General features: G+C 41.3%; 3 protein-coding genes across 3 annotated transcripts; all 3 read left to right on the top strand.

Annotated features, from left to right (window-relative positions):
- Positions 1-43,220: 43,220 nt before the first annotated feature.
- LOC134397811 (cation channel sperm-associated auxiliary subunit epsilon-like) lies at positions 43,221-93,494 on the top strand. Its single transcript, XM_063124778.1, has 9 exons — positions 43,221-43,611; positions 48,003-48,442; positions 49,696-49,754; positions 55,494-55,569; positions 56,903-56,955; positions 79,846-79,945; positions 86,698-86,855; positions 91,450-91,503; positions 93,311-93,494. The coding sequence occupies exons 1-9, from the start codon at positions 43,221-43,223 to the stop codon at positions 93,492-93,494; spliced, it is 1,515 nt and encodes a 504-aa protein (XP_062980848.1).
- A 6,445-nt stretch (positions 93,495-99,939) lies between these two features.
- On the top strand, positions 99,940-216,191 carry LOC134397806 (cation channel sperm-associated auxiliary subunit epsilon-like). Its single transcript, XM_063124769.1, has 22 exons — positions 99,940-99,999; positions 111,629-111,702; positions 114,234-114,303; positions 117,287-117,499; positions 118,951-119,030; positions 122,523-122,547; positions 124,927-125,004; positions 134,200-134,303; positions 137,066-137,555; positions 155,618-156,089; positions 158,176-158,615; positions 161,455-161,513; positions 174,363-174,438; positions 179,361-179,413; positions 180,168-180,209; positions 183,918-183,954; positions 184,041-184,120; positions 184,630-184,729; positions 202,096-202,200; positions 206,124-206,281; positions 213,490-213,543; positions 216,008-216,191. Exons 1-22 carry the CDS (start codon positions 99,940-99,942, stop codon positions 216,189-216,191), a joined length of 3,054 nt encoding a protein of 1,017 aa, XP_062980839.1.
- Positions 216,192-222,980: 6,789 nt separating this feature from the next.
- Positions 222,981-244,101, top strand: DESI2 (desumoylating isopeptidase 2). Its single transcript, XM_063124315.1, has 5 exons — positions 222,981-223,074; positions 235,597-235,669; positions 236,107-236,200; positions 236,713-236,854; positions 240,428-244,101. Exons 1-5 carry the CDS (start codon positions 223,036-223,038, stop codon positions 240,602-240,604), a joined length of 525 nt encoding a protein of 174 aa, XP_062980385.1. The 5' UTR covers positions 222,981-223,035; the 3' UTR covers positions 240,605-244,101.
- The last annotated feature ends 1,062 nt before the right edge of the window (positions 244,102-245,163 follow it).

Below are 245,163 nucleotides of genomic sequence, written 5' to 3'. Positions count from 1 at the left end.
CATTTTCTAAGTTTGCAGAGCTCAGGCATTTTTTCCCTGAGACTGTATATAGTTATTTCTCTCTTACTTAAGGGATCCAAATTTTTTTTTTTTTTTAAATGCTTGTATGGCCATGAGGGCCACATTTCGCAAATGCACCCAATGTGGTAGCAAGCTACCCCCTTCAGACGGGCATACCCTCTGTGTATTGTGTCTCGGAGAGGGACATAAAATCGATTCCTGTCAATATTGCCAATCGTTCTCCAGACAAACAAGAAAAAACCAAGCCGATAGATTAAAAGCAGAGCTCTGGAGAAAGGCCCTGCAAGCAACAACAATGCAAGCAACAACTACCCCTGCAAGTCAGGAATCAAGGGCAGAAACTGGCGTCCATACTCCATCACATTCATCTTCGGCAGTGAGAGATACTCCCATTACACCAGGGAAGGGATTGGCCGCCTTGCTAGCAAAGAGACTAGCAAAAAAGGCGTGCACGGCAAAGGCACCCAAAGCCCTGAAAAAGAAAACTAGAATGAGCCATCACCATCATTCTCCCAAACAGGGAGTTTCCAAACGTTTGTCACCGCCCTTGGCATCAAAAGGCTCTTCCAGATCTCTTCCTTGCGGGCAGCTTCCCTCGACATTGAGGGTCGACACCGTGCCTCTTTCCATGGCTAGAAGAGAGTCCTCGCTAGTGAGGCTCGATGCCGTACTTCTTACTCTAACCAGGAAAGAATCTTCGTTACCGACGCTCGGTACCGAAAGCATGCGTCTCCTGGAGGGAATTCCTCAATACAGAGATGAGATGTGCCTCCAACTCTATCCAGAAGAGGCTCCTCAATACCGAGGGTCAAAGCCGTCCCTCCCTCCCCTCCCTCGACTTCGGAGGGCGAAATACAAGACTCCTCCCCCGATCAAGGGAGTGTAAATCCTATAGTCACTACTGTAATAGGATCACCTGGACAAATAGCGCCATCAAGAGAAAGAGCACGGTATCGAAGGGGCTCACCAGATTCTATTTATTCCAGAACGGACTCAAGAGATTGTCAGTCCAAGCTGAGAGAGTGGGCATCCAAATGGCAGATGCAGTTCAATGTAAGCAAGGGAAAAACAACAACTTCTTCAAGTATAACCTAATGGGATCTGAGCTGGCGCTGACCAAACAAGAAAGAGATCTTAGGATTGTGGTGGACAGCTCGATGAAAATGTCCACCCAGTGTGCGGCCACTGTAAGGAAGGCAAACTCCATGTTAGGCATTATAAGAAAAGGAATTGAGAATAAAATGGCCAATATCATACTGTCCTTATACAAATCTATGGTGCGACCACACTTAGAATACTGTGTACAGTTCTGGTCACTACACCTGAAAAAGAATATTATAGAGCTCGAAAAAGTTCAGAAAAGGGCAACTAAAATGATTAAAGGGCTGGAGCATCTCCCCTATGAGGGAAGGTTCCAACAACTGGGATTGTTTAGCTTGGAAAAAAGGAGGCTAAGGGGAGACATCATAGAGGTGTACAAAATTATGCATGGTATGGAGAATGTGGATAGGGAGACATTTTTCTCCCTCTCTCAAAATACTAGAACTTAGGGTCATCCCGTGAAGGTGATTGGTGGGAGATCCAGGACAAATAAAAGGAAGTACTTTTTCACACAGCAAATAGTTAAATTATGGAACTCACTACCACAGGATGTAGTGATGGCTTTAAAAGTCAATTTAGATGGCTTTAAAAGAGGGTTGGATAAATTACTGGAGGCAAAGGCTATCAATGGTTACTAACCCTGATGGGTGTGTGCTATCTCCAGTATTTGAGGCAGTAAGCCTAGGTGCACCAGTTGCTGGGGAACATGGGTGGGAGGGTGCTGTTGCACCGTTTCCTGCTTGTTCATTCCCGGCCAATGGCTGGTTGGCCACTATGTGAACAGAATGCTGGACTAGATGGACCCTTGGTCTAATCCAGCATGGCACTTCTTATATTTTTAAGTTTTTAAACAAACCTGCCCTGGACTGTAACTTAAGTTACAGTGATTTCTAAGTTTTAAGTTGGACTGTTATATTATGGCTTTAGTTGTAAACTGCCCAGAGAGCCTAGGCTGTTGGGCAGTATAAATATGTAATTAATAAATAAAATATTGCAAATTTGTATAATAGGTACTAACATACAGCACAGTGCTAATCAGTTTCATACTAGACATTTTATTTTTCATTACTCTAGGTCTCCTATTACAACAATAAATTGTCCAGTTGCTGGAACCCATAGAGTTATGCCAGTGGTTCGGACTTCGGTAAGTTCTTAATAATTCCATTCGGTTTCAAAATACTTCCTCAGTTGGTAATATTAGGGCTGTGCACTGCTTCGGATCCGAATCCTGAATCTGAAGCGAATTGGGGTGATTCAGACCTCCCTAAAACATCCGAAGCGAATCGGGTGAGGTCCGAATCATTCCAAAGCGAATCGGATTGGTCTGAATTGATTCAGACCCTTTTCCAAGTACATAGAGAAATGAAAATTGGCACGATGATAGGGCATCTACAGGACTTCATCTCTGCCAAGTTTGAAGCACATTGGTTCATTCCCTAATTTTTAGGAATTTTTAAAAGATTTTCCCCTCAATATTACTCTCCCCATATTGCTCCCAGCCTGTTAGTGTGTATTGCCGTCAATACACAATTGGTTCTTATCTTAATGGGAAACACATGAGTTAACTTCAAAAGACTCAAGTCAGGGAGATTAGCACTTTAAAGCACACAAGGAACAGTGTATGCTGAACATTGATTAGATAAGACACATTCTGAAATTGCTTTTTGTGAGTGGCTGCTGTTTCCTTGAAAAATTACATTTAAAAAAAATTATTATGACCAAACTGCTGGACAGATCTTTCTGAAAATTTACACACATCACAATCATGACTCCATCTGTAAGCGTAACAAGTTTCATGTTTATATCTTGAAAAATAAAAAAAGTTATAGCCATTTATCATTTATCCTAATGCAAGCCTATGGCAAAAAAATCACATTTTTAAGAAGTTTATTATGACCAAACTGCTGGATGGATCTTTCTGAAAATTTACACACATCACAACCATGACTCCAACTGTAAGCTCAACAAGTTTCATGTTTATATCTTGAAAAATAAAAAGTTATAGCCGCTTATTTCTCTCAATGCATGGCTGTAGGGAAAATGTGATAGGGAATCACGATTCAGACCTCCAAATCTCGCTGCGGATCCGGGTCCAAGGCAGGTTGGGGGCGGATCGGTCTGTGGCAGAATGGGCCCGATTCAGAAGGTCCGAATCGGGCTCCAAAGTGGATCAGTGGGTCCGTGCACAGTCCTAGTAAATATAAAAAGTATTTTTCTTTTCATATATACTATTTTATCAGGAGCAGGGGTGGATGAGAAATTAATTTTAATTGCATTTAAATGGAAACTTCCCAAAATTGTCATTTGAGCTTCAATCCTAGCAATGACTTGATGTGCCACTGTAAGGAGCAGATCAAGCAAATCTTTATATAAGGTTTAGGGGTGTCAGGGTGAAGAAACAAGTGTACTGCATGAGGATTATATGTAAACTGGGAGAGCACCTCAGACCCCTTTTGCCAGAATTTCTGTTGCATACCACATTTGGGGAAGTGTTCTCTACACATCACATCCTCTACATCAATTAGGGGATTATAACAAATTGATGTGACTCAGTTTAATGGAATATAGTATGAATAAATAATAATTTTAACATGGATTCCTGCATTCTCACTGAACTAGTTTAGAGAGTCTGTCTGTTCCACAGAGATTTCCATACTGTTTCATTGATTCTTAGCCCCAGATCCACTTCCTGTATTTCAAGCTCTTGCAAACCACCATATCTGCTGATCACCAGGGTTTTGTAAATCTCAGAAATCAGCCCCCTGGTTTCCTGCTCTGTGTGCACATATTTGGTCTTCCACTTCATTATCTCCATACTGCATGGATCCAGGCATAGAAAAGTCCAATCAGTCCAAGCTAGCCGGTATTCTGTGCTATTGACAGTGAAGATACATAATCCAGAGCAAATAAAAATTAAAAGTGTATGCAAAGTATAGCAATACCTTAATGATTCACAGATAAGACAATTCAGGTTTCAAGGAAAGACATTGCAGATGAAACTAAGTTCATGTGAGAAGTATATCTCACAGCTCTGAAGGAGGGAAGTCTTAAACATGAAGGGCTGCATGAAGTATATGACCGAATATAAAAGATGGATATTAAAGTCAGTGTTTTCAGCAAAGGCTCCCAGTCTGGGGACCAGCTTAAAAGCAAGAGTGTGGCTATAATACACACCTCCTAACTATCTAATTGACAGGAGATTTTACCCCATAAACGAAACCTTCGCCAAGCAGGATGTTTGGATTCTGCTTTCCTGAGTTGATGTATCAACCTGCCCCTTCTGCTAGTTTTTCATGGAGAGGCTGTTAGCTATGATATTCAAGGTCAACCACAAGCATCTGGACAGGAGAGAGTCACTCTCCTCTGCATTTCTCTTAGAAAACTGACAGAGATAAGCTCACATTTAGTCTGACATTCCACAGGCTGATTAGGCCCAAACCAGCCCCCACCCACATTTCTTGCCATTAGAGGAATAACTAGGCATAGTCAAATCTTAGGCCCCATGTTTCTCACTATAGAACTGGGCTCCAAATCCTTCCTGACCACTTCTGATCAGATTCTGAGTGTAAACTGTAGAACTCACTGGGGCTGGGCTTCGACAACTTGATTGGAGGATTCCACAAGGCTTTTTTTTTAATGTACATTTGTCATCTACCGAAAATTATGCATGATTCTTGTTGCCCACAAATAAGTCAGAGATTCTTTTTTAGTTTGGTGTACAGCACAATCCTCTGCATCTCTACTCAGAAGTAAGTTCTATTGAGTTCAGTGGGGCTTACTCCCAAAGTAAGATACAGGAAAACAGCCTTAGAGAGTACATTGTTTTGTTTCTTTTTATGCTAGTCTGTTTTTCCTTCATCCCTTCTGTCTCCATGCCTTATATGTGCATTCCTAATTAATGAAGCTTATTAATGATGAACTGTGTACTTTGACAATAAGGCTTTCTCCTGTGTGCCAGGGCACTTTTACATTTTATACTTTAACCATGGAGAGGTATGGGGAAAGCAGGTTGAATTTGCTCAACAGTGATTAGAGAACTAGCTGGTAGTTGCCCCCTTCCAGATTGAAAACAAACCAACAACTTTGGAATTCCTCTTGTTCAGGAGTGAATTGACTCCTCTCGCTGTATCTTTTGATGTTGCAAAGAGGAAAAGAAAAGTCATGTAGATAACAAAATAGGATACAAGACAAAATTAGGGTTGAGTAAAGGCAGGCGAGAGTTCTGAAGCACAGTTAGTATCAAGAGAGCTATGATAATGAGCTGTTAATATAGGCTTGTTTCTCTCCTCTCAATTGCGTTTAGTCCCCCAATTGTAACAAATACTAGTATATTTAAAATATGGCAGTACTGATAACATCTTTGAAAGTGCTTGCACTTGTCTGGATTTTTAATTTAATTTTTTTGAAACTCTTTTTAGACTTTTGAGGATAAGGAACGCTACTTAACTGTAAATGCTGAGTTGCATTGTTTTTTGTGGTATGTGTTTTCTTCCACCTTAAACAGGTAAGGAGATTTAACATACATCTTGAAAAGTATGGTTATATATGGTTATGTTTTTGCTTTAGGCTGAGCTCCTGTGATTGCTTATTTTAGAGTAGTCATGTTCGTGTTGGTTATATACCATCTAGTGTGTGAAGATATAACTATGGGTTTCAAATTAATGGACACGTTTAAATTAATTAAAATTATTTAATGCATTTTAGAAACTAAAGAACCTTGTGTTTTACACCTCTAGATCCCTTTTGTGTGCATGCTAAATTTCAGGCATCCAGGTTTCACAGACTTGGTCCTATTTTCATTCCTGCCTAGCTTTGAGGCAAATGGTGGGTATTAGATTGCAGAAGCTTTACCTGCCCTTTTTGAACCTGGCTAAATTTGTAATCTATGGATCAGAAATATTATTACTTTAATGTGATAAGTTATTAAAGACAATGCCTCAGAGTGAGTTTAGTTTCTCTAAACAATTTATTTATTTATTTATTTATTACATTTTTATACCGCTCAATAGCCGAAGCTCTCTGGGCGGTTCACAAAAATAAATAAATAAATAAATAAATATCTGGAGGGCACCAGGTTGGGAAAGGCTGTTTAGAGATTCACCCCCTCCCCAAATATTACAGTTTTGCCCAACTTCTGAAATTCACCCCCAAAAAATCAGCGACTATTTTCACCACACCCCCATCACCCCAAAAGCAATGAAAATAATTAGGACAAATATTTCAGCCCAGCACTGTAGTGCTTTGACTGTCTTGACTTGCCAGATCAGGAAGTGCCTGAGTCAGCTCTCTAGCCCAGAGCTTTATGTTTCTGTTCTACTTTGTCAACAGAAGTCTTCTGCATAGCCTATTCTCAGTAAGATTTTTACCATTAACGTTGGTGATAGTTATATGCACCTTCTTTGTGACCTTCTCTTCATGATACTTTTCAAGCTCTAAATGGAAGTCAGATAAAGTATTACTACTGCTATTATTACAAAATAACAATAACCATTTTTGACAAATACATAGGATACAGTGCTCCTTAAGTATATTTCTTACATCTTATTTCTTATATTTGTAAGCCACTCTGGGAGCATTTTTGGCTGAATGGCGGGATAAAAATGTTATAAATGAATTGAATTTGCACTTTGTATTAGTGATAGAGATCCAAATTATGAAAAATGTGCCTTTGCCCAAGGATTGTCCGAAATGTGATTTATATGTGTATCTGACCACAGACCAACAATTAACTTGATCATACTTTATTTTCCCTGAGCAAAATGTCATCAAGGATATGTGAGTCCTATCCCAAGATATAGACATGTAGATTTTCAAGAAGTCTGAGATCAGGCTTTATCTTTTTCTTCTTTTACTGATTCCAGGAAGAACCCAGTTACAGGATAACCCATACATGAATAGATTTAAAACAATATACCATACATGCAAAAACAACTCAAGGGTTTAGGAAAAGTGAAAATAATAGTAATTAAGGCATCATCAATCTTTAAGCGGCAAAAAAAAAAAATTCTCCATAAGAAAACTTCTATTCATAACAATTGGACTGTCTTTTATACCTTTTAGATACCTTTAAACATATCCAATTGCACATGTACATCTATATTTATATTTATTCCTAATAAATAGAAATAAATATTCCTGTCGAATATTCATGGACACGTTTAAATTAATTAAAATTATTTAATGCATTTTAAAAACTAAAGAACCTTGAGGTTCACACCTCTAGATACCTTTTGTGTGCATGCACTTCCCCTGCCAAAGGAAGTGAGGCAGGTGGCTACTAGAAGGAGGGCTTTCTGTTCTGTGGCACGTCGGTTGTGGAATGAGCTCCTCATAGAGGTTCGCTTGGCACCTACATGGTTTTCTTTCTGTCGCCAGCTGAAGAACTTTTTATTTTCTCAGTATTTTAACACCTAATTTAACTTAAATTTAAACTTTGCTGTTTTAATCTCCTATTTTAACCTATATTAATTTTTGCTGTGTGGTTTTATTCTGGTTGTGCTTTTTATATTGTATTTTGTATTTGTGTTTTAAATTTGTTGTTGGTTGTTTTTATGCTCTTCATGGTTTTAATTTTTGTGAACCGCCCAGAGAGCTTCGGCTATTGGGCGGTATAAAAATGTAATAAATAAATAAATAATAGCTAATCAAAGCAATATGCCGTATTGAACAAAAATACTACTTAAATCAAAAACATGTCTAAACAAGATTCGTAGTCCAAAAACACGATCTATAGCTACAAAAACATGCTTATAGATAACATGCTTATAGAAAACATTCTGGGATATTAAGACATACAAGAAATATGTCAGTGAATAATGTTCATTGTCTCAAAATGGTCCTGTTTGTGTTTGGCCCTAGTAAACCAGATGTCCTCTCCTTAATGCTCAGGAATTATTTCTTGGGTATCTTATCTGATAATATTTCTAGCCTTATGACTTAATTGTTTATGAGTTAATAGCGTTGTGACCCTCTTGATTTACAGTGTCTTGTTTGGTATTCCAGTAATTATGGCAACTATTTACTTCCTGGCACAGATGTTTCCTAGAATGTGTCACAAAAAGATTCATAAGGCCTGTGTTCAAAGAAGTGTCTACACTTTGTTTAAGAGGCCCAGCTGTGTGAACCTGGATGCTGCTATAAAATTATTAAACATAGATGCAGAATTCTCTGATATACCAGATAATGGAGTCTCCTAATTAATTAGTTATTTCAGGCTGGGCAATATTTTCTCCAATATTTGAATTGAATGAATTGACAACATACCAATGCTATCAACATACCTGACACCATACTGTTTATCTTTGATTTGAACATTTGTTTACAGTGTTTTATTGCTAAAATTAATATTCAAATTTTGCTTTATAGCGCATTCGACTTACAAAAAGATCAGGTAAACATTTTATGTATGGAATGTATGTGTCTTCTTATTGTTTTATGCTGTGATTCTAAATAAACTTTCAAATCCCAAATACATTTAGACAATTCCAAATACAGTTGGGCAGAGGCCATGCTTAACAGAGGACTCCGAGATCAGACCCCTCCAACCATCCAATGCCCTGCTGGCAAGAGCCAGCCAAAGAGGTAGAATGACAGAGGCTTTATAGCCTGCTGTTCCACTTAACATATAATTTAAAATACCTGTCAGTGGGTAAAGGTGGCAATAAATACTATCATGGATCAAGAGGATCCACATCTCTCCTTCCATCTTGTGGGGACAACCTTGGAAGAGGGAACCTCTGTGGAGTTTCCTGCAGCTCAGAAGGTGAGGGTATGAAGAAAATTCCCCACTCAAATTCCCCCTCACCCCTGAGGTTGTACCTGTGTCTATGGCCTCGACGTGGGTGGGTGGGAACCCACACTACCCATAGAAGATTGATACTGCTACTGTACGCTGAGGCCCATTCCCCTAGAATGTCAGCCTTGCTTTCACAGCTACCAGGTCAGCATATTTTTCTTTCACCATTGGCCCTGGTGCCTGCCACAGTTCCAACTCCAGCTTGTTTGCCATTGGTAGTGTCTGCACCAGTATCCACCAAACCACAACTAGTCTGCCCAGCACCTTTGGTGGTCTCTTCTTCACCTTGGAATCAAGGCAGAGAAGCACTGTCTCGACCAGAAGCAACCTTGGGTTTTGCTACGGACAGTTGGTTGCACCTTCAATCTCGTTGCCAGATGGCACAGTAGAATCATAGAATAGTAGAGTTGGATTGAGTCCAACCCCCAGCTCAATGCAGGAAGAATTTTAGGATCTTATCTTTCTTTAAGAGGATCCTTGGGCATTTCGCAAAACAGGCACAAATAATAGCCCAATCTCTGGAGATTGAAATATATTAACTTGTACAAAAAATCAATGACCCACTCTTCAATGCAGTACATTTATTTATTTATTTATTTATTTATTTATTACATTTTTATACTGCCCAATAGCTGAAGCTCTCTGGGCAGTTCACATGTTGAGATGGCAACCGAAGTGGCTATTCTGTTCTTTCCAAACCTGTTGCTGATGGTACAACAGTCTTGAAACCCCCCGGCTTCAATGACTCCTACCTTGAAAAGGCTTGAGGATATGTACAAATAGGAATACTGGGGAAATTAGAGATGGACTAAAGTGAGTTCAGATTTCTAAGAATCTGACCTGCAGAATCTGCTGCAGACTGGCCTTCATAGGCTGTGGGGAGTCCACAGACTTTCGGATTTTTGTTTACGTTCCCAAAATTTATGCAAATTTATTTGCAGGAAAATATGCAAGTTTTTCCTGAGACATAAGCCATGCTGGAAAATGTATGCAGCAAAAGGTTGAATGGAATGGGGGACAATACACTAAAAGTTATGTGCTAACATAAATTATCTAAATTGTTGAAACCTTTCTTACAGAATTATTTCATATTTGTCTGCATACTGGGAATAAATCAAATCTGTGAATGAACACTGGAACAAACGACACCACACAATCCATGAAACACACAGGATTTCACAAAATCCAGACATCGCTAGGTACAAAGTCTTGGGAAAAGATGCAGGGTAGCTTTTTACACACCATCACCAAATTCTATTATAGCTGAGTTTGCATAGAGCTGCTCACAAAAAATACAGTCAGATCCAGTCAATAAGGAGTGATGCCGATTGGACCTTATGGGACATTGGATTTATTCATCTGCAGCTCTTGAACTAAAGGTGTTGAATTATCAGGTCATTATGGCTAGATACCAATTATTCCTCTGGGAAAAGGTGGGATCATTGTGCGACGAACTTCCACACAACCAAAGAAAATTAGAGTGCCTTGCCAGGCAACAATTTAGCACTGATACACCAAGTAGACTGGAACAAAGGCTATGGTAGAAGCCATGTCTCTGAGATGGCACGCATGGCTGCAATCAGCACACCTTTCTCAAGAGCCAAGAATGTGTATGGATTCTTCAACTCCAAAAGGGAGGGGATGCCTTTCTATTGGACTGGAGGGAGAATTATTTTTCCTCTTCCCTCCATTTGCCTTGCTGACAAGGGTGTTAGTGAGAATTATTTCAGACAATACAGACTGCATCCAAGTGACTCCTTGGTGGCCCAGGCATGGGCGGTTTGCCCCACTCCTATGCAGAGCTCAAGGGCAGTATGTTTTTCTGGCTCTGAGGCCGGATTTGTTTACCATGAGCAGGGTCAAATTCAACACCCAGACTTTAACATTCTGCAGCTGTCAGCCTGCAGACTGAAGGTGTAATGAGTAACCTGACCCTATCATCATCGGTATAGTTAGTCCTAGATGCAGCAAGGAAGCCGGCCACAAGAAATTCTTACTCATGTAAATGGGAAAAGTTTGTTGCATTTGCTAGATCCAATAGCTTTGACCCTTTTAAATCTCTAATTCCTTTTCTACAGTTTCTTTTATTGTTACCTGACAAATGGGTCAGCTATCTTCAATTAAGTTGTACATAGCAGCAGTCTCTGCATATGATGCCTTGATAGATGTTTTTCCACTTTCTCAAATCTGTTGGTCCAACAATTTCTACATGGAATGGGAAATCTCAGACCTCTTGTCCAGCAGCCCATACCATACTGGAACTTCTCAATAGTGCTTCAGGCATTGTCAACTAAGCCTTTTGTGAGCCTCTAGCAACTATCAATCTGTCTTTTGTCATGAAAGGTGGTATTCCTTGTAGCCATCTAATTGGCAAGGCATGTCAGTGAGCTTTCTGCTCTCCATGTATACAAACCTTATCTTGCCTTTCATCAAGATAAGGCATTACCTAGACTAGACATTCAGGGCTCATCCACACCAAGCAGGATATTGCACTATGAAAGTGGTATATAAAAGGCAGGAGCTGCACTACTGCTTTATAGCAGTATTGAAGTGCACTGACAACTGTTGGGGGCCATTGACACATACCATATAGAACTTTCATAGTGTTATATCCTGCTTAGTGTAGATGTGTCATGGGCCCCAACAGTTGTCAGTGCACTTCAATACTGCTATAAAGCAGTAGTGCAGCTCCTGCCTTTTATATACCGCTTTCATAGTGCAATATCCTGCTTGGTGTGGATGAGCCCTCAGTTTCCACCAAAGATAGTATCTTAATTCCATTTGAATCATAACATCATTTTGAAAGATTTTTTTCCCATCTCACACTTCAGATTTGGATTTTTCACGCCCTCTTGACTGCTAAAAGACATACTACAATATTGGAAAGATTAAAGGTCGCTGCCTCTAATGCAATAAATTGAAGGCCTAACAATATTAACAACATTGGAAAGAGTAGTCTACAGGCGCTATTTATGAATGGACTTACATTTGGATATTTGGTCTGCCTTCACAGAAGTTTGTGTGTAATTTACTCCTTTTTTCTTTTTTCTTTAGAATGTTGTGGTAGTTGAAACAGGCTTTTGAATTAGGTAGCTGCACTTGTATTTTGTTTTATTGTTTTATTTTGTCAAAACTTAATAAAATAAAACTTAATAAAATAAATAGATGTTTTAAAAATAACAAAACCTTTGAAGCCTTAAATGGTTTGGAACAAAATACTTGACAGAGCACCTACTCCCATACCAGCAGGTCTGTGCCTCCTTTTTTCAGGGATATGTTATTTGACTACAAGGGAGAACACTTTCTCAGCAGTGGTACACTTGTTATGGAATGTCTTCCCAAGGGGGCTGCCTGGAACCAGTGTTGGAGTCCTTTTGCAATAAGCAAACCCCCCTTTTTTAATCTATGCAAATCTTAGTCTGCTTTTCAGGATTTTACCTGCTGTTTCATCATTGTTATGTTGTTTTATTGTATTAATTTTGTGTTTTACATCAACCTGAAATCCAAATAGGATGAAGGGGTGAAAATAAATGTTGTAATTAATTAATTAATTAATTAATTAACATTTGTAGCTGGACAAAAAAGATTGTCTTTATTCAAGACCAAATTAATAGAATCATAATTATTAGTTCCATTTCTCATTAAAATCTGCCTTTCAAATTCCTCTGTTAGAGAGTGACAACTTTTAGATTAGCAACAGACTATCTAGGGAGTATCTTTTGCTTTCTGAATATTACAGTCCTGGTATCAGATATGTGAATTTATTCTTCTAAGTAGTGACTGACTCATTTGTCCTATGTAGAAAACAAAGAACATTGCTGACAGGTGATTGTAAAGGAAGAGCGCCCAGCAACCTGCTGGCTTCTTGACTGGATTTAGCACAGATCCCCAGGCACAGACACTCACAGCTCACAAAAATGAGGTTTAAGACCATTTATTAGGAAAAGGGTAGGAATACATGGGATTAGCAGAATAAAACTATAAAATCATGCATAAATGTATAAGAACCCAGAGCAAGCAAGCTAAAAACTACAACTATAATTCATACGTCACCCCAGACCGATCTCAGCCGACACCACCTGGTTCCCTTCACCGGGAGGTCTTTATACTATTCTTTTTCCTCCTTCCCCCTCCCTGCAGTCTTCACACCTCTACTTCCCTTACTCGGCTTCGTCCTTTTTCTTCTGCTGCCCCTTATTCCTGGAACGCTCTTCCAGAACACTTGAGAACTACAAACTCAATCACAGCTTTTAAAACTCAGCTAAAAACTTTTCTGTTCCCTATAGCTTTTAAATATTGAGTTTGTTCTGACTCTATACTGTTTAGCTTCACCCTACCCAGTGCCTGTTTACACTTCCCTGTGCCTGTTTGCATTCTCTTTCCCTCCTTATTGTTTACTACAACTTTATTAGATTGTAAGCCTATGCGGCAGGGTCTTGCTATTTACTGTGTAATCTGTACAGCACCATGTACATTGATGGTGCTATATAAATAAATAATAATAATAATAATAATACACCTTCGAGCGGCGTTGGGTGGCGGGGTCCTTTAACAGATAATTAACCTCATTTGAGTTTTTTTTTTCCACCACCATGGGACCTTCCCATTTGACCGCGAGCTTTTCCGGCTTCAGCGGTTTCAACACCAGTACCTTGTCTCCCTCCTGGAACACCTGCTGTCGCGCTTTCCTATCGTACCACCCCTTCTGGACTTCTTGGGCTTGGGCTAAGTTCTCTTGAGCAGCCTCCCCTACCTCCCTCAGCAAGTTCTGCAAATTTTGCATGTACGCTACCACTGAAACAGGAGTGGGATTGGTCCGCCCTTCCCACCCCTCCCTCAGCAACTTCAGTGGGCCTCTCAATTCCCGCCCAAACACTAGCTCGTTTGCCGAAAACCCCAAGCTATCACTCTTAGCATCTCGGGCAGCAAAAAGGAGATAGGGTAGGGCTTGGTCCCAATCCACTGTGTGCTTGGCGGTGTACGCCTTCAACATTCTCCCTAGGGTTTGGTTAAACCGCTCTACTAGCCCGTTGCCCTCGTGGTGGTACGCCGTGGAAGTACACTGCTGCACTCCTGCCAACTTCCATAGTTCCTTCAGCAGTTTGGACATAAACCCCCCTCCCAAGTCATGTACCAGTACTTTGGGGACCCCCAAGCGGGTGAAAATAGTCATCATAGCCTTTGCCAACTGCGGGGTGGAAATCGTAGCAAGGGGCACCGCCTCCACAAACTGGGTGGCGTAATCCACCAGAGTTAGAATGTATTTCTTCCCCGACCGAGTGGCCAGGCTGAACGGTCCCAATATATCCACCCCCATCTTTTCAAATGGCACCTCCGTGATGGGGGAAGGGCAGAGTGGAGCCTTGGGGTGATCCCGGGGAAACCCTACTCGTTGGCAGGTATCACACGTGGAGCAAAAGTCCCGTACTTCCTGGGCTACCCCCGGCCAGTAAAAATCCCGGCTCACTCGCTCCAGAGTTCGGCGGATACCCAGGTGCCCTCCCCACAGCAACTCATGGGCTGCCTCTTGCACCCTTCCCTGCACCAACTGGGGTACTACCAGTTGTTTCCTCTCCACCCCACCCCCACCTTTGAGTGAGAACAGCCGGTACAGCAGCCCTTTTTCCCAGGCAAACACCGCCGTGCCCGTCTTCCCCCGTCCCTCTGACGGGGCCCCTGCCGCCTCCCAACACCTTTGTAGGGTGGGATCTTGCTGAAGTTCTTGGCGGAACTCTGAGGTGTCCAGGCCCTCTGGGGCGGGACCTCCTCCCTCCCCTTCAGCTTCGGGTGACTCGTTTAGAGGGGCATCCTCCTTTTTGCTCCCCGGGTCCTCCCCCCGCTTAGCGGCTTTCCCCCGAGTAACCACGGCAAGTTGTGTGACTTTAAAACATAAGTCATTTCCCAGTAGGAAAGCTGGCCCCTCGGTATGCGTGAGTATAACCAGTCCTCCCTTCCACCCCCGGTACTCAATCTTTACTCGAGCCAGCAGCGCTTCAAAAGGAGGTGCTCCATATGTGGTTACTGTCACAGTTCGGCCCAAAAGTTTCTGTCCCGGCTTGAGCAGGCCCACATGTACGCTGCTCAAATCCGTGCCGGTGTCTCTTTGAGCCCGCACCTGTCTCCCATCGACCACCACACAGAGAATATCTTCCGACTCCACTGGAGCTGCGCCGGGGTCACCAACTGCATAGCGATGGCTGAAGAGGAACCTGGCTTCTCCGGACCTGCCGCCGCCTTCGCCACTCCAGCTGGCTCGGTGCTCATGTACTCCCACTCCAGGTCAGCAACTTCTCCCTCACTGTTGTTGCTCCAATTCGACAACGGGGAGGCTGGTGGGGCCGCCGCTCGCACTACTGGCCGTGGAGCTGGGCTGCCGCCCACCCCCGCCTGCTTTGCCACCAGCTTGGGGCATTCCCTCTTCAAGTGCCCGGGCTCCTTGCAGTAGAAGCACCCCCCGCTCACTTGGGGCCCTGCCATCGTCGCTGCTGAAGAGGCACGCCCTTTTTCTCTGCGATCCTTCCCGGGCCAAGCTGCCTTCTTCTCCGCCGACGTTCCGCTGGGGCGCCACTCTGGGCCCCTCTCCGTCACCCGAGGAGTCCCCCCAGCGCCCTTCTGCTCGAACACCTGCAGGCGGTCCGCCATCTTGGCTGCTTCCATCGGCGTCTTGGGGTTCTTTTCCCCCATCCAGGCATCATACTTCTCGGGGAACTGCCGATAGAGCTGCTCCTTGGCCATCAGATCTTTGGCCGCCTTGAGGTCGCAGACTCCCTCTGCCTCCAGCCAGGCCTCCATTGCCGTCAGCATCCGTGTAGTAAACGCCGCGAAGGTCTCCTTCGGGTTCCTGGTAAGCTGCCGAAACTTTTGGCGACAGTGCTCTGCCGTGAGGGCATGCTGCTCCTTTGCCACTGACTTGAAATGCCCATAGTCGTGCCGTAGCTCCTGAGGAATGGTGGCTATCATCTCTCTCAATGTCCCGGAAACTTGCGGGCGCAGCAGGCTCATCATCTGAGTGGCCGGGACCCCCAACTCATCGCAGGTATCCTCGAAGAGCGCCAAAAAAGCTCCCACATCATCACCTTCCTGGTACACCGGGAATGCCCGCCGGTCAAATCAGTTTCTCGACGATCCTGCTGGAGATTGCCCTCGGGTCCCCTCTCTCTCCATTTCGACCACCTTCAAGTGGCGGGTCATCAGCTCCAAGCATTCAGTATACATTCGCTGCATCTTCCCCTCATTGTTCTCCTCCTCTGCCTTCACGCTTGGGCCCTTTCCATCTGCCATCACCTGAGGGTGAGGGATCCCTTGAGGGTGTGGGATCTGCACGCTTGGGCCATTTCCGTCCATCATCCCCTGAGGGAATGAGATCTTAGGCCGAACGTCGTACCACGCACTCTCCTGCCCTTCGCTTGGCGTCCAGAGCTGCACGGAATGTCGTCTCCGGGCCCTCTCCACGGAGCTAGGCGTCCCCTCCACCACCCATTCAATAGCGGCTGGGATGGGATCCCCTTCTGCCCCTTCCTGAGAAGTCGCCCCCAACAACTCCACACCTGAAGCTACTGCTCCCCGGTCCTGCGACATTGTTGGCTGTCTACTCGACCTTGCTCGCACTGGGTTCAAACCTATGCCTCGTCTCTATCCCATTTTTCCTACCAGCGTCTTGCCCCTCCGGATCCGTGTTGAATCCCAGCGCTGCCCACCATGTAAAGGAAGAGCGCCCAGCAACCTGCTGGCTTCTTGACTGGATTTAGCACGGATCCCCAGGCACAGACACTCACAGCTCACAAAAATGAGGTTTAAGACCATTTATTAGAAAAAGGGTAGGAATACATGGGATTAGCAGAATCATGCATAAATGTATAAGAACCCAGAGCAAGCAAGCTAAAAACTACAACTATAATTCATACGTCACCCCATAGAATCATAGAATCATAGAATAGCAGAGTTGGAAGGGGCCTACAAGGCCATCGAGTCCAACCCCCTGCTCAATGCAGGAATCCACCCTAAAGCATCCCTGACAGATGGTTGTCCAGCTGCCTCTTGAAGGCCTCTAGTGTGGGAGAGCCCCAGACCGATCTCAGCCGACACCACCCGGTTCCCTTCACCGGGAGGTCTTTATACTATTCTTTTTACTCCTTCCCCCCTCCCTGCAGCTTTGATGCGTGGAGTGTCTTCACACCTCCGCCCGGGATGGTTAATCACTCAAGGACAAGAAGACAGTTACAATCGGCTTGGCTCCAGTCTTCTCCCCCATATAGCTGCCTGGTTCTTATCTCCCTTCCTATGGAACCATAAAATTCACAAATTAAAAGACATGCCAGTCCCAAGGCCCAGTTAACCCTCACCCTACCCTTACACTGATAACATATCATGTTGGAAGATGAGCAGTTGAATGAGTCTATTATGTTGTTTTATTAGTTTCTGTAGATTGTGCTGCCAGGGTGCGTATGGGAGCATATCTACAGGTATTAATTTACTAATTACATGCTAATGTAATTATGCTGTCATCTACTGCTTTGATTTCCTTGGTGGACAAGCTACGCTGGGAACTACACAGGGGGAGTGTGTCCATGCTGGCAGCTAATGACACCCAACTCTGTCTCTTTCCATGTAAATCTAAGAAAGCTGTTCTAATTCTAAAGCAGTGTATGACGTTGGTAATAGAATGGATGAGGTCAAATAAAGTGAAACTTATTCCCAACTGCTCCTGGTCAGTTGAATGGGAGATCAGAGAATAGGGATTCAAACTATATTGGGTGGGGTTACATTCCCCTTCAAGACTCAGGTTTGCAGTTTGGCTGTATTCCTGGATTGTAGGGCTGTGCACCGCTTTGGATCCCTGAATCAGGAGCAGAGCGTCCTCATCTGCCTCCGCTAAGGGAGGATCCGAATCAGGTCGGGGAGCTGCAGATCGAGGCGAAGCGGATCGCTCTGCTGCAGAGTGACCCACCTCGATCCGGAGCTCCAGTCGCTGGTAAATGGGGGGAACGGGGCTTACCTGGCATCGCCACGCAGTCGGTGCAGTGATGATGGCAAAGCCAGATAAGGGGGGAGGGTGGTTTACCTGCCTCCGTCGTGGTCTGGGCGATGGCTTCAACTGAGGACCAGGCCTCAAGCCGGAAGCAGGTCGCAGCCTGCTTGAGGCCTGGTCCTCAGTTGAAGCTACCACCTGGACCGCGATGAACACAGATAAGGGGGGGCTTACCTGGCTCCGCCACCACAGTCCGTACAGCAGTGGAGGCAGAGAAGGAGGGGAGGGGGGCTTACCTGCATCCGTTGTGGTCCAGTGGTGGTGTTAGGCCCTCTGAGGAGTTGCTGGGGATGGACTCAGAGGAGGAGGAAACAGAACCTGTACAGGCAGAGGCTAGTGTCACGGCTGCTGAACTGGTGCCAGCTGGGAGTGGGGCCAACTCAGAGAATGAAGGGGAAGCAGAGCCAAGTACCAGTGTGCCGGTGATTAAACCAGCAGGGAGCTTGGCCAATTCAGAAGACACAGAGGGAGAAACAACAAACTTACCTGCACAGTTGTTTAGACATCATAGGGCGGAAAAGGAGGCCCGGCGCAGATCTCTGCGTATTTATACTAGACGCCAACTCAATAGGGAACACCTGTAGCTGCCAGGGAGGGGTATTTAGAGAGCTGGGAAGCAACAAGAACTTGCCAGAGATTAACTGAGCATCCTGGCGAAAGCTCTTGCTTCCTGTTTCGGCTTGTGTTGACCTTGTATCCTGATTGAACTTTGGACCGGCTTGGAATTCGTGACCTGCTCCTATCCCTGGACCTCTGGATTGCTTTTTGGACTCTCTCTACCTCTCGTAAGCCCTTGACTTTTGGAACTGAACTGGACTTTGCTTATGTTTAAAACGTCTTATACTCTGACATTAAAGAGGGAACTGTGTTATTTCATAGCACAGATAAAGACAAATTCCAGCGTGTGTTGCTCAGTTTGTGGCTGAATTCTTGGAGTTTGTCTGGGCACGCTGCCCACGTCTGTATCTCCGTTCAATTAGCTGGTCTATTGGCAGCTTTCCCGGACAGGTGGCTTCAACTGAGGCCTGGGCCTCAGTTGAAGCCACCGCCGGACTGCAACGGATGCAGGTAAGTGGGGGGCTTACCTGGTGACGCCGCCGCAGTCCGTGCGGCGGCGGACGGCAGAGCTAGGTAAGGGGAGGAGGGGGACTTATTTGCCCCCCATTTTGTCCCCCCTTCCCCACTTACCTGCCTCCGCTGTCCACCCCAGAGGCAAGTAACAGGAAGGGGAGCAAAATGGGGGGTGAATCTCAATCCACCCCTGCGGATCTGGATCCAGTTGCGGAGCGGGTTGGGGGAGGGCCGGATTGACCCAAAGTGTGTCGGTCCCAATCCGGAAGTTCCGTATCGGGCCCCGAAGCGGGTTGGGGTGCTGGTGCACAGCCCAACTGGATTCATCCCTGAACATGGATCTCCCCATGTTGTAGCGGCCATAACTGTTTTTGTACTGCTAAGTCTATTGCAGATCTGGCCACGTAAGCATTAGAACATTTGTCCTCCGCAGTGTTACTTTTTCTCTCGCTGTTTCTCTCATTTGTATTTCTCCAGATTAATTTTCACTTGTCTTTATCTCTTTACCAGTTTATTTTAAAGTTTTTGCTGTGGCAAAAACTTCTGGATATGCAGTTCTAGAATTATTATTATTATTATTATTATTATTATTATTATTATTATTATTATTATTCACCTGTCTCAGCTCCACCATCCCTGGCACGTACTATAATTTCAATACTGCATCATGATACATAGCGTTGAAGGATTTGGGACAGGCCATACTGTTTATACCTGAGAAACAGGAGCTTAACATGTGTGAGGCTCAATTGGCTGGACTAATATAAAGAATCCTGAGTTGCCAACAGCAGGTCTCAGGAGGAATGTCCAGAACAGGATGTTTATACAGGGCTCTAAGCCAATTGGAAGAATGGTTGCCAATCATGCTTGAGAAATTTCTGAAGATAAACTATTAAGTTGTTACTCGCTGAAGGCCCTGCCTTTGACCTAAAAGACACCATACTAATCATTCATGAAAAAGAAACTCCAGCTAATTCACAGTCAGCTGCTGCCATCTTATAAGCATTACTTGTAACTTTTTTATATTTTTCTTTTTTATTTGCCAGGAAATAATTGTATGGATTTATGATCCAGAAAAAGCTGATGCTTCAGAAGTGAAACAAACTGCAACTACACCACCACCAGTGCGTTCCCCCTCTCTTTATAAATTATTTTTAAATAGCAGGTGATGTAACATGTACATGGCAGTGGAGACAAAACTCTGCCACGTTTTTAATGTAATATAATGATTCTGTAAAATAAGTGATCTTAAATCATAGAATAATGGTGCTGAGTGGGTTAAAGATAATGTCGTTGTCATGCACAGAACCTGCCACTAAGGATGTTGGAGTATTCTGCGACAGATTCAAATAATTTTGGATTTCTATGAATCTGACCTGCAGATCCCACACTAGACTGGCTTTTTTTTCAAGTCAGGCAGATACTGTGGAGGCAGGTTTTTAATTTTTGGTGGGGATTTGCGCTAATGCATATTAGTGCAAGTGCACATTTGCACAAGTGCAAACAGGAACAAAATTCTCATACGTCCTTAAAATGTATCCACTTCCGTCAATGATCAGATGATGAAGCAAAAGATGAAGCACAGAGGGAACAGATTTAACAAAATTCATACATCCCTACTTATTATTATTATTATTATTATTATTATTATTATTATTATTATTATTATTATTTATATAGCACCATCAATGTACATGATGCTGTACAGATAACACAGTAAATAGCAAGACCCTGCCGCGTAGGCTTACAATCTAATAAGTTGTAGTAAACAATAAAGAGGGAAGGAGAATGCAAACAGGCACAGGGAAGTGTAAACAGGCACCGGGTAGGGTGAAGCTAACAGTATAGAGTCAGAACAAACTCAATATTTGAAGGCTATAAGGAAAAGAAAAGTTTTTAGCTGAGTTTTAAAAGCAGTGATTGAGTTTGTAGTTCTCAAGTGTTCAGGAAGAGCGTTCCAGGCGTAAGGGGCAGCAGAAGAAAAAGGACGAAGCCGAGTAAGGGAAGTGGAGGTCCTTGGGCAGGCGAGAAGCATGGCATCAGAGGAGCGGAGAGCACGGGGCGATAGTGTGAGATGAGAGAGGAGAGAGAGGCAGGAGCTAGACCGTGAAGAGCTTTGAAGGTCAGCAGGAGAAGTTTATATTGGATTCTGGAGTGAATTGGAAGCCAATGAAGAGATTTCAGAAGTGGAGTACATGGTCAGAGTGGCGGGCCAAGAAGATGATCTTAGCGGCAGAGTGGTGGACAGAGACCAGCGGACTGATGTGAGACGAAGGAAGGCCAGAGAGAAGAAGGTTGCAGTAGTCCAACCGAGGGATAACCAGTGCGTGAACGAGAGTCTTGGCAGAAGAGACAGACAAAAATGGTCGAATCCCGGCAATATTATACAGGAAGAAACGACAGGATTTAGCTACTGCCTCGATGTGAGGAGTAAAGGAGAGCGAGGAGTCAAATATAAAGCCAAGACTACGAGCTTCCTTGACCGGAGTAAGCGTGACATCGTTGACAGTAAGAGAGAATGAGAGGTGAGGGGAAGGTTTAGGAGGAAAAACAAGCAATTCAATCTTTGCCATGTTAAGTTTCAAACGACGATGAAGCAGCCAGGCCGAGATATCTGAAAGACATGCCGAGATACGATCGTGAACATCTGGAGAAAGTTCCGGAGATGAGAGATATAGTTGTGTATCATCGGCATACAGGTGATATTGGAGGCCGTGAGATTGAATAAGCTTACCCAAGGGCAGCATGTATAGAGAGAACAACAACGGGCCAAGCACCGAGCCTTGCGGAACCCCATCTGAAAGGGGAAACTTGCCACACGTTGTTGAAGGACTTTAATAAAGAAAGATCAGTGTTATTCACCATATGTCAGGGATAGGCAATCTGAAATCCTCCACATGTGTTCGACTACATCTTGCATCAACTCCAGCAAACATCACCAATGGGAAGGGATTTTGGAAGTTGCAGTCCAAAATATCTAGAGTCCATCAGGTTGTGTATCCCTGACATATATCATAGCTAACTCATGAATTTGAAGTTGTAGCATAGCATGGGGATGTACCATGACTCACAGTACAATATTACCTTTACTGTTGCCACAGTGAAGCAGCAGTTATAGAGAAAATTGAAGGAACGCTGTATAAGAGGAGAAAATGATGTGAGTGTCACTTGCAGCATGTACACACAGGGCATTGAGAAATATCTGGAAAAGTTGCCATTTGTCTAAGGGTTGGTAGTGTCAATGCCAGATACATGAGTGACAACTTCAGGTCAGAATTATCTGTAACTTGTATCACCCATTTTCTCAATGTATGACAATCAGAGGTACATAGTTTAAAGTGTTATATAATAATTACCTTATTCTAATTAAATTAAATTAACTCTATGTAACTGATAATTCAGATGTTCAGTGAAAAATCTTTTAGGACAATCTTTCAGCACATTTTATAGACTATTAAGTTACCAAACAACAAACAGAAGTCTCAAATGGAGCCTTCAGCATAAAGCTGCTGATTTGGAATTCATTTGCAAATTGGATACTGTGGAACTTGAGCTCAGCAGAGACTTGAAGTGACTTCCTCACTGTAAAAACTAATTGTCCCACTTGAAGTCCTTATATTAGCAATCTCCAGAGTCCACCCTTAACACCAACCTGCAACATGGGGTCCATTTTTTTATATTTTACTATATAAATTCCCTTCCCTTTCTTAGTCCTCCCTCACTACATCTTTATTTTTTATTTTTTAAAAAATAAACAAAAAGGGGGAACACACACATACACAGATGGTGAGGGTGCTGCTATTAGTGGAACCTAACTTAGGTCGGGCATGTGATTCACTTATTGATTTGACCCACCAGATGAAGGTGAATGGATTATATTATCTTGCTATTCAAATTTATTACCAGCAGCCTTTAACTCTGAATAGTGATGTAACAGATCTACAACTATTTCTTGGACTCCAGGTAAGCCTCCAGAGGCCACATACTGTGCCAGCTGTTTGATGGGGCTCCATCCCAAAGTGTGTAGCCACCACAGTTCTACAATGCAGTCCCCTAACATGATTGCCTGTACTCCCACCACCCACACACTTGTGTACACACATACACACACACTATACACATTTCCCCCTCCTGAAAATGTTTTCCTGAACTACCATCGGGTAATAATAATAATAATAATATATTTTTGTTACCCGCCTCTCCCTCTGGATCGAGGCGGGGTATAACACAAATAAAAACATTATAAAATACATACAACTAATTCAAACATTTAAAACCAGTGCATCATTAAAAGCAGCACACCATTAAAAAGGCATCTTAAAATTCAATGGGTAGGCCTGCCGGAAGAGATCAGTCTTTATGGCTTTCTTAAATTCTAGAAGACTGTTAAGTTGACGAATCTCTCCCAGCAAGCCATTCCACAAATTGGGAGTGGGAGAAGAAAAGGTCCTCTTAGTAATAATTGTCAGCCTTGTTTTTGTTGGCTGGAGTAAATTCTTCCCAGAGGACCTGAGTGCGGGGCGGGTTGCACAGGAGAAGGCAATCCTGCAGGTAGCCTGGACCCAAACCATATAGGGCTTTAAAGTTGATAACCAACACTTTATTCTTCACCTGGAAACTAATTGGCAGCCAGTGAAGAGATTTTAAGACTGGTGTGATAGGGTCACCCATAGGTGTACCGGTGACCAACCTGGCTGCCTTGTTTTGAACTAGTTGAAGTTTCTGGACTAGGCACAAAGGTAGGCCTGTGTAGAGTGCATTGCAGAAATCGAGCCTCGAAGTTACCAGCACGTGCACTACCGTCTTTAGGTCTTCCAATTCTAGGAAGGGGCGCAGCTGGCGTATCAGCTGAAGCTGACAGTAGGCGCTCCTGTCCGTCGCATCTATCTGGGCTGTCATTTGAAGCGACGGATCCAGAAGCACCCCCAAGCTGCAAACATAGTGTTTCAGGGGGAGTGTAACCCCATCCAGAACTTGTTGACACACCTCCAAACCCAGGTTATGACCTTTGACAGCAAGCACCTCCTTCTTGTCTGGATTCAGCTTCAGTTTGTTTTTCCTCATCCAGCCCATTACCGCCTCTAAGCATTCGTTCAGAGGAGACACACTAGCTGATGCTGTTGTCGAAGGCGTAGAGAAATATATTTGGGTGTCATCGGCATACTGATAGTACCCCGCCCCATGCCTTTGGATGATCTCTCTCAGCGGTTTCATGTAAATATTAAATAGCATTGGGGAAAGGATGGCACCCTGTGGTACACCACATGGCAGCTCCTTCTTTGAGGAGCAGCTATCCCCAAGCATCACCATCTTGAACCTTCCCGAGAGATAGGAACAGAACCACTGAAGCACAGTGCCCCCGAATCCCAATCCCCTCAGGCGATCCAGAAGGATACCATGGTTGATGGTATTGAAAGCCGCTGAGAGGTCCAAAAGTACCAGCAGGGACACACTCCCCCTGTCAATACTAAGGTGTAGATCATCTGCTAAGGTGACCATAGCAGTCTCAACTTCGTATCCTGTTCTAGAAAATCTGCGTCATCCAAGACTGCTTGGAGTTGGAAGGTGACTGCCTTCTCGGTCACTTTGCCCAAAAATGGAAGATTTGATACTGGTCTGTAATTATTAAGGTCCAGGGGGTCCAGGGAGGGCTTTTTTAAAAGTGGCTGTACTACAGCTTCTTGTAAGTATGATGGGAAACTCCCCTCTCTGAGAGATGCATTAATAATATTTTGTAATTGTTGTCTTAACTGCATCTCTGCCCTGGACCAAAGGAGGCTTTTTAAAAGCCTAAATGTAGCAGGAGGAAAGGGAAAGCAGTGAAAATCTCTAATCAGAAGAGATCAGAAGTGATCTCTAATCAGTTCTCCCCCCTACTCAGCAACCACCCCCATGCCCTTCCATGTGCAATTATGGTTTTTTAAGCCCTCATTAGCACCATTTGGACTTTTTAAAAAACCTAAATGCAGCATCAGGATTGGGGAAGCAGTGAAAACCTCTCATATCCAATCTCCCAGTATCCTGATCTACTGGAGAAGATGGGTGCAGGTGGGGATATCTTACAATGGTTCTGGTCCTTTGTGGGTCAGTTTCAGAAGGTGATGTTAGGGGACTCCTGTTTGCTTCTTTGCCGTTAGTACATAGCGTCCAGGATTCATTCTGTCTCACATGTTAATGTACTGTTGTGATGAAGACGGAATTTCACCAGGTTCTCCATATATACAAATGACACCTGCTGAAATTCCCTTTTCTATGCAACTGTTAAAGATACAGGAACCTTGTCCTCCTTTTCATATGGTCACCCTACCCACCATGCCTATTGGCACAAGAGCTAATAGTTAAATCCAAAAAAAAAAAAAAATCAGTGAATTTGTTGGAAAACCTTAGGAAAATTTAAAGCAGTTCTGTGATTTCTATCACTGCTTCAGTGTGCTGTACTATCCTTGTCATTTTATGAAAGGAGTATGAATTTATTTATTTATTTATAGTTTCTTCCATTTTATTTCTATGGGGAAAATAAATGTAATGAAGTCCAGAACTCAGATGCAAGGAATGGAAGGGGGAAATCAAGTTAGGGATTTGGATTTTTAAATTGTTGAGGGGGGAATTTACAGACCTGATAGTCCCCAAACTTTTTGGCACCAGGGACAGGTTTTGTGGAAGACAATTTTTCCACGGATGGGGGAGGGGGTTGAGGGGATGGTTTTGGGATGATTCCTGCACATTACATGTATTGTGCACTTTATTTCTATTATTATTACATTGTAATATATAATGAAATAATTATACAACTCACCATAATGCAGAATCAGTGGGAGCCCTGAGCTTGTTTTCCTGCAACTAGGTGGGTTAGGCTGAGAGACTATGACTGGCCCAAAGTCACCCAGTGGGTTTCAATGGCCAAGTGGGGACTAGAACCTGGATCTGGCAAGTCCCAGTCCAGCACTCAAACCACTATGCCACACTGGATTAGACAATGGCAGGGCCTGTCCCCATAGAAAATGAATGGAGAACCTCCAGCCCACAGGCTGGATGCAGCCCCTGGGGGGTTTCCATCCCTGTGCAAGCAAGCTTCTTTTGCTGTTAACTCTGATCACTGATTGGGGATAAGAGGGTATTTAAAAGCATTTAACCTTTAAATATCCTGCAAAGAATGGGATAGTTGCAAAGATTTTGAGCAGTGCCTTTTGCAGGCAAGAGAGCTGCTGCACAGAATTAAGATGTGCATTTTGCAGACCAGAAAACTGCTTACTTGTGAGTAGACATGCAGAGACTTTGAATTTGGGATGCTCTTTAAAAGTGCTGTGGAGTAATTCATTCAGAAGTCTTATCCTGCTTGCTTCTGAGTAGGGCTAGACACACAGAGAGACGTGCAGGCAGGCAGCGCTGCTTGCACCTGCCCGGCGGCCAGGTAGAGCGTGCTCGCCCAGAGCCCCCTTCCTCCTCCCTCAGCAGCAGGAAAGGAGGCACTGCACCACCCGCTACACTTGCGTACACAAGGAGGAGCGAGGAGGAGGAGGAGAAAGAAGGCAGGGGCAGCCATGGCTCAGTTTCCCTGCAATCGAGCTCTGCGCAGCCGCCTTTGGCCCGCGTTTTCCCCACACACACACTGCAATGAGCTTGAGATTCGGCGGTTACCTCGTTCCTCTTCAGTTGATGGCCCTGGAAGAGAGGCTTGCCGAAACACGTTTGAAGAGTGGGCAGGGCTTAGCAGCAGATTAGGGGGTTCAGTTGAACCTGTTGTCTGCATGCCAATGTTCTTCACACAGCAAATAGTTAAACTATGGACTTCACTACCATAGTGCCAATGAAATCAGTTGTAGCAAAAATAAGGGAATTAGCCTGAAAGTAGTACATAGATGGTATATGACACACCTCAAACTAAACTATATTTCTCATTCCACTGCTCAAACTTGTTAGAGGGGAGGGGAGGAGAAACAAACTTTTTTCCATATGAGGAGGCAGTGCCTGGTGGTGAATCAATTTTGGTTGCAGGTTTTCAAAGAGGTCTAAAGAAATGGGTAACTGATTTCTCACGGATATTGTGTCTTTTGGCAGTCTGAGAGAAAACACAAAAAGCTACTACACAAAAAATGACTATTATTTATGTGAATAGCAGCTAGATTGGAAATTGCAGCAGCATGGAAGCAACAGCAACCAATAGTTCTCACCCTTTGGACTAATAGACCATAGAACCTTGCATAGATGCACAAATTAACCAAGCAAATAAACAGCAGAAGACAAAGTGTAGGAGAGCTATTGCCTTCATGCCCTACTTCTCAAAAACATCTGCCTGGCCACTGTGGGAAACAGGTTACTAGACTAAATGGACCCATGGTTTGATCCAGAAGGGCTCTTATGCCCTTTTCCCCCCTGCTCCATCTCTGTGTGAAGTCTTTTAGTCAATCATAGCCCAGTTCCTGATGGTCTTTCCTATACCGATGTCTTCTCATTTTAGCCATTGATGATCCATTGATTTATTTTAAATGTATTAATGGTTTTTCAAAATACATTGTTTTCTTTATTTATATTTTCTTTTTGTAAAGTGCCTTTGAATCTTTGCTGAAGGGTGATATAGAAATCTTTTAAATAAATATTCATACCCCTCTTCTGTGCAAGACAAGTTTAATCTTAACTAGTTTGCTTATTTTAAGCAAGTTCACTAATTGTTTTTACCAACATGCCATTGATTCACTTTGCTATGTTTAAAATTCTTCCTGACTAAAAGTGGCTGTCTTCAGGCGCCTTTCACTCTGTCATCTGCCCATCAACGGAATTGGATATTTTGTTTCTGAATTCATGCAAATTCACTTTCACGCAAATGTGAATTTGCACAAATTCACACATGCAAAGATGCGCAAATTCCCCTAAAATGTTCACTTTTATGCTTTAGCCTTTGTGGCAAAATGCACATTTTTGGTGAGGTTGTAGTTGTTGGGTGGTGTGGGTTTTTCGTTTCTTTGTTTTGCATATTTTTCTATGGCAAAATTTCTGAAGGTTGAAAGAACATTCCACAAGTCCATAAAACAGGAGAAGCCATGCTGCTGCAGAATCTGCAGGTCAACTTCATGAACACATGAATTCATTTTGTTCTTTGGTGGATTTCTCCAATATCCCTACTTCCAACCCACTTGATTGATTCTTGACAGGAGAAAAGATTATCTAAAGGGAATGTTAATACTTTATAACTGAAGTCTGAGCTTTCTCATAGGAATATATATATATATATATATATATATATATATATATGAATGATAGTATTTTGGAAAAGAAAATACACGTTTATGAGATGAAACTTTAAACTTGTATAATCAGATTTTGAAAATATGCAACTATATTGAGTTTGTTTGTCTTGTTTTTAACCAGTATTCTAAGGCACTTAGCAAGCAGTTCATGAATTTGGGACAGTCACCTTCTATTAGGACAAATTTCAGACAAAACGAATACAGTAGTACTGCATTTATAGAAGAGGGGTATTGTTCATTTACATTTTTCTGAATATCATTTCGTTTTTATAGAACTTATATCACTTGATAGTAGACATAATTTTACTGTATATTAAAGAATGCAGGTTTCTTATGGTATAGATATATTGTGTATGTGGCCCTATCCAGAAAGGGAGATCCACATAGATCTATCTCAGGGTATGTGCAAGATATTATGCTATCTGAGGCAAACTGAAAATTGTGCCCCCATCTGTGTTTTGTGTACCCCCACCTCCCAATGCAAACACTATCATACACTACAAGACAAAGTCTAAATTCCAGCTTCCCCATGAAGCACATGCAATCACCTTGGCCTAATCACAACCTTTCAGCCTAACCTATCTCACAAGATTGTTGAGGACAAAAATGGGGTGGGGCATCTTGCACACCACCTTTAGCTCCTGGAGAAAGGGTAAGAGATAAATGTGATCAAATAAAGCTAACATTAGATAGAGTTGAAAAAAACATGATTCTTATAATATGCCGAAAATAGTTCAAAAAAAGCTGCTCTAGCATGCAAAATGATCATTTGTGTGATACATGTTTTCTTATAATGTGCATGCATGAACAAAGATAAGATGCATCAGAACACTGTTAATGGCACTGATGATATTTGTCATCAGTGGTATATAAATCTAAGTATCTAATTGTTTAATTAAAATATTTGTCATTGAGATTGAATTTACAGAGACTTTAGGAAGGCTGCTTGGGCTGTGCACGGACCCCCGTTTCAGAGCCCATTTTGGACGTTCCAAAATGGGCCCGGTTTGGGTCGTTTCGGACCCCCTCCATTTAGGATCCAAATCTGAAGAGAAATTAGGACCTTCAAAATGCTATTCAGACACCATTTTTTCCATTGACATGCATTGTTTGAAAGAAACGCTTGTAACTAATTTATTTTTACTGATAGAAAAATGAAATTTGGTGAGCTTACAGATAGGGCTGTGGAAGGACCCCCCGATCCGTTCTGGATCCTGATCTGGATCAGGTCCAAGCCGTTTCGGATCAATCCGGACCCGAACTGATCCGGATTTCCCCCCATAGACTTACATTGCAAACGTAAAATGCCTGTAAGTTTTTTATTTTTCAAGATAGAAACATGAAAATGGCACCATGATAGCTTCTAAATATATCCTTAGTCATGGCCACTTTGAAGGAAATGGGATCATCCCCTGATTTTGGGGGGATTTTTTTAAAAAATTCCCCATTTGCAGAAATGCTTTTATCTCCATCATTTTTCAAGATACACATAGGACCTTAGGCATGGCCACTTTGAAGGAAATGGGATCATCCCCTAATTTTGGGGAAATTTAAAACAATATTCCCCCCCCCCCATTTTTCTGAATTCAGCTGGTTCCCCAACTACAGCCTCTCCTGGACAGGGATACTTGGCCATGGTGGTACAGGCATTGGTAACCTCATGATTGGATTACTGCAATGCACTCTATGTGGGGCTGCCCTTAAAGCTGCTCTGGAAGCTGGAGCTAGTGCAGAATGCTGCAGCTCAGCTGTTGTCTGGAGCTGCCCCTTTCTAGCATGTAACTCTTCTGCTAAGGGAACTGCACTGGCTGCCTATTAGAAATATTAGAAATATTTTGCACATTCAAAGTTTTAAGTCTGTTGTGTAAATCAAACAGTAAATGTGCCAATTAACTCCATTTTAATTCCAGGTTGTAACACAACAAAATGTGTACAAGTCAAAGGGGAATGAATACTTATGCAAGGCACTGTATTGGCATAATCAGGGAAACCCTAAGGTTTGCATAAGTACACAAAATTTTGAGGGGAAAACCCCCCAAAGAGACATCCACGCACACACTGCCCAATGAGGATTGCTCAGTGGCCACAGCATGCTGAGTGTCTGTTTGAGGGGTGAAATACAGACCACCGTGGTGGTGGTTGCAATTGACTGTCCTAAAAGAGGGCATGGTAGGCTGGCTGGAATACTGAACAGGAGTATTCCACATTGCAACTTTTTATTGCAGATCCACTTGTTAAACTCTATTATGGTGCTTCTACTTTTCATTATAGCTGGGAAGATTTACAGCATTTATTTAAATTAGGAAGTTTAAAAAGTGTTTTATCCAGCTTTTAACATGTGTTTATTGAAGGAGTATTCAAACCTTGTGCTATTCACCTTCATTTTGACAGTAATTAAGATGCTTAAGGCACAATCCTATGAATCTTTAGACATTAAGAAAAAGTCACACAGATCCCAGTATTCTGGAAATTCTGGGAAGTTTTGGACTTCTTTCTGTCTAAACACTCCTATTATTGTGCCTTCATCTGAAATTTATTTAAGTCTGACCATTTAGTTTACAAACTGAATAGAACCTGTTCATTACAAAGTAAAGAATAAGAAACCTTATTTTAATTTCTCCATCCCTACCCCATATAACATTCATTAAATATATTTGTCATCTCTTAAACTAATGGTGGGGAATGTGTGGAAGTTATGCTGCAGCTTCCATCAGTCCTAGTTAGCAGAGGTAATGGTAAGGGGTAATCAGAGTTTCAGTCCAACATCTGAAGGGCCACAGTGTCCCCACCCGTGTTCTAAAACTTCTATGGGGAGTATAAAACTACTGTAGTATTTTAAGAGTAGCGCCATCCTGTAGGAATATTGCACCTTACACTTACCAGCATGTAAAGTTATGCATAATATATTTTAATATGCTCCATATTGTCACCTAACCTGCTATAAGATACATCAGTTATATCATTACAAAGCACAATAATTTTAATCAATTGTTTCTTCTGGTTCTGTATCTGACAGAGGCTGTTGATATTTCTTATTCTTACACTGACCCAGTTCGCACAAACATGGTGGGAGAAATAAGCCTCGGTGGCTTATTTCTTCCACCACGCGTGTCAGTGGGTGGTGGTAGGTTGCATAATTACCCTTGCTGGAATGGCTGTTTGTTGCCGTAATTAACAAGTCACTCTGAACTCATGGACTTTTTAGTGTTCTGGAGTGACTTGTTAACCATGGCAGCAAGCCATCCTTACTGGATTCACACGACATGACAATAAGTCACCCTTTCTGAGTACACACTACATGGCAAACCACATTGGCGAGGGTAAAACTGGCACACAAGATGGGGGAAATAACTGTGATAGTGCAAGTCAAGACTGTCCCCCTCCCCCCGCATGCCCCCCATACATTGGGTGCCACCTACTGTTTCTCTCTCCATCAATATCATTTCTATATGTTAGATTTGATACCTCCTGAATATCCATTTTTGAAGTTCAGACCTTAGCTTCCATCCTTCAAAACTCTGGCAAAGAGCAATTGGTCTTTCTAGGATACTAGCAATTTAAATGAGAAACTTCATTTTTAATGTATTCCTGCTTTCTGTAGGGCTGATGTGATAGGTTTCAAATCCCTTTGAGTGTTTCCAATACCGTATTTCTTCAATTCTAAGATGCCATTGATTGTAAGACGCACACTAATTTCAGTACCACCAACAGAAAAAAAGCTTTGATTCTAAGAAATAATAAACGCACCCGTGATTCTAAGATGCACCCCGTTTTTAGAGGTGTTTATGTGGGGGGGAAGTGTGTCTTAGAATCAAAGAAATACGGTAGATCTTGATAAATTGTGATACACTGATTATCAAAGGTGATTGTAGATATAGTTCTGCTTTCCTTTGGTATCAGTGCTTTATCTTTATAGTTTATCAATTTTAGTATAATGTCCTGAAGGAGTCTCTCTATATTATAGAGCCTATAGTCATATTTTGTTTTGAGCCTCCCGTAATGTTGCAACATCTAGAATGGCTTCTAAAACCCTCAGGCTTATCTTTCATGTATTCATGTGCTGTTCAAGGCTTTTCATTCATTTATTACTTCTTTCATTTAAAACATCTTTCTGTGGCTATTTAAAATTTTCAATTATGCTCTGTTAAGCAAATTCAGTAACTTGGTAATTATTGTCTGAATAAACTATACTTTAAATTGAATACTAGCTGTACCTGTTATGAAAATTTTTGCAACAATGTAATGATTTAGTAACTTCATTAATCAGCTGTTTTATCTGATATTGAGATTTTACAACTTTGTATTAAAATTGTATTAAAATTGTTAGAGCTAAACTGGTACAGTAATTGAGAAAGTTATTTAGTTTTGAACGTGTTTTTTTTTAAATAAAATCACTATGACCTACAGTTTTGGAGTTATAGAAGCTGCTTTTATGTAATATATTCTTACTTGGGATGATAAAGTGTAGCTATTCAATTCTTTTTTCTATTTTCAGATTCTGGAAAATTGAAGTACCTTTCACATTAGATGACATTTTTGTACACATCTATGGGGAAACAGTTACTTTTCAGGAGTGTTTTGTTGCCAGTAGGCCTTTTATAACTTCCCATTCAGAAATTCCTCTTTTTGATATCTATAAAATCAGCATCTCATCTCCAGTTGGTAGTAATCTCATATTGATGTGGTCTGCATGTATTCCAACTATAGCTGTTTTGGTGACAGATTATGGAACTTTCCTGACGGATGATGGATTGAAAACGTCAAAGGAAATCAAGTTTCCATCCAATGTGTTACATAGTTCCCTAGCTCACAGTGTAAATGATGTTGCCATAGCATTTAATAGAATTTATTTTTTAATCGACGATAGTGTTTATGTAGTAGACGATATGTATTTTGTCAAAGCCTCCAGCAACAATGGATTTCCTGAAAGTCAAATTACTGGAATAAGCGCAAGAGCCTGGTGTGAAATGGAATATCCAGAAGAAGTAAGTTATTAAAAATATTTGTTGTATATTCTGAAGTGTTCACAAAGACCTAATTTTCCACTTAAACTGTAACTAGTTAAAACGTCCTGGATTCTATAGCACTCCAGTGGATCCTGGATGGGGCAGAGTCTTACCCCCTTTTTGCATGCTATTTTGCTACAAGGAAAATGCAGTACACTTTGGTGGCCATCATCTCCCCGTGTAATCTTCCTATCACGTTATGTCCTGCTTGAGTGGGCGGGTGTTGGGTGGTGCAGTGTTCACATCAGTACTGTCAAGTATCAGTTGGGAGTGTATCCTCCCACCCCTCTGCTCCTGCTTGGCTCCATATTTCAGGAATGCCTAAGCAGATGGGCAATGGGGAGGAGGATGTAGAATCATTGAATAGTAGAGTTGGAAGGGACCTATAAGGCCATCAAGTCTAACCCCCCGGTCAATGCAGGAATCCACCTTAAAGCATACCTGACAGATGGCTATCCAGCTGCCTCTTGAATGCCTCTAGTGTGGGAGGCATTCACACATTCCTGTTATGCATTCTTGTGGCCATCTGAACTATGGCTAGCCTTATGACAACTGCATTAGAATGAAGATATACTGCAGACCCCAGGATTTATTTGAGTCACTGCTTACCCCACATATTATGGGATAACATCTCATAGAATCATAGAATAGCAGAGTTGGAAGGGGCCTACAAGGCCATCAAGTCCAACCCCCTGCTCAATGCAGGAATCCACCCTAAAGCATCCCTGACAGCTGGTTGTCCAGCTGCCTCTTGAAGGCCTCTAGTGTGGGAGAGCCCACAACCTCACCAGGAAACTGATTCCATTGTCGTACTGCTCTAACAGGAAGTTTTTTCTGATGTCCAGCTGGAATCTGGCTTCCTTTAACTTGAGCCCGTTATTCCGTATCCTGCACTCTGGGAGGATCGAGAAAAGATCCTGGCCCTCCTCTGTGTGACAACCTTTTAAGTATTTGAAGAGTGCTATCATGTCTCCCATCAATCTTCTCTTCTCCAGACTAAACATGCCCAGTTCTTTCAGTCTCTCTTCATAGGGCTTTGTTTCCAGACCCAGGATCATCCTGGTTGCCCTCCTCTGAACACGCTCCAGCTTGTCTGCGTCCTTCTTGAATTGTGGAGCCCAGAACTGGACTCAATACTCTAGATAAGGCCTAACCAGGGCCCAATAGAGAGGAAACAGGACCTCACGTGATTTGGAAGCTCTATTTCTATTAATGCAGCCCAAAATAGCATTTGCCTTTCTTGCAGCCGTATCGCACTGTTGGCTCATATTCAGCTTGCAATCTACAACAATTCCAAGATCCTTCTCGTTTGTAGTATTGCTGAGCCAAGTATCCCCATCTTGTAACTGTGCCTTTGGATTCTATTTCCTAAATGTAGAACTTGGCATTTATCCCTATTAAATTTCATTCTGTTGTTTTCAGCCCAGCACTCCAGCCTATCAAGATCACTTTGAAGTTTGTTTCTGTCTTCCAGGGTATTAGCTATCCCACCCAATTTTGTATTATCTGCAAATTTGATAAGCGTTCCCTGCACCTCCTCGTCCAAATCATTAATAAAAATATTGAAGAGCACTGGGCCCAGGACTGAGCCCTGCGGTACCCCACTCATTTCCTCTCCCCAGTTTGAGAAGGTTCCTTTGAGTCCGATTCTGTAGCCAACTGTGAATCCACCTAATAGTTGTTCCATCTAGCCCACTTTTAGCTAGTTTGTTAATCAGAATGTCATGTAGTACTTTGTCAAAAGCTTTGCTGAAGTCAAGATATATGATGTCCACAGCATTCCTACAGTCCACAAGGGAGGTTACCCGATCAAAAAATGAGATCAAATTAGTCTGACAGGACTTGTTCCTGACAAATCCATGTTGGCTTCTAGTGATCACTGCATTGATTTCAAGGTGTTTACAGATTGACTTCTTTATAATCTCCAGAATTTTCCCAGGGATGGATATCAGACTGACTGGTCTGTAGTTTCCAGGTTCCTCCTTTTTGCCCTTTTTGAAGACAGGGACGTTACCCTGCCTCCAGTCGTCCGGCACCTCACCCATCTTCCATGATTTTGCAAAGAAAATAGATGTCATTGTCAAGCGCCATCCCCTTCACAAGGGAACACTGTGATTTCAATATGGTAAACATTCTGACCAGGATGGCTCACTTGATTCAGGGCTAGGGGCTGCGATCTGCCCCTCAGACAGTTTATCTGGTCCATTTGGACCCTCCTAAAGCCATGAAGCTCCATCTGGTCTTCCAGGTGTCCTACTTAATGCCCTACCATGTCAAGTATGACTTAGGTTGCATCCCCCCATCCTTATGGTTCAGAGCCATTAGAATACCACTTACAGCACAACCTAGTCTCAAAAACATCCATGGCAAGCTGCATTATACCATTGATTAGAAGGGCCATGGGCGAAGAGATCACTTCTGGGAACTGGTAGAACATTCCCATTGCCAGGTAAGGTCTTTTTCCTCTTTTTTTCTTTTTTACCATTCATACACTGACAAACCTGGTTCTTCTTCGTGGTCTCTATGCATCACACATATGGGCTTTGCGCCTGCGCAGAGACCAGACCGGAACCTACTATAGCTGAGTGGAACGTTTTTGGCGGGAACCCCTCCCCCAACGCTACCGCGCATGTCCATGGGGTTCCCGCCCTTACCTCAGTTCTTCGTCGTCCGCCATTGTGCATAGACCTGTTTAACCGAACCTCTAGCGTTTCTCTTGTTAACTTACTTCTTCTTCTCTTTAAAATCTTTTCATTCTTCAATCTTTTCATAAGATTCTTCTTACTTCTTTCTTTATCTATATATATAAAAAATAGTTTTATTGTAGATAGTTCTCCTCAGCGACTTCGGTCGCCTGAGGCCCGTATGGCAGCAAAAGCCCCATTTAGGAAGTGTGTCAAGTGTGGGGCTAAGCTTCCACCGACTGACGGACACTCTCTTTGTGTCGTTTGCTTGGGTGAAGGACACGTTGTGGAGGCCTGCCACCACTGTATGTCATTCACAAAACAGACTAGAAAGCACAGAGCGGACCGACTTCGTTCTGTATTGTGGGAAAAAGCTCTCAGGGCCACGGAGGCTCCTACTATGGAAAGAACGGCAGTTGGTAAGCCCGTTACTGATAAAACGGCAGCCCGTAAGTCCGTTAACGACAAACCAGCAGACCGCAGCACTGAAGTGCAAGCCAGAGCACATAGGGCACAGATACCCCTCACGCCTGGCCGGTCTTTGACGAGTTCTATGGCAAAGAAGATTTCAAAGAAAGCCAGAACTCCTAAACCTTCTTCTGAGCTGGAAAAGAAGAAGAAGAAGAAGAAAAAGAGGGACGCTGAGAAACTCTCCCTAGCGTCACCTCGAGCGGCGGAGTCAGTTAGGAGTCATTCCACGCCTCCCATTATACCGACCGCCTCGATGCCGAGACCATCCTCGGCATCGAGATCTCAGTCAGTACCGATGGCTACGGTACCGACATGCCCGCCCAGTCTTTCGGAGGGCGAACTAAGGGATTCCGCGTCAGCGGCTTCTTTTCAACAGCCTCCAAGGCCTCAAGCATTGCAAGGATTAATCCCATTACAGCCATCTCCAAGACCGACACCTCGCCGTGAATGGGACGGAGCTTCTAGATACTCCGATCCTCAGCCAAGATTCGAGGATTATGAATGGGACCGATACCGTCCTCAGCGCTACTTTCCGGATCGTCAGGGTCTCCAGGAAGACTATTATGCGCACCCTCCACCGACGACAAGAGTGTGCCGGTTACCATTACCCTCATCTCCTGACCATCAAACATCGAGGGTGTCGACCCCTCAACAACGCATACAACCATCGGCGTCGACCGGGGCAGTTCCCACGGTACCGACGGAGCAACTTCAACTACAAGTAGTTACACTATCTTCTCCTGAACAAGACTATCCTTCAGATTCGGAATCGAGGGTGTCTGCGGCTCCATCGATGCCTTCGCCGGAGGATGAGGTCCATGATAACGACCCTTCCTCTCCCTCGGACGATATGGTCAGGTTTTCTGACCATATGCTTAGAATGACACAGGCATTAGGATTAGATATCCAACAAACAGACGAATCGGTAGTCGATCCGATATATGATGTATTCCAATCTACCACTAACCAAAGACTTGCTATTCCTATCCCGCATGCATTGAAGCAAACAGCTCAACTGTCTTGGAAGACACCTGCTGTGACTCAGGCTACATCTAAGAGATTAGAGACTCTATCGAATCCAGGAGGAAGACGTCAAATTTTTAGTACAACATCCAAAGCCTAATTCCATCGTGGTTGAGTCGGCCCAAGGCCAATCACAGAAGGCACATTCGGCACCCGTGGATAGGGAGGGGAGGAAATTAGATCAGACTGGCAGGAGGATTTATTCATCATCATCTTTGGGTATTAGAGCGTCAGCATACGAAGCGACGATGGCGAGGTACCAGCTTTTCCTTTGGGAGAAGATGGGTTCATTATGTGAACACCTCCCGGAGGACAAGAAGGAGCTGGCGAGAGTGTTTCAAAATGAGGCTTCAGCCATCGCCAGGCAGCAGTTATCCACGGCCCGACACCAAGTGGACTGCCATTCAAAGTCGATGATGGGCGCAATATCTCTGAGGAGGCATGCTTGGCTCAGATCGGCTAATTTGACGCATGAAACCAAGTGGAGGATAGAGAGTATGCCATTCGATGGCGAAGGGCTCTTTAATACTAAAACCGACGAGACGCTGGACTCTATCTACAAGGCGAGAACAACAGCTAAAAAGATGGGGTTCACTGCTCCTCCAGTGCAGTATAGACCAAAAAGATGGATGAGGCCGCCAACGCAACAACAGCAGCAATACCGGCCTCAATACCAACCTCAACCTCGGCAGCAACAACAACAGCTGCAGAGGAAGAGGCCTTACCAGGGCAGATACCAGCAAGACAAGAGGCAACCTGACTTCAGCAAGAAGCAGCGTGTTTGACTCTTCGGCCCCAGATCCACTCCCTTTTGCGAACCGCCTAGCACCCCATTACCATCAATGGGAGTCAATAACATCGGACTCCTGGGTGCTCACTATCATCAACTCGGGCTATGCCATCGAGCTCGATGCCCTTCCTCCTTTTTCCGGCGTGAAAGTAACGACTCCATCCCTTCCTCTGCTGCTCGAGGTACAGACCTTACTATCGAAAGGAGCCATCTCTCCCGTACCTGCAGAGGAACTCAACCAGGGTTTTTTCTCCCGTTACTTCACGGTCCCGAAGAAAGATGGAGGTCTTCGACCGATCATGGACTTAAGACAACTGAACAAGTTCATCACCCCGAGGAAGTTCCGTATGACAACGGTTACTTCGATTTTGCAACTTCTATGGAAAGGAGTTTGGTTCGCAGTGGTGGATCTGAAGGATGCGTACTTCCATATCTCCATCAGGAAGTCGCATCAAGCTTACCTTCGGTTTTCGATCGGTGCATCCCAGTACCAGTTCACCGTTCTTCCGTTCGGGTTGGCCACGGCACCGAGGGTCTTCACGAAGGTCATGGCGGTGGTATGCGCCCACCTAAGGCAGAAAGGCATTTACGTTTATCCATACCTGGACGATTGGCTCCTCGTAGCGGACAGCAGCGAGGCGCTCCAGTCAGACATACTAACCACCCTCAACCTATTGGACTCGTTGGGGTTGTGGGTCAACCAAGAAAAGTCCATTTTGACTCCACAGCAGAGATTGGACTTCATAGGGGTAACCCTATCCTCTCGAGACGGGAGGGCATACTTACCGTCGGCCAGAGCGAACACCTTACAGCAGTTAGCCATCGATACCGAAAGTTGTCGAAAAATTTCAGCATGGACGGTACAGAGACTACTAGGTCTGATGGCAGCTACTACGGCGGTCATCAGATTTGCAAGACTCAGAACGAGGATATTGCAAGCTTGGTTCTTGAGGACTTTCGATCTCAGGCACAATGCTCGACGAACTTACCTTTCGATACCGAAGCAAGTGAGGGCATCGCTGAAATGGTGGTTCTCGATGTCGACTCTTCTCGAGGGCGTTCCATTCCAACAACAGGCGCCCTCGGTAACGATCACAACGGATGCATCTCTAGAAGGATGGGGAGCTCATTGCAACTCCCTTACTGCACAAGGTCGTTGGCCATTATCCCAGAGAGAACATCATATCAATCACCTCGAACTCCTGGCAGTGGAAAATGCAATAAAAGCATTTGCACAGATGATCGAGGGCAAGAATGTCTTGATCGCGACGGACAATACTACCGTAGTGGCGTACATCAACAGGCAGGGTGGGACGAGGTCACACCCTCTGAACCGTTCTGCACTCAGGATATGAAACTGGTGCATAAAGAGAAGGACTTACCTGACTGCGATCCATGTAGCCGGCAAGGAGAACGTCGTTGCGGACTCTCTCAGCAGGTCCTTCCATGTCGACCACGAGTGGGAGCTCGATGTCGAAGTGCGAGAAAGCCTTTTTCGGTACTGGGGCCGCCCTGCTGTTGATGTCTTCGCTACCGAAGACAACACAGTCTGTACCAGGTTTTGCAGCAGGGCAGGAAGAGGAAAGCACTCGTTAGGAGACGCTTTCACCAGGACTTGGAGAGGAAATCTCCTATACATTTTTCCACCTTTTCCGCTATTGACGAAGGTGTTAGCCAAGATCCAGATAGACAACTCCAATTGCATCCTGATCACACCGTGGTGGCCTCGACAGACGTGGTTCCCTCATGCCCTTCGGTTATCGAGAGGGGATTACAACAGGCTTCCGTCGATGCCGAAGCTACTGTCTCGACACCAGGGCAGGGTTCGACACGCAGACCTGTCCACCCTCAAGATGACTGCATGGAGGATAGCAACCACTCCTCTGCTGGAACCAGAGTTTTGACTGTGGACCACATTATATTGGCAGCTCTAAAGCCTTCCACAAGGAAAGCTTATGCAGCAAAGTGGCAAAGATTTCAGAATTTTGCATCGGAAAAGGACAAAACACCAGAATCTTGCCACTTATCCTTCATCCTCAATTATTTATTGACACTTTTCCAGCAGGGACTTAAGCTTGCATCCATCAGGGTTCACCTTGCTGCGATTACATCTTTTCATCGGGGTGTGGATGGTTTTACACCTTTTACCCATCCAACAACCAAGAAATTTCTGAAAGGTCTGAAGAACACGATACCGACTGTGAAGACTATCGTGCCGCCATGGAGCCTGTCAGTTGTGCTGCAAGCATTGACACGCAAGCCCTTCGAGCCCATGGTTTCGACAGACCTTAGGCTTCTTACTTTAAAGGCTGTCTTTTTAGTAGCCATCACATCGGCAAGACGTGCAAGTGAGCTTAAAGCTCTTAGGATAGATGTCCCGTACACTATTTTTCATAAGGACAAGGTTGTGCTACGCACAGACCCAGCCTTCCTACCTAAGGTAGTGTCTACTTTTCATCTGTCCCAGCACATTACTTTGCCTGCTTTCTTTCCTAACCCAACTACACCTCTTGAGTCTTCCTTGCATACTCTCGATGTAAGAAGGGCTCTTGCTTTTTACAAAGACAGGACAGACAATTTTAGAAAAACAAAGCAATTGTTTATTTGTTATGGTGAGCCTTCTAAGGGACTCCCTGTGTCTTGCCAGCGGTTGTCACGCTGGATAGTGGAGACTATTGAATTGGCCTACTCTATTTCTAAATTAGAGTTAGTGAAACCTGTGACAGCTCATTCCACCAGAGCTGTCTCAACATCAGTGGCCTTCGCCAGAGGTGTTCCCTTGGCAGAAGTCTGTAGAGCCGCAACGTGGTCCACTCCATCCACGTTTGTCAAGCACTACAGTTTGGACACCCGTGCGAGGCAGGACTGCTCGTTTGGGAGGACAGTGCTTTTGGAGATCTTCAGATGATGCACCAACCCACCTCCAAAGGTATGTCAGCTTGCTACTCGCCCATATGTGTGATGCATAGAGACCACGAAGAAGAAATGCAGGTTGCTTACCTGTAACTGTAGTTCTTCGAGTGGTCATCTATGCATTCACACAACCCACCCACCATCCCCACTTGGTGGTGTGAGACTTATAAATGACACTGTTTTTATTGTGGAATGTACTTTATTTTATTTACACTCATGTTTATGGGGGCACAATGTCGGACTCCTGTAAACTGAGGTAAGGGCGGGAACCCCATGGACATGCGCGGTAGCGTTGGGGGAGGGGTTCCCGCCAAAAACGTTCCACTCAGCTATAGTAGGTTCCGGTCTGGTCTCTGCGCAGGCGCAAAGCCCATATGTGTGAATGCATAGATGACCACTCGAAGAACTACAGTTACAGGTAAGCAACCTGCATTTTTAAAGATGTGGAGAATATAACTATGGTACACCATACTGTCAAGAGCTGCAAAAGCTCCAATCTGGAAATTTTGGTCTATGTGAGATGCAAGATTGCAAAGATTACTGCAGACGCTGACTGCAGCCAGGAAATCAGAAGACGTTTACTTCTTGGGAGGAGAGCAATGACAAATCTTGATAAAATAGTTAAGAGCAGAGACACCACACTGACAACAAAGGTCCGCATAGTTAAAGTAATGGTATTCCCCGTAGTAACCTATGGCTGCGAGAGCTGGACCATAAGGAAAGCTGAACGAAGGAAGATGCTTTTGAACTGTGGTGTTGGAGGAAAATTCTGAGAGCGCCTTAGACTGCAAGAAGATCAAACCAGTCCATACTCCAGGAAATGAACCCAGACTGCTCACTTGAGGGAATGGTATTAAAGGCAAAACTGAAGTACTTTGGCCACATAATGAGAAGACAGGATACCCTGGAGAAGAGGCTGATGCTAGGGAAAGTGGAAGGCAAAAGGAAGTGGGGCCGACCAAGGGCAAGATGGATGGATGATATTCTGGAGGTGACAGACTTGACCTTGGGGGAGCTAGGGGTGGCGACAGCCGACAGAAAGCTCTGGTGTGGGCTGGTCCATGAAGTCACGAAGAGTCAGAAGCGACTGAACGAATAAACAACAAACGAGATTGCCCCATGTGGTGAGCTACTGAAATGCATGTTGTAGCATCTGTGTAGGAAGCTTAGTACCTCAGGCTCTTGACTGACCCCATCTGCAGATGCTGGTCATTAGATCCTCCTGAAGAGGAAGCACTGTAAGAGTGAGCCTTTCTCAAGCAACAAGGTCTTCTTGCGTTCTGGAGTGTTCTTACATCCTTCGGTTTTCCTTAGGACCTAATTTCTGGCTTTGACCCATGGCTCCTGGTTCACGGCCTACAGTGCATCATACCTGACTATAACATTTGGATGTTTCAGAAACAAATAATAATGGTATTAAAAATTGAAGTTATAGTACAAAGCATTCTGCAACTTCCATATGATAGCAGATAATATCCTCAGCAGTTAATTTTCAATTCTTTGTTTCTCTGCTTGTCCTTAGGTTTGCACACTTATAGTATGATAGGATATATTCTTGTAAATATCAGTAGAGGCTTTATCCCAGTCTTGTAAATAAACCCACGCAAATTACTAGCATGCAAAACTTTGTGCTGGTCTGCAGAGCGTTCACAGAGGAGGGACAAAAAACTCTGCCTCCCCACCCAAACACCCCCGCCGCATCCTCTGCTGGGCAGTGGACACAGAGAGGAGATGGAGCATTCTGTCTCCCCTCTGCCAGCCTGCTTACTCACCTGCATGCAATTCTTAGCTACCTGGTGACAGCTTAAATACAGGTTATTACATCTGAAAAAAAATTACCTTGAAATTAATGTGTTTATGCAGTATTGTATGATAAATTTGGGACTTAACTTCACACAATTTTTATAGTGTCTGTGTTTTATTATTAATTCTCTCTTGCTGCTTCTCTCCCCTTCCCTCCTACCCACCCTGCAATACAGAACACACTTTTAAGTGAATTACTCCTCTGGACAACAAGTGAAATATACTACGTAATACCAACAGAAAACATATTAGGTCTTACGTATCTGTTAATGGAAGTAGAAGCACTAAAGAGAATTCTAGGATTTGAAGACACTGCTGATTTAACTATAATAAATGCTTGCTATGATTCAGTCCCTTCTGAAATTGCAATCTTGATAGCTTGCACTGGCTGCAGCTCCTCCAGGATATTTTATCTGGTAGGATATGACGAAGACAGGGGTTCATGGTTCTTGAGAGATTTTTTCTTGCCTGCACCTCTAGGTGTAATTTTGAATATGGCCGTTTTATATTCGGCATCATCATCTATGCTGCTGTGGGACAAAGACAAGGTGTATCATTCTTATAAAGGAAACAGAGTAAATGGATATATTAAAGTGGCTGATACAGACAAAATATTATCAGCAGTAGCGGAAGGAACAACGATTCATCAAATTATTATTGGTTAAGTATAGTGCATTTTAGTAGGTATTTCAAATGCAAGTATTAGGTAATGATAAGTACTATGTACTGTGTATAGGGCTTTTGTAGTGAAAAGTTTGTTGGACATACTATGCTCAATCATGAAACACAACATTCTGATTGTCACTTTCTGAGCCCATTCTAAAATTCTAAATTGAGCCAGAAATGAGTTGGAAATGCTTCATTAAGCATGGTGGTTTTATTATCACACATCAGTGGGCTGTTAGGAATGGGGCTCTTCCTCTGATTTTGAAGACAAAATTATTTGTTTTCTCTGGAGATATATTATATATGATATATTCTAAAGAGCAAAGAACATTTTCCCCAGTAAGCTCTGGATGAGCTATGTTTTATTTTAATAATAATAATAATAATAATAATAATAATAATAATAATAATAGCAATAATAATAATAATAATAATAATAATAATAATAATAATAAAAATCTGGTGATCCTGAGTACTATTCTTTCCAGGCATCAGTGATATAATATATCTAGCTCACTGCTGCTGTTTGTTCAAGACAGACTATATATATTTAATCTAGGAGACTTTGTTTTGGAGGGCATTGATCTACAAACCAATTAATAGTGCATTCCAGTATCAATGAGGCTTACTTCCAAGTAAGTCACAGTATTTGCCCTTAAGCGCTGACAGTACTAAGGCTACAATCCTATATACAATGACTAAGTTCAGACAATCAGTGGGGGAAACAATGCAGTATAGGTTGGTTCCTCCACCTCTGCACGTACTAGCCACATGACCAACATTTCTCTAATTACCCATGCCGTGGGTTGCTGGGTCATCTGAATACAATACATAGTGAGGCAGGGGTGGCTTTTACCCACCCTTCAACCCATGGCTTTCAGTAGGGGTTGTGGGATGGGTGAGAAGCCAAACCATGTGCCAGGTTTAGGCGACACAGCAGCCTACGGCACGGGTAATTAGAGAAACGCCAATCTCAGGGAAAACAACCCATACTGAGTTTCCCCACCCCGCTGATCATCTGACTGCAGCCAGCTACTTGGAAGCAAGCCTCATTAGAAAGATTGGTACTTGTGCCTGAGTAAACATGTATAGAATTGCACTATAACTTACCTTTAATATAATTATTCCTACTAAACTGTGAATGTGTTTGCTTGTTCTCAAAAACAAAATAATAATTTATAATCTGAAAAGAGGATTTAATTTTATAAAAGCATTAAATGGAATAAAATCATTAATTTTGGGATATTTATGTTCCTGGTTATTAAAAAAAATCACCATAGAAATGTAGTGTCTTTGACCTTTGCCTCTATTGAGAATCCTAGCTTTAAAAATCAACAGCACAATTAATCCCCTTCCCTGCTGTTTGAAAGGGGACCCATCGGACACTGTTAACTCCCTTCACTCCCCCACTTCCCCATCAGCTTTTGGCAGCATGCATGTAACACTGAGTAGGGTTATGCACAGCACACACACCCCAACTCACCTTGGAGACTGTTTCAAAGGCACCAAAACAGCCCTGATTTGACTCATGCTGCCTCATTGTTTACCCGTCTCACTTCGGCACCAAAGCAAGATTTGGGGGGGGGGGCAAGGCAATTTGGCCATTACAAGGTTCCTCAGTGCCAGCCATGTGGTAGGCAATCCAGGAAAGCTGGGAACAAGACCATTGGACTCCCAAGTCTCTACCTCACACCCTACTTCCCTCCCCTCCCCTCCCCTCCCCTCCCACCCCCAAACCCAGAACCTCTGCCAGGACTTACTTGCGCTCTCTTTCCTGGGAGCTAAGCCATGGTTTAAAGGCTCTCTTTTTTTAATAGCTCTATGGCAGAAAAATGGCCCATTATAGAGCTATTTAAAAAGGGCGCCCCTGCAATCATACCTTAAATTGTGACTCAGCTCTCAGGGAAGGAGATACACATGAAGGTAAGTGTCAGTGGGAGGTGTTCATGGAGGCTGGGGATGGAGAGAGAAATGAGTCCAGTGAGTCCAATAGACTCACCTGGACTCACAGCTGGCCCTGCACCAACTTTCCCAAGTGGCCAGGTAGGTCAGGGGAGCTGCCCAACACTTCCCTGAACTGAACCAAGGTGCCCCAAGGCTTTGGTACTGATCTGCTTTAGCCTCAGGGTGCCTTGGGCTGGGCCGGTACCACTTCAGATTCGGGCTGAGGTGAGCTGAATCAGCCTGCCTTGGCTTGGATTCAGGGATTCAGGCTGAGACGGTGCACTTCCCTAGTGGATTGCAATGTGTCTGGCCACAACCTTCATTGGGAGGCATGTTTATACATTCAATCGAGGAGTAGCTCAGTATTGCAGTGCAGCAAGTACTGGGATGTCCAGGGAAAGACGTGATTTACTGTGGGGATTGCATATATAGGGGGAGGGGGAAGTCATACCCCACATTTCTAGACTTCATGGTTTATTACAGTACCAGCAAAAATCTGAGGAACAAGAAAAGAAGTGACCCTCAAGCAGGTGCTAAATATAGGTTTATTCTTGGAAGGCCATTTATTCTGTAATTTTTAATATATCAATTATAACATGTTTCATACTGTTATTCTTAATGATATACAATGTAACTGTCAATAATGTACCATTTTTTTAAGTAAACCATGAGACACACTATCATGTCATACCTTGCCATTTATTGCTAATCAGTTATAATTTCAATAAACTTTAAATAGCAACTACCCTGCAAAACTATATTTAAAATAAAGATTACAAATTTTAAAATCACAGTTTACATGCAGAGGTGAGTCTTGGCTTTATATTTGATTCCTCGCTCTCCTTTATTCCTCATATTGAGACAGTAGCTAAACCCTGTCGTTTTTTCCTGTATAATATTGCCAGGATTCGATCATTTTTGTCTGTCTCTTCTGCCAAGACTCTTGTTCATGCATTGGTTATTTCTCGGTGGACTACTGCAACCTTCTTCTCACTGGCCTTCCTTCTTCTCACATCAATCCGTTGGTTTCTGTTCACCACTCTGCTGCTAAGATCATCTTCTTGGCTCGCCACTCTGACCATGTTACTCCGCTTCTGAAATCTCTTCATTGGCTTCCAATTCACTTCAGAATCCAATATAAACTTCTCCTGTTGACCTACAAAGCTTTTCACTGTCTAGCTCCTTCCTATCTCTCCTCTCTCATCTCACACTATTGCCCCGCTCGTGCTCTTCGCTCCTCTGATGCCATGTTTCTCACCTGCCCAAGGGTCTCTACTTCCCTTGCTCGGCTTCGTCCATTTTCTTCTGCTGCCCCTTACGCCTGGAACGCTCTTCCAGAACATTTGAGAACTACAAGTTCAATCACAGCTTTTAAAGCTCAGCTAAAAACCTTTCTTTTTCCTAAAGCTTTTAAAACTTGATTTTGCTCTGACTTTATACTGTTAGTTTTACCCTACCCTGTGCCTGTTTGGTGCATTCTCTTCCCCTCCTTATTGTTTTATTATGATTTTATTAGAATGTAAGCCTATGCGGCAGGGTCTTGCTATTTACTGTTTTACTCTGTACAGCACCATGTACATTGATGGTGCTATATAAATAAATAAATAAATAAATAAATAATAACCCCACCCCACCCCAAAATGTTACTGTTCTGTCAATAGGAGCACTGCATAAGCTTCATTCACACAATCTTGGTTCTAGATAATACACTGGAACTCAAGTTACATTGAAGGACATTTATTCTGGACTCAGGATGGGATGAAGACCTGCAAAGCTGAAATAAATGCAAGATGGGCTGGAGTGAACCTTGCAAAATTAAGCTGCCATCTTGGATGCATCCAAGGTGCTTTCCATCACAGCAGGGTGGCCCCATGTACAACTGATTCCCCCAGTTCTCTCTACTAATTTATAGTGACATTATCCTGAGGGAGTAACAATCCTCCAGCCTTCCTTGACACAGCCCACAATATATCTCATAGGTATGAGGATTACTATTGTCCAAAAATTGACATTGATACCTGGCTGACTGGGCACTTGGGAGGGTGGAAAACAAGAAGTATAATTAACTGGCCATCCCTTATGAACTGGCTTCATAAGATGGCTGCCCATTGTTCTTAGAGCTGACAGAAGAACAACGGGCAGGCTTTTTTAAAAAAAAAAATTGAAAAGATGCTCCACTTTTAATTTTAAAAATGTACCCCAGATATCAACTTCCCAGGTTGGGAACAGTTGGCACATATATTCCTTACAGATCATTTCTGCCAAATACAACAGAAAATTGTTATAAGGACATATATTAGTGAAACAGAACAGTTAAAACAAGTAATCAACAGCTGCTGCTACTAGAAATGTAAGAAGGATTAACAGTTTTATAAATAATCATGATATAATCACCTACATAAACCAGATAAGTGATATTTGCCTTTCTTTTCTATTTACAGACTTTAATGGAAACACTGTGATCAAAATGAAAAATAATGTCATGTTTTACTTAAAATTTAATATGAAAGATGTTATAAGGCTCAATGCTTGGGAAGCAGAAAGCAAAAACTATGTTTTTTATTCGATTCCACATCATGAATTGTTTTTGCTAAAAGTCAATGGTTCTGACATACATCTCGAAATTTATCCACTGAAAACTGAAATACTTAGTGCCACGCATCCTTTGAAGGAAGTCTGCCCATATATATCATTCCAACACAGTATGAGACACAGTTCTTACCATATGGACATGGGAGAACGTTTGACCTTTTGGACTCAGATAGTCTTTCTAGAAAATCTGGGATTATATACAGATATTAAAATCTACAGACCAGAGTTGCTAAAGCAAGAAACTTATCTTCAGTATGAAATAGCTCGTGGAATCTGTACTAAGAATATGGTAAGTTATTCTTGCATATAATATTACTTTCTATTGCTGTTCTGTTGTTGTTTTTTACTTGATAATACTGTACTTGTCAGGTTCAGACATACCATTATCCACAAGAGCATGCAACACCACTAGCAAGTTCTCAACCCAGCAGGAATTGCATAAGGTGTACTTCCTTTTTCACACATGGCTTCTCCATTTTGGCTTTATTTCTGTTAAATAAATCATGACATGGTGTGATATGTCATGTGTTGTTGTTCATCTGAGGTTGTATTTACCTAATTTTCAGACGTGCTAAGGAACAGATGATTGTTATTATGTCCTGATATGTAAAATCATACAATTCCAAGAGGGTGGACTTTCTTTTTCACACGACTGTATATCCTGACTGTATTTCTTCCATTTGATGCTTCGTTTAGTTTTCTACCCTTCAGTGCTACCTCTGGTTAGCTATAATAAAATTGTTTAATTCATAAAAAGAGTTTTTATTTTATTTTTATCTTGGGCTTCAACCTGGATGGTATATTGCGTAGGACTATAGATGGCGGAGTAGTGTGTAAACTATCATAATTAAAATGTAGTATTTTTATTGTGTACTGGTTATTTTAATATGTGGCATTAAACACTCTAGGATCCATTGATGAAAGATGTTTTCCAGAAATAGAAATATATACATAAATGTAAACAAATAAGCCTAGCCCCCTTTCCTAGGTTCAGCCCCATGCCTCTCCCTGTGGGAAATTGATAAGTCTATGCTCCTGCTTTGGTTTTACTATTATGAGAGAGGGAGAAAAGTGTCTCCCTATCCATGATATTGCCAGTTTTATTCTCAATTCCTTTTCTAAGTATGTCTAACATGGAATTTACCCTTTTCATAGCAGTTGACGTTTTCATCAAGCTATCCAACATGACTACAAAAGCTCTTTCTTGGTCAGTCACCAATAGCTCAGATCCCATCAGCATATATGTGAAGTTGTATTTTTTTGCCCCAATGTTCATCACTTTATACTTGCTTACATTGAACTGCATTTGCCATTTTGTTGCCCATTCTACCAGTTTGATAGATCCTCTCAGAGCTCCTTACAATCTCTTGTTTTAACCATCCTAAATAGTTTGGTGTCATCAACAAACTTTGGGCACCATTTAACTCAATGGGACTTACTTCTGAAAATGTATGTATAGGATTGCATTGTAAATAGACAAAATTAAAGCAATATCCATTTCGATCTATAGCTATTAATTATTATTGTGTTTTCCCCTTATAGACAGTAACCTTTTATCATCACCATGATTATTCAAAAGCCGTGAGCTATGAAGATACACTGTAAGTACTTTTATATTTAAAATGCTAATGTTGATAGATTGGTTACACCCACAATCCAGAAGAGTCAATAGCACAAGCTCACTGAAGGCTTTCTTAAATGTATTGCTATAGCTCCTCTCAGCACAAAATAGCAAGCCACTTAAAATCCTGTGTTCCTTCACTCAAAGCTGCTTTGCCCAAATCTAGGGATGCTTCTGGTGATCAGCTTCTACAATTATTGTAGCAGAAGCTACAATGTAAAATGGTATGTTTTTCAAATAAAGGGTACGTATTACAGGGATTGAAACTACCATGGTTTTGTATGACGGTTGCTATGCCACAAATATTGATCCTGCTAATTTAGGATTGGCATGCAAATTGGCACCATCCATGCATGGATATTGAGTGCTAGATATGTTAATTCAATGTGCCTGTCACTTGAAAAAGCACTTTTATCAGGAAAACTTTATGTGAGCCCACTAATGCAATTTCCCCAAAACTAGCTTGATATCAAACTGAAATGGATCCTGAAAAGCTATCATCTAGACATGCTTGAGCCTCATTCACAATTGCACACTTAGTCGTGGACCTGCCATGGACCCCAGTGAACAAAATAGATATGCAGAGAATCTTGAACTTTGTATATGTTATAGGCCATTGTAAGAACACATTTAACTTGAGTAGACATACTGATTCTGGTGCATGGCTTCTGTAGCTGCCATTTTGCAAGATGGTTGACATGCAAATAGGGAGATGCAATAATTCATGAACAAATGCCTTTAGAAAGTCATTTTGGTGGCAAAATGATAGGGTGGTATATGTTTTTAGCCAATATGGGCAGAGGAAGTATTACTAGTCACCATTACTACCTGTATGGTCTAGCAAACAGAATGCTAGACTAGAAGCAGCAAGGCCCTGGATTCAAATTCCTGCTTAGTTATGAACCTTGCCTAGACCTTTTGGACAGTTATTTCTCTTAGTTTAACCTGCATCAACAAGATTGTTGTGTGGATAAGTAGAGGGGAATCATGTACACCACCCTGATTAGTCCAGTCACTGACCATAAGACCCATAGGAATTTTGAGGTGGACAAGTTTTCTCTTCAAATGCTGTTAGGGCATGTCTGAAGGAAGGGTAAAATCTTGGGTAGACATCTGGCAACCCGGGTATAAATTTTGTAGGATGCCATTTTGTTTTGGGCATATATGCACAGTAGCTAATTCTGAATTTTGTAATATTCTGTTCTTGTCAGTATACCTATACTAAATACGACATTTTTTTTTTTTTTTGGATTCCTTATACAATTTCCTTTTAGATAAGACTAGGTCCTTTCTCTGTTAATATTCAAGGAGAAAACAGAAAACACACACACAATGGTAATAGAATACAATGTGATGAAGCATCACAATGAAATTATAATACATAAAAAAGAATTATTATTATTATTTATTTATTTATTTATATAGCACCATCAATGTACATCAATGTACATGGTGCTGTACAGAGTAAAACAGTAAATAGCAAGACCCTGCCGCATAGGCTTATATTCTAATAAAATCATTTTAGAAAATATTTGAGATTATCATTTTAATAAAATCAATATTAGAATTATTACATTCTAATAAAATCATAATAAAACAATAAGGAGGGGAAGAGAATGCAAACAGGCACAGGGTAGGGTAAAACTAAGAATGGTCATTTTATGTACTTTAAACATGTTCCTGAATGTCACAAGACATTTTGCATTTGCAAAAGGACATACAAGAAACATTGTTTTTGCAGCACCGGCATCGTTTGGTAAGACAGCTTTTGCAACTACAGGTAGCAAGAAGATAATCCCATCTTCAGATAGTTCAATAATGCAAGGGTCTGGCATGAGTGTTGAGTCATCAGCACATATTGTCCATCCGAAATCCTAGAGGAGTAAAAATAGTGTTATCTAATAGGAAATTGTATAAGGAATCCAAAAAACATGTCATATTTAGTATAGGTATACTGACAAGAACAGAATATCACGAAATTCAGTATTAGCTACTGTGCGTATATGCCCAAAACAAAATGGCATCCTACAAAATTTATGCCCGGGTTGCCAGATGTCTACCCAAGATTTTACCCTTCCTTCAGTCATGCCCTAACAGCATTTGAAGAGAAAACTTGTCCACCTCAAAATTCCTTTTGGTCAGTGACCGTATTAGATTTCTCTAGAGGAAAAGTGAAATAAATATGAAGTAAATAAATATTTAATAACATTGAACCAGAAACTACAGTCAAAAAATATATATTTTGACTAATAAATACAAGTACATGTTTGAATTTGGGTTTGCTATTCAAGATGCACTGTGACATAGCTTTTCACATGTGCATAAAGCAATCATTGCAAACCTCTATCATTTGCACATTCTTGTGTGGCACATTTTGCTTTTGTATATTAATTTTTTATTTTAAATTTCAACAAAACAAATCATGGAAAAAGGAAAAAACATAGTACGTGCATTAAAACTTAATTTTAATTGGCTACAATTGGATTATATATAAACTTCAAAAAAAGCAGAACAACTATCCATGTACGGATCTACTCGCAAGTAGCACCTATACACCACCCCCTCAAATGTTGACATCGATAGATCCTCAATCCATTGAATTATAGGAGAGCAGCATTTATCCTCTCAATATTGTAATATCAGTCTTTTGACTGTCAAAGGAGTGCAGAGAATCATTTTGCTGATCATGCATTAACTTCCAGGAAACAGATCAATAATTTAAGAGAACATGTATATCAGCAAATATCAAAGAGTGTTCCAATACAAAGTTTATCCATATAGTAACTTCCAAAACAGGCAACTGTTAGGCATTTCCAAAACATAAGGTTAAAAGATTCATTAGCTGTGTTACACTTCCAACAACAACCCTTTTTAAAGAGACTAACCCTTTTTAAAGACACATTGCGGCGTCCAATAGACCCCAAAACAAGAGGGTTTTTTTCTGAATAAAATGTAACCTAAGATCCATAGACACTTCAGATACAGACACTAAAGTGGAGATCGATTAACAACATAAGAAGAGCCATGCTGGATTATACCAAAGGTCTATCTGTTCACATAGTGGCCAACCAGCTGTTTACCAGGGAACCAAAAGCAGGGCATAGTGCAACAGCACTTTCCCACCTATGTTCCCCAGTAACTGGTATATATAGGTTTACTGCCTTTGATACTGGAGGTAGCACATACCCATCAGGACTGGTTGCCATTGACAGCCTTCTCCTCCAGGGATTTATTCAACTCCCTCTTAAAGCCATCCAAATTGGTGGCCATCACCAATAGCAAAGGGGACTCTGAAGCTGTAGAAGCAGTAAGACCAAATCTAGATTCTAACAGGTGTTGCAATTGCAAGTATTTCCATTCAGCCATAGCTGGTAGATCATATTTGTTTCGCAAAGACAAAAATGACAAAAATTCATAGTCAGCATCCAATCATTGTTCCAAGGCACAAATGTGTGGCATATATTGCACCTGCAAATGGTCATAAATTTTTCTGGTAATGGCCAAAGGTACTTATATGGTTGAGTTCCAACCTCCATTTGTAAAAAGAAAGTATTTGGCTTTTGTGGTGTGGAAATAGGTTTGAAAACATACCATCGGCATCTGAAAATGCCTACAGTGCTCAGGATATAGAGCAGGGTATTGCACCTCAGGCTTGCCAGCCAAATCTGTCCATCTGGGGTTCCCCAGATGGCCATGTTCTTCCTGTGCTTACATCCCAATCAATAATAAAATACAATGCAATTCTATTTTAAAAAATATATTAAACACAATAAAACACAGCTGAAGCAGATAAAACAAAGACATCAGTTAAAGCTTATCCATCTGATAAGACAAACATCTGCCTAAACAAAGTGATTACCAAATGGTGAAACACCATAAGTAAAGGTGTCAAATGAGCCTCCTAGGGCAAATAATTCCACAATTTAAATATAGCCCCAGAAGGCTCCTTTCTCTTGTTTCTATACCCATCCTATTTGGAACATAGAGAATGGCCTCTCCATCAGAATTTAGACTGTGGGCAAGCTCTTATGGGAAGAGGTAGTCCTTAAGGTTTTCTGAACTTCATTTAGGGCTTTAAAGGTCATCACCAACACTCTAAATTGTACCTGGAAACAAATAAGTAATTGCAGGATAGCTGAAATATGATCCTGTAAGCAATCACCAATCAGCATTCTTGGTGGCTGCATTCCAGACCAATTGCAGTTTCCAAAGACTCTTCAAAGGAAACTCCACGTAGAATGCATTGCAATAATCCAATCTAGATGTAACTAAGTCATGTGTCAACATGGCCAAGTCCAACCTTGTCAGGAATAGACACAGTTGGCCCACAAGCCTAAGTTGGGTAAAGCTACTCCTAAGTGCAGCTGCCAACTGAGTATCCAGAGACAAAGTATTCAGATGCCCCCCTAAATTGCATATGTAATTCTTCAGAAGTACTACCTCATCCCAAATAGGTTGAATTACTATTTCAGTGATCATCAGTCTCCAAATTAGGAGCCCCTCTGCTTGTCCAAATTAACTCTGAATTTATTAGCCCTCATCCAGCCCATTACTGCCTCCTGATGCAGAACATCAGTAGTTTCCCTGATGGTGAATGAAAAGGAGAAAAAGAGAAGCATATCATACATATATCGTGACATGCGCACCAAATCCCTGGATGATCTCTTCCAACGTTCCATGTAGCAGTTATGTAGCATGGAAAACAAATTTCGGCTTAAGGGTACAATAACTTCTTGGCCTTTTGGCTAAGATCAGGTGTCACGTAAGTTAAGTAGAAACTGGTTCATATTTCTAGCAATAGATGAAGTCATCCCTGGTTGAGTTTGATTCAAAATTCGACTCAGCAAATCATAATAATTTCTATATTTTGGCTAATTCTAAGCCTAATTTGGACCCTTTCACACTACCAATGACTTTCATTGGAAGTGGAAGAGGGAGTGAAGGGGGGAAAGGGAGTGGTGCCTCCTGAGTGCTCTTCCTGTGTGCGGTGTATATACCTGTTGTGATGAGCTCTGCTAGAAGGTGGTTGCAGATATTTTAATGTGTTTTCTTTCCCATTGAAGTCATGTTCACAAGGTCCAACGTTCAATGGGTTATCAATGGGGGCATGGCTGTAGATTGAAGGGATATAGGATTTGGCATGTGCTCCTTCCCAGTGCTGCCCTGGTCCTGTCTATGTAGCCATTCTGTTCTGGTCATTCCATTGGTATATCTTCACTGCAGAACAGCTTCACTAGTGGAGTGTTCTGATGGCGTGTTGAGGGATTTCTGCCATCATACTTATCATTTTGGCAGTGAAACTTAAGTTTCACCTGCATTAGAGGGCTTCTGCCAGATTCAAGATTTAGACAGCAGATCTCAAGTATAGGACTGCATCCTTTATGAGCAACATTTGGGGTGGTGGTCTGAGGTTAAAGATTCTCTCACCTTCATCAGCAAATGACATCGATCTTGAGAGTTAAGATCATTCTCCTTGAGCTTCTGACAGCAATACTGGCACAGCAGTCTTTTCCATGCCTGCAGAGGAAAGTTGGTGGGAATCCTGTGGGTTTGGCGGAGTGCACAGAGAATGGCTGAGAGCTGCCTACAAGCCACAGTTTATCCACCTGTGCTTTAAAATTTCAATTTCTGGATTAAAATTTTGCAACAGGAAAGAAAGAAATATTAACCATGAAAGAAATGTATACATTAACTGTGAATGAGAAATATTTTCCTCCAGGGTGTATACATCAGGTGTTATGGCAATTGAAATGAAGCCTTCGACTACTGGAAGAACATGTTTTTCTAACAACAAGGTAAGTTTTTACCATGGGATGTTACTCTTTACAAATGTGGTGATAGTAGTGTATAATGTAAAAACAGTTGAGTCCCAAGACACTTTGGGCTTATCTGTATAAGGCATTTATTGTGCACTCACCATTCCCTACACAAAGATGTTTATGGGTTCTTTAGAAGACAACGTGACCCTCCAGTTTTGTTTCTAAAGAGCACTTTTGGCAAGTATTTTTTAGAGCAGACAAATTACAGTATTTAATCGTAAAAGCAAAAGAAAATGCTTTTTTCACTTGTATATTTGTGCTATTTCACCATACCAAAGTGCCACCTAGAGGTTATGTAATGGAAAAGCAGGAAAGGAAATGCTTTTGTGTAGTACTCCGATCTCAATACTTTGACAAGACTGAGAGTAGATACAGAGGATTAGTACCTGATTAACAGCCTCATTGTTGCAAACTTTCGTGGGTTAGAGCCCATGTCATTAGATACAACCAGATGCAGCCGAATCTCTAAAGGATAAGTTTGGTAATTGAATTCCTATCAAATGAAGAGATCAGCAGGATTGCAGAAGTAGAAAAAATCTGGTGAAGAAAAAAAAAACTCTGGATGGAGGGACCTCAAGTTCAGTTGAATGAGCATGCTCAGTGGCCACAAAGGGCTGACTGCTGTGTATGGCAGGGGGACAACAATAAATGGGTGTGAAGGGGAATGGAATGGAATGACTGGAATCTTGAACAGTAGCCCTCCACATTACAACATGTTGCAGGTCCCGCTCTATGATGTTTGCCACTTTCATACAAATTGTCCCAAAAAAGGGAGGGGGGAAGGGAAGGGGAAGCAAAGAATCCTCACCAAAACTGGAGAATTCTCCTTCTACATGAATCACTGTACCTATCCTTCTGAAACTTTGCAGGTTAATTACTTAGGGACATCTTTAGGATGTTTATAATTATCAGAACAATGGCCCACATGGAACACAGGAGGATAAGCATATCCTCTTTTAGAGATCCTCAAAAGGTCTGACCTGCTGTTGCACAACACCCCCTGCCCCCCACCCCACCCCCATGGCTATCATTCTCATTTGGATAGAGGTCAACATGTGCTTAATTGAGATTTTGGTGGGACCAAAATTACACTCCTTTATTAGTCACACTTACTTATATTGCATGCATGTTATATTCAAAAACGTGCTTTCAAATGCAGAATTTTAAACTTAGATCTGTGCCATACTGCCATAATGTTTTAGGACAATTTTGTGCAATTGCAGTGTCGTCAGTATGTACAAAAAAAATCTCTAAATTTTGACAAATTTTGTGGGAAATACTCAGCTCAGCAGAATTTTTTGCTTTTCAGATGTCTTTCATAAATGTTGGCTGTTCTTCATCAAGGTATTTGGAAATTGAAAAGTAAGTTATAGTATTATTTTTCTTTAGCTTGTTTGCGCTATTTTACAATAGAAATTCATACTGTAGTCGGATGCAGTGCTGTTGGGTTTACTTTGATGCTGCTCATATTTGTTTGTTTAACTGTTTTGTTGGTGGTTTTATTATGATTGTTAGCTGTGCAGGAGCTCCTGTTTTTCAGACAGAGGGGAGTGATATAAATGTATTAATAAATAAAATTGTATGTGAACAAGAAAGCACCCTGCTGCATCAGACCAAAAGCTTTCCTAGTCCAAAATCCTGTTTCTCACTGTGTCCAACAAAATGTTTCCAGAATTCCACACTTGGGGTATGAAAGCAGTAGCTCTTCGTGTTTTTTCCCTCCAGAAAGTGGTATTCCAGTGGCACATTGCTTCTGAACATGAAAGCAGTGAATTCCATTCATTAATTATGGAGTAGCACTGTCGTTCAGCAGATTTAGTTAATTTAAAATTCCTTTTAATCCCAGCTTTTGAGTTGTATATTGTATAAGATCATAGAAGAAATACGGCTACACAATCCATGGTCATAGGGTTTGCAGCCTACATCAGAAGATAGGGATGACTCTAAGATCAACAGTTAGTAGTAGGAATGAAGTAGGACATAATTAGGTGAACGAAGATTCCACCACCACGATCTTTTCCCCTGCAACCAGAGCACTGAGGATATGATAATTGAATTCTCCAGCAGCAAATGTTCCAATCCAGACAGTATCATTTGGATTCTACGTAATCACCTTGATGTATTCCCCTTCCTTGAAATAGTCCTGAAAAAAAACGGATACCTTTAAGATCAAATAGGGGTAGACCTAGCTTTAGGCAGAGGGAGGCAAATGCCTCAGGAAACAGGCCTTGGAATGTCGTGGAAGGGCAGCAAATAGGGAGTTATTGAATTTATTGTTTTGTATTTTTGCTTTCAAGGAGTGGGGGAGGCACTTCTTGGGATGTCTGCCCCAGTAGCCAAAATAACTTGACTGCACCTTAACGGTTGTGGGGGGTGGTTACCTTTTGCTGCTCTGTCTCTTCAGCCAGCCCTAGGCCCAAACAAAACATGATGAAGGAGAACTGTGAGTAGAATCTTCCATGATTTTTTTTAAAGGTTAAAAGCAGCTACAAGTGTGAGAATGGGATCTGGGCTGCCTCAATTCAGCATTTTCCAAGTTAAAACTGCCCCTTCAAAGCTATTTGCTCCCCAGAGGAAACTACTGATGTGGTAGGGGAGGTTAACTTCCCTTCTCCAATGCCACTGCACTGTTCCTATTTGGGTCACTGCAGTGGCTTCTATTAGCTTCTTTAAAAACAAGTGGAGATCCTGATCTGTTTCACATCTAATTATGCTTTTAGTCTGAAGAGCAAGAGTAAACAGGGGACATAATAACAATTTTCACATAAAAGTATGTTTAAAGAGATATTATTGTTTATAATACCCACTAAATATGGGTGAGGGAACCACTCCTCAAAATTCCAAGTGCAGACAATGGCAAAAAATAGACTGGGACAGCTCAGTAGTCTGACTAGATGGACTTAAATGCTACAATTGCAGTTTATCCAGCATGGTGGGCTGAGTCAGAGTTAAAAAGGCAGAGCAGTAGCATGGTATATGCATGGGGCGGGGGGAGTGGAATGGAAGGAAAAGCTAACCCAAGCATGATTGAAGACTTTTGGGGAGGAAGCTGGATAGAAAAGCTGATGGCTACCCAGTACAGGGAATAAAGAACATAAAGGCAAGTGGAGAGGAGGAACCTCTGGGAGAAGCCTCAGTTGGAATCAAATAGTAGAGTTGGAAGGTGCCTATAAGGCCATCGTGTCCAGCCCCTTGCTTAATGCAGGAATCCACCTTAAAGCATCCCTGATAGGTGGCTGTCCAGCTGCCTCTTGAATGTCTCTAGTGTGGGGGAGCCCACCACCTCCCTAGGTAATTGGTTGCATTGTCGTACTGCTCTAACAGTCAGGAAGTTTTTCCTGATGTGCAGCCAGAATCTGGCTTCCTGTAACATGAAGCCATTACTCCGTGTCCTGCTCCCTGGAATGATTGAGAAGAGACCCTGGCCCTCCTCTGTGTAACAACCTTTCAAATATTTGAAAAGTGCTATCATGTCTCCCCCAGTCTTCTCTTCTCAAGGCTAAACATGCCCAGTTCTTTCAGTCTCTCCTCATAGTGTTTTGTTTCCAGACCCCTGATCATCCTCATTGCCCTCCTCTGAACACGCTCCAGCTTGTCTGTATCTTTCTTGAAGTGTGGTGCCCAGAACTGGACACAATACTCAAGATGGGGCCTAAGTGGTGCTGAATAGAGGGGAACCAGTACCTCACGCGATTTGGAAGCCATGCAGCCCAAAATAGCATTTGCTTTTTTGCAGCCACATCACACTGTTAGCTCATATTCAGCTGTTTTCTACAACAATTCCAAGATCCTTCTCACTTGTTGCAGAGTGACATTGCAGAGTAGTATTGCAGAGCCAAGTGTCCAGGGATGGATGTCAGACTGACTGGTTTGTAGTTCCCAGGTTCCTCCTTTTTGCCCTTTTTGAAGATTGGGACAAAGCTAGCCCTCCTCCAGTCATCCAGCACTTCACCCATCTTCCATGATTTCGCAAAGATAATAGACAGTGGTTCTGAGAGTCCTTCTGCTAGCCCCTTCATTACTCTAGGATGCAGTTCATCAGGCCCTGGAGATTTGAACTCATTCAAAGAATTTAGGTGTTCCTTGACCATTTGTTTACCAATCTCAAACTGTAATCCTGCCCCCTCAACTTCTGCTTCACTTTTTCCAGGGAGGTCATAGACCTGCTTTTGGGAGAAAACTGAGCCAAAGTAGGAATTGAGCACTTCAGTCTTTTCTTTGTCATCTGTTGTCAATTTGCCATCGTCATTAAGCAGTTGAACCACCATTTCTTTCCTCTGTCTTATACTGTTCACGTATCTGAAGAAAGATTTTTTATTGCTTTTAGCATCCCTCGCTAGTCTTAGCTCGTTCTTAGTTTTAGCCTTCCTGATTACATTTCAGCATTTCTATGCTACCTGTCTGTACTCTTCTTTTGTAGCCTGGCCTTCCTTCCACTTCCTATATGTATCCTTTTTTTGTTTTCAGGTCATCTCTAAGTTTTTTGTGAAGCCACATAGGTTTCTTCTGTTTTCTTCTATATTTTTTCCTTGTTGGAATTGTTTGTCATTCTGCCTTTAAAATTTCTTTTTAAAAAAACTCCCACCCTTCTTGGACTCCTTTTGTCATTAGGGTCACTTGCCATGGCACCTTAGTTATCATAGGTCTGAGTTTATTAAAATCAGCTTTCCTAAAATCCAGAGTGCATGTATGGCTACACTTAGCTTTTGCTTCCTTTAAAATCAAGAACTCAAGTTTGACATGGTCACTTTCCTCCAGAGTTCCTGTAATTGCCACTTCATCCACTAAGTCATCCTTATTTGTCAATATCAAGTCAAGGATAGCCGATCCTCTAGTTCCTTCCTCCTCTTTCTGTAGGAGAAAGTTATCACCCATACATACATGCCAGGAATTTCTTGGAATGGCCACTTTTGGCAGGATTGGTCTCCCAACAGATATCGGGGTAATTGAAGTCCTCCATCACTACTACATCGCACTTCCTTTAAACACTAGCAATTTGCTTTTCAAAAGTTTCATTCTTGTCTTCTCCTTGATTGGTGGTCAGTAATAGACTCTGACTATCATGTTCCTTTTATTCCTTGCCCCATTTATTTTAATCCAGATTCTCTTGATGGGGCTCCCAGGCTCATCCTCCTGTATTTCTGTGCAGTGTTAAGTATTTTTAACATATAGTGCAACTCCGCCTACCTTTCTATTTTTTCTGTTCTTTTTGAATAAGAACAGAAAAAAATTATTATTTATTTATTTATTTAAGGATTTTTATGCCGCCATTCAGCCAAAAAAGGCTCTCACGGCGGCTTGCAAAAGTATTTCTTGACAGTCCCTGCCCACAGGCTTACAATCTAAAAGACATGACACAAAAAGAAAGGGGATTGGGAGGGAGGAGGAGGAGGGGGGGAAGGAAAGCAAATTCAGGCACTACAATCTTAGTTGCAAAGTTCTGCAGTTACAGTTGGCAGCAGGAAGGAGGGGGCTCTCAGCTGGAGCTGGACCCAGGCACGGTGGAGAGGTGCCTGGCTGCTGCTTCCTCCCTCACTGGTGGCCTCTGCAGTGACAGTTGGTAGCAGGAGGGAGGGGGCTCTCAGCTGGAGCTGGACCCAGGCACGGTGGAGAGGTGAAAAAAATGTTGATAGAATATAGCAATCCTTCAATTGCTATATTCCAGTCATGGGAGTCATCCCACCAAGTTTCAGTTACACCTATCAAGTCATATTTGCCTTCATGTATTAAGAGTTCAAGTTCGTTCTGTTTGTTTCCCATATTCTGGGCATTAGTATATAGACATCGAAGACCATATGCTTTGTAGTCTGGCTTCATTCCTACATTGTTGTGAATGCTATTTTTAGGCACTGTTGGAGCTGTTCTCTGTGTTATGGTGCATGAGCCTTCATCTATTGTTGCCTTGAAGTTTATGGCTCCTGCCCCCTTAGGATTCAGTTCAAATCCCTCCTGATGAAGTTCTTCATGCTGTGGCCAAACACATTCTTTCCAGCCCTTGTGAGGTGCAACCTATCCATCTTCCAAGTAACGCAGCCTGTGGTCCCAGAATCCAAATTTCTCATTTCCACACCAACTTTGTAGCCAGTCGTTCACTCTGGGCCCCAAAGTTCTTGAGTTTCCTTCGCAGAGCTTCAAAATCTGGTGTGATTTCTTCATAGCTCCGCTTGGCAATATCATTTGTTCCCACATGGATGAGAAGAAAAGGGTATGTTTCAGTGGGCTTTATGAGCTTTTGTAACCTTCAGTCACATCTCTAATCTTTAGAAGGTAGGAGTAACCATTATGGACAGGCAGACAAAAGCAGTTCTGGCCAGTCACTGTGGAAATGGAGGGAGACAGGCTTGTTCTGTTTACCTCTTAATAGTTACTACTTCCCTTGACCCTAGAGATCGTATGATGAACTTCACTTACCTACACCCGTAGGACCTTGAAGGAGAGCAGGCAATGGCAAGCTTTGATCTTTGGATTGGCTATGGGAGGAACATGAGGTGGAAAAAACAGAAAAGGAGATGCTCCCAACTCCTTATTCCACAGACGAAGGCCTTAATGCATAATAATATGATCCCGTAGCCAGGAGTGAGGACATAATTCCTTCCCTTGAAAGGAAAGTGCTTTTGGGGTGGGGCCATGGAATGTGTGTGTGTGTGTGATGTAATTAGCAATACTGAATTAACTAAACATATTGCATCTAACACTTACTTGAGTGTAGTGTCTTTAATAGAGATAACGTTAGATAGGTGTTTCAATGTCCCCTTGCCCAGAGAGGCTCGAACAATGGGACACACACACACACACACACACACAATTTCTACTGGCAAGGTAGATTTAGATTAAACATTAGGGACAATCACCTATCTCCACCCATATCAGCTTAGCATTAGAATAAACTTTCTAGAAACTTTTTTCTTATGTTTTCATTAGGACTATTCAGAAATCTGTCAGGAAAACTTTGTTATAGGAGTGGGCAATTCACAGCTTGTGAGCCACATGCATCCCCCCCTGGCCTTGTTTCTGGCTTCCACTGCCCCATCATATTTGCCACTAAATTTGCCCTGGCAGGAAGAAAAAAAATTACCACCTTTACGCAGCTGCTACACTGCTGAATTTCAGCAGAGATGGTTACAAGGGGGGAATTGGCTCCCAGAAATTGCCAGCCTCTCATAAAGGGTAATTTAATGTAATTCTACCCATAGGGTAGATCCAACCTAAATGTAAGATTCTGTTTTTATCTGGCCATAGAGTAGTTGCTATAGAAATCAAGTTACTTTTCAACATCCAATTCTATTCTCTGCTTCCTATGTTTTTCTCTGCTCTCAATTATAACCTGATATGCTATGCTCAAAAGGCTATGTACAGACTCCTACATGCTCACCAACATTTGGAAGAACTTCCAGTAGTAGCCCTTGTACCCCATGACAAAATGCTGTTCCTGCAGATCTAAGAACCCTCTGGAATTGAATCCAACAATATGCAAAAAAAAGTGAAAAATTGCAAGTTTCTTGTGTCCACACAGATGCATTTTTAGGCATTCAACTCATGCTCTTTGAAATTATTTCCCCTGCCTCCTGTTTGTCCCAATCAGCAATCTTCTCTTTCTTTATGGCACATCCTCTGGTTCTGAGGCTCTGCACCAGCCTGAGGAGCACAAATTCAGATGGGTCACAGGTAGTCCATCTCCTGTCCCTCAACCATGCAGAAGCATGAGACTGCAGAAATTGATACTAGCCCTTTAAGAATTGCAGTCAGTATCAGCAGGGGTGGAACCGCTTAAAGACCAAGCTCTGACAGCCTTCTTAATGCCTCAACTGACTGAAGTCCTTTGCTGGAACAACAGCTCCATATGGGAGAATTCTCCAGTTAGTACTGGAGAAACATTCTGCCTTGCTTAGCATGACCCAGAACAGACAGACTGCTTCCACTAGTAGTCCCAAAGGCAGACCAGGATTTATTTACCCCAGCAAGTGCAAAAGCTTAATGAATATTTTTTTTGTTTATATATGACATAAGTGTCTCAGAAAAGTGAGTCTTACAAAATTCCAGTGGTGGTGGGGCTGTGTGATGACGTCATCAATATGACTGTCACACTATTATGTAATTGCCACACTTAAATATGCATAACTTCTCACCTGTTTCTGCTACAGAGATGATTTTTTTCTGAAATGTTTCAAATTTAATGACAAATACTTTTTGTAATTACACATTTTTGTTAACTCTATTAGTTTTTGAGATAATTTCATTTGAAAGTATAAAATCAGTGTTCACATTGGTAATGTGTGACGTTTAACCATGATTTACTCAAAAACTACGACTTTTGAAAGAATACTCAAGAACAAAAAAGTTGAATTTTTTTAATGAGGATTAAGAAATGGTATAATAACATGGGATTTAGTCCAGCACTTAGGGAATTATGAGTGATATCTCATTATACGTCCACTTTCTCAGGATTGTATGATTTTATAGTTTATCATATAGGGCTTTCATTTCAAAAGTATCCACCCTAAATATCTCTCAATCTGATGCACAGATCATTTTGAACATGTTCAACTGTGATTTTTACAGTTGAACATGTTTAAACATTCTTTACGAAATTTCAAACAGGACGAGTATGATGAAATATTTTAAAAGACAATTTATTAGGTTGAATTGTTTTTAACAAATGTTTTTAAAATCTTCAGCAAAAAATTACAATTTAAAAAAATAAAAGCTATGTTCTGTGAGAAGGGTTAACAAATAAATTTAATCGAATGTCCTCTTCACCTTCATTGAAACTACTATCATCACTGTCAAAATCACTTTCCTCGTCTTGTTTTTCACTGTTCTCTTCTGTGGCCATTTCAAATTTTGCGGGGGTGTTGGACCATCGTACCATTTTATGTGGTACCTGCCATTTTCCAAGTACCAGCCATGTTCAGTAGGATCAAGGCCGTCATCAGGTTTTCTGCTCCTTTCCACAGCCATGACACTGAATTGCTTCTTTTAATCTTTTGGATCAAAGCAGGTTTAGATGGAGGCAGCATTGTTGGGTCAATCCCTTTAACTTTGGAGAATGCCTTAGACTGTATCTTAGGTGTTGTTTTCTTCATAAACAGACTGTCTCTTACTTCACTCACAGAGGAGTATCTAGGGTGGCCGTACATGGCACAGACAAATTTCTCCAACCCAGCAATCTTTTCTTTGGTTAAAGTTAATGACTGATCTAGCTGGCTGAGAATTTCTTCGAATTTCTTATTCTTTTTCATGATTTCAAAGGGTTTAACTTTACCCTGTCTTGCAAATGCAGCTGTGAAATCAGACCCTGTAAAAGCGTGGTAGCCAAACAAGGCCTCTACCAGATCATGTCCGAGTTCCTCTGTGATACAAGTTCAAAGCAAAAACAAGATCAGGATTTCACGGAAAAACAGCTCAGTTCTATCAACAGTACATTGATCTTGTTAACATCTACAAATTCTTTAGCAGAGCTATAGGACAAATAACCTTGAAATGTATACAGATGCCCTGGAAAATGATTCCAGCTTTTTTCTCAGGCAAGAGGCTGAACTATGCTTGATAGATAACGGTGTACCTCTTGAAACTTCTCAATTTAGGAACCAAATCCCCTGAAGTCATATATGCACTTTCTCAAGGCGGTCTAGGCATAAAGCACTTTAGTACCTCATTCGCTAGGGTACCAGTTGACATGGCACTAGAACAGACTGTAAATGCTGACGCTGCTTCAAGGTTCACAGGCATCACGGCATTTGCAAACTAAGAATCTGCAAGAGCCCAATGGATGCCGGATAACGTTGTCCCTATCTTCAAAAAGGGCAAAAAGGAAGAACCTGGGAACTACAGACCAGTCAGTCTGACATCCATCCCTGGGAAAATTCTGGAGCAGATTATAAAGAAGTCAATCTGTAAACACCTTGAAATCAATGCGGTGATCACTAGAAGCCAACATGGATTTGTCAAGAACAAGTCCTGTCAGACAAATTTGATCTCATTTTTTGATTGGGTAACCTCCCTTGCGGACTGTGGGAATGCTGTGGATGTCATATATCTTGACTTCAGCAAAGCTTTTGACAAAGTGCCCCATGATATTCTGATTAACAAACTAGTTAAAAGTGGACTGGATGGAACAATTATTAGGTGGATTCACAGTTGGCTACAGGATCAGACTCAAAGAGTGCTTATCAATGGTATCTTCACAAACTGGGGAGAGGTAATGAGTGGGGTACCGCAGGGCTCAGTACTGGGCCCAGTGCTCTTCAACATTTTTGTTAATGATTTGGATGAGGAGGTGCAGGGAACGCTTATCAAATCTGCAGATGACACAAAATTTAGTGGGATAGCTAATACCCTGGAAGACAGAAACAAACTTCAAAGTTATCTCTATAGGCTAGAGTGCTGGGCTGAAAACAACAGAATGAAATTTAATAGGGATAAAGGCCAAGTTCTACATCTAGGAAAAATAAACCTTTAAACAGTTAAAAGATGGGAGATACTTGGCTCAGCCAAGTATCAGCCAATTGTTGTAGACCACAAGCTGAATATGAGCCAACAGTGTGATGTGGCTGCAAAAAAAGCAAATGCTATTTTGGGCTGCATTAATAGAAGTATAGCTTCCAAATCGCGTGAGGTACTGGTTCCCCTCTATTCAGCACAGGTTAGGCCGCATCTAGAGTATTGCGTCCAGTTCTGGGCTCCACAATTCAAGAAGGATGCAGACAAGCTGGAGCGTGTTCAGAGATGGGCAACCAGGATGATCAGGGGTCTGGAAACAAAGCCCTATGAAGAGAGACTGAAACAACTGGGCATGTTTAGCCGGGATAAGAGAAGATTGAGGAGAGACATGATAGCACTCTTCAAATACTTAAAAGGTTGTCACACAGAGGATGGCCAGGATCTCTTCTCGATCATCCCAGAGTGCAGGACACGGAATAATGGGCTCAAGTTAAAGGAAGCCAGATTCCAGCTGGACATCAGGAAAAACTTCCTGACTGTTAGAGCAATACGACAATGGAACCAGTTACCTAGGAAGTTGTGGGCTCTCCCACACTAGAGGCATTCAAAAGGCAGCTGGACAACCATCTGTCAGGGATGCTTTAAGGTGGATTCCTGCATTGAGCAGGGGGTTGGACTCAATGGCCTTATAAGCCCCTTCCAACTCTACTATTCTATTATTCTATGATGATCACAAGGTTGTTGAATAGTGAGAAGCTTACTTGAAAGGAGTGGAAGTACAAAAGCTCCAGATTCGAAGCAGTCTGTTGGAAGTTAACTCTACTCAAGTATGAGCAAAGTTGTATTAGAAGCTTCTCTCAGTAGAAACGCAGCAAAGACCCAAATAAGGCTCAAATAGAGCTTCTTTACTGGCATAGAAGTTGGTTGAATAAATTAGTTACAGCACGCACACATACAATGATCACATCTGATAACAGCAGTAGCAGTAATGATAATGGATGGATGAATACACAATATAGAGCCATATATATAATGCAAAAACTGTACAGTCATCCCAGCCACTAAATGACTAAAATCCCATGCCATCAATAATTCAATAATTACATAGTCCAGCTGGCGGCCTTGACATTTAAAAATATTTCTTCATGTCTTCTTCATGTCTTCTGCCACTGGGCATACTAAAAGCTCAGGAATAAAGTAAAACTGATCCAATCCAGGATCCAACACCCCTTCTTTTACTTTATGAAATAGCTTTTATGCAAAACATTGTACAGATATTTACATTTGCTCCTGCCAGAAACCTAACGTTTCACATAGCTCTCTGTGTCTAGTAATCCCTAACGGCTTTGTGAACAAATCAGCAATGTTTTCCTTTGACTCACAATAAACAAGCCTTAGAGTTTTATTATTTATGCATTCCTTCACATTTTGGTATTTAATTGCAATGTGCTTGGACCTAGCTTTAAACATGTCTGCATTTGCTAAAGCTATACAGGACTGTGAATCACAAAAAACAGGGATTGGTGTTTCAAAAAGAATTTTGAAATCTTTCAGTAACTGTACAAACCATGTGATTTCGCCACATAACTCAGATAACGCTCCGTACTCCGCTTCACAGGATGAAATGGACACATATGCTTGCTTTTTCGACTTCCAGGAAATTAAAGCTTTGCCAAACATTAACACAAGTCCTGATGTCTATTTTCGATCTTCCAGGCACCCTGCCCAGTCTGAGTCGACGTAGCCCAAAAACTGTTTGTCCTGTTCTGCTGACAGCTTTAGACAAAAATCTAAAGTCCCCTTTAAATACCTTAGAACACGTTTGTTGCTTGCCAAGCTGGGATTGTTGGCGAAGCAACGAACCTGCAGAGAATAGCAACTGAGGAAGCAAGATCTGGCCTAGACCATGACATCAGATAAAGTAATGTCCCCACCACTGAATGATAAAGATTTGGGTCACAAAAACTTTCCCCCTGTAGATTCTTGTGTACATCAACTTCTAAAGGACTTGACCCTTTTGCAGTCTTGCATTCCACAGGCTTCTAGCAAGTTCAAAATCTTCTGCTTCTGACTAAGCATAAAGCTTCCGTTCTCTGCTATTTTGACTTTTACACCCAAGTAATATTTTACTGGACCTAGTGCCTTTAAACTATACCTTTTTTCAAGTTGTTTTGCAACTTCCTGGACTTCTCCAGCGGTTCTACATGCAATCAATAAATCATCAACGTAAACAACCACCGCTTTATAATTCTTTCCACTTCCTTGTGTATACAGACAAGGATCTGCCAGGCTCCTGTCAAATCCCATTTCATTTACCAAAGTAGAATTTAAAATGGAATTCCAGCATCTGGCACTCTGCTTAAGCCCATATTATTATTATTATTATTATTATTATTATTATTATTATTATTAATTTATTTATTTATATAGCACCATCAATGTACATGGTGCTGTACAGAGTAAAACAGTAAATAGCAAGACCCTGCCGCATAGGCTTACATTCTAATAAAATCATAATAAAACAATAAGGAGGGGAAGAGAATGCAAACAGGCACAGGGTAGGGTAAACAGGCACTGGGTAGGGTAAAACTAACAATATAAAGTCAGAACAAAATCAAGTTTTAAAAGCTTTAGGAAAAAGAAAAGTTTTTAGCTGAACTTTAAAAGCTGCGGTTGAACTTGTAGTTCTCAAATGTTCTGGAAGAGCGTTCCAGGCATAAGGGGCAGCAGAAGAAAATGGACGAAGCCGAGCAAGGGAAGTAGAGACCCTTGGGCAGGCGAGAAACATGGCATCAGAGGAGCGAAGAGCACGAGCGGGGCAATAGTGTGAGATGAGAGAGGAGAGATAGGAAGGAGCTAGCCCGTGAAAAGCTTTGTAGGTCAACAGGAGAAGTTTATATTGGATTCTGAAGTGAATTGGAAGCCAATGAAGAGATTTCAGAAGTGGAGTTACATGGTCAGAGCGGCGAGCCAAGAAGATGATCTTAGCAGCAGAGTGGTGAACAGAAACCAACGGTATATTTGTATATATGAAGGACCTGGGGAAATTTCCTCTTCATCACAACAGTTAAAGCTGCAGGTGCCCTGTCCTCTTTTAAATCTGGTCACTCTAGTATAGCTCCTGCAGCTTTAACTGTGGTGATGAAGAGGGAATTTCACCAGGTTCTCCATATATACAAATGACACCTGCTGAAATTCCCTTTTCTATGCAACTATTAAAGATACAGGAGCCCTGTCCTCCTTTTCATATGGTCACCCTACCGAAATCAAGCTGCATGCGCACCACAGCTGGAAAAGTTGGGGGCTGCACTGGACTGGAGCCACGGGACTGATGGGAGCAAGCCCGCCTCCTCTCCCTCCTCTTCACTTACTTTCTTCGCTCGCCCTGCTGGTGGAGCTCTTGCTGCTGCTGTAGCCTCACCGTAGCCCCACTGGTGCTGATGCTGCCACCGTGCCCTGACCCCAGCCCTGCTGCTGCTGATAGCCATGTCTTTCCCTTTGCCGCATGTATGTGCAGCCTTGACTTTCCCAGAAGACTCAAATCTTGCGAGAATTCCGGGATGAGATGGAAGTCTTGCGAGACTTGGCTTGGGACTTCCAGGACCAACACATTTTCCTTGTACTGCAACCTGCGCTGTCTTCTGAGCTGGCCCAGGGATGCAGTCGATGCCACTTCTCCAGAGGTTTACTCAATAGAGTAAATCTCTGCCCAGAGCCCCAGTTCTGAAGCCCAGAACTGGAGCAATCCGTTACATCCCATTTGGACTACTCTAACACTGTCTGCATAGGGATGGCTTTGGAATCTGTTTGGAAGCTTCAGTATGCTGCAACCAAATTGCTGACTGGGGCCAGCTATAGGAAGCATCTGACTCCCTTGTTACAACAGCTTCAGCAGTTACTGATCTGTTTCCAGGCGGAATTCAAAATGCTGGTTAATGCCTATAAAGGTTTATATGACTTGGGACCAGGCTGGCTGAAAGACTGCCTTCTCATATTCAACCTGCACAGGTTGTAAGAAATTCTGGAATGGCCCTTCTTGCAGTACCTCTGCCATCAAAGACATGTTTGGAGGAGACACAACAGAGGGCCTTGTTGGTAGCCACTCTGGTTCGTGCTGCTTATTTCTGTTGCTGTTGTGTTTTTCATTTGTTTTTCATTTATTTGTTATGCTATTCTTTGATTAAGCTCTTATTTTTAATCTGGATGTTATTGTTAGCCACCTTGAATGCCATTTTTTTGGCATGCTGTAAATGGAATTAATGAGTTAATAGGGAACTCAAAAAGAACCATTGTTACCAGGATGAATATGTAAGAAGTTGGCATGTCTCCTTCCCCATGCTAACATATCAACTCCACGTTTGTTAACAATAATTTCATCACTGTGGCCACTACTCACCAGTGATTGCAACTGTGAGACTCACATGGACTGAAAACACATGCAACGTGGACCGTGCATGTACATATATATTGGAAACATCAACAATTCAGTGTATTACTTTCAAATAATCATAAATATATTTATATAACTGTTCTTCTGTATTTTGTATCCACAGACCTTCAACCTGTAATTATGACAGTTTTCCAGTCAAAATACCTGCGTAAGAAATTTTATATAAAGCTTGCATAGAAATAGACTCCTTTTGATTGAATTTCCAGATTTACTTCTGTTTAAATAAATGGCCCTTAAGTGGTAGAGCACATAAAAATCACCTTTTGGTGCTTTTCATACTACCAGACTGTCAGCTCTGATAGTGCTGATCATATTTGAATCCAGATATATTTATATTATTTATTATTAAATTTATATCCTGCCTTTTTTCCCTCTTTTAGTGAGCCTAAGGTGACTTACATAGTCATCCTCCTTTCCATTTTATCCTCACAACAACGGTGTGAGGTATATTAGGCTGACAATCAGTGATTGGACACAAGGCACCTAGTGAGCTTCATGGCTGAGTGGGAACTAGAACCCAAATCTCCCAAGTCTCAGATGCACTATACCATACTGGCTTATCTGTCTTGGGAGGATTTTTTAATACAGATAGCAACCATAGATAAGGCCCTACTTTTAGTTGAAGATAGTCTTACCATAGATGGTGCTGGCATCCAAGACAGTTACAGTCCATTTGATCTGTGGGTATATATGAAATATTCCATTGGGTATCCCAGACTCCAGTTTTTTAAGGTCAAATCCAATAACTTGAACTAATAATAAACTGACCAGAGAGCTCTGGCTATGGTCAGTGTAATTAATAAATAAATAAATAAATAAATTTCTTACCCGGCTCTCCCTTTGGATCGAGGTGGGGAACAACATTAGAACAGAATCAATACATCTTAAAAATTCTTGATTTTACATTGATCTGGATAGGCCTGCTGGAAAAGGCTAGTCTTTAAAGTTGCCTTAAAATCACACAGAGAGTTAATTTTTACGAATCTCCTCCGGCAGGCCATTCCACAATCTGGGGGCGACAGAGGAAAAGGTCCTCTGGGAAACTGATGTCAGCCTAGTTTTAGCTGACTGAAGTAAGTTCACCCCAGAGGACCTGAGTGTGCAGGGCGGACTGTATGGGAGAAGGTGATCCTGCAGGTAACCTGGACCCAAACCATTTAGGGCTTTAAAGGTAATGACCAACACTTTGTACTTTGCCCAGAAACTAACTGGTAGCCAGTGAAGATGAGTAAGAAATGGCTTTGTACAAGTTCTGTAGCTCTCTCCAGACAAGGGCAACTACCACTTTAGTCAAGAGCGATTGCAACAGCAGTGCTATTGTTATGCATGTACACAGAAGTTGGATTGTTTAAATAGTTGACTGTGTAGATTCTTGGCAACCTGTATCTTGCTTATTAAATCATAGTTCTTACTATATTTACATATGCTGTACCTATGCAACTACTATTTTTAATTTAATTTTGATTTTATTTTGTTATTATTTATGGCCAAACAATTAAAAATTATGTTACTTGGTTTATCTATTTCATATACAGCATTCTTCTATATAGGAGGGTTTGCTGACCATACCGGGGCCTATTGAAGCTCATTTGGCCATGGTGCAAAGGAGGGCCTTCTAAGTCATGACTCCCTCCAGTGTAATGATGCCTCCAGTGAGACCAGGCTGGCTCTTTGCACTGAGTGTTTCTACTGACAACTGAAGACACACAAGCATTTCCCTGACCACTATTTTGTTTAAAAATATATTTTATTAAATACATTGAACACAAAAAACAAGAATAAACATAAAACATAAAACTATACATATCAATACTTATTCTATATCCCTCCCCGTTCCCTCCCCACACTTGGTTGATTACAGAGTTTCCTACTTGCATCTTTCATTTCATTTTTCCCCAGGTGGTTTTTTAAGTTTCCATTTCATTTATTGATTATCTGGTTTTAATGAGTCCCACAGATTTCTATAGGCTTCTGCCCAAAGTTGTTCTGCTTGATTCCTTTTTCATGTAGTCTATATATTTTTGCCAGTCCACCCTGAAAGTATCTCTTTTCTTTATCCTTCTATGTGTTCTTAACTTCTGTGTCAACTTTTCGTTTATTGCTATGTGCCAGATTTTCTTTCTCCACAGTGATACTGTCAGCATCCGAGCTGTCTTCCAGTTACCTGTTATTAATTGCCTTGCAGCTGTTAACATAAATTCAATTAATATTTTTTCTTTTATCTCTCTATTTTCTTTAACATGCATATTCAATAAAGCTAGCTCTGGTGTTTTACAAACCTCTTGTTCACTAATTTTTCTTATTTCCTGAAAAACCTTGTCCCAAAACTTCTTGAACTTCCTACATTCCCACCACATATTAATTTGTGTCCTATTGATTTGATATCCCCTCCAGCACAAAGGTGATATATTATTATTATTATTAATAATAATAATAATAATTTTTGCCAATTTTACTGGTGACAGATACCACTTCTATACTAATTTTAGTGTTTCTCTTATTCTGTTAACTCTCTTGTACTTTGCCTTATTGTCTTCCTAGTCCTTATAAATTTACTGATTTGCATCCATGCTAGCCATGACATTCTCATATTTTGTGTGCGATCATGCCATTTTTCTTGTGTTACTGTTATGCTGTTCGTAAAAATTTCTCATTTGTATCAATCCTATTTTTTTCAATTTGCCTACTGCTTTCCTTTTAATATTGAAGTCTGGGTGTGCCCAAATTGGTGTCAAGGGTGAAATCCCTGGCATTAATTTCTCTTTCCTAAAATACCATACTTCCAACAATCCTTTTATTGTGCTTTTTTGTTTCTCAATAGTTGTTTAATTTTTTTGTGTATATAACACATCCTATATTTCTTCTTCCTTCTATTCTTTCAATTCTTTTTCTATTTCTAGCCACTGTGGACTCACCCCTTCCTTTATTATTGTTAACAAATACCTTAATTGATAAGTATCATAATAGGTTTTTAAATGTGGTATGCCCCACCCTCCTCCTTGTACCGATCTGTATCTGAAGGCCTTTGCTGTTCTTGGTCTTTTGCTCTTAAAGATATTTTTTTATCTCATTTTGCCATATTTTGAATCTTTTAAGTGGTATTTCTTGTGGTAATACTTGAAAGAGATAAGTGAATTTTGGTAACAGCATCATTTTTATAGTCATTATCCAGTCTAAGAGTGATAGGTTTATCCTTTCCCATATGACTATATCCTTCTGTAATTCTTTCCAAAGTTTTCCATAATTTAGTTTCAGTACATTCTTCTGACTTTCAGGGATCTGAACTCCTAAATATTTGAATGATTTTGTTACTAGAGGAATATCCATCATTTCTGAAATTTCTATTTATTCTTGGGGTCCTATATTCATACACATCAAATCAGATTTCTTTGTATTTACCATAAGACCTGCTAACTGTTGGAATTCCGTTAGTTCTCTTATCAATTCTTATATCCCCATTTTTGAATCTCCTAATGTAAACAAATTATCATCTGCAAATAGGTTTAGTTTAAATTCTCTCCCACCCACATGTATTCCTTTAATATCTACATTTCTCCTAATTCTGTCTGCAAGAAACTCGATTACCATTGTAAATAAAAGTGATGAGAGAGGGCACCTCTGTCTTGTACTGGAATTTAGTCTTATTCCCTCAGTTTCTAATCCATTATATCTTATTTTTGCTGTTGATTGTACATATATAGCCTCTGTTATGTGTTTAAACTTACTTCCCAAATTATATATAGCTGGCAAATTTAATATAAATTTGGGATTCACAGTATCAAAAGCTTTATGCAGATCCAATGTCATTATTACTGTAGGGGTCTTTTTTAACTTACATAAATTGATCACACTAAATACTTTCCTAATTGGTTCAGCAATAAATCTGTTTTTTAAAAAACCATATTGATCTGGCCCTATACTTTCATTAATGACTTCCTTTAACCATTTGGCCCATATTTTAGTAAAAATCTTATCTACGTTTAGTAATGATATTGGTCTATATGAATCTGGGTTGCATTTATCTTTATTGGGATTTGGAATAAGTGTTATTATAGTTTGTGTCCATGTTTTTGGAAGGGGGCCCCTTCTTGTATTTCATGATACAATTTCTTCAGTTGTGGTACCAACACATCTACAAATACTTTATAATATTCACACGTAAATCCATCCTGACCTGGTGATTTTTTTTTTTTTTTTACTGTCTTATGGCATCTTTTATCTCTTCTTCTAACTGAGCTTCTAAATATTGTTTCTGTTCTTCTTTTAGTGGTGGTATTTTTGCTTTACTCTGATATTCCTGTATCTGCTTATGTTCTGTATTTTCCCTTCATATAAGTCCTTGTAATATTTTTGTAATATCTCTCCAATTTCCTTTTGATCATATTTTTATCCCTTCCTTTGTATTCAATGCTAAAATTCTGTTCCTAAACTTCTTTTTTTGAACTCTATATGCTACCAGCTTTGAGCTTTTACCTGAGCTCATAAAATCTTTGCTTAACATATAGCATATCTATAATTGTTTTATTTATTTCTAGTGCCTCTCTTTCTTTCTTCAATTTTTCCATTTCTTTCCTAATCCTAACTTGTCCAGTTTGTTTATATTGCTCTATTAATCTTTCAATTTCTTGGTCTAGTTTCTCCTGCTTCTCTTTCTCCTTTTTCTTTATTATACTTAATTGCTTTATACATATTCCCCTTATTGTTGCTTTATTTGCTTCCCATCTTATAGTTTCTGTTGTGTTCCCTGTTTTGTTTTCTTCAAAATAAATCTTTCTTATTCTTTCCTTAATGTCTTCCTTTGTTAATGATATCGGGTTCAATCTCCATATATAGTCTTTTTTATTCTTTTATCTATTTCTACCCATGCCTTCATTGGGGCATGGTCTGTTGCTTTTATTTGTCCAATTTCCTTTTTCTTTTCTTTTTTTCTTTTTTCTTTTTTTGTTCTTCATAGCAGGGTTTCTGTCATTAAAATTCTTTCTAACCTACTAAAACTTTTGTGTATTTCTGAATAGTAAGTGTGACTATAATTGTTAGGATTTATTTCAATCCATGCATCGTAAATATCATGTTTTCTTAGAATCTATCTATCTATCTATATATATATATATATATATCGATATACTTTTCTATCTTGCTTTGAATTTCTTTTTTGTATCAAATCTCTTGTTGGTCTTGCCGCCTGCAAATTCCAATTTAAGTCTCCTGCAACAATTTTCCCAGATTGAGAGAATTTATTTATTTTGGTCAAGACCTTTTGTAGGAAATTTAGTTGGTTTGTATTAGGGCTATATATGGATGCCAATGTTATTAATTCTTTGAGATTATTTTTGTGAACCACCCAGAGAGCTTCAGCTATTGGGTGGTATAGAAATGAAATGAAATGAAATAAATAAATAAATAAATATATCCCTTCTACAAATATATATCTTCCTTTTTTGTCTTTCAATGTTCTTTTTGGTTGGAAGTTTATGTCCTTGTTCATTAATATTCCTACTCCTGTTGCTCTTCTGGATCCTGCAGCCAAGATTTTATGGCCAATTGCCTACTGCCTAGTATTCAGCTGTTTATCGTTGGTTTAGGCAAGTCTTGTAGAAATAATATCTCTGGTTTCATCTCTGTTACTAGTTTAAACATTCCAGCTCTTTTTATGCCCCTCTAATGTTTAAAGAGATAAATTGCGTTATTTTAATTTTTTTCTATTTTTAGTTTTTAACTATTATAATTATGTCGACCGCTAGATGTCACTCTCTGCTTATAATTGTCCCAAGCATATTTCTTCCCTGCCTCAACCCTATTCCGTAGAAGGTTCTGTGCCTGTTTGTTGGGTCAGTTTTAACCTCCAGTTTATAATCTAATTTCTAGTTCCCTCCCCTTCAAAGTCCCCCCCCCTCTCTCTAATCACAGATACAGGAAATTAAATAAGAAAAAACAAACAAAAAGAATTTAAATACTATATGAGAGGAATCCCTTCTTTCCCTCTCTAAAGGGGTCAGCCAACTTATTTCTCCATAAGTTGGCTGCATGTCTCTCTTATCCCTTCACCTTTACATTTTTTCTCTTTTTTGTCCAATACTTGTTTGATATTCTCTGGATTTTTTATTTTTAGTCCATGAGATTTTTAAGTCTTATCTTTATTTCTCCATGGTTGTGCCCGTAGCTCTCTTGTTGACGTATTTCCTATATTTTTCACCTTTTTATTCTATTTAAACTTTGTAGTTGCATGTTACAATAACAATAGTACGGGTATTTCTTACCCGCACTATTAAAAACATAGTACACATTATGAAAACATCCTAAAAACATCCTAAAATTCCACTGGGTAGGCCTGCCAGAAGAGATCAGTCTTACTAGTTTTCTTAAATGCTTTTAAGTTGATGAGACTCCTCCAGCAGGCCATTCCACAGTCTGGGAGCAGCAGAAGTGAAGGTCCTCTGGGTAATACTTGTCAGCCTAATTTTGGCTGACTGAAGTAGATTCTTCCCAGAGGACCTGAGTGTGCAGGGCGGATTATACGGGAGAAGGCGATCCCGCAGGTAGCCTGGACCCAAACCATGTAGGGCTTTAAAGGTAATAACCAACACTTTATACTTTGCCCGGAAACTAATTGGCAGTATATGAATGTATGTTCTTCCTCATTTAAATCTGATTCTTCTCAGGATAAATCTGCTTTCAGTTTTGCACTCATTTCTGTTACTTCTTCTGGAGGCTTTACTCTGTAAAGAGTTCTTTCATCCCAGATTTTGTCGTAATTATGTATGTTTTTCCCTTATGTATTATTGTCAATTTGAAGGAAAAGCCCCAGAAATATTTCATTCCTTCATTTCTCAATTTTCTTGTGTAGGTGCTTAATTTTTTTTTCTTTTTTGTAGTGTCCCTGGATCTAAGTCTTGTAGAAACATCACAGGCTTGTCCATCAATCTTGTTTCCTTCATTATCCTCTCCTTTATGGAGTAATTTGAAAATTGGACTATTATGTCCCGTGGAAACTTAGTATCTTGCCTTCTGGGTCCTAATGCCCAATGTGCTCTTTCCGTCATCGATCTCCATTTTACAAGAATGGATTAGTTCTGTGAGCCATTTTACTAAAAATTCTTTAACAGAATCTTCTTCTGTTTTCTTGATCACCCCACGAATATGAATATTTTTCTACGATTTCTGTTAGATATGTCCTCACACTATAATCTATTCTCTTCAATTAATTTTTTTAAAGATCTAATTTGTACCTCATGTATAGCAAGTTAGTCAGTGTGTTCAGCAACTTCAGCTTCTGTTCGCTCAATTCTCTCATCTGTCCAAGCTTCTTGTCAAGTATTTCCTACCAGGCAGTCATTAGGTCTTGTTTAAATACACTTAAATCTTGTTTAAGTGTTCCTAATTGTTCAGCCAGTTCTTCTTTTGTTACCACTGTAATTTCGCCTTTTTGTTGTTTTGTGCTTGTAATCTTATCTTCGCTTGGCGTTTCCTGCACTTCCAGTCCAACTTCTGGACTGCTGCTCTTTTATCTTCTTTGTTTATAGTTTTGGAGAAGAATTTTATCCCATTCTTAGTTCTCCCAGACAGATTCATTTGTAGCTAACCAGAATATTTATTTTCAGGAGTTGTTTTCCTTTGGTTTATCTTTTTTGCTTAAATCATTTCCTTTTAGGCAGGGAGCTCTGAGATCACACCGCCATCTTCTTTGGCGTCCAAGCTCCGCCCCCTTCCCTGACCATTAGTATTGTCAGCTACCCCTCATTAGTTTAATTAAGTTTTTTTTTAGTGTTTTGGTGATTTTTTATGGTATTTTATCATGATTTTATATTGTAAGCCGCGTTGTGATGTATTTTAAATGAAAAGAGGCATAGGGTGTTACTACATTAAGGAGAAAACCCTGCACCCTTACCAGGGTTTCTTCTGCAGTCTTTCTGCATTTGCAACTGGCTTCTTTAAATGGTGGCCATGTGATTTTGAATTTTTAACTTCACCTCTCTGCAATGCTATTCTGTTAAATGAAACAGCACCATCTAGTGCTGAAATTATAGAACAATGTCAGCTTTACACACTGCTGGTTTTGTGCCATTAAGATTTATTCCAGTTTATCTCCAATATTGTTCAAAGTGGTATAAAGGGGAGAAGCCTAGGACATGTCTGCAGGTTAACAGCATTATGTAAAGGACCAACAAACTTCCATGAGTGGCCAACAAGAGTGTGCAATAAATAGATCATGTAGGAAAGCTCATGGATTTTTTAAAAAATACTGAAAAATATGTAGCACCATGACATGATGCAGTATAAATTTAACAGGTGATAGTATTTAGTGAGAAATTATCTTAAGAACACTGAAATAGTATATAATATTCATATATTATGGGAATATTTTCTTTAAAGGAATTTTCTTATCTGTACACATGAGAGAAATAACATATTCATAAATGACTGGCTTATACCCACTGGCCCAGATCAAGATATATTCTCACATCTGAGACCTACCACCTACTAAACAATTTTCTAGTACTCCCTACTTGGATGGACTTTTGGATGGAGGAATGGCATGCTGCTTTGCGGGTCTTTACGGTAGACAAATGTTTTATAAGTTTATCATTAAACAAATAATAGGGAAACCAGCTTCTAAATGGGAACATATCCTGATGCTTTGTACCACATTTTTTGGTTCCACATCATCATTTGAACACTGAGTAGCTTCATTCAGGAGTGGCCAATGAATAAGCAGCTATTTAAAGTTGAGAGATGGAGAGGCAGTTGGTGGGAAATTGTGACTTTACAATATGTTAAGGAGTGTGTGGGGCCCTGTATCAGTTTGTGTGACTATGAACAAGTACTCTTTGAGAATTTCCATTACAGTGGAGTAACCATGTTTTCCATCACATTAGGAAATACCGGTGGATCAAAACAGATAGAAAAGACTTGGTAAGAACTACACATTTTATTTTTAGTGAACTATTGAGGCAAACACAAAGTGAAAAAGAAGATCCATATTAAACTACCTTTCTCCTAGGAGATAGAATATGATAAGAGAAGATTTGGTTGCCCAATAGAGGTCTATTATGCAGATCCGTTTCGTCCTACTATTACCTTGTAAGTAGTGCTGAAACACTGTAGAGATTAATGGAAAAGATGTATTAAGTCTTTCCTTAGCCCCCCAAAATAGGAATAGTAAAAACAGCCACAATGCAGCAAATTCCTTGATTACCCACACACCCTGCCAACCCTGTATGTGCAATTTGCCTTAATGGCAAGGATTTTGGCCCACATAGATCATCTCTTGTGGAAGTAGCACTTTGATGAATCAAAATCAAAACCCTTAGTATATTTTTACTGTTGTGTACAGAAACATTACATTGTGTTTTTATTCTTTTCAGATATGAGAATGCTGATGCTATTAATATTGTTCAGTCAAACTATGTACTGTGGGAAGTTAATGGTAGGAATGACTTTCATTATAATTCAACTATGGAACAGGTAGGCACTAAATATATTTGTTTATTAAATACAATGTGGATTTGACTATGTTACAATGGTTTATTTTTAAAAGTGAGTCAGTTTCACACAAACACTTTACACTGGTATTTTGGTGTTGGTTTAATAGAAAATGTTTCAAGGCTTTAATATGTAATGAGTAAGGCAAAAGTCTGAAAATATTTTTTAATATATGGCAGTAAACTGTACCCCACAGACACTTCAGTACATATTCTTCCTTTAATAACAGAGCAGTTGTATGCGAGCTGATAGATATAAACCAGATGTTTTCTGCCAAGGAATCAGCTGGTTCATTTCAATACAAACTAATACATTCATGAAGAAAATTCTGAATATATATTACTAAAATATAGTTAAAAGATTGATGGCTGTGTGAGATTGATGGCATTTGTGTCAGATTGATGGCTGATTAAGATTTATCTGCTGCTGATATTGCATTAACTATACTTACTGACTGCTGTGTATATTAAGAACATAAGAACATAAAAAGAGCCCTGCTGGATCAGACCAAAGAACTATCTAGTCCAGCAGTGGCCTACAGTGTTCCTACAGTGGCCATCCAGATGCCAATGGGTAGTCCACAAGCAGAACTTGAGTGTAGTAGTACCCTAAATGATATTATATTATTTTATTATTTTTATGGGTGGTTTGTTTTAAAATCTCCCATTAGCCACTTTGTAAGAGGAAAAACAGAATGATTTTAAAAGTAAATTAAATGTATTTACTTATTACATTTATATCCTGGCTTTTTTCCTCCAAGGAACTAATTTAATTTAATTTAAACTATAAAATAAAAGTAGCAAGGGGAACACCCAGGGCCTTGCTAGACGAGGCGTTAGTGCGGTGCGAGGCCCAGCCTCGTCCCTGTGCATCCAGATGACACACAAGGGATCCCGGGCTCAGGCAGGGCTCAAACCACGCTGGCCCCGGGCTAACCGGCACCTCTTTAGGCCCGGTTTTTCTGCAGTCCCGGCCTGAGCCCAGGGCTGCGGAAGGTCTAGCCTGTTCCACCGCTTTTCCCGGCTACTGCATTTCATAGAATCATAGAATCATAGAATAGCAGAGTTGGAAGGGGTCTACAAGGCCATCGAGTCCACTCCCCTGCTCAATGCAGGAATCCACCCTAAAGCATCCCTGACAGATGGTTGTCCAGCTGCCTCTTGAATGCCTCTAGTGTAGGAGAGCCCACAACCTCCCTAGGTAACTGATTCCATTGTAGTACTGCTCTAACAGTCAGGAAGTTTTTCCTGATGTCCAGCTGGAATCTGGCTTCCTTTAACTTGAGCCCGTTATTCCGTGTCCTGCACTCTGGGAGGATCAAGAAGAGATCTTGGCCCTCCTCTGTGTGACAACCTTTTAAGTATTTGAAGAGTGCTATCATGTCTCCCCTCAATCTTCTCTTCTCCAGACTAAACATGCCCAGTTCTTTCAGTCTCTCTTCATAGGGCTTTGTTTCCAGACCCCTGATCATCCTGGTTGCCCTCCTCTGAACATGCTCCAGCTTGTCTGCATCCTTCTTGAATCGTGGAGCCCAGAACTGGACGCAATACTCTAGATGAGGCCTAACCAGGGCCGAATAGAGAGGAACCAGTACCTCACGTGATTTGGAAGCTATACTTCTATTAATGCAGCCCAAAATAGCATTTGCCTTTCTTGCAGCCATATCGCACTGTTGGCTCATATTCAGCTTGCAGTCTACAACAATTCCAAGATCCTTCTTGTTTGTAGTATTGCTGAGCCAAGTATCCCCCATCTTGTAACTCTGCATTTGGTTTCTATTTCCTAAATGTAGAACTTGGCATTTATCCCTATTAAATTTCATCCTGTTGTTTTCAGCCCAGCACTCCAGCCTATCAAGATCACTTTGAAGTTTGTTTCTGTCTTCCAGGGTATTAGCTATCCCACCCAATTTTGTGTCATCTGCAAATTTGATAAGCGTTCCCTGCACCTCCTCATCCAAATCATTAATAAAAATGTTGAAGAGCACTGGGCCCAGGACTGAGCCCTGCGGTACCCCACTCGTTACCTCTCCCCAGTTTGAGAAGGTTCCATTAATAAGTACTCTTTGAGTATGATTCTGTAGCCAACTGTGAATCCACTTAATAGTTGTTCCACCTAGCCCACTTTTAGCTAGTTTGTTAATCAGAATATCATGGGGTGACTGGTCTGTAGTTCCCAGGTTCCTCTTTTTTGCCCTTTTTGAAGATAGGGACAACGTTAGCCCTCCTCCAGTGGTCCGGCACCTCACCCGTCTTCCATGATTTTGCAAAGATAATAGACAAAGGTTCTGAGAGTTCTTCTGCTAGCTCCTTCATTACTCTAGGATGCAGTTCATCGGGCCCTGGAGATTTGAACTCATTCAAGGAAATTAGGTGTTCTTTGACCATTTGTTTATCAATCTCAAACTGCAATCCTGCCCCCTCAACTTCTGCTTCACTTTCTCCAGGGGAGTCATAGACCCGCTTTTGGGAGAAGACTGAGGCAAAGTAGGAATTGAGCACTTCAGCCTTTTCTTTGTCATCTGTTATCAATTTGCCATTGTCATTAAGCAGTTGAACCACCATTTCTTTCCTCTGTCTTTTACTGTTCACGTATCTGAAGAAAGCCTTTTTATTGCTTTTAGCATCCCTCGCTAATCTCAGCGCATTCTGAGCTTTAACCTTCCTGACGCCATTTCGGCACTTCTGCGCCACTTGTCTGTACTCTTCTTTTGTAGCCTGGCCTTCCTTCCACTTCCTATATGTATCCCTTTTTGTTTTCAGGTCATCTCTAAGCTTTTTGTGGAGCCACATTGGTTTCCTCTGTTGTCTTCTATCTTTTCGCCTTGTTGGAATTGTTTGTAACTGTGCCTTTAAAATTTTCTTTTTTAAATACTCCCACCCATCCTGCACTCCTTTTCTCATTAGGCTCACTTGCCACGGAACCTTACTTATCATAGTTCTGAGTTTATTAAAATCAGCTTTCCTAAAATCCAGAGTACGTGTATGGCTACACTCCGCTTTTGTCTCCTTTATAATCAAGAATTCAAGTATGACATGGTCACTTTTCCCCAGAGTTCCCGTAATTGCCACTTTATCCACTAAGTCATCCCAATTGGTCAATATCAAGTCAAGGATTGCCAATCCTCTAGTTCCTTCCTCCACTTTCTGTAGGAGAAAGTTATCACCCACACATGTCAGGAATTTCTTGGAAGGGCCGCTTTTGGTAGTATTGGTCTCCCAACAGATATCAAGGTAATTGAAGTCCCCCATCACTACTACATCACACTTCCTTGAAACACTGGGAATTTGTTTCTCAAAAGTTTCGTCCTCGTCTTCTCCTTGATTGGGTGGTCAGTAGTAGACTCCGATTATCATGTTCTTTTTATTCCTTGCCCCATTTATTTTAATCCAGACACTCTCGACGGGGCTCCCAGTCTGATCTGCCTGTATTTCTGTGCAGGGATAGGTATTTTTAACATATAGTGCAACTCACCCTCCCTTTCTATTTCTTCTGTTCTTTTTGAACAAGTTATATCCTTCAATTGCTATATTCCAGTCATGGGAGTCATCCCACCAAGTTTCAGTTATACCTACCAAGTCGTATTTGCCTTCATGTAATAAGAGTTCAAGTTCGTTCTGTTTGTTTCCCATGCTCTGGGCATTAGTATATAGACATCGAAGACCATGTGTTTTATAGTCTGGCTTTGTTCCTACATTGTTGCGGACACAATTTTGGGGCACTATTGGAGCTGTTCTCTGTACTGTGGTGCCTTGGCCTTCATCCCTTGTTGCCTCGAGGTTTACGTCTCCCGCCCCCGTAAGATTCAGTTTAAAGCCCTCCTGGTCAAGTTCTTCATGCTGTGGCCGAACACATTCTTTCCAGCCCTTGTGAGGTGCAACCCATCCCTTGCCAGTAGTCCATGTTCCAAGTAGCGTAGCCCGTGGTCCCAGAATCCAAAACTCTCACGTCGGCACCACCTTCGTAGCCAGTCGCTCATCCGGAGTATTTTTCTTTCCCTTTCTAATCCTCTTCCAAGAACCGGGAGGATGGATGAGAAAACTACCTGGGCCCCAAAGTTCTTCAGTTTCCTTCCCAGAGCTTCAAAGTCTGAAATGATTTCTTTGTAGCTTTGCTTGGTGACATCATTTGTTCCCACATGGATGAGAAGAAAGGGGTATGTGTCCGTGGACTTTATGAGCTTCGGTAACCCTTCAGTCACATCTCTAATCTGTGCTCCAGGGAGACAGCACACCTGGCGAGTCCATGGGTCTTCACGACATACTTGGGTTTCAATCCCACGCAGCAGGGAGTCTAGCCATGTCTGATTTACTCACGGGAAGGGGGGGAATCGCAGGGGGGAGGGAGATCGGGGCCAGAGGGGGAATCACGGGGAGGGAGAGATGGGGCCGGGGGGGGGAAGAGCTGACCCGGCGGGAGAGATGAGGGGAGAGCAGAGCCAGGGGACATTGGGGGGGAATCACAGCCCAGGGGCAATGGGGGGGATCGGAGATTGCGGGCGGGAGAGGCTAGCATCAGACATGGCTAGCAGGCAGGTGGGCATTGGACATGGTGGGTGGGCAGGCGAGGAGGGCATTGGACATGTCGGGTGGGTGAGCATCAAACAGGGCGGGCGAGGAGGGCATTGGACATGGTGGGCAGATGGGTGAGGGGGGTATTGGACAGAGTGGGCAGGCGGACATCAGACATGGCGGGTGGACGAGGTGGGCATTCGATATGGTGGGCAGACGGGTGAGGGGGTATTGGGCGGGCGGGTGAGGAGAGCATTGGACATGGCAGGCAGGGGGGCATCGGACATTGCAGGGGGGAAATCGGGGGCAGGGAGGAGCGGGGAACCCTTTTTTAAAAAAACAAAAAACCCTACCTTATCGTTGGTGCGCTCCTGTGCACATGGCCCCTTTAAGCTGAAAAAAATGGCCGACACGACGGGGCCTTCCTTTACCCTGACGCATGTTACGTCTAGCTAGGAGTGACAACCCGTGCTACTTCTAGCACGGGCTGGCCCCTCTACAGGCCTGGATTCCTAGGTAGGTCTAGCAAAGCCCCCAGTCACTTGAAGGCAACTGTTATGTGCCCCAAATTTTCTCACTGCAATGAGAAGATAAGCATTGGAGTTTGTACAAAGCTTATAGGAAAAGTTCCTGGCCTCCTTGAGGTTCAGAAACGTAGGAAATCATCTCTTTACCCTGAAAGCTATTCAGCACTTCTTGAACACAGAGGCCATCAACCTTGTTCAAGGGAATCAGAGGTAGTCCACGTACTATTATACTTTCTTTCTTAGTATCGAAGTGGGAGTATGAAGACAATTGTACATCTGAACTGGCTCAGCAAATTCCTATTCAAGATGGAAATCCTGAGAACAATTGAAACACCAAGATTTTCTATTTTCCATAGATCTCACAGATTTATCTGTATAGATCATTCACAAAAAGCGTGTTTTCATATGATTATAAATGCTTGCTTTACAACACTATGTCATTTGGCTTTACTGCAGCTCCAGTTTTGATAGTGCTAGTGGTCTATCATTGTCTATAAGGGATATTTCTTCACCCCTTCTTCAATGATGGCATTAGTCCCAGCTGTGACCTGGTCTATGCTTGGCTGCAGCCCAAATTTACTTTTTCACATAAGACAATAGTCCTTCATAGGAAAAAGGTTCCCCAGTCTCTAAGTCAGCTTCAGGTAAGAACAAAGAATCAGGGTGATGCTTTGACTGGCAAACTGCAGCAGCCATTATGGGTCAACAGGTAGACATTTTAATTTTTCATCATGACTAGGTTTACACCAAGAAATTTGAACACAGTGGATAAATATGCATAGGATCATGCTTTAATATTCTAACAGTAATATAATACCTTTAAAAATTCCCCTTAAGGTTTGATACAATTTTAAATAAGCTATACAATTGGCAGTATGCTTTTGGAGAGAGAGAGAGAGAGAGAATGTGTATGTTTTACTTTGTGCATTTATATTCTTTGAACAGGTACACTGTTTGCGGGAAGCACAAAATTTTTCTTCAATGATTCCTGATAAAATCAACAGCACTTACAACTTTGATCTATTTCAATTTTGGGGGGCACACGTAAGAAAATGCATATTTTAAACTCAGTAGTAATGTGAATAGCAGTCTGGAGTCAGAGTTTTTATTACTGCGGCATAAACATCTCCAGTTTTGCTCAGAACACTCCTGCTGGCAGAGGAGGGGTGGCAATCTTTGGTAATTCCCCCTCCCTCAGCAGCCCCCAGATTCATTTCTCCCACTGTTTTTTGGAGGGGGGGCAACCCTCTGTAGCAGATTTTCAGGATTCATAAGGGACTGCAGGGGGTGAGGAGAAATTGGTAAAGATTGCCTCTCACTGACAGAAGGAGCTGTTCCGTCCATAGAAGGCTTTTGCTGTACCCAACCCAATGAATTTCTTTCATATGTTTTCTACTATGAATTCTGATCAGGAGGGGAAATTCCTAATCAGATGGCAATCTAATAATTATGAATAATGCTTTGAATATAATAATTGCCAATACACAAAATAATACTGTGTTGTTATATGGCCTCATAGACAAGTATTTATCCAATCCAACAATTACATAATGAACTACTGATTTATAATGCAAGCTTTTGGGGGCATGAGGGTAATGTTCATTGTCCTCCATACAACAGACGTATGGCATATATGGTCTGAATTTATTAATCACTCATGTGTCTTATGGTAAGTTAATTGCACTTTCCCCCATAGAATTATAAATCCTGTTTTATGGCTGAAGAAGACTTTCCAGGAGACTTAAATAAGCCATATGAAATCATGAACCACTCTGGCATCAACTCTGTCATTTGGCCTCAGTACTACACTGGTATTTTCATGTTCAGAGTGATAATAGTGGACCCAAACTTCAGGTTAGCTTTACAATATTAGAATGTGAACTATTGTGTATAATTCATTAAACAAAAAAACCCTATGGTTTACAAAACAACGTTAAGGCTCTACAGCTTCAACCAAGCACCAAAAAGTAGGGAAACTGTGAGTTAAGGCTCACAAGCCGTAATGCCACATCCTCCCTAAGGTGGCAGAAAGTGCAAGTAATATTCTCATTCTCCCAAAGCAGATAAACCATGAGGACAGGATGGAGAATAGGATATGCAGAGGTGACTGTGGGGTTGTGGAAAACTGATGACGAACAACTTAAGGCCACCTACTTTTCTTTTTTTAGAGCATCTCCTCATGTTGAGAGTTGCAACTTAATACATCTGACGGCCACCAGGTTGGGGAACACTGTTCTAGAACAAATAAATAAATAATAAATAATAAACAAGGACAGGCAGAATGAAGATCTCCAGATGTTTTGGAGTTCAACTCGTAAAAGCCCCTACCAGCATGGGCAGTAATCAGGAATGCTGGGAGTTGATGTCCAAAACATCAGGATAGATCTATTTTCTGACCACATCTGTTCTAAAATATGATGTTTTCCAGCATTAAGATATGCAATCCATCAAGTAACTCCAAAAGAGGTGTATCATTTTAATAGACTGTCTTAAACCAAATGAAGCAACAATGACATAGGCCACAGCTAGACCTAAGGTTTATCCTGGGATCATTCAGGGTTTGCCCCTGCCTGAGTGCTGGATCCCCTGTGTGTCACCTAGATGAACAGGTTTGACCCCTGGACGATCCAGGGATAAACCATAGGTCTAGCTATGGCCTGAATCTTGAATACCTAATCCAGACAGTTCTTCAGATGTTAAAATTAGTTTTCAACACATGGCATGTTTTCTGTTTATTGAATATCAGATATATGGTGTTGGACTAACACGGAAGACTTTTCATACTTGTTCAGCAGTGTGAGATCAAAGACAGAGCTAGCACCTAATACTTTAATGCGTAAAGATTATTTTAAAATTAATGATGAAAATGATTTTTTTCTTCCCCATAATACGGGAGTTGCAGTGCAATACATCTACAGAGCACCAGGCTGGGAAGGTTGGTTTACACTTGAATCCTATACATGTCTTCTCAGACATCAGTGCAACTGAGTTCACTAGGGTTTACTCCTAAGTGGTGTAGGATGGCAAAATAATCTCATCTGAAAGGAGTTCAAGATTGCCAAACTAAACCTTTTCTGCTCCTCTGTCACTTTGATGAGATAATGTATTGTGGAGGGATTGTGGAGAGTGAAAAGTATATTTTGTATAAACACATTTTAAGAATGTCCAAAAACTGAAAGTGCCTGGTACATGCTCTAATTCTACATCTGTAATAAATAGTGTCCCCTTTATCATCAATCATGCTGCTATATGGGAGATATATGTAACAAAAAATTATTGGGCAGACCCAGTATTTGGTAAGAATATAGAACAGTGTTCCCCAACCTGCTGCCCTCCAGATGTTTGAGATGACAAGTCAACATTCCTGACTTGCAATGATAGGAGATGTAGTCCAATACCTTTGGAGGGCATCAGGTTGGAGAAAGGCTGCTCTAAAAAAATATTGACTAAATACAAAAGAGGGCAGGACTCCTGCAGCTTCAACTGTTGTGATGAAGAGGGAATTTCACCAGGTGCTGCATGCATACAAATAACACCTGCTGAAATTCCCTTTTCTATACAACTGTTAAAAGATACAGGAGCCCTGTCCAACTTTCCATATGGTCACCCTAGTTATTTTTATCATCCGAATCAGTTCCCTGTCAGTAACCACGCATGTCGACAAAAGAAACACTCCAGTGGTCGTTTGAAACAAACTTTACTTTAGGAATAGGTAACTTTCCATCCTAGGGTAGGATGCCTCAGTTCAGCCATATGGTCAGCAACCCATGAGGCGGGGAACAAGAAGAAGGAAGTAGAAGGGAGGAGACAGGAAAGGGAAAAACAAACATCCAGCAATCCCCTCCCACCTTGTTCAGGTACACATTAACTCTTTAGCTCCAGGTTCAGTGAACTGTAGCCCGAGTTCTGCTAACAGTTATGTGGTTGGGATCAGTCTAAATTATCTCTTACTCAGTGCCTCTGATCGCAAAGAGATTGAGGATTTTCCCCAACTCTGTAACTCTTGAAGTTACTAGGCCTGTTGAAAATAGATTTTAAAAATAAGGAGGAAAACAGTGAATACCCCTTTTAACTTGTTAAACCAATAAAAACATGCCACACAAGAAGTCTTAAGATATGAATGGTTTATAAAGAAAAGTAAATGCAAAAGAACATCACATACATAAGTGAAATGTGAAACATGCAATGATTAAAAAGAAAATACATATATACAGTATGCAAAATACACTATAGTTCAACTGTTGCTAAAGCATCTTAGAAAAACAGTGTGACTTGGCCGAAAACAATGTTGTAGGTCCAGAAGCATTTTAAAAGGTTTCAAAGTGGTTAAATGAAGTATTTGAAGCTTTCAACTTCATAGCAGTATGGTCCAAATTCTTAGAAAAAAGAAAGGAAGCAGTGTGTGTATGTGGGGAGGGGGATTAAAAGGAACATATAGCTACCTATTCCAAGGAAAGATCTGAAGATCAGGTTGTCATGAATCCAGAGGAAGGTTGAAAGAGATTGCTCCAGGGTTTTTTTTAGTGTGCAGTTGGACACAAAATGTGCAGTTGGAAATCTGATAATGTGCAATTGAAAAAAGTGATGAAAAATAAGACACATGTTATGTGTTTATTAAGAACTTAACAATAGACAAAGTCAGGGATGGCTTGTAATACTAATTATATAAGGATGCAGGTTAAAGAGCACTTGTTGGTGTGACTGATGTTGTTGGGTCCTGTGACAATGTTGCCTGAATAGATGTGGGGGCAGAGTTTGCACTTTCATTTTGCATGGTCTGATCCCTCTGTCTGTGGCCTTAGCTAGACCTAAGGATTATCCCAAGCAAGTGGAGGGGTCGTCCCTGCCTGCTCCCAGTACCCCGTGTCATTTGGATGTACAGGGATGATCCCGAGACGATCCTGAGATACAGGCCTGGTCTAGCCATGGCCTTTGTCTCTGTTCTATGTACTATTGCTGGTTAGCATCTGTTTCTGGTTGGGAGGTTGTCTGTAGGCCAGGACTGGTCTGCCTCCCAAGGCATGTATTAGAGAAGTGTCTGTGCTGATGATGGGTTGGAGTTCACTGATGATCCATTGCAGTGGTTTCAATTGGGGGCTGTAGGGGACAACCAGTGGTGTACTTCTCTTGGTCTGTTATCGTTCCTGGGTATCTGTATCGCCCTGTCAATCTGTCTTTAAGTTTAAGGTGTTACTAGTGTTGGTGATAATCTGTTCAGTCATGAAAGAGAAATAATGTTTTTGGCTTGGGTGGGGGTGGCAGGCAGGTGTCTGACAGGGCATTTGTGCAGTTGGAAAATTTGCTTTTAAAAAATCCTGGATCGCTCCTAGAATCCAGGGTGTAAAACTCAAAGTCCAAGTAGGAAAAATTAATCCAGGTAGAGTGTAGAAAATATTTTAAAGTGAAAAGTGCTGTGAAGCCCAACCTTCACCAGTGAGCAAAATCAAATAGGGGCAAAACCTACACTAAACTGCTGAGGTGCTAGGTACCTGGGTCAGAGAAATTGGGCTTGGGAAAATAGTCTCAAAGTCAAGGAAAAATATGTTCCAAAAGAGAAAAGAGGGCTCTTCTTCTCTCAAAAGGGAGGCAAGAACCAGGCTGAGTCTGTTTCTTGGGCACTCTCTGCCCTCAAGGAAAGACAGGCCATCTTATGAACTAAAGCTTCACTCCCATTTAATTCCATAGCTTCCTTGCGGTAGGGTCTGGTCACGCTGAGGAATTGCTTGTCCACGTACACACACAGAGAGAAAGAGAGGTCCCAGAAATTCACAGCTGCTTCTGCTTTTACTCCAGATAGCACGGATTCCCTCCTCCCCCTCCCATTCCTCTCAACTTTCTGAGTGCCATGTTATGAGTTTCCATAGGGTTTTATAGCAATAAATATTTTTTAAAAATAAGTAAATTGAATTTTTAAAAAAGGAATTCCATTTCATCAAGTAGAGTTGAAAGGGAATACAGAAACGACAATGGTTAACACGTGGTGGCCATCCTCGCCTCATCAGAGCTGGGCACAAACGATTGCCAATAATTTTTCAGAAACAGTTTTTTATAGTTGAGGTTCCCCCCTTTTTTCTGTTAACTGCCTTTTCTCCCTCAATCTTTAACCAATCTTCCTGAAATTTTCAGGTTATGTAAAAATAGCCATTTTTTTCTAGCATATGTAAATTTCAGACTGATTGATGAAACCTTTTCAGTTTTATTAAGATTAGAATGACCAACCCCTCAATTCCTCTTTTCAATGGTGGAACCTGTTTTTCCTTTTGAACTTTAACTAAGAATGCACGGCTATGCATTCTTAAATTATAGTGAGATGGTGATTCTTAAATGTATAGTGATGGTAGGTCAATAGGAAAGAAAAAGAACAGGGTTTTTATTATATCCACTTTCACAGTTTTTCTAGACAAGGTGTTGAAAAATAATCAGTAGTCTCTCTTTTTTTTTATTCCAGTTTTTGTATGTACGAAACAAATTTTGCAGTCCGTACATATGGCATCATTAAAAGGTAATTCTTATTAACTGTGACTTGCTGATGATTAGTATTAGTAGGCTTCCTGCTTTAAAATTCAAAAATGATTTTTTTAATCCTCTGTAGTGTATCTCCAATAATCTTGGGAAAATAGGTAAAAAGGAATTATTTCCCTCTTTCCCCCCATATTCTGGGCAATCAAGACTTTTTTCTAGCTACATATACACAGTCCTGCTTTAAAGTTAATAAAATGTAATTTTACTAGGTTAGTTATACTATTTTAATGTTGACATTAGCAGAAAATACTTTGGTTTTGATTTTTGAGCTATTTATGACTCAGTTGAAGCCAAAGTGAGGCGCGACGACCTCAGGAAGAGAGGTGTCGTGCCGGCCATTTTTTTTTTATTTTAAAGGAGACAGAGCGCACGAACACTCAAGCACTGAAGTTTTTAAAAATTTAATTCAGTTTCTGCGCTCCCCCCACCCTAACCCCAATGGGCGCAGCACTCCTGAAGTCTCAGCCCGAAACCGTGGAAAAAGTGGACCCAAAGGGGAGGGCTCTATCCCGGGGCAAGGGAGGTGATCCCTCCCTGATCCGAGGATCCCCTGTGCGTCGTGTGGCCATGTTCGCCCCGTGATAAAGCCCGGTCTAGTTAAGGCCATAGTATTCTCACTGATTTTAGCTTCCAGTACTACTGTATTTCCCCATTTCCCCATTCTCCAACTAGCGTTCCTGATTTAATTTAATAGAATCCAAAAGAAATGTATTTTGGTCAATTTGTATTTTCCAACCTTATCACAGCACCATTAAGATCCCTGGAAAACTTTAGCATTAATAATACAAGAATAACCCTTTTCTCTCTAAAACCTATGATCAAGAGATTGGGGTACACTTAAGGTTGATTCCAGTATTTACACTAGCATTCGCAATTGAGCACAGAGTTTTTCCTTTTAAAAGAAGAATGCAGCAACGGATTTTCCTGGTATAATCATGTTTATATTTATGTGCCTTATACAGTTTGCAAGGCAGCATATACATCAAATAATAAAAACAGAGATAAGCATTGAGCCTGGTTGTTCAAACCACTGCAGTCTTGCCACTGACTTCCATGCAGGTGGTACTACTGATTTCTACACAACTGAACTAAGATAATTTATTGTATTTTTTGTTAGTTGTGATTCAGGACAAACATCCCCTTTGTAAGAATCACTACTAGAAGTGTTCTGGGTGGGATATATCAACAACAGAACTTAATGCTTATAGACACTTAAGAGAGAAGTTGAAGCTAGAATACATCTTGGTATAGTATATTTGCCCCTATAGGCTTACTGCTTTATCTTCCATAGAGTGGCTGCGATCGCCACAGCTATTGCTGGGACAGAGGCACAGGATACTCTTAGACAACTCTCTGCCATCTGTGTACTTTTTCTTCTCGGGGAGAGGGGGAGGCTTGAAACATGAAATACTCTCCACCCAATTCCTAGCTAACTCCACCCGCATATTGTGGGTGACATGTGAAATGGGCCAGCCACACTGCAGAGCTGATTTGGTTCATTCAGGCAATGTCCTGTGTTCCCCTCTCAGAAGGGTGGTGTGCTCCATGCCAGGTGATTATCATGGCAGAGCTGTTGGGATGCAGAGGCCATAGCTTGCAGCAGCATACTACAACTCTGTGTAGGTATTGCAGAAATTTATACCAATATAATAAGTTAAAATGCTAGACCAAATGTTTATATTCCATGCAATAGAGTTTGTAATAATAAAGCACTTTGGGGATCAGCTGCTTGTTGGAATGGAATGAGAAAAACACTTAGATTATGTTTCATTTTGTTTGCATTGTAGACCAAACATGTTTAAGATTGCCGGTTGGTCTATCTTGATAGTTACTCTCTTTTTGGGAGTACTCATCTTCAGCTACTTTAGGTATGTAAAAATATTCCGGTCGCTCAGTTTCGTGGACCCACTGCTGTCGCTTGATCTACATCTTCATGCAACAGTTTCTTCAGAGGAAAAGAAAGAAGAGTAGCTTATTTACCAGTCTCTACTTATTACACTGAATGTAAACTGTACAAATACTATGTTTAAAAGTAAGATTAAGACAAGTATGCTTTTAATAAGCAGATTTCTTCCTCTAGTTGGCTTTTAATGTTTCTCTAAGTCCCAGTTTCAAGCTTTTGGATACTCAGGAAGTGAATCCTTGATTCCATTCATGGTAAATAAATAGTAGTCTTGGATGTTATGACACATTCACTGTGTGTGTACGGCAAACAAGAATACTCTGGGCAATATATTGTTTAGCATAATATTTTTTTTGCAATAAAAGCAATTCTTATATCAAAAATGCTCAAGAAGATATGGTCTATCACAAAACCAAATTCATCACCACCCTGGAAGCTCCCACGCACTGTTTTTGTGGCACCACTTTTGTTTTTCCACACACTTTTCTATCAGATGTAATATCTCTTGAAATAATTAAGATAGCAGAATGAATCAAACCCTCTGAAAACCCCACATTACAAGCTCCAATTGACACATGGACGTTATATACAATTCAAGCTGTATTGTGGCTAAAATAAGTTATGCTATATATTTAAAACTCATGTTCAGATATCCTAATAAGCCATCTTGCTGAGAAATGAGCAAATATGCTGGTATGCTGCTTAATCACTTCTCTTTGGCTCCTCCTGCCAGAGGGAGCAGTTCAACAAGCCGGGGACTCTCCATCCACATTTTGTTTAGCATTAAGTCCAAACTGGGATCTTTGATTTATTCCTTTCCTAACAAGCCAGAGTCATAAGCCAGTATTTGTTCTTAGCTTTTGACAGTCTCTCATTAAGAAAGTAACAAGAGATCATGGTTCGGAAGTCATACAAAACCAAACCACTGAAGGAGAGTCCCTAGCTTGTTTAACTGGTCACACTCGCAGGAGGAGCTAAGTGGAAAGAGTCACGAAGTGTACACCAGATGAATGGGATTGGGAGTTTATAGGGAAAGCATATGAACCATGGCATGGTGCCAATAGAGGCTTTTCCTTTGGGGCAAGTTATGAACTTTCACTAGAGTTGTGATGTAGAGGGAAAGAATTAAGGGCCTTGGGAAGCTGCCTTATACAGAGGCTAACAATTGCCCTACATTGTTTACACTGACACACAGCAATTCTCCATGGTTACAGACAGGAATCTTTGATCCTGTTCAGATGTCATGCTAAGCCACCATGGTTAAGCATTTGGAACGAAACATTATGGGTTAGCATGTTGTGTGACTCATGTCAAGCAGGCCCTTTCTCAGCACTACTGGGAGATGCCAGGAATTAAATCCTCAGGGCCTCGTGGCTGCTATTTAAACTGGAAATGCTTGACAAGTTAATTTTGTCCACACAAGTAGCATTATGTCTAGTGTCCTCTTCTTGGTAGTTTTACTGGGAATGAGGAGGTGCAGTCTCCAAGCTCTGGGGTATTTCTAGATGGATGCTCCTAGCACTACCAATCAAAAGACATTGCACAGCTCTTCCACATTTTCCTCAACATTTTTTTTTTTTTTTTTTTTTTTGCAGAAAGAAAGAGCTGAAAGAAACAGAGAAAACATAAGACATCATCTGGACACACACATGTATAATTTTGTGAAAGAGGCAGGGTGATTGCACACAGAAAGCCTCATCTGGAATCACCCTTTGTCCTTTTTCTGTAGGCATTAGGCAACTCATACTTGCACCTTGGAGTGAGGGAGAAAGGGAATACAAGTAGTTTAAGGTGTGGTGGATTATAAAACATTTTCAAAATGGGAGTGAATTGTATAATGTAGTTCTCAGTATAATGTAGAGAAAGTTGTGAGAAATGAATTTCATCTACTAGCTTTACCACAGCTGTTACTATCATCGCGCTGATTTCATCACACCCATAATATGTTATTCGTCTCCACAAAGTATTTATTTATTTATTTATTTATTACAGTTTTATACTGCCCAATAGCCAAAGCTCTCTGGGCAGTTCACAAAAAATTTAAACCATGAAAAGCATAAAAACAACCAATAATTTAAAAACATGAATACAAAATACAATATAATACAAAATACAATAAAGTATCCACACAGGAGCAGCTATTTGGATAAGCACTATTATTCCAATTTTTTAAAGCCTTTCAAATAAACATCTGGCACTTTCCTGGCAATATTCATTCAAACATCGTTTTGCAACCGCAAGTCTACAGAAAAGGGAACAAAAACCCTTCACAGGGATTAAGACTGCTAAGAATTATATCGCTAAATTACATGGCTGAACGTTTCCCGTAGCAGAAAATATGATTTCAAAGTTACCCACTAGATATTCTTCCTTTATCTTCATCACCCTATTGCACCTAGCTCCAAGGTCATCTTGTCGCTGTGGCGGTTAACGACAAAAGAGCATGGCTTTCACAAACGAAGATTACCCCTGTTGCTATCAGATAACATAAAAGATGAAAAAAGGACTCCTTTGCCACCTGCTCGTCAAACTGATACACGTCTATCTGTGATTCTCCCCCATTCCATCAGCGTCAGTAGACCTACCGCTTTATCTGCATAACAATGAGACTATTTCGCACTATATATGGAAGGAACTACGTTTCCCAGGCTGCATTGCGGCTGACCGCGAAGTAGTGGAGGGGGGCTGCCCGTTCTCCGGCTGCAGAGCTTTAGGCGCTGCCATAGTGCGAGTGGGAGCGGGCGCGAGACGGCGTCGGTTGCTAATAGCGGTTTGGGAGCGTCCCTTGGGCCATACTGATGGCGCGCTTTTTGTCCACGGGCGTGAGGGCTGGGCTGCTGTTGCTTTGCCTGTGGCTGAGCGGATGCTGGGCTGTGTGGAGGTGTGGGAGCGAAGGACGGCATCTGGGTCTAAGAAGGTTGGGGAGGGGGTGGGAGAGTGTCATATCTGCGGGTAGTGGGCGGCCCTCACGGAGAGCTGCAGCTTGAACGCACATGAAGAAAGTAATAGATGTGAGCTAGAGCACTCCTCACAAAGAGCGTTACATTGGTCTAATATGAAAATAGAAGTCTTTGGATATGGCTTTTGAGATTTAAACTCAGGTCTGCTTTTGCGTTCTTACCAACATGAGCAGTAAGTCCCACAATCTAGAGCTTCATCACACAGAAGAAAATCGGGTTTGCTTACTGTTGTTTCTCCGTCTCTGTGTTTGTCCCTCATTACTTCCTCTTTCGAAAGAGGAAGCAAACAACTTGCACATGCCCCATTTTGATCCCGCTGTTTTATCTTGCTCACAGCAGCAACTTCGTCTTTTATATATATATATATTATTTTTTACAATACTTAAACATACAGCATTACAATTAAAGAAAACAACATACGACATAAATGTTGAATAAATGTTGAATACATAATATATCTACATAACTTAATCAAACTTAACATATAAGTGCACCCCCCACCTCGGGATCTCATTGTAACTTCGTCTTTAAAAGTAAGTCAGACTTACTGCGGTGCTTTTTTGTGGCGTGAAGGCTAGAAGGGATGGAAGGCAGACAACGTTGTAGGAGGGACCTACGAAAATCCCTGAGTGCCCAGTAATGAGCATGCAGTAAAGTGCTCCTCTGATGGAGCTCTAAGCTGACGTTCATGGGGGAAGGCTGTATGTATAGTGCAAGGCAGTATCAGAATAATCCCTTTCCATGATTTAGTGTTACCGATTTCAGAACAGGGCTGCAAGATCTCTTCGATTCAGTGAGACTTGCTTCTGAGTAAGCACTGGAATGAGCTCTATGAGAAATGTTTCCTAAGAGAAAAATAGGGGTGGAATTATTTTCAGTACTGAGTCATACAGAGCCCATATCAAAATGCTTAAGTCAGTGAGGTACAAAAGGTTTGGCTGTATATATGTCTTCCAAACGTGGCATCTCCAAAACTGCTATCCTTATGGGCAATTACTGGGATTTTTATGGGGTGTCAGCTCCCCACCCACCCATTTTTGGGTTTAATTATGTCATTCAGTACATGGGTGAATCAAGCAACATCTGTGGGTAAATAGTGCATATAATTTTAGACTGTCCTATCTGACTGACTTTGTTGGGATATACCCCCTTTCTGACCCCTCCAAAAAGGGGGCTAATTAAATTTACCAGGCTGAAACTGATAGTCTTTGGGAGAGATTGCCTTCCAGTGTCTTAAAATATCCAATCTGACTGCTTTACTTGGAGCCAATCATTGGGGCTTTCCACCAGTGTCATGACAAAAATGCCATTCTTTTGCTGTTTATCCCCAAATGCTAAGCCGTGTAGCTCACTGGTAGAGCATATGCTTTGCATGCAAAAGGTCTTAGGTTCAATTCCCAGAATTTTCTGCTTAAAAACATAAGATGAGTTCTGCTAGATCAGACCAAATGCTTATCTAATCCAGTTTCCCACAGTGGCCAACAACACACCAATAGGAAGCCCCACAAGCAGGATGCAAGGGTAGTAGCCTTCTGCTATTAGTAACTGGTTTTCAGAAGCATGCTGCCTTTGATCCTGGATGTTGTATATAGGCATCATGGCCAGTAGTTATTGATAGCCCATCTTAAATAAATTTGTCTGATCCCATTTTAATGCCATCTAAGTTGCTGATCACACTCAACACAAGGAAATTCTATAGTGTAATGATGTGCTGTTTAAAGAAGTACCTCATTTTATCTTTCCTGAATCTCCCACCATTCTGTTTAATTGGATGACCTGGTATTTTCGAAGAGGGGGGAAATGTCTATCAATTTTTCTACATCATTTTATACAACTTTATCATGTTCCTCTCAGCCTTTTTCTAAACTAAATAGCCCCAAACATTGTCACCTTTACTCAGTGGAATTGCTGCCATCCCATGATCATTTTGGTTGCTCTTTTCAGTATCTTTTCCAGATCTACAACATCCTTTTATAGATAAGGCAACCAGAATTCTTTAAAAGGTGTAGCAACCACAGTATTCAAAGTAGGATCACCCCCATAGATTTGTAAAAAAAAAAGTGTTAAAATACAGTTTTATTTTTGATTCATTTCCTTGTTATTGCTAACAGAATTCAATTTTTTTCATAGCTGCTGCACACTGGGTTTACATTTTAATTGAGCTATTCATCACTTCCCCAAGATTCCTCATAAATCACTGTCAATTCAAGAGCCCATCAGTGTATATGTGAAGTTCCCCCAACATGTATCATTTTACATTTACGTTACATGCTTGCCGTTTTAATGCCCATTCATCCAGTTTAGAGAGATCATAGAATCATATAATAGCAGAGTTGGAAGGGGCCTACAAGGCCATCTAGTCCAACCCCCTGCTCAATGCAGGAATCCACCCTAAAGCATCCCTGACAGATGGTTGTCCAGCATCCTTTGGAGCTCTTCACAATCCCTTTTTGTTTTTATCACCCTGAATAATTTGATATCATCCACAAACGTGGCCATGTGACTTTTTATCCCTAACTTCAGATTATTAATGAGTGGGTTAAAAATCAGGGTTTCAGTGCAGGTCCTTGAATGACACCCTGCATCCTTTACTCAATTGTGAGAACTGTCAGTTTATTCCTACTCCTTGCGTTCTATTTAACTAGTTACTGATCCACAAGAGGACTTGTCCGCTTATCCCATGACTACTAAGTTTGATCATGAGCCTCTTTGAAAGTCCAGGTACACATTGTTTGTCAGAACACATTTATCCATGTGCTTGTTGACACTTGCAAAGAATTCTAAAAGGTTAGTGGGTCAAATTTACCTTTGCATAAGCTAGTCTTGTTTTTCTGTATACTAGATCAAGAATATATAACCATTTGGGGCCTGTAGGCATATTTGGTTATTTAAGATAGCATCTTGGGCACCCTCTCAAAAAGGCTGCCCTGGGAGGTGTGGCTAGTCACAAGACAGGTAGCCCTCCCAAAAGACTGAGTACAAGGTAGAAGTGGGGTTACACACTAAACAGCTACTTTGAATTCAGATATTCTTGTTAGAAAATCAGCATTTTCACACTTGAGTTATTTATTTTATTTTAAGTAGTTTTTAGACTGCCTTTCAGTAGAATCTAAGGACAGCGTGCAAAATTTAAAAAGGTAAAAAATGCAAAACAAATACAATAACATTTTAATAAATAAATATTCACCAATAAAGCCTGTAGTCCACAAACTATGGAAAGGCTAGAGGAAACAGATGGGGCTTCAGAGCCTTCCTAAAGACCTGTAAAGAAGGTACTTGATGAGCTCCCGATGGAAGCTGATTCCAGAGGTGTGGGCCACCAATGAAATGCTCCCTCCCTTGAACTCACCAACCCCACTGCCCTTTGTGGTGGGCAGATGAGAAGAGCCTATACTGTTGACCTCAGAGTGTGGGCAGGCTGCCACAGGAGAAGGCAGTACTTCAGGTAAATTGGGCTCAAACAGTTTAAGGCTTTAAAGGTTTAAAACAGCACCGTATATTGGGCTTGGAAATACATGGCAGCCAGTGCAGCTGACACAGTATTGGTGTCAACATGAACACTTCTATTCTGCACTGGCTGAAGTCTCCGAAGCACTTGCAGCCTTATGTAGAGGTATATTACAGTAGTCCAGCCTGGATGTCATAAGAGCTGTGCTGGATCAGAACAAGGGCCATCTATTTCAGCATTCTGTTCATGAAATGGCCAACCAGCTGCCCACAGCAAACCCACAAAGTGGTATTCATTTATTTGTTATTTATTAAAACATTTGTATCCTGCCCTATATCATATATCACAGGGCGGCGTACAGATAAAAACAATTCAAGCAGTGTAAAACAAATAATTTGCACAGATAAAACGTATTAAACCATTTACAATCTAATGCCAGTAAAAACAATTAAACTATGTGCAGCTTTAGACAAATTTAGCCCTCAAAGGATTTTATAAAAAGCCATGTTTTAACGTGGTGCCGAAATGAAGCCTGCGTCTGCATCAGTTGGGCCTCCAAGGGAAAGGCATTCCACAACCGGGGTGCCACAACAGAGAACGCTTCCACCCATGTTCCCCCCGTAATGTATGTCTTGTACTGGTGGAACACAGAGGAGGGCTCCTCCAATAGATCTCAAATCTCAGACATAAAGGGAGAGGCGCTCCTCAAGTATCAAAGTCCCAGGCCATTCAGGGCTGTAATGTCATTGGCAACACTTTGAATTTTGACCGGAAGTGTATAGGCAGCCAATGCAATTTCTTTAATACTGGTGTTATATGGTCTTTACGTGATGTTCCAGTAAGCAATTTAGCTGCAACTTCCGAGTTGTCTTCAATTGCAGCCCAACATAGAGTCCATTGCAGTAGTCTAATTGGGAAGTTACCAGCACATGCACTACTGCGGCTATGGTATACATAGGCATACTGTCATAGACATACTGTCTGGAGGTAGCATATAGCCATCAGGGCTAGCAGCCATTAACAACTTTATCCTCCATGAATTTGTCCAGACCCTTTTAAACCATCCAAATTGTTGGCCATCACTACATCTTATGGAAGTGAATTCCATAGCTCAACTATGAGTTGTGGGAAGAAGTACTTTTATTAGTCCTGCACCAGGCCCCAGGTTTTAGTATTATATGAGAGAGAGAGAGATGTCTCCCTATCCACAGTCTCCACACCTTGCATAATTTTGTACACCTCTATCATGTCTCTGCTTACTCTCCTTTTTTCCAAGCTAAACAATCCCATATATATATATATATATATATATATATATATATGAGTTGCTCCAGCCCCTTGATTATTGTAGTTGCCCTTTTCTGAATGTTTCCAACCGTACAATACCCTTTTTTAAGGTGTGGGGACCAGAACTGTACACACTACTCCAAATTTGGTTGCACCATAGATTTGTATTCGGTTAATATGATATTGGCTCTTTTATTTTCAATTTCTTTTCTAATTATGTTCCAGGTAAATTGGTTGAAAGCATTATTAAGGATAAAATTAGGCATAGAAGAACAAGCCCTGCTGTAAAAGAATGAGTATAGCAATTATATCGAGGGAAGGGAAAATCCAGGGTGCATCAAAAAGGGGGCGGCACAATTAAACCTTTGGAAAATAAGAAAAATAAAGAAAAATATCCTTAATAATGCTTTCAACCAATTTACCTGGAATAGATAAATTACAACTAACTGGCTTGTAATTTCCTGGATTCCAGTTCAGGCACACATATATGCCCTACATCTTCTGCAGTGAAGACTGATGGAAAGAATTCATTCAGCTTCTCTACAATTTCTTTATCCTCTTCTAGTACACTAAAGTTGTCATCCAACTGTCTCCCTAGCTGGTTTCCTGCATCTGAATTATTTAAAGAATTCTTTACTGTTGGCCTTGATCTTGTTTGTGGTGTGGCCCTTAATGATTTTTTGCTTCTCTTATCGTTAGCTTGCATTTACTTCATGCAAATTTGTGTTCCATTTTCTTTTCCTCATTTGGGCAAGACTTCTATTATCTGAAGGCAGCATTCTTTTTCTCTAACAGCACTGCTCTAAATGTTTGGAATAATGCTGAAATGGCCTTTGCCATTCTTTTCTCCTCTTTCATTTTATTAATCAATTTGAGTAAGACAGGCTATTCTAGTCAATCAAAAGCTTTGTTTGCATCAAGTGAGGATTGGTAATCTCTGCTTCTTCTTGTATTTACTCCAGTGAACTGCATTCAGGATAGGGTCTCCTGGCTGCCTGTGTGGCATAAAGCTTGCCTAGTCTGGATTTATGTATGACATTACAATCTAATTAAGTTGTACTGAAAGGATAGCAGTAAATAATTTTAGATCTTGGTTTAATAGGGCAATGGGCCTACAAGATTGTATTAACTTTGGATCTTTACTTGGTTTCAAAATTAATGTAATTCTGGCTTCCCCCCCATGTGTCTGGAATTTCTTCTAGACAACCAAGGAGGTTAAGGTGATAGATTTCAACAAAATTTTATAGTAAAATAAAAAAGTGTACAATCAAGAGTATAGAGCACTTTCAATATATAGTACATGCACATTAAAATACAGTAAAAAAAGTGTTTCACAAGCTTGATTGGCTTGGCCAGATGCATTTCGACTCAGAAGTCTTCTTCAATGGCCAGTCACTACAAAATATATATAAACGCAAAACATTTATGAGTGCCACAGATAAGGAGAAAGGAATTCTTATAGTCAATTAGTACACTAATGAATCTATTTATAGTGCAAAGTTGACATACCACGGCTGATCCACAGTCAGAAAAATAACTGCAAAATAGGGGCTGACTGAAGAATTTCCAGGAGTAAAGAATTAAATATATGTCACTCCCCTGCAGTTGCAAGTCAAGAGTAATCTAAAATAAATATATCATTGCGCTAGGGCAGCTTTTTGTATTTTTTTAGTTCGGCAAACGCCATATCAAAGTACAAAACCGCGAATATTACTTACAGCTTTTCAGCAACCGCGGACGACAAAGTTATCATCTATGCCAAGCAATTCAAAGGGAAGGTTTTTACTCTATTTGGTTGGATGTGTATAGCACACACCTGTGCTCCAAGATAGGCTGTAATCATTATGTAATGACATAAGAATTCCCTACATCATCAATTTAGGCACTCAACTTAATAATAATAACAACCACGACTAATCAGTGCAGAGCTAATGATTTACAATTAAGGCATGAAGCTTAGAACTATAGAGTAGGTAGCCAGTTGCATTCCTCATTTAACCCTTTATTTGGTACCATTGTTTGGAGTGTAAACATCCAAAACAATTCTCTCCTTTTTAGTTTATTTTCTAATACTTTCCCACAACCAGTATGTCTTTCAAGGACTCAAAACTTTAAATCATTTTCAGTATGCTTTAGTTCCATGAAATGTTTTACTAATGGAGCATTCAGTCTCTGGTTCTTAATACATCTTTTATGTTCACAAATCCATAATTTAACCTTTCTGGTAGTCATGCGCACATATAAATATTTACATGAATGCTATGTAATTCTTATGTTCCAGAATCTGTGAAAGCAACAAGAGCAGCCAAGAATTGTAGCCCTTTTTGTATAATATTATATTGTCAAGCTACATATTACATGGAAGATCAATGATTGAATCTTCCAACTTCTTTTTAAAAACTCCCCCCTTTTTTATATAGTGAATTTGACAAAACAGAACAAAAATAAGTCATGAAAAATAAAAACAAAGAAGTATTACATAGGAATATTATCATCTTTTCGTCAGATGTACCATTCATTAAAAAGGGGGGAAGGGAGAGAGTTCTGCATAAATTTCAAGGAAAGCAGACAAAATATCCATGTATTTATCCACTTGCAAGTGGTGTCTATACAACACCCGTTCAAATATTGATAGCATAGTTAAGTCCTCAGTCCATTGCATTATGAGAGGTGAGCAATTACCCTTCCAACATGATAGTATAAGTCTTTTAGCTGTGATAAGGGCTCTGAAAATTCATATGTGCTAACCATGTATTAACTTACAAGAAGCTGGTAGGTAGTTTAGGAGGACATGTACATTTTTCCATATTAAAGATTGTTTCAGTACAAAGTTTATCCTTATAACCTCCTCCCAAAAGAGGGCAACTACTGGGCATTGCCAAAACATATGAATTAAAGAAGCATTAGGTGCATTGCATCTCCAACAATTATGTAAGTTAGACAAACCCTTATTTAAAAAGCGTAGAGTCCAATAAATCTGAAACATTTATTTTATTTTTTGCTGAATAAGGCACAGCTTATGATCCATAGAAACTGCAGATACAGACACTAAGAGCTTCATCATACATACCTGTTTCCCTCAAATTATCCCCTACAGCGCTAAGCTGTCGTCATTGTTGTTGCTACCGGGCGGCTAGATCCTTTGCATATCAGGAAATGGGTTTAAGGGGGGAAATGTAAAAAAAATCATTAAAAATCAACGGATGACCCAACCCAATTCAAATTTGGTATGCTTAAAGCTCTCCTTAATATCTATTACTGTGCCAATTTTGATGTCTTTATCTTTAAAGTTTTCACAGATGTAAGCATTTGTTTAATTTTTCTTCAAATCCTGTTCCTGCGCCCCAGTGGCCACTAGGAAAACAACAAATTATATGCTCGAAAACTAGTAGCAAAATAGAGCAAGGCGTTTGCCTTTGAAGCACAATTAAAGCAGGATGCATGGGAGTACTTCACAATAAAAGAAGATTATAAGCTGAAAACTTTGGAGTCCTTTGCATGCAATTCGCAGTGATTTCACAGTATAACGCTGGTGTGATAAAGCTCTAAAGCAACAATCCATTGATTAGGCAAAAAAAAATAGGACACTCCAATTCTCTATTCCAATCCTGTCTTAAACCATGGGTATCATATTTATTTACTAATACTAAATGCTTATATATGTGGATTGTAAGTCAATATGTCTGTTCAGCTGCTATAAGTGTTTCTAACAATAATGGAGGCGCTGAAGCTGTAAAAGCAACCAGCCCAAACCTAGATACCAGCAAATATTGCAATCACAAGTATTGCCATTCAGCCATGGTAAATTATATTTAACTTGTAGATCAGAAAATGACAAAACTCGTAGTCTGGGCCTATTAATTGATCCAAAGTAAAACTCATCTTATCCAGCCATGTCCTCCACAAGAATACTTCCTTTCCAATTCTTAAATCTGGATTTCCCCATTAAGTCAATTTTCCGTGGATCAAACTGTAATTGACATGATACTATACACCACACCTCTTTAGTGGCCAAGATTGTAGGGTGGGTGGGTTATTTTCTCTAATATGTCCAGAACTGAGTGCCGTCCAATTGGGAAGAGGTTCTAACCATAAGGATTCCAGAACTGACCAGGGTGGCAAATCTATGCAAACTGGAAACGACCAAAACTTAGTACAAGCCAATAGATAGGCCCGATGGTACAAAGCAAAGTATGGAGAAGCAAGCCCACCTTCTTTAATTGGAAGCTGCATCCATTTCAAAGATATTTGAGGTAGAGAAGAACCCCAGAAGAATTTACAAAACAAATCATTAAGTTGTTGAAAGTATTTGGCAGGTATAAGTAATGAAATCCTACGCATAACATAGACAATTCGAGGTGTACTATTCATCTTAATTGCATTGACTTTACTCCACACTGGCCTGGTTCAGACAACACGCAAAACCATGCTGCTTAACCACAAAATGGTTAATGGAATACATGCATTCAGTTAACCATTTTGTGGTTAAGTAGCATAGTTTAGTGTGTTGTCTGAACGGGGCCAGACTCAACTTTAATGGTGCCCATCTATCTATATCCTGTGCAATTTCACTAATCAGCTTATTCAAATTTATTTTAATCAATTGAGATATATCTCTGGGTAATGCAATCAGGGTACCATCATTAACAAACACACATTTTAAACTTAAAATCAACCACTAGGGGAGGTACAAATTAGTTTGAAGTAGTGGTGCTTTAGGAGGTGTAACTCTTTCCCAATTTGAAATATCCCCTTTATTAATGGGGCGGGGCGGGGCATGGAGAACAGGCACAATACAAGGACCTGTTTATCCCCAATGGAAAATAGCAGATGGAATAACTTTGACCAGGATACTTGTCCAACAGGAAAAGGTTAAACATCCTTTCCAGCAGTGTCAGTAACTTGCAGCTTTCCCTCTGGTTTTGAAGTTTAAAAAAAGTAAGGAAATCCAGTCATGGATATAATGTGCCTTGTATGTGTGACTGATTGAATGCTGGCTGCAATTATTATCACTTATTGGGGGGGAAACTAATGCTTTTTAATTTTTTACTTTCAGGTATAGAACGAACACTGGAAGATATTTTATATTTTCTACAAGAACCAATGTAAGTGCTTATGACCAGAGTCGACATATGAAAAACTTGCCACTTAACCATTAGCACTGGAGCTAGTCGCATTGAAATTGATCATTTCTGAGTTTTTTCTTTAAAGTATCATACTGTAATTTGATGTGGAGTATTGATGAAATACTTTGAATTGTTTTAAAGATACTGGCATAATTACAATTAAGCATGTCTAAGTTCCATGGAAACTAGAATATCGGCACAAGCCCTATTCAGGTGTACAGAAACTGGATAGACTAAACATGTGAGGAGTGGGAGAGCATTAGCTCCACGCACATTTTCATCACCTGCTATCTGTGCCGGGCGACTTTCTACTCAGACTTAAAATAACAGGTTGGGATGGGGCTAGCGCCCTCTCCATCCTCACACATTTATTTTATCCAGCTTCATAACACCTGAAAAGAGCTAAAAAATCCCATGCATTTCCAGAAGGGTAGCCATGTTAAGTCTGTTGTAGCAAAACACTAAAGAATCTTGTTGCACCTTAGAAACTAACACATTTATTTCAGCATATGCTTCCATGGACTATGAGAGGCATGTGGAGAAGGAAGAATCCTCACACCCACATTTAACCCAGTGACAATTATTTAAAGCTTAAAGGTGACCATTCACAAAGCAGTGTTGGTGATAGCAGAAACAGCTGGTTGTTGGTAAACTAATTAATACATATCAGTCTTTAAGATGCCACAAGGCTGTTATTCAATATGTTTGATAGAATTTACTCTGTCATAAGCAGATTTAGGATTGCAGTTGTAAACTCTTAAATACACTGGCTTTTTCATAAGCAATGTTTGTTCTGAAGATTAGTTGTGAAACATTTTCAGCAGAATTTCTTTTCCAGTGCTTTATTTTTCTATGAAGTATTTTCCATTTCATATGTTCATTAGTAACAATGAATAGATGCTGATTGCAAATACAGTATTAAGCAAGCTTGGGAGTTTCAAAGTTGTAATTAATATTTTTCAGGTAATTATCCCTAGCATGTATGTGAGGGAGTACATATATGTCATTGAAATACATATATCTCAGTGTAAAATAGAACTAATAAATAATGACAGCGAAACAAAAGGTGCCCCAATAAACATATTGGGAATCTGTTGAAATAGACGAGTCGTTGCCAGTAGATTATGCAGTTTTTTGGGTTGCTAAAATTTGTTAGTGTATTAGTGTGAAATAGTTGTGGTGTATTAGAAAGAGAGAAAAAACATGTGAACCACCCAGAGAGCTTCGGCTATTGGGTGGTATAAAAATGTAATACATAAATAAATAAATAAATAAATAAATTACTTTTGTAGCTTTATTTATTTTATTTGGTAAACATGTTGAATTAAATCACTCTCTAGTGATTTTCCAATGCAAACTGAAAATTCTCTGATGCAAAGACTCTGCAAATTAACATAATTTGCAGAGGATAATTTTCCATTGCATTTTTTTCTGGAAAATCCACATCACTGATTTGTAATGAAAAAAGAGTTTTACATTCACACTAATTTTGCTGACCCCAGCAAAACAGTTTATGCATAAATTGCTCCAGTCTAAATTGTAGAAGCTCAAATGATTATTCATGTGCAGTTTGCAGTACTTCTGAGACTAGTTTATTTTAAATAATTATAAGCACCTTTCTCAACCATGTCTGCCTAGCTGTCTGATTTAATAGAGGGTTTTTTGTTAATGAAAGTTAAAGGCTGGAACAATTCTTTGTTTTGGGGAATTAGTTTAGGGCAGTAGGCTGTGGGCAGTATGATTTGTGAGTGCTGTTTTAAAATTTTTAACTATTATAATATGGGCTCTAGCGTCAGGCTAAGTTTGTTCCCTTCCAAACCCTAACCTAGTCCATCCTATTTCAGTGTGATTTTGTTTTAGGAAAAATTCTAAAACAATTGAACAGCTTAACTGAACATTAAAATTTTAATAACAATTTTTTAAAAATACCCAAAAAAATGTACTTACAACTCTGACCTGCTTGCATTGGCTGTCTGTAAGTTTCCGAGCCCAATTCATAGTGCTGGTTTTAACCTATAAAGCACACGGCTCAGGACCACAATGCCCGATGGAATGCCTCTCCCGACATGAACCTACCTGTACACTACGCTCAACATCTAAGGTCCTCCTCCAGGTGCCTACTCCGAGGGAGGCTTGGAGGATGGCAACAAAGGAGAGGACCTTTTCAGTGGTGGCCTCCCAATTATGGAATGATTTCCCCGATGAGGCTTGCCTGGCACCAACATTGTTATCTTTTCGGCGCCACGTCAAGACTTTCCTCTTCTACCAGGCATTTAACAGCATATGCTGAGTTTTTTAACTGACTCCAGAATAGTTGTTGTAAACGGATATTGTCTGGTTTTTGTGTGTGTGTTTTATGCTTTTTATGGTTTAAAATTTTGTATATTTGTTTTTAATGTTCACTGTTTTTAACCTTTGTAAACCGCCCAGAGAGCTTCAGCTATGGAGTGGTATATAAATAATAATAATAATAATAATAATAATAATAATAATAATAATAATAATAATATCAATATCCAATATGGTGGGGTTCAAGGAGGGCTTTTTCAATGTGGATCTTACCACTGTCTACTTCAAGCAGGCTGGCACCTTGGCGAAGGAAGGCATTGACCACTCCACTTACCCACTCAGCCAGTCTCCTTCTGGCTGCTCTTATAAGCCAGGAAGGGCAAGGATCTAATACACATGTGGTGGCTTTCACCTCTACAAGGATCCTGTCCACATCATCGGGCTGTACAAATTGAAAAGTATTAAATAATACTGGACAAGCAGGTGCCAGTGTTACGTCCACTGGGTCAGTATCAACTATAGCATCCAAGTCAGAGCAGATGTGAGCGATTTTGTCTTTGAAAAGTAGTTGGAAGCTGCTGATGATGAGTATGAGACAGCCTGCTTCCTTTCAGGCCAATAGCATTGCATTGCTCCCGTTGTTTGTTCATATATATTTTTACTAGGCTTGTTCCTAATTCCTTTTGCTTAACTTTAAAGCCCTATCCCATGACATATGATTTTTATCAATAAAATACTTTAAAATAATTTAATATAGTGTTATTATTATTATTATTATTATTATTATTATTATTATTATTTATATAGCACCATCAATGTACATGGTGCTGTACAGAGTAAAACAGTAAATAGCAAGACCCTGCCGCATAGGCTTACAATCTAATAAAATCATAGTAAAACAATAAGGAGGGGAAGAGAATGCAAACAGGTACAGGGTAGGGTAAGCAGGCACAGGGTAGGGAAAAACTAACAGTAGAAAGTAACAGTAGAAGTCTGCACAACATCAAGTTTTAAAAGCTTTAGGAAAAAGAAAAGTTTTTAGTTGAGCTTTAAAAGCTGTGGTTGAACTTGTAGTTCTCAAATGTTCTGGAAGAGCGTTCCAGGCGTAAGGGGCAGCAGACGAAAATGGACAAAGCCGAGCAAGGGAAGTAGAGGCCCTTGGGCAGGCGAGAAACATGGCATCAGAGGAGCGAAGAGCACGAGCGGGGCAATAGTGTGAGATGAGAGAGGAGAGATAGGAAGGAGCTAGACCATGAAAAGCTTTGAAGGTTAACAGGAGAAGTTTATATTGGATTCTGAAGTGAATTGGAAGCCAATGAAGAGATTTCAGAAGCGGAGTAACATGGTCGGAGCGGCGAGCTAAGAAGATGATCTTTGCGGCAGAGTGGTGAACAGAAACCAACGGACTGATGTGAGAAGAAGGAAGGCCAGAGAGAAGAAGGTTGCAGTAGTCCAACCGTGAAATAACCAGTGCATGAACAAGCGTCTTGGCAGAAGAGACAGACAAAAATGATCGAATCCTGGCAATATTATACAGGAAAAATCGACAAGATTTAGCTACTGCCTCAATATGAGGAATAACGGAGAGCGAGGAGTCGAAGATAAAGCCAAGGCTACGAGCTTCCTTGACCGGAGTAAGCGTAACATCATTGACAGTAAGAGAGAATGAGAGATGAGGAGAAGGTTTAGGAGGAAAAACAAGCAATTCAGTCTTTGCCATGTTAAGCTTCAAGCGACGATGAAGCAGCCAAGCTGAGATATCTGAAAGACATGCCGAGATACGATCGTGAACATCAGGAGAAAGTTCCGGAGATGACAGATATAGTTGTGTATCATCGGCGTACAGATGATATTGGAGGCCATGAGATTGAATAAGCTTGCCCAAGGGCAACATGTATAAGGAAAACAACAACGGGCCAAGCACCGAGCCTTGCGGAACCCCTACTGAAAGGGGAAAGGAGGAAGACGAGCTGCCATTAGTCAACACGCTGAAAGAGTGACCCGCTAGATAGGAGGCAAACCAGTTATAGACAGAGCCACAAAATCCAAGGTCATGAAGGGAATCTAAGAGAAGATCATGATCAACTGTGTCAAAGGCTGCAGTTAGATCAAGGAGAATAAGAACGGAATAATGGCCTTTAGACTTGGCAGTAAGGAGATCATTGGTGATCTTAGTAAGGGCTGTTTCGGTGGAATGCAGAGGACGGAATCCAGATTGAAATGGATCCAAAGCAGAGTTACTAGAAAGAAAGTCAAGACAGCGAGAGTAGACCGCACGCTCCAGGATCTTTGAAACAAACGGCAACAAAGAGACAGGTCGGTAGTTAGACAGAGATAGCCTATCAAGAGTAGGTTTCTTGAGAATGGGAGAGACTGTAGCATGTTTAAAAGCAGAAGGAAATGAACCAGAGGACAGAGAAAGATTAATAATATGTAGCAAGGAAGGGAGGATAGCAGGAATAAGATTAATAAAGACACAAGAAGGAATCGGATCACGAGAACAAGTGGAAGGCTTCGAAGAGCGCAGTATTGTAGACAGTATTGTATCCGCAGAGACCGAAGGAAACGCAGAGAAATTTGCAGGAGGAGCTGACAGATGAGGAACAGGAACTGGAAGAGGAGCAGAGCTGGCCAGATCAGAGCGGATAGTTTGGATTTTAGCATTGAAAAAAGAGGCAAAGTTATTAGCAGACAGAGAGGCGGGGAGAGATGGCGGATTAGGCTTCAGAAGAGAATTGAAGGACGCAAAGAGCCGCTGAGGATGCCTAGCATTTGACTGGATCAGCGTTGAGTAGTACTGCTGTTTGGCCAGCGAGATGGCAGAAGAGAAAGAGGAGAGTACAAATTTGTAATGGACAAAGTCTGCCCGGTCCCTGGTCTTACGCCAAAGGCTTTACTGTTGCTTCCGCTAGTTATAAAGTTATGATATAGGTCTAATGTAAATTGAGGCTGCAATCCTATGTATTTACCTGGCACTAAGTCCCATTGAATTCAGTGGGTTACTTCTGAGAAGGTATGTATAGGTTTATACTGTTTGTTATCATTTGTATAGCAATTGTGTATTTTATTTCTGTATTCTTCCCTTTCTTTAGATATATTTAGAATATGAAGGTACTTCATTTGAGGAATGGGATGTTCCTTTGTTATGTACTATTGATGATAAAAGGTAAGAATTGCAAATAATGTACAAGTATATGCCTAAGCACCAAGGTGATCATGTGCCTGGCATTTTATTCTGGGTTTGTTAGTCATGCCAATGGAACCTTGCCCATTTACACAATAATCCAGCCACTTTTCTCCATTCTGAGATTTCAGCAAGTTTAAAGCATATTTTTACAGTTGTAGGAGGAGGAGGCTTTTAAAAAAATAAAAGCTGAGATCCTCAGGAAGTTGGATTATGTGCAAAAAGCATGTGGGGTGTGTGTTTGTGTGTGCTTCCACAGAATTGAAAAATACATCAGCCCTGTCTCTAAAATAGATGATTGTGTACTGTACTGACATTAATTTGTGTTCTAGTGACTAGCAAACTTTGGGCCAAACCATATATTTTTGTCAACATGCATAACTATAGCCCAACAGACACTTATTTAGATTAAAGTCTATTTCGATTGAGTCTATAGAACACACTGCCACCATTTTTAATAAAGTTTTCAATTAGATTCCATCACTAGGAAATGTTGCCTGAGCTATAAACCTTTTAACTGTTGTCATCAGAATAATCCATCTCTGCCTATAAGAAACTCAGTAGTCTGGTTCCTATGGTGTAAGCATAGGATGATGATGATGATGATGATGATGATGATGATGATGATTAGTATTCCGCCTTTTGCCTAATATTGGGCCTCAAGGCGACCTTACAAAATTTAAAACATATACATTTTAAAACCTATGAAAAGAAATATACAAAAGATATATACCGTATTTCTTCGATTCTAAGACACACTTTCCCCCCTAAATTAACAGCTCTAAAAATGGACTGCGTCTTAGAATCGATGGCGTCTTAGAATCGAAGCAATACGGTAAGAGGAAGCTCCTGCAGCAGCCTCGAGCCATGCGAGCGAGGAGCTGGTTGGGTAAGCGCCTGGTTTTTTGTTAGGCAAATTTATTCGTAAGTCCCATCGATTTCCATGGGACTTACTCACGTGTCGTCGTCTCCTGGTGCAGAGACAAGTAAAGAGCAGGACTGGAGAGTTAAGTTTACTCTTTGTTTCAACGCCCCCCCTTTTTCCCGCGCAAACGGCAGTTTCTTCTCTCACGGAGGGAAAAAAGAAAAGGACACAACCATTAGAAGAAAGCGCGGAGGGGGGGGAGGAGGTTGGCTGGGCGGTGAGGGAAGTATTTCTTTGATTCTAAGATGCCCTTTTCCCCCCAAATTAACATCTCTAAAAATGGGGTACGCCTTAGAATCGATGGCATCTTAGAATAGAAGAAATACGAGATATATATATATATATATATATATATATATTGTTAAACAATATTAAAACATTAAACATTTAAAATACATGACAATTTTTCAAGTCCTTAACATAGACGGAGGCCCAGATTATTCGCCAAAGGCCTGCCAGAACAAATAAGTTTTTGCCTGCTTTCAAAAGCACATCAAGGAGGGAGCCAGTCTAGTTTCCCCAGGAAGAGAGTTTCAGAGTAGTGGAGCAGCCACCTAGAAGGCCCTCTCCCATGTTCCCACCAGATGCACCTGTGAAGATGGTGGGACTGAAAGAAGGGCTTCCTCAGAAGATCTCAAAGCAGGGGCAGGCTCATAAGGGAGAATACAATCTTTCAGATAACCTGGACCCGAGCCATATAGGATTGACCCTACTACTAGAGAACCTTTCAAAATGAAAGGTTTTGCTCTACTGTTGTTGTTTTTATTGTATTATTGTAAGTTTGACTTTACTGTAATTTTTCTGTACTGTTCTTAAATAATGTAAGCTGCTTTGAATGTTCATTACAATGAAAAGGCAGAATAGAAATTCGGTTATTAAATCAATAAAAGATGGTGTGTACTCCAGATTGAATACTAGGTAGAAAACACTTCAAAAGTAATATAATAGATGAGAACATTAAGATTTAATTCAAGGGAGTTAATTCCCAAATAAATGTGTGTGGCCTTAGATTGAGTCCTATGCACATTTAGACAGAAATATGTCCTACAACTCCCAGCATATCCCAGTCAGATATGCTATCTGGGAGATGCTGGGAGGTATAGGATTTATTTTTGTCTAAACATGCATAGGATTGCACCCTTTATGAGTTTGCTAATGTCTGAAAAGCTGATAAACTCCCTAATGTATGCGACATATCGTTAGCGATTAAAATAACAAAAAGAATTATGTTAAAGGGATAAAAAGAATAAAGTTTTGGATGGCAAAATTAGTGAAGTTGGCATTAAGAAATTCTAGAACAGGGATGGAGAACTGCGGGAGGTAAGGGGAGTAAGTTTCACTCATGTCTGCTGGTCCTGCCCCCCCCCCTTGCGGGTGCTGAACTTTTGGGGAAAATAGCATCCATAGTGGCTATGGAGTGCCCAAAGGGTAAAAAAGTGGGGCTTAGGGGGTGTATTATTATTTTTACTGAATTCAGGTGTGGCAGGTGCACATATGGCCCATGGGCTGTATGTTGCCCATCCCTGAAGATATATTTCCATAATTATTACAATCTATTTAATGTAGACTTTTTAAAAAATTGCTTTAGTGCTCCAAAGACAATACTGCATTGTCCAGTACCTGGAACACATCGGATTAAACCAATAGTTAAAACTCCGGTAAGTTGTCAACACTTGATTTCAATAACAATATGATATAAGAAATATGACTATACTCTAGAAACTAAACTTTCATTTTAAAGACTATATTTTTGACAGATTCAGAAAAATCAAACTTAACGTGTCTTATAAACACTTGCAGCTAGGGCACATAAACAGTTCTGTACCCCAGGCTCGATAGGGAATCATATGTGCATCCTGACACTCAAAATGGTCCGCTACATGTGAGAAGACTAGCTGCTTAAACATTAATGATAGAAAGTGTGTTTGTGTGGGGGGTGCATCTACCAAAATATTTGGCTTATACCCAAATTTGGCAATTTGGAAAACAGTCCAATTTGCCTTGGTTCAATTCAGAGGCTGTTCGATTCAAATAGTGTCTGTATTGGAAAACGAAGCCTTGTGCCACATTGACTACATTGGAAATTAATAAATGGCTATAACTTTTTTTGCCACTGGACAGAATTGGATAAGTTTGCAAGAGTAATAGGTTCTTATAAGGCAATGAAGCACCCCAATTTTAAGACAAATAGGTTTAGGGAGTGTTGTGCTAGGCATCTTTAGACACACACACACACACACACACACACACACATATGGGAACAGGGCAGAATTGGATGAAGCTTGCAGGGAAACTTTCCCTGTCTGAGGAGGATCACGCCTACCAAATTTCTGATGAACAGGTGTAGGATACTTTGTGCAAGGACAACCTTGCCAGACAATTTGGGGGCTTTCAGAAAAAGATAGCTTTTCCTCATATGTTTTTGTGAGCCGCTGTTATGAAAATGACTTACAACATTGAGTTGGCCATAACTAATAAACCTGCAAGATTTCAGAAGATACAGCAGTATTTGTGGAAGAGAGATCTTCAAATTTGGGAAGGGAATGGTTTGCTATTACTTCCTGCCCTTCATAGGTATTGTTTTGCTTTTTTGAAATATGTCTAAAAATGGCATTCATCATAGAGGAAAAATGGGTTGGAGGGAGAAGCACCAAAAGTATGTGCAAAAATCAATCAATCAATCAATCAATAAATAGGGCAGAAAACAAAGCAAAACAAAAGCCTTAAACTTTTTTTCATTCAGTATAACTCCCTAGGAGCTGCTCCTATCCCTCTAAAATTTTCTTGCTTAGGTGTACCTCTATGATGAATGTGCAAAAGGAGGGAGACGCTGGCTCTGGTGCTGGTGAGACAATTCTTTATTTTTTTATTTTTCTTGTATAAAAGTTTTTTTTTTTAAAAAAAATCATAAATAAAAAACCCTTTTTAACAAGAAAAATAAAAAATAAGATATCTTCTCACCAGCACCAGAGCCAGCATCTCCCTCCTTTTGCACATTCATCATAGAGGTACACCTAAGCAAGAAAATTTTAGAGGGATAGGAGCAGCTCCTAGGGAGTTATACTGAATGAAAAATAATTTAAGGCTTTTGTTTTGCTTTGTTTTCTTCCCTATTTATTTATTTATTGCATTTATATACCGCCCTATAGCCAAAGCGCTCTGGGCGGTTTACAGAAGTTAAAAACAATAAACGTTCAAACAAAGTTTAAAAACATAAAAAGCATAAAAACACAGTATCCTTATAAAAGCAGCTATTCTGGGGTCTATTAAAAACAAACTCAGCATATGTTGTTAAATGCTGTTAAATGCTATTAAATGCCTATTGGCACCCAAGTAACAGAAAGTGAAATAGGACAGGGGTGGATGATGGACTTGAACATCCAGTGTTTTCCAAGGAAGCACCGAGTGCTACACCCTGCCAGTTCCCATATATTCCACCAAGACTCTTTTTACATTCTTGCTCCTGCGAGAGAATTAGCAAAAAAATGCTGGACATTGGAACCATTCTGCAATATATTGCTTTAAAGTTTTCATCATTAGGCTGTTAATCTGCAGTATTTACTTTCAGTTTTAATGAGTTGATTCCCTTTCTATGGTTTTAAATGCTACTCCTGTCTTTTTCTAAGATTTCGTGATGTTTTTAATTTTTGTGTTTTTAGGGATATTGCTCATTGTTGTATGATGCCCTGAGCATTGCAACTGCAAAAGAAGAACAGGGCATAGATTTTCAAAATAAATAATAAATAAAATGTATCCAGTTATTTGTAGCTATGTATTTGAGCTTGTGCAATCCTATTGTGATATTATAAAGATTAAGTGAAATAATTAGCAGGTTCTTCATCGTGGTCTCTATGCATCACACATATGGGCTTTGCGCCTGCGCAGAAACCGAACCGGAACCTTCTATAGCTTAGGGAAACGTTTTTGGCGGGAACCCCTCCCCCACGGTAACACGCATGTCCATGGGGTTCCCGCCCTTACCTCAGTTCTTCGTCGTCCGCCATTGTGCCTAGACCTGTAGAACCAACCTCATAGCGTTTCTCTCTAATATTTTCTCGTTAAACCTTTTACTCTTCGTCTTTCTTCTACTTTCGCTCATATTCTTCCTTTTTCTTCTTATCTATATATATATATTAAAAAAAATTGTAGTAGATAGATTTCTCTTAGCGGTGCCTGAGCCGCATGGCAGTGAAGGCCCCTTTACGTAAATGTGTTAAATGTGGAGCTAAGCTCCCTCCTACCGACAGACACTCCCTGTGTGTTCTTTGCCTGGGCGAAGGCCACAAAGTAGAGACTTGCCACCATTGTATGGCATTTGCCAAACAAACCAGGAAGAATAGAGCCGACCGCCTTCGCGCCATCCTGTGGGAAAAAGCCCTCAGGGCCACAGATACAGCAAAAATGAACAAAACGGCATCAAATAAGTCCGTTGTTGACCGTAGCACCAAGGTGTGCGAGCAAGCCAGAGCGACTAATAGGGCACTGATACCCCTAACGCCTGGTCGGTCATTGGCGAGCTCCGCGGCCAAGAAAATCACAAAAAAGGCCCGGACTCCCAAATCTTCCTCCGAAATGGAGAAGAAGAAGAGGAAGAAGAAGGACGCGGAAAAACCCTCTCTTGGCTCTTCCCAACCGTCCCAGCCGCCTCGGAGGCAGTCAACTCCTCCTACCATACCGACCGCTTCGGTACCGAGGCCGCCTTCGATTGTCGAACGCGAATTACATCAGACTCCCGTCGATATCGACGCTCCTGTCTCGACATCAGGGCAGAGTTCGACACGTAAATCTGTCGACCCTCAAGATGACGGCGTGGAGAATCTCATCCACTCCTCCCCTCATATCGAAAATTTGACTGTAGACCATATATTGTTGGCTTCACTAAAGCCTTCAACAAGAAAGTCTTACATGACGAAGTGGCAAAGATTCCAAAAGTTTGCCTTAGAAAATAATCAACCATCGGAATCTTGCCCTATATCACTGATTCTTCAATACTTATTGACACTTTATCAGCAGGGACTCAAACTCACTTCGATCAGAGTCCACTTAGCTGCTATTACGGCCTATCATCGCGGCATGGATGGTTTTTCACCCTTTACACATCCAACAGCCAGAAAATTCCTAAAGGGACTTAAGAATACGATACCGACAGTAAAGTGTATCGTTCCATCATGGAGCCTGTCAGTTGTATTACAATCGCTGACAGGGAAACCCTTCGAGCCCATGGCCTCAACAAACCTTAGGCTTCTGACATTCAAGACTGCCTTCTTAGTGGCCATCACATCGGCTAGACGGGCAAGTGAGCTTAGAGCTCTCAGGATAGATGCTCCTTACACTATCTTTCACAAGGACAAGGTTGTGCTACGCACAGACCCGGCCTTCCTGCCTAAGGTAGTGTCAACCTTTCATCTGTCCCAACACATCACTCTACCAGCTTTCTTCCCAAATCCTGCAACACCTGTTGAGTCTTCATTACATACACTTGATGTAAGGAGAGCTCTTGCTTTTTACAAGGCTAGGACAGAGAGTTTTAGGAAAACAAATCAATTATTTGTTTGCTATGGGGAGCCTTCTAAGGGACTCCCTGTTTCATGCCAGTGATTGTCACGCTGGATTGTAGAGACAATTGAACTTGCCTACTCTATCTCTAAACTAGACCTTTTAAGGCCTGTAACAGCTCATTCTACTAGAGCCGTCGCAACATCTGTTGCGTTCAGCAGAGGTGTTCCCTTGACAGATGTTTGTAGAGCTGCAACATGGTCCACTCCATCCACGTTTATTAAACACTACAGTTTGGACACCCGTGCGAGACAAGACTGCTCATTCGGGAGGACAGTGCTGTCAGAAATCCTGAGATGAGGCACCAACCCACCTCCAAGGTATGTCAGCTTGCTACTCGCCCATATGTGTGATGCATAGAGACCACGATGAAGAAATGCAGGTTGCTTACCTGTAACTGTAGTTCTTCGAGTGGTCATCTATGCATTCACACAACCCACCCACCATCCCCACTTGGTGGTGTGAGACTTACAAATGACGCAGTTAGGTGTGTAATCTTACTTTATTAATTTACACTCATGTTTATGGGGGCACAATGTCGGACTCCTGTAAACTGAGGTAAGGGCGGGAACCCCATGGACATGCGCGGTACCGTGGGGGAGGGGTTCCCGCCAAAAACGTTTCCCTAAGCTATAGAAGGTTCCGGTTCGGTCTCTGCACAGGCGCAAAGCCCATATGTGTGAATGCATAGATGACCACTCGAAGAACTACAGTTACAGGTAAGCAACCTGCATTTTTCTCCTTTGTAGTCTGCTGAAGATGTGGAACGCTTCTTATCTATATCTGCAGATGTGAATTGTTTCAGGTGGTATATTAGCCAAAGCAGCAGGTAAATAATAAATAAATCTAATTTCTTCTTTCTATTTATATAACTTGAAGTGTATGTTTAATCTCAAAAATGTTTGAGGGTTGTTTTTGTTTTTTTGACACTGCAATAGTAAAAATCTTTATCACTTATTCTTGAGTGAACATGACCTCTGAAGAGTAAATCATTTCAGAGTTATATGCTTATGATAAACTGTACAAACATATGTACAGAGTTATAAATGGCATTTAGTAGCATATAAATAGGAATATTTTGGACTGACTGAAATAGTTGAAAGAAATATTATTACAATGATGTTTTCAGCTCAAAAGCTAGATTTTGAGCATCTTCACATGGGGAAAATTGCATTCCCTTACCATTGCTTCTCTGCCCCCGCTTCTATTCCTCATTACTTCCTCTTTCCGGATTGGAAAGAGGAAGTAAACAAAGACCACCTGGCCCATTTGGGAGCCGTTTTGATCACGCAGCTTTTCCTGCACACAGCAGGAGATTGCAGCACTTTCCATTTTAAAAAAAAGAGTCAGGTTTTTTTAGGTTTATTTTGCGACAGAAAAATGAACAGAAGGAGCAGGAGGCAGATGTTCATGTCTAAAGGACATGCGCACATCCATAAGTGGGCAGTAGCGAGCGTGCGATAAAACGCTCATCTGATGAACCTCTTTCTTATTGAATGCTTCTTCTAGCTAATTCATTATATTCTGTGACCAACAGAATTCCGTGACTGCTGTTAATTAGCATTGGGTGTACATTTTTAATTTCTTTCATTTTTAATTCCTTTATTTCTAAGCCACATTTGTAGACCATGTCTTCCCAAGGCAGCCAACAAAAATATAAAAGTAAAATACAATGTAATATAATGTTATTAATGGAAGTTTGAGAGCAATCCTATGGCCCCTAAACAGTGTCTTGGGAGTGGGCATAGGATAGTTCGGATTCATGGGTCTGAGACTAGAGTCAGTAGTCCGACCTTAGGCCCAGACATCTGAGCAACCCTCTCCCTTCCCGCTGGCAAAAACCACCTTGGAGAGAAGGTAAAGGGAGTGTTTCTGTGGGCAGGGAGGGGAGGGGACTGGGTAGGGTGACCATATGAAAAGGAGGACAGTGCTCCTGTATCTTTAACAGTTGTATTGAAAAGGGAAATTCTGCAGGTGTCATTTGTATATATGGAGAACCTGGTGAAATTCCCTCTTCATCACAGCAGTTAAAGCTGCAGGAGCTATACTAGAGTGACCAGATTTAAGAGGGCAGGGCACCTGCAGCTTTAACTGTTGTAATGAAGAGGAAGTTTCACCAGTTTCTCCATATATACAAATGACACCTGCTGAAATTCCCTTTTCATTACAACTGTTAAAGGTACAGGAGCCCTGTCCTCCTTTTCATATGGTCACCCTAGGACTGGGCAGACTGGCTTATGAGGAATACTCCAGCCTCCCTACCATCCTTTTCTCCCCTTTCCTGATGCCTCAGCTAGACTGGTGAAAAAGCCTGTCTAACTGAAACGCAAAGCGCAGATGCAAAGACCAACTCTACTGCTCCTCCTGCTCTGCATTGGATGGCCATAAGCCTCTGAGTTTGGAGGCTTATGGCCAGCCCTGAAGGTTTGTGCCCTAAAATTAAAAACAAAAAGAAAAAGGTGTTTTTGGAAGGTGACCCACATCTCTGTAATGCTCCTTCCAAGGGAAGCTAGGCCTTTACCCATACTGCTCTCTTTTCAACTCTAGGCTAAGACATTCTTGTTCTCCCAGATTCTTAGAATCTTTTAAAGTCTTTTTACATATTTTAGTAACTTTATGTTTCATTATCCTGGATCCTGCAATGTAGTTCAGTCTCCTACATGATATTGTATTTTATGCTGTATTGGTTTGTTGATTAGTTTTATATTGTTGGTTTCATTGTGATTTTGGTTCTAGTATTATAGTAAAACACCTAGAGAAATTTATTTTGAGACTTTTAATAAATAAATAAGTAAAGTAAATAAAAAAAATAATATATTGAAATTTTAACTAATATAAAGCCATTTCAACCCAAAGCATCAAAAGCAATTAGTAGCAGCATATCTAGCTAAAAAAATCAATTCAAAGCCATTTTAAACAGGTTGGTGTTTTAAAAGTCTAGTTTAGATATTTACTTTATGCATTTACTTTAGATATTTTCTAATCAAAAATCTATATTAATTACTTGATAAAATTATTACAATTTATTTTCTGCTAAATACAACCTTTATACTACTTAGGAGGAAACAATATAATATTGTATAGTTTCTTAAATATATATTTTAAATATTTAACTGTTTTTATTAATTTGGAAAATGCTAATTGTTTATTTAGTAAATAAGTTATGGGGCTTCTCCGCATGGAGCATTGTTCTTGCAATTGAGAGTGGTTAGTCACAAAAGTTTATGGGTCCTTTACATTATGTTGTCAACCTCCAGGGCCTCTTCTGTGTTTTCCGAGGACTTCTGTGACTTAATTTGAAACAGAAATAATGAGCTAACAAAAAGATCCGCTGTGACTTGTACATGAAGAGAGGACGTGGCGCTACATATACACCACAAGATGGGGCTGTTGTTAATGAACCATAGATCTCACAGATAAACAGGAGAAAAGGGGTGAGGAGGACAGGGAAGCTAGTAAATGGCTGGTCTTATCTTGCAGTGTATCCTGAAGCAGAAGCCCTGGTAAAATTGTCTCAGTGTGGAAGAGCTCACGGTTTGTTCATTATTTATGTCAAGCAGCATTTGAATGCTAACTGAAATTTACACGTGGGCAGTAACAACACTATGGGCATTATCTAAATCAACACTAGCACTGATACAAAATATGTTGCAATAGTATAAACTTCTTAATTCCAATAGCATTTGATGGCGTAACAGGATTCCTGCTATTCATATTGTACTAGAGGTTGCTTATGCAATTGCAATGTAAGTTACATTAGGGCTAGTATTGACTTGGATACTGCCCATAAATCATATGTATTTTATTAATCTCAAAAAGTGGATCTGTGTTGGCATTTTTCTCTCTCTTTCTCCCCCTTGGCCGGTCTTTCTCAGTTAAGGAAGGCATCCTAGAATGAGTAGCTCTTTCCATCTTCTCCCAAAGGCAAGACTTATTCAAGACTTTACAATTCTGCATGTGGAGGAACTTTTCCCTATGCTGGTCTGGCATCTCCAGCATTTGTTTATTTTAAATTAGGATGGGCAACTTGTGGCCCTCCAAATGTTGTTGGACTGCAACTCACATAGCTCCTCACTATTGGCTATGCTAGCTAAGGCTGATGGGAGGTGCAGTCCAGCAACATCTGGAGGGCCACAAGTTGCTCACCCCTGGTATAAAACATCTATGGATGCCAAGTTTCAAGTTATTAGCACAATCTTTTCCCTCCCACCTTAACTAAATTGGCATTTCCATAGCCCTGTAATAACCCATATTTTTAAAAGTGGCTTTTTGCATGTTCTTTTATTCTTACTAAAATGAATATTGAACTTTTTTTTTTTAGCTTGACATTGGAGAATCCAAACCAGGTAAATAATTTGCTTATATCTAGAAAACTAAGACTATGTGCCCAAAACCCATTTCTTGCACATAAATCCAATGGTGATCAGTAGGGTGCCTTTCTGAGTAGGTGACTGCATTCAGATATCAAATTCTCCAAACTATTGTTTGAAGGTTGAAGAATGAGTCCTCACTTTCTGCCTCTCCTTGTGTGCTTAGTTTAATAGAATACTTCTGGATTTGAAGGAACTACAGTTTATTGTTAAGTCCAAACTGGTAAACTGATTCAAGCAAGTCATCCAAACCATAACTGTAACCCAGAATCAAAATGTGGCTTGCAAACATGGCTTGGGGGGCTAGCTTGAATTATAGTTTGCCAGTTTGAGCTTAAAAGTAAACAGTAGTTGGATCAAGTAGGAAATAGTCTATAATGCTGAGCACATGAGAGTAAGGAGCTCACCAGGCTTATTTCTAATCCTTCAGACAATTGTTTTGAGCACTTGTGAGAACCTGTAGTGCCTCCCCAATCAATAACAACAGATCTGAGAGTACAAGGGGCATTGTAAAGTAGTTCGAGAGTAGAAGGGGCACTGGTCAGTTCAGAGAGTAGAAGGGACACTTTAGCATAGCATACAAAAGACTAGGGGCCTTACTAGACGAGGCCTTAGCGCGCCTTCTGACCCGGTTTCCCTGCTGTGCGTCCAGATGACGCACAGGGGAATCCGGAGGCAGACCGCGCTGAGGCCTCCTTCAACGCGCCATAAGCTAAGTCGCTTATGGCGCGCTTTTTCCCGAGCTCCGGCCTCAGGCCGGAGCTGGGGAACGTCTAGCGACTTCCTAGCGAGGAGCCGCGAAAAGCCGCGGACCTGGCACAGCGCTCATAGGAGTGCTGTGCCCATCGGCGGGGGGGGGAAGAGAGGGGAGGGCGAAGGATGGGAGGGTGGGTGGCACGGGGGGAGGGCGGGTGCGATCACGCTGCTCGCCGCCCGAGCAAGCAGCTGAGCGGCGCTTGCCCGGGCAATGCCGCCCCATCCCGGGCATTGCCCGGGCAAGCGCCGCTCAGCTGCTTGCTCGGGCGGCGAGCAGCGCGATCGCACCCGCCCTCCCCCCGTGCCACCCACCCTCCCATCCTTCGCCCCCCCCCATTTAAAAAACAAACAAAAAAACCCCACTTACCTTCACGGAGTCTTCGGGCCACCCGCGGCCCCTTTAAACAAAAAAAAATGGCGGACGCCACAGGGCTTGCGTCCTCCCTGCGGCTCCACCGTCTGGAAGCGTGGGGGAGGCGCGCTAACGTTAGCGCGCCTCGGCTCTGCCTCCTTGCCGGCGTAAGCCGGCAGGTCTAGGAAGGCCCTAGGATATCTTTTGCCGTTCTAGCCCACTATACTCCATGGTTTTTCTCTCAAGAATAAGATCCTTGAGAGTGAAACCATGGAGTATAGATGGCTAAAGTGTAAAAAGATGCTCTGTGGCTTCTTTTTGTAGAATCTGAGAAACCATGGGTAAGGTGGCCTACAGTGGCTCCTTCTTTTCAGGTAGGGGAAAGGCTTCCCCACCCAGAGAAGGGGAGTCATGGGAGGAGGGAAGGTTTAACCTGTAAAAAGGAAATTGGGAAGGGAGTCGAGAGGAAACTGTGTGAGAGAGGGGAAGTGTGTGTATCTATGTCTGTAAGAGAGATGACTGTGGGAGGAAGGCTCTGTGTGTGTATGTGTATCTGTTTCCAGTCATCCTAAGCCCTGTCCACCACTGACATATAGCCTGCTGCCTTACATAGCCCTCAGGAGCAAAAGAGGTGCCCACCACTGGTTTAGAGCACCAGAGTATGTGATATCTCAATGGAACCCATGCGTTTTGATTAAAGGAGCATAAACAGTAATGTGATTTAATATTTCTTAATTTTTCAAACATGTGGCTTAATTCAGACAGCTCCTAAAAGTAGTACAGGATATAAAAAAAAACATTTCAAAATTATAAAATAATTTAATCTCAGTATTTATTTATTTATTTATTTATTCTGTTTCTGTACACTCAATAGCTGAAGTATTCTCTGTGTGTCTTGTTTTTGAGATTAGCTTTTAAATATGGTGATTGTATTAAGTCAATGCAAATAAGCTTGATCTTGATTGTTAAGTATTTACAAGTAGGACCTGCTGCATATTTTATTTTGTTTATCAATTATATTTGTGTTCCACTTTTACACCAAATCCTGCAATAAAACAACACTAAAATACAAAATAAGAATCATAAAAACAAGGCAAGTCCCAAGTGTCCTCTCTTATGCTGTAAAGCTCAGCTGGCCCAGTTTCCTGGTCTACCAGGCAATTGGGGGCAATGAAATAGGTAGGACAATGATTAGAATCCAGACTAGTATGAGGGACATGGTGATATATATCTTTTTCTTTTGTTAGTTCATAAAAGTATGGATATTTGATCCCGAAAATGCTGATATGTCTGAAAAGAACCTCACTGCAACTTCTCCACCAGTGGTATGGATTCTTCCCTTCTTTTCATAAAACATCTTTATAGTTCAGATTATGTACATAATGGGCTGGTGAGCCTTTATGATGGAGTGGGAAACCTCTAACCTATGGTGCTTTTCAGTGCCGCCTCTGGCGTCCTCCCCTCCCCCATTTAGAAAGTAGGTTTTGGGGGTGGGGGAAGATCACATTCACTTTTCTAAGCCTTACTATTGCACAGGGGAGATTTTCAGCAGCTGGGGAGGGAACAATTAATCCTCTATTCCCCATGTGCTGCCATCCCTGAAAATTGACCCCCTTATGGGGGCTCTGCCCTAAAAGGCAGCCTAGAAATATTTTATAAATAAATAGTTGGTTTATTTATAATTATTCAAGTAGCTCATAGATGGAAGCAAGCAGTGAGCACTCCTAACAGGCAGCATACCCACTACTGTCAGAACCTGGTGCCGAAACAAGAGGTCACAGTAAAACCTTTTATTGCAATGATTCCAGTAATTATCAATAAGCCTTTACAGTCCCAGTAAAGATCCACAGTTAACAGATTCCAACATAGTTTCCTGACAAGAATCAGTTCATGAGCATCACAACAAAAGATCCAGTCAGTCCTGAGTTCAGCACACAGAATAAATCCAAATAAGTTCACAGTTCCAGTGAAAGCAGGAAGCTTTCCAGGCAGCTATTTTCATGGCACCAAGCTGGCACCACCTTCCTCCAAAACTCCACGGTTTCCCTCTCCTGGGGTGGCATCGGGTAATCCTGATGCTGAGGAGGGAGCATGGGGTTTCTGGCAGACATGTGGCTACCAGAGCCACCCCCCACTCTCTTCCTGATGGAAGGTGCCCAATCATCGGTCACCTTCCACCAGGCACCACCCCTGGATTGGCCCCAGAGCAACGGCAGACAGCAGAAGAGCGTACTGATGTAGCTCCGATTAAAAAAGTCAGCGTAAGTCTCCAACTTTTTCAATGTACTGCTTTGCGATAACACCCCAGAATTGGTTGCGAAGCTGCACCTGCGTCATATAACTGACGCAGCACAGATCCGCAGCCACCACAGGGCTTTCCCTGCATATAGACAGCCCCCATGTTCTCAGTTAGTGAGGGAGTAGAGCAGGCAGGAAAGAATTATCTTCACCTCCCTGGAAGACAGGGCCAATCAAACAGATTTCTTGCCACCCGGATAGGGAGGAACCCCTCTCAGTCTTGGCTCTGTCTTCATCAGAAGTGCAGGGTTGATCATTTGCTCCTGAGTTAGACTTAGAGCAGTGCCGTCTATCTTTTCTATTCCCTAAGTCAATTTTTGGCTAGGTGGTAGGGTTACATTTTTATTAATGTGATTGGTTACCATTTAAAAAATAACTGAGAAGAGCTTGTGACACTGAAGACTAACAGCCATGCATAAAGGGAAGCACTAGAAATCCCGTGGTTTCATCTTGGGCAAGCAGTGCAATCAAGAAATTTACTTCAGAGCAGTTTCTGCTATAAGTCCTGTGATTTCATTCAGGCAAGCAGCACAAACAAGAAATTTACTTCAGAGCGATTTAGCTAAAAGTCCCAAGTTTCACCCACTGGCAAGCAGTGCAATCAAGAATATACCTCAGAGCGCTCTCTCCTTCAATCCACTCCATCTCACCAGCCACATAAGGAAGGGGGCAGTGCAAAGAAGCAGCCACCATTTTTTCTTCCCTTCTTTCAGTCGAGACATGGTGGTTGTTGCAGCCTCTATAATATGCCTCAGTAGCCTGAGAATGGAAAACCAGAAATGCAGCCACTATGTCGAGCAAACCTAAATCACCACCAGAGGATGTATGTAACTAGGGCTGTACAAGATTTAGATTCAACCTCAGAAGTCCAAGGCTTTGGCAGCCATTTCACAGAGTAGCTGCCAGCTCCTGCACAACCCTTGCATCCTCTGCTAAACGCCTACAGCTCCCAGCATGCCATGGCAGGGAGGGTGGGCTTACTGGGCTCTGGGAACGACAGGGCAATCATGACCTCGCTGGCACTGATCCCGGTGGATCACCCACCTGGCAGCACGAGACCCTGTATGGGTCCCCACAGGGAGGGCCCCACAACTGCCTGTGTCCCCTGAGAGCTGCTTCCCTCCACTCCTCACCGATGCTGCTCCTCACTGATGCTGCGGGCACTTGCGCCCCACGCAGGATCTTGTTCAACCCTGATCATGTAGCTGGGTGCTCCCAAAATGGTTGACAATAAGCAAAGAACCAATCAGCCATTTCGTTCCAGGCCTTTTTCTACCCTAATTCCACAGGCCCTTCAATGGTTCCTGGGCTGGTCACCAGTCATCCAGACCAGCATTCAACAAGAGTAATCGGGATGGAAAGCATAAGGGCAAGCCCACCTCATCCTAACATTATCGAGGGAGCAAGATTCACTTGTTCACTCCAACCTAGCAGCTCTTGACAACAGACAAATGGGTACTGGAAACAATAGAGCAGGGATATACATTAGATTTTAGATCTCTCCTGACAGATCGAATTATCCTGTCATGAAGATCACACAATCCACTGAAGCACCAAAGATTTATGGACACCATAGGTTATTTTCTCAGTATCAGCGCTATGGAATCCATACCTTCCTCAGAACGATGCTCAGGTTTGTTTTCCATTTTCTTTACTGTTCCAAAGAGGAATGGACAATGGAGAGCCATTTGAGATTTCTGAACCTTTTTATCATTCAAAGGAAGTTCAAAATAGATACACTCAAGTCAATCTCAGTGGCTCTTCAGCCTAGGGACTTCATGGCATCCTTTGACCTTATGGAAACATATCTACACATCCCAACTCGACCTGCTCATCCTCGCTACCATAAGTTTGCCTGTGGCACACTCCAATACAAGGCCTTGCCTTTTGGTCTCTCTCCTGCCCTTCGGGTGTTTACCAAGGTCATGATCGCCCTGGTGGCACACCTGAGAGTCAGAGAAATACATATTTATCCATATTTGGATGATCTGTTGATCAGATCACCCTCTCTCTCAAGGGAGGACAGAGATATCAAGGAGACCATGACCTACCTGAAAGCACATGGGTCTCTAGTCAGTTAGGCAAAGAGCCACTTTCTTTCCACATAGCAGCTGTAACGTCTAGGAGTCATCCTGGATATGGCAAAGGAGAGAATCTTTCTTTCTCAAGGCAGAGTGCACAACATCATAGAAGCATCCAGTCAAGCCTTCTCCATGCCTCAGCTTATGCTATGAGCCTAGCTTGGCTATAGGGACTGATGATAGCATCTATAGACTCCATGCCATGGGCAGGATTCCATTCCAGGAGTCTGCAGTGGTTCCTGCTGAAATATCTGATCCAGATTTTGGAAAAGAGTCCCATGAAGGCAAAGCTGCCTTCAGCAGTTTTGAATTCTCAGACGTGGTGGCTAAGTCCACACACCTGAACTGAGGCTGGCCCCTCAGAGATCTGGTCCAGATAGAAATAACTATAGATGCCAGACTTTCAGGCTTGGGTGGCAGCACATTGCCTTTCAAAAATAGCTCAGGGAATGTGGTCGGAAGAGGAAGCATCCCATCCCATTGATTGACTAGAGCTGAGGGCAATCAGGATACCACTGTTGTCTTTCATAAACATTATTCATTTACAGCATGTTCTTATAACAACAGTGTAACAGCAAAAGCATTTGCAATGCAGAGTGGGGAACTTGTTCAAAAGCCCTACAGCAGGAGGCAGACATGCCCTTGAACTGGAAGGAACAAAATTGGTCATCAGTTAGAACGGAATATCTCCAGGGCTCACTAATGTGTAAGTGGACTCGCTGAACAGGGAGATAGTGGATCACAGTGAATGGGAACTTCACCCTCAAATATTTCATCTTATATTGAAGCGATGTGGTTGGTCAGTCCTCAGCCATTTTGAAGCAAGGATCAACAGGAAGGTAGAGAGATTCTTCTCTTGATGCACTTCAATGAGATTGGCCACAAGGACTACTTTATGTCTTCCCTCCTCTTCCCATGATGGCAAGGACACTGTGAAAGATCAGGAACCTAAAAGCCAATGCGGTGATGTTAGCCCCAAGATGGCCCAGACGGCCCTGGTTCTCAGATCTAGTGGAGCTCCGTGTGAGTCCTCCTTCGACTCTCCCTATATGACCAGATCTGTTATCACAGTGTCCACTTCTACACCAAGATCCAGCGTGGCTACTCCTCTGTATTTAAACCAGTGCAACCAGCAGAGATTGAGAAGCAGAAACTCCTAGAGCAAGGCTTTTCAGGGGAAGTGGTGGCAACTATCTTGGCATCCCGCAGGAAGTCTAGTACCAGCATATATGTATTGTCATGGAAAGTATTCCAAAGATGGTGCATGTATCAATGAATAGAACCAGAGGAGGCCAGAATGTCTGACATACATAATTTTCTGCAGGCTGGTCTGGATAAGGGCCTTCCTCCAGCTACACTTAGGAGACAAGCATTAGCTCTAGAAAATATTCTGAAGATCAGCAGTGTGACTTCCATATCCTGTCATCCCCAGGTCAAAAGTTTTCTGTGCGGAGCAGCCATCATCTATCCACCTGTACTCCACAGGTTTCCTTCCTGGGACCTTTCCCTGGTGCTGAAGGCTCTTACTGGCCTTCCCTTTGAGCCCTTTTGCTCAGTCCCAATTAAAGAACTTATTTGGAAAGTATTTTTTCTTATTGCATTAACATCTGCCAGGAGAGTAGGTGAGCTTGGGGCTCTTTCTGTTCGTCAGGATCTATGCTTGTTCCAACCAATTAAGGACAGACCCTGAGTTCATCCCTAAGGTGAACTCCTTATTTCATAGGAGTCAGGAAATCACCCTACCTGATTTTTGCCCTAATCCTACTCATCCTAGAAAAAAACAGTGGCATAAACCAGGTGTGTGTAGAGTTCAGTGGATTTATCTTAGACGCATGCAGGATTCCATGTTTGTCTCCTGTAAAAAGGGGGGCCTAGGAAGGAAAGTGTCTAGATCCACCATTGCTAGATGAGTAAAAGAGTGCATTGCTCAGTTCAGGTCTCCCCATCTCCCATAGGAATTACTGCTCACTCAGTGGGCAGTGTCAGACACCATTGGAAGATCTTTGTAGGGTAGACATGTGGATCTCTCCCTCCACATTCATACACCACTATAGAAATGATAAGTATGCCTTGACTGAAGCATCGTTTGGGCACAAGGTCCAGCAGCAAGTTCTGTAGTTTATGCAGTTGATCCACCTGTGAAAAGATACTGCTTTGGGACATCCTTTTCCTGCCTGCTCCACACCCTCACTGACCGAGAATGGAAAGTTGGACTTACCTTGAAGTGATGTTCTGTTCAGTGAGGGATGGAGCGGACAGCCCCCCACAAGTTTGTTATGCATACAGTATTGGTTATGAGGGGTGCATTCACATTTGCGTGGTGCCCCATAGTTAGTTAGGGACTCCGCTCAATAATATTCTATTTTTTTTTCTATCTTTTTCAAAGTTGATGGTTAATTTTCTCAGCTAATGTTAGACAAGTTTTTCTTTCCTAAGCTGAGGCAAGCCTGACAAACGAGAGGGGTTCCTCCCCTTCCAGGTGGCAAGAATCATAGAATCATAGAATAGCAGAGTTGGAAGGGGCCTACAAGGCCATCGAGTCCAACCCCCTGCTCAATGCAGGAATCCACCCTAAAGCATCCCCGACAGATGCTTGTCCACAAACAGCCTATCACAAACACGGCCTATCACAAACAGAATAGTCCACGGCCTATGACAAACAGAAGTTTGTTTGTCATAGGCCGTGCCTTCCACGAAGGTAGAGATAACCCTTTCCTGTCTGCTCCATCCCTGGCTGACCAGAACACTACTTCATGGTAAGTTCAACTTTCCGTTACCAATGCGTTGCTTCCAGCAAAATCTACTGCTGGTGGCACTGGTTTAAATACAGAGGAGTAGCCACTAAAGATCACTATCAGACATTCAATCCTAGCAGGGAAGCTTGGCTCTCAAGCAGTTTGCTGCACCTCACCGGACATCTCTGAACTGCCCTCTTTAGTTGACAATGCACCAAAGGAGACATCCCTGAAACTCTTTCTCCTGCGGAGCCCTCCACCTACTGCCCTGTTCCCCTGGAAGATGTCCCTAGTCAGGAAGCAGGGGCCTCCATCAAGGTCAGGTCTCCCAGCTGTGGAAGATAGGCTGTGTTAACATCGTGCTTTTCACCCTCTCCTGGCTCATAAGGCAGAGGGAGCCCTGTTAGAATTGAATTCTCAGGTGTCTGGATTCCCATGGCTAGCCCTGCCTCTATGCCTTCCATGTCTGACTCAGAATTGGTGTCACAAGCTATAGCTCTCCCTGGACTGGGGCAAGGTCTCACATCATTATCCTTTCCATAACAACCTCCACCTCCTTCCAAGTCCTTCAGACCTGTTTTGGTAGGATACAGCTTGTGGAAGCAACTGACCAAAAAGGGGACATACAAATTTGCTGCAGGTTCCCAGGAACACTCTTCTGGCCCGTAGCCCTTCCAGTACACAGGATTGTGAATGGCCATTGTAAAGGCAAGAGTGTAAAATCTGGGCTACTTCAAACCTTCTCTTCCTGTCCATGGAAGGGGATCTATACTTCTATTGGGATCTTCAGAAGCCACCTGTGAAAGCAGGGATCGGTGGAATACTGGCTGAACCTGAAATTGGAGGGCAAGTACAAACAAAAGGAAACTGAATTGATCTGGGATTCAATTTGGTAGGGCCTTATTCTGTGCACATCTAGCTTGTGGCTAGGTTCTGTGGTGGGGAGATATTGGGTAGACAGCCAAACCCAACCTCCTACTTTTAATTCTGTCCCCTCTTGTTGATGTAGATCAGCATTGTCCTTGTAAGCCTTTTTGGCCCATTCTAGTTGTTCCTGCAAGAGCTGCTGTATAACCTGTAGTTCCTGAAAGGAAGTCCCTCACTACTGGCACAATGCCAGGCTCAAGGGTGGAAGGGAAAGAACAGGGATGGTAACTGTAATTGGCAAAAAATGGAGTCAGGTGGGTAGAAGAACGGCAAGCATTGTTGTATGCAACTTCAGCAAGATGAAGCAGTGACAACCAATTATCTTGCTGGTAATTTAGATAACAGCAGAAATACTGATCAAGTGTTCTTTCCATCTGAACATTGGTCTGGGGATGGTGAGCAGATGAAAGTCTGAGCTCCACTTTCAGAAGTTTAACCAGTTCTTATCAAAACTGATCTGTGAATTGGGGGACTTCTGTTGGAGATGAAGCATCCAGCTGACCATGCAGCCAAAAAGATGTGTGAGTTAAACAACTTGGATGTTTCTTTGGAAGTGGACAAAGGGCCACTGTGAGCTATAGTTGCAAACAGATCCACCACCAGCAGAATAATGGTATGGCCCTGTGAGGAAGGTAAATCAATGATAAAAGTCTATGAATAATACATGCTCTTAAAGTGGAAGTGGGAGAAAAACAAAGACCACTGGTTTTGGTGCTGGTTAAGCTTCTGAGCTGTTTGCCAATGTTCCAGTTTCTATGATTAGTTTACACTTCCACTGGATGGTTCTCCCCTCCAAGAGATGATGCCATGCTTTGAAGGTTGTCTTTATAGCCAGAAGTTCTTTTTCCCAGATAGTGAAATTCTGCTCTGAAGGGGCACATGGGAGAAGCTCTTCTTGCCTGGAGTAAGACTGCCCCATTTGTAAGCCAATGGGAGTCCTGGTAGAACTGAGTGCTCAGGCATCTGGCTTCCCATGGCTGGGAGTGATTCTACAGCTTCTCCATCTAACTCAGAATTGGTGTCACAGGCTAAATCTTCCTCTCTCCCAAACTGGGGCATGGTCTCACAGCAACTCCATATAAAACCTTCAGAGAAAGAGATGAATCTCACAGATGCCTTTAGTGATTACATAGCTCATTTGCTGACCTCTTTCTCCAAAACTTTTGTTTCTTCTCTAGCCCCAAAACTGTTGTTGTTCTCTCTCTCTCTCTCTCCCTGCGACACACACCTATATTATTATTATTATTATTATTATTATTATTATTATTATTATTATTATTATTATTATATGTTTGCAGGTGTGTGCGTGTATGTGTGTATATACAACCTCCTCTAAACTCTGATGGCTTTTCATCCAAATATTCCAGAGAGACCTCTGTATAAAGAAACAAACTCCTAAGCAATCGCTTCCCTAAAGGAACATCCTCTGGTCACCCTGGACCATTATGTTTACATTCTTTTGTCAATTCCCAGACTAATCAGCATTGTTTTAAGAGCAAACACTAATATTAGTCCTTCCAGAGTAATGAGACAGAAATCTCATTACTTCACCACAGGTGAAGACCTTTTTATTTTCCCAGCATTTTAACAGTCTACAAATTAATTTTAACTCAGTGTTTTAAATTTGTAATTTTGCATTGCTGCTGTTTTTATCTGGTTGAGGTTTTATATTGTATTTTATATTATGGTTTTATACTGTTGTTTTATACTTTGAAAGTTTTTAATTTTTGTGAACCGCCCAGAGAGCTCCAGCTATTGGGCGGTATAGAAATGTTAATAATAATAATAATAATAATAATAATAATAATAATAATAATAATAATAACAACAGCAGCAACAGCAGCAACATATGGCATTTAGTATTAGGGCTGTGCACCACCTTGGATCCGAACCCCGAATCTGAAGCGGATCAGGGTGATTCAGACCCTTCCAAACCAGATCCAAGGTGGTTCAGGTGAAGGCCGAGGCGGCCCGAACCCAATTGGCTCTGAAGCTTTAGGCCGCCTCGGGGCTTCGGAGCTGCCCCACCAGTCTCGTTACCTGCTGCCACTGTCACCACTGCCATCTTGGTTCTGGCAGCTTCTGGTGAGACCGACTTCCGAGCTTATGCAGCCGGATGCAAGGACGGCGGCGGATGGCAGAGGCACCAGATAAGTGGGGAAATGAAAACTTTTCTGGGTGCCTGCTGCGCAGGGCCCGAATTTCAGCTTCGGCACCAAGGTGAGTTGAGCAACCCCCAAAGCACCCCCAAGCCAAACCGGGGCTGCTTCGGGGGCTCCGAACCGGCCTCCAAGGCAGATGGGGGCATGGCTGCACAGCCCTGTTCAACAGGTTTTTTATACAATTATTGATATGTTTATCCCTATTCAGAAGTGTGCTTTACACTGAAATATATTTACATTTTTAAAAAGCATTTTGAAAGTCTTATATGTTTTGAAAAGACAATATACAACTAATTGTATTCATTTCACATAAACAGATTTCTAGGAGTCTTAGCAAGCAGTTCTGGAATTTGGGACAGACACCTGTAATTACAACATTTTTTGGAAGAAGACAATATTCTGAACGAGCATTTCAGGACGGGTATTTTTCAGCATAATTCTGTGCTTTTGAAGTGATTATCTAATGCAACTGTGCATGACTGTTGATTAGATGAATTGTGAATATACAGCTGCAACTAGGGAAGGGCGAACTCACCAGCATCTGCCCCCTCGCCACCTGGCCCTGCTCATTGGGCTGCATAAGCTTTGTCTGAAGCTCGATCCAGTGAGCACTTGAGCTCAGGGCTGCACTCAAACTGCGGGCACCAGACTGTGTCCAAGGGGGTGGATGCAGGGGAGTCTATTGGACTCCCAGTCGGGCTCTTGTGACATCGCTACCTGCAACAAAATGTTGCAGTGTATTATCTCCTGCTGATAGGAATGCTCCTGTTCAGGTTTCCAGCCCACCAATCATCACTAGGCTACTCATTTTCACGAGCCATATTTACGCCATGTTGGCCTATCTGTTGCCCCCAGGGATTTTTATTTTTTAAAAAAAATCTTTTTTGTATTTCTGCAAACCATGAATGTACTGAGGAACATATTTCTTAATGGATCCAATGGACCTCATTTCTGTTGACACTCATCGCCTGAGTTTTGGTCAGTGATAGATCTATTTATTAAAAAAAATGCTTTACATTTTACTCACTAAAATAAAGTTGCAATAAGAAAACAGAAAGGGGAGGCATGCAAAGCAACAACAAACCAAGGTTCAGATTTAAGAAGCCAATATAAGGATCTGTTCTATTAAGATTTAGTCCCTAAAGAAGGCAGATAATTTTATGAAATGCATCAGGCACAAATAAAATTTAGGCACTCTGAGAACTTTTCTCTCATTTAAAAAAAATGCAATACACCAATTTGCTATCTCTTATTCTTACATGCCATAATAACAGGGATCTTCTATTACACTACAGCCATACTACTCTGAAAGCATCTGACCCTGTCTGATCTCAGAAGTTAAATAGAGGTAGGACTGTTTAGTACTCGAATGGGAGACTGATAAGAGTAGGAATCATAACTTAGTAATAGAGCACATACGAAATAACAGCAACAGCCAAACACCATTAGTCAGGGCTAACTACCCTGTTAGTGTGAAATAATGGTTACAAAAAATATTACAAAGAATAGGAATCAAAACTCAGTAATAGAGCACATAGGAAATTCTATGTTCAGTCCCTGGTATCCCTAGCAAAGGCTTCTGCTAGAGACCTTAGAGAGTCTGCTAGACATAGTAGATCATGGGTCTCCGCTGCAGCGCCTGTGGAGACTTCCAATGGTGCCATCAAAGCTCTGCACTCCTGCCCACTTCAAAATAATAATTGAAAAGCATTAGGGCACCATATTCTCTTTCCTCTTTCCTGTTATGCTGCTCTCATTCATTCAGGGCCAGGACCAGGATAGCACCTCTTAGTAGTAGTAGTAGTAGTAGTAGTAGTAGAAAAGATCCATGCTTTGTAAACATTTCTTTCTCTCCTCTTCCTTTTCTTTCCCCCTTCCTCAGACAGCCACATCTACAGGGGTAAGGACATGTAAGAGGAGCCATGGGTCTGATATTATTAGTAGGACTGCTGCTGCTCAGTCATTCACAATATTGGACTTAGGGGCACCCCTCCCACAACAGGGAGAGTGGGGGCATGAGGGTGGATGTTTGCATGTCTATTCAGAATTAACTCCTCCATTTCACTTTATGAACACGTGAACAAGGTGTGGGGGGAGCCTATTGATTCAAAGCTTCACCGTTGTGATGGAGCACAGCTGAGAGAAGGTGGGTGCATGTTAATTCAAAGTTATATAGCTTCTAAGGTGCACAGAGGCATCCTTTCACTGCTACAGAGTTGAGCAGAGGGGGAGGGGGAATAATTCCAGAGCCCCATTGTTAGTTGCTATTTGCTGCATACTATAGACGTATAAATGATCCCGTGAAGTTTTGGGGTAGGATATTACACATTCAGTTTTGCCCACGTTTTGCAGTGGTTGTCACTTTGCAACTGGGATGCAGCAAGTTTTGGTGGGGTGGGGATCAGCAGTGGCCATCTGGTTAATAACTCATATGTCGATGCACAGAGACAGCAAAGAAGATGTCATGTTGCTTACCTATAACTGTAGTTCTTCAAGTGATCCTCCTTGGTGAAGTACTCCCAAGCTGTCAGTTGAATTATCATAGAATCATAGAATCATAGAATAGCAGAGTTGGAAGGGGCCTACAAGGCCATCGAGTCCAACCCCCTGCTCAATGCTGGAATCCACCCTAAAGCATCCCTTGCCTCTTGCATTTTCAATGCAAGAGGCAAGTTTTAGTATTCAGTCATGCTGATGAGATGCTCTTTCCTGCATCCCCTTACTGGGAAGGCTATTTAATAAGCAAAAAGATCAGTTCCATTGTTGTCAGGCTAGCAAAAGAACCTGTGGGTTGCAGAGCTAGCAAGTTAAAGCCTCTTGGCAAGCTATCACCCCCACCATGCCATTGATTGGATTGACTGAAAACAGACTTCATTCATTATATAGTTAGAGTGGAATAATCAGTATATTTAGTAAGTAGATATAAATATTTTCTAAATAAGATGGATGCTGAAGTTAAAATAAATATTAAAAAAGGAATGTTGAACTAAAACTGCTGTTTGATAGGAGTATTTTCACTATTCTTCAACAGCATCTCCTTTTGTCAAATCAAACTCAGGATTGAACTGGGGGGTAGGACTTTAAGCAAGTAAATTTTCTTGTAATGGTGACCAATAAATGTATTAAAACATTTGTTATTTTAACAAAAGATAAAATGTAATTCATTTCCTCTTCTATTTTCAGGATGTGGATATTTGAAATACCCAGCCTAACAAATGACAACATTGCACGTGTCTATGGAAGAGCAGTTACTTTTCAGGATTGTTTTGTTTTTGATACTCCTTTTGTTTTTGCTCAGCCCATATATATTTTAGGTTATGAAAAACACACTGCCATCACTGTTCCAGCTGGTAGTGATGCCATTATTGCATGGGCTGCATGTTATCCAACAACAGCAGTTTTAGTGACCGATGTCGGTACTTTCCACACGAACGATGGATTCTTAACTACAGAAGAAATCAAATTTCCACCAAGAATTATGGATCTTGCCTTGATTCACAGTGTAAAAGCAGTGGCTATAATTTTTCCAGATATTTTCATTTTAATAATGGATATACTTTATAAGGTAACCGAAGAACAAATTTTCAGAGTTGGACAGAGCTATGATGCCCTAAACAAAAATGTAATTGGAATACGAGCAAAAACTTGGTGTGCAGCCGAATACCCTTTGCTTGTGAGTATTTCTAAAGACATGTTTTATTTGTTTGGAAAAGGAAGCCTACTTCACATAATATATCTATGAAAATGTATTGCCACAGTATGTTACTATGGTATTGTAAAGGATTAGATTTATCTTTTGCATCAGTTCCAGATGGGGCTGTGATCTTTCTTAATGAGTGCCTGATTCCCGATGAGATCACATTCCCCAATAAGGGAGCAGGTTTTTGGTTTGGGGAAAACTCCTGGATGCCCAGATGGTAGTGGCTTAGACTTCAGGTGATTTAGGAGCTGTGCCTGCTGCTGGGGAGGAAAGCATGTAGCTACTGACATTCATGGTTTGATAATTTCTAGATTAGGTTACTGAGTTGTCCTTGAAAACAGTGGAAATTCCAACAAGCTCAGAATTTGGTTGTTCATCTGTTGTCATGTGTAACCTATTACAAACATATGAGATCTATTTTAGAACATCTTCATAGGCTGCCATTTGTTTCATTCCAAATTGAAGATGTGTTCTTATATTGTGGGGGGGGGTGTTCAGGGAGCACCTTCTCTCGTATGAATGCTCCCTGAGCATTAACATCCTACAAGCCACTTAAAAGTTTTGGTCAAACAAAGAAAATGTAAGCAATTACTTCATAGATAGTATATTGTTGTATATGTATGTTATTCATTGTTAGAAAATGCTGTCACAGATGTGATCAAAGGACATTCAATAAGGTCTATAAAAGCCTCAATTAATGGCAAGCTGTATTTCCAGTTGTTTATCTTTGCAAGGTGATGTCAGGGAATAGTTTTGGCACTGCAGTGGGCCATGTGGTTTATAGCTTAGATTTAATTAGTCTGTAAGGGTTTGGGCCTATTCGGCCTGTGGAATGTCAGAATCTGTGTGTGAGCTTATCTCAGAGTTCTTCTTTGTAGTCTCTGTGCATCATACCATGGGCTCTGCGCCTGCGCGTAGCAGCGTCGAGAAACTTCTAGAGCTGAGGCGTTATGGGCAGGAACCCCTCCCCCATGGCGCTATGCGCATGCTCAGATGGGTTCTCACCCATACCCCTCAGTTCTCTTTGACCGCCATCATGGCAACATCCTTCGGAGAACTTCTCTTCTTCATCCTTTTAGGTGTTTCTTTCTTCCAATTTTTTTTTTTAAATAGTAGTTAGTGTTAGATATATATACATATTCCTTCATTTTTGGGTCATGCTCTATCGCCTAAAAAATACGGACAAATCATATGGTCTTAAGGGGCCCGTTTTGGAAATGTACCGTGTGTGGGAGTAAGCTTCCACCCTCAGACGGCCACTCCCTTTGCCTCTCGTGCTTAGGAGAGATCGACATGGTTGAGAAGTGCCGTTTTTGCCAGGCTTTCTCTAAGCAAACCCAGAGGCATCACTCCGACAGACGCAAAGCGATTATGTGGACCAAGACCCTCCAGGCAGTCGACACTTCAGCTGAACCGCAACTTCCAAGTGGCATTTCTCCTCAGTCTCCGCTTCTCCAAGAAGCAGGATCCAGTGGACAATCGGCATCTCTGACACGAGCTATGACACTGACCATAGCCAAGAAATTGTCAAAAAAAAGCTAAGTCCAGTAGACTTGCTACTTCTTTGGAGGACCAGAAAAAGAAAAAGAGAAAACAAAAACAGGTAGCCAAGACCCCATTGTCTAATATGGTACCTTCACAGTCTCAAGTAAGAAGCGAGAAACGGGCTCTGGTGCTACTGAAACAGTTAAAATTCTTTAATAATTCTTGTTTGTATATAAAATGCTCAATGTTTGGGATTTGATCATCATTCCTCAGGAGCTACAATAGATGGGATTTTACAGTTAAAAAAGAATTTTAATTAAAAATGCAAACAGACATGGAGAACAACACCCTTATCTTATCCAAACTTTTGTTCACAGGTTTGTTGCTTTTATAATCAAGATTTGTTTTTTATATATAAAATCTGCAACATTAGTTTTCAAAGACCTGCAGTTAATGATTTTGTTTGAGTATTAAACTCTGACTGTGAAAATTGTCATGTAAAATGTACAGGTTATAAATTATAAGACCTCCTGAAAAATATTTTGTTTATATCTAAATACACAGTGCTCTCTACTAGGGGTGTGCACGGACCCCCCGCTCCGCTTCACTTGCAGATCCGCGATTTTCGGAGCGGGCCGCTTCGCCCCGCCCCCGCTCCGCCCACTTCCGCTCCGCTCGGAGCTCTGGATCCGGATCGGAGCTCCGTTTTTTCCCCCCATAGGCTTGCATTGAAAGCTAAAAAGTTATACAACTTTTTTTCTGTTCAAGTTAGAAACCTCACGTTTGGCACCATGACACCTCATGGGGGTATACACACGCACGCCAAGTTTCAAAGCAATCCCATCATCCCCTGATTTTTGGGGAATTTTTGAAAATCGGACACCCCATTCACACCCCTTTCCATAGCTCCATCAATTTGCACGTTAGAAACCTCAAACTCGCCACCATGATAGCTTATCCATGTGTCCCCATGGACGCCAAGTTTCAAGGCAATCCCATCATCCCCTGATTTTTGGGGAATTTTTGAAAATCGGGCACCCCATTCACACCCCTTTCCATAGCTCTGTCAATTTGCACGTTAGAAACCTCAAACTCGCCACCATGAAAGCTTATCCAGGGATACATACGCACACCGAGACTCAAGCAAATCCCATCATCCCCTGATTTTTGGGGAATTTATGAAAATCCAACACCCCTTTCCATAGCTCCGTCAATTTTGCACGTTAAAAAAAAACCTCAAACTCACCACCATGAGAGCTTATCCAGGGATACATACGCACGCCGAGACTCAAGGCAGTCCCATCATCCCCTGTTTTTTGGCGGGGCTTAAACCTGCAAAATTTGGAACTTCCAAAACTCCAAGTGAGCGCAGGAAGGACTTCTCCCCTGAGTCAAAGCCACACACACACAACATCCCTGCGAGGTGGGCAGGGGAGGAGCAGGGAAGGCAGGCAGGCATGCAGCTGGCATTTCTGGGGGCATAAGGAAGTGAGCCAAGGATAAGCCAGTAATGCATATAAAATGGAATAAATACACAAATAAACAAAGGAGGGGTGGAATTAAAAGCAGCAGTGTTGCTCAATAAACAGCAAGAAGAACTTTTTTAAAAAGGCTATATCTGTCTTTTACCAGCAATAGGGGGACGTGCCCGGGGGAGGGGGAAGCAGCTGCCAGTTCAGCTCAAGAAAGCCATTGCTTCACCAACAGCTCTGAGCTTGAGAAGTAAACGCTCACTTCAACTCATAACAGGCATCGCTCCACCACTAAGAAGTAAACGCTCACTTCGACTCATGATAGGCATTGCTCCACCGTTTTACTCTCTTTGGAAGGCTCTAATGGCCTTCCAGTGCAGGAGAGAGTGGGGGCACGTCCACGATGAGATGCCCTAGGGGAGCTCATCCCCTTGCACCACATCTTTTCAGTTGTTCCCCAAAGTTAGGGTGGGTAGCAGTGCTGTGTTTCTATCTCTTATTCTTGGCTTAGTATATGATTTCAGGTTGTGTTTGTGCATTTGGTGGGGCTACTGTGTTAAAAAACACTGGGAAAAGTCCGTTCAGATGAAGAAAGAGAAGTTTCCCAGAATCCCAAGTTACCCATTTTGCCTATGCCCTCCTCCAACTTTGGGATCATGTGATCATGACTGGGAGCTGACTCTGCCCCTCAGCCCTTTGAAAAAGGTATTTTTCCCGCCGATTTTTCCCAAAATTCTAGCGCGCGACCCGCACCACGCAGAGAGGTGAGAATAGTCTCAAAATGACCCCCATCCACGACTCTCTGTGCACAAGAATTTTCAGAACGATAGCTTAAAAATCAACCCAGTTATCCCCGATTGTTTTCCGCAATGCAATCCTATGGGCGAAAACCTCCGTTTGACCCGCGCTGTCCCTGTTTGTAATGTTTGTTTACCCGATTTTTTAAAAAATATAGCATGCGAACCACATGACACAGAGAGGTGAGAGTAGTCTCAAAATGAGCCCCATCCACGACTCTCTGTGCACAAGAATTTCCAGAACGATAGCTTAAAAATCAACCCAGTTATCCCCGATTGTTTTCCGCAATGCAATCCTATGGGCGAAATGTTTCAAGATGGCGATCGGAGCGCTCCGCCTGAACTAGGAGCTCCGAAAAATGGCCGCTTCTCTTCGCCTTGCTTCTAGGGGTCCGCGGTCCGCTTCTACTCCGCCTCTGGGTAAGGCGGAGCAGGCCAATCCGCTACTGCTTCTCCGCTCCTAATCGGAGCGGAGCACATGCCTACTCTCTACTAACCTATACTGAAAATTGCATAACGAACAGCATATCTGACATATTATTTGGATAATTAAAGCTGACTTGACACTGGAGACAGGCTGCTGGAAGAACCGGTTCTTGTATGTTGAAGATTTCTTTGGGCTTTCTCTGAGCATTCTACTAACAAACTGCGTTTAGTTGAAGGATTCTGGCTCGTAATGGCGAGTCTGGGTCAAGTGTTATCTGTTAGAGTTCATTATATAGAATTCATTGACTCTGATGAAGCATTTTATGAAAACAATTCTGTTCAGACTTAGCTCAGGATGGAATGTCAGATCGACAGGGCATTATATGAGGCAATCTTTTTATTTTATTTATTATTTATTTATTTATTACATTTTTATACCGCCCAATAGCCGAAGCTCTCTGGGCAGTTCACAAAAATTAAAATTTTACTTGAATCAGTGTAAGTATTCAGTTCTAAGGAATCATTTAGCCCTTTTGGTGCAAGAGTTTTTAAAGTTAAAATCCAAAAGAGTTCTCTTTTACTGAGTGTTAGTCATTGCCTCTGACTTTTTCAATTGCCCAGAAAATGATGGATTCAGGTGGATGTTTTTTTTATCCTGAAAATGTATAACTAATGGGGCTCCAGCCTTTTGATGGATCAAATTGTAGAGATGTTCTCCTATTCTTGTTTTTAGTGCTCTTGTTGTTTTTCCTATGTATACTGTATGTCTTTAGTGTTCTCAGAGCAGAACAGGTGAGAGTTACTTCATTCCCCCTGACTTGGCCTTGAGAAGCTGGCAGAGCTCTTTGTGAGACCCTGACAGATTTGGGAGGAAGGGCTTGCAGAAAGATCAGCCAGATTGAAGCATCATCCTGAGGTGCTGAGCAGAGACACCCTGTTTGGACAGGGGCCTTGCTGAAAGGCCAAATGTCCTTGTCTGTCAAGGGGTCTGGAGGAGGCGTCACACCTTCCTTTTTAAGCTGGTGCAAAGGTGAGAAGCCTTTGCTAGGAACCCTTCACTGTTTGGATCCATCATCATCTGGGCCTCTTGAGGAACTCTTCTAACTGGAACTTTGCATTGCCAAGGACTTGCCATGAAAATTACTGTGAGGCTTTTCATAGACTTGAACTCTCATTTGCTATGGATTGTGAGTCTTTGTCATCAGCTCAGTGAACCAGCAGACTGGTTCTTCTTCGTGGTCTCTGTGCATCACACCCATGGGCTCTGCGCCTGCGCGAGCTCGGCTTCGGGAACTTTCAAAGCTTATGATAATTTTAGGCGGGAACCATCCCCCGCGCTGTACTGCGCATGTCCGTTAGGTTCCCGCCTACTCTTTCAGTTTCTTTTTGACCGCCATTGTGGCTGCTCGTTCTTCGGGACTCTCGTCAAAAGAAGCATTTGTTCTTCCTAAATAATAATAATAATAATAATAATAATATATAGTTAAATTTAGTAGCGTTTGTTTGTTTTTTCTTGTAAATATCTTACTTTATATAGTTAGATAGCGCAGAACTGCGCGATTCCCGCGCCGTCTCCGGCGCGTATGGCCCTTAAGGCCCCGTTTAGAAAATGTGTTAGATGCGGAGCCAAGCTCCCCCCCACCGATGGTCACTCCCTTTGTTTAATTTGCCTGGGAGAACAACACATTCCAGAATCCTGCCACCACTGCATGGCCTTTACTAGGCAAACTCGAAAGCATCGCGCCGATCATCTTCGTGCAGTTCTTTGGAAAAAAACTTTGCTTGCAGTGGATGAACCTTCCTCCTCTCCAGCCATGCAGGCCATGCAGACTGCGCCAAGCCGTGCCCCAACCCAGCATAGACAGGGCCCCACAGAATGCTCTGATGCCGCCACACCAAGCCCTTCTCTATCCGTAACAACAGCAAAGAAGATATCGAAGAAGGCGCGCACACCAAAGCATACAGAATCTCATAAAAAGAAAAAGAGACGCTCTACACAAGAGCCACTTCCAGCTGAATCTTTGAGAATGAGTGCTATGCCGCCGCCCCCACCACCACCGATACCGGCATCACCAGCCCCATCGTGTACCGAGCAACCACCACCAAGTGAAGCCTCAGTACCGCTATCGACATCGAGACACGCATTATCGATGTCGGAGGGTGAAATACGGGATCCGACCCCACCAGCACGCCTGGAATCGGGGCATCCCCCACCCTTTGAGGGCACAGACCATAGATCCCCTCGATCTCGTCTGCAGACCCTTTCTCCGAGACATACTCGGTCTCATGGTACCAGAGGGACAGATCACGCTCCCCTCGATCGTGCCGCTCAGGCTCAGACAGGGAGTCTAACTGGTCAGCCCCCCCCCAGACCTTATTATGGCTGGGGCGACTGGAATTATTTTAGACCACCGGACTACTACCATTACTACGACTACCATGGTTATCCCCCTCGGTACCAACAAGAGGAACACCTTATTCCATCAAGTCCTCGATACCGTCACAAGGATCGTTTCATTCTGCCACCACCAGTCTCTCGGTCACTACCAAATCCGACCATATCTACTTCTCAAACAGCCGCAGTAACTAGCGCAACTCCAGCCGCGGAACGCCTTACACCACATTTACAGCTTCCCCCTATTCAAGCACTGGAGGCAGCTGACCGAGAATCCTCCTGCTCACCAGACGAGGATTACCAATCTGACACAGCCTCCGTCTCATCAGTAACCCCTTCCACACCATCCCCAGAGGGAGTGGTTGCTTCGGGAGAATCCACATCCCCGCCGGAGGACAAGGGTCACTTCACTGAGAATGTCCAACGGATGGCTCAATCCCTAGGCTTAGAGACTCACCAGACTATAGAGCATGTTAAAGACCCAGTCTTCGATGCAGTTCACGCAGAGATGCCTTCTTCCGTGGCTATACCATTCTTACCCACACTCCTTCAAACAGCCAAGCTCTCATGGAAAAATCCATCTTCTATGCCACCAACAGCTAGAAGATTAGAAAATATGTACAAAGTTCAGGAACCAGGCGCAGAGTTCCTCTTCTCTCATCCCCCACCTAACTCGGTGATCGTTGAAGCCTCACAAGGGAGATCGCAAAGAGTCCACTCTTCCCCTGTGGATAAAGAGGGACGCAGATTGGATTTACTTGGCAGACGTTTATATTCCTCTACTGCCCTAGGACTTGGAGTCGCAAATTATCAAGCTGTTATGGCAAGATATCAGCTGTTCCTGTGGGAAAAGATGGGGTCCTTATCCGACCACCTCCCAGAGGAGCAAAGAGAACTTGCCCAAGTATTTCAGGCTGAAGCACAAAAAATGGCTCGACAACAAATAAATACTGCCCGCCACCAAACAGACTGCAATTCTAAGGCAATGGTGGGTGCGATTGCCTTGCGTCGCCATGCCTGGCTACGCTCTGCCGGACTGACGCAGGAAGCCCGTAAAAGGATTGAAGACTTGCCGTTTGACAGCGAAGGGCTGTTTAACAGTAAAACAGACAACACCATGGATGCCATACAAAAGGCAAAGAACACGGCACGCAAAATGGGGATAACACAACCACAAACCAACTTCAGGCAACGCAAGTGGTACAGAAGCCCCCCTTCTCAACAATTTTGCCGCCCCACAGAACGCGCCGATAGGCAGCAACCCAACTGGCAACAACGTCGTTCTACTAAGACCTTCCCTAGGTACCAAACCCCAAGGAAAAGAGGGGACTCCAACAAAAAACAGCGTCTTTGACTCTCATTTGGTCCCCCTCACCTTAGACATCGGGGAACAAAGCCCATGCCCCCTCCTATCCCCATACTACCAGGCTTGGGAATCTATCACTACCGACAATTGGGTTCTTTCCATTGTCCGACAGGGGTACCGTATCGAATTCGAAGACCTCCCCCCTTTTTCGGGACTAAAAACCACATCTGCATCACCAACACTGTGCGAGGAAGTAAGAACACTGCTCCAAAAGGGCGCTATTCATCCCATCACTTCCCTGCAAACCCACACGGGTTTCTACTCAAGATATTTCACAGTCCTGAAAAAAGATGGAGGTCTTCGACCTATACTGGACCTAAGGGGTGTAAACCTTTATGTAGCACCACGAAAATTCAGAATGACAACACTAGCAGCAATCCTACCTTTAATGCAACAAGGAAACTGGTTTGCAGCAATAGATCTCCACGATGCCTATTTTCACATCGCGATTCATCCTTCAAGCCAAAAGTTCCTTCGCTTCGTGATCGGAAGCCAATGTTTCGAGTTCTGCCTTCTCCCCTTCGGGTTGGCATCAGCCCCGAGGGTGTTCACAAAAGTAATGGCAGTCGTCTGTGCCAACCTGCGGCTCCAGGGAATCCAAGTACACCCTTATCTAGACGATTGGCTATTAGTAGCCAACTCCAAACAACAACTCTGCTCGGACATTTCACTAACCCTCCACCTTTTACAACAATTGGGACTCCGTGTGAACACCGAGAAATCAATTCTATACCCTACCAGGACAATTCAATTCATAGGCACAAAACTAGACTCTACCACAGCCAAAGCTTTCTTGCCATTAAACCGAATCAAAATAATCACGGCACTTGTAACTCAGGTCGCATCACACCCCAAAGTACGAGCCCTAACCATCCAGAGGCTCCTCGGTTTGATGGCATCCACCACGGCAGTGGTCAAACTGGCCCGCCTCAAAATGAGACCATTGCAGAACTGGTTTATCCGCCACTTCAACCTCGAGGCAGACTCCAAACATACTTGGCTACACCTTCCTCCACAGATAATCAGATCGCTCCTTTGGTGGAAGCACGACAACAACCTATCGAAGGGGATGCCATTCAGCCCCCCCAACCCTTCGTTAACACTCACCACGGACGCGTCCTTGAAGGGCTGAGGAGCCCACTGCCAACGTCCCCACCACAAGACTTTGGTAACACAAGGCCTATGGACAACCCAACAACGTCAACTCCACATCAATTTTCTCGAGCTCTTGGCGGTGGCCAAGGCGCTTTCATCCTTCGAGACAATCATAGTGAACCAATGAGTCCAGATATTATCCGACAACATGACCACAATATACTATCTAAACAAACAGGGAGGGACACGATCCCTCAAACTCCTCAATCTCACCATCAAGACTGTCGACTGGTGCACCTCCAGAAACATTGACATCGTGGCGATACATATCGCAGGCACGGACAACATTTTAGCCGATGATCTCAGTCGCTCATATTCCCCCTCCCACGAATGGGAAATGAAGGACTCGGTAACACAGCACCTGTTCCAGTCGTGGGGAACCCCAGAGATAGATGTGTTTGCCACACAAACCAATACGAAATACCAGCAATTTTGCAGTCGAGCAGGGAAAGGAACCAGGTTTCTCGGCGACGCATTCCTATTCACGTGGACAGAACCGATGCTTTACCTCTTCCCCCCGTTTCCCCTGCTAACGAAAGTCGTGGCGAAACTAATGACGGACAGAGCTTACGGGATCATCATAACCCCCTGGTGGCCGAGGCAACCATGGTTTACCACTCTTCACCGTCTAGCGCAAGGGGAATACCACCGCCTCCCTCTGACACCAGACCTATTGACACAAGAACACGGAACAATCCACCACCCGGACCTGCACACACTGAGACTGACCGCGTGGAAGCTAACCAGGGCACGCAGCTCTCGGTATCGTCGCCAGTTAGAGCAATAATTGAAGCATCTCGTAAGCCAGCCACTCTAAAATCCTATGCGGCTAAATGGAAGCGGTTCCAATCCTTTGCATACGAAAAGCAATTTGACCCACAGAAGCCGTCGATACCGCAAATTCTCGAATTCCTCCTATCACTACATCTCAAGGGTCTTAAGCCTGCATCAATAAGAATTTATCTGGCTGCTATTTCAGCAACAATTGCTAAAGACAATGCATACCTTGAGACTAATACCAGTTCCTTTTTTTCTCATATCCTAGTTAAAAGTTTTTTCAAGGGGCTAAAAAATATTGCGCCTCCTGTTCGCAACTTGTTACCCCAGTGGAGTTTGTCTCTCGTACTTCAAGCATTAACGAAGGCACCGTTTGAGCCCTTAGCCACAGTTGATCTAAGGCTCCTCACGTTCAAAGTTGTGTTCCTCGTTGCAATTACTTCTGCTCGCAGAGCAGGTGAACTTTGTGCCCTCCAAGTGGATCACCCATATCTTACATTCCACAGGGATAAAGTCGTCCTACACACTGACCCTGCCTTCCTTCCAAAGGTGATTTCGGATTTCCACGTTAATCAGCCTATCATACTTCCAGCCTTCTTTCCAGCACCCACCTCTCCGATCGAAAGATCTCTCCATTCACTGGATGTCCGTAGGGCATTGGCCTTTTATAAGGCCAGGACAGAATCCCTCAGGCAAACCAAGCGCCTTTTCATTTGCTACGGAGGCCCCAACAGAGGTCGGCCTGTATCATCGCAGAGACTAGCATCCTGGGTGGTCAAAACCATTCGACTGGCATATGAATCATCTCATGTAAACCCACCAGGAAGGATAACGGCCCACTCAACTAGAGCAGTGGCCACATCAGTTGCTTTTTCCAAAGGGGCATCTCTTCCTGATCTCTGCAAAGCAGCGACTTGGTCGACACCATCGACCTTCATCCGTCATTACAGACTGGATGTCACAGCCAGACGGGATTGCACCTTCGGCCGCCTCTTCCTCTCTGAAGTCCTTCAATAGAACACCGACCCTCCACCTGGTGAGTAAGCTTGTTATTCGCCCATGGGTGTGATGCACAGAGACCACGAAGAAGAAAGGCAGGTTGCTTACCTGTAACTGGAGTTCTTCGAGTGGTCATCAGTGCATTCACACAACCCACCCTCCTTCCCCACTCAGTGTTCTATTTTTACATAGTAATTACTTATTAGGCCACAATGTGGTCAAGCAAGGTTTTAAACTGAAAGAGTAGGCGGGAACCTAACGGACATGCGCAGTACGCGCGGGGGATGGTTCCCGCCTAAAATTATCATAAGCTTTGAAAGTTCCCGAAGCCGAGCTCGTGCAGGCGCAGAGCCCATGGGTGTGAATGCACAGATGCCACTCGAAGAACTCCAGTTACAGGTAAGCAGCCTGCCTATTTCATCTACAACTTTTGGACTTTCCTCTGCCTTGACACATGAGTTGCCCATGCGAAAGCAATGACATGGAACTCTTTTCATCTGTGGGTTTACCTTTCCCTTGATCTTGTTTAGCCATTGAACATGTTGCCTGGAGTTATCAATGTATGATCCAAACTTGGACTAGCTCTATTTGGATGGATTTTAGGCCTTTAAAGAATTTGCCCCTTGGGGGGGCGGAGCCTAGCAGTCCAATGGAGCGGTAAAGTTTCTTCTCAGATCCTGATTTCTGAAGCCTAGAAGCGCATTTATCTCCAACTGATCGGCAAAACAATGTGAGTAAACTTTACAAAGGATTTATGAGCACTCTGTGCAATCGGAAATGTGAAAAGCACTTCTCGGAGCGTTTTGAAAGCGAGTGATTTGGTTACTTTCGTTTTCTTAGCTCCTTAAGAGAAGGCTCACAGAAATAATAATAAATAACTTTGATGAAATACAGAGTCTTTTAAGTGAAAGTGAATCAATTCTTATCTGAAGGAGGCACAGAGAGGATGCTAATTAAGTCGCTCTATAGAAAATTTACGGAGCTAGGAGGAGGAGGGTTGGAGACATATGAGCAACGAAGAGAAAGTCTGTAAAGGTGGAAGATAAATGCCGGGAAAAAATAAAAATAAAGCAAAACCAATTTGGACCATAACTAAAGTACATCCCTCTGATAAATCAGCCGCCAGATTAGTAAAAGATCAAAGTACACAAGAAAGTATACAAGACAATCTGGCATTAAATCCAAACGCTGCTGAAAGCGAGAAAATGGCGGAGGAAGCTGGAAGTAAGCATTCAAGTAAAAAGAATGGCACAGCTCCAAAATCAGCACAAGATGATAACTACTCTAAACTCATGGAAATGATTCAAAGCAATAACGCAGCTTTGTTTCAGGAAATGAGAAAAAATAAAGAAGAGGTGATTAAAAATGTACAAGAGGTCAAAGCATCAATGTTAAAGGTTGAAAAGGATTTAGAGCAAACCAAAGTAGAAGTTGAACAATTATCAAATCAAGTGGATGTAAATCAACAGCAGCTAAATCAACACAGCATAAAATTTGATCAACATGAATTGAGGCTGATTCGTCTGGAAGTTCAATCTAGATGTTCAAATTTACGTATAAAAAATTTCCCTGAGATGCAAGGTGAGAATTTGAGAATAAGCATTTTGGGATGGTTTAAGGAGCTGGCTGCAGATATGGATCTAACACAGCAAGATGTTGAGAGAATTCATCGAGTGGCTGGTAACAGAGCTAGGGCTATGCCCAGAGATATCTTGGTCAGATTTGCAAATTATTATAAAAAGGAGCAATTTATGAAAAAATTAAGATTAATAACTACGCGGAAGTTTCAAGAAACGCCAGTTCAAATCTACAATGATCTGTGTTCACAAACCATTGAATGGAGGAGGAGTGTTAGACCAATCATAGCAAAGCTTAAGAGGGAGGGGATTGCTTATTCATGGGGATATCCGGTGTTCCTGAGATTTATGCGTGAAGGAAGACAACATAGAATAACATCTCTGGAACAGGGAATGTCATTGCTGAGAAATCTAGGGATGGATGAAGAGTCAACAACCCAGCCAGAAGGAGAAGATGAAGAATGTCCTGGCCCTAGTGAAAGATTCAATTAAAAGGGGGAAGGAGATAAAAAGAATAATTAATGAGTTAGAAGCTTGCCGCATCGGGACTGTGGGTTCTATCTCTCCCCCCCTTTAAAGGTTAAATAGCCATGACCGGGGTGTTTCACCAATGGAGAAGTAAAGGGGGGAGCAGAAGAGGGGGGGAGAAGGGAGGGGAGGGAGGGGAACTACGGGGAAGAAGGGGAGGGGAAATAAAAATTGTGATTGTTAGTTGGTGTAAGTTTAATTTTGTAGTGTTAATGATAATGTGGGTGTGCACAAGGGATCTACAAAAAATAAAACAAAAACATGGATAAGAAAATACGAATCTCAACACTCAATGTCAAAGGGTTGGGGGCAGTTGTTAAGAGGAAAAGGATTGAACAATTGTTAAATAAAGATGGGGTCGATTTTATCTTTCTATGAGAAGTCCATGGGGACCTCAAAAAAAAATGATGTGGCTATAATTGTTTCGAAGAAAAATGGATTTAGTGTATTAAAGAGCAAAAAAGATGGGAAAGGGAGATACGTTATGATACAGGGGCAAATGGCGGGTGAGTATTACACTTTAATTAATATTTATACCCCTAATGAGAGACAAAGAGAATTTTATAGAGAAGTATTTAGGGAAATGGAGGAAATAAAAAAAGGATATGTTATATTGGCTGGAGATTTTAATATGGTAATGGACAATAAGTTAGACAAGTCAAACCCTACCACCCGTGAAAGGAAAAATAATGTTACAATTTTAAATAAAATGATAAAGGAAAAGGATTTTATTGATGCATGGCGATTGACAAGAGCGTGGGAGCCTGGATATATCTTTTATTCACCAATCTATAAAACGTTCTCCAGGATAGACTATATTTTTGTTTCAAAAGATTTAGCAACAAAGGTTTGTAGCACACAATTAGGTGAAATTAAAGTAACTGACCATGCATTGGTAAGCTTGGATATTAAAGTGAAAAGAGACTATAGAGAAGCTAATAGATGGAAGTTAAATACCAGAATATTAAAATATGAAAAGGTGGTGGGAAAAATGCAAAACAAACTGCAAGAAATATGAGAAATTAATGAGAATGGGGAATGTTCCCCATCAGTATTGTGGGATACAATGAAGGCAGTGGCTAGGGGGGATTTGTATTAGAGAAAATTGTAAATTAAAGAGGCAACAAGAGGAACTACAGAGGAAATTAGAGGATGAAATTAAGAAGCTTGAAACAGAGTATTTGCAAAGTAGAAATAAACAAATCCTGATAGAATTAGAAAACAGGAATTTAGAAGAAGTATAGAAGGACTTGATTTATTTAAAAAGAGTATTTTGAGAATTGTAATAAGAATTCTAAGGTGTTGGCGAGGGCCACACAAATGAAAAAGTCAGGGAATTTGATAGGGATAGTTAAAGACAAATTAGGAAAGCCATGTAGTATTAAGAAAGGGAAAATAAAGATTTTTCAAGAATTTTATCAAGAATTATATAAGGAAAAGGACACACTGAAGACAAGGATGGGAAGTTATATAGATAAACATAAAGACAGGTCTGATAGGGGAAGATAAAGATTTAATGGAAAGATATATTTCTCAAAGCGAAATAGAAGAAGCTATAGATAAATTAAAAGGGGGAAAATCCCCCGGTATAGATGGATTGGGATTGGAGTACTATAAAAAGTTTTTAAAAAATAATAGTACCAAAATTAATGAAATAGTATAATGGGATAATAGAAGGAGATAGGATACCACCATTATGGGAACAATCATCAATTATATTAATTCCAAAGCCGGATAAGGACTTAACAGTCCCAGACTCCTACAGATCTATATCTTTAATAAATCAGGATGCAAAAATTTTATCAGCTGTAATGGCGAGGCAAATGAACACATTTATAGGTAATTATATTGGGAAGGATCAGTGTGGTTTTGTAGCAGGAAGACAAATGCATAATTTGGTTGGAAGAGTTTTAAACGTAACACAGGAGATAAAAAAGAGAAAGATAAAAGCAGGAATAATAGCTTTAGATATATTTAAAGCATTTGTGTGAGTTGGCTAGCACTAAAGATGATAATATAAAAGATGGGATTTGGAGAAAGATTTAAAGGGTTACTTGAACAATTATATTCACAAAAATTAGCTTCAGTAGTAGTAAATGATGGAGTTACAGAAAGAATACAACTTGCCCAAGGAACGACAAGGATGCCCGCTCTCACCGGTCCTATTTGTATTGGTCATTGAACTATTGGCGAACTTGATAAGAGATTATGAGGATATTGAGGGAGTAGGATGCACTAAAAAAATAAAAATAAATATGTTTGCAGATGATACAGTATTGACAATTAAGAATCCATTGGAGAAAATGGATAGAATAAAACATCATTTGAGGGAGTTTGAGGAAGTGATGGGATTAAAAATGAATTGGACAAAATCAGAGATGATGCTATTTAATTATAGTAAAAAGATTGGGAAAGTAAAGAGAAGAATATGAAAGTTAAAGAAATAATAAAATATTTGGGAATTAAACTTACAAAGAATTTAGAGAATTTAGAAAAGGAAAATTTAGATAGTTTGAAAAAAGAAGTTATGAGTAAACTAGAAAAATATAAACGGTTAAATTTATCTTGGTTTAGAAGAATAGCCCTAATAAAAATGAGGATTTTACCAAAGGTAATTTTTTTATTTAGAATGTTACCAATAAGAATATCAGAAAAAGAATTAAAAAGTTGGCAAAGTATATTAAATAATTTTTGTAATGGTGATAGGAAAGCGAGAATAAATTTAAAAAGTTGGTATGTAACACAAAAAAAAGGAGGGCTAGGACTCCCAATCTTAAAATTATATTATGTAGCTAATACGTTGAGAGATGTGGTCGAAAGTATGATAGGATTAGGATATTTAAGTTGGCTGGAAGACAGAAAGAGAGAAGATACGGATTGGAAACTAGAAAATATATTTTTTAGAGAATATACAAAGAAATGGGAAGAAATAGAGAACCCCCTTTTAAAAAATCATTGAGAAATATGGCGAATATGCAAAAAGGATCTACTTCCAAGTATCTCCCCAATATCACCAGTGATAATGTTGCGGAATTTTCCGGGAAACTTAAAAGATAAGTTGGGGGAAAGTTTAATAGAGAGGAAAGTAATGAAATTAAAAGATTGGCTAGGAAAGATGAGAACTCGAGAAGAATTAATGGAGAGATTAAAAGAGAGAAATTTAACATGGTTAAATTATTTTCAATTAGAACAATGGACGAAGAATTGGTTAAAGGATAATGGAGAGTGTAGAGTGACTACGAAATTTGAGGAGCTGATCTTTAAAAAAGAAATTGAGAAAGGGGAAAATAAATTAATGAAAGGGTTAACAAGTGAAATATATAGAATATTAGTTGAAAAGGGGGAGACAGAAAGTATTGGGAAGATGGTTTGGGAAACTGACTTGAAGGAACAAATAGGGCAACAGAGCTGGGAAGGAATATGGAAACAAAGAGAGTTGAGAAGTATGTCTGTGAGGATAAAAGAAAATTATTATAAGATTATATGGAGGTGATATCTAACCCTGGTGAGATTAAATAAAATAAATAAGTTGAACTCTGCAAATTGCTGGAGAGGTTGTCAAAAAAAAAAGAACGTATTTACATATGTGGTGGGAATGTGAATTTGTACAAAAATTGTGGAAAATGGTATTTAATGAGATAAAATAAATTTTAGGAATGGAGATTGAAGAGACACCTATAATGGCATTGTTATCATTATATGGAGAATTAAATTGTAGCAAAGAGGCAAAAGAATTGATAACGAATTTGTTAACTGCAGCAAGGTTAATGATATCTAGGAATTGGAAGGTTCAAGGGGATTATCATATAGAAGATTGGTATAAAGAAATATGGGATATTGCTATTAATGATAAATTAACATGTAATGTAAAAGTTAGACGAGGAATGATAAAAACAAATGATTTTGAGGAAATATGGAAACAGTTCCTAGAATTTGTCTTATTTAAGGGGAGTGGGAAAGCACCTCCAGAAGAAACAATGAGATTTTGGAAACAGGAATAAGATCCCATGGTGGGGGGTGCACGTTTATGTTAAGTATGATTATGTTAATAGAATAAGTTAGAATATATGTTATCAAATGATATATAACAATTTATGTATTATGCAGTATTGTTTTTTTTAATTGTATTGATGTATGTATTGTATTGCAGTATTATATATATATATGAATTTGCCCCCTTTATGATTCCTGAGGCATTATTTCAGGAATCATTCCCCTCCCTCATCTGGGTTTGGAACCCTTGTTTGGATTGGCCCTTTTCTTATGTTCAGAACTGTGGAAATGGCAATGGTTACGTTGATGGGGATCTCACCCACGGTAGTAGTGATTAGCTTTTGACTGTTCCGGAATTCCTTGGAGCCTATGGCTACTGACCATCTGCTATATGATTTCTGAAGTATGTAACCGTTAAGCTTTGCCATGGGATTTCGTCCAATAAAAAAGTCTCATTGTTTTGTATGTCCCGTGTCAGTTTGCCAGAATGTTTGCTTGCCTGAGGAACCTGACAGATAACAACTCGAATTACTGATCATACTTTCATAAAATATTATGTACTTCATATTAGAAAAAATGCTGCTGGTTTTGGCAATCCATATTGAAATCTTAATTTGACGAACAATTTTTGGACCCATCTCTGGATGTGAAGTTAGCAAAACTCCCATGTGTGTGAATGCATGGAAAACAATGAATAAAATGGGGTTGCACTTACATGCAATTGTTGCTCTTCTAGTGGATCACTGAATTTATACAGGACACTCTCAGTCTCTGCTAAGAAAGGAAGGTTATCATAGAATTCTTAACTTATGTAAGAGTATGCATTTGATTATGTATGCATTTGTTTGCATTAGTATTTTTGATATTGCTTGGTATGCACTGTTTAGTATTAAATGATTAAAAGTGCAATCCTGTACAATAACACTGAGTTCAGTGAGGCTTCCATTCATGACACTGGCTTTTTATTCTTGTTTTTTTAATGAATATGTTATGGTAAATATGGAGATGTATTAGTATTTTGTACAGTTTGAAAAAATGTATTTATAGAATTTTGTTTTCTTACAGGACAGGACATTAAGTGAAGTAATTATATGGACAGAAGATGAAGTCTTCTTAAGTTATCAAAATGACGACTATCATACATTGATAGATACAATGCTATTAAAGGAAGAGCTGAGATTACGAAGAACTCCTAGTCTATTAATAATTAATGCTTGCTATGACTCTCTTACTACTACAATTGCAGTGTTACTGGAGTGCACTGGATGCATGGCCGATGAGACATTATACTTGGCCGCATTTAATGAGGGCACATCTGAATGGACCTTGAGAGACTTTTCCCTTTCTTCATCTACAAATGGTGCTGTGCATATGGAAGTCATACCTTCAGCAACAACATCCATGGTGCTGTGGAATGATGACAAGATTTTTTATACGTATAAACAAAATAAAATGTATGGATTTCTTCAAGTATCTGGTACAAACAGGATGTTTTCAGCATTCGATGAAGGTTCCACTATTCATCAGATTATTATTGGTTAAGTATATCATGTTTTAGTAGAAATGTTAGATAAAATGTAAATTGGAGCAAATTATAGATGATCATATATATACATACATATATACGTACATACATACATTGAACATCTCTATTCATAAGCAAGAAAAGTAGATTTCTTGCTTATTTCTTCCACTTAGGGATTTACTGTCACTTTGCTTACACTGTTGTCATATCGCTAGTGTAAGTGAACTCTAGCGGTATACCAATAGCATAAGCTGGTGCGACGGATTTCCTGGGGAAACCCGTCATGCCAGTTTACATTACTAGCATAGATTATAGATATTTAAAAAATGAATTAACACGATATATTCCTCAATAGTTTCTTCTTAATATAATGAATTAATTCACCAATCATAACACAAAACATAGTAAATTAATCAAAAATTCATTCTTAATATTTAAACAGTCAAGTCATTTATGTTAATTATAAGATTAGTAAATAAGTTTTTTTTAAATCAGTAGCAAATTATTCTTAGTATAATTTGAAGGACGAGAACAACAAAAAACAGACATCGCAATCAGTATACATAAATAATTTATTTCCCATAGTATTCCTGCCATAAAGAGAACGGAGGAGCCCTTTCACATCTGCTCCCTATCCCCTGGCTAGAGCAGATCACTGCCTCAGTGAAGAAAAAAAGATCCATTCCAATCTAAGGACAATGTGAGCCTGTCGAAATTTACCTGTCTTGTGACTGACTGATGAAACCTTGCTTGGATGACAAGGAGGGTGGATGGGATGGAGGCCCAAAAACCCGTCAACCAAGTCCAGTGAACCATTTTGCCACTTAACTGGTGGGTGGACGAGGGGGAGAGGAGAGACCCTTACAGCCCGGGAAGAGTTGCCAACTGGCCCTGATATCAGTGCCAAAATGGCTCCTGCCTGAAAAATACCGATGATCACTGCCCTATGGCATGATGTTTCAGGACCTGCTGGCACCTGCTCCTTGGCACTTCAACTGATCTGTTCACCTTCCGCCTTTGCTGTTCTTTTATACAGGTTCCTCCAGTGGAGTTGCCTGCCACATATTCTGGACCGTAACAGTTTATCTTCTCTCTCCCCACCCCCACCTCTGAGGAGAATGGGAGAGCCCTTGCAAGTCTGACCCTTTCTGTGCAATGCTTTTATTATGCGCTCATGATTGCTCACTCCTTCATCCTCCTCCAGGGTCTCTCCTGCTCTTTGCAACCATTTCTACCAGCTTCATTCAGGTGGAACTGAGGAGTGGGGTTGGTTGGGATGAAGAATGGAAATCTGTGTCTGAATGGTAAAGCAATATTTTTTTAAAGTTTTAGCTCTAGTTGGGGGCGGGGGCACCATCTAGCCTCCACTTCAGGCATTAACATTTTGTGGGTCAGCACAGCCCTAAAATACCAGCTGAGCTAACTCTCTGGTAATGTAACCTAATACAGTAACTAGAGAACTTTGTGTTGAGAGGCAATGTGCTCAACTGCTTAGAGGGCTAGACAGGACTGAAGAAACCTAGGTTAAATCAGTCATGAAGATTATTGAGTGACCTGGACAAGTTACATCATAATCTACCTCTCAAGGTTATTGTGAGGATAAAATCGAATTATGCAGTGTAGGCCGGTGCCTCCAATTTTGGTGGGGCTGTGAATGCATTCTGGGTTTCTGTCTGAACCAGCCAGAACTCTAGAGGAGCAATCCAAAGTGCTGAAATCTATCCCCAAAATAGATCCAGCACCTTGTATAGCTCCTTTAAAGTTTGACTGAAACCCACAATGAATTCACAGCCTCACCAAAATCAGAGCCACCAGTCTCCACTGGAATTACATATGCCAAAATGAGCTCCTTGAAGGAAAGATAGGATACAAATATAATAAATAAAGAAATACTCATGCTTAGAGGTAAGAAGCAAAGAAAGATCTACAACTGTACATGTTTACACAGGAGTTTATTCCAATGGGTTCAGTGGGGCTTACTTCCTTATCAGTGTGATTAAGACTGCAGCCTCAAAAAGGTGAAATTTGATAAGTAATAGTTTTTAATCACCTAGAAAAAAAGCCAGAAAGTGATGGTAGATTCTTCTTCTTTTTGCAGACTACAGTGGGAACACCATAATAAAGCTGAAAAACAATGTTTTGTTTTTCTTAAAATTTGAAATGATCGATGCTGTAAAGCTTGTTGCATGGGAAAGTGCAAGTACAAAATTTGTTTTTTACTATAATCCTGCTGGTGATGTGTATTTGCTCACAATTGATGGTAGAAATATCAAACGCCAGATCTATCCATTGAAATTGGAAATCTTTAGTGCTACCCTGGGATTACAAGAAGTTTGTCCATACATATCATTCAAACACAGTTTGGACCTAAATATTTATTATCTAGACATGGGAGAAAAGTTGACCTTTTGGGCTCAGATAGTCTTTTTGGAAAATCTGGGCTTATCTATAGAGACTGAAGTCCATAGTCCAGATTTGCTGGCCAAAAAAACACATCAATATTATGAAATAGCTCGTGGAATCTGCACTAAGAATCAGGTGAGTCGTTTCTGCATATAATATAATTATATTTTACCTCAAGTTTTTGTTCTGGACTTTACTGAGTATGCCTGACTGGGCATAGACTAGTACAGTGCTTCCATGTGAGCCCTTTCCCCTGGAATTCTCCCTATAAGCTCTAAAGGTATGGGTGAACCTCTTACTGATTCACTGGCAGAACATTTCAAATGGTTCAGACAACATGCTAAGCCATAGTTAGGCTGCTAACCCTTTTGCAGTAAATGGTTAATGAGTGTTTAAACTGTGATTATGTAGCCACAATGGTTAGGAATGGTTCACACAACCCACTAAGCCATAATGTTTAGCTCAAAATGCTTAACCCCCACGGCTTAACATGTTGTTTGGACGGTCAGAGAAATATTCAATCCCCACCTCCTTGAATCCTCCAGCTCGAGCTCTCCAATCTCTCTCTTCTGCCTGCTGAGGACAGATGTCTTTGGAGGTTGCAAGCTGCAAGAGGAGAAATATACAGCCTTCCTTCGAAGGTTGCTTTGCTGGTCATGCACTACCTTTTAATCTGACCATCTGTTTAGAAAAGATATGCCACATTATAAAGAAGCCTCATTATAATTATATGAAAAGAAGGCTCTGTTATGCCATTATTATTATTATTATTATTATTTATTTATTTATTTATTTATATAGCACCATCAATGTACATGGTGCTGTACAGAGTAAAACAGTAAATAGCAAGACCCTGCCACATAGGCTTACATTCTAATAAAGTCATAGTAAAGCAATAAGGAGGGGGAGAGAATGCAAACAGGCACTGGGTAGGGTAAACAGGCACAGGGTAGGGAAAAACTAACAGTATAACTAACAGTCTAAAGTCCGAGTAACATTAAGTTTTAAAAGCTTTAGGGAAAAGAAAAGTTTTTAGCTGAGCTTTAAAAGCTGAGATTGAACTTGTAGATCTCAGATGTTCTGGGAAAGCATTCCAGGCGTAAGGGGCAGCAGAAGAGAATGGACGAAGCCGAGCAAGGGAAGTAGAGACCCTTGGGCAGGTGAGAAACATGGCACCAGAGGAGCGAAGAGCACGAGTGGGGCAATAGTGTGAGATGAGAGAGGAGAGATAGGAAGGAGCTAGACCGTGAAAAGCTTTGAAGGTCAACAAGAGAAGTTTAGATTGGATTCTGAAGTGAATTGGAAGCCAATGGAGAGATTTCAGAAGTGGAGTAACATGGTCAGAGCGGCGAGCCAAGAAGATAATCTTAGCGGCAGCGTGGTGGACAGAAACCAACGGACTGATGTGAGAAGAAGGAAGGCCAGAGAGAAGAAGGTTGCAGTAGTCCAACCGAGAAATAACCAGTGCATGAACAAGCGTCTTGGCAGAAGAGACAGACAGAAATGGTCGAATCCTGGCAATATTATACAGGAAAAAGCGACAGGATTTAGCTACTGCCTCAACATGAGGACTAAAGGAGAGCGAGGAATCAAATATAAAGCCAAGACTACGAGCTTCATTGACCAGAGTAAGCGTAACATCATTGACAGTAAGAGAGAATGAGAGGTGAGGAGAAGGTTTAGGAGGAAAAACAAGCAATTCAGTCTTAGCCATATTAAGTTTCAAACGACGATGAAGCAGCCAGGCTGAGATATCTGAAAGACATGCTGAGATACGATCGTGAACATCAGGAGAAAGTTCCGGAGATGAGAGATATAATTGTGTATCATCGGCATACAGATGATATTGGAGGCCATGAGACTGGATAAGCTTACCCAAGGGCAACATGTATAAAGAAAACAACAACGGGCCAAGCACCGAGCCTTGCGGAACCCCTGAGTTTATCTTGCAGACTTTAGAACCAGGCAGAATGGAGACACAGGGTGGAACCACAAATAGAATCCTCTATGATTGTAACTATAACGGCTGAGTATGGAACTTGTTTAGTTCAACTTCACATATTTTTGTTTTGCACCTTCTAAGCAGTGCAATGTGGCCTTTGCCTTATTGGTAATGCCTTTCCTACACTGAGCCGAGATCTGTTTCATTATAAACACTACAGTTTTTCTATGAATAAGATTATGTTCAATCAACAGATAATTGATCTGAGGTAAACTCATTATGTAAATAAGCCCTATACCTACAATTGGACCCTGTTGCTTGAATCCTTAAAATTAAAGTGATGTAGGAAGAAGGACGGGAAAATTATATAGCAAGAATAAGAGAAAAAATTACGCTTTTTATGCAAGGTGAACTTCACCTACTGACCATGCATTTTATAAATAAAAGGTTCAACGTGTTACATTTCTACGGAGCTTTTGACCCCATCCTTATGGAATATCCTACAATGGGATGTGTGTGTGATTTCTTTCCCGACTGTTTTTAGCGGACTTAAATGTTCCAGTTTTCTTTTAAATGAATGGATGCCCATCTTTATTTTGTAATTTAAAGTTTTAGTGTTGTAATTTAAAATGACTCATACTGCTGTTTTAGTTAGCTCTATTTTATATTTTATCATTTTAAATTGTTATCTTGTAAACTGACTTGTGAAGCCTTGGCCTCAAAAGACAACATAGAAATATTTTAATAATAAACAATTTAAATTAGTGGTAGTGCTGGGCCTATTTGTTTGGGCAGGCGTTTTGAGACTGAAGGTAAGAACAAATGATTTTAAAGTTCTTATAACTCTGGGATTTTTATATTTTGTTTATTAATTTGGTCTTATAAAGGCAGTTAGCTGCCCTAAATCTGCAAAGTTAAGGGGTTGTGTGTTTAATGTTGCTCTCTCCTAAGAAATAAAGGTTTTATCAAAATGTTTGTGGATGATGATCTTACCTAGCTTACTAATTCTTATTGTCCATTTGTATCTCATAGACAATCACATTTTATCAGGAAAACAATTACTCAGAAATAACTGATTATGAATCTGCAGTGTAAGTATTGTGATAGTTAAACTACCAACTCAGTAGTACAATATAGTGATTGAAGAGTCAATATCACATTTGCAGTCAGGGAGTTCTCTGAGTTTTTTTTTTTACCACAGCCAGCAATTCTTAGCACTGAACTGCAACCTGCTTTTAAAATCATCGAAAGTTGAGCTGACCCAACATATGCATTATTTATTTGGACTTCACTTGTCCCTCTAAAAGAAGGCTAAAGTGACTAACATTATATAATACAAAACCAATATCAAGTACAATAATATGCTATGAACAGCTGAGACATTCTATTATAATCAACAGTATAGAAATGTTACAAATAAATAAATAAAATATAAATAAATACAATGCCAAAAGACTACCATATCAAAAAATATCAGATAATAAAAATGCTACAATAAACCTATAAACAAACATTACATTTTGTAGGAGCTTTGAAGTGCACACAGAGTCTCTCTGCCTGCATGGACTGTCCCCTTTAATTTCAAGAGAGGAAGCCAATTCATTTCTACATTCTTGTCTATGTGCATCTACTCCATCCATAACGGATAAGATGGAAAGCCTACATGTGCAAGACATCTGTGTACACAGGGTAATCTAGGGTGACCAAATGGTTGTTTCCCCTTGGAAATCTCTGTGTTCTTCTTCGTGGTCTCTGTGCATCACACATATGGGCTCTGTGCCTGCGCGGAGCTACTGTCAGGAAAATTTCTAAAGCTGAGATTTGGGGTGGGAACCTTCCCCCACTCTCCAGTGCGCATGTCTAGGAGGGTTCCCGCCCAACTCCTCAGTTTTCCTTCGTCCACCTCACGGCTATTTTGTCGGGTTCTTTACTGCGAACATTACAAGCATTTACAGCTGAGTTATCTCCAAGTTTTCCCTTTCTTTTTCCTCAAATTTTTTTTTTTTTAAATTTAAATTAGACTACTATCTACCTCACAAGACAGCGGCTGCTGGTCACGAAAATTCTATTTGTGTATGGCCTTGAAGGCACTTTTCCACAAATGCACGCAATGTGGTAGTAAATTACCACCATTGAACAGACACAGCCATTGCCTTTTGTGCCTTGTAGAGGGCCACAAAGTGGATTCGTGCTATAACTGCCAGGCCTTCTCATGGCAAACTAGAAAAAATAGAGCCGATCGTCTAAAGGCTGAGTTGTGGACGCAGGCATTACAAGCTGTCCAAACCGCCAAACTTACTATGGTAGCAACAACACCTAATTCGGAGCGGCAAGCAGGGGCTCCGCTGGTCAGATCTCGTACTCCGCCGTAAACCTCACCGGCGTTGAGAGAGAGACACCTCCTACTCCTGAGAGAGTAACGACCAATGTACTAGCGAAAAAGCTAGCGAAAAGGGCCAGGGGAACAAAAGCCCCAGACGCTCACAAGAAAAAGAAAAAGAAAACCAACCATCAGCAGGGACAACAACAGTGACGTTCCAACCAATCAGAGGAACGGTCGGCACTGACTACAATGATCCCCTCGACATCGAGGATCGACAATATGCCTTCCCCCTCGACATCGAGGGTCGCTACCACGCCTCACTCCTCGACATCAAGGGCTGCTACCATACCTCACTCCTTGACACCGAGGATAGACACCATGGCGCTTTCCCTGACAGCGAGAGATGACATCATACCGCCTCAGTCTATCTCAGAAGGGGAAATAAGGGATTCGCCTCAAAGCCAAGTCATTAGACAAACTAGTCCTTGTATAATCTCCATACCGAGATCTCCACAACAGCGGGATCGCTACCGACGAGAATCCCTAGAGTCACTACATTTCGCAACAGCACAAGATCGTGCATACAATTATCCATATTACCCTCGACACCGTTCGCGCTCTCCAATGTCAGATCGAGACAGACGCTCGGACTTTTCAGCTCCTCCCACATACGTTACTGGGAAGATCCACGACGACATCGAGATTACGACCATTATTATCGTTATCCTCCATCAACGAGACATTCATCAATACCGCCAAATGTACCATACGAGGCACAAGAACATGTCTTTGCTTGCCCACAGCAACCTCCATCAGTACTGTACTCAACATCGAGGCACGACGCCGAGCCAACACAAGTCACATGTAACCCGTCTCCTATACCAGTAGTGCCCGAAGAGGAGCATTCCCAGAGGGATCCACCTCCGCGCCAGTCCACTGAACAAGATCTTGCAATGCAAATAGCCTCTCCTCACTCATTAACAGATAATTATCAGTCCGACTCCACATCATATTCTTCTGCTGCCCCATCCACTGCCTCACCAGATGGAATTGTGACATCGCAAGAGCCTCTCTCACCATCAGAGGACCTTGCCCACTTTTCAGACCAGATCCAACGGATGGCACAATCTCTGGGCATACAAACTTTCCAACCAGTACAAGCACTAGTTGACCCAGTTTTTGATGTTATAAATACAGAATCAGCATTACCGGTAGCCATTCCATTCGTACCAACATTACTTCAAACAGTCCAACAATCTTGGAAACAGCCCGCATCGATGCCACCCGCATTGAAGCGACTTGAAAATATGTATCGGGTACTTGAGAAAGACGCAGAATTTTTATTCTCTCACCCACAGCCCAACTCTATTATTGTTGAATCTGCTCAGGGCCGTTCACAACACATTCACTCAGCACCAGTTGACAAGGAGGGCAGACGCTTGGATCTCATGGGGAGAAGATTTTATTCATCAGCTTCCCTAAGTTTGAAAGTGTCAAACTATCAGGCCACCATGGCAAGATATCAAGTATTCCTGCTAGACAAGATCGCATCACTTTGCAATAATCTTAGCGATGATCAAAGAGAGCTCGCCCGAGTTTTTTCAGACGAAGCAATTAAACTTGCCAAACAACAGATTAACACATCGAAGCATCAGGCTGATTGTGGTGCTAAGGTAATGGTGGGGGCGGTAGCATTATGCCGTCATGCCTGGCTCAGATCTATGGGATTGTCACAGGAGGCCAAGACCCGCATCAAAGACTTGCCCTTCGATGGCGAGGGACTTTTCAACGCAAAAACAGATGAAGCAATGGATTCGGTACAGAAAGCCAGAACAACTGCAAAGAAGATGGGATTAGGTTTTCCAACACAGCAATTTAAACAAAGACGTTGGTACTGACAACCACAGTCACAGTACCAACGTTATCAGAACGAACGTCCAAGATTCCAACAAGGATGCTTCCCACAACAGCTAAGACCAAATAGGGGACAATTTCCCTCTTCTCGCCCTCGATTTCAAAAACGAAAGAGCGACTTTAACAGCAGACAGCGTCTTTGACTATATTGTCAAAACGACAAAACACATCACCCCATTCGGCAACCGTCTACCCAAATTCCTTTTGACATGGACACACATCACATCAGACGCATGGGTTTTAGCCATAATTGCACGAGGATGCCGCATAGAATTCGACACACTGCCCCCATCAGGCATCCTTCGAATTACAGCCCCCTCAACACCTTTAAGACAGGAAGTACTTACCCTCCTAGCAAAGGGAGCTATTACTGCGGTACCGAAATCCCAACTACATCAGGGTTTCTACTCCCAATACTTTACCGTGCCAAAGAAGGACGACGGCTTGCGCCCAATTTTGGATTTAAGAGATCTAAACACCTTCATATCCCCCAAAAAATTTCAGATGATTTCCCTAGCCAGCATACTGCCACTACTAACAAAACACGCGTGGTTCGCATCGATCGATCTCAAGGATGCCTATTTCCACATAGACATTCATGCCCAAAGTTAACAATAGCTTCGGTTTCTCATCGGGCACCAGGCATTCCAATTCACAGTCCTACCTTTCGGTCTTTCCACGGCACAACGCGTGTTCACAAAATGCATGGCAGTAGTCTGTGCTTTCCTAAGACAACAAAAGATTCAAGTCTACCCCTACATAGACGAATGGCTTATAGTCGCAGACTGCCGCCAGTCATTAGTCAACAACCTATGTATCATACAATCCCTACTTTAAGACTTAGGTCTTTACATAAACAAGGAAAAGTCTTGCTTATTCCGGAGAATATCCATCAAATTCATAGGAGCGATCCTCGATGCAATTCGATGCAGGGCATTCCTCCCCTTGGACAGGGCAAGAACCATCATCGACCTAGCAAGAAAGATAAGAACACGAAGCAAACAAAGAGCCATCACCATCCAAAGGATATTAGGACTAATGGCATCCACTACTATGGTGGTAAAACTGGCACGGCTAAAAATGTGGAGAATGCAGTTGTGGTTCACAAGAGTCTTCAACCCTACACGAAACGCAAGACGGGTCACACTCCACGTACCACCAGAAGTAGCAAAATCACTACAATGGTGGATGTCGTACCGGAATTTACTGTTCGGAATCCCCTTCCAGCCACCTACACCTTCAGGCATCATCACCACCGATGCTTCCACGATAGGATGGGGAGCCCATTACAAGGACTTAAGAGTACAAGGCCGTTGGGCTTACAAGGACAAGCACAAGCATATCAACATCCTAGAGCTACTTGCAGTCCAAAAGGCACTCAAGGCTTTTCAGACACAACTTTACCACCAGCACATTCAAATAACATCGGACAACACCACAGTGGTTTTCCATTTAAACAAGCAAGGTGGAACCAGATCAATACCTCTGGTTCAACTCACCATCCAAATCTTGGAATGGTGCAATGCATGACACATTGCCATTACTGCAGTTCATATTGCGGGAGAACACAACCAGCTTGCAGACCAACTCAGCAGAACCATGGCAACTGCACACGAATGGCAAATTCACTCAGACGTGATTCACAACATATTCGACAGGTGGGGCAGCCCATCTATCGACCTTTTTGCCACAACACACAACAGTATTTGCAGCCAGTTCTGCAGCAGAGCAGGAATCGGACATCAGTCAATGGGAGATGCCTTCCTTCGCAAATGGAACACAGGCTTTACCTACCTATTCCTACCATTCCCTCTATTAACAAGGATTCTAGCGAAAATCATAACAGACAATGTCAATTGCATCCTTCTAGCCCTGTGGTGGCCCAGGCAACCCTGGTTTGCCCCTCTCTTGGACAGAGCCCAAGGGAAGTTCCTTCGCTTGGCAACGAGACCAGATCTACTTTACCAGAGCCAGGGACGAGTTCACCATCCAGACCTCGACTCACTACACCTGACAGCCTGGAGGCTAACGCCACTCTGAATCAGGATACTTACACACCCGAGATTCAAATCATTCTAGACGCAGCTCTGAAACAATCAACTAGATTGTCTTATAAGAGAAAATGGAACGCTTTTTCAAAGTTTGCCATAATGAAAGACTCTGACCCACTAAGGTGTAATATAACTATAATTTTATTGTTCTTGTTACAATTAGTTCAAAGAAATCTTAAATATTCATCTATAAGAGTTTACCTGGCTGCAATCTCTGCATACCATGAAAAGTTATACGGATCTTCAGTGTTCGTTCATCCAGTGGTCCAAAAGTTTTTAAAGGGCCTTCATAATTTACATCCACCTGTTAAATCTCCAGTCCCTTCATGGAGCTTATCTCTTGTACTCCATGCACTGTTATCCAAACCCTTTGAGCCTTTGGCCACAGTTGATTTAAGACTACTAACACTTAAGCTTGTCTTTCTCATCGCAATTACCACTGCTAGAAGAGTAGGCGAACTTGCAGCACTTAGAATAGATGAACCTTATTTAATATTTCATAGGGACAAGGTAGTATTACGCCCAGACAGCCAATTTCTTCCAAAGGTCGTGTCCGCCTTTCATGTAAACCAGGACATCATTCTTCCAGCCTTCTTTCCATCACCCACATCAGACATTGAGAAATCATTACACATGCTCGACGTTAGATGAGCTCTCGCGTTTTACAAGTCCCACACAGAAACCATCCGTCAGTCGGAACGTCTTTTCATCTGCTACGGTGGTCCTAAAAAAGGACTTCCTGTATCAAAACAAAGAATATCATCATGGATAGTTCAGACTATAGCTCTGACCTATTAATTAGTAGGCATGACACCCCAATGCTTCTTAAAGCACATTCAACCAGAGCAGTCACCACATCCTCTGCATTTGACAAGGGTGTTTCAGTTCCGGAACTGTGTTGCGCTGCCACATGGTCGAAATCTACGACTTTTATTCGACACTACAGATTGGACATGAGATCTAGAGCCGATTGTGCATTTGGAAGAGCTGTCCTATCATCAATTCTGCACTGACACCTACCCACCTCCGGTAAGTCAGCTTGCTAATCGTCCATATGTGTGATGCACAGAGACCACGAAGAAGAAATGCAGGTTGCTTACCTGTAACTGTAGTTCTTCGAGTGGTCATCTGTGCAGTCACACAACCCACCCACCATCCCCTCTTCGGTGTGGTGCTATATTATATAACAAAAATTGCTCCTCAGTACGAGGCTTGGGTCTCAGGAGAACTGAGGAGTCGGGCGGGAACCCTCCTAGACATGCGCACTGGAGAGTGGGGGAGGGTTCCCGCCCCAAATCTCAGCTTTAGAAGTTTTCCCAACAGTAGCTCCACACAGGCGCAGAGCCCATATGTGTGACTGCACAGATGACCACTCGAAGAACTACAGTTACAGGTAAGCAACCTGCATTTTTCATGCCCTCAGGGGGGGAGCTCCAGGTGGAATTCTGAATTTATTTAAATCCTTCAGGAAAGGCTGGGTGCAGATCACACGTTTCTGGGCCTTGGGAAAGTGCACAGATCACCTTTACTATTATCCTGGCTGGGGAATATCTGCGCATGCGCAGATATCCTTCCAGCCACACTAATGGCGTGGGCAATCTATGCACTTTCCAGAGGCCAGAAAATGCATGACCCCATGCCTGCTTGCGTGGCTGGGGAGGATATCTGTGCTTCCTCACCTCTTCCACAAGCCACGGACTGACGGTTCAGGACACAGCGGGACACAGCACTACGAAGACTTGCTGCTCCCAGAAGTCTGTTTCTCCTGGAAGTGTCTAGCCTTGCGAGACTTCCAGGACAAAGTGTCTGAAGTGTCACTCATCCCGGAAATATCGCAATGTTTGACACTTCTGGGAGAAGCAGGGAGGGCAACTTCATGGAGAGGCACATCTTTATAGTGCTGCATCCCGCTGTGTCCTGAGCTGGCTCAGGACACAGTGGGACACAGCGCTACAAAGATGTTCCACTGCTGAAAGTCGCCTTCCCTGCGTAGAGCTGCTGGCTCGGGACACAGCGGGATGCAACGCTATGAAGATGCACTGCTCCGGAAGTTGCCCTCCCTGCTTCTCCCAGAAGTGTCAAGCCTCATGAGACTTCCAGGATGAGTGAGACTTCAGACACTTCATCCCAGAAGTCTTGCAAGGCTTGACGCTTCCAGGAGAAGCAGCAGGCATGTACACGTGCACGCCAAGAGCACACTGGCTGGCTGGTTGGCTAGCTGGCCAGGTCGGTGGCCACAGCTGCAACAGCAGCATGGGTACGGTGGTGGCCATGGCCATAGCAGCAACAATGCAGGGCAAGGTGGTGGCGGCGGCGGCGGCAGCAGCAGTGTGGATGAGGCTACATGGTGGCAGCAGTACCAGTAGCAGCACATGGCGAGACGATGACAGTGACTAGCGAGGCAAGGGAGTGGGGGCAGCGAGAAGGAGGCAGTGCTATTTAATTTAATAGAAAAAATCTTCCCCATGGCGCCCATATAGTACTTTTTTTGTGCTGTTTTTATTTGTTTTTGTTTTTTTAACTTAAGCTGTCTGACTCACTGGCATTCTCTCACTGAACTTTCTTGCCAGTTCTTTTACGTGTAGCCTGCAAGTATTTTCATGTATATTTCAAAATATGTAACATGGGAAGAGTGATGTCATATTCCTGGCCCTTCTTTTCCACTTTTTCCAAACTCTGACTGCATTTCATGACAGTAATGGTTTAGTTGTAGGATTCAGAGATGCTCCAGGGTATCTTACTTGCAGGCAACATGTAAAAGAACTGGCAAGAAAGTTCAGAGTTTTAGCATACATTAAGGATCTTAGCAGCCTGTATTAGTATTTAAAACTCCATCAGTTTCTACTCAAGTAAAGACAGTATACTTGGAAACTCAAGATAATATACTAGGAAACACCAGACAGCTGCAAAACCCAGACTTCTGTTACCCCTTTGCTAGAACCCATTTTGGGGCACACTGCAGCTATGCAGGCTTAACAGCCATTCCCTCTCCTTGAGGAACCCTGGGAATTCGATTCCCACGTGTGCTGTGAAGGAGGAGATCTTATAACAGATTTGTTAGTGCCTGCACTAAACTTCATTTCCCTCTTCATCAGAGTTAATGCTGCAGGAGCTATACTAAAGTGACCAGACACAAAAAACTAGGCATGTGCTCCACTCCGATTAGAAGCGTAGAAGCAGGAGCGAATTGGCCTTCTCCGCCTTGCCCAGAGGCAGAGTAGAAGCGGACCGCGGACCCCTAGAAGCAAGGCGAAGAGAAGCGCCCATTTTCGGAGCGCTCCGGTTTCCGCGGTCCGATCCGATTGCCATCTTGAAACATTTCGCCCATAGGATTGCATTGCGGAAAAGAAAGGGGATAACTGTGTTGTTTTTTAAGCTATCTTTCTGAAAATTCTTGTGCTTGGAGAGTCGTGGATGGGGGTCATTTTGAGCCTACTCTCAGCTCTCTGCGTGCTGCGGTTCATGTGCTAGAATTTTTTTAAAAAATCGGCGGGAAAAATACCTTTTCCGAAGGGCTGAGGGGCAGAGTCAACTCCCAGTCATGATCACATGATCCCAAAGTTGGAGGAGGGGATAGGCAAAACGGGAAACTTCTCTTTCTACTCTGAACGGAGTTTTCCCAGTGTTTTTTTAAAACAGTAGCTCCACCAAATGCACTAACACAACCTGAAATCATACTAACAGATAGGAAACACACAGCAGTGCTACCCACCCTAACTTTGGGGAACAACTGAAAAAATGTGGTGCAAGGGGATGAGCTCCCCTAGGGCATCCCATGTGGACGTGCCCTCACTCTCTCCTGTACTTGGAGGGCCATCAGAGCCCTCCAAAGAGAGTAACCCGGTGGAGCAATGCCTATCATGAGTTGAAGTGAGAGCTCTACTCCTCAGAGCTCTCGTGGTGGAGCAATGGCTTTCATGAGTTCAACTGACAGCGTTGCTTCTTAAAAGACTGGTCACTAGGACCAGTCAAATTGGCAGCTGCTTCCCCCTCCCCTGGGCACGTCCCCTTATTGCTGGTAAAAGACAGATATAGCCTTTATAAAAAAGTTCTTCTTGTTTTTTATTCAGCAACACTACTGCTTTTAATTCCACCACTCCTTTGTTTATTTATTTATTTATTTTATTTATTTTATTACATTTATATACCCCCCCCCAGCCGAAGCTCTCTAGGCGGTTTACAACAATTTATTTATTTATTCCATTTTATATGCATTACTGGCTTATCCTTGGCTCATTTCCTTATGCCCCCAGAAATGTCTGCTGCCTGCCTGCCTTCCCTCCCTCCTCCCCTGCCCGCCTCGCAGGAATATTGTGTGTGTCTGGCTTTGACTGAGGGGAGAAGTCCTTCCTGCGCTCACTTGGAGTTTTGGAAGCCCCGCCAAAAAACAGGGGATGATGGGACTGCCTTGAGTCTCGGCGTGCGGCATATGTATCCCTGGATAAGCTATCATGGTGGCGAGTTTGAGATTTCTAACGTGCAAATTGATGGAGCTATCGAAAGGGGTGTGAATGGGGTGTTGGATTTTCATAAATTCCCCAAAAAACAGGGGATGATGGGACTGCCTTGAGTCTTGGTGTGCATGTGCATCCCTGGATAAGCTATCATGGTGGCGAGTTTGAGATTTCTAACGTGCAAATTGATGGAGCTATCGAAAGGGGTGTGAATGGGGTGTTGGATTTTCATAAATTCCCCAAAAAACAGGGGATGATGGGACTGCCTTGAGTCTGGGCGTGCATGTGCATCCCTGGATAAGCTATCATGGTGGTGAGTTTGAGATTTTTAACGTGCAAATTGACGGAGCTATCGAAAGGGGTGTGAATGGGGTGTTGGATTTTCATAAATTCCCCAAAAATCAGGGCATGATGGGACTGCCTTGAGTCTTGGTGTGCGTGTGCATCCCTGGATAAGCTATCATGGTGGCGAGTTTGAGGTTTTTAACGTGCAAATTGACAGAGCTATCGAAAGGGGTGTGAATGGGGTGTTGGATTTTCATAAATTCCCCAAAAATCAGGAGATGATGGGACTGCCTTGAGACTTGGTGTGTGTGTGTATACCTCTATGAGGTGTCATGGTGCCAAACGTGAGGTTTCTAACTTTCACAGAAAAAAAGTTTTATACTTTTTTAGCTTAATGCAAGCCTATCGGGGGGGGGGGAACGGAGCTCCGATCCGGATCCGGAGCTTCGCAGCGGAGCAGAGCAGGCATGGGCAGAGCGGGGGCAGAGCGAAGCGGCCCGATCCGCAAATCACGGATCTGGAAGAGAAGCGGAGCAGGGGGTCCGTGCACACCCCTACAAAAGACGTCAGGGCTCCTGCAGCTTTAACTGTAGTGATGAACAGGGAATTTCACAAGGGGCTGCATGCATACAAATGACACCTACTGAAATTCCTTTTTCTGTACAACTGTTAAAGATACAGAACCCCTGTTCTCCTTTTCATATGGTCACCCTATGCTAGTGAGAAGTGACTGCAACAAGCCTTTAGTCCATTTTGTTCCATGGATAACTTTTGCGGGGTAATAGTGTTTTATACTCTTTCTGAATACTAGGTTGTTAGTTTGTTGTACTTGATTTTTCTGCACTTGTTCATTGGGAGCAGTGTACTGAATCTGTGAGTATGGATATGAGAAAGGTGATGGGGAAAGAGTGCTAGATACACCGTGGCCATTGTGATGGCGGAGGCAGTACATTGATGGCTCCACCACCGCTTTTTTCTGCAGCGACGGCCATGGCGCGTCTTATGCAGTGGCCGTTGTCCTCTGCCCTGCGATCCATTTGGGGAGAGTCTCGAGGGGATAGAAAAAGCTCCTTTTATCCCCTCAAGCCAATCTCCAGATGGATGGTGGGGCAAGGAGCATACACGTCCCTGGGAACACATGGGGTGTTGTGATCAGCAGCGCCCCATTCCAGGTGGCGTGGGGGGAGCCCCAGATCAGTCTTCCCCACCAAGAGACGGCAAGATTGGCGGCTGCCCAAGCTCTTCCTGGGATGGGATTATTTCCCATGCCAATAGAAGTGCACCTCGCAACTCTGTAAACACAGGAAATAGCCAATGGAGCCTGTCACACAACACAATAAGCAACGCTTGTGCAGATAAACAACTCTGCAAACTATTGGTTATCTGTGTTGGTTATTTCTTGAAAATTAACCATGACGTGTTCTGCCCCCCAACAGATGACATGTTAGTCAATGGGGAACTATTTAAGCAATGGTTGTTTAAATAGTCCACTGTTGACTAACGTGTTGTCTGAACTGAGCCATAGTATAGCAAAAGCTTCAAAGCACAGCAAAATCTACAAAAGTAGGAATGAGTGGAGTTAATTTCAGATACATTGAATGTCTCACTTGTTCTTTATTTCAGTGATCTTAACATTAAGATATCACGTAGAATAGGTTTGTCTTAATTGTGAGCTGTAGAATCAGACATGTGACCAAGGCCATGTTGGGGTGGGCACACACCCTTGGGGGCGGGTCATGTTCGGGTGTCATTTTTGGTTTCCAAAATATGGTCACCCTATCATTATGTCCAAACAAGCCTAATGAGTGCAGCACTGACAAATAAGTATTTCAAAGTTGTCATCTCTATGATCAATTATTTTACTTTAGGAGAATGATGTGATTAAATATTCTGTGGGCATTGTTGGGGTAGAAAAATTTGGGAAGGATTACTTGATCCAAAAAATATAAAGAAAAAGAATTGCTATGGTGTCATATCACCCCCTCACCAAAGTTGTCAGGACCCCAATAATCAGTGACATTAGACTTGGTCCAAGAAGCTTGAAATATTCAAAATGGGTCATGATAGAGATGCCTTAATAGTCCTTTCTCTCAGAAACATGCTGGCATCAATCAGGGCAAATCTAGAATAATTATGTAAGAAATATTTTATTATTATTATTATTATGATGATGATGATGATGATGATGATGAAATGTAATTAAGAAAAAGTTCAAAAATCAATATATGAAAGGAACAGTACCATGTTCAACAGATATTTTCCCATACTTTTCCAGCATCCAATTGTACATAATACTCATGCACATAAATATGTAGATATCTTTTTAAATATCCAGATAAGTTAGTAGATAATTTTCTTTTAAGGATTCTGAGGATCATAAGCAAATGAAATTGCTGGTGATTTTATCCCAGGCCTAATCTACACCAAGCAGGATATTGCACTATGAAAGCAGTATGAAAGCGGTATATAAAAGGCAGGAGCCACACTACTGCTTTATAGTGGTATTGAAGTGCTCTGACAATTGTTGGAGCCCATTGACACACACTATAGACTGCCTTCGTAGTGCAATATCTTGCTTGGTGTAGGTTAGGCCCTGGTTGTGCTTTTATATTGTATTTTATATCATGGTTGTTTTATACTTTGAATGGTTTTAATTTTTGTTAGACCTTCGGCTATTGGGCAGTATAGAAATGTGATAAATAAATAAATAAATAAAGTTGTTTTCAACCTTGCATAGGCAACATTAATAGTAATGTTCACAGAATTATGTTTTCTACCAGGGGTCCAGGCATGCTAGTAATATGAAAGTGGGGGGAAAGACACATGTATAAGGAAAATAAACCCTCTCTGTGTTAGATTAATTTTAAAGTACATGTAAATTGCACCATCTTTTTTTTTATTATTTCTGTATAGAACTATATCACAGGGTGTTCTGACAGTTCAACTTGAACCTTCTTCTCTTGGAAAAACATGTGAATCAAAAAGCAAGGTATGCTGACTGATTGAAACATCAATCTTCATGAAATATGGTGACAAATGTATGAAAATTAATTTTCTACCAAACCACTATCCTTAGGTTAAATTAGGACTAGCTCTCTAATACCTTTTAGCACCTAGACATTTTGCCCATGATTGGACAATAAACTATACACAGTTACTTATTTTTGAAATAGTCCATGATCTCCCGCCACACAAATGGGCTATTAAGCTACTGTGTGTAATTTCTCTCACACACCGCCCACTACCTTGCTGCAGTCCTCCCACCTGAACAGTTTCACTGTTTCTAAGGTGCTGGATGTTTGCAGTTGGGAGGCACCCAATCCAAATGAAAACCAAATATGACTACTCACCAAGGAGCAAAACTCCTGAGTGCACCCAAAAGAGGGAGATGGCTATAAAACCTTAGGCTTCGCAGGATTGGGACAAAACTTCATACATAGCCTCTCCTAGTGGAGGGGCACATAATCCACCTTCAAAACTCTGTGCGATTATACCCAGGGGAGGGGAAATCCGGGATATATATTTTTAAAAAAGGATGGCATAAATAAACCTTTGGAAAATAAGCAAAAATAAAGAAAACAGCCCAAAGCATCCCCCCAAAGCCTAAAGTGTACAATTGCACAGGTACAACTTTGCACAATTGCAAATTTGTGTGAATTTGCATTTGCACAAATTCACACCTGTGCAATTGTGAACTTACTTAGTGCACCCAGAATTTTTCCTCCCCTGGGTATAATTGCATGTGGTTTTGAAGGTGGATTGGCTGCTCTCTGTTAGGGGATGCTGTGTATGAAGTTTGTTCCCAATCTTGCAAACTTTCAAGGGTTTATAAAGTGGCAGCAGCTATATGATCCTATCTTGCCTTGTGACTCTGTAAGCGAGCAAATTAACCACAATGCCTGACAGATGACATAACTCATGGTGGGTTAAATAATATGTACTGCAGACCATAGGTTATCCGAGTGGGTTATTTTGGGCAAATAACCCATTGTAGGTTAAAAAAAAATACCGACAAACAACACAATAACCCAGAATGGCTCTAGGTTTTTGTTTCCCTGTATAAACTGCATAAATATTTTTCTCCACTTATCAAAGTATTTTTCCAACAAATGAATTGGAATAGTCTGATTTAAATTAGGTAGCATCACAATCTTTATTGATGCTATTTTTTCAGTACCAAGATAATTTAACTTTGGTCCATTTAGTAAGAACGTTCCGATTTAGTCTATAAAGAAGTTTGTACTTTAGTTTGATTATCTTTTTCAGTTGCCTTGGAATCTATATGCAAGGTATTTTATGTAGAAGGAAATTGGCATGTTGCAAACCCTGCTTAGGTCTAATATTTCATCCTGCTTCAGTCTAATGTATGGAGGGAGAGCAAATGAGGTTGTTTGTGACAGAGGATACTGTTGCTGATCTACAGCAAACCCGCAGCTCCCCCCTGGAAAAGGCACATTTTTGGAAAGTCATTTTAGTGCAACTTTTTTCCTAAACACAGCTGCCCAGTGGTTCCACTGCAGTGTATCCCATCCCACATCTTGGGCATACCTATTTATGTGACCTGACAATAACATGGCCAAGAGATGGAGCCATCCCAGATCCTTAGGGAGCTCATTCCACCCCAGCTGTGGAATGAGCTCCCTAAGGAGGTTCGCTTGGCACCTACGTTATATGCTTTTAGACGCCAGGTGAAGACCTTTTATTCTCCCAGCACTTTATTATTATTATTATTATTATTTATTTATATAGCACCATCAATGTACATGCTGCTGTACAGAGTAAAACAGTAAATAGCAAGACCCTGCCGCATAGGCTTACAATCTAATAACAGTCTATAAATATATTTTAACTCAGTGTTTTAAATTTGTAATTTTGCATTGCTGCTGTTTTTATCTGGTTGAGCTTTTATATTGTATTTTATATTATGGTTTTATACTGTTGTTTTATACTTTGAATGTTTTTAATTTTTGTGAACCGCCCAGAGAGCTCCGGCTATTGGGCGGTATAGAAATGTAATAAATAAATGAATAAATAGTGTCTGTTTCCGATTCATAATATCACAGCAGCGCTATTCCAACCATTCACAATAGTGCAGTAGCTGCTTCACCGATTGAGATTAATGGCCTCTGTTTCCCATTCATAATATCACAGCAGTGCTCTTTTAATCTTTAACAATATCCCAGTGCTACATGAGAGGGGAGAGGTGTGGGATAAATTACAATGGCTTAATTCAGCATATCCATATACATGCGGGAGAGCATGTATGGGAGAGGGGAACAACTCTCTCAATTTCTGAGCAGCACCTACAGGGTTGATGACATTCAGTTCTACTAGTTGAACTCTGTGCACCCAACCCCAAAGTATGGCCATTTCAAGAGAGGTGTGTGACCAAAGTGGGTTTTTAGGTAGTGTATACTCTGCTTTTCCTGCTTTGTGTGCCACTGATGTACCAAAACCAATTTTATGAAAATCCGTATAAAACCAGAAAGCACTTCTTAGTCTGTTTCCCTGAAGATTGGTCCCTAGACTTGCTACCAAAGTACTATTCCAATACAGTAAACATGGAGGCTTGGGGATTTCACATGTGAAGTTTTATTATGTAGTATATCAACTCAGGCACCTGGTGCAGTTTCTGGGTCTCCAGTGAGAAAGCTCCTGGACGCAATGAGAGAGGGAAAGAAATTCCAAAGAAGAAATATTCTAATTTACAGGAAAATAAGTATAAAATATATTAATGGATTAGATAACATTCTACACCTCAAAAAAGGGTTAACATCGCATAAATTGGGAGCTAATGTGATGTCCCCAGTTACCCTCTTTTTATTGCACACCCTGTTCTGTAACAAAAAGAAATTTAAGCAGATGTTGGCCTCTCTACAGGGTGCAAGGATCTATGTCAAGACTTGCTGCTTAGGCTCATATTGTGATCTATTTGCATAGAAAATAACCTTGTTTGCAAAGGCCATGAAGCATATTCATGCAGTCACTCTGAATGCTATACAGCTGATTGTGCAGGTGATTTGTTACACTGACTTATGTTTTATGTTTCCTTAATGCATGATACATTTAGTTATATTATTTGTAATGTCTGCAAGTCACATACAATGTCTACAAGTCACATACACTAGAGGCCTTCAAGAGGCAGTTGGACAAGCTGTCACTGAGTTATAGTTTCATACCCATTTTTACTCCAAACATCAGAGAAGCTAAATAACACAACATGAGAGAAGGGAAGTAACGCAGCTTCGGAAAAGCTAAATAACACAACATCAGAGAAGCAAAGTTGTGCAGCATCAGAGAAGTGCATAATCACAGCTCTTAATGGAAATGGAACAGCTAGAAAAAGGAGTAATTGGAGCTCCATCCCTTGACTACGTCACAGGTCACAGAGGCACAGCCAGGATTTAATGCAGAGGAATGGGGGCACATTGAAGAGGAAGCACTAGGGAGCTGCTTTAATAAAAAGAATGGAGTAAAACGACTCTCAGATAAGGCTTTTTGAGATGGAAGTGACTGTTTAGGTGCATACCGGCCCCAACAGCATTTGCCACCAATGATTTCACAGCACTCCCAAGCTGCTGGAAATTCCCCATGAAGACAGCCCCCACAAAGAAGAATGGCAGGTAGCTTACCTGTAACTCTATTTCTTTAAGTGGTCTTATGTGCAGTCATACAACTCACCCGACTACCCTGCTGCAGGTGCAGTAATGTCTGTATCTTCACTTCACTTCCATTTTTATGACCACTGTGTCAATCAGAAGTTCAAAATGAATAGGAAAGTGGGAGCCACACCCCTTGAACTTGAAATCAGAGGATGTGGGGGGGGGGCTTCCATCACTACTCTAGCCTAGCTAGAGAAGTTTCCAAATGGAGCTCTGCACAAGTATAGGACCCATCTGATATGTGCAGAGATGACAAATCAAAGAACTGCAGCTACAAGTACACAGCCTGTGTTTTTCCCCGCAATAAACCAAATGTGAGGCAGCCCTGAGTAGTTCTTTAGGAAGTTTGAGAAGCAAGCAAAGAATTTCTTTTAAGAAAGAGACACGTCTTGAAATGCCCTGGGACCAATATTCAGGTGCAACTGTCTCTTTTTGTTTTGTCTTCTACCACCATTCACCACTTTAGATATCACTGTTCTCTAGAGGTGTGTGAAGCCCACTTCTCAGAGTCATGGGGAATGGCACCTCCTGGGGATTGTGTGGTTAGTATATGACTTCTGAGACAGTGGGCCCCAGATCAGAAGGACAAGGGAGTGATTCTGAAAGCCCCTCAGAGCCACCTTTGCTAGAGGTTTCACTCCCAAGGACTCCTGGTCCTGAGCCATGACACCTGCATATCACTGGTTTCATAGATACCTACTTCTTTATGAAAGCTGTGAATCAGAGCCAGACAATGAGGCAGCTGAAAACCTGGCCAGATGACAAACCTACTCTGAGAAGGTGTTGGTATAGAATAGATGTATATTTGATTTATTTGATTTGATTTATTACATTTATATACCGCCCCATAGCCGAAGCTCTCTGGTCAGTTTACAAAAGTTAAAAACAGTGGAAATTAAAAAGTATACAAAATTTAAAACCATCAAAAACATAAACAGTATAAAACAATGGTATCCATTTAAAAACAACAGTTCTGGGGTCCCTTAAAAAACAAACTTAGCGTTGTTAAATGCTGTTAAATGCCTGGGGAAAGAGAAAAGTCTTGATCTGGTGCTGAAAAGATAACAATGTTGGCACCTGACGAGCCTCATCGGGGAGATCATTCCATAATTGGGGGGGGGCACCACTGAAAAGGCCCTCCGCCTTGTTGCCATCCTCTAAGCTTCCCTCGGAGTAGGCACTCGGAGGAGGACCTTGGATGTTGAGCACAGTGTATCTATGCATTCTAAATATGGATTTTTTTCCCTAGCTCTCTCACATTCGGGTTGGTTGCACTCCAGAGAAAGAACTGCGTGTTATACGGTAAATTAGAATTGTCCTTACTCTTTTTATATCATTTAACAAAAGTAAAAAGTAAAATAAATACTAAAACAATTGAATTATCTTGTTGACTTGCTTGTGTCAGTTTGCCCTTCCTGTGCAAAGTGTTCCTACTATACAACAGAGGAATGTGGGTTCAAAGGAATGCTTTTGTATTGTTGTATGGGTCAGAGACTACACCCCTAATTTTGCTTTGCACACAAGATTTTGAAGTTGCATACCTCAGTTTTCCTTTCCTGTGCAATGGATTATTGGTAGAGCAGACACATGTGAGCTCAAAGGACTGTTTTATGTATGGCTCAGAGGTGTATCCTGCCCCCCACCCCACAAATAAACATTGCTTTGTGCAAGGTGCTCAAATGCATGATAACCTCTCAACTCCAAATTCTTGTGGATAATATTGATTATCTAGATCCATTTAAATCTGGATACAAGCCTCGTATGGGAACAGAAACAGCCATGGTCATGTTGGTGGATGATCTTCACCAGCAACTGGTCAGGAGGAATTCATCCCTGTTGGTTCTTCTGGACCTGTCAGCAGCTTTTGTTACCATTGACCATGTATCTCTCTGGACCATCTGTCTGGAATAATATTTGGTGTTCCGGTGTTTCCACTGCTTCATGGAGGAATAGCTCCAAAAGGTGGTGTTGAAGAATTCCTGTTCAACATCTTACTTATTTTCAGATAATTCTATGTTAAAACCTTTTATAAATACATTTCTTTATTTTGTCACAGGAAACCTTCACAGTGCGAGCAATTTAACTTCACTATACCTCGGTAAGAAATTTATGCCAAGTGCAGACAGTGAGTAGAAATTTAGAACATTTTATTTGATCCTGAAAGTTTGGTCAATAGCATCAGACAGCATGAGCATTGCTAACACCAATTCAAGTTCTTATTGTTAATCTACAAAGCCTTTTATAGCTTGGAACCACAGTATCTGCCCATGCCCTGAAATGATAATCTGAGATCCTGTTCTGGGTGCCCCACATACCGAGGTTCATTGGGTGGCTAGTTGTGAGCAGGCCTTTTTGCTGGTGTTTCCCAAATTGTAGAATGCCCTTGCTAGCAAGGTCCACCTGATGTCTACTTTGTTGACTTCTCAGCACTAGGCAAAGACTATTTTTAGGCCATTAAAAAAAAGTTTAACTGCTGCTTATTTTATTTTCAATGATACATTTAAAGCTGAATTTAAACATTATTCTTTTCCATATTTTAGCTGCTTCCTTTTAAAATTAAAATTATTTTGCATTTTTTGCTTTTAAATTATTTTAAATTCTTTGTTATGTGTTTTATAAGATTTGTGTTGTATTCGTTTTTATTCATTTTTATTTTAATCTCTCTCTGATTGCTCCAGAGAGAGAGAGAGAGAGAGAGAGTGATTAGAAGCACACACACATGTATCAGTTAAATAGATGATCAGCATTGTCCGGGTTGATATCATCCATCTTTTCTGCAATGCAGTGGGCTAAAGGAAACCAATCCAGCAAAGCAGCCTTCCCCAAACTGGTGCCCTCTAGATGTTTTGAACTACAACACCCACCATGCTAAATAGGCTCATGGGAGTTGAGGGGTTCAAAACATCTGGCTGGCACCAGATTGAGGAAGGCTATGCTAGTGCTAAAAGCAGAGGTTTGTTGTCCCTCATACAGCATCCTGAATGCAGATTACCTTGTTTGGTAGTATATAGTATCCTATCAAACAAGGACATTCTTCTTTATGGTCTCTGTGCATCACACATATGGGCTTTGCACCCCTGCAGAACTGGACATTCTTCTTTATGGTCTCTGTGCATCACACATATGGGCTTTGCACCCTTGCAGAGGCCCATTTGGGAAACTTCCATAGCTGAAGGATTTTGGTGGAAACCCTGCCCCACCACCCCAGTATGCATATCCCTGTGGGTTTCCACCTATTCCCGCAGTCCTCTTTCAACTGCCACTGTTGTAGCTTCATTTGGGAACTTCTCTCCATTCAGTGAGCTAGAACTTCTAATTTCTTTTCTCTCTTCTGACATTTTTTCCTGTCTGTTATCTAGTGTTATTATTTTCTTTCATCTGATCTTTGTGATCATCTTCTCACCTTTGGCCATATGGCCCTCTGGATGCTATTTCAAAAGCACGTCCACTCCGGCAATAAATTACCACTCACAGATGGCCACTTCTGCTGTCTTTTCTGCCTTAGAGAAGGACATAAGATGGATGCCTATGCACACTGTCAGGCCTTCACAGAGCAATGCTGGTATAACCAATCTGACCGGCTTCAAGCCATGCTGTGGGAAAAGGCGCTTGAGTCAGTGGAAATACCAAAAAAGCCTATGGGACCGGCTTCAAATAATTCTTCTAAGGATCCATCTACTTTGCCTGTACTAACGTTAGGGTGTGCCTCGCCCCTTGTTGAGCTCTCTCTCTTTGAGCAAATTTTGTCTGATCCTAGATCTCAGGGACATCTATACATTCATTACACCCTTGAGGTTCTGCATGGTCACCCTGACTTTGATCCTTCTGCTGCTGTACAAAGGAGAATGGTTTGTGTCAGTCAATCTGAATGATCAAGAAGACTTCCTCCACTTTGCCATTGGTTCCAGTGCTTACCATTTTCATATGTTGTGCCTCAGTCTTGTCACAGCAATGAGGGTCTTCCCCCAAATGCATGGCAGTGGTGAGCACTTCCTTGCGTATCCAAGATGTATAGGTCTGCCAGGTCTGCCCATGCACTGATGACTGGCTGCTGGTAGCTGCAACAAGGGCAATTGAACTAACATGTGGTCTCCTCAATTCTCTTGGGCTCTATATAAATGTGGAGACGTTTCTTTTGGTTCCAACCTTGGCCTCCAATTCAGGACTCTTAAGATGAATTAAACGCTCTTTCCCCAGGACTGGACTCTTTCTATCATCATGTTGGCTGGGCAGTTGAGCATCTGCAACACCATTGCAATATTGAATGTCCAACACCTCCTGGAATTAATGGCCAGGATGACATCAGTTGTGGAGCTAGCTATCTTCATATGAGAGCACTGAAAACTGATCATGTTCAAAAGAAGGCCAACACTTTTTCAGGTTCATAGCTTCAGGATTATTTGAGTCTCAAGCACCTTTAAACTCACAAAAAGACAAACATTTTTAAAAATGATAATCTCAAAACATAATTTTTGTGTGATTTTTAAAATAAACTTTTTGGAATGTATTCCTCATCTTTCAACAGTGGGACAGGGAGAGTGTCACCATCTGGCAACCTTGGACAGCTCCCAGCGCCCACTGGTGATGTCTAAATTATGGTTGCCACCATTTCTGAATGATAGGCTCCTCATCTTTAACTACATGGCAGACACGCAAAACATGGTCCTCTGTATGCTGGGAATATTTGTGCTTATGAATGTGGCCACATGCAGATGGGTGAGGATTTCATTCAATTTGCTTTTTTGATAAGAACCTATCAACTCATAAATACCTTCATCAACAGGACAGAAGGAACCTGAGATTTTTAAAAATTGAACATGGAATGTAGAACTGAGAAATTCATTTATCCTTATACTGTATTTGCAAGAACAAAAGGCGAATTGTTTCCCAACACCCCAAGTGGGGAGTGGAGCAAAGAAAGCATAACAGTACTACATAAACAATTTGGAACCTACAACTTCTCTGTTTAAATGTGAAAGGGTTGGGAAGTACTGTTAAACTAGGAGAGTGACAGACGTTATAAGAAAAAAAAATCAGCTGTATTTTCTTTCACTGGAAATTCACCACAATGCTAAGGATGCCAAATTGGAAAAACATACCTGGTTTGCACAGAGTTCCACTGCATCTGGCTTATCAAAATCTAGAGGAGTCACAATTATAGTGACATGTTCATTTTTGTGTCAGTGTAAAGAGGCTATCTAAGGTTGACTGGATTTGGGTAACTGATAGAGGAAAATATGTTTTAAAATAGTATTGCTAAGGGAAAATGCAGCATCCATCAGAAAGCAAACTGGTTGATACATTCAAAGAATGTGGATACTTATTCTTAGTGGATACTTGCAGAACGCTAAACTCTAACATTTTAGAGTTCAAGTAATATTATTCCCTGAAATTTCAATCTTATTCCCATATAAATTTTATTTTTGACTCTGAGATATTCAAAATGCAAAGTAGGCTGTATAACTATAATAGAACATTTCAAGTCTACATATACTAGAACCACAAACAACAACTTTTGCTTCGTCATTAAATCTAGGGCTTTTAAATAAACAGAGCATAGCACTAAAACTACAAAATGAAATATAGCAATATTTCAAAGCAAATAAAAAAGTAGGAACTAGAGAATAAATATGAGATGCAATGAAGGCTGTTCTTAGAGGAATCTGTATATTTTATTATTGCTGATTAGTCTATTGATCTGAAATTGTTTACAGAGGATATGAAACCACATCAGGTTGCAATACTATGGATAACTACTAATCACAAACTTCAGTTACAGTTGAGAATGCCCTTTTTCTCCCATTAGGAAATATCTCAAGAACCAAGATGACAAAAATGACTTGGTAAGAATTATACATTTCATTTCAGTGAGCTATTTGATGCAAATAGAAGAAAAGTGGGAAATCTATACTAACCATCTTTCCACTAGGAAGTACAATATGCTCTGGGAACGTATGGTTGTCCAATAGAGGCCTATTATGCAGAACCGTTTCGTCCTACAGTTGCATTGTAAGTAAAACTGAAACTGGGGCTACACAGAAAAAGATGCATTAGAAAGCCTTTATATATTAGACCCTTCTCCCAATTATTACACACACACACTGTCATTGTATGGCTTTATAAGATATTTTTTATTGTATTTACTATTGGAAGGTACATTGGAATTTCAGGGGGAGAGGGGAGAGTTTTACTAAAAAAAATAGAGGCCATGTGCTCAGGAGAAGATATGTGTTGGGGAGGTGGCTTCCCTGATAGAGAGGAAAGGAACAGGAGCCAGGGACCTTTGGAAATGGACCAGTGAAGCATTGGGAGGGAGAGTTCTGTTGAGCTTTTAAAGTTGTATTTGATTATATGTGAAAACTAATTGTTTGTAAGTTGCTCTTGTTGGAATGGGAATAATTAAAAAAAATACAGGATGAAAATTCACGATAGAGCTGATATCTTGATTATTAATATTGTACTTTTAATATGTTTTTACTATTTTATAGAATATATTATACTATTTCTGTTGTTTACAGGTATATTTCCAATAAATTTTGGAGTATTGCTGAGACAAACTATATATTGTGGGAAATGAATGGCAGGACTGATTTTAATTACAACACAACTATGGAACAGGTAGTTGGTTTATGAAGATTGTATATTGTGTGTAATACAGATGTGGATATGTGATTTTTTTTAATGATTCTTGAAATGGTTGTTTGAATCAGTTTTCTTTCACAGAAGGAGAAGCTCTTTACAGTGAAGGCACAATCCCTTACTTAAAATAATTGCACTTTCTTGTAGCTGTTACTAATTGTGATGAATTTGTTAGCGGTTCTGTTGCAGGGGTGTTGCATTTTTACCAATACTCAAAAAAGCACATCAGGTGTGGACATATGGTTAAATGCCCAGGAAGGAAGAAGAACATTTAATATCCTCCCATCAAGGCAGGAGGCATGGCAATTAACAATTGATTCCTCCTAGGGAGTTCTGCCTGAGTTGTTCAACCTTTTTATAAATGGTATGGATAGGGTGTAGAAGAGATGCTTATAAAATCTGCAGAGAGAACAAGATCAAGATTCAAAACAGTATTGACAGGCTGCAATGCTGGTCCCAAATCAACAAGGATAAAATGCAACAGATTACATATGGTCTGGATTTAGGAGCAAAAACCCAAAGGCACAAATATAGAATGATGGATACCTTTACAGCATACATGTGGAAAGGATCTAGGTGTCTTAGTTGATCACAAGCTGAACACTATGGCTGTTAAAACAGCTAATGTAGTCTTAGGCTGCAGTCACAAAAACATAGTTCAGATCATGAGAAGTAATATCTGTTCTGTGCTGTTAAGTTGCATCTGGAGTACTGTGTCTGCTTTTGGGACCTACAGTTTTAAAAGGTCATTGACGAACTGGAGCATGTTCAGAGGAGGGTGACCAGCATGGTAGGAATAACAAAAAGTCTTATAGCAATAGTCTAACAAATTGATTGCGACTACAGCCTACTTCCTCGGGTTTTATGAGGAATGGTTGAAAGAGCTGGGTATGGACATCAGGCTGGACATCAGGAAAAACTTCCTGACTGTTAGAGCAGTACAACAATGGAACCAGGGGGGCGGAGCTTGGCAGCCATGGCGGTGGCAGGTTTCTTCTGAGGCTCTGAGCGGCGTTGCCGGAAAAAGCAATTATCTATTTTCTAATGGGCATAAATCTTTGAGCAAACGACAGGAAATGAGTATAAAAGCTATCGGAGCTGGAAAGTGTTGAGAAGAGCCGATGGGATGAGGTGAGCTTGACGGAATGTCTTTATAAACTGCAGAGGCGAAACCGAAAGTAACATGATTGATGTCGCAGTTTGAAAAGAAAGAACTTATGCTTGTTAGATGTTGATCTGATTTACAGCGATCCTCACTTCTCATCCTTTATCTTAAGTTGGAAAGATTGAAATACTGGCTTTGAAGTTGTTTGCTGTAATCTTTGTAAAGTGGAAAGTGGAAGCCGTTTGCGGTGTGCCGAGAAGGGGGGGTGAAGGGGAAGAAACAGCATTCTGTGAGGGAGATGTGGGATTTTGAGAAACTGTGAATGATTGGATCTGATCCCCTCTAGTGAATGCTGTTGTGAACTGAATATATTTCCTCCCCCTCGGGAAGAAGGTGGTGTGTTTGGCACATAGAAGAGAAGCCAGTAAAAGTTGCTAAGGAAGTGGGGGCTCTAAGATTTATGCCCTACTCAGAAGGGTCCTATGTCCAACATTAAAAAAAAGATTAAGAAGTGGGAAAAGTTGAATATACAAAAAAAGAAACCTTCAAATCATAATTTAACCCACCTCTCCCACCTGGAAGATACAGCCCCTGGAACAGACCAGGAAGACGAAGTTATAGATCCAGTTTCTTTGGATACAGTACCAAATAAAGAAAAGAATATGGCTGAAGGAGGAAAAGCAATGGACAGCAACTTTCCCTCCCTAGCAGAAATTAAGGCAGTTATTGTAGAGAATAATATCATCATTTTTAAAAAAATGGATCTGCAAATGAATGAATTTAGACAACAAATGCGTGTTCTTTCGGATAAGACCGCAGAAAACTCGGATAAGATCAAAGAGATAGAGGCAAAAGCGGAATTGGACCAGAAGAAGCAAGAGGCCTTTGAAAAATCAACAAATATTCAATTTAAGGAATGGGAATTACGTCTGATCGCCTTGGAAGACCAATCTCGTAGATCTTCGATTCGAATAAAGCAGCTGAAGCAGATACAAGGAGAAGATCTTAGAGAAATCATTCTGAACTGGTTCAAAGAGCTGATGCCTGACATACCAATAGATGGATCGGATCTGGACCGAGTCCACCGCGTGGGGGGGCAAAACTACAAAGGGACTAGAGATATTTTGGTGAAATTTGGTAACTATTATAAAAAAGAGCAAATCATGAAAGAATTGAGATCTTTGACCCAGTTACAATATAAAGGCAAAGCAGTGCAAATTTATAATGATCTTTCTCAACATACATTAAATTGGAGACGGAGTATTAAACCAATAACTGGAATGTTAATGCAGAACAAAATTCCATACGCATGGGGTTACCCGGTTTTCTTAAGATTTACATATGGGAGGAGGGAACACAGAGTAACCTCATTGGATCAAGGTAAAGAATTGCTGAAGAGGCTGGGTCTGGATGGGGAAGCAAATGGGGCTGGAGTGGGTGGGGGAGGGAATGAGGCTGGGACATCTGGAGAGTAAGAGAATTGTTAATTATGTTTGGAGATAATTGCAAATAGAAATGCTAATATAGAAACCTGCCGGCCAGGCGCAGCACTGCCTCCCCCCCCCTTTAAAGTAGATGGCTGGAGTACTAGACTCACGGGGATATGGGGGGGGGATTAGAGTGGGGGGGTGGGGAGGGGGGGAAGGTAGGAGAGGAGGGATTGGGGTAGGAGGGTGGGGGTTTTATGTATGGAGTTTGTTTTTTTATGTAAGCAAGTTTGAACTGCTGAGCACAAGGGATCAGAAGAGATTTCAAAAGGGTGATTATGGATAAAAAGATAAAGGTATCAACACTCAATGTTAAAGGTTTGGGGGCAGTCGTGAAAAGGAAGAGAATAGAACAAATGCTTAATAAAGAGGGATCAGATATTATAATGGTCCAAGAGACACACCAAGGCTCCGAGAATTCGAATATGATAAAATTAAAGTGGTTAGCCTATTATGAAAAGTCATTAGGGACATCGAAAAAAAATGGAGTGGCCACTTTGATTTCAAAAAAAAGTGGGTTTATATTAGAAGAAGTAAAAAAGGATGATAAGGGCAGATATCTTATGTTAAAAGGTAAAATTGAGGGAAAGGTCTATACTTTGATTAATGTTTATGCCCCAAATGAGAGGCATAGAGAGTTTTTTATAAAGTTGTTTAAAGAAATAGAAGAATTTAAGGAGGGGTATGTTATATTAGCTGGGGATTTTAATATGGTTATGGATAATAAACGGGACAGGTCAAATCCCACTAATGCTGAAAAGAGGAACAATATGACTATATTGAATAAATTAGTAAAAGAAAATGATTATTTAGATTCGTGGCGTTTACTTAACGGGAATAGGCCTGGATTTTCATACTTTTCCCCAGTTCATCATACATACTCCAGGATAGATTATATATTTGTTTCAAAAGATTTTGCAACGAGGATTTGTAAAATGGAAATGGGGGTAATAAAAGTAACTGATCATGCCTTGTTAAGTCTAGAATTTACAGTTAAGAAAGATTATAAAGAGGCATATAGATGGAAGCTGAATACAAAGATATTGAAATATAATAAAATAGTAGATAAAATTCGGAAGGAACTGTCGGAGTCATGGGAAATTAATGAAAAAGGAGGAACAGCTGGGTCAGTCATTTGGGACACCATGAAGGCTGTAGCAAGAGGAATCTGTATTAGAGAAACATATAGTTTAAAAAGACAACAACGTGCAGAACAGGAAAAGTTAGAGATAGAAATTAAAAACTTGGAGGAAAGATATTGGCGAGTTAAAGATAAATATAAATTAGTGGAAATACAAGCTAAGAAGAAACAATTAGAAAATTTAAATATAGAAGAGATTCAAAAGAATTTAATGTATATGAAAAGGGAATATTTTGAAAACAGTGATAAGAACTCGAGGTTGCTTGCCAAGCTCACACAAAAAGAAAAAGGGAGGAATGGGATAGAAACGTTGAAAGATAGCCGAGGGAATTATTGTCATGCAATGAAAGCTAAAATAAAAATTTTTCAGGAATTCTATCAGGAATTGTATAAGGGTAAAGAAATTCAACAAGAAAAGGTGGAGGAGTATATTGGAAGGTTTATAAAGAAGGGAATAAAATTAGAATATAAGGAGTTAATGGAGTCAGTAATAACTCAAAGAGAAGTTGAAGAGGTTATTGATAAGTTAAAAGTTGGTAAATCACCGGGAGCAGATGGTTTGGGTCCAGAATATTATAAGGTCTTCAAAGACTGTTTAGTTCCAAAATTAATGGAACTTTATAATAGGATATTATCAGGAGAGAAGATACCTGAATCATGGGAACATTCAGTGATAATTCTGATCCCAAAACCAGATAAAGATTTGACTAATCCCGATTCTTATAGACCTATTTCTTTAATAAATCAGGATGCTAAAATTTTTACATCTATTATGGCCAAACGGCTAAATAAATTTTTGGCAGAATATATAGGAGCAGATCAATGTGGGTTTGTGGTAGGAAGGCATATGCATAATTTAGTGGGTAGAGTTTTAAATGTAATAAATGTAATAAAAAAAGCAAATATTAAGGCAGGTATTATGGCATTAGATATTTTTAAAGCTTTTGATTGTGTGAGCTGGCAGGCACTAAAGAGTATTATAGATAAATTGGGATTTGGAAATAAATTTAAAAATGTAATAGAACAGCTATATTCCCAAAATACGGCGGTAGTGGTGGTAAATGACGGACTTACTGAAAAGATACGACTAGCCAGAGGAACAAGACAAGGATGTCCGCTCTCGCCGGTCCTGTTTGTAATGGTTATGGAAGTTTTGGCGAAGGCACTAAGGGAGGATGAAGAGTTAGAAGGAATTGGAGAGGTAAGGGAAATAAAGTTAAACATGTTTGCGGATGACACTTTATTGACCATTAAGAATCCATTAAGAAAATTAGAAAGAATTAAATATCAGTTGAGGGAATTTGAGGAAATTACAGGGTTAAAAATAAATTGGTCTAAATCAGAGATGATGTTGTTTAACTATACCAAGAAGGAAGAAAAGGATTGGGAATTTAAGGGAATGGAATTGAAAGTTAAGAATGAGATTAAATATTTGGGAATTAAAATTACAAAAAATTTAGAGAATCTTGAAAAGGAAAATTTAACGAGGTTAAAGAAAGAGGTATTAGAGAAATTGGAGAAATATAAAAGATTAAATTTATCTTGGTTCGGAAGAATAGCCTTAATAAAAATGAAGATATTAGCTAAAATTAATTTTGTATTTAGAATGTTACCTATAAAAATATCAGAAACCGAGATAAAAAGTTGGCAAAATATTATTAATAAATATTGTAATGGAGAAAAGAGAGCAAGAGTGAATAAAAATAATTGGTACCTAAGCCAAAAAAAGGGGGGAATGGGTCTCCCAAACATAAAATTATACTACGTAGCAAATAGATTAAGACATGTTGTAGAAGCAATTATGGGAGTAGGAGATTTATATTGGATGGAAGAAAAAACCATAAATAAGGTAGAGATGAATTTGGAGAATGTTTTTTTTAAAGACGGAGGAAGAAAGTGGGTTGGAAGTATAGATAATCCACTCCTGAGGACTCAATGGGAAATTTGGAGTAAATTTAAAGGGAAGCTGCTTCCGAGCAACTCTCCCTTAGCACCGATAATAATGTTAAAGAATTTCCCAGAGGATCTAAAGGGTAGATTATGTAAAATATTAAAAGAGAAAAATAAAATAAGATTAAAGGATTGGGTAAGAGATATTAAAACAAGAGAGGATATGGAAAATTTGTTAAAGGAGAAGAAGCTATCTTGGCTAGAATATGGTCAATTAGAGCAATGGAATAAAAAGTGGATTAAAGATAATAGAATGTGCAGAAAGATGACGAGGTTTGAAGAATTAGTAGTAAGTAAGGAGGAAGGGAAAGGAGGGAGTATAGTTTCAAAAGGATTAATGAGTGAAATATATAAAATATTGTTAGAGAAGGAGTTTAGAGAGAATACAGAGAAAATGGTTTGGGAATCAGATTTGAAGATACAAATAGGGCGACAGAGCTGGGAGGGACTATGGAAACAAAGAGTGTTGAGAAGTTTATCAGTAAGAATAAAGGAGAATTATTTTAAAATCCTATGGAGGTGGTACCTAACCCCGGTTAGATTGAATAAGATAAGTGATCAACATTCAGCAAATTGTTGGAGAGGTTGTGGGGAAAAAGGAACGTATTTACATATGTGGTGGCAATGCAAATATGTACAAAGATTATGGAAGATGGTGTTCTCAGAAATTGAAGAAATAGTGGGCATGAAAATAGAACAAACACCAAAAATAGCATTGCTGTCACTATTTGAAGATATAAAGTGTGGAAAAGGAACTATAGAGCTGATATCGAATTTGTTGGTTGCAGCACGACTGATGGTAGCTAGGAACTGGAAGGTCCAAGGGGAATATTCTATTGAGGAATGGTACAAAGAAGTATGGGACATAGCCATTAATGATAAACTGACATGTAATATTAAGTGGAGAAAAGGCGTAACTAAAATAAATGAGTTCGAAGGAATTTGGAAACAGTTCCTAGTGTTTGTGTTTACTAAGGGAAGTGGGAAACCACCAGCAGAAGAAACGATTAGATTTTGGACTCAAGAATGATCCCGAGGTGGGGGGTGCACTTTTATGTTAAGAACGAAGATGTTGTAGTATGATAAGGTATATGTAATAGTTTTTGATATTTGTACTCAACAATTATTCAATATGTATGCAGCAGATATTTGATGTGTTTTTTTTCTTATTGTGTTTTGTTTCAGTTATATTTTGGTAATGTTTATCTATGTTTATATAGTGTTGAAAATGAATAAAAATTTAATAAAAAAACAACAACAACAACAACAACAACAATGGAACCAGTTACCCAGCAAAGTTTCTCCCTGGCTAGAGAGAACACAGCTGGAAGATTTTATGTGCACAGTGGCAGCCACAGAGAGATTATAGACAGACCACAGCAGACAGCAGTTCTTCAATAACGATTTTACTGAGGCATAAGACTTAGGTTACTCAAAGATATATACAGCATTTCATTTCATACTCACAGTACCACGGACATCAATTTACACAGGAGAGAAGTAAATAGACATTTCTGTACAGGACTTATATACAATACATTATCTTTCTAGACAATTTAGCCCTAATTAGCAATCAGACCACTCCTGCCAAGGCTCTGACAATTAATCTTGACATTTCAGTTGGCTGATGAAACATCCTGTAAATCTTACATCAGGGAGGGTGAGTCTAAAACTGTGGACAATGGAAATCCAATCCTGGACAGTTGTGGGCTCTCCCACACTAGAGGCATTCAAGAGGCAGCTGGACAACCATCTGTCAGGTGTGCTTTAGGGTGGATTCCTGCATTGAGCAGGGGGTTGGACTCGATGGCCTTGTAGGCCCCTTCCAACTCTTCTATTCTATGATTCTATGTTTTTCCTGGAGTAGAAAAGATAAAGGAGAGGACGATAGCAGTCTTCATATATCTGAAAGGCTGTTACACAGAAGATGGAGCAGACATGTTCTTTGTTGCTCGAGAGGGCAGGTATAGAACTAACAGATGCAAATTGCAGGTAAACTTCCACCACAGCAGCAAGTAGCATTTTTATGTTGTTAAAAAGAAATTTAGAGAATGGTAAATGCCTGTTCTCCTGAAACAATGTGTAGTGCTTTCAGGATCAGGCCTGTTCTCCTTAGTGTAGGGAGGGGTTTTGAAGCCTGAATTGGACTCAGAATCTGAAGGAGAAGAAGGACCAGGACTAGAAGTATACCAGCCAAAACAGGAAATAGGAGGCGATTCTCCAAGACTTTTCAAGAATCAAGGATAAATCTTCCCAAGAACTTATCGGTCAGGATGCTGAAAGCTCAGACACCATCCTTCTTCTTCGTGGTCTCTGTGCATCACACATATGGGCTCTGCGCCTGCGCAAAGCCCCACTTCAGGAAATTCCCATAGCTAAGAGCCATTTGGGGCGGGAAACCCTCCCCTCTCTACTGCGCACGTGCAGGAGGGTTCCTGCCCAGATCTCCAGTTCTTCGACCGTCATCGTGACAGCCTCGTTGGGAACATCGCTCGTAAAAACAAACAGTTAAATAGCTAAGACTTACCTTTTTTCATACTATCTTCGTTTCTTTCTCCTATCTTCGTCATCATTTATCTCTTACTCTATAAAAATATATATATATTTTTCTCATTTACCTCATTCCTTCTATCTCTAACTTTATTCTGGCCGCATGGGCCCCAAAGCCCCATTTAAAAAGTGTGCCCGCTGTGGGACGAAGCTTCCACCCTCAGACGGCCACAATTTTTGCATCATTTGCCTTGAAGAAGGACACAAGGTAGACGTTTGCCCCCATTGCCAAGCCTTTTCAAAACTTACAAGGCGGCATAGGGCGGATAAATTGCGGGCAGAGCTGTGGGAGAGAGCGCTTGCAGCAGTGGATAAACCTGTTATGGCTTTCCAACAAGAGCCATTAGCGTCTCCAGCTCCTGTCGAGCCAACAACAAGTCGGGCCGACAGACTCCGCCAGGATACCCCTGCAACACCAGGGAGATCCCTGACTGCCTCTGTAGCAAAAAAGCTATCCAAAAAGGCACGGACTCCGAAGTCTTCGGAGATCGTAAAACAGAAAAAGAAGACCAAGTCGACTAAAAGCCACGATCAGCATCGATATCGACTGCACCATCGATGCCTGCTCCGGCTCCTCCATCGATAATGGAGATGGCTACGGTCGCCGTACCTCCATTGACGATTGCTCCAATACTGACGCCATCGCTGTCGGAGGGCGAAATTAGGGAGAATGCATCCCTCCAAAGTAGAGAACGAGGACACCCTACAAGGGGATTGAGCAGAGGCTCACCTCAGGGAAACTTACCTCTTAATGTCCAACTCCGACATGACTATCGAAGATCGCCCACGCCGCTCGAATGTCGATTGCAATATCGCCGTTCACCTGACTCAGTCCGTTCAGTCGATGGTCGATATCGAGAGGACGAACGTTACTTTTATACAAGACGACACCGGTCTAGATCCCCTGTAAGGGAATGGGACAGACAATCAGAATGGTCCCTCCCACCAAGACCGACCTATTATTATAGGGACTGGCACGACGTCCATGACCGATATCAACAGGAAACCCGGCTATCACCCCCTTGACGTCGACAACCGCCATTGGCCACGGTATCAGTACCAGGGCAGACTACCGAGACGCTACCAACTCCACTACCCATTACATTAGTAGAGTCTGCAGCTTGATGTCAAGAACCTACACTTTCTGTTGAACAGCAAGTCAGTGAAATCCAAACAGTGCAAATAGCCTCATCTCCCGATGTAGAAGACTACTGCTCAGCCTCAGCCTCCTGTATTTCAGCTACTCCGTCCATACCATCACCAGACTCAGTAGTGGAAACACAAGGCTCTGTTTCCCCATCTGAGGGACTTGCCCACTTTTCAGACCTCATTCAAAGAATGGCTCAAGCATTGGGAATAGAGACTCAACAAACCTTAGAAAAATTAGTCGACCCGGTGTTTGATGCCATATATACTGAAGCAGCAACACCAATTGCTATACCTTTCTTACCAACCCTGACCAGGGCAGTTAAGGAATCCTGGAAAGACCAGTCAACATTACAACCATCGTCAAAACGACTTGACAACATGTACAGAGTTTTAGACGAGGCGGAGTTTCTTTTCACTCACCCACAATCAAACTCCATTATCGTGGAGTCGGCATAAGGCCACTCTCAAAGAGAGCATACAGCACCGGTCGATAAAGAGGGTCGACGTTTAGATTTAATGGGCCATAGATTCTATTCAACCGTGGCATTAAGCCTCAAGGTATCAAACTACCAAGCCACAACGTCTAGATACCAGCTATTCTTGTGGGACAAAATGATGTCATTATGTGACAATTTGGGAGATGATCAAAGAGAGTTGGCAAGAGTATTTCACACTGAAGCCACTAGAATGGCACATCAGCAAATAGCCACAGCTAAGCACCAAGCGGACTGCGGTGCTAAGACTGTGGTAGGGGCAGTCGCCCTTAGAAGACATGCCTGGCTCAGATCAGCAGGCCTATCACAGGAAGCAAGAACCCGTATTGAGAGCCTTCCCTTTGATGGCACAGGCCTGTTCAATTCAACAACAGATGAGGCTATGGATAATGTACAGAAAGCCAGAATTACAGCACGCAAAATGGGAATAGGCTCGACCCAGCAACAGTTCAAGCCTAGAAAGTTGTACAGACAGTCCGGTTTTACCTCCTCAAGATACCAACCTGATAGACATCCCTCAAAACAACCATTTCTACCTCATCCAGGAAAGAAACAGTTTCCAGCTTCAAAGCCCAGGTTTCAGTGTCGGAAACCCAACTACACACAAAATCGACGCCTTTGACTCCCCTACCTACACCATGACCACTCCCTCCGACGACAACATGACCACTCCCTTTGGCGACCATCTCTCGACATCGAGGAAGGCTTGGAATCGGATCACTACAGACAAGTGGGTGCTTTCCATCATCGAAAGCGGCTACAGAATAGAATTCAATTCCCTCCCACCCTCTGGAGTCCTGAGATCAACTACACCATTGCCTCCCCTCCTGCAGGAGGTCCGCTCACTCCTAGAAAAGGGAGCAATAATACCAGTACCATCAGGCCTATATTAGACCTACACAATGTGAATACGTTCATAACACCAAAGAGATTTCGTATGGTCTCCCTTCCAACGATCTTGCCACTACTCACAGAGGAGTCGTGGTTTGCTTCCATCGACCTCAAGGACGCTTACTTTCATATAGCCATCCACCAGGACAGCCAGCGATACCTGCGCTTCGCCATAGGTCAGAGCACATTTCAATTCCGAGTTCTACCCTTTGGACTGTCGACAGCTCCCAGGGTGTTCACAAAGTGCATCGCTGTAGTTTGCGCCCACTTGAGAAGTCGAGGAATTCAAATCCACCCTTACATCGACGATTGGCTTCTAGTAGCGGACTCGAAACATACCCTCCAACATCACATAGCTTATGTTCGGGATCTAATGATGGAAGTAGGTCTCCTGATAAATTTGGAAAAATCTACCCTCATTCCCACCAAAACCATAAAGTTTATAGGTGCAATCTTGGATTCGTACACCACCAAAGCGTCTTTGCCGATTGAAAGAGTGATCGCTATCGAAAAATTAGCGAACGACCTGTCCGAACAAAAAAGTACTACCACATATACAGTTCAGAGACTCCTAGGACTGATGGCATTAACCACCATGGTTGTACCCTTTGCAAAGCTCAAAATGCGGTGTTTGCAACTATGGTTCACCAGAGTGTTCAACCCATTACAGAACGCCAGGCGCACCTTTCTCTCCTTACCACCGACAGTAACTAAATCCCTGAAATGGTGGATGAACCGTCAGAACCTGCTGAGGGGCACATCGTTCCAACCATCAATGCCAATGAAGTCAATTACAACAGATGCCTCAACAACTGGATGGGGAGCCCATTTCGACTCCTTGAGGGTACAGGGAATCTGGTCAGCGACAGAGAAAAGGGCACACATCAACTACCTCGAACTGCTAGCAGTGCAAAAGGCCCTCAGGGCATTCGAAGCCATGATACACAACCACCATATTGAAGTGACATCAGACAACACGACAGTCATGTTCTACATCAACAAACAAGGAGGCACAAAATCCTTATCCCTAGCCAAACTCACCATACACATATGGGAATGGTGCATTTGACATCAACTGTTCCTGACTGCAGTTCATATAGCGGGTGTATCCAACACATTGGCCGACACCCTCAGCAGACAGTCGTCAATAGTCCACGAATGGTGCATTCATCCTCAGGTCATCAGGGAACTGTTTCACCTCTGTGGACAGCCAGACATAGATCTGTTTGCGACAGAGAGCAACACACTGTGTCACCAATTCTGCAGCAGGGCAGGAACAGGAAGAAAATCATTAGGAGATGCTTTCCTCCACAGGTGGAACGGTAACCTCCTATACCTATTCCCCCCGTTCCCCCTGATAACGAGGACCCTCGCCAAGATTATTCATGACAATGTGAACTGCATAATTCTAACCCCCTGGTGGCCCAGACAGAACTGGTTTGCAACCCTCCTCAACAGGTCACAGGGTCACTTCCTACGTCTACCAATGAGACGGGACCTTCTGTCCCAGGATCAGGGGCGGATATGTCATCCAGACCTCAACACCCTTCATATGACAGCATGGAGGCTAATCCCTCAATAGAGGACAGAGGTCTGACAGCCAAGATCCAAGCGGTTTTGGATGCAGCCTTGAAACTATCAACAAGGCAAAGTTATAACAGGAAATGCTCTGCTTTTACTGCCTTTGCCTCTAAACACGGGTTCTTACCCTCAAGCTGCTCTGTTCATCAGATCCTGTACTTTTTATTAGTTCTGATTGACAGGGGTCTGAAAGTTTCCTCTTTGAGAGTTTACTTGGCAGCTATTTCTGCTTTTCATGATCATATTAATGGTTTTAGTGTTTTTTCCCATCCTACTGTTAAGTGGTTTTTAAAGGGTTTGCTAACCTAAACCCACCAGTGAGGACGTTTTCACCGTCCTGGAGTCTATCAGTGGTTCTACATGCACTGTCTAGGAGGCCATTTGAACCGTTGGCAACCACTGACCTGCGTCTTCTGACTTTGAAGGTCGTTTTCCTAGTGGCAATTACGTCTGCGAGACGTGCCAGCGAACTATGAGCATTAAGAATAGATGAACCTTACCTGGTTTTCCATCTCGATAAAGTAGTACTTCGTCCTGATGTTTAATTTTTGCCTAAAGTTTTCTCCAGTTTTCATGTTAACCAAGACATTATCTCGCCAACATTTTTCCTTCACCTTCATCCACCTTAGAAAGGACGCTACACTTATTAGATGTCAGAAGGGCCTTGGCCTTCTATAAGAATCGCACTGCTCCCTTCCGCCAGTCACAACAGCTTTTTGTATGTCATGGACAGAACAAGAAGGGTTTGACAGTATCATCTCAGAGACTCTCCTCCTGGCTCTTATCCTGGCCTACCAGTTACAGAAACTAGACCCTCTGACTTCAGTCAAGGGACATTCTACTAGAGCTGTCTCCACATCATCTGCCTTCCACCGGGGCATCACTGTGCCGGAAATATGCAAGGCAGCAACATGGGCTCGACCAATGACGTTTGTGTCACACTATAAAATGGACGTCAGGTCGAGATCCGACTGCTCCTTTGGTAGAGCTGTGTTGTCATCCATTTTCACCTAAGGACACCAACCCTCCTCCGGTGAGTAAAGCTTGCTAATCACCCATATGTGTGATGCACAGAGACCACGAAGAAGAAGGACAGGTTGCTTACCTGTAACTGTGGTTCTTCGAGTGGTCATCTGTGCAGTCACACAACCCACCCACCATACTCCCCTCTTGGTGTCCATCATGTATTACTAATGTTACTTCTAGTAGTTTTTCAGGTACACCTACAGGTGTTTATATTCATCAGACGAGGCCTTAGGTCTCAGAAGAACTGGGGATCTGGGTGGGAACCCTCCTGCACATGCGCAGTAGAGAAGGGAGGGTTTCCCACCCAAAATGGCTCTTAGCTATGGAAATTTCTCAAAGCGGGGCTTCGCGCAGGCACAGAGCCCATATGTGTGACTGCACAGATGATCACTCGAAGAACCACAGTTACAGGTAAGCAACCTGTCCTTCTCCCACCCTTGGAACTCAACCTCATAGAATCAAGAATTGTTGAGTTGGAAGAGACCACAAGGATCATCTAGTCCAACGCTCTGCAATGTGCAGGGAAACCAATTAAACCATCCATGAGAGGTGGCTGTCCAACCTCTTCTTAAAAGCCTCCAGAGATAGAGATCCCACAACCTCCATAGGTAGACTTTTCCACTGTTGTACAGATCTTGCCGTCAGGAAGTTTTTCCTTATATTTAATTGAAATCTAGGTAACTGTAACTTATATCCATTTATTTGGGTCCTAATTTCTGTGGCAATGGAAAATAATTCTTGACCATTGTCCCTGTAGCACCCTTTTATGTACCTGAACACTACTAACATGTCTCTCCTCATTCTTCTTTTCTCCAGACTGAACATCTCAATTTCCTTCAGCCTGTTGTCATAGGGCAGGGCCTCAAGTCCCTTTATCTTCTTTGTTGCCCTCCTCTGAACCTATTCTAACCTGTCAATGTCCTTCTGGAAATGTGTTGCCCAAAATTGTATATAATACTCCAGGTTTGGTCTCACTAGTGCCAAGTAGAGAGGAATAAGGACGTCATGTATCCTTGATACGATGCTTCTTCTAATGCAACCCAGAACTGTGTTAGCCCTTCTAGCAGCTTTCTCACACTGCTGACTCATGTTCAGATTTCTGTTGATGACCACACCCAAATCCTTTTCTGTTGTAGTATTCCCAAGTCATGAATCCCCCATCTTGTATGTGTACCCTACATTTTTTCTCTCTCTAAGTGTAATACCGTACATTTCTCCCTGGTAAAAGACATCTTGTTCCTCTCAGCCCAGTCTTCCAACCTGTCCAAACCTCTGTCAGAGGGGGAAGGGACTTCAGAGTTGACAGACCCCAAAGTCTGCTGCAGAGTCAAGCAGGCGGAGTTGAGAGGAGGGGGAGGCGGTCCATTCCCTTAGGGTACCACTCACCAGAGGCTTCTCCAAAAAGACCCTCCCTGAAGTTAAGTGCTGATTGGATTTTGAGGAAACTCTCCATTTTAGTTGAAAGGCAACTGCTTATTGACAGTATCAAGGCAACTGCTTGAGCTAAGGCAACTGCTTAAGCTAATTAAGTTTAGAGGATAGCATTCACACTCCCGTCAGGTGTGAAGAGATGTTTATTTGTTGAATAAAGCTTTATAGTTTACATAGCAGACCTCTTTATTCTCTCGCATCTAGGCGGGAGGACTTGGAATCACAACAGAGCTTTGCGCCAAAACCATGGAAGTGGCTGTTAGGTATAAGTTTCATGTAAGGCCGAGGCCTTGCAGAGTTGTAAGTAGAGATAATTAGAACTAAAGTGAAATGTCTGTGCAGGCTGGGGTTGGTTGTTAGATTTCTTCCCTGCCAAACTCAGGTGGCAGAGAGTCCAGGGCCAGATCCACACACAGGCTTCGGGACGCCCTGAAGGCGCTTTAGGGCGCCCCGAAATCGATGATGTAGACCCTACCTTAACCGTTCCAAGAAGAGGAGGAGGAGGAGGCAGCCCCGCATCGCCCCTCGCGGGGACGGGATGAAGAGTTGCCGCGCCCGGTGGCTTCGCCGGGGAATCAGCTGCCGCCCCCGTACCCACCGGCCTCCTTCTGCCGGCGAAAGAGCCACCCGGTCCCACCCGGGTCGGAGAGCTCAGCGGAAGAAGCCGCCGCCGGCTTCCGCCGAGCTCTATGACCCAGGCGGAAGCTGGCGACGGCTTCTTCTGCCGAGCTCTCCGACCCGGGTGGGCCCGGGTGGCTCTTTCGCCGGCAAAAGGAGGCCGGCGGGTAGGTGGGCAGCAGCTGATTCCCCGGCGAAGCTGCCGAGCGCGGCAACTCTTCATCCCGTCCCCGCGAGGGGCGATGCGGGGCCGCCTCCTCCTCCTCCGCCTCTTCTTGGAACGGTTAAGGTAGGGTCTACATCATTGATTTCGGGGCGCCCTAAAGCGCCTTCAGGGCGTCCCGAAGCCTGTGTGTGGATCTGCCCCAGGTGCTACAGTTCATGCACGTTAGTTCTTGTGCCTGAGATTTTATTCACCCCATGATCTTATTTAAGCTTTGGCCATGTTCCCTCAGTAGTCAACATATGGCTGCGTTTAGACTAGCTCCCTTGGGATGGGTTGTTAAGCCTTTCAAGAATTCCTGTTGTGATTGCCTAAAGCATGGAGCCTAAAGCATTCTGACCATCAATCTGCTTTAAGTGTATCTAGAAGTGTGTAACCATTAAGTTTTTCACCATGAGATTTCCTTGAATAAAAGAAGTCTCACTGATTGGGTGTCCCGTGTCAGTTTGCCAGCATGTGTGAATGCTGGAGGGACTGTGAAACATGACAGTGGCCACCTTAGTTCACTTCCTTCAAATGGGAATGGCAAATTGGGAAGGCCATTTGGGCTCAGTTCAAATGGAACAGAAAGTTCTCCAAGTGTGAGGAAAGCCTTCCATAAGGATGAATCCAAGGCAATGGAGCCTTCCTCTTCCCATCGGCCAATAACTGTATGAGCTGAATTTTCCCCCTGATCCACATTGGCTTTATGAGGTGACATTTCCTCCCACTATCCCATCTTCCTAATCTAATTCCAAAGGAGAGAAAATCAGAAAGAGCTACTTATTCTAGTGATATTTTCCTGTGGGTAGTTTAAAGAGAGGGTTGAAGATGATTTCTATTTCTCTTCTAAAAGTAGAAATAAACTAATGCCATAATAACAGAGATTCACACAATATGCACTCATGACTGCATGAAAGGATTTCTATATATCAGCGGTGGGCAAGTTATGGTTTTCCACATATTTTGGCCTACAACTTTGATCAGGCGTAGCTAGCAGAGCCCATGAAGAAGGATGTTGTAGATCAAAACAGGTGGAGGTCCACAACTTGCCTGTCCCTGCTATATAGGTTCACCTGTAGAACAGATAGCTGGTGTTGAGGAGAGCCAGAAAGTACAGTAAGTTAAGATGGGGGGCTGGGTTCTAAAACTTTGAGACACATTGATTTAAACCATGAGAGAATTATTCCAATGTAACATCTTAGGGTCCTTGGAGAAATCTTATTGCCTTGTTATTTTGGTACTTTAGGGTAGGGGTGTACAGAAGGAAGATCTCCAGATATTTTGGACTTCAACTCCAAGAAGCCCCAGCTAGCATGGCCAACGGTCAGGAATTCTGGGAGTTGAGGTCCAAAACATCTGGAGATGTTATGACCCTTATGGGACATAAGAGGAAAAATTTGGAGTAGTAACAGAGGAAACATTGTTCCAAAACTGCCATGTGTTTACATATTTGCAAACAAATACTTCATAAGAGTATGAGGATGGGTGTGTGTGATTTCCTGCAAGCGTAAACCATTGCATGCTCTTTTCCAGCTACTATTAGTAAGTAGGACTGTGGTATAGACATTTATTTTGGAGTATGATTAATTTGATAATGCACTATTAAACACATGATTAAATATAAAGATACTGTAGCATGAGGTGCTGCACCATCTTCAAAGTATAAACATTTTGAGGGGGGGTGTACTTTATTTTGCATATGTTTATATTTTTATAGGTACAGTGTTTATACAGAGCACAGAACTGGCATTCGATGGCAAAAGAACATAATCAATCATCGATCCTAACACCAGAGAAAGCAGATGAAATTTGGGGACCGCATGTAAGGAGTAATATATTGTAACAAAATATTAGTAAAATAATCAACTCCTAAGTTGTATCCAATGTTATTGTTTAACTATTAATATTCATGAGAAGGGAGAAAGAAAGTGTGACAATTGAGATGGCAATCCAGTAAATTTAGAGCTTCTCTACATTAAGGAAGAATCCTGCTGCCTTACCAGGACTTCGCCTTTCTGGGTTCATGATGGGGACAATACTCGCACTTCCCTCCCCCTTTGTTTTTGCAAGTTCCTTTGTGAGCATGTTCAATATGTTTCATTGATATGGCCAGCAGATGGCACTGCAAGATTTCTGAAATATCACAGTATTCTTGAATTAGGCGGTCTTTCATGGCAGTTTTCGGTGTGTGTTTTAAATCATTATTATTGCATTTTCGTCAATTTATAAAATCGTAGAATAAACCTAAATTACGACAAGAGAGGCACTGGAGATTTATGATGTCATGTAAAATACCTGCAAACTTCCGTAAGTGAACCATCATGAGCGCATGATAAATGCCTCATGCATATAATGAATAACTGAATTGCTGACTCTGAAGTATGTTAATGCAACCACTTTTTGTTACTAATAATCTTCTGTACAAGGATTTCTAGTCTAAAGCCTATAGTATCAGCTACAGGATCTTATTCTAACAGGGCTGCAAAAAAAAGGATAATGGCACTCCTAGGGGTTTTTTTTGGGGGGGGTTCTGTCTAGTTGCTTCAAAAGCTGAAACTCTATATATCTCTTTCAAACTGCAGGACTAGGCTTAGATATTCTAGTTTCCAGATGTTTCCTCTTAATATGATCAGTTGTCCTTATCAAAGAATGCTTTAAATGACAAAGAATGCTTTAAATCCACTTTAAATGACTGGAGTGAACAAGCCTAGATATAGGAATGTTGAACAGCTATAATTAAAGCAGATGTCTCTCTGAGCCTAGCAGTCATCTAAATTTCCTGACACCAAGAGGTGGGGTTCTCATAATTGTGAGGAAGAAAACTCATGCATGGGAGTCAGGGAGAGAGGAGGAGGTTGATTACATGTTGGCTTTCAGGTAACATCTGGAGCATTCACACTGTAAGGGTGCGTTCACAAGGGTGCATTCCTCTGCAGTTGGAGGTCACTGCTATACATCTTTAATAATATGGTTGCTAGCAAAGCTCTATCAAGACAAGGCTGCTTGCATAGTGATCACCCCATAGTGGCCCTGTCAACCGTGGTTTACCACTCTCCTGCTCCTGACTCACAGCATATCACTGATTGCTACACATACTCTCAGCAGTTGTCATGTCTACTCTCATGGGTGGGTTTTTCATCTGGACCTGCTGTCCCTGCACCTCACCGCTAATGTGCCCTATGCTGTCTTCTGATCAGACTAACAGAAGAACACGATGCAGAAGCCATCCACTCACTCATTCTGACTTAAAGTGGGCTTGATTTATTAGATTTGTGTCCACTCTAGGGCTAGACCCTATTACGAGTTCATTGCATGTGGTCTTAAAGTTCTTGGTTGCTCTCAAATGAGAGGGCTTGGTTTCTTTCCTTGGAGTTTATCTTGGAGCAGTCTTGGCAATCCACTCACCAACTGAATGTTCCTCTGCTTTCTCACACCCTCTTGTTAAGCATTTTTTGAAAGACTTCTCCAATCTTTACCCTCCAGTCGCAGCATTTGTTACCACTTGGACTCTCTCAATGGTGTTAGCATACTCTTTTTCCAAACCTTGGCTATCTACAACCTCAGGTTGCTAACCCTGAAAGTATCTTGCCTGTGGTTGATAAGCAAAAAACAAACGAAACACAAACAAAAAAACTACTAAAAAAAACCCCAAACCTGAACTTCCCGTAGACACTGATGGGATCTGATCTAGCTGTGACTGACCAAGAAAGAGATCTTGGATGCCTCTAAGGAAATGTTGACCCAGTGTGCAGCTACTACGAAAAAGGTAAATTCCATGTTAGGTATAATTAAGAAAGGAATCAAAAATAAAACTGCGACTATCATACTGCCATTATAGAAATCTATGGTGTAACCATACTTGAAATACTGGGTACAGTTCTGGTCACTGCACCTAAAAAAGGATACTGTAGTATTGGGGAAGGTTCATAAAAAGGAAATTAAAATGATCAAGGGACTGGAGTATCTCCTCTATGAGGAAGGTCACAACATCTAGGCATGTTTAGAGAAAAGGCAAGTAAGGGCAGACAGGATAGAATTGTATAAAATTATTTGTGGTGTGGACAAAGTGGATAGGGAGACATTTTTCTCCCTCTTTCATAGTATTAGAATACAAGTCATTTGATGAAGCTGATTCGTGGAAGATTCTACCACAAGATGTAGTGATGCCTACCAATTTGGATGGCTTTAAAGGGGGTTTAGATGAATTAATAAAGGATAAGGTTATCAATGGCTACTAGACTGGATGGCTATATACTAGCTTCGGTATTGGAGACAGTATGCCTATGTACATCAGTTGCTAGGGAACATGAGTGGGAGGATGCTATTGCACTCATGACCTACTTGTGGATTTTCTTCAGGCAGTTAGTTGGCCAAAGTGTGAACAGAATGCTGGACTAGATAGACCTTTAGTCTAAACCAGCATGGCTCTTGTTATGTTCTTTTGTCTGTTCACCATGCAAATGAGCTCTGTGCCCTGAATGAAGATCCACTGTACTTGGTCCTTGACAGAGACAAGGTGGTCCTCTAAGTAGATATTGTCTTCCTTCCGAAGGTAGTCTCATCATTCCACCTCAATCAGGATATAGTCCTACCTGTTTTCTTCCATCTTCTCATCTGCAAGTATCTCCACACATTGGATGTTAGTAGAGTTGTGGCCTTTTACCTTGACTACACAGCTGCTTTCTTCCACTCAATTCTCAAAGACTTTTTGGTATTATGGCCTTAAGAAGGGCTGCCTTGTCTCCACCTGGGTGACATGGTGATTTAAGCTGTATCGCAAACTTACTTGCCTGCAAATTTCTGCTTTTATTGAAGGGCTTTCTACTTGAGTTCTTCCTTCATCCACCAACTTCAGCTGAGGGGTCCCATTCTTCAAGTTCTTTAGAGGTCACATAGTCTTAGCCATTTACTTTTGTTCTGTGCTACCATTTAGACATCCATGCCAGGGCAGATGCTGCATCTGGATAGGCAGTCCAGTCCTTTCTCCTCTCTTAGACACTTGCCCCATCTTCAGCAAGTGAGCTTGCTAAACACCCAAGAGACCACGAGGAAGGAAGACAAGTTGTTTCTCCATAATTGTGATTCTTCAACTGGTCATTCATACAGCCCATCCCCTGTCCTTTCTGTGGGTGTCTGTCTCTAGTCAGGTTCCTTACCTTTCCTAGGGTCTCTGCAGCAGTCTCTGGGAACAGAGAGGGAAGGTGGGAGCCACAACCTTTGAGAGTACACAGTTGGGGTGGGCTTTGCATCCCATCTAAAATTTCTCAACTTTTGTGCAAGCACAACACCCCTACAGGTAAGCAAGTTTGTGATGAAGAACCAAATCTACAGGTAAGCAATCTAACCTTCACCTCCAACCAACGTTTAAAGAATGTAAGGGATAATAGCAATGAGTTCATCTGTGTTTCAGTCATCATTAAAGCTGAAAAGTTGTTCCCAACTCTCCAGTGCTCAAATTACATGGGGCCCCGCCCCAGTTAAGTTTAATGATGTATTGCTTACCTATTGCTTTTAAAATAGGGCCATGGTTTAGCTGAAATTAAGGGGAATCAGGGGGTGGTGCTTGTAGATTTTCTTTAGGGCCCATTCAAGCACTCTTTCTGAGTGTGTGTTTTTGCATGCAGAGCATGCTCTTATTTGCATCATCAATTACTCTCAACTATTTCTTTCGCACAGTCTAGTTTCGAAAGACTACAAACTGATGTGCATTTCCAGGGGGATGAATAATCATATTTTTCTTTCCAGAATTACAAGTCCTGTTTTTTAACAAGTCAAAAAGGTCTAAGAGACTTAGATGACCCGTACGAGATCTTAAACCATTCTGGGATCAACTCTATCACTTGGCCTCAATACCATACTGGCGTTTATATGTTCAGGCTGAAGATAGTGGACCCAAACTTCAGGTTAACTTTTACATTTTCTTTCTGATTTGAATCTGATGACCATTATTCATGATGCTGTAACCTCAAGTTTAGGCTATTGTAAAGCACTTTACATGGAATGTGTCCACACTAGGCATTTGTGTGGAATTGCCTCTCCATTCACTCACTCTTTACAGAGCATCTACATGGTGCTTTCCCTGTGTTTCTTCCATCTTGTCTTAGACTGCAGAAAATCCAACTGTTTTAAAAGAGTAGCACAGGAGTAGCTCACGTTAGCGCCACGCATCTGTTAAGTTGTGTGGTTTTGATATGTGTCGTGACCTGACAGGCATGTAAACCCTATTGGCACTGTTACCTTTCAATTCAGTACTATTTTATCCATTGTGAGGTGGATCATTTTAATTGTGTTTTGGCTACATTAAAACAAATTTAAATATCCATACAATAGCAGTTACAAAAATTTTATAGAAATAATTAAAATAGTTATTAAAACAATACTGCCTGCCATTGCCATTTTAGAACCATTTCTTTTTTCTCTGATCTGCAGATTTTTCCTAAAACAGTCAGTCAAGGACATTTTCAGGTATTTTATGTCCTGAAAATAATTGTTCTTAAATTGGTGCTTCTAAATAACTTTTAAAAAGATTGCTTTTTCAAAAAGTACTTGAGTGAATTGTCATTTCCACACTCATACAGCTATGTTGAGCCCACTACTGTAGATTGAACACAGCAGAATATTCACATAAAAAAGTGCAGAATGGAAAGTCAATTGCAGTTCCATGTGTAGCTAATAGCATTAGAGCAGTGATTGGAGAATGCCGGCCTGGAGGCATCTGTGGAAATGCACGTGCATTACTGTTCAAAAATGCAGCCATCAGCTTTCTGAGAAGTAGATTGCTTTTTACTTGTATCCAGCTTTATAGCAATAGCCACTCAAGAAGCCTGACAAACTAATAATTGCATGTATTGCATGTATCATAATAAAAATCAGTAAACAAATATATATATAAAAAAGAATCCACAGAGTAATGCTCTAATATTTAAACAGGCTAATTAGTGTCTTGCAGCCAAAATTCAAAGGCAGGTCTTTTATCTAAAAAGACCTAAGCATCTTGGATGTTGTAAGATTTTTGGTTATTTTCTATCTGGAAAGATGCAGGAAACTGCCCAGCAAAAGAAGGTAAGTGGACGTCAGGCCATTTCTACACCTAAGAGTTATCCCAGGAAAATGGAGGGATCGTACCTGCCTGTTCCCAGGATCCCCTGTGTGTCATTTGTATGCACAGGGATGATCCCAGGACGATCCCTGGAAAAAAGGCGATTGTTACCTTGTCGTGGTGCTGGAGCCTGAGCACCTCAAGGATGCCATGAGCTAAACCGTGAAGGGACACCCAAGACGGGAAGGTCATGGCAGAGAGGTCAGACTAAATACGATCCCTGGGGAAGGTAATGGCAACCCACCCCAGTATTCTTGCCGTGAAAACTAAATGGATCAGTACAACCAGAGATATGTCGGTATACCATCCGAAGATGGGACTCCCAGGTCGGAAGATGGTCAAAATGCTACTGGGGAGGAACAGAGGATAAGTTCAACTAGCCCCAGATGTGATGATGCAGCTAGCTCAAAGCCGAAAGGACGGCTAGTGGCCGACGGTGCTGGTGGTGAACGACGAATCCGATGTTCTAAAGATCAACACACCATAGGAACCTGGAATGTAAGATCTATGAGCCGGGGCAAATTGGATGTGGTTATTGGTGAGATGTCAAGATTAAATATAGATATATTGGGTGTCAGTGAACTGAAATGGATTGGAATGGGCCACTTCACATCAGATCACCACCAGATCTAATACTGTGGACAAGAGGATCACAGAAGAAATGGAGTAGCCTTCATAATTAATAAAGTGGCTAAAGCAGTGCTTGGATACAATCCAAAAAATGATAGAATGATCTCAATTCGAATTCAGGGTAAACCATTTAACATCACAGTGATCCAAATATATGCCCCAACCACAGATGCTGAAGAAGCAGAAGTAGATCAGTTCTATGAGGATCTGCATCACCTACTGGATAATACACCAAAAAGAGATGTTATTTTCGTTACAGGAGACTGGAACGCTAAGGTGGGCAGTCAAATGACATCTGGAATTACAGGTAAGCATGGTCTAGGAGAACAAAATGAAGCGGGACAAAGGCTGATAGAATTTTGCCAGGACAACTCACTGTGCATAACAAACACTCTCTTCCAACAACCTAAAAGACGGCTTTATACATGGACTTCACCAGATGGCTGACATCAAAATCAGATTGACTACATCCTTTGCAGCCAAAGGTGGCGGACATTTATACAGACGGTAAAAACAAGACCTGGAGCTGACTGTAGTTCAGATCACGAACTTCTTTTTGCACAATTTAGAATCAAACTGAAGAGAATAGGGAAGACCCAAAGATCAGTTAGATATGAGCTCACTAATATTCCTAATGAATATGCAGTGGAAGTGAAGAATAGATTTAAGGGACTAGATTTAGTAGATAGGGTCCCGGAAGAACTATGGACAGAAGTTCGCAACATTGTCTAGGAGGTGGCAACAAAAAATGTCCCAAAGAAAAAGAAAACCAAGAAGGCAAGATGGCTGTCTGCTGAGAAACTGGAAGTAGCCCAAGAAAGAAGGAAAGCAAAAGGCAACAGTGATAGGGGGAGATATGCCCAATTATATGCAAAATTCCAGAGGTTAGCCAGAAGAGATAAGGAATTATTTTTAAACAAGCAATGCATGGAAGTGGAAGAAGACAATAGAATAGGAAGGACAAGAGACCTCTTCCAGAAAATTAGAAACATCGGAGGTAAATTCCAGGCAAAAATGGGTATGATCAAAAACAAAGATGGCAAGGACCTAACAGAAACAGAAGAGATCAAGAAAAGGTGGCAAGGATATACGGAAGATCTGTATAGGAAGGATAATAATATTGGGGATAGGTCAGACAGTGTGGTCAGTGAGTTAGAGCCAGACATCCTGAAGAGTGAGGTTGAATGGGGCTTAAGAAGCATTGGTAATAACAAGGCAGCAGGAGACGACGGTATCCCAGCTGAACTGTTTAAAATATTGCAAGATGATGCTGTCAAGGTGATGCATGCCATATGCCAGAAAATTCAGAAAACACAAGAATGGCCATCAGACTGGAAAAAATCAACTTATATCCCCATACCAAAAAAGGGAAACACTAAAGAATGTTCAAACTATCGGACAGTGGCACTTTTCACATGCCAGTAAGGTAATGCTCAAGATCCTGCAAGGTAGACTCCAGCAATTCATAGAGTGAGAATTGCCAGATGTACAAGCTGGGTTTAGAAAAGGCAGAGGAACTAGAGACCAAATTGCCAATATCCACTGGATAATGGAGAAAGCCAGGGAGTTCCAGAAAAACATCTATTTCTGTTTTATTGACTATTCTAAAGCCTTTGACTGTGTGGATCATAACAAACTGTGGCAAGTTCTTGGTGGTATGGGGATACCAAGTCATCTTGTCTGCCTCCTGAGGAATCTGTATAACGAACAAGTAGCAACGGTAAGAACAGACCACGGAACAACGGACTGGTTTAAGATTGGGAAAGGAGTACGGCAGGGCTGTATACTCTCACCTTACCTATTCAACTTGTATGCAGAACACATCATGCGACGTGCTGGGCTTGACGAATCCAAGGCTGGAGTTAAAATTGCAGGAAGAAACATAAACAACCTCAGATATGCAGATGATACCACTTTGATGGCTGAAAGCGAGGAGGAGCTGAGGAGCCATATGACGAAGGTGAAAGAAGAAAGTGCAAAAGCTCGGTTGCAGTTAAACCTCAAAAAAACCAAGATTATGGCAACCAGCTTGATTGATAACTGGCAAATAGAGGGAGAAAACGTGGAGGCAGTGACAGACTTTGTATTTCTGGGCGCAAAGATTACTGCAGACGCTGACTGCAGCCAGGAAATCAGAAGACGTTTACTTCTTGGGAGGAGAGCAATGACAAATCTTGATAAAATAGTTAAGAGCAGAGTCACCACACTGACAACAAAGGTCCGCATAGTTAAAGCAATGGTATTCCCCGTAGTAACCTATTGCTGCAAGAGCTGGACCATAAGGAAATCTGAGCGAAGGAAGATAGATGCTTTTGAACTGTGGGTGTTGGAGGAAAATTCTGAGAGTGCCTTGGACTGCAAGAAGATCAAACCAGTCCATACTCCAGGAAATAAAGCCAGACTGCTCACTTGAGGGAATGGTATTAAAGGCAAAACTGAAGTACTTTGGCCACATAATGAGAAGACAGGATACCCTGGAGAAGAGGCTGATGCTAGGGAAAGTGGAAGGCAAAAGGAAGTGGGGCCGACCAAGGGCAAGATGGATGGATGATATTCTGGAGGTGACAGACTTGACCTTGGGGGAGCTAGGGGTGGCAACGGCCGACAGAAAGCTCTGGCATGGACTGGTCCATGAAGTCACGAAGAGTCGGAAGTGACTGAACGAATAAACAACAACAACAACCAAAAAATGGCCAGTGACTACAGAAAGAGGTCCACTAGGTGGCTGCCCACAAAACTGAAAGGAGTTCCTTTCCCATATAGAGGAAATGAAAACAATCTCAATACAATAAAATAAGTGGTCGGAGGACTTAATGCAGCTTGTCTGGGTGATTAAAGCAGTATGGTTGAGTGTGTGTGTTGGTATGTATGTACTGTGTTCTTTATAGTGTGGCATTTTAAATGTATTATTTGCTCAAATCCTAGGGACAGATTAGACTAATAACCTAACATCTTGCCACAATCAACCTGGGTGACTTCTACCCTCCCTGAATTTAGGAGGTTGATAAAGACCTTCCTAATTATTTACAAGAGTTGTTTTTATGCTTCAGGCTGTTTTATTATTCTGTTTATTCTTTTACATTATTTTATTGTAAACCATTTTGGGGGGTCTATTATTGTTGGAAATACCTCGATGATTCGATTTGATTTAGAGCCTAATTCTATTTGATTCATAGCAATTCAGTTGTCTCCTGATTTGACTCAGGCCCTCCAAATGTGAAGCGGATTAGGAAAACTGAAGAGTTGTGCTGTCTATTGACTAGCATTGGAAATCCACAAATGGCTATATCTTTTTCCCTCTCTGTCAGAATTGGATGAAGTTTTCAGGTTTAGTATCATAGACCCTTATGAGAGGATAGCCTGACAAATTTCAGACAAATAGCTGCTAAGTGCTTTAAAGTTTTGTTTTTAAAGGGAACTGCTACTAATTTCTTTATTTGTTGGCAGAATTGGATTAAATTGGCAAGGATAGTGACCCTTTCAGAGGAGATTAAGCCTGTCAAGTTTCAAATTAATAGGTACAGAGACTCATAAAATAGTAGAGTTGGAAGGGGCCTATAAGGCCACCGAGTCCAACTGCCTGCTCAGTGTGCAAGAGCACCCTTTACAGTCTGCCGGTTATCCCCCTAAGTTTGGAGGGGGGCGTTGTTATGAAAATGACATATTACATAAAGTAGCCCTAACTAAGAAATCTGCAAAATTTCAGAAAGATTGCATGATCACCTTTCAGTGGTACTTGCTGAGCCTACTATGCTGTCCAGGCTATCAACATCACTTTTGGGGAAGGTTACTTACCCCACACTATGCCAGTGAAATGTAACTTTCACAGCAGCTTCACAGGCTATTATTTGAACCATATAGCGGGAGATGAGGTGACAAGGCTCCACAGGCCGGATGGTTTGGATGGGCCAAATTAGCCTCTGGGTCAGATGTTTCCCTATCCATGGCCTAGCACTTAATTGTTCTACAAGACAAAAAACACTTCAGCCAAATAAGAATTGGTATCTGCTACAGGAATGATCAGCATGGATTGGTTCTTTGAAGGAAAAAGAATTAAAGAACAAGTTTGGAAAAGGTTGGAATAAGGAAGAATGATGAAGATGATGGATGGCATCTTAGAACTATGGACTGGAATCAGAAATTATATTGTACACAAAACTCCTTCAATCTCTATCTTTCTCTCTCTCTCTCTCTTTTCAAGCACTGGCAGCCTCCCCTGGACTGTGGGTTATCAGAGTGGATCGTTTTGGCCAAATAAGTCATCGTGGGTTACAAAAAACCCTCCCACCAGATGACATGATAACCCATGATGGGTTAATTAAGTCTTAATTAACCCATCATGGGTTATTGTGTTGTCTGAACCCAGTCAGTGTGAAAGATGGTAGATAACTAAATTCACATTCATCCAGGAAATGTGAACCAGGTCAGTTTTATATTAGAATTGACAAAGATTTAATCTCTCCAGCATCCCTAATCTGGAACTCTGTTTTTCCAAAACACTGATAGCTGAAAGTTTGTAATTTCAAATATATTTCTTTGTATTTTTTGTACATTTAAAAAATGGTGTTTCATTACATGTACTAGAAATTATTTTTAAAACACATAGAAACATAGGGGGCTTGTCTGTATGCCCTGTATACCTCATCATGGCTACACAGTGGCGCTGCATTGTTTATATGATGCAGCTGTTAACTTTTCCCCCCAAATTGCACGTTTTCAAAAGTTTTCACCATGACTTTTTCGATTGCTCCAGCACAAATCAACTTGGCAACACTTCCCGTTCACCCGTCACAGCCTTCTCCCTTGCTGAGAGTTACTCACTGTGCAAGCTCAGGCTGGATGATGGGAGATCATACAGCAGGAAAATTAAGGGTGGCGCTGAGGAGTTATTAGAGTAAGATCAGAGGGGGCGAAGCATCCCAGGCACCCAGCAAGCGGCAACCTGAGTGGAAATAGTGGGATTTGGAGGCAGGGGGCCTGAGCCCCACCCTCTCTCATTTTGCCAATTAAACTACTCCATGAAAGGGGGCCGTGAGGAGAAGGGGGGATCCAATGGTGCCCCCCCTCTGCTGCCCCCTGATATAGTGCTTGTGTTGAATAGGCAGTAGCTTTCTTGCCCCTCTCTCAGCTGTTGCAGCTGCCGTGTAACTCCATCACCGCCACTTCACAGCAGTGATGCTGTGGGGTTTGGGGAGAATCAGGAGGCAAAGCAGCATCACAGAGACATGGCCTTGGTGGCTATCTAAATTTGAATTAAAACTATTTTGATATATTTATATGGGTAGTGTATAGTTGGAATCTGTTTTTATCACTGTTATTTAAATTTGACAGTTACCTAGAATACCAAAATAATAATCAGTCTCTTTTTTCTGTTTGTTTCAGTTTTTGTAACATGACTGCATTCTTTGCTGTCCATACATATGGTATCATTGAAAGGTAATTGCTAATGGCTATTGCTAAATATTAAACATTTAAATAGAAATCTTAGCTTGGGAGGGAGAACAGCACACAAGCAGTAGCTTTCTTTTCGTGGTCTCTATTAGGCACAGATATGGGGAAGCTTCACTTCTGCAGTACATCTTCTGAACATTGTAGAGTTAGAATGTACACATTTTGGATGGTAGAGTTTGCCCCTAACTTCAGCACGGACGCTCAAAGGGGGACCAACATATCATCCTTCTCAGTTCTTCTTGGACCACACAGTGGGAGAGTTAAGAGGACATTAGTAAGATTTAATTCTGTGTAAATATGGATAGGATCAGTATGAACATCTTTTTGATAGTATGTGCTGCCTGGGACTAACTCCCCATTTTAAGATGTGTTGCAACAGCACATATGCGCCCTTGGGAAGCACACCAGCGTTTGTAACCATCACGGCATCACAAATAAAACCCACAAATACTATGTTTGAATGGACTTGGGTTTCTTGTATGGTTGCAGGTACAGATCTTTGGTAGTATATACATGGGGACCCGTGATTCAATATATAAGCAATAAATTATCAATAAAAACAAACAAAAAGTCTTACAGCATGTTAGAGATTAACAATTTTATTATGGCATATATGCTTTCAAAGTCTAAAAGTCAACTTCATCTGTTGACAGATGGGTGAGAGAGAAACAAATGTAAACAGTGAGATCAAATGGAAATGAAATGCAAAAGATACAGATTGACAATTAATGTAATCTATTTTCGATATGGAGCAGTATATAAATATTTTAAATAAGCACATAAAATAAATTTAAACATTTAAAAGTTTAAATGTATAAGAAATAACTATAGCAGCCATTCACAACAACGTTGATGATAACACAAATATCCTGGCATTGCTAAGTTAATATGCAGTAGAATAAAAATAATTATCTATATTTAGACCATAAATGATAGAATTGAACTTCTTGGCAGCAATTTCATGCTGGAGTTGCACTTTGAAGTTTCAGGTCAACAACGGAATAATCTGGGAAGCTGAAATATTTTCCCATTGGTTCTAAATCTTTGTGTCCATTTATTATTTTCTGTAGACATTGATATGATGTAGAATGCAGAAGGGCATTGGAGATATATATTGTATATATCACACTGAAAGACGAGCAGGCAAATTAACTCATGGTGTTGTGGCTGATGTTGTGATCCCACAATAGTGTTGCCTGAGTAGTTATGAGGACAAAGTTAGCATTTGGGTATGTGTAGTATGCTTGGTCTTTGTTTGTGCCTCTTTCAAGAGGCCTGTTGATGTTGGTGAGTAGCTGTTTTAGATTAGGGAATTGTCTGTTAGAAAGGGCCGACGACTACCCAAGGACTGTGAGAGGGAAATATCATTGTCTAGGATAAGCTGCAGATCATTGATAATACGCTGGTGTGATTCTAGCTGCTTGCTGTAAGGGACAATTGGTATTCCTTCTCTTTCAGGTCTATCCTGTAGTAGATTATTCCCAGATACGAGTCTGGCCTTGTTAATCTGCCTTTTCACTTCATTGGGTCCAATGTAGCCTACAAAATATCCAATGCAAGTCCTTGAGTGGAGAATCTCTGTCTAACAAGTCAGAATAGATGTAATCGTATCATAGGGCTTGGCTAGAAGTGGCTCTTGTGATATGTTCTGGGTGGAAGCTGGAATCATATAGATACATGAAGTAATCAGTAAGTTTCTGATACACTGTGGTGCCTGTATGTCCATCATGTGGTTGTATAGTCAAGAATGTGGACAATTATAATGGGGTAAAAGTTCTTGATTTTCTAGTGTAATTTCTCAAGATCCTCCTGCCTCTGGGCCCAAATGATAAAATGCCCTTAGTGTATCTGCAGTAGAGGAAAGACTTTTGGGGAGAGGAGCTGAGAAATATTGTTCTAAGTTACCTATACAAATGTTAGCACACTCAGGACAGTGCCATTGCACTGTGCTTCTTTTGCATACACAGAGAGCTTCGGCTGTGGGGTGGTATATAAATGTAATAAATAAATAAATATTATCTCAGTATATATATATATATATATATATATATATATATTGTATTTTCACCTCTATCTGACCTCACTGTTTACATTTCTCGCTCTCTGGACCCACCTATAAATCACTGAAGTACATTCTAGTCTCTGAAAGCCTATGCCATAATAAATTTTCTAGTTTTTAAGGTGCCACAAGGCTCTTTGTTATTTTTATGGCTATAGACTAAATACAACCACGCCTCTGAAAATTATTAATAGTTCGCACCATGCAACTTTTAATGACTATACACAGAAATTGCTCTTCCTGCTGTGTTTTTATACTTTATTTTGTATATATTTATAAATGAGGTGTAGCTTTTAGAGGTTTGTTTTGTTATGATGAATCAGTTGAATTTAATACATGTGCACGTACATGTACACAAACATACATATGTACGTTTGGATTCTCTTTCAGACCAAATTGGTTGCTGGTTGCTGGTTGGTCTATGATGATAGTGACTCTCTTTTTGGGAGTCCTGGTGATCAGCTACTTCAGATATGTGAAGATATTTCGGACACTGGCTTTTGTTGATCCCTTACTGTCATTTCGCTCAGATGTTCGTCCAGCAGAGTCAGTAGATGAACCTAAGAAAGATTAACTTCTTTTACTCATAGCAAGTTGTATGAAATACTATAATAATTTTCAATTAATTCCAATTTTTTAAATGTTAAGTGTAAGACACATAGTTTCCTGCCTTGACCATTAAACCTCATAGCTCAAACAATTAATGTTTCTAGGAGATACTACACAATTACTTCTGAGGCCCCTCTGCTTGTTACTGTGTATTTAAATGGTGCTTTGGACAGAGGTCGGCATGTCATAGATTCTTCCTTCTAGCTTCCTAATGTACTTCGTTCTGACCCCAAAAGTTAAAACAGAAGCACTAGCATAAGGAACAGGACTCTACTCCTGTATAAGCAATTGGAGGTACCCATTTAACAGTAACTTATAGAAATATTTACAAAGTTGAAACATGGAATGGGGCCTGGGTAAACTGAGGAGCTAAAACATCAGCTTAGTCCAGTGCAGGGCTGTGTATAACTAAACCCACTTAAATCCATGGGATTAGGCAAATTTAACTCTGCAGAGAATTGGGCTGCAAATTTACTACATATAAATCTTTCTGGTGATCAGACGTTTTTAGCATTTCATGTCTGGCTTTTATTTAATCTATTGTATAATATAATTCAAACTGTATGTAATATGTTAAATCTTCTGTTTTTCATCAATTCTGAAAACAAGTGTTTTCCAGTAAAAATTCGAGAACAGAATCCAATTGCCTTCTTAACTAAAAAACGTTCCTAGCAATGTTTGCTCTCAGCATTTTAATTTGTAAAATGTATGAAATATTATAGATTCCCATAGATGCTATGCAATGTATTTAATAAATGAAAATAAAATAGAAGAAAAACATGAAACTTTAGGGTACAACACTATGTTTAAGATGTGCCAGCTGAGGGGCTCTCTGATGGATGCTGGCAGAACAGTCCTGTAGTGACTATCTTTTATGTCTCCCCAACTTTACCTTATGTGAATCTCATGTTCTGTCTAATTGTATTTAGGCCATGAGCCAGGACCTCAAATTTAGGCCATTGGTACCACTTGGGGGATGGGTTCTAATATGATTTTTTTGCGAGGTATGGATGCCTATAGATGGAAAATATGTGATAGCAAGTCATAACTCTGCCTTTTGTCTGATATTATTGGATTAGCAACTATAAGTGGAAAAATGGTTTTCATATTTTTGATAAATAGCATACAAATTAATCATAATATTTTGGAAAAAATCTAATTTCACCATAGTGATTAAATTCAATAGTATTTAAAAATAATTATGTATTAATTGTAATAATAATAATTATAATTATAATAATATAGTCATAATAACAACAATAGAACTTAATTGTATTCCTTATATATTGATATAGATTATATGCATAATTTTCACTGACAATTTCTAATAGTAGTAGTTGTTACATCTTACATAGGCAATGTATGTTATGATTGAACATAAACACAATTTTATCATTCACATTCGTCATAATCATCTTCTTCTTCTGAATAGGCGTCATCACTCTCTGCGTCTGTTTGATTTTCACAGCCGGGAAGTCTGCACATGTCAGTGCACTTGAGGTCATTTAGACAGCAGACACATGTTGGCAGTTCCTAATGCAGTTGCAAGCTAGTAGATCTAACACAGCCTGCGGTGCTGGCTGCCCCTCCATCCAGTCCACTACCAGTTGCTCTGCTCCATCTTGTTTTTCCAACTTCCACCCTCTTTCAATTGGACTAGGTGTCTGTGGATCATTCAGAAGATATCTCTTGCTTATAGCGGCTTGATAATTTGCATATTCGGCCTGTTTCTACAGACAGTCCCTGCAAGGTGGAAGTTGATGACCCTTCTTCATGCAAAATAGGTGATATCTCAAGTCATTCACGAGATGTACTGAAGATTTTGGTGCATACACTAAGCATGAGAATTGTTCCAATTTGTCCATTAGTTCTTCAGAGAGATCCCATTCATCTCTGAGCTGCGAAAATGTTTCCTGTGTATGTCTGTTGGCAGACAGGATTTTGAATGCACTTACTTTTACTTTTACTGCAAATGCGCTTATTGTGTCACATCCGTAAATGTATGGAGACCTATCATAGCTCGACAAACATTTTCCCCAAGGGTTGAAACTATTTTCCCAATGTCAAGGACTCGCATACATATTTTAGTACCACATTTCAGGAAAAAAAAGTAGCCATGATTCTGTCATGGAATCCCAAACACATAATAAACACATCAGTGTCATCTGAGCATTTGTCACTGCATATATAATGTCCTGACTGAATGATTGCATAAGTAAGGTGACCCTTTTGGAGGCCTTTGTGTTTTCTGGATCTCCAGTCAGAAGTCCTAATAGGAACCATTTAAGATAATCAGGCACTGTAAATGAATCTTTGTCAACGTTTGAAGGATGATATGGCCATGGTGTTGATGTCCAGTTTGTTTTAATCATTGTTCTTATGTGCAATGATGTTTTATCAATGAACTTGTTCATGTCTGTTGCCTTGACCTTTAAAACTGGTAATTCTCTTTTCAAACTCTGGTTTGCTCTTACAACTTCCTGTAGCATGACACTATCAGGTTGGGCCAATAATTTTCCTTGGTTGTCTGGGAATATATGGCAGCTGTCAGCAAACTCGGATTCCAATTTTCTTCTAATATGCTTCTTGGTTGATTTGTCTATTCCCTGTATTCCTCTGCGTGTCATGAGGGTTTCAAGCCTTTCAGTGAGAGTCGTCACACGTATTACCTCTTTTTTAGGAATAATCACAGTTCTAATGTATTGAAATAGTTCATCATATGCTTCATCTCTCATATTTTTGTAGTGATGATCGGTTTGAATACAAGATGCATGATCTTCCTCCTTTGCTTTAACCCTTGTATAGTTCTCATAACAAGATGCATGATAATGGACTTCTGCAGCCACTATGTCCCTACTACAAACTGCTAAGATCTTTGAATCACGATTAATGGTTGCGTACTCTCGAAGCCTTTTGTCAACTCTAAGCTCCGTGGCCTTAATTTCTCACTCGTTGATGTTCCCTTGTAGCATTTTATCTTTCCACAAAACATACATTCTTCAGCATACTCGTTTGACCTTAATGATGCTCTTCTGTTTAAGCGTTTACTCGTGCACTCACTCGTTCCAGCATCATCACTGACACTTGCTTCAGCTTTTTGCTTAATACTCTGTATCTCTCTTCATAGTAAACAGGCTCCTGCACTTCCTGTGGTAAAATACTTTGGGAACCGTGTTGCTTTCCACATTTCTCGCAATGTCTAACAGTGGAATGTGATTCCTTACTTGAGCTGCCCCTGACAGAGTTTTCCATGATGAGTAGTCCTGTGGGCTTGTCAGCGTATCTCCAGGTTGGACATTTGACCATAAATGAATTACACACTGGGGATCAGAGGGACAAGATATGCTTGTTTCAGTCTTCTTCATGATGCTGCACCGTCATTCACCACTGGCTCTGAACAAAAAAAACCACCCAATACTTAAAACATTTATATATTTTAATTGGTGTAATTATTATAATCATTATTATTATTGTTATAATTATTATTAATTTATATAATCAGAATTACTGTAATTGTTATGTTTAATAATAAAAGTTACAATATTAAACATTATAAAAAAAAATCCATTTACATCAAGGTATCTTGGGAGTGGAGTGGTAACACACAAAAGACAAAGAGTTATGGCTTGCATCCATACCTTGCCAAAAAATCATATTTGAACCCATCCCCCCAAGTGGTACCGATAACATGGTCGGCTCAAGGCCTAATTGCTAATACCCTTTCCCCCAAAAGAGGGGGAGCAGTGCCCTACACATATAGGAGAGTCACTCATCCCCACATGCAGGTAAGTTCTCTGTTGGCACCAGAGGACTAGGCACTCTAACTATTGCCACTGGTGACCAAACATTCATGAGCACTTTTGCCTTGCAGATCATAGCCTGAAAGGCATGGAGCAGAAAACAGCCACTGTACCCACTAAGGGGAAAGTCTGTGTATACTTGTGATCACTGCAGTCCTCCTTCTCCAGGGACAGACTAAGGCAGAGAACACGGCATCTATGGGCACCAATGTGCCCCTGGATACCTTCCTTGGCACTTGCCAAGGTGCTCTACCCATCCCATTTTTTATATAAAAAAACCTCAAAACTAACACGTTCTCTTACTGGCAGCTAGAATCACTTGTAAGCCAATTGAGGGCCTCCAGCAGCAGCCAACTTCATTTCTTATGAATGCCTCTAGACTACACAGTGACTAGTATTTGTGATTAGCCAAATGTCTCTTGCCAGCCATTTTGTGGTAGTGCCCAGGACAGTTTCTAAAATGTACCCACAAAGGTTGCCCACCCCTAGGTTAAGGCATGACACTAGCAGAGTTCTCAGGTGGCACCATTCACCCTTCCCTCTTTCTAAAAAAAACCCTGCATGTAGGTTCAGGGAGTATTTTCTTAGTCATTTTTTTATTAGTTTCAACAAAAGAAAAACAAAAATGTAACTACATACTTAAAGTCTGTTTCAAATATTACATCACTCTAAAAAAGAAAAGAAAAAAGGAGTAAATTACACATAAACTTCAATAAGGACAGACCAGATATCCAAATATTCATGATTCAGGGAATATGAGCTTCAGCTGATTACATGAATGGTATTGGTTGCCAGTTGGGTACTTGTAATGTGGAATTGTAGCTTGAATTGCATAGACTCCATGGGCTTCTCCAAATGAGTGATTTATTGCACATTCATGATTGGCCATTCACAGTTTTTGGGTCCGTTACATGACGATGTCAATGACCAGGATGTCTTCTGTGGTATCCCCTGGAAATCCCACTATAAAATGAACCACTTTTAATGTGGTCATATCAGAGGAAAAGCAGGCTCTTCTGTCACTACATGCCACTGTCTCAATAGAAGTGGAGGGAGGCAAAGTAATCAATTCAAAGCAAGTGGTCACCCCTCTCCTCCCATGTAATGCAGCCTATAAAAATCATGCCAAAGAAACAGAAAGCACAAAGCCCCAGGTAAGCAACGTAATTTCCCCTGAATGTAGGAATGCTCATGTGTCTATTCCAGCAGGCAGCCAAATCTGGGACTTATGTCTACCATTCAGCCACTATCAGCCATCCACCTGCAAGGTAGTGGTGAAGCAGGAACTAACCACAGCAAAGGATACCATACCATATATTGTCTAAATAATGCTTCTGTTAACATCTATATTTTCCTGGCATTTTGAAGCTTGTGTGTATTTGGAAAGCCCTTTAACACATATTAGGCGCCCCCACTCCCATTTATTGGATTTCACTTAAACTGTAGGTAAACATGTGGCTAAATTCAATCACTTCCTGGAATGACTTGTTTTATATGGCTTTTCACTTCTCTAACATGGATTCACTGATTGTCATTTCTCCATTTCTTTTGTCACCTTGTGCTCAAATTTGAGTATGATGTATTTCTTACTTTTCTTTACACAATAAAGGTGTTTTTTCAGTAAAAGCTTCTATTACCAGGGAGCATCCTGCTTAATGCTTTTACTAAGATTATAGACTACTTTTTTTAAAAAAAATAGTGTCCGTTTGAATCCCTCAAGATGGTACCAACCATCCCATTTAAAGACTTGTTTATTTGGAAGAAATGTATTGACAAATACGGGGAGGGGGGAGTTTTGTTGCACAGGAATGTTACCTCTAGTGTTATGATGAACCATTGATCACTGTCAGATAACAGGGTAAATGAGTTTTTAAAAAGGGTGCATAGTATGCTGAAGACAGACCACCCGTCAACTTCTATGAACAATTTTATTTGTAAGCAAAATAATAATAATAAAAAGATTTTCCATGCTGGATTTAGATTTCGTGCTGTTTGTTATGCATCTTTAAAATGATGCTCCCCAAAATTATTTCGGTGGATTTTTTTTCCAGTAAATTAGAGCCCTATTGGGCCCTAACGGAGTCTAAAGTGTCAAGCTTATAGCCCCAACGTATTATGTATTTTTGGTTATTATTTTTCCACAATTATGGTGTTTTTCAGTGAAAGTTACTTATTACATATGGCCATCACGGCTAATAATTTTACTAGGGTTATAGGCTATTATACCTCGTTTATTGACTCCAATCACCTCTTCTCCTGACCCCTGACATGTCAGGGGGAAAGACTTGTGAGATGACCCTTTTCACTAACGTCTTGTTTTCCCATATGCTGGATCTCTTTTCATGGGGGGGGGGGGGGGCGCGCACGTGTGTGTATGTAAAGCAGATGAACCCCACCTGCAATCTGAGCAGAATTCAGGGACACATTTCCCACTACTCAATGGGAACCAGCCAAGCTACAGCGAACCCCAAGACGTTCCAACTTTTCTTCTTTGACAAAGTAGAACGCCCGCAAGCAGGGGTGGACTTCGCGTTCAGCTGCACAGCCTGCTGGGAAATAGATTCCTCCCACGCTGCATGCCGGGGGTTGTAGTGTTGGAGCTCATCTCCCCGTTGAGGATGCAGGCAGGCTTGGTCGGTTCTTTTTCAAACCAGCGCACTGAGGCTACAGGCGGCCCGGCAGCTGCTCCTCCGAGGAGACTGTTTTCTTGCGTCCCCGCTGCCTGAGGCGTTGGGCTCCAGCCGAGAGAGCAATAGCGGAGGCAGGCCGGGCCCCACCCGTGTGCCGGTAGTAGCTCGCTTTCCTTGCACGGGGGGCACAGCCCCGACTCCCCCTTCCCCCGCAGCGGAGGCGGCTCCATGCTGCCGGCAGCCCCCGCCCGCCCCTCAGCAAGAGGCAGGACGCGGAGGCGGCGTCCGCCCGGGGTCCCACCCGTGAGCGCCCTGAGGCCGCCGCCAGCGGCTTGAGGCCCCCCGCTTTAAAGCCGCCGCGAGAGAGCGCGGGGGCAGGATGGCGCACCAACTGGTGGTTCTCAACGTCTACGACATGGTGAGTAAACGAGTGACCCGCCGTGAGGCTTCCTTGCCGGGCGGCGCCTGCCGAGGAGCCCAGCGCTTCCTTCTTCTTCTGTCCCAGGTCTGAACCCGGCCACATCTCTCGGGCTCTCTCGTCTTTCTTTCTGAGCTGCTGGGTGTCTTTTTGGGGTGAAAAGGACTCTTCTGCCTGCCTGCCTGCCTGCCTGCCTGCCTTCCCTTCCCTTCCCTCCCTAAAAGCCATAGGTCCATAAATCCTTGTTTGGCTTTTCAGCCTTCACCTCCCTGTTCCGTACATTGCTGCAATGATATGATGCTTATCTTCACCTCCGAAGTTCGGGCGATTATCCTTTGTCTACCTGGTTTAAATAGTAATTTGGCTGAAAAGTGCTGTAACAATATCGACGTAAGGTATGGGGTCAGTGGAATTTAGAGCTGGGGAGTTCTCGCAACAGGTGTGTTAAAAAAAATATCCGGTGCAAATGTCTAACCGGTGGACATACTTTACAAGATTAGTTTCCTTAATGCCACACATGCAATTAAAGTAGAGGTTTAATGAGGATCAAGTGGAGTTGGCCTGGACACCAATCTTCAAACAGCTTACACTGTGAATAGTATTGAGGACCAGAGCCTTACACTCTTTTTGCCTCTGGAAAGAACCAAAAAGAGGGAAATATTAAACAGAGCAAAGGGCAAGGCATGGACACAAATTGAAGCCTCTTTTCAAACAGGTCAGTACTTGCATAGTCATGTGACCTTAAAGCCTAAATTGTGCTACCAGTTTATATATGGGTAGAGCTCTTGAGATATTTTACACCTTGCTACTTTAGGCTAAAATTTTGTAATCTCTTGCTTTATCAAAGCACAAATGACACACAGATCACATCACACATATCCAAACTTATCTAAAATTTCATCAGTGTTGCAACAACTGTTTCTTAACAATTAGGGAGAGCCAGTATGGTGCACTGCTTAGAGTGTCAGAGACTAGGAACCAGTTAACATGATCAAACAGCCCACCTGGCTTATTTAAGCCAGGGTGGGATGCAGTGCGTGCTGGCATGTGCAGGTAGCCATTTTGAATATTCAATGCCAGGCTGCAGATTGTCATGTGAACCCGGGAACCCCCATATGCAAGGGTTCTTTAACCCCCCCCCCCCCCCGTCCTCCTGTTCACATGACACTACAAGTCATAACTTGTACGCAGCCACCTGCAAATGCTGCCTGGTATGCACAGCAGCCCACTGTGGTTTAAGCTGTTTGATTGTGTGAACCAGGACTAGGAGTGGGGAGGCCAAAATCTTCAGCCATGAAGTTCGTTAGATGACAGAGGGCCTATTCCTATCTCTTCGCTTAACCAACCTCAAGAGTTGTTGTGGAGGGAAATTTAGTTGGGAGAGAACAGTGTACACCATCTTGAGCTGCTTAGAAGAAAGAGGATATACACGTAGTAAAAATAAAGTTACTATGTGAATAATATAAATAAGTAAATAAATGGGAGAACGTAGATGTATTTATTTGGTACATTTATTTCCCACCTTTCCTCCAGGAATCTCAAGGCAGCATACATGATCCTCTCCATTTTATCCTCAAAACAGCCCTGTGAAATCAGTTAGGCTGAGAGTCAGTGACTGGCCCAAAGTCAACCGCTGAGCTATATGGCCAAATGGGGAGTAAAACCTGGGTCTCCCAACTCCCAGTCCAACACTCTAACTACTGTACCACACTGGCTGTCCTGTGTTGCATTAAAGAAAACAGTTGAAAACAGACCAACAGTCTAATTTTGCACAAAAAGGGAAGCTTCTGCTTAGCGTCTGAATTTAAAACTACCTGAAACTTTGTTGCTTCTGAAAGTTTGGGGATACTTTTAATAATATTGATATCATTTTCATTCCACTAATATTGTCTGTTTGCACTGAATCCGACTGCCAAAGGTTTTGAATGAGTGCTTGCTTTTATCAGCTCCAAGTGTCCCTAGAAACTCAAAGACTAAATGTCTGCTATTGTCTTAAGTCCAAATGAATTTGTCAATCTCAGAGTAGTAGGAGATAATAACTGCACATTTTATTGACAAGCTATATGCCAAGTCCTAATGTTCTTAGGGAACAATTAAGCAGCAGCAGAAAAATACAAATTCAAATGGGCTAAGACTAAATAATGATGTTGCTACATCCTGACCCAAGAGACAGTGACTGTACCTTTAACTGCCTTAGGTAATTAATAAGGGGCAGCTGTAACATCCAGCCTTGTGGTGTATCACACAAGCAAGAAACAAATATTGATTACTGACTCAGTTTGTTTACACTCTTAGCTAAAACCAGGATAAGCTGTGTCTGTTCATTGTCTCTAGACAAAAATGTTGACACTAGATTGTACAGCGATCTGTCTTAAAGTATTTTCAGAGTATACTCATGTTACATATTGTCAGGTCAGCAACATGTGAAATCTAGTTAAACTGTTTTGATGACAGAGTAACTCCCATCAGCTGAACTGTAGCCGTGCCTGTCTAACGTGGTGGATGTGCTCCTTTTTAAAAACTGAGTTCTGTGAAGTCAGTTATAATGTTTGTTAGGTTTAGCATTCATCCTGCTTCGGTATTTGGAAGTACAGTTGTTGTTAACCTGTCTGCAGACCATCAGAATGGAGCTTGTGGACTACTAATGGTCTATAGATCACCTCTGGTATAGAGGCTAAGGAGTTGAACTAGAACCAGGGAGGCCTTGGTTCAAATGCCCTCATAACATTGAAGTTTGCTGGATGGCCTTATAGGCTCATAGGGCTGTTTTGAGGACAATGGTTATGCCACCCAAAGCTACTTGAATGGAGGGTGAAATGTACTAATGAATAAACAGATAAACCTTTCCTACTCCTTGGTTTTTTCCCCTCCCAAAACCTGTTCAGAATTATCAGATCTTTTCTTTACTTTTATCTTTTAAACTACTACTGAGTTGGGAAATATAGCCTCATCTTTTCCCACCTGTTCCTCTCCCACCTGTTCCTCTCCCACCTGCAAACTGGGATATCTACTTGTTGCAACAGGCTTGGAAGAGTTGATGACAGAACCATTTTCCTATGGGAGAGAGTGCCTTGCAATCTTATGAGCTTGGAGTAATTGTGGCCCAAACGCAATAGTGACTTGACTTGTACCCATATTACATTCCTGTATTACATTCTTACACAAGCACACCCACACTCTTGTGGAAATGTGTGCTAGTATATATTCTTCATCTTTATGTGTGGCTCCAGAAGCTAGCCATTCTCCCAAGCATGTATCAGGATGCATAAACTCACTGCTATGGTTGCTTCCACATTACAGATTTTGGGATGCGCATGTTCAAAAATCATGGGAAGTATCTCCCAAAAGCAAGAACACCATGCTCTTCCTATTGTGATCTATTGGTTTTTCTCAAATCCGTCCGGTTGTTCATGCTTTCCTGGAAGATTTTTTGCAGGACTGGAGTGTTTAATTGTCTCCCATAATACACTATTTGCCTTCTTCACAAATGAATTAGATATAATGGACATTTTTATAAAGAGAAAATTTATGGAAAAACTCTTCAAGTCCCACTCTTTCCAGAGTGACTGCTATGACTAATTAGTACTTTTCACCACATTCTACAGTTAGGTAAGTGAATTTGGAGGGTTTGTTGGTGCTTAGGACTCAATTGCTGTAACAGAAATGTGTTAAGACCTAGCCACAGAACTACTCACAAGCTGTATGCTTAATTACACATACACACAAACACACACACACACACAAGAAGAAGCTGATAATTGTGGGATCCAATGCCGTCATTCCACCAGTGGAACAGGTATTTCTGGTGGAACAGGACTTCCACATCCTCTCGGGGGCCCTTCCAGAGCAAATTTGGGTGGGGAAGGGTCACAGGGAGCTGCAGGATAGAGGAGAGGGCAGGGAAGTCCAGTTCTACTGAGAACAACATTGGATCCACCCCAATGGTTGGAAGTGGCATCACAAAAACAACACTTACATGACATCATCTGCATCACTGGAAAAGAAGAAGAAAAGAACGAGACGCTGAGAAATAAGGGCTTGTTTTCTTTTATGTGATGGTTTAATAAACCTAGTAACAAATGCAGGTGAGGTTATAATCGTAAAGACACTTATTAGGGAGTAAACCCCAGACTTGCATAGAATTTGGCTGCAAATGCTCTTCACTGAAGGTTTTCTTTTTAGCCTTGCATCACAGTTGTCCTGGTTTATATGATGTGATAAAAAGGTACCTTGAGTTACACTTTCAGAAAACCTTGTGGCAGTCATGGGATGTGCAGAAGGAAATGTTTCATACAAATACAGATTTTAATGTAACAGTAGTTTTAGATTAAGATGGGAACAGGTTCAGATAAATTAAGTGTTCACAAACTCATTTGTGCTTACTTTACTGCAGTAAATGTTCACCTCTTTATGAAATAGAATTTATAAAGTAAGATTCTACACACAAGTTACACAGCTAGAAAAATTGTTTTTGAGGGAAGTTCATTATTTGACGTATTATTATTAATTACATTTATATTCCACCCCATAGCTGAAGCTCAGGTGAATGCTAAACATTAAAAACCGATATACAAAATTTTAAACCATAAAAAGCGTAAAAACAAATTAGATTCAATATCCATTTAAAACAACTATTCTGGGTCAGTGAAAAACTCAACATGTGCTGTTAAATACCTGGGGAAAGAGAAAAGTCTTGATCTGGTGCCGAAAAGATCCTAATTACCCACATGTTTAGTTTTTAATCGGTTTTTAATGCTTTATGTGTGTATGTTCTGTGTTTTAGAGTTTTAAATTTTATATACTTGTTTTTACCTCAATTTTAGAATTTCTGTAAACCGCCCAGAGAGCCCTGGCTATGGGAGCGGTATACAAGTTTAATAAATAAATAAATAAATGTTGGCGCCAGGTGAGCCCCGTTGGGGAGATTGTTCCACAATTGGCGGGCAACCACTGAAAAGGCCCTCTCCTTTCTTGCCATCCTCTGAGCTTCCCTTGGAGTAGGCATCTGGAGGAGGACCTTACATGTTGAGCGTATTGTATGGGTAGGTTCATGTCGGGAGAGGCAATCCATCAGATATTGTGGTCCCAAGCTGTGTAAGGCTTTATACGTTAAAACCAGCACCTTGAATCGGGCTCCGAAACATACAGGTAGCCAATGCTGGTGGGCCAGAGTCGGTCTTATATGTTCGAAACATCTGGTTCCTGTTATCAATCTGGCCACTGCATTTTGCACAATCTGCAGCTTCTGAACCGTCTTCAAAGGCAGCCCCATGTAGAGTGCATTGCAGTAATCTAACTTGGAGGTTACCAGAGCATAAACAACTGAAGCCAGGTTTTCCCTGCCCACATAGGGGTGTAGCTGGGCCGCCAACTGAAGTTTTGAAATTGAATTAAAAATTTAAACAAATCTGATTTAAATAAATGTTTTACTTTAAAAAAAAAACTTTGTTTTTTAAAAAATGATTTTTGTCAACCATGGTATGGTAACTGATGCATACATTTTATTGTGAGGTCTATTGAGCAGACCAATAAATTGAATTGAACCTAATGTGTCTCTAACGTTGACTAGTGTATTCTGGATCAATCCCTAGTAAAGCACCCTAGGATAGAGCTGAGTCATAACTACTGGTTGTCCTGAGACTTACAAAAGCACAGTGTGGGTGTGTTGCTTCCTGACAAAAAAGTGCTCTGGTATAAGACAAACTTCCTTGCTGACAACTTGTAGCACAACAGGGTTGGAAGGATTTCCAGGGGTCACCTAATACAAGCTCAAATGTCATATCACCCGAAAGATCTATCACATGTTTTCTATCCTTCCTTCCATCAACCTTTTGTTCATTTATTTTAAATCCAACTCTAGTTAAGTACCTTGTACAACTAATGAAAGCACATTATATTTTGCAGAGGAGAAGCCATGGTGCACAATGTAATAATGTTTTGTACTTGCAAAAAAACACGTTTAATAGGATATGTCCAGATTATTTAAATAGACACATTCTGCCATGCTTGGGGAAGGAAATAATCTCTCAAGAAAAGCAGCTGAGTTAACTGACCTAGTTGTTGGGAAAACTCAGGAGAACCCACTAATCAAGCAATTAAGACAATTTTATCAGACTGCTGATTTAGGCCTGGTTTGGACATAATGCTACACTGTGGTTTAATATTATGTGCTTGTGCACTCCCCCCCCCAATGGCACTGCTGCAATGAGATCAGAAGCATCTGTGTCCATTTTTAAACTAACCAGAATTTCTTATTATATCTGAACTCTGGAGAATTGTGGTTAGTTAATATTAATTGTGTGTTGTGGATAAGACAGTTATCTATATAGATTAACATAACTACATAATAATTTTTTAATATTATGGAATGCTAATACACTTAGGGCTGGCTGGAGAATGCTGGCAGGGGGGTCTGTCTAGAATGCATAGAATTATGCCTTTAGCTGATTTTTTAAAAAGTGTATTAGTTGCTATACGTTTTTTCCTTTGACCCTAAAAACAGAATTTGGATGGAGAGCCTTAGAAACTGCCTCTCCTTAAAATACCCAATAATATTAAAAACAGTCATGCTCAGCTCAAAGGCAAAAGAGATGAAACCCCTCAGGTATAAGCAAACACCACCACCCACCCAATCAATGGACCCCTAATGTAACAAGAATAAGAATGTGAGTGAAATATATTAAAAATATGCACAACGAACAAACGACTTAACAAGTGGAAATATACATGCAAGTAATACAATTGACATAGTACTAACAATGGCAAAAATACAAAAAATGAGTAAATAAATTCAAGAATAATACTATTAAGCAGCAGAAAATGACAATACGTAGTGGTGAGTGTCCTTGCAAGTGATTACAATTCAAAATGTTTCTTAAGTAATAGAAAATATACTCCTACAAAAATGGAAGTACATGTACAGAAAAGAATTTAGTTCAAGAGTAAGCAAATGATAATGGTACTAAACTGTGGTTTGGTCGATGACTACTCTGTAATTTATAATCATTTTTGTACTTCATCAGAAGAGTTTATGTTAATGAGTAATCACTGTGACGCCATATCCTATTCTTCTCAAAACATGTCCTGTTCCAAAGAGACAGGATAAAAGATGGAGATAATTCTCACTAGAATCCAATAGGGATATCGAAAAATAGTGTTAAAATATACTTGTTCCAAAACTGATTCCTGTGAATTTGAGCAAAAATATTTGGGGGGCCATTAAATGAAGTACTTCGAGAACTCCAGGAAAGGGATATGACTGTTGTCCGAAGATAAGAAAACAACGAACAAATTATTTGAGCAATAAAACTAGTCACAGTTGCTTAAAAAACAACCAGAAAATTTGGTCTTACCAGATATGTTGCTAGGAAAATCTTACTCCTGAAAGAAGATAAATATGAGCATGTGAGAGGTGGTCTGTGAGTAGTGTGAGAAAGAACGTCATATCACTTTCCTGGGTTGGATTATTCTGTCACTTCTCTCCCAGTTTATTTGGTTTCCATGTCAGCTGCAGAAGAAGGAAAGTCTTTCCACCACCAGCACGGAGACACAGTTGGCAGGCAGAACAGTCGCTTGATAAAAGGCACTTATTTTTTAACCAGCCTTACTAGCCTTATTTACAAGGCTGGTTTAGATATTTATATCCCACTTTTCAAAGCCTTCTCTAAAAAGAAGCTCACAGTGTATAAAAACAATACAAATGATAAGGAAGGAAGTGAGGCAGGTAGCTACTAGGAGGAGGGCTTTCTCTGCTTTGGCACCCCGGTTGTGGAACGAGCTCCCCAGAGAGGTTCGCTTGGCACCTACACTGTTTTCTTTCCATCGCCAGCTGAGGACCTTTTTATTTTCTCAGTATTTTAACATCTAATTTAACTTAAATTTAAACTTTGCTGTTTTAATCTCATATTTTGACCTATATTTTGTGTGGTTTTATTCTGGTTGTGCTTTTTATATTGTATTTTGTATTTGTGTTTTAAATTTGTTGGTTGTTTTTATGCTCTTCATGGTTTTAATTTTTGTGAACCGCCCAAAGAGCTTCGGCAGTATAAAAATGTAATAAATAAATAAAAATAAATAAATAAAGACCACAACAACAAACAACCGGAGTAAAAGAGAACCAGAGTCAAACATAACCTAATCAGAACAGAATCCAACAGTAGCTGAAAAAGAAAAGTCTTCAACTCCTGATAGTTAACCTAAGCTATTGGAGCAGTGAATTCCATAAACAGGGTGCCACCACAAACAACACCAGCTGTACTTTAGAAGGAAATGACATGCACAATAGGGCTGCATCAGTTGATCTTAATGATGGGCAGATTCATATGGGAGGAAATGGTCCCTCAAGTAGCTTGATCCCAATCTGTAAAGCCACTAACAATTACCACCTTGAATTGCGCTCAGAAACAAACCAGCAGCCAGTGCAGCTGGTACAATCGTGATATCTCTTTGCCCCAGCCGCAGTCCTGCACCAATTGAAACTTCCAAGTGGTTTCCGCACACAGCCCAGTAGTCCAATTACGATGTTAGTAATGCATGCATGTCCGTGCCCAGGTCTGACCATGGCAGGAAAGGGTTCAGGAAGCATCCCAGCCTAAACTGAGCTAAAGCACTTCTGGCCAGAACTCCACCTATTAGCAGAGCTGGGTCCAGAGGTATCCCCAAAATCCGTACCTGTTCTTTCAAGTGGAGTGCAACCCCATCTAGGACAGACTGATATGTGTTTGCTGGTGTTGATGAAAATATACTTTTGCATATTCGCTCATACACCTTAATTGGTTAAGAAAAAGATGTTGTGTAGCATTGATTTAAAAGTGACAGTAAATAAAATTCTTGCAGAAGGCATAAGCACCTTAGCAGATTTGTCTTGTGTTAATAGTGATAACCCTACCATAGTGTTGGCAGTGCAAACACCTTGTTTAAATATGTTGATTGGCTGTGGACACTGCCTTACTCATATTTTATTTTAACTGTAAAACATTAAACAGAATATGGATAGGCTGTCTACAGCCTCTCTGCGAAACCTTAGTGATATTAAATATGCTCTAGATAGCAAAGAGAGCAGAACTTGGGGTGGGGAGGAGAAAGTAGGCCATGATGCACATGTGTGCAGCTGAGTGCTGGTCTGTGCCTACAATACTGTATCTGAGGGGCAAGAAGGGAGGGCCCATTTGTTTGTCAGAAGCCAGGGGATAGGAGCAGGATAGCTACAGTGGTCTACTGTAACTAGAGCAGGTTTCAACTTGCTTTACCGATTTTCTTCTATCACACCTGTGGCTTTGACAAAGGAATGGGACTACCTTGCCCCCTATCCATTTGCTATGGGTACCGGAATACCTGGCTGGGATGCACCTTGCCTTAGCATGCCATGCATGGCCTGCTATGTGCAGAAGGGCAGCAGAGAAGTTCCATGTTCACACTGCTTCCAGGGGGTAGAGTAGCGCTATAGTTTGTGCTCATGTAGCTCCTGATGAGCTGGCATGCATATAGGACTGCCACACCTTGCTGCACTGATAAGCCAATCCCCCCCCCCCATTTTGTGTTCCTAATTCCCCAATGGTTGTGCTGGATGATGATAATGGGAGTTATCTGAAGGACACCAAGTTTGGGAAGATTGGTCTAGTGACTATCTCTAGTCTATCTTGCATTTTGTGGGCCAAAGTTAATAAAACAAATATATTCATATACGGGCAGAGCAATCCTATGGTCATTAAACAAAAGTTGTGGGGGGCATAGAATACTTCAAATTCCTGGATCCAAGGCCAGAGACACTGCTCTGACCCAGGAGTCCGAGCCCCCCACCCCTTCCCCCTCACAGCTGGTCCAGAGGGAACCGTGCTGGCTCCCTCTCCAAGGTCTCACAGACAATCTTGGAGGACAGAAAGGGGGTGTTCCTGTGGGCAAGGAGGGGGCAGGGGAAGCAGGGATATGAGCTATTCCCAGACTCCTTCCCTTCCCCTCCTCAATGGTTCAGCTAGACCTGCAAAAACACCTGTCTAGGTAACATGCAGAGCGAGGGGAGCATGGAGGCGAAGATCTGCATTGTATAGCCATAAGGCTCTGACTGTGGACATTTATGGCCATCCCATAGGATTGTGACTTAAGAGCTAAGAATTGCCACTGAGTTTGGGAAGAGTAAAACTAGGGGCATGTCTACACCAGCCCTATATCCCGGGATCGTTCCTGTGCACCCAAATGCCACACAGAGAATCCCGGGAGCAGGCAGGGACGATCCCTCCATTTTCCTGGGATAACCCTTAGGTGTAGAAAGGGCCTAGGTTGCAGAAAGGTATTTTAGATGTACTGTTTCCTTAAAATTTCTGAAGCCCATAACATTCACGCAAGCAGAACTCTGCTTGCACAACAGGATTTCTCTGTCCTCTCTTCCTTCTTGCAGCCCCCATCCCCATGCACATCCCAAAACTGCCCTGGAGGGTCCCTCAACCCTACAAAGCAGATACGGGTGGGTCTGCAGGGAGGAAATCTGTTCTGTTGGCAGAACAACAGAATTTGACTACTCCAAGCCTCGGAATAAAAGTTTGGAGTAGTCAAACTGCAAGTTCTGAAGTTAAAAGGTCCTTGCTGCAGTTCTAAACATACTTTTAAGCTAGGTCATCTGATTGAAATTGATAAAGACTTTTTTTTAATCAGTTTGGTTAGAGTGGGGCAGTACTTCTCATTTTAGCATACTTTTTTAAAAGAAAGGAAGGAACAATTGCTATTTTGCATTTGCTTAATTTTCACATCTCATTCCATATTAGAGATAAATGCAGCTCATATTTACCAAGGAGTTGAACTGAATCTAAAACCATAAGCTAGTTCAGAGAGCTTTTTCAATGAAATAAACCAAAGTGTAACATTTCTGAGCTGCCTTGACCCAGAACAAAACTTGGTAATTCATTCAAAGTAAGTCTTTCAATAAACAAAATGTCCTTTGGTGAGAAAGGGTTTTCTTCTCTTCCAACGCTTGAGAGGTGGTCCATATCCAGATGATTAACTGAGTTCGACAGACTTCTCAATCAGAAATGTTTGATCAGAGTTCAGGTCCTCCACCAAGAAGCGAAACATACTTGGTCAAAGCAAGGACTAAAAATGTATTTGTCCTTAATTAGTTTCTTTTAACAGTAAATATTCTGAACACACTTTCAAAGGAACTACTTCTTCATGCAGTGCATATTTAATATCTGGACCCATAAAATCTAGTAATGATCACAGAAAAAACCTAGTAATGATAATCATGCCTAGTAGCTAATCCTCAAAAGGTATGCTGCCATCTGGACATGGAATTGCTAAATTCTCATGGAGCTGATGTTCATCGGTAAGTCCATAATACGTTTTCCCTCATCTTTTTTTTAAAGCCATCTAGTTTTTGTGGATCCATATGTTAAGTATGCATTGCTTGAAGAAGCATTTCCTTTGAGAGTGTGTTCAGAATTAACTAATGTTTATTGTGTGCCCCCAAGTTCTCATAGTATGAGGGAGGAAAATGTATTTCTATTGTCATAATTTTATAAACCTCTGTCATGTTTCCTTTGTGGTATTTTTTTTCTGAATGGAAAGTCCCTAACACTTTAGCTTTTTCTTGAAGGAAGGTGCTCTAAATCATAATAGTTGCATTCCTGCACGTTTTCAACTCTATGATAACCTTTTTGAGATACATGCTAGTTTGTTGTTGGGATACAAATAAGCCTGAAATTTGTAAAAAATAACTTTTTCTATTCCTGCCCCACAGATTAATATATACATAATATTTAGAGGCTGATATTAAACTGTTGTGGGAGTTTCCTGAAGTTAAATACAAATGTATTCATTTTATAGGAGTTGTACTGTCAGGGTTTAATAAGTATGAAATCGATCTGAGCTATTTCAAATTGGCTAAACTGGTTATTGAACCACTTTTAAAGTTAGTATCTGAATAGGAACTGAATTTGATAGATTAAAAAGTACATATATCTCAACCAGAAATGAATTCAGTCTAATAAATCTGCCCTTCCCAATATGGTGCCCTCCAAATGTGTTGGACTACAACTCCCATTACCCCAACTAGGTCATGTTGGCTGGGAGATATAAGAGTTGCAGTCCAACACATCTGGACGGTACCAAATCTGGGAGGCTGTTTTCTGAGGAAGTTAAATTCAATTCTAATTGAATTTACATATTTTATTGTTTGAAACATTTACCCAACCATGTCATTAAAAATCTTTCACTGACTACCAAGTGCTGGTGTTAATTTTAACAAATAGATATATAGGCTTGGATCCAGCATAGCTCTTCTGTTTAGAGAAGGAAGGGGGTATTTTTTTATCTATTCATTTTTCCTCCTGTAGCCTCCTGGGCCAAGTCCCATTCTGCTCTAGGTCACGAATGCTCAGAAACAAATGTTTAAGTAATGAAGTTGTGCTGCAGGGAGAATCAGCAGAAATTGCATCTCCCAAATCTACTCACAGCTATTTGGACCGTAAAGTTGCCTTGGTATATGAAATGTACTCACAACTAATTAGTTAAGCTTCCCATTTTCTTTTTTAGTACTGGATGAATGAATACACCTCCTCTCTTGGAATTGGAGTATTCCATTCAGGAATAGAAATATATGGCAGAGGTGCGTAACTCACTTTAACTTAACTTTGTTGCTAAGAGGTATCTTTGAATTTGCAGAGGAGGGGAAGGAAAAGAGCTATATTTCACTTCCTATGTCCCCTCTTCTGTTTCTGTGACAAATTTGATTATACGTATTCTGGTTGTTCATGAATGGTTTAGATATAAATGCACATATTGGCTCTATGATAGCATTTTTAAAGTGCAAGTAACAGTAGTAATATGCAAATATAATGAAAACATTGCATATATACGTACAAAGTTTTTAGGTTTGGCTAAAATTATGAATATAAACTACTGAGTGGCAGTACTTCACATTTGATCTACAACAGATCACTTCTAAGCATGCCTATAAAATTGCTAAATTAGGAAAGTAATCCACTTGATAACAACTGACCTTATGCATTGTACCTATAACCCTGATCTTTTTCTTTCTTTCAGAATTTGCTTATGGTGGTCATCCATACCCTTTTTCTGGAATATTTGAAATTTCTCCAGGAAATGCATCTGAATTGGGAGAAACATTTAAATTTAAGTAAGCAATTTGTAGTTATTGGTGCAACCTGAAATATGTTGTGATCAGGATTCAGACATCTATTGACTACAACCTTGTAATTTTTAGTATGTTTTGATCAATCAAAAATAAGCTACCCCTCTTGGTGAAAGGATTCACTCTTAATCCCTATATAGAATTATCAGATGCACTTTGTAGTACCGACTCACATAAATGCTTTAGCTGTAATAATTATGGAGAGGATACTATTGGTAAAAAGTATGCTGAAGCAAGAGGACTGACTTGCATAGAACTATACAAACTTGAATTTACAGATAATACTCTTGAACAAAATCAAGAAGGAATAGATAAAAGATGTATGAAAGGAATGAGGGTTCTGGGCCCGAAGTTCAATAGCAATCAGAGGAAGACAGCAATAAGGTTTTACTTTTAAAGTATGGATGGCCTTTGGAGGTGTATATGTGTTAGAGCAAAGGGGAGTGAGCATGTCCAATCTGATTTGCAGTAACCCTATTTTCAATCTTTTGTTTTAGAGAAGCTGTTGTTCTAGGAAGTACTGACTTTATGGAAGAGGATATAGAAAGAATTATAGAAGAACTTGGGAAAGAATTTAAAGGAAATGCTTATCACTTAATGCACAAAAATTGCAATCACTTTTCTTCAGCTTTGTCAGAGGCAAGTATATTTCATATAGCATGGGCAGTTATTTGCTATTACTTTCAGAAACACTTCAGTACTTGTATAAACTAGGAAAAGGCTCTATATGTTGTTCATTGGTTTCAGTGTAGGATTTGCTGAAAATCCCAATAATTTAGGATGGTAGAAGTAACTTATGAGTTCAGTCAGCCATGATTTCTCAAGTGCAGCTAGAGGCCTTAACATTCTGTAGCTATTTCCATTCACATAATTAATTAGAAAACAATGTATAAGGCTATATTTATACTTTGAATAGGAGAGGAAATACACAGTGTAACTTCCATTTATTTATGTATTTCATTTCTATACCAAGTTTCATGTAGCTGAAGCTGTCTGGGTGGTTCACAGAAATTAAAACCATAAAGTACAAGTTAAAGTATAAAACTTAAACCACAATATCAATACACAATATAAAAGTACAACCAGAATAAAACGGATGAGCAATGCAGAGATTGAAAATATAGATTTAAAACAGCAGAGTTAAAAGACTAAGGTGGTAAAACGTTAAAATACTGGAAAAATAAGGTCTTCATCTGGTGTCAAAAAGTGTTTAACGTAGGTGCCAGTCGAACCTCTCTAGGGAGCTCATTCCACAGCTGGAGTTCCACAGCAGAAAAGGGCCTCCTCTTGGTAACCACCTGCTTCACTTCCTTTGGCAAGGGTTCATAGAGAAGGAGCCCTGAAGATGATCTTAGAGTCCAGGCAGGTACACATGGAAGGAGGCGTTCCTTCAGATAACTTGGCCCCAAGCCATTTAGGGCTTTGAATAGTAATATCAGCACTTTGAATCGGGCCTGGACCTGAACTGGAAGCCAGTGAAGCTGGAAAAGTACTGGCATAATGTGGTCTTGTTGGCCAGTCCCTATTAACAATCTTGCTGCCTGGTTTTGTACCAGCTGAAGTTTCCTGACCGTTTTCAAAGGCAGCCCCATGTATAATGATTCTATAACACACATTGCAGTAATCCAGACAAGAGGCTATCAGAACATGGATAACTATAACTAGGCTATCTCTGTCCAGATAAGGGTTTAGCTGGTAAATGGTGCTCTTTGCCACTAAGTCCACCTGTGTCTCAAATGACAGTTCTGGATCTAAGAGCACCCCCAAACTATGAACCCGATCCTTTAGGGGGAGTGGAGTCCCCTCCAGAACAAGTTGATCATCACTTAACTGGACAGATGAAGCACACACTAATAGTACCTCCATCTGAATTGAGTTTCAGTTTGTTGGCCCTCATCCAGTCCATTACCATGCCCAGGCACTGATTCAGAACAGCCACTGCTTCGCCTGGGTTTGATGAAAAGGAGTGGTATTGCTGGGTGTCATCCGCATATTGATGACACTTCAGCCCACATCTCCGGATAACCTCTCCCAAGTTTCATGTAGACGTTGAACGCTATAGGGGATAAAATGGAGCCATAAAATGCTATGGCACAGAGCAATAATCCCCCAGCACCACCTTCTGGAATCAGCCATCCAAGTATTGGAACCACTGCCGCACAGTGCCTCCAACTCCCAGCCCAAATAACTTATCCAGAAGGATACCATGGTAAATGGTATTGAAAGTCGCTGAGAGGTCCAAGTGAATCAACTGGGTCACACTCTCCCTGTCCCTCTCCCAGCAAAGGTCATCCCATAGAGCGACCAAGGCAGTTCCTATTCTGAAACCAGGCCTGAAGCCTGATTCAAATGGATCTAGATATTCCGTTTCATATAAGAGTGCCTGGAGTTGTCCTGCAACCACCCACTCAAGCTTCTGACCATGAAGGGGATGTTAGCCACTGGCCTATAATTGTAAACATCCTCCGGGCCCAGGTTAGGCTTTTTAAGGAGTGGCCTGAGTGCCGCCTCTTTTAAAGAGGCCAGCACCATTCCCTCTCTCACGGAGGAATTTACAACCTCCTGGACCCAGCCATCAATCCCCTCCTTATTTGATATAATGAGCCATGAAGATTAAGGATCAAGCACACAGGTGGTCGATTGGACTTGGCCAAACACTTTGTCCACATCCTTGGGCCTGAATAACTGAAACTCATCCAATAAAACTGAGACAAATGGTGCTCTGGACGCCTCTACTAATGGAACTTATTGGGTTTGTGGCCACATAATAAAAATGAAAATGGAACTGCATTAAACATGGTGTTCAATCTGAGTGACTTTATGTTCAAAGTGCCATGCAACCTTGTCACATCACAGCATGCTACCATGGGTTCCATAGTCTCTCCCCTTGGCCCAGAGTATAACAGGCCACTGGACGACACTGAGAAGATGTAATGCTGGTGGAGAAGAATGGTCTCTTTGCTACCCTTACTGCGACAGAGTAGGCTCGATAATGAGCTCTAACCCGTGTTTGATCAGATTCAGCACGAGTTTTCCTCCACCTACGTTCTAGCCATCTCCCCTCTTGCTTCATTGCCCTCAGCTCAGGTATATACCAAGGAGTGGCCAGGCTTTGTGCAGAGGGAGAGGGCACTTGGGCACAATCATATTGACTGCCCGAGTCATCTCTGCATTCCTCAGAGCAACCTTGGCTTCGACAGGATCACCAGCCATACCAGCAGGAAAATCCCCAAGCCCTCTGAAATCCATTGGAATCCATTAGCCCCTAGAGATGGACCATCGTGTCCCAACTCCTTTTACATGAGTTGGAACAGCTCCATGGCTGTCATGGCAGCCATGAGGTCCTGAGCTGAAGCAGATACAGCAGCCTCAGCATGGAACCATCATCCTGGGGGTCTTCAACACGAAATCCAAGACAGCCTCTATCAGCTCAGGCAGGTAGTCTCATGGGCAGCAGGGTGGATAGTACATCAGCAGAATCTCAAATAAACAGGAAGTAGAGAGAGAGAGAGAGAGAGAGAGAGCGTATTTCTATAGCCCATGGTAACCCCCATCCTCCCTGGCCCTCAAGTCGATGTTGATGCTGCACCAAGCACCCAGGAGGGCAAAGTACCCCGCCAGTTTACTGCCCCCCCCAGGTCTCAGTGATACATACTAGGTCAACTCCCTCATCCACAAACAGATCATGGATGAGGGAGATTTTGTTTTGGACTGACCTGGCATTCAGCAGTAGGGGCACCAAATCCAGGGGCAAGCTGGTAAGGCCGCCAGGAACCATCTGGTTGGAGGAAAAACCATAAGATGGTATAGATGTAAGGAATGTAGCCCCTTTAGTCATCATCTGATACACTGAACTTTTGAAACCGCATTAATGGTTCACCAACATGATAGCTACTGTACTGAATTTTATCTGAGTTAGGGCACAATCCTATGCTGTCATGGGAATGCTGGGAATTGTAGGACTTCTTTCTGTCTAAAAATGTGTAAGATTGCACATTACTGTTTTGGTTGGGACGTTAAAAATGTTCAATTTTAAATTTTGAACTTGCAGTTATTTTCAAAATGGGCAAAATTGTCTTGCCTGGCAGGGAACACCAGCAAAAGTTTGTCTTTACTGTACTATGACATACTGGGGTTTCAATTCAGGATAAATATTTCAAATAGAAATCTACATAAAATAAAACATTGGATAACTTGTGGAACTTCATTTAGATTCTCTGTGGAAAAGAAATTCCTCGTTGGGTGAATCGCCTTGCCTATTTCAGTTCCTGTATCCCCTTTCTCCAAAGTTGCCTACCAAAAGAATGGCTTACACCTGCAGCCCTTCAGTCTAGTGTAAGTCAAGAGCTTCAGGAAGAACTGGAAGAAGCAGAAGATGCTGCAGCATAAACTTCCCTGCCAAGTTCAGCATCGGGGGCAAGAACTGGACATCATGCTAAAATATAGGTGTAATCCAAAGTATTGTTACATTGATGTCTTTGGAAGTTGTATTAGTAACTGACTTCATTACAGAACTTCAGAGTATAGACATCTGAATATGTCTTTGGTATGCAATTGGTTCTCCAGCTCAAGCCTATGGTGTTCTGCTCAGGATTTTATATGTAGTGGAAAAGGTTTCTGGGAGAAATGAGAAGAAGTAGAGTTGTTATCTTTATTTTCATCTAATCAATAGATTTGGACTAACTGAGCAGAAGTTAAAACTTTGTTTACAGTATTGTGTGCTGCTGTTTACAAGTTCTACAAGGGACACCTGCCATTGAAAGACAAAATATTAATCTGCTCAATTAGGTCTGCATAACTTCATTACCATCAGTCAAAGTGTACTCATGGTCTGCTCTGCTTGATGCCATCTTGGAATTAGGAAGGTTAAAATATTTCATTTCCAACTGTTGCTGATAATGACACAGGGGATTTATAAATACTACGTGTAAACAGGGTACATAATGATCAATACAAAGAAATCTGTCCTAGGAAGCAAGTGCATTATCCTAGTATATAACTGAGAATATCTGTTCCTAAAAATGTGACTTCTGAGTTTTTATCCATTTACAGAGCAAATTAATATTTTATTACAAATCCAAGTTTTTTCTCTCTGGTGTCAGATTTCAACTTTTGTTTGCCCTTGTTTTTAACTGACTTGGATATGTGAAAAGTCATTTTGGACACTGACAGGTTTGTTTTTACTACGATGAAATAACAGTGCCTGTTTCACATCACATATCTTTTGAAACCTGGAACTGTAGGATGAATGCCTATACCAATAGACAACATTATTTAGACTGAGGATGTCTGTTAGCTCATGGTTGAACTCCCTTTGGCCATGTGAATTCTGCAGCCAGTTCAATCAGATGTATACTACTGATCAGTAGAAGAATCTTAGTAGAAACATGGCAAAATAGGAACTATGCTGTGATTAATTTGCTCACCAGTCAGAATCAACTACAAGAAATGCAAAGGCATTCTCCAACTCATTGTGGTCTCAGCAGAGCCAAAGAGTGTAAGTTACCTAGATATCTTTTGGTGCCACTATTTTCTTAATTATGTTAGCCTAATAGCAATATCTATCTGTGAACTATAAAAGATCAATTGCAGTTATCAAGGGACCAGTGGAATTCCATCTATTTAGTGTCCTCCCCCTATTGCTAGCACATCTCATTGGGGGAAGAGGGATTCAGTAGTAATGGAGAATTGGAATTCGGTTAAATTTTTTATTATATATGCCTTAAAGATCTTGCAATTGAATGGAAAGAGGCCAGTTAGAAATTAAGTATAAACTGAGGTCTTACAGAGTTCTGCATTGGTGAAGAAAATATAAATAACTGTTGCATATGTTATTTATATTGCTAGGTTTGCTGACTACAATTGTCAGATTAGAATACACACAGTCAGCTAAATTGTCAATTATTTTAGTGCACTTATTGGAGAAGTCTCAAGAATGGTTAGTTGTTTTTTTCATAAATCAAAATTTTGCTTTGGCATGCTGTTTTGCAAATGTAAACCCACTGAAGACAGAGAAATACTATTGTTTTCAGTGAGAAAGGCATTTATTGTTTTTCTAATCAATTCGGTTTTTACTTACATTTTATGCTCTTCTTTGTGGGAAGCTTCTTTGCAAACACTACTCAGGTATGTAACAATTGTAACATCATCTGTTAAAAGTCAATAATAATTCTCCAAAATGTGAATTATTGAGTGTTCAATGTTTTAGCCAGTCTATTTAGCAAGAAATTAAAATGTGTTAACGGTGCCATTATGGTTGTAATTTAACTGTTTTTATTTTGTAGTCAGCATAACCTATTTTACCTGCAAGTTCCAAAAGATACCCAATGTTAGCCCTACTCTCTTTGTTCATTAACTGACTCTGAATTGGGATCCCAAGAATTGTACCCTTTTCTACTGATGATTGCTGAATCATACAAATAAGGCATTTCCCAGTAGAATGGAAAGAGGTGGCTTCTTTGCACTACAGTTGAAGTGGAAATGGGATTTTCTAGGTTGAGTCTGAAGCGGTTGATGAAGTTCAGATGCTTGTAAGGTTAAGCTCTGATCCTGAGCCTCTGTGGGCAGATATACACACAGCATTCTTTGATAAGAAAACTTCCTCACTGATTTTGGTGGAAGGGGCAGCTTGGTACATGTATTTCTTGCTACGTATGTTTATCACCTTTGCTGAAGTGAATGAAGAACCAGCTTTTTTGGGTGCTCCATGGAGCTGTTGCATCTACACAGAATTGCTAGACTAGGGTGATTCTATAGTTTGTCGTAATTGTTTGGAGAAACATTAGCAACTTGCTTGAACACCATCAAATTTCTGTTAAACAATTGGCTTTGTTCAGGTAATAGTCACATGTGACTTAGTAATATAGTAATATGTGACTTTTTTACTCTCATCATACACAGAAAGTCTGTAAACAATGCAAGGACATAAATGGCACAGTAAGTAAAAGCATTTTAAAAAATAACTTAGGACACAATCCCATGCATGTTTAGACTGAAAAAGTCCTGCAAATCCCAGCATTCCCCAGCCAACACTGCTGGCTGGAGAATGCTGGGAGTTGTAGGTCTTTTTTTTCTGTCTAAACATGCATAGATTGTGCTCCTCGTAGTTGTTTATCCTAGTTTGATTGGAATTTTCCATTCAGTCATTTCAGTACTGACTATATCCCCATGAACAAACATAGTATCTGAACCCTGAAATTGATATGACATCTTGAGAAGTAATGGTAGTTTTATATCTTACCACATGTGCTATACTCGGTCTCCACTTGAGTCCTTAAAACAAACAACCCTGCCAAAGTCTGCTATCACAGCAATAGTTTAAGTTGCCTTTTCACCAGCATTACTACTCAGCACGGAGTACAATGTCTGCCAGTGGCCATAGTACACATTAAAACCAGAATACTGTTCTCAACTTGGTGAATACGGGGCATCTGTGGAGTTTTTCCAACCTAAAACGGGTAGAAGAAATATATTCAGGGTTCTCTGATCTGTCCAATTTGTAATACTTGATTGTTTTTCTTTTAAGATAGATTACTGTACTTTGGTGCTTTGTTTTATTAAACACATTTTGAGATGTCATACATATTCAGGAACCCAAAAACAAATGTTATGTATTGCTGGTTTACAACATAAACAGGTTTCATTATAAGAGTGCAGTGGGTTTCCTCTTGAAAACATGCAGTACAATGTTAATCACAACTGTTGAGGAACTTGCTTTTAGGTGGTTAAGGACTGAATTTTCACTGACACACTTTTTGTAAGCTACAAATAAGTTTACTGTAAAACATGGTATTTGTACAAAAAAGCAAGATAATTTTGACTTTTGTTACTTTAACATGTCAAACTTGAATCCATCCATTTATTAAAGAGAATTTTTATAGAACAAATGGCACGTATTCTGTTCTTACCAATTTCAATAATAGGTTTTAATTCAACTTCTTTGTACTATTACAATATTCAATCTATGTTTATATTTTGGGTCAAAATACTGGAATGTTGGAATCAACAGACATTTCACTTAGCAATGTGTACTCCTATTAATAAATCAAAGAGTAAAGGAAGAGAACCAAGGTTCCTGGGCTCCAAACTTTGCTGTAAGGCTTCTTCTGAAGAGAGATCAGAAAAGCCAAATGCTTACCCCATTGAATCTTGGCACTGGCATTCATCAAAAGCACCCAGCTTTTACAGTATTATACTCCGAAATCAAGTGGTAGACGTCAATGACACATGAAAGAGAACTGCCAAATCCCAAATTAATTAAAATATATTTATTTGGAAAGTGTCAAAAAGCTGTGCAGTTCAACCCATTGCTCAAGAGATGATGGCAGCAGTTCTTTGGGATGGCATACTAGTCTTTCCTAGCCCTGCTATAAATCCTTTGTAATTCTAGATGCTGGGGACTGAACCTGGGATTTATGCATAAAAATTGTGTTCTGCCATTGAAGCACTTTGCCACCCTATTAAGTGAGCCAAGCCATAATAGAACAAGTCAAAAACCTTCCACCAGGGATGAATAGGGGAGTTGTTCTCAGCCTCAAATATAGCAAATAATGTGACATGCAAATCTCTATATAAAACACTTAGGTATGTTTCCATAAAGGCTTCAGCTGATACAGGTCGCTAAGCAACAGTAACAATGTGTAACGTCAGCTGATACAGATTGCTAAGCCCCTCACCCAACTCCTTCAGGCTTTCCAAGTTAATCCTACCTCCCTTTCTGCCTCTTCGCTCCCCCCCCCCGAAGGGGGCAGCGCCACAGTCCGGAGCATGAGCAAGGCATGGCTGTGGTCCTTGGTGGCCGGGTGGGAGGCTGCTCGCCTGCTGCGAGCCAAGGCCCCGGCCTAATCTCATGCGAGCTGGGCAGACGGTCCAAGGCTGATATGCTACAACGGCGTATGTTACACCGGGTACAACTAGTAAAATATAATTCAGTCTATTTCAGAATAAAG

The sequence above is a fragment of the Elgaria multicarinata genome, chromosome 4 (assembly GCF_023053635.1).
Source record: "Elgaria multicarinata webbii isolate HBS135686 ecotype San Diego chromosome 4, rElgMul1.1.pri, whole genome shotgun sequence".
Classification (NCBI taxonomy): Eukaryota; Metazoa; Chordata; class Lepidosauria; order Squamata; family Anguidae; genus Elgaria; species Elgaria multicarinata.
This window is presented reverse-complemented; position numbering and strand designations above follow the sequence as displayed.

Coding starts and splice junctions, on each gene's coding strand:
- LOC134397811 (XM_063124778.1), top strand. CDS start 43,221: ATGGAAGTAGAAGCACTAAAGAGAATTCTAGGATTTGAAGACACTGCT. Junction 49,755..55,493: donor GTGAGCTATGAAGATACACT/GTAAGTACTTTT, acceptor ATTTTCCTCCAG/GGTGTATACATCAGGTGTTA. Junction 79,946..86,697: donor ATAATTCAACTATGGAACAG/GTAGGCACTAAA, acceptor TTTCCCCCATAG/AATTATAAATCCTGTTTTAT.
- LOC134397806 (XM_063124769.1), top strand. CDS start 99,940: ATGAACACTTCTATTCTGCACTGGCTGAAGTCTCCGAAGCACTTGCAG. Junction 134,304..137,065: donor GAACGAGCATTTCAGGACGG/GTATTTTTCAGC, acceptor TTCTATTTTCAG/GATGTGGATATTTGAAATAC. Junction 206,282..213,489: donor ATAGTGGACCCAAACTTCAG/GTTAACTTTTAC, acceptor TGTTTGTTTCAG/TTTTTGTAACATGACTGCAT.
- DESI2 (XM_063124315.1), top strand. CDS start 223,036: ATGGCGCACCAACTGGTGGTTCTCAACGTCTACGACATG. Junction 223,075..235,596: donor TTCTCAACGTCTACGACATG/GTGAGTAAACGA, acceptor TTTCTTTTTTAG/TACTGGATGAATGAATACAC. Junction 236,201..236,712: donor GGAGAAACATTTAAATTTAA/GTAAGCAATTTG, acceptor CTTTTGTTTTAG/AGAAGCTGTTGTTCTAGGAA.